General features: G+C 37.8%; 6 protein-coding genes, 1 long non-coding RNA gene and 1 pseudogene across 10 annotated transcripts; 6 read left to right on the forward strand and 2 right to left on the reverse strand.

Moving 5' to 3' along the window:
- Window positions 1-15,686: 15,686 nt before the first annotated feature.
- On the reverse strand, window positions 15,687-24,330 carry LOC148132555 (uncharacterized). Its single transcript, XR_015748202.1, has 3 exons — window positions 24,283-24,330; window positions 16,456-16,498; window positions 15,687-15,810 (listed from the first exon to the last, which is right to left on the reverse strand). It is a non-coding gene; the product is annotated as an uncharacterized LOC148132555 (long non-coding RNA).
- Window positions 23,393-153,413, forward strand: IQGAP2 (IQ motif containing GTPase activating protein 2). 2 transcript variants are annotated; one of them, XM_026670607.2, is made up of 38 exons: window positions 23,413-24,000; window positions 53,950-54,049; window positions 88,059-88,215; window positions 89,849-89,926; window positions 91,493-91,569; window positions 96,043-96,110; window positions 96,493-96,606; window positions 97,925-98,103; window positions 101,585-101,672; window positions 102,128-102,291; window positions 102,697-102,784; window positions 104,191-104,354; window positions 105,538-105,698; window positions 105,903-106,027; window positions 107,043-107,206; window positions 114,239-114,329; window positions 119,809-119,970; window positions 121,011-121,153; window positions 121,821-121,991; window positions 122,625-122,708; window positions 123,680-123,751; window positions 124,208-124,277; window positions 124,988-125,196; window positions 128,382-128,531; window positions 132,426-132,589; window positions 132,977-133,201; window positions 134,271-134,411; window positions 134,738-134,822; window positions 137,185-137,417; window positions 137,862-137,994; window positions 141,609-141,711; window positions 142,743-142,884; window positions 144,979-145,066; window positions 146,646-146,858; window positions 148,058-148,218; window positions 149,723-149,866; window positions 150,021-150,129; window positions 152,596-153,413. In XM_026670607.2, exons 1-38 carry the CDS (start codon window positions 23,949-23,951, stop codon window positions 152,707-152,709), a joined length of 4,986 nt encoding a protein of 1,661 aa, XP_026526392.2. In that variant the 5' UTR covers window positions 23,413-23,948; the 3' UTR covers window positions 152,710-153,413. The 2 variants fall into 2 exon arrangements, with proteins under 2 accessions (XP_026526390.2, XP_026526392.2); XM_026670605.2 differs by lacking the exons at window positions 102,128-102,291; window positions 102,697-102,784 and having other exon boundaries at window positions 23,393-24,000.
- Window positions 109,086-112,675, reverse strand: F2RL2 (coagulation factor II thrombin receptor like 2). The gene is made up of 2 exons (XM_026670608.2): window positions 112,530-112,675; window positions 109,086-110,234 (listed from the first exon to the last, which is right to left on the reverse strand). Exons 1-2 carry the CDS (start codon window positions 112,591-112,593, stop codon window positions 109,135-109,137), a joined length of 1,164 nt encoding a protein of 387 aa, XP_026526393.2. The 5' UTR covers window positions 112,594-112,675; the 3' UTR covers window positions 109,086-109,134.
- A 3,550-nt stretch (window positions 153,414-156,963) lies between the features above and the next one.
- LOC113413956 (proteinase-activated receptor 1-like) lies at window positions 156,964-166,042 on the forward strand. The gene is made up of 2 exons (XM_026670603.2): window positions 156,964-157,271; window positions 164,143-166,042. The coding sequence occupies exons 1-2, from the start codon at window positions 157,187-157,189 to the stop codon at window positions 165,336-165,338; spliced, it is 1,281 nt and encodes a 426-aa protein (XP_026526388.1). The 5' UTR covers window positions 156,964-157,186; the 3' UTR covers window positions 165,339-166,042.
- A 2,988-nt stretch (window positions 166,043-169,030) lies between these two features.
- LOC113413871 (proteinase-activated receptor 1 pseudogene) lies at window positions 169,031-177,293 on the forward strand (annotated as a pseudogene).
- A 38,731-nt stretch (window positions 177,294-216,024) lies between these two features.
- Window positions 216,025-222,329, forward strand: F2RL1 (F2R like trypsin receptor 1). Its single transcript, XM_026670602.2, has 2 exons — window positions 216,025-216,355; window positions 220,659-222,329. Exons 1-2 carry the CDS (start codon window positions 216,283-216,285, stop codon window positions 221,744-221,746), a joined length of 1,161 nt encoding a protein of 386 aa, XP_026526387.1. The 5' UTR covers window positions 216,025-216,282; the 3' UTR covers window positions 221,747-222,329.
- A 10,470-nt stretch (window positions 222,330-232,799) lies between these two features.
- S100Z (S100 calcium binding protein Z) lies at window positions 232,800-247,047 on the forward strand. Of its 2 annotated transcripts, XM_087958304.1 has the most exons (4): window positions 232,800-233,038; window positions 233,532-233,673; window positions 239,053-239,216; window positions 245,974-247,047. In XM_087958304.1, exons 2-3 carry the CDS (start codon window positions 233,533-233,535, stop codon window positions 239,209-239,211), a joined length of 300 nt encoding a protein of 99 aa, XP_087814430.1. In that variant the 5' UTR covers window positions 232,800-233,038; window position 233,532; the 3' UTR covers window positions 239,212-239,216; window positions 245,974-247,047. The 2 variants fall into 2 exon arrangements, with proteins under 2 accessions (XP_087814430.1, XP_026526265.1); XM_026670480.2 differs by lacking the exon at window positions 232,800-233,038 and having other exon boundaries at window positions 233,513-233,673.
- Window positions 247,048-261,860: 14,813 nt separating this feature from the next.
- On the forward strand, window positions 261,861-276,452 carry CRHBP (corticotropin releasing hormone binding protein). Of its 2 annotated transcripts, XM_026670479.2 has the most exons (7): window positions 261,861-262,261; window positions 262,554-262,650; window positions 267,573-267,730; window positions 270,007-270,217; window positions 271,564-271,712; window positions 273,321-273,438; window positions 275,708-276,452. In XM_026670479.2, exons 1-7 carry the CDS (start codon window positions 262,184-262,186, stop codon window positions 275,854-275,856), a joined length of 960 nt encoding a protein of 319 aa, XP_026526264.2. In that variant the 5' UTR covers window positions 261,861-262,183; the 3' UTR covers window positions 275,857-276,452. The 2 variants fall into 2 exon arrangements, with proteins under 2 accessions (XP_026526264.2, XP_087814431.1); XM_087958305.1 differs by lacking the exons at window positions 261,861-262,261; window positions 262,554-262,650 and adding an exon at window positions 263,004-263,243 and having other exon boundaries at window positions 275,708-276,426.
- Window positions 276,453-288,358: the final 11,906 nt, after the last annotated feature.

Genomic DNA, 288,358 nt, shown 5'->3' on the forward strand with positions numbered 1-288,358 from the left:
ACTTTTGGGTTACTTATTTTCTTGATGGGGTTGGTCACCCATAACAAAAACACCGACCCACATCTACAACGAACAAATGGGAAAAGCCAATTGAAGTGAAGGTAACACCTCCCCCAACAATTTCAACACCTCCCAGAAGACCTTTAATTGCTAATCAGTCCTAAATTCAAATTTTACAGAGATTACAAATATTTTAAGATACACACACACACACACACACACACACACCAGAAAATGTTGCACAGAAGAAGCCCCACAGACTAATGAGATGAAATGTCTCCAGAAAAGCTGATTCATGCTTCAGTATTGCTCTTCTGAAGTTTGGAAAACCTGAAAACAAAGTATGTAGCTATTTGAGAACTTTAAAACCTGTCTTGGATCTTTCCAAGTCAAATATAGGTAAGTGTATTTTATCTTACAATTGAAACATGTATTTAAGACTGCAATTTAATGGGAAATGAGCACTCTAATGGAATATTTGGCCTCAAATGTCTCTTTACAAGCCTCAGAGACCATTACCTTTTATTGAATTCTGGTGCTGGAAAAAACAAAAGGAGTAAAGTTTGTTAAGTTTGCTGTGAATAGATGAGAGTCCTCCAGTCCCTAGATGCTCCTAAGATAAAGAAAAATGTTACTTCTAGAACTGGTGTATATAGTCATCTCACTGGTCCCAAAGATATTTTTTTGAATGGTAGAGAAAAGTAATACTAACTTGTTCTGATATATTGGGGCTTAATTGCTCTAATAGTAAAATTGCTCTATAATATTAAGGTTCTCCAACTTGAGGCCCTTCAAGGTGTGTCAGACTTAATTCCTAAAATTTCCAAACAGTATAGATATTGGACTTAGGAAGGCAGACCAATAAATAGCCCTGAGAATAAATGTCCCTGGATTTTTCTATCATTCTTAGGAGGCATGCACCATTAATTTTTTACATGATATGTGAAATTGGAATAAAATTGCTGGCATACCTATGAAAAAAACAAAATTGAAACAAGAAAAATAGGTATTGGGAATATATTATTTTCTCTTTTTTTATAAAACAAGTTTCAACAAAAGATAAGAGATAAGGAAATAGAAAAAAGGGATTTGGAAAAAAAATTGGAAAAAGTGCAGGAAAAAAATGGGAAAAAGTAACTTTCTACAGCTCAGATACAAATCTAGAGTACATTAACCTCTTGCTCCAAAATTAATAATAAACATTCTGTAATCATAAACCATTTTAACTGTCGATTCCCAAAACTAAAGTTTAATTTCTTTCAGTTTCAGGCAAAAAATCCAGAATGATTTCCAAGTAGAAACAAAGATGAACAAACTTAAGTATATTTTTATTCAAAATAGTTTTGCAATTACAACCAATTCCATCAACTTCACCATTCCTCCATAGTAGCAATTTCTGCATACAGAAGTCTTGCTGCTGTTATATGTAGAAACAAAGTACCATGTTTTCTTTTAATCTGTTTATCCATCAAGCCTAAAAAGAAAACACCTGGTTTCAATTGTACATTTATTTTGTAAATAAATGTGTCACCCAAATGTTAAATCATGTTCACCCAACTTCAATAACCTCCTATTTCTCAAAGTCACCTGGTCTTTCATCCATATCAGATAACAAGGAGCAAAATACAGTTTTCAGTCAGATAATCTTAGCCCCTCTCGGGAATATACTGTATATTTCTAATTTATGTGTCAAGTCTTTTTAATAATAAATCCACATACCATGAAAAAAATATCAATTGATCTTCAACAAACAGATGATGGCTTTAGAGTGTTATAAAGAGCTTGGATATTTTGGTTTCCTAATTAATTGCAATATATGTATAGTATATATATAGGTAATCTTGGATTTACAACCACAATTGAGCCCAAAATTTACGTTGTTAAGCAAGACAGTTGTTAAGTGAGTTTTACACCATTTTTATGGCTTTTTGCCATGGTTAAACAAACCACTACAGTTGCTGTTAGTAAACAATTGTTAAGTTTAATCTGGCTTTTCCATTGGCTTGTCAGAAGGTCACCAAAGGTGATTACATGACAAACCTGTTTTAATTGTTGGGCAATGGTGTGGTGAACATATTCTTTCTACAATCGTGTATGTTTTATAAAACACTTGCTCTGATTTCTAAGCTTTCACTCTCAAAAGCTAGGAAATAATTCCTAAATTTAGGATGAATCTTGGTTGTCTGGCGGATCTCCCAGTAACAGTTTTGGCAATAGAAACAGTCGTTCAGGGAACATTTTAACAAAAGAAGGGTTATGTAAATTGGCTAAGAGCCAAAAGAAGGTCATCTGTTATTATATGACACAAGACCCTTAAGGGAACTTTGCTGATTCATGTGATGGGTAAATACATTTATCACAGGCAATGCAGGCACATTTTATCCATATCAGATAGGACTTTTACCATGCATCAGTAACTTCAGTCCCTCCATTTCTATACTTTGAAAACAGTTTATTTTTGGAATCTATAATTTCTCTCCCTACCCCACCCCAGTGATTAACCATATCTCATAAAATGATGTAATAAATTCCAATTAAAACTGGTAACTGTCAACATGGTGAACTATAGAATAAGGTTTTGTTGTCTTAAAAATAGAGTGGTTGGAGGTAGATAAATAGTTGCTTCTATAATGCATTAATATTCCAGTCCAATCTCAGCAGTCAAAAAGTTCTTACTCAGACTTTCCCACCTGGCCGTTCCAGGTTATATCTGATCATGATATCTAGAATTTTCAGGGCCCAGTTGACTTAGAATCTGGGCAGCAAATTGGAGAAGACTGTCTTCTTACCATGCCCCATGATATCCATCTTTCTAGAGGAATCAGTAGCTATAATTTTTAGTAACTATCGGAGCAGAGTGGGGGCATTCAGGGGAGCAAATGGGTAACAGCTTTGAAGTGAAAAGTGCACTGAGGTGGGAAGTGCATTGATGATGGAATTAGTCCAACTTGTATTATGATATTAAGCTATTTCAGGGCCCCAATTGTACAGTAGAAATATTGACAAATATTATATGGAGAAATTTGATGGAGAAATCAAATGTCCATGTCTATACACTTTGGATAGGATTAATTGTGAGGCTATTTTCTCTATTAACAGTTGTCCAAATGCATTGTGATTGCAACTCATTGGAATGTGGAAGTTTTAATCCCAAGCTGTTTAAATGCTAGACAAGATTTCTAAATACATTTTGCAGATGTTAGGACAGAAGTACACCAAGTGAAGAATAGGATGAAAAGACAAGGCATTGAATATCACAGTCTTCCAACTAATATGAGTGGAAAAATATTTTGCAAAATTATCTTAATTTATAGAACTTACTTTTTCTTGTCCTGCCCTGTAGACATCTTTTAAAAAATCCCAGAAACAGAGGGAAAGGTTCTTCACACTGCAAATCTGGATTTACTTCTGCAAAGATCACCATCATTTTTTCTGGATTTAGCACTCATTGTATATCTGTGTTTGTATGGACGTACATAAACATAACTTGTCTAGGCATTAATCAATTGTCACTTTCAAATTTCTGAAGTTATTTTAAGTGCAAGTGATAAACTGGTGATCTTCTAATATGCATCTTTGACTTGGATAGTATACGTACCATTCATGCATGCATACATACATTTATTTATTTATTTTTATTTGTCAATTGCTTACAAGATAATAGGTATAAGTAAAAACATAGTTATGAATACATGGATACATATAAGAAAAATAAATATAAATATAAAAGAAACAATAGGACAGGGATGGTAGGCACGTTGGTGTGCTTATGCAGACCTCTTAGGAAAGGGGTGAGGTCAATAGTAGACAGTCTAAGGTTAAAGTTTTTGGGGTTTGGGGAAAAAACCACAGAGTCAGGTAGAGTATTCCAGACATTGACCACTCTTACATACATACATACATATATACATGCATGCATGCATACATACATACATACCCATTTTGCTTCTTCCTAATGGAATAAGTACTGGTTATGAAGGACACAGAAAATGAGTTTGGAACAAAAAGTCAAAAGTATTAAACATAGGTGATAAGAAGAAAAGGAAACCTAGCTTAGCCCAATTTACATTTATGTCACTCACTATACCTTGCAAATCATTCTTCCTCCTACCACATCCACACACTGCTTCTTACATTGTCTTTGTATTTTTTAGGATCTCATCATCTAAACATGATTTTCTTAGTCTTCTCCTTTATCTTGGCCTATTTATTATTACCTGTTCAGAACAATGTGAAGTCACAGTTGCTAATTCTTTAGCTGACATTGGCTTTCATATGCATCATGTTCTCAAGAACCTAGCCTAGGATGTTATAATGTATTGACAAGTGTATATGTGGATCCAAGCAGTGTAGCCTTTAATCAAGCATATTATTCCAATCATCGGTCACATATGCAGTTTTCACACTCATATTAAACATTCTTTTAATTCTCGTTGATTACATTTTGTAAACATTTTCCCTCTATATGAGTTACACTATTTCTTTCTCTCATACTTTTTTTGGCACAATAATTATCTTCATGAGGTTTTCTCTCATCCACAGCCTTGCTCACCTCATTATTCAAAAAGGAGTCTTTACTCTCTGTTAATGCACACCATAAAATACTTTTCCTGTGCTCTAGGAAGCTTACATGTTTTCCTTTCTCACATCTGCTTTCCATTCATTTGTATACTTTCACTTCTTACACACATTTGATTTCCCTCTCATGTTTTTCACTTCTTTTTTTCCATGTCCAATTTCCCATAAATCCATTCTTAAGATTTGTCTGCTTCATATTCAGGCCACCTCATTATCCATTTATTTTTCATTAATTCTATCAAAATTCCACTTATACCATCAAATTAATCATGCTTTTCAATTTACATTCATTTCTTTGATAAGTGTAGCCATGAAATGATGTACACTTATGCCATGTACCTGAAACAGACAGATGTATTCTAAGCAAATCTAACCAGTCACTATTATCACTCTTTCTTTGATCTCGGAATGGCCAATAAACAGTTTGTACTTTTTCCTCTTATTCCTATCTATTTATTCATGATTTCATTCACAATTTTTCCCAAACTGATCTCTTGGGTCATCACCGGAGCACTACATACAACTATAACCAACTTATGGGTGCCTTACTTACCTATTCAGCAGGATCCAGAATTCAGCAGCCATATACTTACCAACATTGGGAACATGCTCTAACCTTGCACTCATTGTAGTTTCTGAATATTTTTCAAAGGCCATCCTATGTAAAGTGTATTGCAAGAATCCAATTGGGTGATCCATACAATACACATTCACTATCTAGGGACTGCCTTGCAAGGCAACACAGATAGTCCTCACTTAACAACTGCAATTGGGACCAGCAACTCTATCACTAAGTGACACAGTTTTATAGTAAAAATATCACATGACTGCATTTAATTTACAACATCAATTACAGCTGTGGTCATGAAGCCATTCACCAACGGTTATTAAGCATGACATCATGTGCCCATGATTGTAACTTTCGGTCAGCTTCTCCACTGATTTTGCTTGTCAGAAGTCAACTTTGATGGTTACACATGGTGATCGTGTTACTGCAGGTTCAATGTAATAGCCATAAGTAATAGTCATTTTTGGCCTGCTTTTTGGCCTGCTTTTTTGGGGTCATTTTTGGCTCATTTTCGGGCCATTTTTGCTCCATTTTATGGCCCGTTTTTGGCCTGTTTTCAGTCCGCTTTTTGGCTGATTTTCGCTCGGCAGAGTGCTGCAGGAGGCCATGGAGAGTGAAAACAAGGAACGGGGGGTGGGGGGAACGCATGTGGCCCATTTTAGCTGCCAGAGGCACTGCGGCCAGTCCCTTGATATTTCCAGGCCAGCCCTATGGGGCGGATCTGGCCCGCAGCCCTTGAGTTTGACACTCCTGGCCTAAACAATCATTCATAAGTCAAGGACTAGCTGTAACTTACTCCAGAAGATAGATGATAGATAGATAGATAGATAGATAGATAGATAGATAGATAGATAGATAGATAGATGATAGATAGATAGATATCAATGATCTCTTCTTGGCATTCAAAGAGCTAGCAATTTGATCTGTAAACCATATCTTGGACTGTGTTTACTCTGTCTCTTTAAGAGTTTCTCTGGATAACTTGCGAGGCCTGTAGTAAGATAGTTATTTCCAACTTGGAGCAGGAATGAATAATATTGTTTCCCAGATGTTGGTAAAGACACTATCCCTAATTAGCATAATCAATGTTGGTTACAATCCAGTAGAGGGGTCCAAATCACCACCCGTCTCCAGGAATTTACAGAAAAAGTAAATTAGTTCAAGCTGTTCATGGAATATATACTTCTTTCTTTATATATACTGTAGTTCAATCCCTTTTTCCAAATTTCTCTTGCAAACACTTGCTCAGACTTACTGAAATTATTCTTAGCAAACATTTGCTTGCTTGACTGCCACATCTACAATTCCTGCCTCTCACCCAAACATTGATTCCAATCATAATGTCAGATTAGCTAATTCTTGGCCTTTCTTCAAATGCAAAATATTGCACAACAAATTCAGTTTTTGTACACTGGTGGGAGGGAATTTGGAACGCTAATTAGATTCCCCTGTCTGCTTGGAGACGCATTTCAGCCTCTTGGAGAGATATTCAGCTTCTAATTCTCTGAGGATAATTCTCCAGGCAATGGGCCTGGGAATTAGAACTCCTTTTTTCCCATAGAACCAAACTTCCCATCAGACTGTGTAATGAGAATGGAATTGCATTATAATGAGAGCTGTGTATGTATGAGACACACTCAAATACAAGTTAGTTAGAATATATTAGGTTCAAAGGCTGGCAGCATGTTTGAAGCCTCATAACATGTTCCTTACCTTACAAAAATGATGGGCGCATCCTGATTGAAAGGTAAGAATGGAAGGGCATGAAATTGCATCAGATGATGAATTCAAATAGATGAGCATTTTCTTTTCTGCTTAGTAACATTTATACTTGCTTTTAAAAAGGGCTAAATTATGCTGGTTACTTTCCATTCCAAGACAGGTCTGAAAACAAATACAAGAATACTTGATTTTAATTGGAATTATTTTTAAGATAAATGTTTTGGATTACATGTTTAGAAAATATATATATAGATTTGACTTCTGGACCAAGATTTGAATTCTTAATCCTGAATCCAAGTATACCATGTATCATTTTCATGTCCAGAAAACCATATATCAAAATAGATCACTCCTTCCTCATCATTCTGCTGGAAATCATTATACATGGAAAGCTGGAAAAAGAAAAAAATAATTAATTCAGATCCATTGTGCACTTTCTATCCAGTGCTTCTTGCACTCCTCCTTTCTGGTTCAAACAATAACTGCAAAGAAAGAGGCATTCCAAGTTGGCTCTGTAAGGCTCTTTCCATCTATTTCCCCCTCTGCAATTACGTCACCAATGGAATTTATTAAAAAGTGTGCATTGTATGCAGAAGAATTTCTATTCCTACACTTTCAGGCTTCATTCAAAGTGAAATCATCTCCAAAACTGATCTACGTCCTCCCAAAACTTTCAGAAAAATTAAGACACAATTATACAGAAAGTATTCCTAGGAAACTAGAAGAAAAGGGAGAAGATGTATTTCCATGGTCAGCTGTAACTTCCTAATCGGAGTAGTTTAACCAAGTCTTTCCTTTCTAGTTCCAGTCAAAGGAGGGATATATCAGGAACTTGTTTTTCATTCCATATTTATGATGACATAGCCATTCCACTATTGTGATACTTTCCTCTCCCCCACTTCTTTCTCTCTGCCCGTTCTCTCTCTCTCTCTCCCCGTTCTCTCTCTCTCTCTCCCCGTTCTCTCTCTCTCTCTCTCTCTCTCTCTCTCTCTCTCTCTCTCTCTCTCACACACACACACACACACACACACACACACACAGAGCAGAAAATATGAAATGGTTATTTGCCTGAGGCAAGTTTATTTCTTCATCTCTTCCACTTCGTATTTAGTACCTTCCACTCCCTGTCAGCCCAATTGGCTGTCAGCCATGCAGTTCTCAAGGGCACAAGATTGAGAAAAGCTGACTGATCAACTCCACTGCATTGCATAATAACAGCAACTCCCCATGGAAGTAGTAATGCCAGTTTTTCATTGCAGAAGAAAGAATTATTGTATAGCAATACCTCATTGTGGAGTATGAGAATTTGAAAGTAGGAGCAATAGGAAGGGTGTGAGCAGAAAAACGCATGGAGAATTCTTTCTATTCAAGACAATACTAGTCAGCGCTTGTTTCATAACGTCCTTAATATAAATGAAGAGGCGGAAGGTGTTCAGAAGTGAAGTCTGCAGTGTGATCACCAGATGGAGCTTCAAAGAAACACCTTTAACAGACGGATTTAACAGATAATCTGAGTTGGAAGGGACCTTGTATATAGGCACTTGAGATCTTTATGTCTGACACTGTGTGTACTGTCTACATAACCTGTGTTGTGCCTGCCTACCCCTACTTTCTGGCCACCTGTTTGATTAATGCACATGGTATGGCACTCACTATTAAATGCTTGGTTTTGGTTGACAGCAAGGTTGATACCTGATTCATCTGAAGAAATTAGCTGCCAGGCTACAATATTAATTTCTGCACAATCACTGGTAATATTGCCCAATAATGTCTGCCAATTCTTATGTGTGTGATATATCAAAATGTTACTTTAACAATTATTTTTGGCAATTTAAGCTTTCATGACAGCGTGAAAAGTCCCTGTATTGCTTGTTCTGCATTATATGCATAACCTTGGATAATTAAACTATGGTTTCCTCAAGTCAGTTTTCTGAGTTTGCATAACATACTGAAACTCATGATTGAAATGACATACTGAGCATAACATAATAATATAACAAGGTTGCCTATTTGAAGTTGTGTTCAGTGACCACTGTTAAGCCTGAATTCCCCAACGGGTGTTAAGGAAAACAAACTAAACAGAATGTGCAGCGAAGTCAGATAGGAAGACAGGTAAATGTGTGAGATAAGCCTTCTCGTTATCACGCAGTAAAAATACAGATACGCTTGTGCTATCAAAATTATAATTTATTCCATTTAAGAATTATAGCATAGTCATTATAAACAGTCCATTAGTCATATATCAAATTCAGTCAAGTCTTGTCGAGGATACTCTAATTGCAAAGTCCGTGTCGAATAGCCAGTGTCAGTACACATATAATAAATCTGTCCAAAACTTATCTTCTCTCCGTTGAGAAATATCTTCAAAGTAATCCAACACTTCTTCTCCTCCCCGATCCAGCAAGAATGCAGTCTTCAATAAGGCAGCCAGTAAGAGCCAGAGAGTGCCTTGCTGCTTATATAGTACTTTTACAGCTGCACCCTTAATTACATTCCTTTAGCTTAAAGTCACATACACTTTATCTGACAAACCATGATTCATCATTTTATTATCTTTACCCAAAACAGTTAGGGTAAAACAATGTTATCCCTAACATTCTCCCCTTTTGGGTAATAATAATAAATATTACAATAATATATCCATTTACACTTTCAAATCATAATTGTCACAACTCTCTTTAAATTTTACAACACCTTGTGCTTTTGTAAACTGGTCTGCAATATTTTCTTCCGTCATGCAGTACTCAAGTTTAATTAGACCATTTTTAACAGATTCTCTAACATTTAAGTATCTTAAATCAGTATGCTTTGATCTAGTCTTTACAGCAATATTAGTAGCTAATTGTATAGCTGCCTGGTTGTCTTCGTATACAATAATAGAATCTTTAACAGTTATACCCATGTCTAATAATAACTGTTTGTACAGAATTAAGTCAGTGCATAGTAATGACAGACATGAAAATTCTGCTTCCATCGTTGACAAGCTAATATGCTGTTGCCTGATTGACCTCCACCCTATTAGTGTCTTACCAAATAATATAGCCATCCCAGATGTTGATTTTCTAGTGTTTATGTCAGTTGCAAAACTTGCATCTGCATAGGCACTAAGAATCAAATCACCTTTTGGCTCTAGATACAATGCATGGTGCATTGTTCCTTTAAGATATCTTAAAATTCTCTTTAATGCTTGCCAATGACATTGATGTGGATCATTATTATATCGTGCCAGCTGATTAATACTATAAGCTATATCTGGCCTAGACCAATTGCTTATATATGATAAGCTACCAATCAAAGATTGATATATGGTCTTATCAAATTTGGGACTTTGAGCATCCATTTTGCAAATTTCCTGACTCATTGGAGTCTTTGCAGGCTTACAAAGTTCCATTTTATACAATTTAATTAATTGGCAAATTTTATCTTCTTGAGATATCTTAAATCCTTTTGTGGTTTTATTAATTGTCAATCCTAGATACTTTTTAATTTCACCTAAATGCTTTAATTTTATCCTTTTGGCTAATAATGAAATAATCTCAGTAGCTTCATTATTGGTCTTAGTAATCAAAGCAATATCATCTGTAAATAATAACAATAATGACACCGTTCCATTATTTTCTCTTTTAAACATACATGGATCTGCTAAACCAGATTTAAACCCTATATTGTTTAATTCTTTCACAATATATTGGTTCCATTCATAGCCAGATTGTTTCAATCCATATAAACTCTTCTTGAGTTTCCAACAATCATTGCTATTTACTTTATTATCTTTTATACCAACCGGTTTTTTCAAATATATTGTATGCTGCAATGGTGCATGTAGATATGCAGTTTCTACGTCTAAATGGTTAACTATATAATTATTCTTAGCTGCCCATACTAAAGCTGCTCTTTAAATTTGTAGCCTTAAGATTTGGTGCAAATACCTCATCATAATCAAATATATTTTGATTAAATCCTTGTGCTACTAACCTAACTTTATAAGTTACTTTCCCATTATTTCCAGTCTTTACTTTAAATATCCATTTGCACCCAATGGATTTTTCTCCTGGAGGTAATTTGGTTTCTTCATAAACTTTCATTTCCTTTAAAGAATTTAACTCTTTTTCCATTGCCTTTTGCCAATTCTCCTGATCCTTAGCAGGATACATCTTAAGTTCATCTATGCTAGTAGGAACTTTATTTACTTGGCAAACAATACTGGCCTGATATCTATCAGGTGGTTTGGTTATACGCGTTGTGCGTCTAGGTATAACTGGACTTACAGGTGGACTTTCTTTTATTTCCTGTTCTTGACTATCTATCTCTTCTTGATCAATTATTTCCTCTTGATCTGATTCTATTTGCTCTTCATGGACTTCTTCTTTAATTGGACTTTTCTTATAACTAGTCTTTTCTTTCTGCCTCTTGTAGTGTTCTATAATAACATCATTATCTGAATCCTGTTCTAATCTATTCCATCCTATATGTTCTAGGAATTGTGCACTAGCACTGCAGTATACTCTAGATGTACCTGGTTCCCAGAATCTATAAGATCTATGGTTTGCTTGATATCCAACAAAAATTAATCTTTTTGCTCTATGTTGTCCTTTGTGCCTGAGTTGTGTAGGGATATGCACCCATGCTGGTGCACCAAATGTGTGAATATAACTCAAATCAGGTTTCCTACCATGCCACAGAGTGAATGGTAATTCACCTGTTGTTGAATTAACAACATTGTTTAATATGTGATTCCCACACATTATAGCTTCTCCCCACAAATTGTCAGGTAATCCAGAATCAGATAACATTGTCCTTCCCATTGATTGCAGTGTTTGGCCTCTTCTCTCTATAAATGCATTATGTTGAGGCCTATATGGTGCAGACTTTTTATGTTGAATACCTGCCATTCTAAGTCTATTCTGGAATTTATTATTTGTAAATTCCGCACCATTATCTGTTATAAGACTTACTAATTTCTTTTTTAGTTTTCCTCTCTGCAAATTTTAACCAATTAAAGAAATTTGTATACGTTTCAGTTTTACTCTTCATTAGAAAACAGAAACCATACCTAGAATAGTGGTCCATTATGCTTAATATGTATCTAGCACCACCTACACTTGGCTTTTTAGGACCTATTATATCGGCAAATACTACCTCTAAAGGCTCTTTGGTAGTTAATCCATCAACTCTATTTGCTGGTAAAACTTTGCTTTTGTTTTGATTACAAGCAGAACATTGCAAATACTTATTACAAGGTTTCAAACTTATTCCTTTAGATAGTTGAACAGTTCTCTTAATCATTTTAAAATTTAAATGACCTAACCTACGGTGTAACAAGTGAATACATTCATCATGAGGTTTTCTATTATCATAAACTGTGTTAGCCACCTCTAAACCATTATCATTTAACACATATGTCACCTCTTAACGTTGCAGTAATTTTCTTACCTTCTTTTTCTATTAAACAAGTATCTCCCTTAAAGGTAACTATGTATCCTAATCTAACCAACATTCTAACTGAAAGCAAATTAAATTTAAGTTGAGGTACATATAACATTTTTATGTTCTCCTTTATACTAGAACAATGAGCTATACCTTCACCTTTTGCTTTAAGTTTCCATCCGTTTGCCAATGAGATATGCTGTGAACTCATAGACATTTTTACAAAGTTTTTGTTATCATTTGTAATACAGTGGGACGCACCACTGTCAACCACCCATAAATTATTTTTTACAACTCCATTACTATACATTGCTAACTCATAATTCTTATTTCTTCTTTGTTGGCTTACAGCATTCTGGCTTGCATTCTGGCGCTTTGGTTTCTTACAAAATCTTGCAAATGTCCTCTCCCCACAATTAAAACACTTTTTAATTGCGTATGCAGTAGGAGATTCATTATTTTCCTTTTGAGGTTGCTCCCTCCTTAACTGATCTCTTTCAAGCCTTCTTCTGGCCTCTTCAATTAATCTGCCAGTGATATCAGTTAAAGTTAGGCTTTCTTTAGGCAATATTTCAAGGGAAGTTACGTAGTCATCGAAACTTTCGTCTAATGAAGATAGAATTATGTAGACCTGGTGTAGTTCAGAGAAAATTAATTCCTTCTCATGAAGTTCTTGGAAAATGCTTTTCATAGTATTCAAATGACTCAGCATATCACCATTCTTTTGGAGATACGTCCGGAAAAGCTTCCGTGTTAGATTTATGTTAGCACCAACGTTATCTCGGACATAAATCCTCCTCAGTTTTTGCCAACACCCAACTGCAGTTTGCTCTCCGCGTATATGAACAAGCTGTTGATCAGTTAATGTTAATCCTATGATGCAAAGTGCTTGATCATTTTTCTCTTTAAATTCTTTTATCTTTAGACTATCTTCCTCATCTTCAGGATCCCATTCTTCTACGTTTGGTGGATTCTCAATTATGTTCCACAGACCTTCTCTTCGTAGAAGTAGACTACATTTCATAGACCATGAAACATAGTTTGTTCCATCCAGCTTGGATATAAGGGACAAACTTTGTAGACTGACTTGTGCCATATTTCACTATATGGATATAAAACTATAATTGATAAAACACAGCTGTCTGTTTACTGTAACGTGTAACAACACAAAAATCTCACTTTTTACATAAACCTGTTTTTATCCTAGTTAAACTGACTTTGCAGTCTCTCTGGGCCCATAACCAGTGTTAAGCCTGAATTCCCCAACGGTGTTAAGGAAAACAAACTAAACAGAATGTGCAGCGAAGTCAGATAGGAAGACAGGTAAATGTGTGAGATAAGCCTTCTCGTTATCACGCAGTAAAAATACAGATACGCTTGTGCTATCAAAATTATAATTTATTCCATTTAAGAATTATAGCATAGTCATTATAAACAGTCCATTAGTCATATATCAAATTCAGTCAAGTCTTGTCGAGGATACTCTAATTGCAAAGTCCGTGTCGAATAGCCAGTGTCAGTACACATATAATAAATCTGTCCAAAACTTATCTTCTCTCCGTTGAGAAATATCTTCAAAGTAATCCAACACTTCTTCTCCTCCCCGATCCAGCAAGAATGCAGTCTTCAATAAGGCAGCCAGTAAGAGCCAGAGAGTGCCTTGCTGCTTATATAGTACTTTTACAGCTGCACCCTTAATTACATTCCTTTAGCTTAAAGTCACATACACTTTATCTGACAAACCATGATTCATCATTTTATTATCTTTACCCAAAACAGTTAGGGTAAAACAATGTTATCCCTAACAACCACCATGTATTAAAAAAAAGTAAACATTTCCCCTGCCCAGTCATGTCCATCTCATGTCCAACTAGAGAAGAGTGCTGATCTCAGTTTTGTAGCCAGCATTGTCCAAAGACAGTTCTGTAGTCGTGTGGCTGGCATGATTATACACTAAGGTACACAGAACACTGCTTCTTTCCCGCCAAAGTGGTACCTCTATATCTACTTGCTTTGATTTTGCATGGTTTTGAACTGCTAGGTTGGCAGGAGCTGAGGCAAGTAACGAGAGTTCTTTCTGTAACATGGTGCTCGGGCCTAGAGTGCCAGCCTTCTGGATGACAGCCCAATGTCTTAACCCAAAACAAATCCTTGTCAATGAGAATATCTGAACAAAGCAGTAGCATATAATTGAACCTTTGGGAACAGGACTTGAACTACCTATAGAAGGAATTTGACTCTGAACTACCTATAGAAGGAAATCATGCAGGATGCCTGATTTGGAAAGGGTGATCTACACAGGGAATCAATCTGACCTGTCTCCACCAAACTTTTGTGCCATGTCCTTAAAAGCTATCCTGTAAGGAGATGGTGTAATGGATTTGCAAATTGTTTGCATGAACTGCCTTTATCCATACCCTAGCTCTACCGTCTTACTCTTGGGGCTTCTTGAAAAATAACAAGAGCTGACCTGCTCAGCATATACAGCATCCTCACTTACATCCCCCAGGTTATCCTATAAGCCTTGAATGAATAGTGAATGTGGAATAAAGGAAGCCAAATGCATAGTGGCTTTCCTCGGCTACAGGCAGTTTACAATGGATAGGATCATCCAAACTTTTTGGCTAGTTTTTAAGTGCTAGAATAGAAGTTGGGAAATATATATTTTTCCCAGTGACTTTAGGCCACGGGTGTCAAACTCAATTCCATCATGTGACGTATCGTGATGTATCAAGATATTTTTGCCTTTGCGGAGCCAGGGTGGGTGTGGCCTGTGCATGATACATCTGGCCTGTGGGCCACCAGTTTGATAGGCCTGCTTCTCTTCCTTACTCCAGATGGCAGTTGTAAGCCAATAAGAATAAGTGGTTGATCTCATCCCCAGGACTGCTTGATGCATTATTTCTTGGAGTTTCCTACTCTTAGGATATACAGTTTGCTTAATTAGCGATTTATTTAAATAATGTGCAACTTAGTCATGAGCTTTACATGGTAATCCATGGCACTTTCTAAAATAAAATGGTTGTTTAAGGGAAACAAAATACAATGAGTTCACACATCATACAAAACTCTAATGTGTTTTGTATGATGTGTGAATAGCTGTTGTGTTTTGCAAAACATTGCTTTTTGGCAGCTATGGTTTCTTCAGCCAGTCATAATTAAAATAAACCATATTCTGAGAAAAAAATATTATCCATCTACTTAGCTATCATATGTATTCACATATTCATCACAGTTCTCTTTGGGATAAACAATATTATGAAAGTACATTTAAGAAATAAGAAATATAAAGCAACAGAAATTAAACACACAACATGAAAAAATAAGCATAACTAAACTTACCATAGTCAATGAAAGACTTTGGCATAGTATTAAGACATCAGGTTAGAAACCAGGAGCTTGTGAGTTCTAGTGCTCCTTAGTCATAAAGCCAACAATATCTTTCTCTCAATCTCGGGAAGGAAGCAATGGCAAACCACTTCTGAAATCCTTGCCAAGAAAACTGCAGGGATTTTCTAGGTAATCAGACATAAATGAAGAAAAGAAAAAAGAAACTTTCCTTTTAACCATTCACTGTTCCGTCATGTTCTTTATTATTCAAATTTAATTCATTCTCTATATGACTACAGCAATTTTGGAGACATGAGAGTTGCATGGTATAGATCTGATCCTCATACACTGTACATACCATATGAACACTTCTACATATATGCTCTCACAAAAAAAAAATCTTAATTTTTTAATACAGTAGAACTGTTGAAGGCAGAAGCTGAGTTATTGCTACAGGCTATATTCTTCAGATCCTTTGTCTTCATATGGCCATGTTTTTCTGTAAATGAATTAATTCATTTTTTCAACTACATAATGAAACTCCCTGCATATTAAGAGTGGATGAAATGGAGAATACACAGCTGAAACATTTATTAAGCCAAATATATTTTTGTTTGCTTCTGAAACAAATTATGGCTTCTTGCACATGGGCTGAATGAATTTTCCCTGATCATAAAGTGACTCAAAAACATCTCCAGCGTAGCCAATTCAAAATAAGAGTGTGGGTCTGCCATTTTTCCAATGTGTTTTTTGCTTTCAGCTTTAGTTGTCTCTATGTTGTGGCTTGACAACATCTTGAGTGGCTCAGAAATCTGCATATTTTCACTCACATTTCCATTATTCTTTTCTTTACATCCTGGGTCTTATTGCCTCCTGCACCAAAGAATAAAAATGCATTATTTATTTATGCAATACTTACATATGTTCAATTAACAAAGTCCTAACATTGATAATTCATTCAAACATTAACAATGTTTTAAATCATTTGTTTGTGTTCTACTTGTGACCTGTAAATAGTTCTGCTATCTCACATGTAGCAAGCTGGGCTACATAAGGCACCTCTAGCAAAGGGATACCTAAAGCTCCACCTTTTAACTGCCATCTAGGGGCGCTCCAGAAGACTGTAATTCATATCTAATAGCCTTACCCTATAGCAGGGGTCGCCAACCTTTTGGACCTCAGGGACCACCAAACTCATAATTTTAAATCCCAGGGACCACTAACTGATTCTGTGGATGTGGCCTAATTTGTGGACATGGCTTGTATGTAAATATTATAAATATTTATACAAGTATTGAATTTTTTTATAAAAAAAGCAACTTTTACCCAAAATCAGGCAAAGCAGGCAAGCAGATTGAGTTGCTCACAGAACGACAGATTTATTCAGAGAGCTATCTATCTGCCATTGGCTAGCTCAGTCTGTCACATAAAATTTGCTAGCAAGCAAACTCACAAAATTAACTCACAATACACCATGTATGTAAATATTGATTTTTTTTATAGAAAAGAGCAACTTTACTCAAAATCAGGCAAAGCAGGCAGAATCATTCAGTGATCTATCTATCTGCCATCAGCTACCTGAGTCTGTCACATAAAATTTGCTTGCCATGAGTCTGTACTGAATAATAGAAACTTCAGTCCTAAGGGAGGTTCGGTTGTGCTTAAAAGCAGAGCCGAAGATCTAAAGATTAACTAGAAAGCAAGAAATCCAACCATTTCCTGCTTCCTAGCTAATCTAAATCTCCCGACACAGCAGAACAGCTGATGGTCGGAAAAAGGAAAAATAGCAATTTAGCAGGCAAGTTTGCTGGGTAAGGAGTGAGTGGGTGGGAGGGTTCCCGCATGCCTCGTGGGCGGCGCAGCCTTGTGTTTCTGAGCAGCCTGGATTAATTGCTTCAGGGGGGTGCTCTGAGGGTGAGATTTCTCTGCAGCCCACCAAAATTTTCTCACGGCCCACCATTTGGCGACCACTGCCCTATAGGACAGTCAACTTGTAACCAATCACTAGTGTAGGTTAGGCGTTGTCCTGTTCCATAAATGGTTTATTTGGATTTATAAAGCAAATCCATAATACAAGACATGGAGTAATGTGAACTGAAACATTAAATCAAGGATTATAACAAACCATGGTTTGAGGCTAGCTATCAGCCCAACTTTTATTATACAATAGATTGGGAGCCAGAACTTATGAGGACTTTGATTTGATTAATTTACACTGAGTACTTTTCCAGTATGAATTTGTGATAACAGAATACATTAATTTAGAAAAGGTTTGAAGGCATTAATGGGACAAAGTTAATAAATGGAAAATATGCAGGAATCAAAGAGCTGGAGGCAGATACGCATTGGACTTGAGGTGGCATTGCAAAGTAATTCACCCATTATGAAGAATAGGAGGTGAATAAAATTGATAATTGGATGAATGTGAAATAAATTAGGGAACATATTAGAAAAGGGTTTTAAATTTTACAGATAATTTGAATTTTACAAGGAGAAACTGTCTGATGATCTGATAGAGCTGGAATAGTTTATCGATTTTATTTCTGGGTTTAAATATGCAAGAGGTTAACTGTCTTTGTTGTTTCAAAGATTCATATACTACTGACACCAAAATTCAAAAAGGAAAGATCAAGTGGCTTGGTGGAAGCTGAACAGCAGCAAAGTCTTGTGTAACATGTTGATTGAATATGTGCCATAGAATTCCATGCTTGATTTATAAAGCATTGTCTATGAATATTAAGATTTCTTTCAAGCCAAACTTTTAAGACTGTTATAACGCAACTATTTTTCCCTTTGGGTGTTTCTAAAGTTGAGTCAGATTATTTTTATTCAAAAAGTTTTCATACTATATTTTAAAGCCAAATATTCATAAGGCAGCTTTCAAAATATAAAACAGGACACATTTTGTTTATTTTTGGCTTAGTGTGATATAAATACCTGTAAATCATGACTTTTACTGAATATACATAACACTAACTATAATCCATGTCTTATTGATTCTTTCTGCCTTAGTGAGTTACAGAAGGAAATTAATTTCCTTCTCTATAATGTATGGAAGCTATTTTCTCTTGTTATATGTCATGTTGGAAGACACCAGATAAGCATGCAATAATTCAGAATAAAAAGTTTTTTGGAGTAAAAAGTTATTTGAATTGTACTTCAGACTGTTGAAATGTATTTTAATATTTTTTTGCCTTAGACCAGGGGTGTCCAACCTTGGCAACTTTAAGACTTGTGGACTTCAACTCCCAGAATTCCTCAGCCAGCAAAGCTGGCTGAGGAATTCTGGGAGTTGAAGTCCACAAGTCTTAAAGTTGCCAAGGTTGGACACCCCTGCCTTAGACTGTTGTTTCGTGTAAGAGGAAATAAAGAGCAAACTTAATTCCTAAACTCTCAGGTACTATTAATTTTCTAAAATTTAAGAGCCAGTTAATGGAGTCTTCCGTCAGCCATGGCCGTTCACTGGGTGACTTTGGGCTACCAACTCTCTTAGCTCAACTTGGGCTATTGCTGCCAAGAAAAAAATAAGAGAAGCAAATGACATGTAGCTGTCTTTATCTCCTGCATGTTGGGTATAAATTAAATTGGTTAATTATTCTAAAGATTCTTTAGAATAAGAAGACAAACAGTAGCAAGGCCACCAAGTGGTTTAAAACTTTCGCTCACTAACTTGCCTCACAAGGAGATCAGGCAACAGAAGCACAACCTTCTTTCCACAAACAGATTGTGTATACTTCAATTAGAGCAATTTAATATAGCAATTTTAATGTGAGAAAATGTGAAATGAGTCAGAAGAAATAATGCCACCTTTCAATGCTCATGTCCATTTCTTATACTCTTAAAAGCCTGTTTACTGAATTTGCATCATGCAGAGACCAGCTTTGCAGATGAAACTATCAAATTCCTAAATTTGACCATCTCAGGAAGACAACCAGAAGCAAATAAACAATTAGCAAACAAATGCTGCAATACAACAATTGTAATTAGGCTAGCTATGATTTAATATGAGGGTTTTAATTTGCTTTTCATTTTATTTCATGAGTAAGAAAAAAGCCAGCATTATAGATATTGACTTTTAGTTACAGATTATGCTTATTTAACTACAGTGCTTTGAATAAACCACTATCTATCTTATTAAGTATACATAACTCTGCCCTTTAGCAATAAATAAAATTTAAAGCACATAGTAATTTGTATAAATATTTGTGTAGCAAAACAATCTCAGTCTCATGCTTTGATTTTTAGATTTAATCAACTGCGTGACAAAAAACATCAGAACATTCTTTTTGATACCTAAAGGTCATCATTAAGTTAATTTTCACACTGTATCATGGATAAAAGAGCCATTCCCAAAAAATAACTGACTCCTTTGCAAACAAATGATTTTTGAGTAACAAGCCACTATTTTACTCATATGCAAAAACCGAAGTAAAACATTTTTATTTTATATAATTTGAAGACATTGATTTTAAAAGGGTAAAAGAATCTCTAAAATGCAAATGCATTAATTTTAGCACAATGAAACATGTGTATTGTAACAGCAACAATAACACACACATGTCACCAATAAACTTTTCTAATAACTTTCATCATTTGTTTCATTCTTATTTAAATTACTTAAGGATTTCAGCCAGTAGCAGCTTCTAAATGCAAAATTTCTGGGTTGTTAGATTTTTAAATTCTGTTTAAATAATATGTGTTTTGGCTTATATATTTTTCAAATATTTCAGTTCCTCTTTTGGTGTTTCATAATGTTTCTGAAAAAAACATGAGAGGAAGCATGACCATTCTACTTTGAAAAGTTTCTTCAGTGCAGTGACATGCAAAAACTATGTGTAAAGATTTTTAAAAATACAGATGGGAGAGGGTAGAGATTACTTATACGTATTATTTTAATAAAACATGTGCGTACAGGAAAATTCTTATCAAAATCAGTCTGTCAACCAGTAGACTGGCAGGATCTGAACGAAGAATCAACTGTATATTGAGCTGTTTAGAAAATTTAAATTTCCACTTAAAGAATGTTAACAACTGCAACTTCTAGAATCACCAGAGCAGCATAATAGCAGAGAATTCTAAGAATTACAGCATTAACACAAATGGAAGGAGCAAGATTGGCAACTCCCCAACGCAATATTGAATAACCTTCATCTCTTCTGCATGGGTCAGCTTCCATTGTAACTCTGAATTATACCATCAATTGTTGAGTTCATCATAGATACTAATGTCATATGCTTTAGGCACAACTAATCATATATGCATGCATGCAATTAGTTCAATCCACAGCATATAGATGGAAGTTCAGAAATCTTATCTATCAAAATCCTACATGAATGGGTATGATTAAAGATCATATCATGATCTATGCTCTTTTGCAAGAAATATTCAATCTTTTGCTGAAATATGTTATTGACTTGCAAAAGTATATAATAGTACATTGTCTCCAGATGTGTATTGCATTCAAAAGAAATTGGGTGTATGCTAACGTATGTGGAAAAGCTATACTGAAGATCTTCTGTCGAAGCCACAAATACCCAAACTGGTTTGTTTAAAATTGAGGTTATGGTTCCAGTCTAGATCACAGAAAATAGTAAAGGCTTATTACAAATACTTTCAATGGTTATAGCTAATAACTTGTGTCTTGTGTTCAGATTTTAACTAAATTCTGGAATCAGTGGGTATAGTCACACTAAAAAAAAATCTTTGAATTTAGAAATCATGTGAACGTCATGCCCATTTTTTCTTGTCCTGTTTTGTTTTTTCTTGTTTCTAAATATATATTTCTTATAATTCTATTCTTGGATTGATGATTCAACTGCTCCCTCCCAAATACTTCTTGAGTAATCATTTTCAAAACTTATTGAAAGATTTGCTTGGAGAAGGCAGATGTCAATAACTATTGAAAGAGTGATAAAATATTCTATTCAGATGAGAGACAAAGCTCATTTGTCTGGTAAACAAGAATGTGTGTTCCTTGATCTTATCTCACTAGATGATTATTTCTAACAAGGTCTACCTTAGCCTAAAGCTGCAATCATACAACAACCATCATTACCGTTTGGGCAGCAGTATGATTATGTCCAGTATAATGAAGCACTATTGTATGAACTTCAGCTGCTCCCCTATGGATACAACATAATCTCATTTTATTTTGATTGTTCATTATAATTCACTAGCTAGTGAATCTGCAGACTAGTATCTGTTTCTTGTTTCTTTAACCCTAACACAGGGGTCTTTAAACTTGACAGCTTTAAGACCTGTGGACTTCAACTCCCAGAATTCCTCCTCCAGTCATGTTAGCTCATGAATTCTGGGAGTTGAAGTCCACAGGTCTTAAAGCTGTCAAGTTTGAAGACTCTTGCCCTAACAGAATGAATTATTTTAAAGTTCTGTCAGGGCTAAATCATGCCAATCAATAATGTGAACTTTATTTTTCCTAATATTTTTTTAAAATTGAATCAGCCAATTATGGTTTATTCTTTAATCTGTGCTTAACAAACCAAAGATGATTAGCATGATGTCCAACATGGATTATAATGCCAAACAAAAGCAAAATAAACAAAAATAGCTAATTAATCTGTTGCATCATTCTAACTAATGATGAACTGTTCTACAAGCAGGATCATTCTTATTTTCTCAAAACTAAACCCTGGCTTAATTTCTAAAAGCAATTAATATAATTATATTACATGATAGAAAGGTTTTGAAAAACATACCTTCTGATTTCTAAATATTTTTGTACTCTGCAGTCTACCCCAAATATACCTGTTGAAAAAAAATCAGTATTGTTGACTTTAGTAGTCCTTACTCTCAAGCTCTGATCTCATATCCTCCAGATGTATTGGGTTTAATTTTCCATCATCTCTAAATACATGGCTAATGGTCAAATTAGCCAGTAGCTATGGAAATTGGTATCACATAAGGTCTGTGTGGGTGGATGAATCTATGATGCACTAGAATAGGTAATTCTGCTTGATTTAGCTGAGGAAAACAGAAGAAAGGGAAGATCACAGATTAGGTGGATGGTTGTTATCAAACACATCACTGGAACATTCTTACCAAGCTGTGACTGTGATCAGAGGCATGTCAAGATTGGTGAGCATTTGTTTTACCTCAAATCAATAACGAAAGGTCTTCTTCCAAGGGGAAAAAAACCCACTCCAATTGCCTTTTGAAAAATAAAGCACCTTTGGGACAATGGCACCAAATGTATTTAGAGGGCGCCAGTTTAGAGCCTCACTTTTTCAGTTGTGGGATAAGCTCATGAATGAAGGTTTATCTTACCAAAATATTTCTGCACCAACCTCAGGGTTTTCTTCCCAAAGTGCATGGCAACATGTGTAGAAACACTTTAAGGCGTTCCGGAACTGAACTATAGAAAATTTATGTCTGCCACAATGCAAATTTATGTGAACAAATTGTCTGAAGATTGGCAGCGAATAATTTCAGATTATGAAAGGTGCCCACTGGTCAAATAGTTACGACGAAAGGAGTTCTTCTCTGTAACCGAGCAACTGGGACAGAAATAGGATGAAACAACACCCTAATGATGTTCTATATCCCCGTGTTGCTCAGCATGCAAACCTTAGAAGCCACGCGGCCGAGCTGAGGCGAGGGGAAGGGAAGACAGAAAGCCGAGAGCTCTCCGTGACCTCGTGCAAAATCGCCTATGCAGATTACAAGAGGAGGAGAGGAAGGGGCTCGACCCACCCGTTCGCCTCGCCTGTTGCGGGCAGCAGAGGTCGCTGTGGAGCAGCCTCAGCCACCGCCCCCCCGCCTCCCACGGCGATGAAATAACGGGGCTGGGGACAGAGAAAGAGTGAAGGCGCCGAGCTGGGGGGTGGAGGAAGAGTTCACTTTGCCCCCCCCCCCCTCAGCAAAAGAGCTGAGCGCGCCCGGGAGGCGGTTGCACACACACATAGAGACACAACGCGGCGTTGCGCGGACCGGGAAGGCGCAGCTTGCAAGGAGGGCAGGTAAAAGAGCGGGGCAGCGAATCCGGAGGCCGTGGGGGAGGCTGCCCCGAACTTCTTTCGCGCGCCGCGGCGAGACGCGCGCGCCTCCGATCGGCAGGGGATTGCAAGAGCCGCTAGGACGAGCGAGACCGCCTTGGGGCTGTTGCGGAAGACGCCAGGAACAGGCAACTCCCCCTGCTGTGCCTGTGTGAGTGTGTTACCGCATTTCGGAGAGCAGCAACCGCGGCGGCTACAGGACGGTTTAAAGATTGCAGCGGTGCTTCTCCGGGAAACGAGGATTACGGGGGGGCGGCGATCCCGCGAAGTTTGTTCCAGCTTGGACAGAACTCCCAGCTGCGCCGAAGAGAATGCATTATGAGGAGCCCTCTTCGCCGGCCTTGCAGAGACCCCGCTATGGCTGTGAGTAACACTCGGGTTTTGTTGCCGCCAAAATGGAGCGCCCAACCTCACCTTCTTTCCCTTTCCTTCCCCCCCCCCGCCCCTCACTCCGTCGTGGGCTCGGGATGCAGGTTTCCGAAGCGCTCAGGTGAGGGTGCGCGCGGCCCCCCTAACCCCCCTCCCCCAAACGGAGGAGGGCGTGTGTGCTGGGGGTGGGGAGGAGAACGGGTGGCGTCCCGGTGGGGCGCTGTTCTCGGTAGAAGGGACGGCGGAAACACCTGTCGCTGCTTCTGCTTGAGTTACCTGAGTGGTTTGGAGGATGGGCTTCCTCTCACCCTTCCAGCTGGAAGCTGCAAGCAGCGCCAGCAAATAACTGACAAGGGTGTCCCATATTACTGGGATCCCGCAAAGGTTCTGCCTGTTGATTTTGGAAGGAAGTTTATAATTCGAAAGGGGATGTGGAAAGTCGTTCTCAACCAGATATCTCTAGTAGTTCTGAGAGAGAAATGGTGGCAGAGAGTACGATTTTGGGTTTTTAAGTAGGATTTCCTTAAGTATTCATTCAGAGGTAAATGCAACCTGCAATCGGCATCTGTGAGGTAACTTTTTTGCCCCTTAGAGAAGAAATATGGGGTAAAGCCCATTGAATTGAAGTTCAAGGACACTTGTACCCAAGTATTGAATTTTAGATCCAAGATACTCAATTGTCACTGATTCTATACAATATCCTAATTTGCAAATGCTTTACAATAAGCACATACACTTTAAAAAACAAATTCAAAAGTACAGTATTTGAAACAATTTTTCAAAAAGACAGTCTGAGCTCAGTAATCCTTGTTCTTCCTCTCAGAATTTCATGCCTATATGAAGGAACCTAAATTGGTTTCACTGTTTTTAAGGTGGAAACTCACAGCTTTTCCTTAAAAGCTTTTATTGTCTGTTCTGACATTTCTGAATCTTTTTTTTACTTGGGATAAATGAAAATTAGATGTTTGAAGACTTTGAGGTTGTGTTTTAGCTGGTTTTCAGAGTAACTTAGCAGAAATGAGTCATAACTTGATTACTTTGAGTCTTTAAAGGCTTGCCTATTGTTGTAGATGTTTACCCAACTGCACTTGCATGTGCTATTAAAGCTTGTGATACAGATAAGCAAGTAATGTGTACTTTGACCACTCCCTTTACTTGTACTGTACTGTTCCATATACCTCTCTTGGCAAGGTTTGACAGGGCAGTTAAAACTCCAAGATGCCAACATTTTAATTGCTAGGCCTATGTAAATCCCGAGTATCCACATGAAATATCAGCATGAAATAGAAATGGGATGATACAGCCTACAAGAGGCTGGCTTGCCCTGTACACAAATTCTGAATGAGCAGACTGTTGAGTGGGAACCTTTCTTTTGCTCTTTGAAATGATAAGCTCTATCTTGTGAACTCTGCTCTGGTGTTTTGAATGACTTCTATGAACTTGCTCCTTGTTGTAAACTGGTTGAGTGTTGTTTAGGTAACTACAGAAAAATGGTACATTAGTTTGGTAGCCCTTTTTCCTCCTGCAGTATGCCACCATATTCCACTACTCATGTCCCCAAAAGGTCTGAAAATTCTAGCTGAAGAATGTGCTGATTTTTCTCTGACAATCATTGCCTACACAGAGGGCAACCACGTGATTCTGTAGCAGAAGTTCAGAGTCCTTCAGACTGAGCAGGAAGTGGTTTGGAAAAAGACACACCTTTCCCAGGGTGACAGTAATGCAAGGCAGAGAAAACAGCTCTTGTTTGGCAAGGCAAGGATTGGGAACAGTTTCAAGAGTAGAATCTGGCTAATGTTTGGTTAAATTTAGATGTATTAGATAGCGTGAAGAGAATCACAAATGATTCTCTCATGCAAAGAAGAATCCTGTATTGCAGATATTAAAAATGAAGGGTTTACTCATTAATGTTATAGGCAGTCATATAACAAGATAAACTCAAATCATTTCTTGCTGGATTTATACCTCATTTTCCTGTAATTTATTCTTCCTCCTAATTGTTTGGGAAATATGTGCTGATGCACACCCAGGCAGTACTCTCACACCAAGTCAAAATCCAACAAATCACTCTTTAGCTTGTGATACGAATTTAGCTGTTGTGGTCTGTAATTCCAATAGATTGAGCTTTATTCACTAAGCCATAGTTACTTATCTTTATCTTTTTTGAAAGTAAGTCAAGTTGAATAAGAAATGGAGGCAGATTGTATAATGGTAACAAATATAAATTAGGTGAATCTTCACTTCAAATTTCTATTACAATGAATGTTTCATTTTATAATCCTCTATTTATTTGACATTTGGATGCCATGACCAAATTTCCCCTTATGCTCCCCCCACCCCACCAAATAATGGATGGATCAGTTGTATTTGAAGTAGTCTACATCAGGGATCCCCAACCTTTTCGACGCCGCTGCCCGGTTCCGACATCAGCTGGGCGCCGCGCCCGGTAGGGCGTCAACTGGGCGCCGCCATCTTTTATGACGAAAAGGCGCTTCCTGTGACGTCACGGCGCAAGAGCCATCAAAAAGATGGCGGCGCCATGCTCTGGTGAGCTTTTCGGGTAGAAATGGCTTTCTACCCGGAAAAGCTCACCGAAGCGCTGGCGCGCCGCCATCTTTTTATGACGAAACAGCGCTCCGGTGAGCTTTCTACCCGAAAAGCTCTCCAGAAGCGCTTTTTACCAAAAAAGATGGCGGCGCCCAGCAACCAGCGGCCCGGTAAGGGTTGTTCCGCGTGGCCCGGTCCACGGTCCGCTGACCGGCGGTTGGGGACCCTGGTCTACATGACGTACATGCATAATTTTACATTGATTTTACTTTTATTGATTTTATTTCATATCAGTATTAATGCCTTAATTTTATAACATCTATAGCATATCATTGCCTCAGTTATGTTATTAATGTCATGCAATGGCATACTTTCATATTTATTGGAGGTTAGGGAATAACAGGTATCTCTACAAGTGTTTACTCAAAATGAGGTTTTACTGTGTTTATTTTCTTATATTGTGTGCACATGTTATAATACTTAAGTGTTAACCTCAGGTGCAAACTCACTTATCCAAAGTCTTAATAGCTCAACAGAGATCAAATAGCTGTGTCCTTAAATCTACATTCTCTCACTAGAACAATATCAATTCAATTATTTTTCATATTTAGCTCTAAATTATTTTCTAAACGGAAGTTTTGCTTTTCTGTACTAATGTACTTGGGCTTGAGGCAATCTAATTAACTACCTCTGTTAATTGAAATGGAGTTAATAAATGAAAGAAGGTTATAGGATTGTTAGACTTGTTCTGCTTAATCCCGTATTTAGTTCAGAGGGTATTAAGTAACAATTCCACTTAATATAATTATTCTGGCACACACTTTATACTTTTACTGCATTTTGTTTAAAGTCTTTGAAACATGAAGTCAAATGAGAAGTCAAGTCTCCTTCCAGTTGAATTCAGTTCCTGGTGACTTTGTAGACATACAGTCCTCACTTAACCACCAGGAGCTTAACAAGTGGTCAAAGTTATGACAGCCTTAGAAATAATGCTTAACAGCCTGTATAAAGCATCAGAAAATATTGTGCATGCCTTGGTCATATAACTGCATTTTGGGCACTTGGAACTCTCACGTTTACAATTCCATGCAATATCCTGTGTTACATGACCATGATTTGCAATTTTCTTTTTGTTTTCCAGTGGAAAATGTCAAAAAACACTTATTGGATATTCTGGACTCACTTAAAAATCATGTATTTCATTTAATGATCATAGTGACTCATGATCATAAAATCAAATCAGATCATGGGATGATTCACTTAATGACCATACTAACTGATAGCAATAGTCATAAATAGAGGACTATGCCCATTTAGCCATGATATCTTATGGTAGTTTCTTATCTCTGAATAAATCTAGCCTGATTCTATTTCCCCTATGCTCAGACAATGTTGGGTAAGGGTTGCCCCCTCCTGAGACTTGTAGTCAAATAATGAGAGTTAAAAAACCACTTGGGTGACTGGTCTATTTTATGAATTTTCATAAGAGCTTACTTCATCATACTGAGTTACTGCTGAACTGTCATTTTTCTTAGACTGCATTTTAAACGGGCATTTCAGTACACTTGACTGTTTATAACCGGTTCCATGCATGAAGTTTTTAATCTAAAAGTGTAACATGAATTATATCTCATGCTGCATGATTGAATTTCTACTTGTAGAATGTACAAGCCCTTCTTGATTATAAGTAAAATGGTTATGATTTTTCATAATGAGTAAGTTAATTTTTGTATAATCATAATGATTTTAACAGGGGACTGTATTTAAATGAATGTCTCTTTTAAAAACAAACCATGTTTGCTAGCTATGTACATTTTAGATAACATGTTTTCTGGAGCTAGTTTTTAGCTACATATAAATAGTGATTGCAATAGTTTTGTTAGCTAGATTAAATACTATTCTTCATCCTTTTTATACATAGTTAATATACAGCTTGATATAAAGTTCATCAGTATCAACTGCTTTTGTGGAGAGGAAACCATTTAGATGTCACAGTTAACTATAAACTTATATCAAGCAAATAAACCATATTTATTTGTTTATTACATTTATATCAACACTTTTCTCTGTGGAGCTCAGGGTGGCCATATTGGTGCAATCTTTAGAAGGACCAAAGTCAGGAAACATTTTTACAGCTGAAACTTGAAAAAAAATGGCCAAGATGTGAAAAAGTATGACAGTGACACAGGACTGAAATTTCCATCTTTTCATGCTTACTTTTTTTAAAAAAGCAAAATAAAATACACTAAAGCCTATGGGCAACATAATCTTCTTTTATATTGTTGTAAAAAAAACTTTAAAAAAGCATGCTACTGAATTTTGATGTGTTGTAGAATTTCAGAGATAAAATTTTACTATTTTGTGGTTGTAAAAAAGAAAGAAAAAGATGGCTGGAGAACTATATGCAAATTGCCCCTTGCTTGAAACCAACTAGATGTTTCTAATTGTGATCAAATTCTTATAGTTTTATTTCACTGGCTCGATGAAGAACTTGAACTTTACTCATTTTTTTTTTGACATTTCGGTAAAGTCATCGCTGGAATTTTTCTTGAGACTACATTTGTCTTGTTAGATTTAGTTACATGGAGATTGAAATTGATGAATGATTTTTTGATTCTAAAGACAAGATTTGTTTTTTTGAATGTTATGCATTCTCCAGCAAGGTAATCTACACAGTTTGGCTTTTAAAATTCTTTTTACTTGGTATTCCATTTCATAGGTACTAAACTTCTGTTTACTTATGCATTCTACTTAGTGAAGAGACTTTTTTTTAAACTAGGTCTGGAGACAGATGTGAATAAATGCTGTTTTGAAATTTTCAGGGTGCATAAAGCAGCAAGTCTCTTTCCCTAGCAGTCCTAGATACAGGTTGAAGTCAGCACAAAACCTCCTATGCAACCCATTCAATTAAAATTGGGCTAATTGAAATCAGTGTCTGTATTTACATATCATGCTGAGCAAGTTTCGATGTGTGTTGCAGTTAGGAAGTTCTAGTAAGGCTGTTGTTGTCTCTGAATTGTGGATACCATGACAACCACTAGATATGTTCTACTTTTACTTCTTGTGCCATATATTAATTAGACCAGAACTGAAAACAGTGAAATGTATAGTACATATTTTGATTTCAGATTAGAGTTATTCTAGTATGGTCTAATATAGTTAATAACCCTTAGTTTATGTCAGACAACAAAGAGTAACAGAATATCAAGACCCCAGCTGGTGATATCAATATAGGTAGTCCACAGTTAAGGTCCACCTATTTATCAACAATTTAAACTTACAAAGACAGTGAAAAAGTAGTTTTACAATTGGTACTAAAATTTACAAACTGTCCATGTGGTCACATGATCGCCACTTGTGTGTGACCTTTGCACCCAAATTTGACAAGTAAAGTCAGTGGAGAAGCTGGCAGTAAGTTGCAAATCAGAGACATGTGTCACTCTTAACAACTGTGGGTGATTCACTTAATAACCTCCAGCAGAACTGATGCAGGTTTGGCATGGTCATGTGATGTTTCAGTTAATGACTGCATCATTTAGTGATGGAGTTGTTAGGTCCAATTGTGGTCAGTAAATGAGGACTACAGCAGTGTAGAACTACAGTTTCTAATAACAACCTGAAGTCTTCTAGATATAAGCAGGTTTATGTCAGCATTTAAAATGTGTGTTGAGTGAACATGGAAAACTAGAAATAATTGCAATGCTTAAAAATTTGTGTTTTGGGTTTAATAGCATATAGATAGCCTTTAAAAGTTAAAGAATTCTGAAAGCTTGATTTATATTTTTATTTCAGTAATAGATCAGCATACCCAATATTTCTCAGTGTAATTACAGTATATAATAGAACTTGTTGCTGTAGAACATAATACTAATTTAAACAGATATTAGTTCTTCTGTAATGAGTAGGCTCGATGACTCTTATATCTTGTCTGCTTAGCCAATCTAATTGTTCTCAGACATGGCAAAGTTGATGAATGGTAAATTTTTATTTGATCTTAACCTTTAGAATCTAAATTAGCAATTAATTCTGATGACTGTTATTAGGAACTGTTGCAATATGGGAGTACTCCAAAGTGGACCCAGGCAAGTCCATTGTTGAGCTGTAGCTTTCTTTATGTCCCTCTGAATTGATAACTGAAGGGAAAAGATTACATTTCAGGAGATCCGGATTTGAACTTAGTTTTGTATTATGCATTTGTGTACATAAAGTGCTGAAAAGAATTCTAAATTAAGGAAAGCCAATCAGAAACTAATCTAAAATATGCTCTGTGCTTTTCAGTAGTTTCTTCTCTTTAATATAAGGATGAGTTCCACCTATATTCATAATCTGTGTGTTTTCTTTGAATAGAAAAGACTAAATTTTTACTATTTTTGATGCAAACTTTGATAACTTCAGGGACTTTTCACACATAGGGTCAAGATAAAATGGTACGTTACAAAATTCTAGAAAAACAGAACATACCAAAGTTCTGTGGTAGATTAAATATCAAGTTTTTATGCCATAAACTTTTACAAACAGTCTTCCTTATCATATGAAAACAATATCTAATGAAGTGGTCTATAGCCATGAAAAAACAGTCTTGAGCAAGCTTATACAGGGGAGGGGACAGGACCATGTTGAAAAATTTCAAAAATCTTAATGAAATGAAGCCCAAGGTTTCTGTTCCCTCATATCACTCCAAATTGTAAGTTGATTTTGGGCCAGACAATTTTTTTGCTGTCATCATAGGAGGTTGGACTCGGGAGTAGTGATTTTGCTGTGTTTGCAAAATGGAATTGAGAAATAATGTATGCTTATGAACTGAGCAAAGATCTGTTTGAGTTCTTGATTAGGTAAGTAATTTTTCGGATGTGCTAATCTTAGGATGTTCTTGTTTTTTTATTCCTTCAAGCTTACCTTCCAGCAACACAGTCAAGAATAGGTTAGTAAAAAGAATACTTGTTTGTTAGGCCTTTGTTAGAAGCTAAAATTACCAGCAGATGAAAGGTCTCTGGGACATATTCTGTTCAAGGTTTCTAGTGTTTTTGGAGAACTATTTTAAATTGCCCTAATTTACAAATACAGTGAATCTGATGTCATTGTAGCTTACAACAGTAAAAACTAAGAACCATTAATTTGTATGCATATACAGATTAATGTTACTCCATAACCCCAAGAATCCTTGCAGGCTCATTTACTACTATATCTGAATTACAAAAATCTGGTTGGCCATAAAATGCCAGCAAAGATATAGGAAACTAACTCTCCTGGTAAAATTGGGAAGTATGGCCAGTTTGTATTTGACTTGGAAGATATCCTCCACTGATACTAATAAATAATAGACTGCTTATTTTTAAATAGTAATCTGCTTCCTATAAGTCTTTTTTCAAATGAATATAATATTGATTTGGGAAGTGCTCGTCCAGACCAACTTTGAGATGGCTGTAGGAGGCAGTGGTTTAGCTTTGTGTCTCATTCTGCTAAGCCCATCTAGTTGTTCTCAAACATAAAGCAAAGTTGAATGAATAGTAATATATGGTAGTGACATTGTACTTCAGGGTTATTAAATAAAATAACTGCCCACCTAGTCTATATTGTCTATTTTTTCCAGTTCCAAAACCAAGCTTTTATTTTAAGAGTTGGTTTTAACATTAAGAACGTTTATTACTTGAGACCAGTTTAACTGAAAATTTTCTGAAAGGTAGCATCTTTGGTAGATGAAGTTGTCCATACAGTTTTCTTGACAGCAATATTAGAAGTGGTTTGTTGCTTGACTTTTCTCAGAATATTTTTTTTTACTTCTTAATCTATTTTATCCAAATGCAAAGCAGATTACATGCCTATTTGAATCCTTTTTAGAAGGCTAAGATCCTTTTTAGAAGGCCTTCTATTCTCTTGGCAAGTGTGATTACATCTGATATCTTATTGATTATCTTTATCATTATTTTAGGCCTTAGGCAGAGAAATCTTATGGAACTTTCCAAGCCATTGGTAAGAGGCAATCTGGTGGATATGGAAAGAGTTTTGCATTTCTCCATCTTTCTCTGTTTTTTTATTTTTAAAATTTTGATTCATTTTTTATTCATGTATGACATTGGTTTGAGGCATAGAATGGGTTTTCAAATCTGTCCTTTTATAAGCTTATTTTTACTTTTGAAAGTCGAGGCATCTAAACTTGAGTTCATGTAAACATTTTGGGAAAGCGACAGGTGAAACTGATTTCTTTTTCCAAAATAAACATACCATACTTTTTCAGAATCCTGGAGGAAAATAAAAAAAACCATGTAGCCTATGAAACATTGTTGGAACCATTAAAGTTCATAGCTCATTACTTAAATTGTTACATTAAATTGTGAAGACGTCAATATTCTGATGAAGCAGAGGTTTCTTTTTAAAAAACTGTATTGTGAAGTGGAAGAATTAAGCTTTTACACTATTTTGCTTAGTTCTTAAATTCAGTAGAACTCTTTTCTGTGCTCTGAGTTGTTCATTAGATGTATTTTTTAAAAAGTAGACATTTTAATACTTTATTCTATGCATTTTAATTTTCTTTATGTTTACAAATATATTGATATGCAATCTATATAAATCAATAATATAAGTGGAATTTTTGGTATAGAGAAGCTTATAGTGAAACTATTCCTTGCAAACAACAAATTCATAATAGTTGTCATAAATGGTGTAGACTGAACATTATTCAGTAAGAAACATTCATGTCTTTCTGAATATTTCATTAGAGTTGTTGGTGCAGAATACTGATGTCAAGTGTTATGCATATTTCAGAATCAGGTGGTCCTTGTTTAACTATCCCATTTAATAATAGTTCAAAGTTACCACAGGGCCAAAAAAGTAGCTTTACAACTGTAGCTTGTAGTTAAGAACCATTGTAGCTTCCCTGGTCACATGATAGATTCAGTGCTTCGTAATCAGTGGGGATTTATGATGGTTGTAGCATTCCACGGTCACATGATTGCCATTTAAATGCTTCATAGGTGGCTTCCAACAAGCAGGATCAATGGAGAAGCTGCCAGTAAAAACATATGTTGCAGTCACTGATGTCTTGCTTAATAAATGGATTGCTTAGTGATGGAGTTACCAATCCCAATTGAATTTATTATGGATTATCTATATATAACAAAATAGTTAATGGTTGCAGAAATGTTATTTATTTAGTAATCAAATTTATATAGCCCCTCATGAGAAGTGAGTCTGGTCAGTGTACAATAATTACAATTATTTGAAATATAATTGCCTTAAAATTATACTAAAATGAGTGCTTCCCAGAGTTACTGGATTGGAATGAAGATTCACATTATATTAATGTGATTCTGATAACAGATTATAAAGACTTGTATTTTTGGGGAAGAAATTATTTAGTGATTTTATGCCTCCCTCTTCCTTGTTTTTATCTTACCTCTTCCTTTAAATAATTGAAAAGGTCAGAAAATAAATACCAGATTTTTGTAATTCATCAAAACTCTAATTGTCTACTGTTGGGCATACAAACAATTCACTCTCCCTCTCATACCCAGCAATGTGGGAGGGACAGAAGAAAACACTGTTGGAAAAGCCTTTGCCTGTAGTTAATGATAGCTTTAAAATGAAATGGGTAAAATTACATAGATTTGATTATGTTAGAGAGATCATATTTGGTTAAATAAGAATATCTGTGTCTGCAATTAAAGGCTACAAGAATAGAAAGCATGTTTTTTTCCCCTTGAAAATACAAAATGCAAGAGATATTTTTTCTGCCTATAGTTTAAATAAAAAACGAGAAAGCAAAATGAAGGGAAAAGGTCAGTTCTTATTTTCCAAAATGGATCAGTTTTAGAAAATTATGAATTCTCAATAAGTATATATGGTTATAAATATTACTGTCAAGACCAGTAGTTAATATTGATACTTTGCCAAAAGAGGTTTTATTAAAAGGCCATAATTTGATTTGAGATTTGTTTCCCTTCCTAGGATTTTGGACACTTGGATAAATAGATAAAGAATGTAGTTTGAGACCAAATGTAATTTTTAAAAAATTGTAACCTACAGAAGGTAGTTATGAAGCCCCACTGCATGGGAGAGTTGGAGTTTCCAGTCTGTTCTACTCCTTTTAAGGTTGGCTTTGCTTAAAGTTTATAAATACTTTGTGACTACTGAAGACTTAATCCACTCCCCCCTCCCCCAATAACTGGAAAAACTCTACAAATGTTTCAGTAGCTTATTCCTGCGGGCCTCTGGATTGGGAAACAGAACGGAAGTTTGGGATGGCCTAGCCATTTAAGCATATAATCTCTGGAATTTGTACAAAAAATTACTTTTGAGTTTGAAATTCTATGGACAATAATCATACTAATAATAGAAGGTTTCTTTGAGGAGGCTTTGGAAGTAAAAGACAAAAAGAAGGGAAAATAGAGTGTAAGCTGTACAAATACAATTAAAACTGGGGACAAAAAGTTCAGTGGGAAAATGCATGTGGTAATCCATTAAACTATGGTTGCAGTAGAGCAGGGGTCCCCAACCACCGGGCCGCGGACCGGTACCGGTCCGTGGATCACTTTGCACCGGGCCGCAAAGAAAATAAAAATGGCGGTTTTCTTCGCCTTCGGTGAATGCTGCTGGGATCAGGGATCAAGGACACAAATGAAAGAAGGGGAGGGAGGAAGCAACCAAAGCCTGTCCTGCTCTCTGGTTCAGCGGCTTCGGTTTCCTCCCGCCTCGTTCCTCTCTCAGTCGCTCTCTCGCTCCTCCACCAGTCCAGGAAGAAACTGCTTCAAAGCCGGCAGGGTGGCTTTTCCTGTCGGCGCAGCTCCCCCGAAGCGCCCGTTCACCCCCACCCCGCCGCCAATCAATCCAGGTTCAATCCAGTGCTCCGTTCTGCCTGCCTGCCTGCCTTCGTTTGTTTCGGAGCAGCTTCGGCTGAGAATAATAACTATTCGCCTCTTTTACTAGCCGAAGCTGCTCCGAAACAAACAAAGGCAGGCAGGCAGAACTGAGCACTGGATTGAACCGCGGGCGGCGGGGTGGGGGTGAACGGGCGCTTCAGAAGAGCTGCGCCGACAGGAAAAGCCACCCTGCAGGCTTCTTTGAAGCAGTTTCTTCCTGGGTGGGTGGGAGGAGCGAGAGAGCGACTGAGAGAGGAACCGAGGCAGACACCTGAGGGATGGGGCTGAGGGAGGGAGGGAGACACCTGAGGGATGGGGCTGAGGGAGGGAGGGAGACACCTGAGGGATGAGGCTGAGGGAGGGAGGGAGACACCTGAGGGATGGGGCTGATGAAGGCAGGGCCGAGAGGCGGGGCTTCTCAGCCGTCCTGCAGGGACTATCTGTCGCTCAGGGTTGCAATGAGGAGGCATTGGCACTCCTGAACTTGGTGGTTTGTTGGCAGACGTTTATTACCCGACTAGGTAACAACATCAGATGTTACCTAGTCAGATAATGAAACGCCTGCAAGCAAACCACCAAACTCGGACTCCCGGTCCTTGAAAAAGTGTTTCTGCTTGAAACTGGTCCCTGGCACAAGAAAGGTTGGGGACCACTGCAGTAGAGGTTTAGGACATTCTAAAAATAATCCTTACCGCATAGAAATTGGGAGCACGAATTGCATTGTTAAGTGACATAGTTATAAGGCATGACATCACATGACATACCAATTTACTATAGCAGTTCCAATAGCCCCAGTTCCTGTTCTTAGATAGATTCTGTGTGGTCACTTAATCCCTTGGTCATATGATCACCATTTTTGACCTGCCAATTTCCCAAATGACTTTAATTGTCAGAAGCTAGCAATAAAGGGGGCAAATGGTGATCATAAGACTATAGATGCAGCAATGTCATAATTCCGAGCTGGTTATTGAGCACCCAAATTGCAACCATATGAACTGAGAAAGCTACAAGAGCCAAAACTACAAGGACCCATTGTAACTACTCCTATTCAGTGATGTCATAACTTTGAACACTTTGCAGTATTGCAGGCAAACTCTTCCTACAGCCTGGAGTTTGATCCTGATGGGGCTGAAAGTTGACTTAGCCTTCCTTCTGAGGTCAGTAAAATGAGGATCCAGATTGTTCGGATCACTATGATGACATTGTAAACTGCCCAGAGAGTGCTGTAAAGCACTATGGAGCGGTATATAGGTCTAAGTGCTATTGCTATCAATATTCAGTAATTAACAAATGCAGCCAATTCCAATTGGTTTTAATTTTTTATCTGAATACTTAGATCAGTAAAAGAGATACAAAAAGAAGAGTATTTTTATTAAATTAATAAAAAAAAACAATTTTGGCCCATTTTTGGTTAACTGCCAAAGCAATGTCTGTGAACTCCACCTTGCATCTCACCTTATATGACTAGCATTATAATATCTACCTTTTGAAAAATTAAGTGTTCTAATGTGTTTTCATTCTACTGTAAAATTGAGGATATTTATTTTATTTATATTGCCGCCTATTCTCCCATGGCGACTCGAGGCGGCTTACACAATGTAAAACCATATTTAAAACAAAAAATAAAAATAAAAATAATAAAAACTAACAAAAAGAATCAAATAAATTAGTAAAGTACAATAGAACAAAATTTGGGGAAAAAACAAACAAACAAAAAACAGAAAATCAAAAACCAACTCCCATCTCCCTCCCTGATGACAGCAGATCACACTAGCCACCTGATGGGCTCCATCCCTCTCTGGGTTCCCCAGGCCCGCTGGCAAAACCAGGTCTTCAGTGCCATTCAGAAGAGAGCTAGAGTGGGGGCCATTCTAATCTCTGGGGGAATGATGTTCCAGAGAGACGGAGCCACCATGGAGAAGGCCCTTCTTCTGGGTCCCACCAGGTGTATCTCCCTCAGAGGTGGGACTTGCAACATTCCCTACCTCCTCGCTCTTAATGGGTTGGATGGATGTGATTGACAAGAGATGTTTCCTTAGATAACCCGGACCTAAGCCTTGAAGAGCTTTAAAGGTGATAACCAGCACCTTGAATTGCACCCGGAAGCAAATTGGCAACCAATGCAACTCCCGCAGGAGAGGTGACACATAATTTTTTTCATGGTGTTTTTTGATTGGGAAAAAGTTTCCTCCTTGACTTTCTTTGTTAAGAAAAGGTTGTAATACGCTTCTATAAAACTGAGATTTAATTTAGCCTGTCTACTTAGGTTTACTTCAGAACTTTTCATTATGAGCCAGCTTCTTTGTAAAAGTACGATTGGGTTTTTAATAGCTGGCTGGCCTCTCTCCAGTGGCAAATAACTTTGGAACTGCATAAACTATTAATTTCATGTGATAATGAGCTAAATACAAATTAGTTGAGGCAAGAGGTGAAAGTTCAGTTGGTTATTTTACCAATAAGATAATAGTATATCTTCAAAAGGGCATAAAGTGATTGAAGAAATTAAGTACCATTTGTTTTAGGTCACGCTTACCTTTAGAAAATATATAATTAGGACATGCAGTCCTTAGGAATATCTATCTATCTATCTATCTATCTATCTATCTCTCTATCTATCGTATCTATCTATCTATCATTATTTTACTTTGGTTATTGGTTGATCTTCAGTTTTTCACTTACATGCATGTTTTTCACTTTCCTAAATTTACTACAGAATTGTGGTAATAAGAATTGTACTAAAAAGTAATTCAGCATTATGTATCTGTAGCTGCCCAGAATTGCAGCTATTGGAGAGATGGATGGCTTTATCCTCCATGCTGCATCGAGAGCCCAGGATGGGTTGACTCCTTCCTATGACGTCATTTAGCTGAGTCTGTACTAAGATATAAAAGCCAGCCCCCGGGAAAGACCCCAGCTTTTGACTCAGCTCCTTTCAGTCAGTAGCTGTGTCTCTGAAAGCGTTCTGTTAGATAGCACTCACCAGCTATCTTCAGTACTTTTTTTCCTCGCTTTGACTAATTTAAACTGCTGGTTTTTCTGATGCCAAAATGCTTGGAGGCCTGCCTCTCCACTTTCCACCTGAGCCTTGCCAAAAATTCCCTCATGTTCCTTCTATGCATCCTGTCTCCTAGAGATGAAGCTAGTGTAATGGCACACTGAATTTAAAACTGCCACTCAGGTTAGATAATTTGGCTTTTTGGTGTTGGCCTTTAAATTACTGGTAAAATGTTGCATCACACTCTCAGTGATTAAAGCTGTTTCTTGGTTACATCTCCCATTTTGTTCCATCATCTTTTTTATCTGATTAAAAAAAATTTTTTTGGCATTTTCTCATGGTTTTACTAAAACTCTTCCAGAATAATACATTGTGGAATATATTAAATTGTTCAAAAATATATCATTAGAAATTGAGACACACAATAATGTGGTTAACCTATAACAATTTATTATGTGATTGATTTGATTTGACTTAGCATGGTGTGTTAACTCACTCAGTTATAGCTTAGCATTATTTGGCAACTGTCTTTCCTTATTGGTTTGTGTGAACTTTCCCACTGCACTATAGAATTGTAAATTGTCAGCATTATTGCAGGCATCTGATTTTAGGCTTATACTTGTAACTGTGCTTGAATGCAATGTCTTTGTACATCATGCACACGTATAGTGTGGTTTATTTGCTATTGGCATAGCATCTTCTTTGAACCCAGCTATTCTAAGTTAAAAACCATACTTAACAAATGAACCCATCCAGTGTTGACTATGAGGCCATTCTTTTGGTAAGGATAATGCAGGGTGTGTTAATTTTCATATTTTACTGACAGCTTGGTCCACCCCAAACTGGAAATCCTTCAGTTGTATGTTAGGCTACAGTACTATTGGTTAAACTCACTTCGGATTATGAGACTTTTAGTTCAATGCATTTTCAAAGTCCAACTGATTAAGGAAAGCTGGAATAACAAATGTTTATTGGGTACTGTGTCAAAATCCACTTACATACTTATCTTCCTGTGAGTCCTGATGGCTATATATAGGTTGGCTTTTTTCAGTCTTTTCTGTAAGTCTGATTACCTTAAATCTTGTATTCATTGGTGCCCATTCAACTAATTTATGTTTTCAATCTTCTGCAATATGTATAGATACATTTTGTAACATCGCAACATTTCTCATAAAGCTGCCTTTTTAAATAGAATCCTACCCTTTTAGTGACCTGTTCTTCAAGCAGGTTTTTAGTGTGATTTTTGGTATGCCTTTATTTTTATTTCAAGATGATTATATACTGAGAGTAGACAAGTTAAAGATTTGCCATTTTGCTGTTTTGAATGTTCTATAAGGCACAAGATTTTTTAAACAAAAAGCTCAATTTGATATTTAGTCCACTTGCCTACCATTTTGTCTAGTTGCCATAGCAATGTTGGGAGACTCATGTTTCTATGTTCTATTTATCTATGTAATCTATGTAAAAAAAATTTCTCAAAAAGACAGAGGTTTCTCTCTTTATCAAGCAATTTATAAAAGTGCTAGTAAGAGAGAGATGGTAAGACAATACTGTATCTCTCTTAAACATTAATTTGTGCAAGTGGAAATCTGAAATTGGGTCCCAACAGTTTACTAAATAGTGTATCTATTGCATTCCAAAGGTGCTTTTTCAAGAGGCAACTGGGCTTTCTGGTTTTGCTTCTGATCCAGGAAGCTTCTTCAGCTCTGACTGGTCCCTCTTTCAAATCAGCAATCCTTTCTGTCCAAAATATGGATTTTGCTGTCTTCAAAAGAGTAGCCTTTAAAAAAAAAATGCAGATAGACATCTGATTCTAGTCCTGATCAGTTTTTTCTCCTATGTTGTGCCATGCATTTATGAAGTTGTTGTTTTGTTTCCCCAATGTACAGATCTGCACATGGTTCACTACACTATACTGCATATACCATGTTGCTCAGTTTATGTCTGGGTGTTTTATCCTTGGGGTGGAGCGGCTTCTGTCTTAGTATACTGTATTCTTGGGTTTGAAGCGTGCACATATGTTGTGTTGGCTGAAGATCCTCCTGAGCTTTTCTGATATTCTTCCAACATATGGAATGTTGCTTCGTTTATTGTCTTCTTCGTTGTCTGTTATGGAAGAGCTCCTGTAGGGTGTTTTTTGAGGTTCTATTCACAGCCTTCCCTGACTTCATTGTAGGGAAGGCATTGGACAGTACATGTTTTTCTGTTCTAGGGTGGAAAATGCATGACTATTGTAATGTAACTTCTAAAATAGATGTAATGTAGAAAAAAATAAGCTCCAACTTTTTTAGGGGGGGAAATGGAATTTCTGCTGGTACCACTTGCATGATTCAGCCATTTCTGTTGGCAGCCTCTTAACTTTTGTAGTCCCTTCCTTCCTCATAAAAGACTAAGTCAACCCTCAGCTCCTTAAACGTTGTCCACAAGTAGTTTTGGGGGGAAATATTTTAAAAATATAGAAAGGAAAGCTGCTGTGCGTTTGCAGTGACTTAATTCAGTGTTTCTCAACTGTGGCAACTTGAAGATATATGGACTTCAAGTCTCAGAATTCCCATCCACCATAATGGGCTGAGGAATTCTGGGAATTGAAGTTCACACTTCTTCAAATTGTCATGTGGAAAAACATTGACTTAAATTATATAGACATGGAGGATGGTGTGAAATGTGCCTAATGTAGTCCTTCACCTTGAAGCTGTTGTGAATACGGTGGAAACCAGCAGATGGCTATCTATATTTACATTCTGGTTGAAAGTATTGTTTTTTCTGTGGTCTGAGGTTCTTTGATCCTCACCGATATTTTAAACTGAAGGTTTCATTACCTTTAAATTGGAGATTAATTATAGAAGCCACAGAGCTATAGATTTTCACATGATGTTATTTATTACTGATAAGTATTAGGAGACTATAAATAGGTGGTGTCAAACTTTAATTATTAGAGTTGTAGAAAGTCAATTAGGTTTATCAGCCCTCCCTAAAGAGGTTTTTTTTTTAAATAGTTGTTCTCCTTTTTAAAGTACAATACTTAAACCAAATATCCATCACTAAATTTAGGAGATCACTAACCTTAGCATGTTATAATGCACTTTCAACAGCTTTCGTTCAAAGAAAGTTCTAAAATATTTCTTATTCTGTAAGAGGTTGTTGTTGTGCTGAAATGGTAGTTGCAAATGCAATCCATGTATTATAGTGATGCCCATTTTATAAAAATACAAAATTAGGTTTTGTATCTTCCTTGCTCTATTAAGTAAATTTCTAGGTTATTCAGATTTATTTAATTATTAATGATATGTAATTCAATTTCTTTGTAGCCATTTTTTACTATTGTTTCTAATCATATTGATTATTTGGTTATTGTAGTTTCTTTTTAAACATTTAATTTATAAATTTTTGTGTCTCTTAGAAGTGAAATTCTAATTTTTGACCATAATAAAGAACTTATTGATTAGACCAGGAAGATGCGTGACTCTAACTATGGATTATCTCCATCTGTTTGACAGATTGCATAGAATTAGACTGAAGGGACCTTAAGAGATCATGGCCTGAATAATGAGTCAGCTCAGTGGATGATTTCCACCATAGCATGTAATTGCTGACTCCTCTCTTTTGCAAGTAGAAAATGGATTATAAAGTGGTTCTTAAATTCTGAGGTAGTAGAGAAAAATAGTTTCAGCTATAGACATTTTCCCCAAATAACTGTTCTTAGTAGTAGAACATTATCTTTGCATAAAGGAGGTGATCAGTTCAGGTCTTAATTATTATTAATTAAAAGATTTCAGGTAATAGAGTTAAGAAAGAGAACTGTCATCAATTAGAGTAGCACAAATCGCAATAGATAGAAGTCTGATGTCCCCCTGTCACATGTATTAGGCTAAAACTGACACTATTTTCAGGAAGATGTCAAAGTTTAATATTAGTAGTTAAGAATGATAGTCATTAACACTTCAAATATCCATCAGGATGGAAATAATTGGAGGAGACAGTATGAATAGATGTACTAGAAGCTTGATTTTAAAGAAGCTTCATACGTTTGGATTCATAACAGTTTAAAATTTAATATGTGTCTGATTCCAATGAGCTAATAGTTTTGGTATGCTTAGTGAACTTCCCCTCACTACTTCTAACATGTACCAACATACGTTTTCTAAGAGAAATGGCTACTAATATTTTGGATAAAACAGTCTTCTTCAAGTGTGTTCCTCACCTCCCCAATACACTAGGAAAGCAACACCCAGAATTTCCAGTTAATGGGAATTTGAAACTCGAAGTTTTACTACTGAAGAATTCCAAGTGAAAGTTGGAATAAAGTCTCAGATCTGAAAGGAGACTATGGTTTTTGTTTTAGAAATAGGATTGGTGTTAGAAAAAACAAGCCACAAATTTATTTAAATATATGGAAATGTATTCCTGATTCTTCAGATCCAAACTATTCTCCAGCATGCCTATGGGAGAATCTACACATATGGGTTGAATCTGCCTTTCTGCCCAGAGACTGAGTCATTTCTCATGGAGTGGCCTCTACCCTACAGAGGAAGAGCTATCCCCCCTCCTCGGGGAAAAAAGAAGTGATACGGACCATCCAAGCTTCCAGGAGACCTTTCACCAATAGAATATATGACGCTACCTGGAAAGCATTCTGCAGCTGGTGTACTAGAAAAGAAATGGATCCCATAACGGTCTCAATCCCACAGATCTTGGACTTCTTGCAGGATGGACTCGACAAAGGCTTCTCACCCAGCACTCTATGCAGACAGGTGGCTGCTCTGTCCACAGTGCTGAATTATGGAGATTTAGACTCCCTAGCCCACCACCCGGTGGTCTGTACCTTCATCAAGGGAGCAGTCAATCTCAAACCACTTACAATTCATAGGTACCCCACCTAGGACCTATCTAAAGTCCTGCAAGCCCTCACTCTGGCACTGTTTGAACCTCTGCAGTCTAACAATCTGCGCTACTTAACATTGACAGTCGCCTTCTTAGTAGCCATCACTTCAGCCAGGTGCAAAGAACTGGCAGCTCTTTTGGTCAGAGAAGACTTTTGAACCTTTCACTCAAACAGTGTAGTTCTATATCTGGATCCCTCCTTCGTCCTTAAAATTAACTCTCGCTTCCACAGGTCTCAAGAAATTATCCTACCGGATTTTTGCCTTGCTCCATCTCACGACGTGGAGCACAGATGGCACACACTGGATGTAATGAGGACACTCCGCAGGTACATCAAATGAACTTCATCGTATCGCAGTTCTGAAGCCCTGTTAGTCTCATTTCGACCGTCTTCCATGGGTCCCAAGCTCTCATCATCGACCATAGGCCGTTGGATAAGGGCTTGTATAGCCAAGACCTACGAGACTCAGGCTCTTCCCGTACCCAGACGAGTAACCGTCCATTCAACAAGAAGTGCAGTTACCACAGCTGCCTGGGCAATGCAAGCCTCACTTGAGGACATCTGAAAGGCAGCAATGTGGTCCTTCCGTTCTCCTTTTGTAAGGCACTACAAACTGGACACATACACCTCAGCAGAGGCGGCCTTTGGCAGAAGAGTGCTACAACAAGTACATACAGATGGGGGTTAACAGGACCAGACTTCTTCCCACCCATAGGGACTGCCAGCTTTGGTATGTCCCGTATGTGTGGATTCTCCCATAGGCATGCTGGAGAATAGGCATTGGCTTACCTGAACATAGTTTCTCAGCATGCCTTGTGAGAATCCATTCCCACCCTAGCAACTGTCTGGTCCAGTGTCCAAATGGGAGGCAGAGCCAATGCCACAAAGAAGATCATCAGGTGGCTGCGCCTTCGTCATGATTGGGGACTTCCTGGCCTGACAGGAAGAGGCATGGCAAAGATTGATGACTCAGTCTCTGGGCAGAAAGGCAGATTCAACGCATATGTGTGGATTCTCTCAAGGCATGCTATGAAACTGCGTTCAGGTAAGCCAACACCTATTCTCTAGTTGGGATGATGGCAAAATCTGTAGCTCTTTTAGTAAATTATATTGATGATTATGCTTGCTTTGTTTATGATATATCTGCTTTCCTTCAACTTCTGTAGTTTATGCCCTTCTAATAGAAAGTCTTAATACTGTACCAACAATGAAGTTTGAGACAGTAATAGTCTTTAATCTTGCTTATCTTGCTTGGCAACATTCTGCTTCCTTTTTGTAATTTTTACAGTTGCATATAAGTTTAATTATTACATGGCTGGAAATAATAAGATACAAATTATCTAATCTAAATTAATTAATTCATGAATATTGTAGAATGGTGTTATACATGCACGCATATTTATAATAATTTTGCATCAGCACAGAGCCAGGTAAATAGCTTTTGTACAGATTAGTTTGTAATCTGGGTTTGCATATGAGGAACAAGAAGCATGATAATAGAATAATTTCATTAGAAGAACCCCAAATGAGTCAAATTGTTCCAGCAGCCAATTTATTAGATAAGGGAGTGCAGTTCATTTCCAAAATTGTTTAAGTAATTTTGCCAGAGACACTGATTTTGACTGAAAACATCCTTAAGTGAAAATTCAAATCCTGCATTTGGAACCAATTGATTTAATTTCTGTATTGCTTAGCTTTTTTCAATTTTACATTAACTTTATTTATAAAAACATTTATTAGAGACGCCCTTCATTCTTGTAGGTTCCAGGTTGATGTGCAAATGCAATTTAAACAGGAAGTAAAGGTCAATTTTTAAAAATCTGAACCATTCTGGGAACAAATTTACAGAATATGAATAAATAAAACAGGATTATAAAGCTTCTACCTATTTTGCTTGTAGTTCAGCAGAACTTTTTGCATCTATTCAATGATAAATAACACTGGAATTACTTGGAGACTCACTGCAAGAATTGACATAGTTCAGAGCTTTAAAAACTTATAGAGTATAGGTAGTCATAGACTTTCAATCATTCATTGACTATTTGAAGTTACAACAGTACTGAAAAAGTTACTTATGACCGTTTTTCACACTTATGTTGGTTGCAGTTGAATAGAGATTCCGTTGTGAATCAATTGTGCTGAACATAAATTGACCTAGGCCTATAGCCTGATTTACATACAAATGGTCAATTAACAACCATTCACTCAGTAACCATTCAAAGTGAATTTTTAAATAACTTTATTAAGTTTTTTGAAACTAAACAATAAGCACTAACAAGAAGCTGTTTCAAATCTCCATTTGATCATGGAGTCGAGTCTATTTTTCAAATTCTTCACTGCTTCTCCCCGCCTCTCAGATAAGGTCTCTTTGAAAGAGTTTCTAGAAAAAAACTGGATGTTTATGTAATATTAAATAAATGATGCTGATAAACCATAATGATTGTGTTCACATAGTATGCAAAATACATTGTGGACCAATGAAGCATGCCAGGAAGATCTCTGAGCTTTTCTTTCTCTTCTGCCTGTCAGACATAAAATATTTTTTTTCTTTGTGTCTCATAAAAAATAGGGCCTTTGTTTACACTCCTCTATTTCAAGTTATGACTCTGAACAAGGTTTTGGTGGTATGAAAGTCTGCTTAAATTATAGAGGAAAGACTTGTGAGAAGTTTATGTCTGTGTATTATCTATAATCTGACAACTGGGAGTTAGAAAGATGTGATTTGGGGCTGAGGTAAATGGGTAATTGCTAAATGCATTCATAAGCTTTCTTATCCCTGCAGTTGTTAATTAAAAGGCTACACTGATATGTAAAGTTGAAAATGTTTTTATCAACTGCTTCAAAAGAAGATTTGGAAATCTACTTTCCAAAAACTAGTAGCTTAAAGAACAGTGAATCTTGATGAAACAAATATATGGAGGGTAGATCTATCTAATGATGATGTCTGGAAACTTCATGTCTTGAAATAATAGGTTGGGTATCTTCAGTCTGAAGAAGCTATTTGGATAAGCACAAAAGAAGTTCAGTTGCCATGATTCAACTGCCAAAGACAAGTAGGGTTGGGGCTGATCTCATGTTTGTCCTTATTTTGGACAAAGATCAGTATAGAACAAAACAGTTAGCAAACTGAAAGTAAAAAAAGGTAGACCAAGCATAAGACTTAGATTAAAAATATATTGTCACTAATGTTACCAATAGTACAGTATGTTCCTATGGTATTATTTATTTATTTGGCTGTGTGGTTAGACATGCAAGGATTCTTCTGTATAGAAGCACTCAGACAAATTCCTTGTATGGCTAACCACACTTGTCCAAACAAACAAACAAACAAATAAACAAACAAATAAATAAATAATAGAAACATACCTTACAGTGGTAACAATAGTAACAACATACTTTTAATCTATGTTTTATGTTCTAGGATCAAAAAACAATGTTATTCATCTAAAATAAAGGCATAAAGCTAAAATTCGTAGGAGGTTAAAATAAATTAGAATAAAGCAACATATATCTATCTATACTTACTTAGTTATTGTTTAAAGGTTAGGCACGATTATACTATACAGTACTTAGGGATGGTCATCACTCAGTTGAATCTTGTCTTACTAGCAGCATAACAGAATTTGGCTATATCCAGAGAGGTAGAAAATATCAAAACAACTTAGATATTTTACCAGATGAGGGGAAATAAAATAGATTATAATATCTGTATAAAAGCAGCAGTACAGTAAAATGTGGGTAATACATTTTATGGTGCCTGTAACACGTGGACATAATCAAACACCATATAGTATTGATTTTTTTTATATCTGCCTTTCAAAATGGCTGCCAGCATTAAAGACCTTCTCAACTTGGATATATAATATTGTTTGAGTATCTTGCCAGTTTAAACATATAAGATTGGCTGCTCAGAAAAGCATTCTTTGGCAGTAGAGTCTGGTCTTGTATTTCCACATTCAGAATGTGTTAAAGGGTCTCCTGGCTTGTTCATGTCCCAAAGAAATAAAAACCTCTTGTGAAAAGCCATAAAATTGCAATTTAGCAAGGAGATATCACTTCCATCTAAGCATTAAAAATTGTCTACAAATGTCAGGGAGGTCAAACCTATGGGGAAAAAAATTAACTCCAGGCATTATGTGAAGAAAATCAGCCAGTTTTTTAATCTCAATCTTAATTGACTCCTTTTTGCAGTGAAGCACATCATTAGAGACAGCATGGTACTTGGAGGATATTTCTTAAGAATTTGGATTGTCCAATTTCTAATTCTGATTAATTGTCATAATACAAGAACTGGGCACATAAGTGGCTGTATAGCTGTAGTGAAAAAAAGAGACTGACACAAAAAAGGCATCTCTTGTTCTGTAACAAGTTTCAATTGCTAAAACTGATCTGTGGGATTACAAGTTACATTATCTAGATGTGTGTTCTTCTGACCTAAAAGCCTGAAGACAATTCCAAGATACAATACCTGAAAACTTTAGCTTGTTTAATTTTATGTCCATTTATTTGTTACATATGGATTCAAGGGTGCTTCGCAAATACTAATATTTTTGTCTTTTCATATTTTATTGTTAATTCATCATCTGTGCAATGAGTGTCAAATGATTTTAGTGCACATTTTAAGCTAATTGGAGTCTAGAAAAAAGGACCTGCATAATCCATATAAAGTAGCAATGGGATGTATCTATGTGCCAACTCTGGTATAAAAAAAAATCAGGAGTGTTCTGACAGGTCACTAGGGAATTTAAATACAGATTCAATAATGGTGGTGTCAAAATGCAGCCCCAACTCCTCACTGAGGGAACTGTTTTTGAGATGGCCTTGTGAAGTAAATCAAATTTTGACACAATTTATATAACAGTAGTAATAGCCATTTATTTTGGATTTACTGAGTTTGCCCCACAGTTGATTCTAGATATTTATTGTAGAAAATTTTAATCTGAATTTAGGTCTAGGTCTAGGACAAAAATGACAGTTGTCCTCCTGTCATCCAGGATATTTGTCATAACCTGGATGAGAGAGCCTAGGATGGGTATGACTCCTTCTGATGACATCATCAAGTTGGGTCCGTCTAGTATAAAAGTAGCCTGTGGGAGAAACCCCCCAGCTTTGACTCAGCTTATTTCGATGACCATAAGCTGGTGTCTCTGAAAGCAGTTTAGTTAGCAAAAGTGAAAGCTATCTTCATCATTGGCATCCAATCTCCTGCAACGCCGAGGATTCAACGTTTTCTTCAACCGAGGGAGACTGTAAGTAGGGAGTAACTCTTGATCCTCCCCCACAGTCTTCCCTCAGTGATTTCGGCTGCCACGATGGTAAAGATTGCATCAGCGATAACAGCGCCTCTCAGCTGATCGTAAATTTTCACTTTATTGCTGTTTACAGCCTAAGGAGCGATTTAACCCCTGCGTAGCCTGTAGCTCTTGTGAGTGGCCAATTTGGAGGCTTCTTCAACCGCATGTGGTGAGCGGCCATTTTGAAAGCTGCTTCTTCTAAAGAAAGTAGCGAGTGGCCATTTTAGGTGGCATCATCCCCCAAAGGCCAGCTTCTACTATTCATAAGCTCTTATTCAGGCTACTGCATAGACAACACATAGTGAGGATCGCTTCCAGCACCTTTGTGTCTGTTTATGCATACTATGGATCAAGACAAGGCCCACACAGAGCTTTCAGGCCTGATCTCTCAAAGTTCCCAAGCTGGCAAAAGAAAGAAGGTGGCAACACTCCTAGTCTGTTCAAAGGGAGCTGGCGGCCAAGATTAGGGCCAAAGCTTTGGGCCCTAAGAAAACATCTCAGGCTGAATTAAAGGCAGAGAAACAAAGGCATATGCAGCCTTAGAAAGGCAGTTCAACAAAACTATTGAGCAAATGAGGGGTCAACTACAACAGGCTTCCCAACCAGCCAATCCTCTAGTTGTTCAGCCAGCTACTTCTAGGGAGAGGGAAGATACCTCAGCTCCTCTTAGCCACCTCCAATCCTGGTCCCAGAGTGACCTGAAATCCAACCAGGACCTCAAGACTTGAGCAGGTCAGGTTCCAACTTCGCCCAGACTCCTTGGGATCTTCTTCATCTATCCCATCCATGGCCCAAAGCAGCTCTCGATCAAGACCAGAGGCCACTTTTACTCCAACAGCAGCAGGTCTTCGGCCCCCGGATCCTCCATTGAGTGGCAGATCTTCTGACATTAATGAAGTAGTCTCCTTAGCCATCAGACAGGATCTGGCAGAAGGGCTTCAACACATCTTCAGGCTTTCAGACAGACCTCACCTTCCTTCCCGGCTTTTCCTCTAGCGCAGATTCCCCAAAGGGGACTACCTCGCCGTGTAGTACAAAGGGCCCATCTCACTCAGGGAGAGTATGAGGAATCATCTGAGTGCATCCCCTCCCCTGATTCTGATCTGGAAGAGGGAGAAATCTGGGACCCCAACCTCTCAGAGGAAGAGGAAGATCTGAGGCCTGATCAGCCTCCTTCGGCTTCTGTATTCAAATCCGCTTTATTCAAGCCTCTCCTACACAAGGCACTGGTAACAGCCCAGTTGTCAGCGGAGGAAATTGCCCCCAAGCCTCAAGTGGTACAATCGGGGCATGGGGATTCCCTCTTCTCCAAACCCATTGTTCATTCGGAGGTCCTTCCTTCCCCCATCATCTTTCTTGACTTAGTCAAGGAACAATTTGCCTTCCCCATTGCAGGCCCCCGCCCATCGTTCCAAGATAAGCAGTTCTACAATGTGGGTCCTTAGCTATGGCTCTGGCAGTTCCCCCACTGGTCGCCCCAGTTGTGGCCTCCTCCTCAAGCACTCCAACTGAGGCCGAGGACATATTAAAGGCAGAGGACACATGCTCCAAACAAACACTGAAGCTTAACCATCAAGCCTCGGCTTGGGCCATCCAGGCCTCGACTGCTGCATCATTTTTTACAAGGACTTCCATCCACTGGCTATGCCAACTTCAAGGCCACATACCTCCATCAGACTGTAGATCGCATCAAGGCCTCAATAAGATCATAGCAGCAGCAGAGTTCTCGGCGGACGCCACCCTCAATGCCGCCAAGTTCTCTTCCAGGGCCATGGCATCATCAGTGGCAGCTAGGAGACTGCTATGGCTATGTAATTGGCAAGCGGAGCCTCGCCGAAAGTGGAAACTAGCTTCTGCCCCATGTACCAGTGAGAAGATGTTTGGAGATACCCTTGACCCATTTGTTGTTGAAACAAAAGACAAAAGGAAAGTCCTTTCATCAACGGGAAAGAAGGCAGACTTCTGCCCTACCCCATACCGGCTTCCCTCATTCAGGCCCGAAAATGCTTCTCACTTCTCCAGACCTCAGAGAGCGTATTGTCAGTGTCAAGATCAATGCCATGAGGCTACCGGCAGACAACAAGCTAAGGGTAAATGGCCCTTTCGTGGGGGAGGGGGATCACTCCTTCTGTCGCTTTAAATAATCTCTCGTTCTCCCCTCCCATCGGAGGTCGTTTGGCCTCCTTTGCCTCCAGATGGGAGGAGTCAACGACAGACGCCTGGGTACTCAATACAATAAGGTCAGGGTTACAATTAGAATTTCTATCACTACCCCCAGAAAAATTTCTACTCTGAACGCATAACAGTGTTCAGCTTTACCTCTCTACCAGGCCAACCTTGAGAAACAATATACTGTGAAAACCAAAGCTGTTGGGGTCTGATAAGATGAAAAAACGCTGAGGTTGAACCCTAGCATTACAGAGTAGGATTGTCAGCTCCAGTTATAACTGTGAATGGGATGGCATTTCCTCTGAAGGAGCAAGTTTGTGATTTGAGGAGGTTCCCCCCCCCCCCATGGCTACTGCTAGATAGACAGGCAGAAGCAATGGCCAGGGAACCTTTGCCCAGCTTCAGTTATTGTGCCACCTGTAACTTACCTGGAATGGGAGCCCCTGGCAAACTGTGACTATAGAAAGAAGGTCTTTAGTAACTTGTGATGACCCGGGGCGTGGCACAAAAATAACAAAGTCACCAAAGTAGATAAATTCCCTTTAATACTTTCAACTTGGCCCACAATGTCCAATTATCCTCGGCGGGAGATCAAACTCCCCCAAAAACAGTCTACAAAGGGAAGAAATGCAGTCTGAATCCAAAATACAGATAAAGTAGAAATTAAAAAACCCAACACAAACCACACTGAAGTAATTAACACGACAGACCAGGATAATAACTTGCAGACTTCCAAAAGATAACAAGGCACACACAGTTGGGAGGACGTCAAAACCCAGATAAGCCTTGACAAAGATAATGCATGCTTTGCTTCCAGCAACTTTGCCATGCACAGTTTGCCCTTCTAAACAGTCTTCCCAGCTGCAGCCCATGAAGGGGATCAGGGCCCTTTCCTCCCCCGTAAACCACATTGCTCCCTTATCCATTCCTCCCTGTGTGCCCTAGGATGAAGAGGGGGTGGGTCTTTCTCTGAATGCCCAGCTGGTTTGTGCTCTTCTCCAGTTTTCTCCACAGCCACCGGAGCCACACTCCCACTCCCTGTCACCTGTTCCTCTCCATCGGAATCAGAGTCCAACTGGGGCATGACACAACTTATCAAGAACCTACAGTTTTAAATGCTTTATTTATTTATTTATTTGTTTGTTTATTTAAACAATTAGCTGTTTACCTTACCACGGGGTAAATGTAGGCAGCTTACAATATTAAAAATATAAAATTATACAAATAAAATACTACAAAAATATAATACACAACCCTAGCTAAAATGAGGAAGGAGGGAGTGGGGTAAGTAGTGGGGAGAGGTATGTGGCACAAAGGCAACACAGTCAGATAATCAATAGGAGTCCCTTTATTAGCTCCCACTTGCCCCCAATGTTATGTTTACTTTCTGGGCTGGAGAAAAACTCTCCTAGGAACAGCCTTTGGCTGCAGAGAATCAAGTCCAAAACGTGGTCAACAAAAACTGTAACGATAAATCCAATCAAGGCAAGATGAGGTAATTAGTTTGGCAGAGCAGTGACAGTAATTAAACCTGGTTGGGAGGCTGCCAGGAATACAGAAACCAAAGTCAACACAAAATAAGCTCACGTTTGTTTCCAGCAGACGCCGCACTCAGCTTGCATCTCTTTTAAACTCTCATTCTCGGGTGTGGCTAATGAAGGGAATCAGGGCCCTTTCCTCCCCCATAAACCACGCAACCCACATTGCTCTCTTCTCTGTTTCTGTCTGTGTGCCCTAGGATGAAGAGGGGGGTGGGCCTGGGACTTTCTCTGAACTCCATCTCCCTTGTTCTACCTCTCCCCTGCTCTGCCCAGCCAGACTTTGCCCTTCCCCAGTTTCCTCCACAGCCAACAGAGCCACACTCCCACTCCCTGACAGCTGTTGATCTTCTTCCTCGAATACAGACTCTGACAGTGGCATGACAGGTGGGATCTTTTATTAATCAATCAACCATCCCCATTGTAAAAGCTCCCCCTCTTTGGAACCCTGAACCAACTGGCAGAGCCAGGTCTTTAAGCTCTTGCAGAAGGTCAGGAAGATAGGAGCCAACCTCATTCTGGGAGGCAAGATGTTCCAAAGGGCAGGAGCAATAGCAGAGAAGGATTCCTGGACCCTACCAGCCAGAATACTGTGGCTGATGGTGGCTTAAGCATACTGTACCACCTCCTGCCAGCATGAGTGGGGAAGGCAATCCCATTTGGAAGAGATGGTTCTCAAGTAGCCTGGGCCCTTACCATGAAGGGCTTTATAAAGATGATTACCAACACCTTGAATTGCACCCGGAATCAAACTAGCAGCTAGTGCAGCTCAGAGAGCAGGGGTGATACATGGGATCACTTGGGACCTTGAAAACTGCTGCGCTCTGCACAGCTCTATCTTCTGAATGTTCTTCAAGAGAGTAGCCTCATATAGAGTATATTGCAATAGTCCAAATGTGAGATGACTAGGGCTTGAATAATTGAGTGCAGGGATTCCTGATCCAAGAAAGGTAACAACTGGTGTGCAACTATGAAATTGGCCAAGGCTGCTTTGCTGTAACTGCCACTTGCTTCTTGAATGGGAGTTGCGAGTCCAGGAGAATCCCCAAGTTGCAGAACAGATCTGTCTGCGGCAGTGCCACCCACCCAGAACTAAAGATGTCAGAGACCCAGATCTTATGACTATTATTTATGTAATATTAATTATTTTATTATAGGTGATGTTTGTATTTTGTTATTTAGGCTTTTTGCCATGAATAAAACTTAAGGAAGAAAAAAAACCTTTTCCATAGGAAGGGAAGGCTTCATCTGTGTTATCTTATTCTGTTGAGGTTTCTGCTTTTAATATTGCTTCATTGTTTTTGTTGTTTTAAACTACTGAAATAAATACCTTGCAACTCTGATTAATCTAATCTGGAATAAAATAAGTCAAAATTGTTCTCTTTTGCTTTTTCTTAAATTCTTCTATTTCAGAATTTATGCTCCTAATATTTTGGTAATTAATATGAATAGAAGCTTTTTGTTGTTTGCATTTCTTCTTCAATAGAAATGCAAAACGTTTAGGAAAAATATGGAATATAAAACATGGAACTTATCTATCTTTTAAATAATCAGCTCAGTTCATAATGAGCAATTGCTAATTTGTAGCATCTTCTGTCCTACTAAAAATAATGCCATGACCGCTCCTCTTTACATTTAATTTGACATGATTTTCTAATTACAGCTATTGTGGATGATGAACGGCTTTCAGCAGAGGAGATGGATGAGAGGAGACGTCAGAATATTGCTTATGAATACTTATGCCATCTAGAAGAAGCAAAAAGGTAATCATTTAAATAATATTGGGAAAGTTCTATTGTAGAACTTTGAGAAAATGTTGGATACTGGCAGTACATCCCATTTTACAGAAATGTTAAAACAGTTAATATTAAGTAAAACATTGTGGCTGGGAAGCCAACATAAATAGATGCATTTCTAAGAAAATAACTAAAACATGTCAGTTTTTGGTTTGGCTATCCCAGAGGGAGGATAGATCTCACCATATAAAGAACAAGGAAATAAAGACTTGATTACTTTGGGTAATGGGAGAATGACAACAATCTTAGAGTAATCTAGTTTAAGGTTGTCACTGCTGTTCCCCTTGTCTCCACTGCAGACACTAGAAATGAATTAGAAACAAATGTATTTTTCCACCCTCCTTGTGCTAGATAAGAAAATCAAATTATTTTATAGGAGATTAAGATTAAGATGGAGAAAAACTAAGCCTTTTAATTAAACAGTTCTTAATTATAGAAGTATACTTCAGTAATTATATTCTTGACTCTTTCCCTTTTTAGAGTATATACTTCAGAACACTATTCAAAAACTAATGTGACTCTCAGTCCAAAGAAAGTTCTACATCTTAACCTCATATTGTGTATTGCTTTTAATATAACATTGTTTGTTTTTTTCTGATTTTTTTAAACTTTGGTCAATATTTTAATGCCCTAGTTATTTGAGATTTTGACCTCTATCTCCAAATTTCAATCCGTTAGTGTGCTGGTGATTTATTTACATACTTAAACTACAGCTTGTGTTAAGACATTCAGATGGGTGCTATTATTTGTGGTGACTCTGCAAGTGAAATGCTGCTATTTGAAGCTCCAAGTCTGTGGTATCCTCTTGAAGGTTTGATCTGGCCATTTTGAAGGCCTTCCCACTTCCCAGTTATATGTGTGTGGGCAAAGAAGTGGGCAGACAGTGTGGGCAAATAAGATACTTTCATCACTGAATAAATGGTTCTGCTGTAAATAAAATGTTCTTGTGAATGATTTGCCTGCTCTGTTATTTGCCATAGACCTATGGCAGGTGCAGAATTTTAATTGATAATTAGGGCTATGCTCTGGCTTATAAAACCTGGACCTGCAGCCTGATGTAGGAATTCAAAGTTGTTTTAGATTCCCTTTTTAGGCTGATGTCTCTAATTGGGTCTATTTTCAATTCATTTTTTTGTTTTGCTAAGCTTTTCCCCTAACATGTACTTTTAACAGATCTGTTGTCAAATCATATCACATTGTGCAGGCCCAGTTACAGGTAATGAAACTATGACAGAGAGAAAGAGTTGAATGTATTTGGCTTCTATTACAACTGCATACAATTTTTATCTACAGTCTTCTTGAGTGAATTTATGTGAGATTGTACTCCTTTTGTGAATGACTAAGTGATTTTTGAACCTTCTTTTAGTTTGCTTATAAAATGATCTATGCCTCTTTTTCATATTAATTCTCTTTGCAACATGCAAATATTTTAATGTTTAATATTTTAAAGACAATATTTCAGTTTTAATACTGTTTACACATAGTTCCCTTTTTCATGTTTTCGTAGAGTATTTCTTTATCAAATTGTTTTGCTGTAAACTTGTAAAATATTTTATTTACAGCTATCTATATTTCTATCCTTTGGCTTTATAAGAATATTACTTTTTCCCATTTCATTTTGGTCTTTCTAATAAAGGTGAATGTTTGATAGTAATCAAGGATAGGAAGCCTCTGTTAGATTCCAGTTGCAAAGGAATATTGGAAGTTTGAGACTGCTGTGAAAGTGATCTAAGCAGATTATTAGGGTTAGAAGGCAATACTAAATCCACATTCACATATGGAATTTGGACACTCTTCATTTCTTCATAATAATACATGTTTTTAATACATGTATAATACATGTATTTTTAATAATACACAATGTGTTTATTCTGATTATTAAACCAAATTAAAGGTACCCTTAGGCATATTTTTCTCATACATAAGTATTAGAACTCTGTTTTTCTGAGTTCATGCTCCAGAATTGGGATGAGTCAGAACATGCTATCCTAAATCTGATGCAAGGTGGGATTGGGAACTTCCAGAGCTATAAATTTGGTAATTATGTAGGTTGGATAGTCCTTTCATAGCTTCTCTGATAATTTATTAACTATTTTTTCAAGTTCAGGACATTCTGTACTTAAAAGATCCATTTATAAATGTTTTTCAAAATTTCTTTCAAATAATAATGGATATCACATAGCTTCTCTTGGTGATTCATTCTAGGGCCAAGCTGCTTTTAAACTTGAGGAGTTCTTTCTAGCTTCACTTACTGTGTTGTAGGTCATTTACTATTCCACTCAGAATTTGTTTTGAAGGCCTTTTGGAACAGAAATAGCAGATCTGAAACCAGTATTCAGCTAACATCTTATTAGAGAGAGATTGCTGCAGATTGTCATGCTTGTTTTAAAAAAAAGCTGACATGACTATATAATTCCAGATGCCATAGTTAATAAGTTGAGGTGGGTGTATATTGAGTGCTTTCTAAAATTACTGTTTGGATACTTCCTGAGTTGTAGGTTTAGTAAGCTAAAATATGTGCTATAAACTTGTAAGAGTTGTTTTAGTTAATTATGTTTCTGTAAACAGTGGTTTCTGTTCAAGGTGATATTCATTAAAGGAATGGAATTGCATTTAAGTGTGGCAAGCAGTTTATCTCCAAGTGGAAAAGTATCGGCTTGTACCTTAAAACACATTTGTTTTTGTTTAGCTTGAAAAAAGTGGGCAGAAGGCATAACATAAATCAGAAATTGGTCTTTCTATACTGTTCTTAATTTATTCTTGAAACTTAGTTTTAGAAGCTATTGCAAATAGCTGTGAAGAGATTATTAAAATAATAAGAAAAATTAAATGTTCATGTATCTATAATGGCACACAAGTGTTGCAGGCAAACTCTGCCCACAGCCAGTTCAATCCTGACTGACTCAAGGTTGACTTAGCCTTCTATCCTTCCGAGGTTAGTAAAATGAAGACCCAGATTATTGTGGGCAATATGCTGATGTTGTAAACTGTTCAGGGAGTGCTGTAACACATTATGGAGTGGTATATATAACTCTATTGTTATTGCTATCTCATTAAGTTGTACAGCTTGCGCTTCAGTTATGTTTTTACTATATGTGAATCATTATCTTGGATGAGGGTGAAAAGAAAAAACTGCTTTTCACTAATGCAGCCCTCTCCCTCTGCTTTCTCCATTGTGTGGCTGCGAGAGTCCAGGCAAGGGTTAATTCCATCTCCTAATCAGCTTGGAAAAAATGGACTTTCAGTTTGTGATTTTTTTTAATACAAATATTGTTAACCACTTGATTCTCAAACTTCTTAACATTATGATTAGTTTCAGAATGGTATTGGGGAAATAAGAGAAGGAAGATGCATTGGATATGTTCACTGCCTTGAGGTATTTGCAAAAATAATAAAAGCAAGAAACACATAAATACATAAACAAAAATTCCCAAAGACTTTCAGCTCAGGCAAGATGAATGTCACCAATGATGTCATTTATTTTCATGGGTATCATGTGAAGTATATTATCTTAGCTTGCATTATTCTTAAATAGTTCTTATTATAAAAACCAGAGTTCTGGTGTTCAGAAAAGGAAGTATCTTCTAAATAACATTTTATTAGATCATTGCTAGAAAATTCTTTTTAAATCCAGCACTTGAGGGAGAGGTAAATAAGGGTAGGTTCAAATGTAGTACATTTAAAAACTAAAGGTGTATAATTCTGGTTTATTTTCTGCTCTCATTTCCAAAAAGCAGTTATTAGTTGGTTGCTTATTAAGACAAGTTAAATAACTTACTTAGCATAGATATTGGCAACATCTGATTTCTACTTCCACAACCCAAGTCATTAAAACATATGGAACTTTTAAAGATTGACTTGGTGTTAACTTAAAAGCAGCTCACACTAAATGCTGATAAGCAATTTAATGTTAACAATGAAGTTCAACAATTTAAATTTTATGACAGACTTAACATCACAAATGCAAATAATTAAGAAGTGCCACCCTATGAATCAGATCAAAGACCATATAATCTAGCATCCTGTTTCCCACAGTGGCCAAATATATTTTTCAGGAAGCTTACAAGCAGAGCATGAAAGCAACTGCCAAGGTTCCCATAGAACAGGGGTGGGCAACCCTTTTCCCGGGGCCCCCACCCCCTCTTTAATTCACCCGCCCCCGCCCCCCCCCGGGCCGCCGCCATTAAGTCAAAATCAAATAAACAAAAACATAAAACCATACACACAACCCCCAAAACCCTCGCGGGGGGAAAAAAAAAAACAAAAGGGCGTGGCCCCGCCCCCCCCCCGCCCCCCCCCCCCCCACCCCAATTAGTATTCATTATATTCTGCTTCTGAAATAGATGTTTTGTGAAGTTGTAGTGATGTTCAAGCCTTGATTGAAAAATAATGGGACTTTCTTAATATATAAGTGAATAACTCAGCAAGCATAGGGGTCTGTTTCTACAAATGATGATTATGCAATATAGCTCTTATTAAGTGAATAGCAAGTACGGATAAAAGTTCAATGCAGAAAATTCATAAGTCTTCATGGCTAATTCCCCGAAATAACTGAAATAGATGTGAGGGACATTGCTTGGAACAACTTAAAGATCTCTGTCTTTCTATGGCTAGGACTTCTGGCAATTATGTACCTAAAAATCTGATTGGGGAAGGCTTGATTGCCATGTCAGGTTATCCTGGAAGTCTACTTTTAGTTTCTGTATTACTTCTAAAACAACATTTTATGATGTTGCTAGAAGAAATGCTAGAAGAAATAAGATAATATTATCAATGTGTTCATTGACGGTAGAATACAATGCATCTTGTCTAAAATGCCAAATGAGAAAAATACCACACTTCAAATTAATCCATAAATAGTTTATATGAACATTAATTATTTGAAAAATAAGTAGGAAAGAAAGCAAAAATGAAGAGGACTAAACCAAACAATTAGGCAGTGAGGATACACTGAAGCATGTTGTTATATGCAGTACAGGTAGTCCTTGACATACAACAGATCATTTAGTGACTGTTCAAAGTTATAATGGCACTGAAAAAAGTGACTTAAGACCATTTTTCACACTTAGGACTGTTGCAGCATCCCCATGGTCATGTGATCAAATTTCAGATGCTTGGCAACTGACTCATGTTTATGACTGGTGCAATGTCTGGAGGTCACGTGATCCTCTTTTGCAATCTTCTGACAGGCAAAGTCAAGGGGCAAGCCAGATTCACTTACCCGTGTTACTAACTTAACAACTGCAGTGATTCACTTAACAACTGTGGCAAGAAAGGTCATAAAATGGGGCAAAATTCACTTAACAAATATTTCACTTAGCAACAGAAATTTTGGGCTCAGTAAGGCTCCGATAAAGTTTAATGTGCCTTGCCTCACTAACAGCCACTGCGGACATGATTGCTGAGTCAAGAAAAGCCTTTTTAGCTTCTGGTTGTTGTTTTTTAAGTGATGCTTATAAAAACAAAAAAGCATATTTTTCTATATTAGTTGCAGAAAACAGCTACAGAGACCTCTTAGAACTCACCAAATAACCAGGCACAATATTTTTGGTCCCAATTCTTTCAGACTGAATATGGGGAGATTGTTTTGTTGAATATTTTGTTTATAAAAGAATCAAGAACGTTAGGAAGAGCACCCAGTTTCCTTGGCTACCAGTTTTCTTTGTGCATAGATATTCCCTTGATTTGAAATATCACTTAAAGAAAAGTGGTATGAACTAGGACTGAATCTTCTTTAAAAGATGGAAATATTGTGTCCTATCCTACCAATCCGCGCCCCATGTAATTTAGAGAAATGATAATTAATAAGGAAGCCAGGTTCTTTTCTTGAAATATAATTTTATTTTAAATAAATATAGCATCTTTACATTCTTTTACTTTCAAAAAATCAAAAGGAAATCTTGAATAATGCAAAATATCAACTTCTAATTTCTTTTTTATAAGATTGTCTTCCCCTTCACATTGAATTTATCTTTATATCCTAACTGACATGAAGAGCTTCATGTGCAATTTTTAAATGACTTTCTTTTCTGTCTTAACCCAAAGAAAATGTGGCTTAAAGTCGTTAATTGTTTCAATTTTGAAATAGTACTTTCCTGCTTGTCTCAAGATATTTTTTTCTATGGACATGATTGGCACATTTTGTGGCTGGGACCTGTCAAGCTCCCTCTGGGATAGAGCATTATGACATACCCTTCCCTTGCCATTGCAAGGCTCTCTTCTCCCTGGACATTTTGTCTTGGCTTGCAGGAGAAAGTGGACAGGTTGCTTCCGTAGAGGCAGAATATATTCTTAAGTCTTATGTGATATCCCTATACAAAGATAAATACACAAAGTTTAATACTCTTGTAAAAGAGCAATTTGACAGCTAAATAAATCTGTTCAGAACATCTGCCTGATTCATTCCATTCTTCCCCATCACACATCACAGAGAGTGATTTGGGTTGGACTTCTGATCAGTAGCTGACACTTCATGGAAAGGGAAAAAAGAAAAAAAATTATGGTTTTCATTTTTTTGTCCTGCATTAAACTGCAAGGAGAAGCACCACTTGCTGGTTTTGTTACTGGGATTTAATAGAATCTGGCAATGAGAGCAGTGGAAAGTTGTTTTCTGTCTCTTCACAAACTTGAAGAAAGACTCATAGGACCCCATAGGGCATATAGGTATTCCTGGATGGGTGGTTGCTGCCATGCCCTTTGCTTAGAAATGTGACCAGTAGAAAATGGGTGTGGTAGGAAGAGAAAATTAGTCATAATTAGTTAATTTATGTTTTAAGTGCATTTCCTGAAAAGCTTTGGTGACTGTTACAGTAGCCTTTCAATAGGCAAGTCCTCCCATGACAGCTACCTTTGGGAGATATGTTCTTAAAATTTCAAATATAATCATTGCTCCCATAAAGTTTATGCATCATTGGCTTGCAAAGATTGAAAACTATATTATATTTGTGATACATTTGTTCCTTAGTACAATAAGAGAGTGTTGAATATCCATATAATTTTAATTTAACTTTTAAATTTTTAATTATTTTCTCCTTTAACTCTAGGTTGAGAACATAACTAATATTCCTTTCTGCTCCTAATTTTTCCACAACAACCCTGTAAGGTCAATTGGGCTATGAAAGAGATACGGACCTATTGTTGAAGTCAACCATTGTGGAATTTTAGTTTTACTGGCATACAATTGCACTGAACTCTTCTTAATCAAGAGAAGCTATTTGAAGTTTTAAAGTAATGTTCTTGGCAGAGATTGCAACCTAATGTACTTTTGACCTTTGCGTTGATTTCCCTTTCCAGTTTTTAAAGAAGGGAGAAAAAAAATGACAGCTTCGCAGACATGACAGGGAAATTTATTTATTAAATTTATATGCCTCCCATCTCACTGTCAGGAGACTTTGGGTAGCTTATAATAAACATCTTTTCTTTCTTCAAATGCATACTGTGTGGTATGGTGAAAGCATTTGCTACACATAATTAATTTAAAATAGTTTTTCTTACCGTGGTATCATCCAGTTGTCTCTGAAATAAAGCTGTGTATCTAATATAACAGTAACTGACTAAAATTTTTGAATCTGTGATCCCAATATATCTGGAGGATCCCAGATCCCAGTTGGAAGAAATTCAGTGCATGTGCGTGTGAATGAAGTGCCACATCATTTCCTTACCAGCTGTTTGAGCTCATGTTGTACTAAATATTTCTTACTTTTTGGTTCAACTATTATCATTATTTACTGAAAAGGAAATTGTTCTGAAATCTTAGAGAAATTCTGATCCAGGGAGCAGAGTTCTTGCAGGATATGTGAGCATCCTGATTACCAATGTACAGCTTCTCTAACTGCTCACACTTCAGCTAAATTTCCACATTTCCAGTGAGTCTTTTTAGATTTGAAAAATTGGTCATTCAACAAAATTACAGAAAAATGAAAAGATGTGTAAAAGAAAAGCAGATGGAAGATGTTTTGAAATAAAAACTTAGATTTAAAAATGTCTATTGTCCAAGGACACAAACAGAATGGTGAGTAAAATAGAAACAAGGTGGGGAAGTGACTAAAATAAGGAATTCATCCTATACCTAACTCTGTTTTGATACTGTCTGCTTAAATGTGTCATAGATGGAGTTAGTGTCATGCAAACCCTGTAATTCAGTCAGCGAAAGGAAGAGAAGTAGAAGTAGAAAAACTGAAGCCTCTTTTCCAAGGAAAGATAATGTATGGGAAGTTGTAAGAGAGATTTTGAGATTAGAATACAGAAAAAGATTGTGGGGTTTTTTTGCACAGTTATGAATGCAAGTTTGCAATCTGACGAGGGATGAAGTGCTTTAAGGATGACTGCAAGAGAGGTTTAAAAGCTCTCTCTAACCTCTTGTTGCTTTCTATTTTTTTTTAAGCTGGAAGCTGCTTTGCATTATCTAATATTGGATGCATGGATTTGTTGCCTAGACTTTAATCTTATAAATAAAAATCATGCATGTTGCAGTACTATACTTACGTAGTTTTGAGTAGTTTTCCTCTTGCATATTATATGCTGACTTTCTTTTACAGAGCCTACAATAGCGATGTGGCATTGTTGGGTCTTAATTCTTTGCTGTGACTATTTTAGAACTTCAACTGGAAGGCACACTACAATAAACCTGTAGCGTTTTATTCCCTAGCCATTATGTTGGAAAATTTCTTGCAGATGTCTGTGTTGGGATAAGATTAGATAATATATGATGGCGGAAAATATTTTTTCTTTTTAGTGAAGTCCATTAGGTTGTGTTCAAGGTGACTGGGGTCTGTTTTGAACTAAAATGATCTCCTCCTCATCCTCCTACTGACTGGATTACAAGGTTTGTATGACACTAACTCCATCTGTGACCCAGTTAAGCAGGTCATATTAATATAGAATTAGTTGTAGGATGAATTACTTATTTTAGTTACTTCTCCACCTTGCTTCTGTTTTTCCTACCATTCTGTTTGTGTCCTTTGACAATAGACTTTGATCTATTACTGTTAAATAAATATAGTTCTACATGTGATTTCTCAGTGACAGAGTTCTGATTTCAACATTTACTCCAGGTTCCTTAAGTTCAAAGTGGAATCACATGATTTATTAGTTAGCCAAGTAATTCACTGGGTAAGAGATAAGAATATTGAAAATACAGTTAGGCACATATAAATGCTTGCTTAACTAGTGACACAGCTAAATAAATCAACATGACATTCTCTCTCTCTCTCTCTCACACACACACACACACACACACACACACACACCCCTCCCTTTCCCTCCCCCCCTCACACACACACCACTCCCTTTCCCTCCCCCCCTCTCACATGCACACACATACACACACACACACACACACACACACACACACACACACACACACACACAGAGGAGAGACTTTTTCTGTTCCAGAATGTGTCCTTGTAGCTAAATGACTCTTTGGATACAGAGTACAAATTGATATAGTTCATGGATTGCTAATAGCATCTTTTTATTATGTAGTTCACCTCTTGATCCTATATAATAATTCAATAATTTTGCATTTTATTCTTATCATGTGTGGTCAGGTGTGATAAATAAAGTCTGCATCTTTGATGTCTATATTTGTCAACTTTTGAGATAAAAGGAAGGAAAATTATGATTTATCAGGCATTCATATATTGGCAGAAATGTGTGGTTTAAAAAATGGAATGGCAAAACCTCTAAAGCAATATATCTCAAAAAGTGGTACTAGATGGGATGCAAGTTCCCTTCGCAAATTGAGAAATAGCTGTTGAAAGAGGAAGGAGAGTGGATCAGATAGTCTTCAATTAATTGTATAAAGGAATGGGAACTGAGAATCTCAGCAATATATCTTTGAGTCAAGGTTTGGAGTAGTCATAGTAAATAGATAAATAGTAAATAGTTTAAGTTTAAAAAGATTTGTGCTTAGAAACCATGATAAAGTACATCTGAAATAGATCTCTATCATTACATGGAATTGTAGAATCATAGAATTGTGGAGTTGGAATGGATCACAAGGCTCATCTAATTCTATGCATTGTACAAGAAAATTAATTAAAAATCCTTGACAAGTGGCAAACCAACTTCTTAAAATTTCCAGAACCCACAACCTCTGTGAGCGGACTATTGCAGAGATCTTATCACCATAAATAGTTTACTTAAATAAAATCAAGGTAGCTACAATTTCCTTCCATCATTTGTGATTTTAGTTTTTGTATCCATAGCAAATTGTTCCCAGCCACCTTTTGGATGGCAACCTTTTATGTTTCTTTGCAGTGATATCATGTCACTCCTTGGCTTCTTTTGTCCATATTGAACCTTCCAAGTTCGTTCAGCTCCCCCTTGGGAGAGATTGTAAAGAAGGGAGAGTAGTCATAAACAGTCAGAAGACAGAGGGTGAGTCAGTTGTCAACTTATCTCATAAATGACAACTTATCCTAAGAGGGAAGAAACCTGGATGTCAGCCTTTTGAAACAGGCAGAGCAGGGATTCTTGGAATGCTTTGTATTGTTACAAGGTAAAAAAACCCAGAATCTTGAAAATCTTCAGAGTTTCTCTCCAGTCTGCCTTCATTTCTTTCTGCCACTTTCCTCTTTCTGAGGACTAAGTAATTGTTTCTGAAATTCTCCTCCCCAGTTTGCTCATTGCTTTCCTATTCCAAAGGCCGGATCTACATTATTTTCCCATACAGGAAAGGAAGATTTTAAATTGTTCAAAAATATCCCACCGTAATTAATTCACTATAAATGTAGGTAGTGTTTCTTTGATCTTGTCTTTGTTATGTGAGACTTGACATCTTTATAGGCTTCAAGTAGCTTTATCTTTTTTGTTGCTTGCTTCTGAAGCTATCCTAATTTGCTAATATCCTTCTGGAAATGATACAAATTTCTCTTCAAGTGATCTACAGCAGCGGTAGCCAAACTGGTGGGCCGTGAGAAACTTTTGGTGGGCCACAGAGAAATCTCACCCCCAGAGCACCCCCCCAAAGCAATTAATCCAGGCTGCACAGAAACACAAGGCTGTGCCGCCCACATGGCCCGCAGGAACCCTCCCCTCCCACTCACTCCTTATCTGGTAAACTTGCCTGCTAAATTTCTATTTTTCCTTTTTCCAACCATCATCTGTTTTGCTGTGCCGGGAGATTTAGATTAGCTAGGAAGCAGAAAATGGTTGGATTTCTTGCTTTCTGGCTAGTCTTTAGATCTTTGGCTCTGCTTTTAAGTACAGCCGAACCTCCCATAGGACTGAAGGTTTGCTTGCAAGCAAATTCAGTGTAGACTCACAGCAAGCAAATTTGAGAGACTGAGCTAGCCGATGGCAGATAGATAGATCACTGAATGATTCTGTGAGCAACTCAATCTGCCTGCTTTGCCTGATTTTGGGTAAAAGTTGCTCTTTTTTAAAAATAAAAAAATCAATATTTACATGCATGGTGTGTTGTAAGTTAATTTTGTGAGTTTGCTTGCAAGCAAATTTTATGTGACAGACTGAGCTAGCCAATGGCAGATAGATAGATTTCTGAATGAATCTGTGATTCTGTGAGCAACTCAATCTGCCTGCCTGCTTTGCCTGATTTTGGGTAAAAGTTGCTCTCTTTTATAAAAAATTCAATATATAAATATTTATAATATTTATATACAAGCCATGCCCAGCCAGTCACATGACCACCAAGCCACACCCACAAATTAGGCCATGCCCACAGAACCAGTTAGTGGTCCCTGGGATCTAAAATTATGAGTTTGGTGGTCCCTGAGGTCCAAAAGGTTGGTGACCCCTGATCTACAGTAATAATATAGAGGATACAGATTTCATTTGCCTATGATAATGCTTCTAATGCACCCCAGAAAAACATTAGTCATTTTAGGAGCTGTTTCACACTGCTTTAATCAATGACTACAATCAACTTTTTACCAACATTATGCTTCAAAACTACCAATCCCCCATCTTACAAATATGCTGCATATTTTTCCTCCTTTATATTTCTTATAAAAGAACACCCTGTTATTTTCAGCCATTTTCTTTAAAATCTTGTTTTGTCACCCCGTGTATTGGCTGCACCTCTGAATTTTATATTATCTTCAAATTTAATAAGCAGCCAATCAGTCACACTCTCCAGATCATTAATAAAAATGTTGAGAAATACTGGATCCAAGACAGATCTCTGTGGGATCTTACTATTAAATGGTCCCTACCTTGAGAACACACTATGTGTTTTGACTTCTTAGAGTACCAAGTTTGCTATCTCAACTATAGAAAAACTCAAACAGCACTTCTACTACAATAATGCCCTATACCTGATGCAATATGTATAAATTATATTAAAGCAACTGCCGTGCAAATGCATGTATATATGTGCACACAGACTTTGAATATGAATATTAGGTAGCCATTATAATCAATTCAATATAAATGAATATAGTTTAGAAATGCAGTTAGGTCAGTAAAGTGTAATTTTTCAGAGTCTAACTAGATCACTGGACAGAAATGTAATTTTGTAAAAAAAAAAAAAGGTCTGTCAAGGAGTTTTTTTCTATGAAAATTTTATAATCAGTTAGAACGGCATAACTGTTGAAGTATTCTGTACATTAGTGACCCATTATAAAAACTTTAGGAAAAGTTAGTAATTTTAAAAAAGGAATTATTAATATTTTAAGTACATTAAATATTACAGCTTTGAAGTGTGTGTGTGTGTGAGGAGAGAGAGAGATTTACCGTATATACTCGAGTATAAGTCGACCCGAATATAAGCCGAGGCACCTAATTTTACACAAAAAAACCTGGGAAAACTTATTGACTCGAGTATAAGCCGAGGGTGGGAAATGCAGCAGCTACTGGTAAATTTCAAAAATAAAAATAATTAATTTGGGAAACGATATCACTATCTCATGTCGCCTCGGGAAGGGAAAGGCAAAGCGCTTTTTGCCTTTCCCTTCCCGGCTGGGGCTGTTGGGAGTCGCTGCCGCCGGCGCGGCCCCAGTCTTGCCGCCTCGGGAAGGGAAAGGCAAAGCGCTTTTGCCTTTCCCTTCCCGGCTGGGGCTGTTGGGAGTCGCTGCCGCCGGCGGCCCAGTCCCGCCGCCTCGGGAAGGGAAAGGCAAAGCGCTTTTGCCTTTCCCTTCCGGCTGGGCTGTTGGAGTCTCTGCCGCGGCGCGCCCAGTCCGCTGCCTCGGGAAGGGAAAGGCAAAGCGCTTTTTGCCTTTCCCTTCCCGGCTGGGCTGTTGGAGTCGCGCTGCCGGCGCGCCCAGTCCCGCCGCCTTGGGAAGGGAAAGGCAAAGCGCTTTTGCCTTTCCCTTCCCGGCTGCTGTTGGGAGTCTCTGCCGCGGCCTGCCCAGTCCGCCGCCTCGGGAAGGGAAAGGCAAGCGCTTTTGCCTTTCCCTTCCCGGCTGGGGCTGTTGGGAGTCTCTGCCGGCGCCCCAGTCCGCTGCCTCGGGAAGGGAAAGGCAAAGCGCTTTTGCCTTTCCCTTCCCGGCTGGCTGTTGGGAGTCGCTGCCGCCGGCGCGGCCCCAGTCCCGCCGCCTTGGGAAGGAAAGGCAAAGCGCTTTTGCCTTTCCCTTCCCGGCTGGGCTGTTGGGAGTCGCTGCGCCGCGCGGCCCCAGTCCGCCGCCTCGGGAAGGGAAAGGCAAAGCGCTTTGCCTTTCCCTTCCCGGCGGGAGTCTCTGCCGCCGCGTGCCCAGTCCGCCGCCTCGGAAGGAAGGCAAGCGCTTTTGCCTTTCCCTTCCCGGAGCTGTTGGAGTCGCTGCGCCGGCGCGCCAGTCCGCCGCCTTGGGAAGGGAAAGGCAAAGCGCTTTTGCCTTTCCCTTCCCGAGGCAGCGGGACTGGGCGCGCGGCAGATCCCAACAGCCCAGCCGGAAGGGAAAGGCAAAAGCGCTGCCTTCCCTTCCGCGAGGCGGGGAGGCCGCGCGGCAGCGACTCCACACCATTTTTTTCAGAGGGAATCTGACTCGAGTATAAGCCGAGGGGGATTTTTTCAGCACAAAAAATGGGCTGAAAAACTCGGCTTATACTCGAGTATATACGGTATATAGATTTTGGGGCAACAATATAGAAGCATTCTTCCATAGTCTTTCTTCTGTTTCTGTTATTGTTATTGGTTTTAGTTCCTAGCTTACAGCCCTTGTTTTCCTTATGGTAGAATATGCATTAACATATTTTCAGTGGCTGTTAATGTCTTTCTTTCATGCAAGATACTGATTGTCCCAGGAATTTGTAAGCTTTATGAGTTTGCTTTATAGTAGAGCAGAAGCTTTTTGTAATTTGATCTATAACAAACTGTTTAATTATTAATAGTTGGTAGATATAAATTGTAATGCCATGTGTATATTTTAGAACAATGAACAAACGACTCAAGTTTAGGCTTTTACTATCTAAATATCTATGCTAAAATGGATCATGGGAAAAGTGTAGAATACAGCTTATATTCTTTGTGTAGGAAGGAGTTTTATTTTTCTCTTCCCAGTATGTATCTAAATTGATTTAAACCTAATTTAAATTTAAATCCTAACATGGATAGCCTTCTGATCGAGCTACTATTAAGAGAATATTTTGATAACATAAATATTACTCCATGACTTTTCTTGGATGACATACAATAAAGGAATTCTTTATATTAATAAAAATGATTATTTGGAAACATATGCAGAATGTTTAGAAGTGTAGTATTCCTTTCCACTTCCCCCACTTCTGCCATCATTGCACAGTTTATTAGAAAGTTATAGTTATTAAAACCATATAGAAACATGTCTGTCTACTGTGGTATTTCCACAGTTGCCTAGCAACTACAATAAAAATATTTAATTACAAGTTTTGCACATCTGATAGAGAAAACAGGTGTGCAAATATAAAGCCCCTTATTCCTCCCTTTTAAAAAAAATTCACATTAGGATGGCAGTTGGCATTAGCTACTTGACAAAAGGTGTAAAAGATTCTGTGCCTTAGAGTGATGTAACTATTCAATTGCGTGCAGTGCTCTCAATTTAAATATATAGATAGTCCTCGACTTACAACAGTTCATTTAGTGACCATTTGAAGTTATGACACTGAAAAAAGTGACTTGACCATTTTTCACAGAGATGACCATTAAAGCATTCCCATAGTCATGTGATCAAAATCCAGACCCTTGGCAATTGACTCATATTTATGATGGTTGCAATGTCCTGGGGACATGTGATCACCTTTTATGATCTTCTGGCAAAGTCAATGGGGAAGCCAAATTTACTTCACAATTGTATTACTGATTTAACAACTGCAGTGACTCAACAGCGGTGACAAGAAAGGTCATAAAATGGGGCAAAACTCACATAAGAAATGTCTCAGCAACATAAATTTTGTGCTCAATTGTGGTTGTAAGTCGAGGACTACCTGTAGAAGAAGGAATTGAAAGTTGTGAACTGAAATTTCATCAGTGGCTAGTTACATCAATTAATGTTAAAAGAAGTTTCAGAGAAGTATTAAATGTTAGATCAGTTTTGTTACAATTTTATTTTTCAGCTAATCCTTTAGCATAGATAATATATGATGAAAAGGGGCCATATTTCTAATGACTAAATAAACAATTTTCAACTCTTGCCTTCATGAGACAACTCATTCTGTTGGTACTTCTTTTTACCGAATAGTTCAAAATATTGGACACATTGGTTTGAGTTGTATAAATTTCCCTTTGTTTCTGTTGTCTTATAAGACTGTAAAATTTTACTATATGTCCAATTACTTCTTCCTTCAGAAGATCATTCTAAAAAATTAATGAAAGAAACGAGGGCTGCAATACTAAGAGATTCACATGTCATATTGAATAGTAATTTCTTGAAACATGGCTCAAGTAAACCACAGTTGCGTGGGTCCAATAATTGCATTAACTCATATGTCAAATTGCACAAATTAAAATCATAGTGATTAGATTCACCCAATCTGCTAGCCACAAAATGATGTAGTTTAGTTTAATATGTGAATGTTGTTATAATGGTAATGGTCAAATTTACAAGCAAAATGTGCTTTTTAATTATGATTTACACATGCCCATGGGATAAATTCTTCCTTGAAATTTACCTCAGTTCATCAGTATGTGACCTTGAGAAAATACTGCAAAACACTAAAGATTAACTTCATGAATTAGTATTTGGATGCTGGTGAGTGGTATGGGTAAAACAATAGTCTATAAAGTTAAAAATGCCCTTGTATTAGGAAACAGCCAACCTTCTTAATTGCATCATGATAACATTTGATAACATAGTTAGGCATATCTGAGGTTCTGAGATGAAGACTGTTTAGTTTCTTAAATACCGTATTTGCCGGCGTATAAGACGACTGGGCGTATAAGACGACCCCCCAACATTTCCACTCAAAATATAGAGTTTGTTATATACTCACCGTATAAGACTACCCCCTCTTCCGCACACCTTTCACTTTTGCACTTGTTTTTTTTTGAGGCACTTTTGTGCACCGTGGAAACGAATCCCGAGAAGCCGAAAGGAGCAGCCAGCCTTCAGGCCGATGTAGGCGGGCCTCCTTCTCCCAGCTCCCAAGAAAACGCGCTCAGCGGCCTCCGCTTGCACCGCCCGGGCTCCGCTCGCACCGCCCGGGCTCCGCTCAGGTATCCGGCTGGGGCTGTCAGGAGTTGTTACCTCTGGCGCGGCTCCATTCCCGCGTTGCCTCGGGAAGGGAAAGGCAAAAAGGAAGAGCCGCGGCGGCGCTTTGCCTTTCCCTTCCCGAGGCAACGCGGGACTGGAGCCACGCGGAGCCGCGCCAGCGGTAACAACTCCTGACAGCCCCTGCCAGATACCTGAGCGGAGGCCGGGCGGTGCGAGCGGAGGCCGGGCGGTGCGGGCGGAGGCCGGGTGGTGCGAGCGGAGGCTGGGCGGTGCGAGCGGAGGCCGGGCGGTGCGAGCGGAGGCCTCTGAGCGCCTCGTTTCCTTGGGAGCTGGGAGAAGGAGGCCCGCCTACATCGGCCTGAAGGCTGGCTGCTCCTTTCGGCTTCACGGGATTTGTTTCCACGGTGCACAAAAGTGCCTCGGACGCGGGCAGCCGCAGTGCTTCCCAATTACTATTTGTCGGCGTATAAGACGACCCGGCGTATAAGACGACCCCCCCACTTGGAGGCATGTTTTTCAGGGCAAAAAAGTCGTCTTATACACCGGCAAATACGGTATTTGATTGCCTAGTCCAGTGATGGCGAACCTTTTTGTTGTGGTGTGCCGAAAGTGCGCGGATGCCTGCCGGCACCCACAATGCAATGTGCCCCGCCCCTGCACATGCGTGCGCAACACCCCCCTTACCTGCACTGCGCATGGGTGCGCCTTTCAGCTGATTTTCTGCCTGTTTGAAGCCTTTTTCGACCTCCTGAAGGCTGCAGAGGCTTCCTTCGAGCCTCCGGGAGGCCTAAAAAAGCCTCAAACAGGGTGAAAATCAGCTGGGAGGTGCACGCATGCGCAGTGCAGGTAAGTTTGGGGCTGGCGTGCCCGCACAAATGGCTCTGCATGCCACCTGTGGCACACGTGCCATAGGTTCGGCATCAAGGGCCTAGTCAACTGTAGTGGTCTACCACACTTCCATTCATTGTGTTAACTGGAGTAGTTCAGATGTCAACCTTACTTTTTTAGTTTAATTTTTAGTTGTGAGAACAACAGCTTTGCTTGAGACAAATACCAAACACATAAATATTCACATTTATTTATAATTAGTACATGATTCTTTGAGGTCTTTGAGGTCATAGAAGTGTGCATTATTTGCAGATACTGCACAGTGGCAATTTACAATGAAGTAATTGAACTGAATAATAGGGCTTCTTAAACTTTATGGCAATGTGAACTCTAAAATGATAGCTGAATTTGTGTGACCATTTTTATGAATAAAACTAATGATTTCAGTAAGGTTAAAATATAACTTTCAATAATTAAACAATGTACATAGAAAAACAAAGTTAGAACTATATAGACTAGATTTTAAATACTTAAGTGGCTTTGTCAACAATAAATATAGCATTGCTAGTCTGGAGGTACAAAACAGGTAGTCTTAACTTACAACCACAGTTGAGACTGGAATTTCCATTGTAAGTCATTGCAGTCATAAGTCATACCAGACATGATTTTATGACAATGTTATGTTGGTTGTTAAGCAAATCACCATGATTGTTCAATGAATCACATGGTCATTAAATGGGTCACATGATTGTGAAGCAAAACCAGTTTCCCCTTTTTGTGGAAAGTTCATGAATCATGATCACATGATCACAGGACACGGCAGAGTTGCAAAATGCCCAAATTTGTAATCACATGACAGCAGGGTTGGTGCGATGGTTGTAAGTGCAAATACAGGTCATGTCATTTTTTTCCAAGGCCATTGCAATTTTGAGCTGTCATTAAGCGAATGGTTGTAAGTCGAGCCTGTAGAGAACATTCTTTTCTCCTCAATGCTGCTGCAAGAGTCCAGGATGGGTTAGTCTCCTCCTGATGATGTCATCAAGCTGAGTCTGTTCTTATATAAAAGGCCAGCCTCTGGGAGTCTCCCCAGCTTTGACTCAGCTTCTTTAGTCGATTGAGCTCGTGTCTTTGAAAGCACTGTGTTCTTAGATGATTCGATCTTCAGTACTCTGAAAAACAAAGGAAATGAAGGCTCTAGATGTTGTTCCTTGTGTGTGGTTGGGTGAGCACTGATGGACCACAAGGATATTATGTATAGTCTCTAGTTGCTGTGATTGGTTGCTTTGTAACCAAGTGTGAAATTGTTTTTTTTTTTAAATGAGGGTAGTGGCAAAGCAAAGACAAAAGAATGATTTAGATGCCTGCTGGCAAGGAGTGGCAAGCTGAGGGTTACCGGCAGTTGATGGGTGAATCCTCTTTTTCCCTGGAGAGGCAATCTTTGATGTTATACCAGGAAGGGGAATGGAGGTATAATTTTCTTCATGGTCCATGGCCTTTCTATGCTAGATTTATTTTACTTGTTTACTTACTTTTCTATATCCAGCCTTTATTATTTTTATAAATAATTGAAGGCAGCAAATGCACACAACATTTGCTTCCTATTTACTTTTCCTATTTTCCCCACAACAACAATCCTATGAGTTGAGTTGGCCCAAAGTCACCCAGTCGATTTTCATGCCTAGAACTAGAACTCATAGGGTCCTGATTTCTAGCATGGTGCCTTAAGCATTAGACCAAACTGGTTCTGTTACAACCAAGATGGTAGGATCAAGTCTTAACTGCTCTCCTGAAACTTGAGGGGAGTAGCAGACCAGATCTATGTGGAGAGGAAATTCCAAAAGCTGTAAGTAGCAAATGAAAATGCCAGCTTCTGGGGTTCTGATATTCTGTTAGGTAGACAGACAGACAGGATCTTCAGGCCATTGACCCTATTCAACTCTGATTTTGAAAGAAGGTTGGTTGTTGCTTTTGTACTTCTCTTAAAGTTGTCCTAACTGCAGAACTTTATAAACTAATAATTAAACATCATAATAATTTGATTATAATAATTAAAAATAGCTAATAAAATTCAATCAAAAAGTTGTCAGATTTGGAGATATATACTCAGTTTCATTTACAAGCTGATTTACATTCCCTGTCCTTTAGAAAAAATAATAATTTCTAATGCTGAGGAGCAAGGCCTAAAATTATTTTTTCCAATTATTGTCTTAGTAGCTAACATCCCATCTTTTATTTTATTGTGTTTCTTTAGAATCAGGGAGTAGGAGTATATGTTGGTTAACAAATAATCATCTAATCAACATTTCTGGGTTTTGCTAGAATTTTATTTAAAAATAATTTTGTAAAAAATACAATTATAAACTTTTGTTTTTGAATATGCAATTTGTTGTATTTGTAAGTAGAATTACTCTGTTTTTACATGGTTGAATCACCAATGATTGCAACATGAAATGGTTGCTATAGTACTCTGAGAGCTACCTGGCATTCTACTATACCTACAATAAAATTAGACTAAGGTTATTTAGTTTTAGAAATATTGGCTTCCTTAGAGGAGTTGTTAATATTTTGGAGACCCTGTTGCTATAGAATTGATTGCAGCAAATAAGAAATATATTAAAAGGCTATAATACTACATTTATTCTGATTTATTTCTAAATATGTATTTCCATATTGTATTCCTAAAGAACATCCCTGGAATATTGTGGTAATTGCAAGATTGTTTGGGTCAGAAACAGGTATTTTCTACCATAGTTTTTACTTCAACAAGCTTTATAATAGGAAAGTAGAGAATGTATTTCTGTGTGTAAGTATAAAGTATATGGCTTCAGTCAGATCAGTCAGATCAGTTTCATGGTTAACACCCTGCCAGTGAGATTCTCCAGAGTGGTCTAAGATCCAGACTTGGGATGATTCTGGTCTGCTTACTCTTTAGACTGAATTGTTTAAACTGAGGACACACCTCCTCACCAATGGTCCCCAGTTTTTGACTCAGTCTATTGCTCTATCGTGTTTTAGAAAGCTCTTAGACTTCGGATTTGGAGCTTTGGGTTTAAGAGTTTTTTTGTTCCTTTTTTTTTTTTTTTTTTTGCAGTTTGGTCAGGATGGCAGGAAAAGGACATAAGAACAGTCTGTTTTGGTTCGCCAGCAGCCAGTGCAGATGGCAGAGAGTCGGACAGTGAGGAAGAAAGGGGACCAGTCAGGGAGTCTGGAGAGGACTTGGACGAGGGGCCTGCATTCTATGCAGGGATGGGGCCAGGACCATCAGGGAGTGGGGTGCTGCCTTCAGAGCCTTCGGACTCTAGCAGCAGCAAAGCAGAAGACCCAGGGTAGCCTGTTCCCAGTACGCATGTGGACAGAGCTGCTAGAAGGTGAGAGCAGCTGAAGCAGAAGGGGCGACTCAGGAGTAAGGCTGGGAGGTGATTGCTCCTCCCATAAGGGATAAAAGTCATTGAGGAAAGGTTTGCAGGAAGCAAAGCAGTTCAATTAGATTCCGAGTGGGGAACTGTGTATAATGAGTTCTGGCTGGAAATGAAAGTAATTCCCAGTGTTGCATTAAAATAGGTTTTGCTTTTTAAACAAGTTTGTGTTTCAGTACGTTTGACAAAGCCTGCATCAGAACACAGTCCTCACACAGTGGGCAGAGTCCTAAAGGGGTTTGTGCTGCTATGCAGATGGACTTTTGATCTCTGCCTGACAACTGTCAGGCATGAACCGCCATTTTAAAGTGGATTGGCTTTTGTAGCTCGCTGGCTATCCACAGCTCCAGTGCTTTGAAGAATGTGTTTGGAACTTGTTTTTCTTTTGATTGAATTGCCTGGTGGACAGCCTGCCCCTTAGGAGAGTGTAGCCCAGAAAAAGCAAGAGCATTTACAGGGTGCTCCATGCTGAGGAGCAGCGATCCGGACTCACCAGACCTTGCCGCTTATCAGCTGTTTGGCGGGAACGCCATTTTGGGCCATTGACAGCTAACAGCCATCTATTCATGGAATTGTTCGCTCTAACAGCTCTTTCAATCGGGTGGCAGGAGACTGCAGTGCTTTGCAAGGCACTGCAAACTTACTTACTTTTCTATATACAGCGTTTTTTTATTTTTATAAATTACTGAAGGCAGCAAATGCACACAATATTTGCTTCCTATTTGCTCTTCCTATTTTCCCCACAACAATCCTGAGTTGAATTGGCCCAAAGTCACCCAGTCAATTTTCATGCCTGGTGGGACTGTTTGTGGAATTATTCGTTCTAACAGCTCTTTCTATCGGGCGGCAGGAGACTGCAACGCTTTGCAAGGTAATGTGAAGAGTATTAGAGGAGCCCTGCTGAGCTGCCTGATCCTGGAGGAAGCGCAGTTTAGTGACGGGTGCAGAGGCGCTGAAAGGAAAGGCTCTCTGGGCTACCTGCCCTTAAGGGAGAGCAGTCCCAGAGCAGTAGATTTTACTTCAACAACCTTTATATTAGGAAAGTAGAGAATGTTTTTCTGTGTGTAAGTATAAAGTATATGGCTTCGGTTAGGTCAGCTTCAGGGTACACACTCTGCAGTGAGATTTTATCAGCTTCATACGTTCTTTTTTTATATATAAAAATGAATCCTGTTCATAGGTAAACCACTTTTATGTCCAGAAGCCGTGATAAGAGCTAAAAACTTAGTTGATTGTTTTTCAAAATCTGTACAAGGATATTGATTCAGTTCTCAAATTCTGCATTAGGGAGATCGCATTATACAGATGCTATTTTGGATTCATCTTCAGAAACATAGGCGGCTGTGAAGCACAACAGACAAAATTTTATGCTTAGTAGAGAGTATTTTCTGATTTTTTTAAAAATGAAGCTATAAAATTAAAAGGCTATATATATATTAGTGTAACATGATATGTAGTAGTTGTTACATTATGAGATTGGAGTTTATTAACCGAATTTCCATTTTCTGAAAAAATAATGGTTTGTCATTTTGAGATCAGTGCTTATTTTAACAATTATGATTCTTATGTGGTAACATGACGGAACCAAAATATGAGATGAGCATTAGTAATGAACAACATTTTCCAAGCCTAGATACAATAAAGGCCTTTTTTTTTTCTTTGAATGCTGTTGCAATACAGTTGGTATTTCTGCTTCATATTTAAACCAAGACCAGTGAGTAATGGATTAAAATAAGTGTACTTTGTATTTAAATGTTTCAGATGATGGACTATTTCCAGATCTTGCAAACCATGAGACTAATACAGAATTTGCAGCTATATACATTTTTTTGGGGGGGGGGGGGGTGCTGTTGTTTTGAAAATCTGAAAAACTAAACATTTGTCTTTCTTCCTGTAACCTGTATTAGCAGTCTACTATTATTTTACACCATCTGTAAATTTGTTTAAATTAAATCAGTGGTTCCCAAAGTGGGCAGTACAGCCCCCTGGGGGGGGTGACTTAGGGGGGTGCTAAGAGGCAAGGGGGGAGGCAGAGGAGTGCTAGAGGTGGCCCCCTCACAGGACGCTACTCAGGAGTGGGATTCTATCAGTTCATTACCTTTCCCGGTAGTTCAGAAAACTGATAAAACAGGCCCCTGGCTGGCCCCACTCTTCTCCACCTGCTCCTCCGTTCCCTGCCCAGTCAGTCCTTATTGTGCAGGCGTGACATCACGCACATGCGTGACAATCACTGACGGACACAGCGGTGCGTTGGAGAAGTGGAGCAAGAAAAGCGGGAGGTTGGTAATTTTCGCTCCAAAAAGCATCCAGGTACCACGTCTTTCTTTCCAGCTGCACCGAAAAAAACATGCGGCTTCTGGAGGCTTTTTGCAGCGAAAATTACTGACCTCCAACTTTGCTCTGCTTCTCCAACGCACCACCGCCGCCGCGTTCTAGGCGCCGGCCATGCAGGCTCACCCCATTGACTGCTGCAGCACTCCACTCGGACTTGCTTGGGCAAATCCCTCTGGTGCAGCGGGCTCAATGGAGTGGACCTGCGGGGCCAGCACCTAGAATATGGCCACAGCGGTGTGTTGGAGAAGTGGAGCAAGCAAACCCCCTGGTTGGTACTTTTTGCTGCAAAAACCCTCCAGACGCCGTGTCTTTTTTTCGGTGCGACTGCAGTCCAGCTGCATTGAAAAAAACACGCGGCGGCTGCAGGCATTCATGACAAGGGTGACGGCTGGCGGGGAGCCCAGTGACAACAATGGCTCAGCCCCGGCTTGCCTTCCCTGACAGCGAGCCGCAGGAGGAGGTAAACTCACGGCCATGGGACGACGAAAGAGGCGGTTGTGGGGGAGGAACAGGGAGATTAAGGACTGGGGCATCTGAAAGAGGAAACGTGATGCAGGATTAGCCCAGGCCTTTGACAGATTAAGCCACGCCTGCCTGGGCAGAAAATAGGTAGATACGTTAGGGAAGGGATAGAGAGAGGGAAAGAGAGAAAGAGAGAGAGAAGAGAGAGAGAGAGGGAAAGAGAGAGAAAGAGTGGGAAAGAGAGAAGGAACAGACAAGAAAGTAAAGAAAGAAAAGGGGGAGAGAAAAGAGGAGAAAGGAAGAAAAGGGATTGACAAAGAGGGGGATGGAAGGAAGGGACAGAAAAAGAAAGAGAGAGGGAAAGAGAAAGAGAGAAAGAGAAAGAGGAAGGGAGGGAGGAGAAAGTAAATGGGATATGGAGGGAGGGAGGGAGAGAAAGGGAGAGAGAGAAAGAGATGGAAGAGATAAGAAGGAAAAGAAAGAAAAAAGGGAAAGAAAAAGGGAGAGAGAAAGGAAGAAAAGGGATAGACAAAGAAAGAGGGGGATGGAAGGAAGGAAGGGACAGAAAGAAAGAAAGAAAAAATAAAGAAAGAAAGAGAGAGGGAGGAGAAATGAATATCTAATCCAACCACCTGCAGGATTAGAAGGGAGAGTGAGTGTGTGTGTGTGTGTGTGTGTGTGTGTGTGTGTGTGTGTGCATGGCTGTCAGAACTCCAAAAACAGTCAAGTAGCTCTGGGGAGATCAGTCATAAATTAGAACACTTTGCTAAGCAACTGGTCATTAAGCGAGGACCACTTGTATTTGGTTTGCCAGTCACATGGCCAACTGGCCTCACCCACCCAAGTCACATGACAACCTGGCCACGCCTACCCAGTCACATGACCACTAAGCCACACCCACAAATTAGGCCACACCCATAGAACCAGTTGTTAAGAAATTTGAATCCCACCCCTGGGTGGGGGGCACTAAAGATGAGTTTGTAGGACCAAGGGAGCGGTGGACTAACAAATAGATATGTAACAAATGTAAAATTGGTTAGATATCTTTCTTCTCCAATTTCTTGAACAACCTTGAACCTTTTGGGAGTTTGCTTCCCTTATATTATCAGAAATTTGTTTTTTTTTAAAGCATAGATCACTTAATTGTTTCTTTTTCATCTGTCGTACTTGTTCTTCTCTATGACTAGCAATAGTTAGAAAAGTTAATACTTAACTTGCAATTATTTAATTGTTAAACTATTAAAAATTCTTTTTGCACTATTTGGGAAATTTATAAGACTGATGGAATTAAATGCAAACCTTTCTAATTTGGATCTACATAAGTCTATTTTTATATTAATATAATGTGATGTTGCTAGGTTATAATAGATCAAATGTAAGCTGTGTTTCTTGGCAGAAGATTATATCTAATTATCTATGCAGTTCTGTCAATAACACACTTGATTTTATATATTTCTGGACTGAAGACCACCTGGAAATGTTGAGAAATCACTCGTAGCTAATTCATTTTCCTTTGCTTCTATTCATGTGAACAGATGCCTTTTCTTTATGTGCTTATGTTAGGAATGTAAGTCACCTAACAGGTATTTGGGTTAGAAATATATAAACCAGGATAAACATTTTAAAACTGTATCTTTAAGAAAATGCAAAACTGTAATTAGGTGTGGTTTCTCAAACGGCCATAAGATGGAGCCAGAAACCTGGTTTGTTTTAATCTTAGTCTCAGAAGAGAGTGTGAGTGAGTTTCTGTTTTTCTTTCTGTTGGAAAGAGTTGCCGTTCCTCCATTTTTTCTAATTGACTGCTATTATGGATTTGATGTAAGTCTGATACTGAACTGTTTTTGACACTGGGCTTTCTAATTGGATTATCCCTGGACTAAAAACTGACTGATCTTACCCGTGAATGACTTTGGACTGCTTATTTTGAACTTTGCTTAAACCTTTATTGAAAATAAAAACCTACATTTACTGTACAGTGTATTTGTGTGCTGTGTGTGTATTATTCAAACACTACTCTCTATATGTCTCCCTGTATGCGCTCATTCTCCTAACGGGGGAATATCAAAATCTCATTTTATATCCATTGTATTTTTACACTTGAACTAATATTAAAATATAGTTGCATTCAAAAGGGTTTCTGCCGTAAGATTGCCCAAGTAATATTATATAGCCAGTGGGTTTATAATCATGTTTGATATAAGCATGTAGTTATAATTAAACCCGGACATATAAAAACTGACCTTGCAAAATGCTGTAATCTCTGTTTCAGTTTTAATGCTCAATTTATGCTTTAAATGTGTAATTATTTCCCAGCATGATTAACTCATCTGATTTACTGTTCTGATCCATGTGTAAGGTAGACCAGAACACTATGAAGATGAGAAAGAAATTTTAAATTAGCTTTGATCCTTTGTAGTTGACTTACCAGAGAAATCCATTTGGACTATATTGTAGAATCTGTCTCCAGTACTTCAGGATGAATGAACTCTAACTTTATACTGCGTACATGTGCCTGGGAGATTTTGTGTTTGGAAAAAATCTCAAAGCTGTATGGCAAAAGGCCAAAACAGATTATATTAATGCTGTACTCTGAAATTGATGGACTAGAAAGTCAGCTTGTGGGTTTATGATTGCTTGCTTCTACCAAGTAACAGAAGAACAATAAAATGAAAATGTAGAAAGTTTGCATTATACTATGTAATTAGTCAGGTCTAGGGAATTTTATTTATTATTGTAGATATTTAGTTTTAGCCCTAGGTGCTCAAATGGCTAAATTTAGTAAGAACTAGATCTTTACATTGGGGCATTTTTGAGGAAAACGGTATTATCTTTCGGCTGTGACATGGTTTCAAAGCTAGTCAGAGTGGTTGGTTCACACTGGCTGTGTTTGTACTTAAGGCATAACTTAGTTGAACAATAGCTCAATACAGTAAAATCTGATGGAGGTTCTGGCACTACTCCCAACCAGTTTTTTTCCAGGAAGCACCTGGTATTCCATGAACTCTTGAACCAGGATAGTGCTGGCTAGGCTTTATGGCCTCATTAACTGCTGTCCCATTGATCTGGTAAGCAGCGATCAGATGGGGGGGGGGGGAACTAGGGCAAACAAATAGGTATTCTAAACCCAATTCATTTAAAAAAAAAAGTACCGCTCTTGTTTGCTCTATCATCCTGTTCCTGTATGGGCATTCTTTCCAGCAATCCACGATGCCCTAATCCCACTGGGCAATATTGTCTCTGCCAGTTTCTCTCCCAATATGATGAAGAAGGGATCAAATTTGTTGCCAGAGAAAGTACTGCTTCCTCAGAACTCTGTTCATTTCCCCCAGGAGAAGAAAAAGTCTCACAATTTGTGTAAAGGAAACAAAGCCATTAGTAAGATAGAAAAGCAATAGCAAAGTAGACTACTGCTCCCAGCCATAACAAACCCCAAGGGGAGCATTTAATAATTGGGAAACAAGAGCAAGAGGAAATGCATCCATACAGTAAGTTAGTAATTCACATGGCATCCAGGGTGCAAAGCCTACACTAGAAAACTGTGGAAAACAACATTTGCAGACATGAAATCCTTCCCTCAACTGTGCTGAGGTTCCCAAGAATATTACTAGTTTGCTCACATTTGGTTTCTTTACATTTGAAAGAGTAAATAATTTTGGAGATTAGGGTTCAAAGACCCTGATGGCTTTTTTTTCTCATTCAGAATCATTATTGGTTGTAAATGGTTGCAGGATAACTCAAGAAGAATGATAAGAGGTGGATAAGGCAGCATTGGTTGCCTCTTGTGTTGGTATTAAAGAGTTATGTTCAATAACTCTGAAAAATTGGGGTATTTTGAAATAGAGAGTAGGGTTTTCTGCAGCCTAAACTCCTTTTCCTTAGAAAAAGGAGGATTGAGCTCCTGAATACCATAATCTACCTTTGACTGGATTGCGTGGGCAGAACAAGACTGAATAAAACAGGATTGTTGGTGGCTAAAGTTCTTATTTATACTGCAGCTACTGCTCATGATCTAGTTAAGCATGGAACAACATTGTCTATATGAAAAACTGCTTTGATTGTGGAAATGGTGGGCAGCTTGCTCACTTTGGGTTTCAATATTGGTTGAGGCTGATGAGAAGTTAGAAATGCTTGAACAACTGTAAATCTATACATTCTGCATATCTAAATAATAGAAAGCCAGGCTACATATTTTTAAAGTAAGAAACTAGTGGATTTTCTTTCTTCCTTTCAGAAACTCTCCAGATTTCTGAAATTACTTATTTGTCATGGGACAAGTTCACACTTGAAAATGTGTGTCAGTGTTAGTTCTTTCCCTAATGTTTGCTACTTTCCTTTAAACTTTGGAGGTGTTTTATTTATCCATTCACACAATTTGTACAACCTCCCATGTTACCTATATGATTCTGGGTGGCTCACAACAATTAAGAACAAGAACAATAAATATACCGTGTTTCTCATATAATAAAGGCGGGTTCTTTTTTTTTAAACAAAAAAAACCGGGCCGCCATTTTTGGGAACCCCCCCCCCCCCCCCCCCGGGGGGCAGCCGCCGGGGGGCAACCCCCCCCGCGGGGGGGCCTTTCCTTGAAGGCAAACAAACCAACCCCCCAACCCCCAACCAAAAAAAAAACCCCCCCCCCCCAAACCCCCCCCCCCCCCCCCCCCCCCCCCCCCCCCCCCCCCACACCCCCCCCCACCAAACCCCAAAAAAACCACAACCCCCCCCAAAAAAAAAAACACAACCTTTTAATGGGGGAGTAGGTATAAATAAAAACAATAAACATACAACCCATCTTAAAACCAACATTAAAAACTCAATTCAACATAAACAAGCACAGTAAAGAGATGAGGCCAAAGGCTCACCACTATTGCCAGCCCCTCAAACCTGGTGGTACAGCCATTTTCCAGGCCATAGTTAAAGACCAGAAGGTTAGGGGCCAATATAGATTCCATGGGAATGATGTTCCAAAAGGTGGGCACCACACTAGAAAAGGTTCTCTTTTCTAGTGGCATCCAATGCTCTTGGTGAAGCAGAAGTGTAATATGTACTGATTGAAGAGTACTTGTGCTTCAAGGGCAGACCCATGTAGAACACATTACAGTAATCCATTCATGAGATAACTAGGGCATGAATGACTTAAGTGAGTTTTTAACTTAGTCATAATGAAAACAATTGATTTGACTTTATGTAAACAATAGTAATCAACTGGATTGACAGTGGTAAATATTGAAATAGAATGATTTCACATGAAAGTGTAATATAGGTCTTTTTGTTATACCCTGGTGCAAATAATTTTAGAATTTGGGCTTAGTTCTTCATGGGCTTTGACACTGTCTGCTGTGACATTGGCTTTCTTGCCTTCTTTCTTTACCTTTTTCTATCCCCTGGTGTTCCTTGATAAGATCAACATGGTGTGAGATAATATGATTATACGCTCTGTATGCTTACCTACACTAAACCCTCAAGTCAGCAGGTAAGAATTTAAGAGTTCAAATGCAGTGGGCATTTTTTTTTATAATATATGCCTTTATATATGCATAACTTTCTGCTTGTTATATAAAATTGTGTGTGTAAAAGCCTATTCCCATTTAATGTATGTTTTGAAAGTGCAAAATACATATGTATTAAAAACAATTTTGATTCAATGTATATTTTGCTTTAATAGGCATATCACCCTTTTCCCCATTAGTCCATTAAATCAATGTTTACTGTACAGAGACACTTCTCTGGAGTAACACAGATTTGCTGTCAAGTAAATTGTGGAAATAGGAGAGGAATGAGTAGGTAACAGATCAAAGCTGAGGGTTAAATCCTCATGCCTTTGTTGATATAAAAAGAACTAAAATGAGAATGGATGTAAAAGTATAATTTCCAATTTCATTGTAGCCTTCCAGAAAATAATTTTACCTAAGCCCATGGGCAACCTGTTAGTCACAGACTTTAGCCAGTGTATTTAACATGTGATCATCATTATGTTCTTTTTATGCCACTCGATAGGTGAAATTAGTTACCTATTATTGGAAGTGAGGGGAAAATCAAATGATGGCTAGCTGTAACATTGTTCTGTGCAATAAGGTCTGTCTATGACTAAACCTTTTCTGTTAACCTTTTCTGTTCTTTTATATAGGGAATATAGCATATAAATGAAACCGGACAGCATAAATCTTGGAATAGCAAATTATTTAATATAATTTCTCTCTAAGTAAACACTATTAGGAGATGCCAGAAAAAAGCATCTAAAATTGTAGTCTTTGATAGTCTGTTAGTCTTTGGTTGCCATAAAACAGGAGTTGGTTAGGATGTTTTTCTGATCCAGTTTTTTCTTATTTTTTAAAAACAAATGTTTTAATCTGAAAAACTATTCCTACATTCCTTTTTTTGTTTCAAATACATACTATTCAATCCTCATCAGTTCATCATAAATCAAGGAAACAGATTTCAGCAAGAAAGGTTCAAGACAGAGCACCACTACGATATACAATTAGTTACTCATTTACGACCACAGTTGAGCCCAGAATTTATGGTGCTAAATGAGAAATTTGTTAAGTGAGTTTTGCCTCATTTTATGACTTTTCTTGCAACATTTGTTAAGTGAATCAGTAAGTGAATTTGACTCCCCTATTGACTTTGCTTGTCAGAAGGTCACAAAAGATGATCCTGGACACTGCAACTGTCATAAATATGAACCAGATGTCAAACATCCGAATGTAAATCATGTGACCATGGGGATGCTGCAATGGTCATAAGTATGAAAAATGGTCATAAGTCACTTTTTTCCAACTTTGAATGGTCACTGAATGAACTGTTGTAAGTCAAAGACTACCGGTACTCTTTTGGGCTATCTGTACTCTTACTTTCCAATTTGGCTCAGTCTTAATGTCAAATCACCGAGATTAATTCTTATACCATATATTAACCATCTATTCCACACTTTCTCAAGTTCCAATGCCTGGGACCAATTATGAATAGCTTCTGCAATTGTTCACTTATCTTCAGAATTGTTGATTGTTTAAGATACTCATTTGAGTCAGATCTTATATCCAGGTTCAGATGGCCTCTTGCTCAAACATTACTGTCTTCTCCTCAATTAAGTCACTGGGCCACTGGGATTCAGAATTTATCCACTTTCACTGAGCCACACATACCCGAATGGAATTCATGCCGATGTCTCCAAACCTGATGATTATGATGCCCCCTTACTCTGCATGACATTTCCTTCAACCTGTCCTGATGCTAACGTTAAAGATCAAATACCCAGTTTCTCTTCTGAAAACCTCAATTCCCACAGCAAATGACTGATATCATATTCTTTCTTGGTCTTGAAGATCAGTAGTTTTCTCGAACTAGTAGAATCAGTGCTCCAGTTCATGATGCTACCACATTATAGCTTTTATTCTAATATTTCTAGTGTTATTGAAGACAGCAGGTGAATCCTGTGCCCGCTTTTTTCTTTAACCCACTAGTGAAGCATTTAATGAATGATGTAATGCAGCTTTGGTGTTCCTACTTCTTCACTTCTTCTGATCTGGATCTTCTCCCTTGTTCTGTCAATGTTAAAATCCGTCTCTTAAAAATAGACAAGGTCACATATTTCCCATTTTGGCAGTGTGTTAAAACCATAGATCACACCAATATTTGTAAATAACATGTACAAATTTACACGATCACGAGGAAATTTAAGTAGAAGTTATCCCAGACACTTTTGTCAGATGTTTTTATGTACCTTGAAAAGTAAGCTTTGAAAAATGTGCAAGTCACCATCAATAACTTGAGTTAATGAATAAATTGATGCTTACATTTTCCAGTTAATTTTAGGCTGAATAAAAATGAGGAAATGGTTTTGCATTATTAACATATTCTGGACTTTATGTTTTCCTGAGTTTTTACCTGATTGTCCCATCTATCTCAGAGTAGTATATTCTAGTGGTCTAACTGAGTATATTTCATTTTTAATTTTTATTTAGTAAGGAAGACAGTGAATAGCTAAAATTATAAGTTGTTGGGATACAGATTTGGAATAATTACTGTTTATAGCTACAGAATAATTTTCTTCAGGAGGAATGGTTGTGCTAACTATTTTCAGAGTATGTTGTTTCCAAAGGTTTGTTATTCTGTATTATACATTTTCAATCTCTATTACTGTCCAAGTGGAAGTCAATCTTGCACCACCTTGAAAATATTATTTTACTAAAATGAGGAGCTTTAGCATTACTTATACGGTAAGTCTGAAGAGATTGTGTGAGAGTTGTTGACATGCTATTAAAAACATTCCCACTCATGAAATAATGGCTTATCTCAGGTCTGTATGATGTTTCTTGGCTGTTTTGTATCTAAAACAACAAAATATAATACTTCTTTGTGGCTATGGACTGTACTTTTTGTTTAAAAAATGTTTTGAAGCAACTCAAAAGTGGCCAAGGACTGAGTTATTATTGCTAAAAGAATAAAACTATTTTTTTTCAGCCTATTTTTTCATATTAGGAAAATAGATGTATGATGTCTGCATGCTGTTCAATTTTAGTGGTACAGTTCCAGGAACTTTGGTTGGGAGCATATTTAACCCATGAAAGTTTAGTTTTTCAAATGACAAGGAAAAATTAATTAAAAACCATATTCCTGTTTTACAATAACATTACATTATTTCTACTTTTAATCTATTCATTTTATTCATCATAAATGTAGCTAAATAATTAGTAAATTAGTTTTGTTAATATGGTGGTTAAATAATGGTAGAGTAGTAACTATCAAAAAAAGAAAAAATGCTAATCAGTTTATATTTATCATCTATCCATGCACAAATATACAATAAATAATTTCACCTAATTCTCTATGGGCATGTTTTAAATATTTGATCTTTATAAAAGCCACAAGCAATATGTAATATTTCAGCATGAATGTATTCTTGAACTAGAAATGATGTATTTTATTTTTGTAATCCACATTTAAATATAACAACACTGATACTTCTAAGGAATATTTTTGCTAAGAGAATTAAACTAACTCTCTTTATTTAAATGCACATATTGAAAAAAAATTGCATACATTTTACATTGTTTCATGTTTATTTAATTAATTATTGCTCCTTACATTGTTTTTTAAAATGCAGATGAGAATGTAAGCACAAGGCTACAAATATATTAACTGACTTAATTATATTAGTAAGTATAGCATATACAGTACCTGTCTGGAATGTCAGCAATTATAATTAAGTAGTATTAAGTTCATAATAAATTCTAGAAAGATATAATAATAATATAAATAATATAAACAAAAATATATTTTTAATATTTAGAGCAGATTGAATTCCAAGAGTTTGATTGTAGTAAAATTGGAATTGAGTTTGTTACTAGTTTTTTTATCTGTCTTATGAATGAAAAACATCTTTAGTATTACTCTAAACTGCTCAGAATTTGGGCAGCTGGACAGTTTATAAATATATGTAATAAGTAAATTTCTATAATTGGGTATGAAGCACCTCAGAATTTTGAGGTTAAAAAATTTTGAGGTGTTCCCCAGAGTGATTTGTGGTTTTTTTTAAAGAATTAAGATATATTTAACCCCTCTATTTAATTTCTCCAGGATCAGAAATTTGATATCTATTGTATGAGTATTTCTTCCACATTAATAAAATATTTTATGATTTAAATATATACTAAAATATATCTTTTAGATATAAATGTAATAGATTCTATTTTAGAATAATAATTTTTTCTTGTGTAGTAGACTTCATATTTATTGGTACTAATGTAGTTCCATTCTTTAAGATTTAAACTTTGTAGCTTTTCTGAATAGCTTTCTGGATAATATGCAGTTAATGAATCAATTTTTCTGGGATTGTCACTTATTTAGTAAGTTTATTGCAACAAAGGGACAAACTAAATTTTTGTCTTCCTTAAATTCCTACAGTAAGGAATGCATTATGATTGAAGGTAGGCTAAAAATTAAAATGAAATAAAAACCACCTCAAATTAGTTGTATTTTGAATAAGTGTTACAGTTATATTTGTTCATTTAAATTTGGTTAATATTATAATTTTCTTGTGGCTCCTATTATACATTTTTGAGGGATGTGCCATGTCAAAGAAATGGTCAGGTAAAGATAAAACTCAAGCTTTACATTAGTTAGATTAATTCAGTTAAATGAAATACCATCATTGTAAATAACCTCAACATGTTCAGTAAATTTCCTCTTGTGGTTTATTAAAAATTGTTTGGAGAAAGCCTGAACACTGTTATCCATGATTTTGAAGTAGGTGACAGGCTAAAAGGCTCTTCTCTGAATCATGGCTAGCTTGTTGAATTACAAAAAGAATCTAAAACATTATGTTACAATAAAGCTGCAACTATTGTATGGGGATATTTGTTTTCACAGGTGGATGGAAGTCTGCCTAGATGAAGAGTTACCACCTACCACTGAACTGGAAGAAGGTTTAAGGAATGGTGTTTACCTTGCCAAATTAGCTAAGTTTTTTGCACCAAAGCTGGTCTCTGATAGGAAAATCTATGATGTGCAACAGACTCGTTACAAGGTAAAAATTTACATACAGGTAGTCCTTGATTTATGACCACAGTTGGGATCAAAATTTCCATTGTTAAATGAGTGATGCCCCATTTTATGACCTTTTTTTGCCAGGGTTGTTAGGTGAATCATTACAATGTGAATCATATAGTCATTAAGCAATCTGTTTTGCCCCATTGATTTTGTGGCTGGGCAAATACAAATGGAGATCACATAATCCTGAAAAGCTGCAACCATCGTAAATACATGCCAGTTGCTAAGTGCCCAAATTTTGATACATGACTGATGACAGTTGTAAGTTCAAAGATTGGTTGCAAGTCACTATTTTCAGTGCTGTTGTAACTTCAAACTATCAATAACATATGATTGTAAATTGAGGACTACCTGTATAAGATTTGAGTACTAAATAGAAAATTTTCTAGTAGCTAATGCTTGTTATGTCCCAGGATTAGGTCTTGGCACCAAAAGCAATTGTCAGGATTAAAACCCTGCTAACTTTGATATTTTTGTTCCTTGTTCCTCTAGAAACATAAAGCCTTAAATTCTTAAGAAAAGCATGCTTAATGCTCCAGTGCAGGAAAATATAATACATTGAAATATAGAATGTATTAAAAACATACATGCAATCTCATATTTTAAAACTACATGCAAGCTTCCTTTATAGAATGTAGTAGAAAACTACTCTTCCACTCAGAAAAGATTTTAAAATATTATGATTTTTCATATTAATTTCCATATAGCAGATTTTCTTAATCTTATATTTTATCATCAGCTAGTGGATCATCACTTTTTCTTAGATAGGGTGATCGTGTTTGTTTTGCCAAGGCAGCTGTTATCATGCAGAACATGAGTAAACATCCATCCACTTCTAATTTAGTATTGTTGAATTAAGCTGTTTCAGAAGTCTGACAACAGGAACAATGAGAAAAACCAAGTATTTGAATCTTTTTTATATAAGTCCTTGAAAATGTAAATAATGGGTTTGTGGAACTGATTCAATATTTTTATTTTTTTTAGTATTTCTGTACTATTCTGCTCCAAGTTTTATTTTTACTGGTTGGAAACAGTGGACATTCTTTTTTCTTCATTTTTTGTTATCTTTATTATCTAATGATTACAATAATTTTTAAGGAAAAAGTTTTTAATTAAAAATAATTTAATTTAACTTTATATGTGTATGTGTACACACACACACACACACATTAATATAAAATATTTTTAATTTAAAAAATGTAAGATTTTTAGCTAATCAATATGTGGTAGCTTGGTTGAGTTGCTAATATGTGGTGGCTTGGTTGAGTGGCATAGTTTACTCTGTGTCTCTGGATTATCTGCATAAATTATAAAGCCATGGATAATTTCTTTTAAGAATTCCTTTCTAGAACTGGTATTGATTTACTTAATTCAGATTTTGCTTTTAAAAAATATGGTTAAACTAAAGTTGAGTTTGTTGACAAAGCAGCCTGTCAAGTAATAGTTTTACATTTTAAGCTATTTTTAAGCTTTCTTAAAATAAAAACTATTGTTTAAATGCAAATTAAATTTCATGTACAAGACATAGTTAGGCATTTCATTTTTTTGTGGGATCTTTAAAAATAAGTAAACCTTTTTGTTTCTGTCTCTTTTTTCCTTTTTTGCATTAGTGTTCAGGTTTACATTTCCGACACACTGATAATACAGTACAGTGGTTACGGGCAATGGAATCCATTGGCTTACCAAAGGTAAGCATTTGAAAACTAAATACTGTGTAGCCACTGGTAAAGTACTTGTTAAAATAAGGAAGTATATTTAAAATAGGATACAAATTTGCTTTGTATTAAATAAGATTGATTCATTTCTAATCTAGACTAATAGTAATAGCTAGAAGTCTTGTGAAGTTGTACATAAATGTGCTAAGGATTAAATTTTGCACATGAAACATTCTCATTCCAATTAACTATAGTTTTTCCCTAACGACAAACTGAATAACCAACATAAAGGAAGGAAGGACTCGGTGAAAAAGTTAAAATGGTTGCACTAACAAATCACTGCCTATTTTATCCAGTACTGTTATAACCTGGAAAAAAAACCTAGAAAGGTTCATCTCTTATGCCTAATTGCAAAAGCAAATGTTGTACTCTAGATTGTCATTTTTTTGAAAAAAGATAATGCACACGAAGCGATTACTATTTATCTTACATGACTTAAAATTCTACTTAGAATTATAATTGGGCTTAGAACAAACCCTTAGCTATATCTGACTCCCATGATTAATTCCCTCATTAACTGTTGTTACAATATCTTGCAGTCAAATTTTATATGAGGTACCACAAAAGCTAGCCATTTAAATTTGGCTAGGACATGTTGTAAAATATCGATGCCAATTTTACATTCTGAAATAATAGAACAAAGACAAAATGATATTTTGAGCTATGCTATAACTATAATCTTATATGCATGAATTCCTCCAAGGCAAGTTCTAGGAAACAATTTTTATTTCAGAACTATTCAAACAGAGTGAAATATCATTAAAATACATAAAATATATTATATTTAGTCATATTTTGTTGAATATATGATAGAAGTAATTGATATATAATGCTAATCCAATGGCCCAGTGTACATACCTATCTCCATCTTCTACTACAGAGAAGAATATAATATTCTGTCTGTATTTTAGTGTGAGAACTACAGCCAGTGTCAGTGTATGTTGACTTGTTAACATTCGGTATCTCTCAGGTTTTTTTTGAAAGAGTTGAGGATGGCATTTTGATTTGAAAAAGTAGGCGGAAATTATTCATCTAGGCCCAGAATCTATTACTGTCATATTTATCTGTAGAATTTTCTGATACTTCTTTGAGTGCAATGATTAATGAAATTAACAGTGATACGATATTCACATTTATCATTACTTCATTTAAGACAGCTATCCATAGCACAGATACTTTACATTGTTAAATTCAAATATATCTAATACAATATAAAAATGTAATACAATAGGAGATTATATGAATAATCACACACAACATAAAGTACAAATATAATAAGCTGGAGCATAGAAAATTCAGACTAGTGTTTTATCTGGAGATTAATCCTCCATTTTAGTGGACTTTATTTCTGAGTAGTAGTGTATTTGAAAAAGTGTCAAATTATACATTTCCCACCAATCCTCCACTGAGCAAGAATTTGTTTCCTATGTCAAAATGTACTATTGATCCTCTGTTTCAACATTAGTAGGTAAAATCTGAGTAATATTACATATTTGTTGACTGAAATGATGCTTGATAATTTGCTTTTTTCATCCTTAGATTTTCTACCCAGAGACCACAGATGTTTATGATAGGAAAAACATACCTCGGATGATCTATTGCATTCACGCATTAAGGTAAAACAGATCTGTGCTAAATTTCTTATATTTTTTTATTTCCTCTTTTTAAAAAGTTTGAAGCAAAACCTAATTACTTCATAGTTATGAACCAAATTAGTCAGTTTAACTCAGTTAAACTGTTAAGGATAAAGTTCTATTCATATTCATTTCTATAGTATTACTTCATAATATTAATTTCAAAAAGTAAAAATGGGATCAATTTGAGAATGAAAAGAATCCAAATTCCCCTCCTCTTTTGTATATAGTTAAACTGTGTTTTAATTGCGGAAACCTGTAAAACTGGCTGTTGTGATCTTTGATTACTTATTCACTAATGTCCTATTTCATGGTTATGCTATTGTGAACACAATAAAGCTCAGCAGCATGCTCAGAGAATTTTCTTAAAAATTTGGATGTCATAAATGGAATCCTGTTGTTTCTATAGAATTTACTATGATTCAGAAAACATTGTGTAAATACTATGCGCAAAAATATATATTCTACGTTCATACTCAAATTAGTATGAGACAAGTATTCATTTAAGCATTACTGTTCAGGAAACTACAGATATAGTGCTCATTGACTGCAATTCAATCAGTAGGCAACATGATTGTGCCTGACTGACAATGTCAGTTTGTCAGTTCTGGCAATGGTCATTAAGCAAATCACTATTTTTTTGTTAAGCATGACATCATGTGAACACTACTAATGACTTCCCCACTACTTTGGTTTCTCATAAGCTATCTGCAAAGATTGCAAATAGTGATCACATGAGGATGCTGCAATTGGCATAAATGTGTACCAGTTGCCAAGCATCCAAATTGCAATCATGTGGTTGTGGAAAGACTGCACAGGCCATAACTTTGAGGAAGAGGTATAAAAACTCCTTTTTTAGTGCTATCAAAACTTTGGTCAGTAAGTGTTCAATAAGCTGTAGTTGAGAGTGATGGATTATTTATGTTATTGATTTTCAAATATGTAACACAATGCCCATATGAAAATGAAGTGCATTTCTCCTCTGACAGCATGCAGTGTTTTGGTTTCGATATCTAAATCCTATTTAAGCTTCCATCTGAGCATGGACGAGCAATAAATCTTAAGTTCTTATATGGACAGATATAATTTTGTATAGACAGATCTCTTTCTGGCATTTTAAAGAAGATTCTTGGGTCAAGTCACCATTTTACTATCTTTAAATAGAATAGAGAAAATTTTAGACTGACGACAATATGAATAATTCTGGGAGAAGGAAAATTACTGAGCATAGATTGATGTGAGACAAACTGTATGGGCATGTCATGTATCTTATTGGGCCAAATTTCATTAGTTTTTAGTTGCTGAAACATGACACTCATTCAATTTTGGAACTCTTTAAATTTGTATGGTTGTTTTCTTGCTAAATCATGTCATTAATATAACTATGCAAACCTGGTTGCTGAGCTTGTTAAACATGTTTGTAAATTTGAATATTTTTTTTACACAGTAAACATGTGGGACTCTAAGTATTAAGCATTTTTAGCATTAAACAATTAGTTCATAACAAAATGGTGCTAAATTCCACCCTAGTGATGTCATAATCCAGGATCACAAATTCTATAGAATGTTGAATACTGGGCGGCTTTCAGATATTTATATCTCTTAGAGTTCTAAAGATGCCTTAAGTTATTTCCAGACTTATAAAAACATAGATATGGAGATCTTCACATGTCAGCTTTCCCAGGTAGACCAGACATTCTCCTTTATAGCCCTGAGAACCTAGGGAAGGTCCATTCTGATCTTTCTTTGCCCAGCTGATGCTGTGTCCTATGTTACCTGACCATTCTTTAAGCAGCATTATTTTGCCTGTTTTTCAATGTCTTTCTCACATCCATTACATCATAATTTCAAGGAAAAATATTTTTCCATATGTTTTAATTCTACCCTTTCCTCCAAGACAGTGTCCTATTAATTGGATATAATTTAGAATATATCATTCTGAACCATCAGATGAATGATGGAATAATTTAATGTCTTGCTGCATTCTAATTCTCTCCTATTAGGAAACACAAACATTTAATTTTAAAGGAGGCTAGTCTTGGGTTCTATATTTTGGTGATTTGTTTATTGATTTGTTTTTTCTCTTATACATTCATATGCATTGTTGACTTCAATGTGAAAATTACCTTCTTTGAAAATTGTATTTTAGCTGGTATGAAAACTGTTTGGAATTTTAAAAGATTCCAATTCATTTGTTATTTTGATTTTGAGAGATGGCCACCCACAATAGAAATTCCACAGAAAAGTGCTTTTGTCTCCCCACCCTTCTGCTGCAGAATTGTTTAGCTGTAGAAAGTACACAGCAACAAAACTATGTGTGGTGATTCCACTGCTAACACAAAACCAATACTATATCTTGAGCTGAAGAATCAACACTTTAGGATTTGCTTGATTACTTCAGTGTTTTGTATTCCAGATGCTGGATCTGGTAACAGTAGTTAAATGGGAAATCTGGAATCATTAATTGACAAGCGTTTTCCTGAGTAAGGGGATATCCTATTCTGCACCATCTAGAAGAATGTCACAGAATAACGACGTGTTAATATAGAACTCCTTCTGAGGGAAATAGATGCACTCACACACTTCAGAAGTCAGGTGGCCAAGAATGTGAGGGTAGAAAACCCAGGAGTCCTCAAGGAGGACTGGTACATACATTGGTGAGATATATCCTCACTTTCTCCCTGCTATACTGTCATTAAAGTGTGTGTGTGTGTGTGTGTGTGTGTGTGTGTGTGTGTGTGAATATAGAAGCACTGCATCTTACTAAACTAGAGCATCTGTAAAGCATCTGTGAATGCAGAATAATTCTACTCTTTGAGGAATGACTTTATATTGAGATTTGAACATCAGAGGCAATAAGTTACATCATCGCAATGTCTAACAATAACAATATTATAAAACCCAAGCATAAGTAATGTTTTGTTCTTGAATTATCTGCATATATTTTATGGTTAAAAACAACTTCAAAATCTAAATGATTTCAAATATATATTTGTGCCATATTGTTGATGTACAGCTTTTTTAATATGAATTCTTTCTAAGGCTTCAAAATATTATTTCAAAAGACAGTTCATAGTAGTCGTGTGTGACTGTTAACATACCCAACACAATTACAAATGCTGGAAATAGCAATTAGTTATTATTAAAATGAGAAAGGAATATATTAAATAAGTATAATTTTATTTTATTAATAAAATATTATTTCTAAAAGTGTGCTAAGGTGAATGTTTCTTATTGATAAAAATACATTTCCATTGCCCTCTAGTGGTCCACAATACTTCTCTCCCCAATTTTCCTTTTCTCTCTAGCTATTAAATATTATGCTATGCCATGATAATCATAGCAGTTGTTAAAATGTCAAAATTGAATGTATTAATGACTAATTAAGGAACTCAATTGTGCCAATTAAAATAATTTCTGAACACTAGAAAGATATGGAATTATTCACTGGTAATTTATTAAAAGTCATTGGTTCTAAATGTAATGCAAAGCTGCTTTTAAAAATTGAGATTGCAAGTAGAAAATAGTTTGGATAATTAGAACGTGACAAATTTAGGTTCATACTTAACTTATCTATTAAATATTAAATATTTATTCTCTGAACTTCCTTCTAAAAATTATAAATTACTGGAAATCTAATTTTTCTAATATTTCCTGCTTCCAGAAACAGCTGTTTTCATGTTTGTTCCCTGTGTTCTAACAGCTTGGCAAATCCATAATTTCATTTACTTACAGTTGGTATATAACTTCATGTTTGTCATCTCTTGTTTTCATTCAGGTTCAACTTTTTAACTGTTAAGCTTCTCCAAATAAAAACAAAATCTTCCTTTTATATCTAAAATACACCTTGGCCACTTTTGAACTGCTTTGACCCACTCTTTTATAGCAATTTTGATAGTCCCTTGTGTAATCTTAATAAATTTCCCAAATCCTTAACAGTTGTTAACTTCACATGGCAGGAAGACATGAATAAAGATGTGAATTTGTTCAGCTGTTGTCCAGATGGTTTCACTATAAATATTTTGGAATGGTGATTATGTAGATTTTCAAGTACCCTGAAATGAAATAGGATTTCTTGGAAGAATTTCAATAGTTTTAAGTTTATTTCAGATTCTCCAGAGCATTGAAGAACTGAAACATAGATAGTCAAAGGTTTATGTATGTGAGAGACATATTACTTTCACTACTTCAACTGTTGAGGCAATATTTTATATATATTATTTTGAACTGCCTTAAAGAAAGGAGATACAGAAGTTTTGCAAATCCAATTTAAAAGTGTTTTGAAAGGAATATAGTTGTAATTATTTTAAGAAAGGAACCATTTCTAACAAAACTTGCAGCATTGTATAAAGATCAACGTGTGTACTGTAAAATAAACACTAACAATACTCAACTTTAATTAATCACTCCTATTGTATTTATGCAATTCATTTACTTTTTCTTTCTCTCCCTCAGTTTATATTTGTTTAAACTAGGAATAGCTCCACAAATCCAGGATTTGCTTGGAAAAGTAGACTTTACAGGTACTTTTAATCTTTGTTACTTTTTGGTATTGAGAAAACTTTTATTTTTTGAAGCTTCTATTAATTCCTTATAGTTTTCTTATAGTTAATAGTTTTCTTCTACACTTCCATCATTCTTTGTGTTTTTGTGCTGAAGTGGGTGTAAAGTAGCTATGTAAAAAATGTGCTGTATTTTACAAAAAGATGCTGGGTAACAAACTACAGTTATGTATGCTACAGTAGTTCTCATATAAAAAAAGGAGATGAATTAGAGGAACAACATTTGTTTCATTTATGCTTGATTTTGTCACTTAGTAACCTGGACGGGTTTTTGTGTTTTTTTTTTTGTATTGTAACCTTTTTCTTTCTTTCTTTTTCCCTTCCTCTTGTCACCAATAATTAGAGGAAGAAATAAGTAACATGCGGAAGGAACTGGAAAAATATGGTATACAGATGCCATCATTTAATAAAATTGGAGGTATCTTGACCAGTGAGCTTTCAGTGGATGAAGCTGCATGTAAGTTCCCCAAAATTTTGGGAAATGCTATTCTAACGTGTTTCCTAATGTTCCTGAAAGCTGCTTTAACTTTAAATATGAAGTGATAATTGAATTTACCAAGTACCTATAGTAACTATAACAGGGCTGTCAAACTCCTGGCCCATGGGCTGGATGCATCGCGCTGGCCATGCCTATGCCCAGTTTAGCAAAGAGGGAAAAAGTCCCGATATGTCATGTGACGCCGCCTTGACGACATGAGTTTGACACCCCTGAACTAGAACAAGGGCATGAAATACTTGTTTTTGCAACTACGTACTTTAGTGTGTTTGAACATTTTAAAGATTTACATATTTTAAAATACAAGTAGTCCTCAATTTATGACCACAATTAAGCCCAAAATTTATGTTGTTAAGTGAGTTTTGCCCTATTTTATGACTTTTCTTGCCACATTTGTTAAGTAAATCACTGCAGTTGTTATATTAGTAACATGATTGTTAAATGAATCTGGTTTCCTCATTGACTTTGCTTGTTAGAAGGCCACAAAAAGGGATCAATCACATGACTCCAGGACACTGCAACTGACATAAATGTGAATTAGTTATCAAGCATGTGAATGTAAATCACATGACATGGGGATGCTACAATGGTCACAAGTGTGAAAAACAGTCATAAGTCATTTTTTTCAGTGCCGTTGTAACTTTGGTCACTAAATGAACTGTTGTAACTGTATTTGTTTGCTATCCACGTTGTGAGTTAGAAGCAGCATATCAAAAATTAGAAAAGTATCTAAAACCATAACATAACATACAAAAAAGTTAAGCTTAAAAATGTAACTTCCAAGGAAAAAAATAATAACTTCTTCATCTGTTTTCCAATGATCTCTTGGGATAGTCTTCCCATTGGTTTAGCTATGTATATTTGTAGCCTGAAAATAGGAAAGGAACAAGGGTTTCAAATATCTACACCTTGGATATTCTGGTGAAGTATTTTTATTTAGGTTAGAGGTCCCCAATCCCCATGCTGTGGCCCACTACTGAGCCATGAGCTGTTTGGAACCCAGGCCACAGAAGCAGCGGGAGAACATGCATGCACACACATCCCCACTTGCATGAGCAGTGGGCAACCACATGTGCTCATGCTTCATTTGTGTAAGCAACAGGTACACATGTCTGCCGCTCCCACAAATGGAGCTACATGAGTGCTTGCCAGTGGCTCGCATAGAACCATCCCCTCTCCCTCCGCTGACCCGCAAAACTGGAAAGCTGGAAATTTTAATTCACTGACGTTTTCACCTCTAAATATTGAATGATTATTCTGATTTATTATTCTTTTTTAGTGCATGCTGCAGTTATTGCAATTAATGAAGCTATTGAGAAGGGAAATGCAGATCAGACTATCAAAACATTGCAGAATCCTAATGCCAAATTAGTAAATGTGGATGATAATTTTGCCCATGAATATCAGAAGGAACTTTCTGGAGCAAAAAAGAAAAAAGAAGAGAATGCAAGACTTAAGGTGAATAAATAAATTATTTATGAACTGTATGATGTGAAAGTGAGTTGTCACAGAACACCAATTTTAATTTATTTATGGCTGCCTTAAATATGCAAGCTTGTAAAACTTAAAATGTCAAAATTATCAATGCTAGTAAATAATTATTTGTATATAAAACAAGTTTGTTTTATTTGTATGCCATGCAATCACCCAAAAGATCAATCTTATCACATATTAATATATCAATAAATAAGGAAAAATGACTCTATAAAAATAAATTTTAAAAAACAATCAAAATGAAAAATATAAATTAATTCAGCATTTCCCAAAATTAGGAAGCAGACCTGCTGACAGGTACATTCCTGGGGTGAGGTGAGATGGGAAGAAATAATGGCCTGGCCTCAAAAAGTGATTGGGAGGAGAAAAGCATCAGCTACAGTAATTTTTTTTTTTTTTGAAACAAATTTTATTAATTTTTAAAGACAAACAAAACATAAACCTTGTAGACATTAAACCTCTTTCCCTTGTAAATTTTTACAAGGCAGATAATACATTATTTTATACAGTGTGATTTTTAATATATCCCATTTCTACTTAAATATCTTTTAACACTCTCATTTCTTCTCTTTAAATTTAGTCATCCTATTCATATTTCCCTCTGCCTTGTTTGCAATTATTCTCCTCCGCTTTCCTCCAAGGTTTTATTAAATTTCAGATAAACATACACACACAAAACACATAAAGTAAAACTTCTTTTTCAAAAAGTAGCTTGGCCCCGGATTACCTCTCTTTGTATGGACTTCAATTAAATTCATATTCATCTTATATGCCATTACCTATCTTAATTACCATTCTGTGTCTTCTTTATAACTTCTCCCGCTTTCCACTCTTCTTAATTCTATTTTGTTTATTATCTTAATTTAAATCATTATATTTCTATCCTTTGTCCATTCTTTTCCAGTTGTCTATTTATCTCATTCCCCATAATAAAATAAAAGAATTTCTCCTGAAATCACAAATCAAAGTATGATGCCTTTCCATCGCACCTCTAAATTAACATTTAAGGTAACACCAAGTTCCCTATCTGATTCTGCTTAGTACATACTACTTACAAAAAGAAAATAGTAAATCCATAACATAATTAAATATATAATTAAACATTAAATCTCATAACATTCCAATTATCTATTTCAAAAACAAATATTACAATAATATATTCATACTAACATCCACACAATAGTCAATTAAAATCTATATTTAAACTAAGTATTTTAAACCTTCCTTTTAATATTTTATTAAATCTTAAATTCTACCATTATTAAACCTTTAATATTTTAGTCTTTACTCAAGTCTTATAAAATTATAATTTTCTATTTCTAATACAAATACTACAATACTATCTTATGTACCTTGCAGAATCCTTTTAAAACAAAATTATATTACCCTTTATCCCTGAAAAACAATTTCTTTTTCGCATCTTGTTTCATACCCTTGTGGCCTTTTTCCCCCTTCTTCCTCCCTGTCTTATCCCACCTGGTCTTTTTACCCCCTTAACTTCCCCTCTCAGTTGTATTTCTCTTTCCTTTTGCTTTCTAGCCTTGTATTGATTTTGCATCTTATTTTTCACTTTCTTAGATATTTTTTAAGTTATATCCTTTTTTCCCCTCTCTTTCTCCTTCCTTTCTTAATCAACTCTGTGGGTTCATTAAAGATGGCTTCTTCTTCTTCTTCTTCCATCAGTTGCTGTATTTGCTGATAAGTAGCAAGCGCCATTTCTAAAAAGCAAAAAATTTCTCCCACATCGTCTTTCTTTATTTTGCCATATTCCTCTCTCAGTTCATCAGCAGATAAAGTCATTGTAAATCCTCTTTTTCTTCTTCTTCTTCTTCTTCTTCTTAAAACAGCCAAAGATATTTCCAACAATTATTAAAACAATTCCCAAAGTCCCAAAGTCATCAAACAATCCAAACAAAGCACAAAGTTCTTCCCTTCTTCCTGGGTTAATATCAGTTGCAAAGGGAGAAAAAAAAGCCAATCTGTATTTTAAATTCTTATTACAGTAACTTCCAATCTCCAAAATCTTCCAGGCATCTCCTTCAACAAAATCTTAATATAAATTTTCCTTTTGTCCTCTCCCTTCCCATTTATAACAAGAAGCTTTAAATTTTTACCTTTTGTAGTAGGATTTTCAGTATTCATTTGTTAATTCCATGTGGAAGGAGAGTAAACTTTCACTTTAAACACTTTCACTCCGCTTGCAAATCTCTTCTGGAGACAAAGTATCTTTCAAAAAAACCCAAATCTTAGATTTCAGGGTATTAAATGTATCTTCTAGTCCCAGTTCAGCCAAAAAACTTTCGCTTCCAAACTTTCTCCTTCTTCCTCCAGCACGATCTTGTCCGGCTGCTGGCTTCTTTGTGACGGCCATTGCTGACCGCCGCTGGACTGACTTGAGAAAAGGAGGTTGTACCGGGTGGGGAAGGGGTCTGCGAACACCCCAACCCCTGTCCGGATCCTCCCTGTCTTCGGTTGCCTCTACGGGCAACCTTATCCTCCAGACCCGTCTGGGTCGGAGGAACCAAACAGCTAGCGCGGCGGATCGCAGAGATCGCGAAACCCCGCCGCTCCGAAGCCTGGCGAAACCGGCCAGCTACAGTAATTTGGATTGATTCCTTTTTTCTCTTAGGAACACATAGCTTGAATGCAAACAGGGGGAGGGGAGCTACAAAATGTCTTAGATGTTTTATGTCTTTCTTCTTTGCATGACTATAAAAGAGGGAGGAGGGGAATCAAAATCAGGCTTGTAAGATTTTATTACTGTAGCCAATCTAAATAAAAGTACAATACGGAAGGTCTATTTCTTATTCTGGTTGCCAGGTAGACGTGACACCTATTAAGATGACATTAATAGCAAATTTTATTTTTCCAGACTTAGAATCCTCAGAGAATATTAAAAAAGGGAAGCCTCACTTACCAATTCTACTGTGCCAAAAGTGTAATGTGGATTAAGAAATATAATATAGACAGTTCAATTTATATTCCAATTTGGTCAGTATAGAAAATTTTAAACATTAAAATGATATTTCAAAGATAATATTAGTTTAAAGACCTGAATATATTATATAATATTATATAATATTTTTGAATTTATTACTAATCGCTATGATTTTACAATAATTGCACTATTCTCCATTGGGAACGGGTAGCAAAGAAAATAATTATTCATGCAGGAAATATAGTTACCTTAAATTTACTTTTTTGAATTATAGATATATGTTCCCTTTCTATTTATAAAGTGACTATTGATATAGTGAAAAGACTCAGGAATATTATGACTTATGGTTGAGAAGTAATTATTTCTTTCTAAATTCAGTCCAAAGATACCTTTTGTGTGTTACATGCTTTTGTATGTGGGTTTTCCTCCCGTATGTGTGCACAACCTCCTTTTTTAAATCAGGAATAGCTCTATCCTTCTTTCTATAATGGTAATTGTTGCTTCTAGAGTGACTCAATTTTGGAAGAGGAAAGAGATGTATATGAAGAATTGCTTACGCAAGCTGAAATCCAGGGAAACATCAATAAGGTCAACCGTGAGTATTCTTCCCTCTTATGAAAGCATTGATTCCTGACATATCCACTCTTAATATTAGTGGAAAGTACTAGTGTGTGTTATTTTCTCACAGTTCATTGAAATTTAAAATTGGCATAGATTATTATTTCATCAGTAATGTGTCAATCTTTCAGAGATACTTTGCTGGTATACTACTAATCCTGGATAAGGACATTCTACTTTGCCCTTTTGCATTCTTAATAACAATTGAAACATTATTATTCTAGTCTGCTTTACCTATATTTCTCTCCTCTTCTGCCAGCTGCAAAGTTCTGTAAATTTTGACCCCTCTTATATGTTGCATTTTAGTGTTGGATTTAAGAAGTGTCTATTCTGAAGTTTCCTTGCATGCTCTTAAACAATTGCATGTATCAAAGGGCTAAAAGAAAAAAACAAATAATATTTTGCTTTCTGTAAGCATTGTTTTCCTTTCAGTTCACATAGCTTTAGCCCAAGTGAATGAGGCTATTGACATGCAAGATGAAGTGGCACTAATGGCAGGCTTGAACAACCCAGCTCTGAGCCTGCTTGAAGTTCTGCTGAAAAATTCCTCCTGGTACCTAGCACGGTTATTTGATACTAAAGAGCAAAGAACACAGGTAACTGATTATAACGTGCTAGAGTGACACCGAAATCGCTTAACTTTAAAGTGTGATTTCAGTCTTGATAGTTTGGCCTTCTTACAAATAGAAGAGAGGCTTTCAAAATATTTTATATACAATATTGCATAATTTACTCTTAATTTAACTTGGAAACATAATATTTTCTAAGGTTGGATATAAACAGAAAAAAAAATCTAATTTGAAAAATGTTGAAATTGTCTGTTCTAATAAATATTTCTGACTATTTGCTTTTTGAAAGGGCACCATATTTTTTTATAACAGCTTATTATTGATGTCCCTAAAACTGGTATCCACGTAGTAGTTTTGAATATTATAGTATTGATTACTTATTTGCCTTTTAATTAAAATACAGTAAGAAATGTTTTCCCCCTAATCTGTTAGATAGCAGGGGTTCCAATTATCCTCGACAAAAATGAGATACAGAATGAAGTTAGTGTTGCCAATGAGGAATCAGACTTTCACAAATTTAGTGAGTAACTTGTTAATTTTCACTTATAACTTCACCTCATGGTAAATTTTAAGATTCAGCAGTTATAAAATATGAGTCCAGTTATATTTTATCTAAGCTAGTTCCATGGTGCTGTTTATCATTTTTGCTTTGTTGTCACATTGTTTTCATTATTTGGTTCAATAGCTTATCTCCCCTCCCCTGTAAGATTGTGTTCTTAATCCAGTTCAATTACTGGGTTAATTACACTTTCCCGCATAACAGATAGAATTTACTTACTCCATCTCAGTTACTTGGTATTATTAAGTTAGTGTTGCAAAAATAGAACTTTGAAAGTATGGCATGCTTCTATAATATATTACTTAAAAGTGAACATGTGTAATTTATTGCTGAAGTTAGTTCTTTTTCTTTGAACACTATGTTTAAGAGGGTTCTAAATTTGCAGTTGCCTTTCTGTCAGTTGCTCTTTGCTTCTTGAGATATTAGAGCTTTCCTTCTAGATGTTGATTTGAGCTCACTTTTCATTTCATGCTTTCTTTGATTTAACTTAAGAGCAACTTATTATCCATAAGATTTGAATTGAATTCATGAATATAATCATTTTTGGTTGTTATATATGCATCAGTTGACTTATTGATCATAATTTCTTTAGAGGTAGAGTTTTTATTGGCCTATCTATATTTTGTTCCATTATTTTAAACACTAAATGAAAACATTAGTTATATAAAGGAAACTTAGTTTTTTAAAGTGTTGTTCTTCAGTCTAAGCAGGTAATTATTTTACATGTAATGGGTTATCTAGTCGGGCCTTATATATTTTGAGTAGTCAAAGCACATGTGCAGGGGCTCCTGTCTGATATAATTTTCCATTTACTTCAGCATCTATTTCATATCTGTGAACCTATTAGAAAATTAGTTGTGTTTGCTGATTTTAATATAATATGTGAAGCATAGATTTTTAAAGACTGCTATTTTATTTTGAAGATAAAACAATGTTCTGCCTTTTATAGTAATTCAGCCCTTGCATACAAATTATTATTGAATTGGCTTTCTTATTTCCTTAATCTTTGATTTTCTTAAATTTAAAAACACTCATTAGATTATACTTCTTACATTTAAAATAACAAAAGGTCAAGGAAATAAAATTATTTTAATAAAATTATTTTATAAAAACCTATCTAAATTGTCATGTATAAAGTATAAGCTTGCATGGTTATAAGTACCTTTCATTTACAATATTTTTTAAATTCCCCCCTCCCTTTTGGTAGTTTTTAGCAGACTTCTATGGCATAATTAGCTTCAAAAGAAGACTTTTAACAATTTTCTTCTTTTTATATCATTAGAAATACCAGATATACAATCTGTACACTAGTATGCCTTGGAACAGGGTTAATTGGGTTTTTGGATATTTCTATTTTTTGACACTAGAACTTATTGCAGTTGACAATATTAACATTGCAATTCGTAACTGTGACTCAAACATGACAATTGCTGCTTTAATGAAACCTGAAGCCCAGTTACCTGAAGTTTATCCTTCTGCTGGCTCTGTCTATCAGACTGAACTCTTCAATCTTCAGCAACAGAATGCTATGGTAAGATGGAAGCTATCTGAATTTGTCCCTAAAGCTAACTAATTGAAAAATAGATATACTAAAATATCTGTAATTTCTTCTATGACTTTTAAACATGCACTTTCTGCAAATACTTTTATTAATTCTTGGTTGTCAGTGCGTTTGCACAAATGAGTGTTCAGTGTTGTAGAAGTAGATAAGATAGATAAGAAAAAATACCAGATTTTTAAAATGTGTAGGTTTATTTCTAAAGTCATATGTAATTCTAATTTAATAATTCTGTTTTTGTACTAGGCTTTAGCTCCCAAATTTTGGTCAAAACTTGCTGCCTGATTTTGCTGCTAGTTTTAATATACCAATTTTTTCTTCAGTTTAGGATGGACTTAGCATCCTGATAGTTTAGTCCTTGATCATCCTGACCCACCACAAGAAATCCTTTCTTTGCTGTTAATAGTTGGTTACCAATGTTTTCAGCTAAAAAAGGTTTCTTGTTGCAGAGACTTTGTCAGGCCTTTTTCTACTTCAGATTTTGCTCCTTGAGTTTATTTATCAGTGGATCAGCAGTTCTGTATTTGATATAATTTAGCTGTTGTAGCTGAGAGGCAATAATTGATTCTTGCAACAGGATCGATTTTCCTGATTTTCCTGTCAAAATTGAACAGAGAAGGAAAAAAGAAAAAAGGATAAAAAATGATGATATGGAGTGATGAAGAAAAGGCAGCATGGAACGAAACAGAGAGTAAAATGCCTATAAAAGCATTTACCTTTTCATTCTCATATTAATAAAATAAAAAATTAAATAACATTAAAATATATATGTAATTCAGAGAAATATGCAAGCTAATAATTATTTTCAGATAGTTAAATAATAACGGTTGGGCTTAATTTTTTAAGGAATATTAATTTTGAGTAAGCAAAACTTGTCATCTACTGTGTACTGTGAATGAAAATAATTCTCAAATGACTCTTGAGGCAATACCTTAGGTTAATTAAGATGTTTGTAAAATGATATGTAAGTGTTCACATTTCTAGATGAAATTCAAAAGCTTACACATTATTTTGTAAAAATGCAGTTGGCTTAATTGATGTATTTTAGATGTATGTACTTTAATATTGGCATTGGCTTTTTCAGGGTTAAACCATAACTCATTTTTTACATATTGAAAGCTTTATTTTTCTTGCTGATCTGAATATATTTCTACAGAAATACTTAGCTCATGATGAACTGTCTGTTGCTGTTGAAATGCTCTCAGCTGTCGTGCTGTTAAATCAGGCTTTGGAAAGTAAGAACATAGATGCAATAAAAGTACACATCAGCAATCCATCCATTGGCTTTAACAATGTGGAGGAAGAGAACTTGCAACGGTAAAAACATTAATTACAGATGTATTTCTGTGACTTATGGTATTTATCACTAATATTTTAAGAAAAATTATATAATTATACAAATTCTATAATTTAATTGTGCTTTACTATATGGAATTGTTCATTAAACTATGATAATCTTTTAGCTAATCTAACTCTAGATTACAGTACAGTACAAACAAATTTTTAATTGTTTCTTCATAGTTATGCTGACACCTTGCTGTCTATTAAATTAGAGGCTTTGTCTCAAGGACAACAATATTTAAGCTGGAATGACATCCAGAACTGTATTGACATGGTTAATACACAAATTCAAGAAGAAAATGATAGTAAGTATTCTGGTCCATTTAACTTTGTTCCTACATTTCAATAATAAAATACATGTTAAATAGCATTAATTTGTTTACAGTACTCTTTAAAAAAATCAGGATTGTGAGGTTGCAAACATAACAAAAAGTGGAAACTAATCAAGGAGAGAAGCAACTTAGAACTAAGGAGAATTTTCCTGACAGTTAGAACAATTAATCAATGGAACAACTTGCCTCCAGAAGTTGTGAATGCTCCAACACTGGAAGTTTTTAAAAAGATGGTGGATAACCATTTGTCTGAAGTGGTGTAGGGTTTCCTGCCTAGGCAGGGGGTTGGACAAGAAGACCTCCAAGGTCCCTTCCAACTCTGTTATTCTATTCTATTCTGATCAACCAGAAACTACATGTTAAATGTTTTGCGTGTGTTGCCTGAAAAAAACCCCTCCCTTTATTTATTGAATATAGGAAAGATCATTTCCACTTCCACCACCAAAACTGTTTAAAAAACAGTTTGGAGAGAATTCAATTATAGTGGCAAACTGTTGCATTAATGGTAGACTTCCTATGCTTCAAATAGATTTCAACAGATCTTTACATATCTGTAAAAACAATAAGCCTTGAGCATCTTTGTTCCAAAAATAGCATGAAGTTACTATATTGAAGACAGTCATGCAAGTGTTAATCTAGCTTTTGTTGTTAGAATCAAACAGATAATTTACAGGTGTTCTGCAGATATTTGGAGAATTAGAAAAATTGGGTTTCAAATTGCTTCCTTTATGGCAGTTATATTTAACTCATATTTATATTCCCATATTGCTGTCCAATTAAAATTGCTTAAGACTACTAAGTAATTTTGATATACTTCCTTCAACCAATCATTCTTAAATAAAAATATTTTTTGTGTATTTTAAAAATATAATAATTAAAAGTTGAATAATAAATTTGAAATTATTAGTTTAAACCACTTTGAATATTGATACATAACTACAGTTACATTTCTTTAATAGTATATTAACTGTATACTTTTTTTTAATAGAAATTTTGGCAGTGGGTTTTATTAATGAGGCTATTGATGGAGGAGATCCAATAAGAACAATAGAAACACTGCTGTTTCCCACAGCAAAATTACAGAATATAAAAGAAGCAAATGCCTGGCATTATCAAGCAGTTTTGAACGATGCAAAAACATGCAAATGTCAGGTAGAAAAGTTTTAATACTTTTTCCCCATTTTGTCAAAGTTTTTGTAATTCCTATATATATGCATTGCAGTTATTTATTACAATACGCTGATGGCATCTCTGGAACATGTAAATCCCCTAAAACTTTCTCAAAATGTAGACAAAATATTTTGTTTCTGCATATTCTGTGGAGTTTTGGGGTGCTAGGAAATTATGAATTGTCCTCAGTTTGACATTTTCAGAGATCCAATTGTCTTCTCAGTAATGAATTTGAAGCTCTGTTTAAGTACTATTACACCAGTAACACAATTTTATATAAATTCTTAGAATTGGCTTTTTAAAAATCTGTACAATGGATTTGGGAGTTACTAACAAATTCCTTGCATCTTTATATATCTTACATTCTATAACAGAAAAATGCTTAGGTTAAGGTTGTGATTGGGCAGTTTATAATCTTACACAAAACTCAACTCTGCTTTATACCCATGCCTATCTACATAATGAGAAAATAATCACATAATATTGTGAAAGCATGAAAACTGTTGCACAACTTATGAAATGTAGCTGTTCTATAGCTGTCCTATCTTGCACACTTATGAAATGCAGCTGTCCTATCTTGCAGTCCTATAATGCAAAAGTAGAATCACTGTTAATTTTTTATCTTCTTACTACAGGGGTGTGTTACTGTGGGACCAGAGCAAAACCTAATTTTTATTTCATTTATATTTAAATTTAGCTAAATAGTATGTTACATGCACAATAGTTTTTTTTTCTCAGGTCACATTAAGGATTATAATTTGATATCATCTATGGAGAATGTCAGTCATCCAGATCATAGTTGTCACATAACAGATAGATCAGCCAGAACTAATTCTTCCATTTCCTCATCCCCACCCCAACATCCAGCCAGAACTGATTAAATTTCTTGATAAAACATCTTTTTCTTCCTCAAGGAGAAAAAACATAGTCTGGTTGCCTTTTTAAAAAGCACCTTTGAGACAATTTGTATCTACAAAATTTCAGCTAATATTTTCAGGCATATTCAAAATATTTGAAAGCACATCCCGCTCTTTTGTGCACAACTCTGGTTTATAATGTTTGCCATATTGTCTAGCTGCTATTATGTCAAGCAGTACATGCAGTCTTCCAGTTTAGCAATGCAATTTGGGAAATGCCCATAAACCAGGAACAACTAAGGCTGTACAAATCATTTAGAAGACTGATTTCCTTGTGGCATGGCTCCATGGAACCTACCACTTCTCAAAGAATTTTTGGATCTACATCCTTCAGGACTTGGTGCAGCTGGATTAACAGAATAACAAGGGACCTTGGAGGTCTTCTAATCTAACCCCCTGTGATACACAAAGGCCTTCCACTGGGACTCAGAACATGAAAGGCTCTTAAAGTCTTCACTTTCCAAATGTTTGTGTAACCAGTAAAGGGTGTGTGTGTGTGTGTGTGTGTGGGTGTGTGTGTGTGTTTTCATTATTACCTTGTTGATTTTTTTAAAAGGATTAAATATTAAGTTGGTCAACAAGTTGATGATTCATTAATTAATCTGATAATTAATAGCATTCAAATTTGGCCAAGTAATCATTAAAAGTAAACATTAAATCATAATGTAAATTATTTTTTGAGATTTGTTAGAAATAATAACATTGCTTAAATTTAAAGAATCACTCATTGCTGCAGAAAAAGTCCAGGATTATTTATTTTTTGTTGTCAATTATGAAGATATGCTACAACCAAAACACAATCAAACCAAACTGAAACTGTAACTTTTAACCCTGTTAATGAAACATTATCCTGAATGGTATAAATACAAATACCTTTAAGTATTTGCATATAATTTGATGTTTGATATTATAAAAATAGAAGTCTTAAATAGGTAATTTTGTAAAAAAAATGTATGTATCTGTAACTTTTTCAAATATCACAGGAGAGACGTGTTATGTTTTTTCTTCCTGAGCTATTTTAACCATGGTGAGATAGGTCTTGGTGTTGTCATTGACTTTGGACATCAGGAAATAAAGGAAAGGATCAAGACAACTATTTAGGCTGCTTAGACATAAAGCAATCAAATAAAAGAAATACAAATTATCTTTAGAACTGTAATAATAATTCAGATGATGAGCAATCAGTATAACATTGCTGGGAGTATAACAAATAGCAAAAATGCTGAGGACAAGAAGACTAACTTTGATGTACCAGAACCACTTTTGTTCATAAGCCTTGAGTGTTTGAATAATGGAAATGTAACAAAAAATAACAATGCACAGTGGAATCATAAATCCAAATACTGCAAGGAAAATAAAATAGTAGTGTTGGAAAGGGAGCATAGTTTCACAAATGTTAAAAACGTCATGGCAGGTAATGATATTTAGCTGGTCCAGATGATAGCTTTGTTTCATGATTATCAAAGGCAGCATATATGAAAAAACAACCGTCCACACCATACCACAAGTTAAAGTAGCTAAGAACTTTTTAGATAGAGTCCTGAAGGTAAACGGGTGAACAATGGCCATGTAACGGCTGATGCTGATACCAGTGAGAAGTAGGGTGGAGCAGTACGTATTTCCATAGAAGACAGCAGTCATGATTCGACACATTGCTTCTCCAAATATCCAGTTATTGCCATTTAGGTGGTATGCAATTCTGAATGGCAGCATTATACAGAAAAGGAAATCTGAAATAGCCAAATTTGTGTAGAATATGGCAGTACGGACTGATCTGATTCTGAAAAACAGCATCCACAGTGTTACGACATTGGCTGGTACTCCAATTAAGACAACAGCAATGTATATAGCTGGTAGCATCTTCACACTCAGTGAGTTAGTAAGGTACTCCATGGTGATATTATTTACTTTCAATGATGAGTTGTTGGATATTTCCATAGGACACTTTTCTTTTTTGTGATTGGGCTTTGTCAGTCCATTTAAGGTGGAAATAGGTATTGGCTCATACATGTCTTGCGGAGTGCCATAGAAAGTCCTAATGGGGTGTAATCTATCATGTTGAAAGTTCAAGCTGCTGTTGCCACGCTTGTTTTCTAAAAATTGGAAAAAAGATGAAAATGTAAACTGTACAACAGAAATAAGCAGTGATCTTTTAAAAAAAAATTCTCCATTAGCAGATTTATTCCACGAGTATTAACAAGAGAGTGACATTTTTAAGTTAGTTTAAGAAAGAAAATAGAGGAGTTGAAAAGTATCCTGTTTATCAAATAAGCTTTGTTTGTTCTGTATTATGTTGGGGTGTAAAATTAGTTGTGTTTAGGATTACAACTTTAGACTATTCAAGTGATAATTAAGATGATAGAAAGTTTTGCTCTTTCCTCCAGAAGTTCATATCAGATCATGATTTATACTAACTATAATATAGCAAGAATAAGTAACTTGCTGAAGTTCAGAACGCTTATGCCTTTCAGTAAAATCTGTTAATTTGAAATTGATGGGACAACAGACTGTCTGTCTGTCTACCTATCTGTCTACCTATCTATCGTGTATAGCAAAAAAGCACAATCTACAGCTCTCAGCCAGGTTTCAAAAGTTCTTGTCAAGACCTTGCAGGCCATTGTAAAAGTTATTTGCCCCTTCTTTAAGTCTGCTAGTCTGGAACGGGAACATTCTTAGTGGGAAAAAAAGACATTAAGGCGGTAGAGGGAGAAAAATAACAATTTGCTCCTTAAAAGTCCTGCAGTTCTCAATGGATTAAAGGTAGTTCTTGATTTATGACCATAATTGAGACAAGAATTTATGTTGCTAAGTGAGACAGTTGTTAAGTGAATTTTAGTCCATTTTATGACTTTTCTTGGAACATTTGTTAAGGGAAGCTATTAAGTTTGTAACATAGTTAAGTGAATCTGGCTTTTTCATCAACTTTACTTGTCAGAAGTTGACAAAAAATGATCACATGACCTCGGGACACTGCAAGTGTTTTAAATATGGCAAAAAAAATCAGAAAATAAAATACAAGCTGAATAGTCAAGACCTTGTTGATGAGTCCCAAACTCTGTCAAGGAACTTGGAGTACTCATCTCTAATGACCTAAGTGCTAGAGCCCACTGTAACTACATAGCCAAAAAGGTATTAAGAGTTGTTAACCTAATCCTGCATAGCTTTTTCTGTGGTAATATCACGCTACTAATTAGAGCATACAAAACATTTGGTAGACCAATACTTGAATACAGCTCATCAGTCTGGAACCCGCATTACGTATCTGATATTAATACAGTTGAGAAAGTCCAGAAATATTTCACAAGAAGAGTTCTCCTCTACTCGTTGCAGAATACCTTATGCCACCAGACTTGAAATTCTAGACCTAGAAAACCTAGAAGTAGCTGCCTTTGGTCCGATCTAAGTATATAGTACATAAAATTATATATTGCAAGGTCCTACCTGTCAATGAATACTTCAGCTTCAGCCATAACAATACAAGAGCACACAACAGATACAAACTCAAGGTGAACCGCACCAAACTTGATTGCAGGAAATACGACTTCAGCAACAGAATGGTCAATGTCTGGAATACTCTACCTGATTCTGTGGTTTCTTCCCCAAACCCCAAAAACTTTAACCTTAGACTGTCTACTATTGACCTCACCCCTTTCCTAAGAGGTCTGTAGGGGGCGTGCATAAGTGCACCAACGTGCCTACCGTCCCTGTCCTGTTGTTTCTTTTTATTTGTATCCATTTCATGTATTCATAACTATGTTTATACTTATACCTGTTATAATCGCGTCACAAAATAAAATAAATAAATAAATAATATGAGTCAATTGCCAAACATCTGAAGTTTGATCATGTAATCGTGAGGATGTAGCAATGATCATAAATGTGAAAAACAGTCATAAGTCACTTTTTTCAGTGTCATTGTAACTTTGAACAGTCACTGAATGAACTATGGTAAGTTGAAGACTACCTGTATTCCAGAGGGAATGTAGTCCTTTATAAGAAAGAAAGATTGCCCACCCCTGTGTAATAGAGTGCTTCTCAAATAAATGTAAGGATTAAAAAAAAAAAACTATTCAGAACTATATTTACTTAATAAATAGCTGAAGTGCTTAAGAACAAAGGTATGTTTTTTTCTTCTTTCTGAGAGTATTTACTTTTAAGTGATTGCTAATCCATGTGTAATAGGACATATCACTAAATGGTAATGCAATAATGCTTTCTATCCAAGTCTCAGGAATGAAAAAACAATTTGAAAGGGAAACCCATCTGATTTGAGACCTTTTTAATAATCCATTTGAGCCTGCATGTTTGTTTTCTCTCAGTAGCAGACCTAACTGCTAACAAAATTAAAAGGGACAAGTTACTGACACACAAAAACACAGATATCCTACCTTTCCGGCATAAACAGGAGGACAGATAGAACAATCCAGTTGTCAATAGGAGCCAAGTTTTCATTGTAGCTGTGATCAATTCTTAATTTTCTACAATAGACATTTTAACTTGTAGAGTCTTGCTTAATCCCCATTTTAGTGAAAAGAGCTCATTACTGAACTCATCCTCAATGTAGCAATTTTGTAGAAAATAGCTGATTTGTCCTTTTTCTTGTAGTGAGAAGGTATGATGCATCAGAATGCAGAAGTGGGTGTGACTGCTTAAACTTCCAATCAACACAGACAAGAATTAACTCTTGAAGTACTACTAGTAGAGAGTGAAATAATTATTGTGTACAAATAGTGACTGAATGTAAAAACATTTGTTTACATTTTACAGTGTCTCCTTATATTTTCATTGGAACATAGAGCTACCAGACATGAAGGGCAAAAACATACAAAACCTTCTGCTCTCCTTTAGTGGTTGACCGGATTTTTACAGTCCATATTTGGTAACCTGATTTGGTAACTCTAATTTACAACTGGAAAGAGAAGTCATCATGTAGCATTATCTAGCAAGCAGACAATACATTTTAACAAAATTCTATATGTCTGGCAGAATGAACTGCAGAATCAAATGGATTGTAAAAATAACTTTATAGCATTTGAATAAGGAATTTGTTCTTGGCACAAAGGAGGAACAGACTATTAAAAGAGGATGCCTGCTTCTTTGAACTGTAGATGCATCCATTGGTCGCATGCGTAGCCATGGAGCTATATTCCAGTCTAGGAGCTGGTGTATATAAAATACTCTCCAAAAAGAAAGAGATGCAACTGGTCTTCCATTTGGGAGATTTCTGACTTTATCCCAAATTTGCCTTAATTTTGGAGTCTTCCTGGTACCTCGACTTTCTGTGGGCTTGTTCTGCCTTTTTCATACTCCTTGCTTAACTTCTTGTGCTGTTTTTGTCAGGGCTGAATATGGCTACTTTACTTAGCTGCTTCCATTCAAGAATGAGGAGTCCTTAGAGCTTTCGGAGCTTGGTTGTTTTCTTGTAGATGTTTCATTACCTGATTAGTAGCCCCGATGATGTTATCTAGTTTGGATAATGAAATGTCTACAAGGAACCAAGCTCAGAGACTACCATGGATCCCTCATTTCAATCCTGAGCTACACTGTCTTATTGATCCTTGAAGCTACATTCAAACTTTTCCTATGGTATTTGATTCAGTTTCATGTATGTATCATTCTGATGTTTTTCACGGGGAATACATTTTAAATACACATGCCTGCTGTTTTAATTATTATAGCACCACACAATCCATGTTTTACCTAAGTTCAAATATATAAATAGAAAATTAGTATATAGAAACTGAACATGATTCTCAATCATGGTTTTAAGAATAAAGTATTAATACATCAGACTAATACCTCTTATCTGATACAGTAATGATAGTGTGACATGAACTGAAAGCACAGACATTGTTCTAGACATTCTATACAATAGAGATAATTCAAGGTAAGTTGTGTTGAGAATTAATAGGTATTCTCGGAAGGAAAGGGAAAGAAGGCTTCCCTTTGCAATCAGTCCTTATCAGGCCTTTAATTTTCAGATAAATTCATACCAGTAGTCCCTTTTTAGAATAGCTTTATAACCTTGGGATATTTTGGTTGATCAAGTTAAGTTTTCAGAAATAGTAATGTTTAGTTTTATCTTTGTTTTAACCAGGAATCTCGTGATAATTCATCCATGCTTTGGCTAGATGAAATACAGAAAGGAATTGATGATGCTAACCGAAACTTGGAAGAGGCATCAAAATGTGAGGACTCATTTCAATCATTATATTAAGCCCTACTTCTTTTGCAGTCACTACTAGTTTATTATTGACCACAGCATGCATTCTCAAATTAATCTTCTACCTTGGAACATATTTTTGATAACTTGATTGTATGAAAGAATAGTACTTAATTTGCAACATCTTGCAACAGATGTGAGCTTCTAAAATGATTTCACAATTTCACTTCAGTGACCTCCTGAATTTGAGAATTTGGCAATCGGTGACTATTAGTCATTGTGGCTATATACACCCTACAAGCTATGTGTGATTCTCAGAACGTGTGTGGAAAGATCATTTTGAATTTAAACTTAAGGATTTCTCATACACATGTATTTGGCCACTTTAGGAACAGGAAGCTGGATTAACTGAATGGTTATTATTTCAAGGCTACAAAAATCTGGATAAATATCAGAACAAAAAGATACAAAAAACTGATTATTATTTTTTGCTACTATCTAGTTCAGGGGTGTCAAACTCAAGGCCCATGGGGTGCTTAGATCTGGCCCGTGGGGCTGCCCTGGAAACAGCAAAGGACTGGCCCACGGTGCCTCTACCAGCAAAAATGGAACTCGGGAGAGCTGCATGCAGCTCCATTTTCACGAGCAGAGGGTTGCAGGAGGCCGTCACAGCTGAAAACAGAGCTTGGGGACCCATTTTTGCTGGCAGAGCACTCAGGCCACAGGCACCCCAACACGAGTGATGTTGACCTGGCCACCCCCCCACCCCCCCAGAAATCAAACACTACCCTGCTTCAGCCCTCAATGAAATTGAGTTTGACACGCATGATCTAGTTTCTTCTTCAGGATTTTGCAGTCCAGATTTGATAGCCCTAAGCAAATAGATCTTTAGAAAACAGTATTAAATAGATTAAAAGGAACTAAAAATCGGTCTTTAAGGTGCCAAATATATTACTGATCAATGAGAGCTGAACAAAAACAAATGTTTTACTGGGAACCTGCTGAGTATGTAGAGTACGTTACAGTTCCCTATTAAACTGGTAAATGCCTGTTATGAATCATGCTCAGCATTAATTAAAATGATTATTACACTTGGCACTGGTGTCATTCAGTTCATTACAATACTGCATATATTGCAGGAAACTACCTTTTATTTGTAAGTGAATTAATCAATTATCTGAAATAATATAGATAAAAATATTTGCTATGATAATTTCATAAAATGGCGTTAAAACATACCACAATATGAGAATTGCAAACTGTTAGGTGGACTGCATCTGGGCTGCAAAAATCCAAATGATAATTTGATGTTGGCCAAGAGGTACTATTCTCTTATCTCTGCCTTTTCCCAGTGCTTGTCTAGATTGTTACAATCTAGATATGGAAGGCACTGGTATTGGGTGCATTCAGCATATTGGGGGGAAAAAAGACTTTAAGTAATTTGTATTTTTAAAATATGCCAATTTACATGTGATGGTGGCAGATAGATCCATGTTCTGTGTCAGGGGTGTCAAACTCGATTTCATTGAGGGCCACATCAGGGTTGTGTTTGACCTCAGGGAGTGTGGCCAGAATGGCATGGCCAGCTTGATGTCACTCTATGTTGGGGGCACCTGTGGTGGCTTGGGCAGGGCTGGGAGGGAACCATTGTCTCCTGCGGACGAAGGCGAGACCAGGGAGAGGGCCAAACTCTTGTCCTCCAGTACAGCCTCGCCATCCCTCTCAGACCACACGGAGGATCTCCAGATGGTGGTGCAGGCTATCCAGAGCCCTAGGCAGTGGAGGGCAATTGCCCAGCCCAGCCGACGAGTTCTCAGGGCACCAGGATCCAAAGTCCAGGGTGTCCGGCTGTGCTTAATTCCTCCTCGAGACTGCTGCTGCAGTTCTTGCTCTCCTTGCCCAAGTTGCTCATAGTGTGTATGGGAGGGCGAAGTATGTGGGTCATAGGGAGGCACACTCCCTCTCCATGCAAGGAGACCTGGCTTTGTAACCAAAGCATTCTCAGCGATAGGATGAGAGACCACCAGGAGAGGTCAAGAGGAAGAGACAAGGGATGGAGAAAGGGCAGCAGGGCTGCTGGTGGGCAAGTGCTAAGGCAGGACTTCCCTTAGACCCTCCCTCCCTCTCATTATAATCTTCCTTCCTTTTTCTTTTCTTCTTTTTCCTCCCCTCTTCATTCTTTTTTCTTCTTTTCCTTCTTTTTCTTTCCTTGTTCTTTTCTGTCTTTCCTTCTTTGTCTTTCCTCTTTCCCTTTCTCCTTTCCTGTCCCTTCTTGGATGCTCAAATACAAAAGGGGAAACATTTCTCGATACCTGCTTGCCTTGTGATCAAATGCCACTTTTGCTAGTAGTTTGTTTTGCTAGCACTCTGCCAGCAAAAATGGAGCTTGGGAGGGGCGCAAGCAACACTCACAAGCTCCATTTTTGGCTGTGATGGCCTCCTGCAGCCCTCTGTCAGCAAAAATGGAGCTTGTGGGGAGCATGTGGCCCTCCTAAGTCTGTTTTTTTGCTGTGGCAGTCTCCTGCAGCCCTCTGCCCATGAAAATGGAGCTGGGGGGGGGCACAAACGGCTCCCACAAGCTCCATTTTTGGCTTTGGCAGCCTCCTGCAGCCCTCTGCCAGCAACTCCATTTTCAGTGGCAGAGGCTGGACCTTTGCTGTTTCCAGGGGCGGCCACATAGGCCAGATCTAAACACTCCATAGGCCAGATCCGGCCTGTGGGCCTTGAGCTTAACACCCCTGTTCTATGTGTAAAAGGTGAAAGGGTGTCATAATGATAAGCAGTAAAGATATAAATACTGTAATATGTTAAGGTAGCAATTGGTTCCTCTGTTTTTTGCTGAAAAATGAAACATGGACTTTTGAAACTAAATATTTATATTCTTTGGGAGCTTTGTTCCCAATACTCCAAGCAAATACACTCCTAAGATGTTACATCCTGGAATGTAAACAGCCTGAAAATACTTTGTATCTCAATCTTTATGCAATCATATAAAATGCTCATCAGAAATTAATAGGATTTCTTGAGTGGGGAGGGAAAAGAACAAATATCAAACCCAACATTAAAAATGAAAAATAAGTTGCCAAAATTTGAGTCTCTCAAATTTAAGATGAGAAACTCTTGAGCTGAAGCAAGTAGTACAGCCTTCTCTGTTAACTTATATTACTTTAGAACACAAGAATAAGGAATTTCAAGGTTCCAACTGCCCTTCCTCCCTCCTCTTGACAATTATCGCTTCACCTAGAAAACCAGCACATCTGGGAAGAATCTGGAGAGAATCCCTGATCTTGATTAATTCTCTTTTCACCGTGTGAAGGAATAATAAATACTGCTTTATTACCTACATCCTGGAATGAGTTCAAGAGAGGCTGTGTACCATATGGTGTTTCTAAATGTGTAGATCAGAAATGTCAAACTTAAGGGCACAGGACTGCACGTAGTCATTTGAAAATCTTGGATGTATTCCCTAGAACCCTTTCAATAGTTACTATGAATTGTAATGAATGTTTAATGTGACAGAAGGGCAGAACAATTAAATACTTGGAAAGTAATTGCACTAACTATATTTAATTATAATGTATATTAAAGTAAGGTAAATATAGCTTTTGTCACAACCCATGTCATTGCCTTGCATATCCCTAATTTATACCAGCAGTTGCCAACCGGTGGGCCATGGCCCACTGGTGGGCCATGAAAATTTTTTGGTGGGCCCCAGAGAAATCTCACCCCCAGAGCACCCCTCCAAAGCAATTAATCCAGGCTGCGCAGAAACACAAGGCTGCACCGCCCACATGGCACGTGGGAACCCTCCCCGCCCACTCACTCCTTACCCGGTAAACTTGCCTGCTAAATTGCTATTTTTCCTTTTTACGACCATCATCTGTTCTGCTGTGCTGGAAGATTTAGATTAGCTAGGAAGCAGGAAATGGGTGGATTTCTTGCTTTCTAGCTAGTCTTTAGATCTTCGGCTCAGGACAGCTGAACCTCCCTTAGGACTGAAGGTTTGCTTGCAAGCAAATTCATGCAGACTCACGTCAAGCAAATTTGAGAGACTGAGCTAGCCAATGGCAGATAGATAGATCACTGAATGATTCTGTGAGCAACTCAATTTGCCTGCTTTGCCTGATTTTGGGTAAAAGTTGCTCTTTTTTATAAAAAAAATCAATATTTACATGCATGGTGTGTTGTGAGTTAATTTTGTGAGTTTGCTTGCAAGTAAATTTGAGGTGACAGACTGAGCTAGCCAATGGCAGATAGATAGATCACTGAATGATTCTGTGAATAACTCAATTTGCCTGCTTTGCCTGATTTTGGGTAAAAGTTGCTCTTTTTTATAAAAAATTCAATATTTACATGCATGGTGTGTTGTGAGTTAATTTTATGAGTTTGCTTGCAAGGAAATTTGAGGTGACAGACTGAGCTAGCCAATGGCAGATAGATAGATTTCTGAATGAATCTGTGATTCTGTGAGCAACTCAATCTGCCTGCCTGCTTTGCCTGATTTTGGGTAAAAGTTGCTCTTTTTTATAAAAAATTCAATATTTATATAAATATTTATAATTTACATACAAGCCATGCCCAGCCAGTCACATGACCACCAAGCCACACCCACAAATTAGGCCACACCCACAGAACCGGTTAGTGGTCCCTGGGATCTAAAATTATGAGTTTGGTGGTCCCTGAGGTCCAAAAGGTGGCGACCCCTGGTTTAGACTATAAATTTGGCCAAAGAAGATCTTTGTTCAAGGATCAGTATTATATACAGTTTCTTCCATGTCAATTTTTCACCCAGATTTTCAGAGTCTTTAATAAATGCTTTAATACATTCCTATACATATGTACATATTCATGCACAAAACATGCTCCCATTTAATTTTATAAGTTCAAGTTAGATTTGTAATAAAATCAAATTAGTCTTGGAAACTAATGTGCAAATTTAAACCTTCTTGTTGGTTAACATGAATTGGAGTAGAAAGTCAACTGTACCACCATCCTATATTAATCTATAATGTTGGCTTTGTGCATTCTTTTCAACCCTTGCCATGCCACACACCCCTCTTCCCTTCCTGGCCTTCCTCCCACACTGCTATGCATTCCCTTGCTCCCTCCTCCACCTGGCAACAGCCACTTACCTGTCTTTGAGCTTGGGACTTTCAACTTTCTGTCATTTTCCCTACTGACTTTAGTTGTGGGTAGTCAGCAGAAAGTTGCCTCTCCTAACACCCATAGGATTCATTTAACAATGACAACTGTGACTGCAGGAATTGCCAAAGCCCTTGACAACTGCATTGCTTAGCAATGGAATTTTGATCCCAATTGCCACTGTAAACCAAGGACTACTTATAAGTTAGTATTATTGATTCTCTCTTTAAAAAAAACAGACAACCTTTAATATGGAGGGTGAGGGAGTGCAGAAAGCAAAAAAAAATGCAGATTGTCTATTCTTTGTGTAAGGTATCATGGGAAATGTAAGATACTAATACTTCATTGATTCTACTCCATAGTGGCTATTGGAATATGTATGATAAATCAGTGTTTAGAAAAAGGTGATTCTGCATCAATCATCACAATTTTACAGTCACCTAATTTCAATCTGAAAGCTGTTCCAGAATGTGCTGAAATCTACTATGAACGTTTGCAGGAAGCTAAGAATTTAAAAACCAAAGGTATTGTTGTTTGTGCCATTTTACACGGCATAGGAAATGTATAATGTTCCTGAGGTACTCCAGCTCTACTTCTTTAAATATTTCATTAAACATTTGTTGAAGATAGATCATGTATTTGCTGGCCTTGAAACAAGTCGAGGCCAGGAGTGTGACTCAAAATATTTATTGAAGCTTTTCTGGATGCTTTGATTTAATGAGTGCCAAATGGTAATGTTGCATAATTTGTTCCTTTAAAGTCCTGATTTAACTGAAAATTAAAGAGATTTTTTACATACCTCTGAAGCTGTTTCATATGAACTATCTTTCAGAAAGGCTCACTCTGGCTTTGTATTCTATAATATATTTGTTCCTACCAATTTTCATTTCTGTGTTATTGCCCACAAATTGCATGTTTACATGCTTTCTGTGTTGAGTATTTGAATGATGACCCTATGGTGGAGAAACTTTTCTTGCTGTTTAAACAGGAACTTTATTATTGCATCAATCAGTGAGTCACCAATCCCAACATCCGGTGTTTTCTCTGACTGGTTTACTTCCCCTGAAACATCAGGGACAAGTAGTAGAAAGCAATAATACAAACCAGCTCTTATTTCAAATCAACTCAACTCTCAAAGTATGTGAGAATATGTGAAATGTGTTTAGTGACCTTGAGGTAAATTCTTTTGCACTTGCAGAAAGAATTACAGAAAGAATAGGCATGTATCCATGCAAAATACATACACAGAAATGTCTTACTAGTTTTCCTACTGGGTGGTAATAAAAAGCCCCTATTGATGCTTTGTACATTTATCTCTTCCCTCAAAAGTCATTTGTGGAAGCTTTGTAACATACCATTGGAAACAGGGACCCTACTCCCAATTTTTCTAAAGAGAGATCCATTCTTCATTCTGTCTTATCAATTTGTAGAATGGATCACGTTTTTGTACCTAGAAAAATATTTTATATATTGTGTATTTTTCTTAAAGTATAAGATAGACTCAAAATACATTTATGTGTTCAACAATATGGAACCAATAAAATATTGCTTTTAACATGTTTAGAACCTGATGAAGGCCCATGGATTAAATTTTTAATTCAAGGTAGTTATGATTATTATTTCAATGAAGAAAGTGGAGAGGGTACATGTACTCCTCCTGAAGGAATTACTCCCAAAACATCCTGGCTCAATGGGGAAGAGATTCAGGTAAGATGTTGTAGAAACAATAGTTACTAGGGATAAGAAGTGGAGGGGTTTTTTTGGGGGGGGTGGGGGGGGAATACAGGAATGATCAAAGAATGAAATGCAGTACAAATAGAATGATGTATTAGTATATTATTTGTTTCAAGTTTCCATTGGATTTGAAATAAGATTTCTATTTTATTACTATATTAAATCTTATTGGTGCATGTTATATTTTGTGAATAATTATTAAATAATAAGAAATTCTGTTGTTACTGCCATAGGCATCCACAGGAAAAAAGAGCGCCAGTGTGATGCAGTGGTTGTTGGTATAACAATGGGGTGACTCAAGTTCTAATCCCTTCAGAAATTCATTTGGTTTTTGTACTTCAGGTTGATGATTCAGTGTCAGACCATCCAACCATCAGTTAGTCGATCAGTCAATTACTGTAGATTACAAAGATGAAAATGAAAATAATTCATTTTCATGTTTAACTGTTTCGGTTTAATATTCAGAAATGCTTATTTTGAAAAATATTCCAAAGAAGAAGCTAAAAAATAGACTAAAATATAGTCTATATAAATTTGGTCAGTTTGAGCGGAAAGTATCGTGTAGTTAACTGCTAAAAATATGAATTTTACTGAGTTTCTTGTGTTTTGGCTGTCTCCTTAACATTTATTTTTCTTATAGAAAATTGTCAGTGAGATCACATCAAATTATAACAGAGAACAACTATGGTTTGCAAATGAAGACCTGATCATTCAACTGCAAGCTAAAGCAAGAGGATTTTTAGTCAGGAAAAGATATAAAGAAAGAAAGGCATACCTCCAAGCCCAGGAGCCATCAGTGATAAAAATACAGGTAGTATGCATCTAGTATTGGATGACAAATAACCTAATGAAGAGAATTAACAAATACAGCACCTAGGTTTCCTCTTTATGTTTTCCAGCACTCCAACATCTCAGTACAGATAAGGTTTTCTTGTAAATGTGCAATTAATGGATGCAATTAAAGTTCTGTTAATAATTAAATCAGGGGTGGAATATAGCCTATGATGATAAGGTAGTTTTACCAGGCATAACTTAACAACCATCTTTAGTCCCTAAACTTGCCTTGCCAAAAACAGATACTGTTTTTGCAATGTGATATATATTCTATGCTGTACATTGAATAGCAAATGAAAAACAATCATTATATATTTTAGTAGCCAATATTGTACAATTTATTCCATTTGGAATAATGAAGTAGAAAACTAAAATAAAGCTTACTATAAATGATCATTAGAAAGCATGTTTGCTCCCACATTTTAATAGAACACACTTCAGTATACCTAAGAGCACAATATAGATTTTTATCTGGGGGGGAAAAAAGTCCATTCTGAAATTTGCAAGTAAAAGAACAGAAAGCATGGCAACTTTGCTATGTTTAGAGAAGGTTTGGAATTAATTTAATATTAGCCATATTGCTAATACATCTTGTGTTTTAAATAAACAGGCATTTTGGAAAGGGTATAAACAAAAGAAAAATTATTCAGAAAGACTTCAAATGTTGCAGAGAAATGTTGCCTCTATTACCAAGGTAAATATATCTTGTACATAATGAATTACAAAGCTACTTCAGGATGATGTATTCTTGTATTGTCCAGTGGCTATGGCCTAATAATCTCTCTGATTTCCCACATTTTAATTATGTACATCTTAATTGTTACAACTACTTCTTTAAAAAAAATCTATTGTAAATGTGACAAGTATTTGTAAAACCTTTGTAGTTGCCCAGTGAAGCATATGGGATGAAGTTACTGATGAAATGTCAAAGATCGGACAAATTGGGCAAGAGCAAGTTTAATTATTCCTGTTAGTTACTTTAAAAAAAGTAGACACCAGTCATCTGACTGCTTTTCATTGAGAATTTGTACAATTGTGCAAATGGAACTATAGATATCTCATTTGAGATTTGAAACCAGAAGTGTTTTATTGGTCTTGGAGGCTGAAAGAAGAAAACTTGCACTGGCTTAAGGGCAATGAAGCTATTTCTTGTTCACATCTTAATGTCAGATGTGACAAATTAGAATAGAATAGAATAGAATAGAATAGAATAGAATAGAATAGAATAGAATACTTTATTGGCTAAGTGTGATTGGACACACAAGGAATTTGTCTTGGTGTAAATGCTCTCAGTATACATAAAGAAAAGGTATATTTGTTAAGAATCAAGAATCATAATGTACAACACTTAATGATAGTCATACGGTACAATCAACCATCAAATCATACTAGGAAACAGTCAATATAAATCGTATGGATACAAGCAACAAAGTTACAGTCCTACAATCACAAGTGGGAAGGGATGGGTGATAAGGAGCGATGAGAAGATTAACAGTACTAGTAGTGTACACTTTGTAAATAGTTGAACAGTGTTGAGGGAATTACTATAAGCATATTCTATTCAAACTAATAAAAATAAGATTCTAATAAAAACTAACAATATGCTAAAAACAAAAATGTTTAAATATTGATCATGTAAATATTTCTTAATTTTTTAACTTTTAGATTCAGTCATGGGTCAAAATGTGGTTAGCAAGAAGAGCATACAAAGAACGGATACAATATTTCAAAGATCATGTAAGATTTTTCTCTCTTTTGTTCTCCTGTTTAATAGTTAATTGCTTACAACAGTTTTCATATTATCCCTATGTCATAGGACAGAAGAAAGAGAAAATTAATAACACTATTATGAACACTATCTGTAATATACCCTGAGAATAACAGACAGATTTAATAGATAATCAGAGTTGGAAGGGACCTTGTAGGACATCTAGTCCAACCCCCCGCCCAAGTGGGAGACCCTACACCATTTCTGACAAATGGCAGTCCAATCTCTTCTTGAAAGTCTCAAGTGATGGCGCTCCCACAACTTCCGAGGGCAAGCTGTTCTTTTTTGTTTTGTTTTGTTGATTGTTCTCACTGTCAGAAAGTTTCTCCTTATTTACAAACTACGAAAGATATTTGCAGCCATTTCATTTCCTGGGTAACAATTTTAAACATACTATATATATTATGGTTTGGTGTTTTTTTCAGAATGAAGAAATTGTGAAAATTCAAGCATTCCTTAAAGCAAACAAAGCTAGGGAAGATTACAGAATATTGAGTAAGTACTGAATAATATTTTCTGAATATACACTATATAAAGGAATTAGATGCCTTGCATATAACAAAATGAATGTTTCCAGCTCTACTTTTCTTTTTTATCTAATACTTGATAAAGATGTTGGTGTTCTAAAAGCTGCATAATCAGGATAATGGACTGTATAAGGGCCAATAAACTTAGATTCAGACACGATATGGATAGCGCATTTCTCCAGCTGAATGGTGCCTTGTCTGTCCTGGAGGGGTATGTACATGCCCTAAAGAAGCAAGTTCATAGTTTAGGGTGGTCCTAGATCCATTACTGTCACTAGAGGCTCATAGAGCACCATTTATTCATCAACTGATTTCCCAACACCAAATCTACCTGAGACTACCTTGCAAAGTTGTTCATACTCAGTTATTCAATGTTTTTAATCTTTAAGCATGGCCCAAGGATCAAGTTATCTGAAGAAATACCTTCTTCCCTGTGTACCTACCCAGGCTTAAGCTTATCTAATGAGGCCTTCCCTCAAGTCTCCTAAAGGAGAAGAGGTAGACCTCTACAATGGGAAGAGCTTTTCTGCGATGTATCCTATTTATGTAATTCCCTCCCCACAGAGACTTGAGTTAGGGGCACCCACATTAGTATCATTTGGGTGCCAAGTAAAAACATGTTTTATTTTCCCAGGTTTTTAAATGCTGTAATTTTTAATTTGTTTACTTCATTTATAGTTAGTTCTGCAAATCCTCCTTTGAATGTCTTGCGCAAATTTGCTTATCTCATGGATCAGAGTGATTTAGATTTCCAAGAAGAGCTAGAAGTTACAAGGCTAAGGGAAGAGGTGGTCACCAATATCCGATCTAGTCAACAGATGGAAAAAGATTTGAACCTAATGGATATTAAAATAGGATTGCTGGTTAAAAACAGAATAACTTTGCAGGTTAGTGAACATAATGTTTTTACAATTGTAGTAATTAAAATCAGGTTTGCTTTTTTTCTCTTCTTTTTATTACATGTTTTTATTTGACCTTTACCCTGTAAACTTGTGGCCTGGGACTTGATATCATCAAGTAGTCTCTGATTGAATATTAAAAATTCTCTGAAATAATTTTTATTATGTATTGTTTATGCTTATTAATATTGATTAATAATTTCCTGACAAGGGTAGTTGTGAGATCTCTCTGGTTTTCTGAAGAATTCCAGAAATAAATACATTTGTAAGAAAGACTGGAAACATTTCTACCTCTGCTTCTGGGTTCTTTTTCGTTAAAAGATGCAGGAATAGATGCACCTCTTGACCAGCAATTCCTCTTGATCAATCACAAAAACAGAGATGTTATTTGAGTTTAAATAACTATCTAGAACAGGGGTCTTCAAACTTGACAGCTTTAAGACTTGTGGACTTCAACTCCCAGAATTCCTCCTCCAGTCATGTTAGCTCAGGAATTCTGGGAGTTGAAGTCCACAAGTCTTAAATTGATCTAGAATATTTATCTAATAAAGCCTCATTGTATGCATCTATCAGTGGACAAAATTTTGGTCTGGACTTTAACTCCAAATAGTCAGTTTTAACTTTGCAGTCAATTTCTGAAGCAATCCAGATAACTGACATAATTTAGTTGTATCAGTTACATTATTAGTGTAATGGCAAAAATATAAATTGACATGGTTGACATAATTTCTTAAATTACATATTTATCTAATATTTCTGATTACATAATGAATGCACATTAATTACATCAATTTATAACCATTTGAATTTAATAGACATTCAGCTTCACCAGTCTGCCTGAGAATACCTGTCTTAGTTCCTGCCAAATTTCCTGCCACGAGGTTTTACATTTTTAACATTATTTTCTAACTGAAAATATTGTTGGAAGCAGTTGGGAGCTAGCATACTGCAGAGAAGCATCTTCCACCATCCATGCTTATTCACAAAGCCTCAATTGTATCTTGTAAATTTTCTTAAATAAGCACACTAAAACCAGAAGTTAATTGGAAAATATGCTAACGTCCCAAACTTTTTAAGTCCACTGCCCACTTGGTGCTACAAACTCATCCTCGGTGCCCCCCACCCAGGGGTGGGATTCAAATTTCTGTGGGCGTGGCCTATTTTGAGGGTGTGGCTTGCTGGTCATGTGACTGGGTGGGCGTGGCCAGGTGACTGGCAAACCAAATACAAGTGGTCCTCACTTAATGGCCAGTTGTTTAGCAAGTGTTCTAATTATGACTGGCCTCCCCACAGCTACTTGACCTGTTTTTGGAGTTTTGACAGCTTTAGATCAGGGGTCTAAATCCCACCCCTGCCTGTGTGTGTGAGAGAGAGGGAGAGAGAGAGGTTGGATCAGATCTCTCTCTTTCTCTCTTCCACCAATGCCAGAAAGCCATTGTCAGTCAAAATTCATATTGGTGGTCTCCAGGATTTAAAATTATGAGTTTGGTGGTCCCTGAGGTCGAAAAGTTTGGTGACCCCTGATCTAAAGGGGTGAGCCTGAGAGAGGGAAAGAGAGAGAGAAAAGAACGAGAGAGAGAGAGAGGAAGAAAAGAGAAAAGGGAAAGAAAGAAAAAGGGACAGACAAAGAAGGGAGGATGGAAGGAAGGGACAGAAAGAAAAAGAAATAAAGAAGGAGGGAGGGAGGGAAAGATAATGAGGTATCTATTCTAGTCCAATCACCTGCTCCAGCAGTGTTAGAAAGGAGTGTGTGTGTTCTCCTTGTAATTTACCAGTACATTTTGGTTTTGCCTTCTTCAGAATTGGCACTTTAAAACATTGGGGAAAAGTAATTTTTTAGGGTGAAGATCTGGTCCAATCGATCCTGTTTAAAGCCTCAACAAAGTGTGAGAGCTTCCTGATAGTCTTGACCATGTTTCGTCCACAAAACCTTTAATAGAAGCCAAAGATGTTTCAATGTGCTGGCAAAGATGTTTCAATGTGGGAAAGGGCCTCAAACTTGGCCTCATTCAATCTGATGCATCAGGTCTCTCTCTCTCTCTCTCTCCCTCCCTCCCTCCCTCCCTCCCAGACTGGCTTTGCTCTACTTTCCCGATGTGCCTGCGGGGCCGGCGCTTCGAACATGGATGGATGGATGGAGAGAGAGAGGGAGAGAGAGAAAGAGAGAGAGAGACAGGCAGGCAGGCAGGTAGATAGATATATTGGTAGGTAGGTAGATAGGTAGGTAGGTAGAAAGACAGACAGGTAGGTAGGTAGGCAGGAAGGCAGGCAGGCAAACAGACCTTTTGGATGGATGGACGGACAGAATGCGACAGCAGCGGCACCTTGGGAAAGCGGTGGCGGCGGCTTTTCCCAACGTGCTGCTGCATTGGAGGCATGGGCTCCAGAGCGGTGCTTCAGTCAATGGGTGAACCTGCAGGGCTTGCGCCTCGAATGCCCCCTGCCACCTCTTAGCGTCCCCATAGGGGCCAGCAGAGGGTGCTAAGAGGTGGCAGGGGGTGGCGTGTCGAACGCGGCTGCGGCAGCATGTAACGTGCCACTGCTTCCCACATTGGAGGCGCTGGCTCGGAGCGGTGCTACAGTCAATGAGTGAACCTGCAGGGCCAGCGCCTCGAATGCCCCCTGCCGCCTCTTAGCGCCCCCTGCTGGCACCCTTGCCTCTTTGCGCCCCCTAAGGCATCTCACCGCCTCCAGGGGCAGTACTGCCCACTTTGGGAACCACTATGCTAACCTGACAGGAGGAAAAATGGCAAAGTACTGGTAAGGGACAATAACATTTTGTTAAATTGATTATTTGTATCGTCTTGCACTTACAAGATATGTTAACTTTACAAATGGGCTCACCAAGTTCAAATTTAAAACCCAAGAGTTATTCTCTCTCTTCCTCTTGCCAAATTTTATTTAAATTCTCATAAAAAAGTATACTTCTGTTGCTGGGGCTCAGAGTCAAGCCATGCTCTAGTAGTCTAAGCACTGAAATTCTTCTTTTTCAGGTAAATTTTTCAGATAAATTTTGTCGTAGTGATTTTACTTTTGTAATTGAATAGATACTCATAGCCATACTATGAACTTTTCTCAAAATGCTAAATTGAAATGAATTTGATTGTAATAGCAAACTTTAATTTCTACGAAATAATGACATTGGAAGTGTTGGCATGACTTTCATTTTTCAGGATGTTGTGTCACATAGCAAGAAGCTGAACAAAAAAAGCAAAAACCAGCTGCAAGAGATGGTAACTGGAGAAAAGCAAGGCATCAAAGGCTTGAGCAAAGAGAGGAGGAAAAAACTGGAAGCCTATCAACACTTGTTTTATCTTCTTCAGGTACGCAGTCAGTGACTGATGATTTATAATGCAGAGGATCATAGATGTCCTTTTTATTGGCTATGGCAGTAGCAGTTTTTGAAGCCAAACCAATTCAAATCAATTTGAACAAACCTCGTTATAATGTAATCCAACTGTTCAATCCTCTAAAAACACACACACACACACACACACAGACAGACAGTGCAAATCAAACTTTGTTTTAATAGAACTGTTTCATACATGTTTCATCTTCTCTTTTTTTCTTGTGCTGAAGACTGCTCATTCTTGTATTTTCAAATACACATGCACATACATTCACTTACACAGCTATGTATAGACATAGTTCCCTTTTACTTTTAGCTTTTAGAACCAATCCAGAATTGAAATACGACCTATTACAAACATATTGTGAAGGCTGCATTCTTTTTTTCTCTAGTAAAAAACTGTGTGTTATATCTGAATCATGTGCATTTAAGAGGTGCATAAACTCAGGCTCCATAGCTACTTGCAATCCTTTCATAAATCTGACAAATGGGAGTACTATTAAATGCATGGTAAATAAATATATAGTTAGCTTTTGACCTAGCCCGGGTGTCAGCAACCCATGGCTCCGAGCCACATGCGGCTCTTTGGACCCTCTGCTGTGGCTTCCTGTCCCATCACTGGCTGGCCCGGCCCACTGCCCTCCCTCACCTGGCCTTAGAAGGTAATGGTTTCGGCAGGGGATGGAGAAGCAGCCAGGGCTGATTCTCCAGCACCTCACTCTTGCTGCTTGTTGGTGCTGGGCGTACCTCCAGGCCCTTGTTGGTGCTGGGCGTGCAACCAATGCCGGCCTCGCTAATACGAGGGCTGGCAGGGTGGGAATGGGATCTGGGAAAAGGGGACATCGGAAATTGTGATGGGCCTGCAGTGCCCAGCCACAGCTTTAAGAAGTTCAGGGCAGCAAGAAAAGGGGGCTGGCCCCACCAAATCTTGCACACCCACCCTGAGGGTCAGACTCAGAGAAAGCACTCACTCGTCAGCTGGTCCCCCCCATGACACTGTGTGTGTGTGTGTGTGAGAGAGAGAGAGAGAGAGAGCAAGCTCTCTTTGGGACTCTTGGCTATTCATTTTATTTTTTCTTTCTGGAAATCTGGGCTGGCTGAAGAATGATAACCAGCCATGGCAGAGGCTTCTCTTCGGGCAACCCTCCTCCTCCTCCTCCTCGCGACTTCCTGGCCGGAGCCCCTTGGCCGAGCCAAAGAGGGAAGCCCCTGCCGCGGCTGGCAATCATTCCTCAGCCAACCCAGATTTCAAAAAAGAAGAAATAAAATGAGTAGCCAAGAGGAGGGTCGCCAGAGGAGGGTCGCTGGTTGTAGAAGAGAAGCCGCGTCCTGTTAATACTCTCAAGCAAGTGCCCCCCTGCCCCACGCGCACCTTTGCTGCGCTTTGGTGCTCACTTGAGGAGGGTCTCCCTGCACATGCGCACCCTCCCAATCTCACCATTGGCGATTGGATTTCCAGAAAGAAAAAATAAAAGGAGGAGAAGGAGGGAGGGAGGAAGAGAGACACATACGCACAGTGATACACACACAGAGTGATACACACAGAGGGAGGGGAAGATAGGAAGAGGGACAGAGACACAGAGAGATAGAGGGGGAGAGATAGAGAGGGGAGAAAGGGGAGAGAGGTAGAGAGATACAGAGAGAGGGGAAAAGAGGGGAGAGATACAGAGAGGAGGGAGAGAGATACAGAGAGAAAGGGGAAGAGGGGGAGAGAGATACAGAGAGGAGGGAGAGACAGATACAAAGGAGGAGAGAGATAAACAGAGAGGGGAGAGCTACAGAGGGGAGAGAGATACAGAGAGGGGAGAGGTACAGAGGGGAGAGATACTGAGAGAGGGGGAAGAGAGGGGGAGAGATACAGAGAGGGGAGGGGTACAGAGGGGGAGAGAGATACAGGGAGGGGGAGAGGGGAGATACAGAGGGAGGGAGGGAGGAGAGGTAGAGAGATACAGAGGGGGGAGAGAGACATAGAACCACAGAGAAGGTTTTTGTGACTGGGTAGGTGTGGCTAAGTCATGTGAGTGGGTGGGAGTGAGTGACATCAAGTTGGCCACGCCCACCCAAGTTGTGTGGCTCCCAGTGGATTTTTTTCCATGGGAAACGGGCCCAAGTGGCTCTGAGTGTTTAAGGTTGCAGACCCCTGACCTAGCCCTTACCTCATTTCTTTGTCATGGTGCTTCCCACTTATAGCATATCACTGAAGGGCCAAGGGGTCATCACCCCACCCCACCCAACACCACCCCAATGGTTACTCAGATATTTAATCAAGCAAGAGTGTTATTTCTTTCAATGACTGAGAAAAGGTCAAAAAGTAATGTTTGAAAAAAAGAGATTTAATTACTTATGCAGTGAAAGAGAAAATTTGACTGTATCTACACTGAATCTAAGGTAATAAATATCATGTATCTAAAGAGTTTTGCTCTTATTGAAATGTATATAACAAATCTAAGTGTTATTATATTTAGTTCTGGCAATGATACACAGGTAGTCATCAACTTACAACCATAATTGGGACTGGAATTTCCATCACTAAGTGATGCAGTTGTAAAGTGTGGTATCATCTGACTGCATTGATTGATGATGGCAATCCCTTAACTCCCCATTGCCATTGTTAAGTGACTTCCACCAGTCCTTAGCCAAGGATATACCACAATTCAAAGCATTGCAGACTTGATCCCTCCCAGACCCAAGCCTCAGTACTTCTAATGGAAGGGATTGTCTCCCCTTCAGCTCTCCCCTTCAATTCTTCCCAACCATCATGCACAGCCTTGGAAAGAAAGCTTTGTGGGGCCAGCAGATGCCTCACCAAAGGGCCATGCTGGGCATATTTGGTTAGCAGCAGGAGCAGAAAAACTATAAAGGGCAACTCAGGCAGCAGGGGCTATGGAGTGCAGGGGCCAAAATGGAGATAGGCAGGTGGGCTGGCAAATGCTTGAATGTTAATCACGAGTGCTGCAATGACCATAACTTTGGGAAGTAGTCATAATCTGGTTTGTTCTAGTGCCATGATGGTGAACCTATGGCAAGAGTGCCACAGGTGGCACACAGAGCCATTTATGCGGGCATGCGAGCCCCAGCCAAACTTACCTGCACTGTTTAGGTAAATTTGAGGCCTTTTACGGCCTCTCAGAGGCTCAAGGAAAGCCTCTGCAGCCTCAGGAATGCCAAAAAACGGGCCTTCCAGAAGTGACAAAACCAGGCCCGTTTTTCGGCCTCCAAAGGCTGCAGAGGCTTTCCTCGATCCTCTGGGAGGCCAATAAAGGTCCCAAATGGGCCAAAAATCAGCTGGGAGGCGCGCGAATGGACAGTGCAGGTAAGGGGGGTGTTCCATGCACATGCACGGGGGACAGGGTACATTGCATTGTTGATGCCAGCACACACATGTTTTCGGCACATCACAACAAAAAGGTTCGCTATCACTGGTCTAGTGTTTAAAGCACCAGCTAGAAAGCAAGAGGTTGTGAATTCAAATCACGCTCTAGCCATGAAAGCCAGTGGATGACTTTGACCTAGTCATGTTCAGTCCAACTTACTTCAGGGTTGTTGCGGAGAAAACAGGCGGAGGAAGGTGTGCTAGATGTGATTGTCACGAGTTATTTGTAAAAATAAAGGTGGGATATAAATTAAATAAATATTTGTCCCCTGATTATAAGGTATAATGATTATAAGATAAATTGTTGTATGTCGAGGACTAACACAAAGTGAAAAGACTGCTCAAGTGCTGCATTAGTTTAACACAATTTTATGTCAATAATGTAATTAATTTTGATTTCTAATCTAATGGTAACACTTTTGCAAGAGAATTTTCAATAATTGAAAAATACATGTGGATATTTCATTCTATTAACTCTAATATTTCTTTACACAGACTAATCCAACTTATTTGGCAAAGCTCATCTTCCAGATGCCCCAGAACAAATCCACTAAATTTATGGATACGGTTATCTTCACACTATACAATTATGCTTCTAATCAACGAGAAGAATACTTACTTCTGAAGTTGTTTAAAACGGCCCTAGAAGAAGAAATAAAGTATGCATATTGGTTCCCTTCACTTTTTAATATTTGTTTGATAGGCACAATAGAGAAAAACCATGCTTTAAACTTGTGTAGGGAATATAATGGGTTTTTCATATAATGGGAAAGTAGGAAGTTGTTTCTCATTGCTCAACATAGGATGCTTGCATCACACTAAAGCAGTTTTAAGGATCAGGATGTAAGCTTCAGCGGAAATGATGTGAGTTACTTTAGTAGATCTACATTTATATTTCAAAATGTTCCTTCATCTAATTCTTGCATTAAATAGACTAATTTTGCTAAAATGTGATTCATAAAAAAAAAAAACTCACTACAGTACCAAAAATGCAGTTTTGATGTCTGAAGTCAAAGTATAAATGTTGCTAATTTTTTTTACTGCAGTTCTAAAGTAGATCAGATTCAGGACATTGTCACAGGAAATCCTACTGTCATAAAGATGGTGGTTAGCTTCAATCGAGGTGCACGAGGGCAGAATACATTGCGTCAGCTATTGTCATCAGTGGTAAAGGACATAATAGATGACAAATCTCTAGTCATCAATACAAGTCCCGTGGAAGTGTACAAAGCATGGGTAAATCAGCTGGAAATGCAAACTGGAGAGGCCAGGTCAGTACGCAACAAAAGGATGAAACTGATTCTGATTTTTCAGTATCTGTAGGTGCTTTTGCAAAATTTGGGGTGAAAGAGGAGGATTTTGACAGAATAGATGACAAACAGGACAGAAAAAAAATATTGGTTACTCATAACAACTGAAATTACGTGAATGGAATTCCAATATATTTGAAGAACCCTAGAGGGGGGAAGATTATATTAAAACACAGTAAATCAGTGTTTCTCAACCTCGGCAGCTTGAAGATAGGTTGACTTCAACTCCCAGAATTCCCCTACCAGCTTGGCTGGGAATTGAAGTCCACCCATCTTCAAGCTGCCGAAGTTGAGAAACACTGCAGTAAATGCTTAGGAAGTCTATTTGGGGTTTTTGAACTTTAGTTTTCTTTGGGCTCTGAAAAAATAGTGACATTAAATTAATGTGATGATTTAAAATAGATTATATTTATTTAATTTCAAAAAGTGGGATAAAGAACAATCATGCAACACATTCAGAAACATTATAGCCATGCAATCAACGTAAGTACATAGAAAAGCAATATTTGATTTGATGGATTGATTATATGCTTTCAAATAGTGAAAGCATGACCACACTAATAGATCCAAGATGAAGTAAACTAAACCGGATGAAGTAAACTAAATCACCAAAACAATGGAGTACAAAATCTTTGGACATTTAAAAAACTACTGTTATCTGAATGAGAAGCTTAAAGGCAGCAATACTTTTTATATACATTATGTGTTTGATATTATTTCAAAATGTGGAACTTCATCTTTGCTATACTTGAAAGCTTCTCTGTTTCTGCTGATTGAGGCCCTTCTGCCCCAAAAGAGAGACTTTAAAAATAAAATAATTTCATTCCTACTCATGTTTATACTTATACCTATTATCTTGTAAGCGATTGACAAATCAAAATAAATAAAATCAAAATAAATAAATAATTATAATCAGTTTAGCAAATTCAGTAATACATAAAATAGCTGAAGTGTAATTTTTTTAAATGTTCAATAAAATATTAATTCTTCTGTGTTCTGTAGATTATCATTTTCTTCTCTCTTTTTGTAGCAAATTACCCTATGATGTAACAACAGAACAAGCCTTGGCACATCCTGAAGTAATGAATCGACTAGAATCCTCAATTCAGAGTCTCAGAGCAGTAACTGATAAAGTCCTTGCCTCCATATTCTCATCTCTGAACTTAATGCCGTAAGTGCAGGAAACTCTGAGGAAGTTGGTGGAACTCTGAAATAAAAGGCAAACTTATTTTGTAATTCCTTAGTTGTTTTAATTTATAATGATATTTTACCAGCAGAGGGAAGTATTTACATTTCTATTACCAATCCCATTCTTTAGATTTGAAAAAACATTCATAATGTATTTTATTTTTTACTTTTTGGATATATCATCCTATTTTGTTTATTTCTAAAATATTTAAATGCAATGTTTTGTTTTTCTTTTTTGGTTGACTTAAATATATTGTTTTTCATCCCAAGTTTCCACTTGTTTCCTTTTTCATCTGTTTTTGCATGTAGTTATGGATTGAGATATATAGCCAAAGTTCTGAAGAACTCACTTCATGAAAAATTCCCAGATGCAACAGAAGATGAGCTGTTAAAGGTAGATTTGCAAGGGTGATTCAACAGCTTCATTGTACTTTCTAAATATATGAGAGGGGATTTATGTATTTATTTGTATTGGGTACAGTGTAACTTAGGAGAACCGGGACAAAAATGTGATATTTCTATCTGAAAACTTATTTCTTTGATAATACAATATGGGGGTCAATATCATTCATGTGAATGGGGTGTTTTTAAGATTAATTATGTTTTTATTTGCATATTAGGTGCTTTAGTAAAGTATATTTCCTAGATCACAGAATATAAGTAAATGTAATCAGTTACCAATAATAATTACATTTTTTTTGCATTAGGGTATTTATTCTTCTTTTTTCAGGAACATTAAAACTGTTTTAGACCTACAGTACTGGACATATGTGTGTCCTCCCTCAAAATGGCAGGAAATGCCTGTCAATTTTTATCAGTTGTGAATAAAGGGAGATTTGGTGCAGGATTTAGTAGTCTTTAAATAAAAGCCATGTTGTTTAGCTATAAATCTTTAAAACAATTTATTAACCTAATTACAGTAATGTTGGAACAAATTAATTTCTTGCATTTGTCTTGATTTGTCTTGAATGAAAGTGGCAGTGTGATACTTTATCCAGCTTAGAAAGCTGTGAAGCAATAGGCAACGCAAAGTACCTGCTTCACAATAAGAGTTAGGCATTTGCCTGAATGTGTGAAGGGTTCGAAAGAGAAGAGGGCTTTATAGTTTCTATGAGTTCTGGAGGGAGGATAACTTGAATGCAACTCTAGCTCTTCATATGATTCAAGATCCAGTCTCAGTTCTCTAATCATTCAACTGGAGCTTTTGTTGCTCTTTTTGTTTTGTTGTTTTTTTTTCTTTGGTGCCTTTGAGTCAGTACTGACTAGTTCCTGCACTTTTCTTGGCAAGGTTTTTTGGGGGAAGGGGTTTGCCATTGCCTCCCAGTCTCCAGTTTCTAGTCTAATGTTTAATCACTACATCAAACTGGCTCTTGCTCTCTTCTTTAGCCAATCTCTAATGTTGCATGATTAAACAGATAAAAAGTTCATTTCCGCTCTAAATTTTTTATGATAGTGAAGATATTTCTTGATAGTGAAGATATTTCTTGGTTTCCAGAACTTACTATACTCAGCATATGGACATTTAAGGCAATGGAGAAGGGAAGAAAAGAGAAAAATGGAACGGGATATTTTAACTTGGACATCTCTCTGCCCCCACCCCCACCCCCAATGCTATTGGACTATTCTGCCAAAGACAGCTATCTTATTTTTTTAGTGTGAAATGAGGGGTGGGGGATGAAAGTCACTGAGTGTGTATTCATTACTAAACTTTACAGTCCATTTTTATAAGAGTTTGGAAAGGAAAGGCTTTTACATAAAATCAGAAAGACTGATCACACCTCCATTAATTTGGAGGGAAGTATTTTATTTACATGTGACTGTTTTGACAAAATGCAACAATCAATGCATCTATTTAAAATACTTATTTATCATTATGAAACAGTTTTTATTGAAAAGGAAGATGACACTGAATTTAAAACAGTCTCCTCTGCCCTTCCCAGCATAAAGACAAAAAACCTCATGCCTAGTTTTTCATCTTATCAGTCTTCATTGCCAACTCCAGCTGCAGCCAATCCTGAAGATTCATGCCCCATAAATGTTTGAGTGGTAGATAGCATGTGTAGATATATCTCCAGGATTTAAGAAGGAAAGAAACAACAGGATTAAGAAAAGAGGAAAAGGAACAAATAGCTGTACCAAGAAAGGAAAGGAACTGGATGCAAAAAAAAAGAAAGAAGTGGGATAAATTAAGGGGAAAAGAAGAAAAGACAGAAAAATGCTTTTGGCATTACAAAAAGAGTTAAAATTCACCCAATGGTTCTTCTCATGTAACTGATGTTCAAAGGATCTATGATTTTCAGTAGGATATCTGCATTCATTAGTACCTCCTACCCATTCACATGCAATGTCATAAACAAAGTGTTTATAAAATGTTTATCAGTCTCCCTTCTTGCATGTAATTATTGGGGGGAAAGAGCTCATTTTCTTATTTAGGTACATCTTCATTCTTACATCAATATCTATAAATAATTGCTGAAAATGTTGAGAATGTTTACTTTCCCTAAGTAGCCTGATAAATATCATACAATTAATTAAAAATATTATTATAACTCATTTTAAGTGTTATACTAGACATAGGTATTAGTTATATCTTCAGATAAGTGATGTAGTGATGAACATCATAGGTTTGATCCAAAGCTATTGGATTTTATCTCTGATTTTCCGTTTCCAGGTATAACAAATTGTTTAAGAAGTAGGGTTAAATTTGTGAATGAATATGCCAAGTAGAGGTATCTAAAAGTGTCTTTTCCCAATAGATAGTTGGAAATCTCCTATACTATCGGTTCATGAATCCAGCTATTGTTGCACCTGATGGTTTTGACATCATTGACATGACAGCTGGAGGGCAGATACATTCTGATCAGAGGAGAAATTTAGGTTGTGTAGCCAAAGTCCTTCAACATGCTGCATCAAATAATCTCTTTGAAGGGGAAAATGCTCATCTCTCATCAATGAATAGTTATCTCTCCGAAACATATGAGAAATTCAGGTTTGTACTACAAAGCATGGGTTGAAAGGATCTCTTGTACACATCACTTGATGGTTTTAACTTCCTGCTAAAGAAAATAAAACTTTTCTTAATATTCATTTCTTTTCATTACATTTCATTTTCTTAACATGCAACATTCAGATTCTGCATTCTTAAGGCTGAGCCTGCATCAGAATTTTCTCAGGAGTGATTCAGACCTTGCATGAGCACTTCTCTGCTAATCATTGAAGCAGCCCATCTTTTTCTGGCTTTTCCATGAGCCTGAAAATAGATGCAGTTAATTAAACTACTATTGACTCTTTTAAGTTAATGCTAAGGAGAAGATGTATTTTAAAATCCCTTTTCTCCATATAGAGTTAGACAACTGTCTTACCTTAGATTTAAGCAATTGGATAGTGATGGCATATATATGTATTCTGAAATTCTATTCTTTTTCCACCTCAGGAATTTTTTTCAAGCAGCATGTGAGGTTCCTGAACCTGAAGAAAAATTCAATATTGATGAATATTCTGATATGGTGACTCTTAGTAAACCAGTAATATATATATCTATTGAAGAAATTATCAACACACATTCAGTAAGTGCATACAAAAGAAAGTTGTAAGTTTTGGGCACTGTGGAGCTGAAATGTAAAATGTATAATTTAATAATAGACACCAAATATTTTCTTCCTGCAGACATGATATTCTTCCGATAAACGAATCGTTTTGGGGAACCCCCCTCCCCTCTTCTCCTCCCCCTCGGAGGCCCCGAGCGGGTGCACCCTCCGCAAGCCCCCCCCCCCCCCCACCCCCCCCCCCCCCCCCCCCCCCCCGCAGCAGCTCCTGGTTTGCCTTCCTTCCCGAGGCAACGAGGACTGAGCCGCGCGCCGGCGGAGCACGACGCCCAGCCAGACCGGCGGGCCCGGGGCGGGCGGCGCGCGGAGCCCGGACGGGCGGTGGGCAGGCCCTGGCCGGGGGCTGGGCCCCCGGGGGCCCCGCCCGTTTCAGCCCGTTCCTGTTGGAATTAGATTCCTGTGATAACCTGAAGATTTGAGCAAATACTTGGAGACATTAATACGAAATCATTTCTGTAGGGTTTTTTAAGTTAGGAAATGTTCAAGAGTATTTAATAGATTTTCAAAAAGAGAAGGTAAATTGTGTTACTTTTCTTTTTCTTAATGTTAACAAAAACAATCAGGGCATATAACAATTGTTGGGAGAAAAGGTAGGAATTCTTAGTAAAAATTGAAAGGTGAACAAGACACCTGTTTATATTTTTAAATTTTTGTATAATCCATTTGTTAGGAATGTAAGTAACCTATTTGGGATGGAAATATATAAACCAGGATAGACATTTTAATACTGTCTCTTTAAGAGCATGCTAAAAATGCAATTGGGTGTGGTTACTCAAACGGCCATAAGATGGAGCCAGAAACCTGGGTTGTTTAGTTTTTAGTCTTAGTCTCAGAAGAGTCTCAGTGAAGTGAGTCTCTGTTTTTCCTTATGTTGGAGAGTTTTGCCATTCTTCCTAATTGACTGATATTCCTGGATTTGATGTAAGTCTGTTACTGAACTGTTTTTGACACCGGACTTTGTTATTGGATTATCCCTGGATGAAAACTGACTGATTTTACCTGTGAATGACTTTGGACTGCTTGTTTGAACTTTGCTTTAACGTTTCTGGAAGTAAAAACCTACATTTACTGTACAGTGTATCTGTATGCTGTGTGTGTATTATTCAAACACTACTCTCTATACGTCTCCCTGTATGCGCTCATTCTCCTAACAGGGAATTACCTCAACACCATTTCATAAAGATTGGAAAGGAATTACAGTTGGATAGCAGACTTTTAATATCTTTTTTATACTTCTTCAGAATATTAGTTTTAAACAAGACCTGTTTTATATGTATAAATACATCTTTAAAGAGAACACAAAGGGTTCCATATATAACCATTATAACCATGCCTTATTTAAATATTACAAGAAAAATATAATGGACAACCCAAATAAGAGAAAAATGGAACTGCAGCGGTGCAATGAACATCTAAAATTTAATTTCAGATCTCCCTTTTCCTCCTCTATAAAATGTTTCTAGTTGTCTTAGTTTTTTCCTGTTTGCAACATAAAAATGTGATATAATTTAATAACTTCCTAAAACCTCCTGAAAGATTAGAATTATTCAGATTTTATTTTCAGAGTTCTGATTTTAATACCATAAGCAGATAATTTAAGTTTAGGATAACTAGATTTTGTAAAATTATAATATTATGATATTCAGAGTGTATCCATGCTTAAATAACAATTTGAGAAATGTTAAATGATGATGATTATTTAATGGAAGTTATTTATTATCATAGCATTCCTTATTTCTTACACTACAAGAAAATTACTGATTGTAGGCAAGCTAATTAGAGGAAATCAATTTGGATGGTCATTCTGTTTATAAATTAATGTTTCTCTCAAGGTGGATAATTTGGATTTAGTTGAAGAAACAGCTGTATCTCTAAGAATTATTTATGGTTGTATATATAGTTCCTCTGATAGTGCTAATACTTGCTGACTGTAGGAAAAGCATGGTTGAAGAATTAATGCAGCATGTTTTTCTAAAAACATTTGGTTGAGATTATTGCTTAAATATTTAAAAAACATAATAACATTTAACTACTTTTTGACCTTTAACTTTTTTTTTGTAGTATTCCTGAGTTTTAAACCATGTTGATTAGTTTCCTGAAACTGAAATACGTAATATTTTTACACAAATACATTTGAAACCTTGCAGAAATCCAGAGAACATTTGTTTTTTTAGAACAATGATTTTTAAAGACTCTATTGTGAAAAATAAGCAAAAACATTCCCATAATAGCAAGCATGAAATGTTGCAAATCATATTGAACAAAATAATTATCCACTGGAGAGAGGAAGAGAATAATTTTCCACTTCCTCCAATTTTGTATTTTTTCCAATGAGGCTCCTCAGTTCTGGGGACAATAAAAAATTGCCCTCTCACAGTTTATTGGCACATAGTTTCTTCTGCCAGCAAATGCCATCCAAAATCTATTAAAATTCTCAACTGTGAAATGAGGTATTTTGTAGGAGCAATAGATTTGTAATAGAACAGGGGTGTCAAACACAAGGCCTGTGGGCTGGATTTGGCCTGTGATGTGGTCAGATCGGCCCGCAGGACTGTCCTGGAAAATGTAAGGGGCCAGTCTGCCCAATGTGAAGAGGAAACATTGGGCCAGCATGGTGTCAGGTTTCCAAGTGATGAAATCCATTTAAAAAAGAAAAGAACAAAGTCCATCTTCCAAAACAAATTCTTTTATTTAGGAATGCATCAGATTGGTCAGCCTGGTCTACCCAATGCAAAGAGGAAACATTGGGCCAGCGAGGCTTTGACCCGGTCTACCCAGTGTGAAGAGGAAACATGCCAGCAGTTTGGGGAGTGGCATCAAGCTGACCACACCCACCCAGTTGGTCATGCCCAGTGAGTGGCATCAAGCTGGCCATACCCACCCGGCCCCCTGACATCAACTACAGCCCTGATGTGGCCCTCAATGAAATTGAGTTTGACACCCCTGTAATAGAGAATTGAAAACTATTGAATAGAATCATCTCTTAGAGAATTCTTCAAATCAAACATTTGATGTTAGTTTCATTCACAATAATTTGTGATTTTTGTGCCAAATATCTTTAGGATTGTGACAATTCTCTATTAACCAAATCTAATTAATATGAAAGTGAAGAACAGTACTATTAATTTTAAAAATTCTATAATCTTTTCAGATGAAGAACATACTTTTGCATATGCAATAGAAGTTTTGAATAACAAATCGGTGAAATTAATTACAATTCAAAAATTAAGAATCTATTTTAGGACTGTATCTTCTTTCCTGTACATAAATTCTTCTTGTTTGATTCCTAAAATGGCATTGAAGAGACATTTCAGAATGGAGTGATTATTTCCTCCTATTCATGTGAAATAATTTCTTCCATATGAATATGACTTTTGCATTTTTCTGTATGAATACATATCGCATTTACTTCTACCATGTCTCCTGAAATGTTTTTTTATGATCACTTTTGGTTTTGTAATTATTTCCATTTATATTATTATCATTCTGGTTCTGTTATGTATTTAAATATTTATTAGCATATGGAAACATCAAATTTGTTCCAGTAGTTTTAACAAGTATAATCTCATTTGCAGCTGTTGCTAGAACATCAGGATGCCATTGCTCCAGACCAAAATGATGTCTTAAATGAACTGTTACAAGGGTTGGGGGAAGTTCCAGATGTAGAGACTTTTCTTGGTAAGAAAATACAACAAACACCCCAAAGGGTAACTAAAAGATTGGATATAACCTGTATATAGATTTAAAACAATATCTGTTAAACGAGAGCGATATTTTGATTTAATGCAAGTTCTCAGGATTTTTCTTTGAAAATGTATTTCCTTCCTTTACAATGGAAGCTGCATAACTACACACACACAAACACACAAGAAAATATTGCATAAGGTTCTGGACATAATACAGTTACAAGATCTCAATCAGAGAATTACCACATCAAAGTGGACTGAATGCATATATTTTCTTAACAGTGTAACTGAGGTATTGCCCAAGTGAATATATGGCCATGAATAGAGTATGTTTGTTGAAATCAAGTTCAGAATGAAGAAAGAGAAGATTATGAGGTGGTCCACTTTCTACTTAAGGTTTGGTCTGGGAGCCTGGTTAGCAACATAACAAGACATTTCTTCTATGTATCTACAGATGTCTGCTAGGAAAGAAGCTGATAGTAAGATACGCTCTACAGACTTGTTACTCAACATTCTTATTTCTTAACACTACTTTCATTTTAAGAAGTAAAGATTTGAAAGACACATTTTAACTTCTTCCAGCATTCTCAATATATATATTTCTTCCTTGCAATACAGTTAAAGTCTCATTGTGATTCAATGTAATCAGTAGGTTCATCTTCCTTTCTATCAGCACATGATTTTAGATTCGTTTTTTTAAAAAATCTGGTGTTTTGCCACTTCAAAAGTATATAAGATACATATCTGCATATGCATATGTAACTATGAAAATCAAAAGTTAATGCCAGAACTGATTACTAGAAAAAGCACAGGTGCAAGCTTTAACTGTCTTTGCAGATAATTCAGATTTTTAAATTAATAAAAATGAAAATTACATTTTTCCACAGATCTGCAATAATATCATATCATGTATCAGAACTGTCAGGGAAACTCCAGTATCTTGCATTTTTAAAAAATAGACTGCATTTTTTAAAAAAATTCATAAGCAAAAAGTTAGAAGCACTAATTTTTTTTTCTTTGCAGGGGAAGGAGCTATTGATCCCAATGATCCTAACAAGGAAAATACTTTAAATCAACTTGTTAAAACAGAAATTTCTCTTTCACTGACCAGGAAATATGATTTACGGGAAGGAGAAGAACAAGACATTAAGGGCCTAATGATAAAGTATGTTTTAAAAATATGTGGTCTTGAAAAGCTTTTGTCAATGAACTGCAGTAATTATTAATAATTGCTTTCTTTAACTATTGAAAATCTTTATGCAGACTTTAACTACATGATCAGAAGAAGTGTTAGTAATAAATATGTCTTTATATATATGAAAACATTATTTAAGCCCAATAGGTAGTAGGTTTAATACTGAGTTTTATAATCATTCTTAAAATCACAAATGCACAGTGATACATATTTAGAATTTTCCTTCATTCCTGTCATGTTATTAAGTACAATGTTGAATTTGTATGATGGTACATGGCTGTATCTAAATTAAAATGCTATTGGAAAGTTCATAGAAAGAACACTGAAGTGGTTTCATGATAAGGTTACATGAAAAAGACACTGAGCAGCAGGATATAGATTAGACTTTCAGAAAACCAGAGGAAACATCTGCGTTGAATTTGTATAGTTAGAAGTATTTAAAGCAGGATCCCCCCGCCACCTTCTCCCCCCCCGCCCGGTTCCGACACGCTGGCGCGCACCGGTCGGCGTCAACTGGGCGCCGCCACTTTAGACAAAAGGCGCTCAGAATGGGGCGCCCCCTTAGAAGTATTTAGGAACCCCCCCCCCCCCCCCCCCCGACGCCCCCCGCGGCCCCCAGCAACCACGCCCGGCTAAGGGTGCCCCCCCCCCCCCCCCCCCCCCCCCCCCCCCCCCCCCCCCCCCCCCCCCGTACCGCCCAAGGGACCCGCCCCTTGGGGACCCGATTTAAAGTACCCTTTTTTTAAAAAGCACGCAGACATTCTGTGGGAATATGTTGAAATGAACTTCTACTACTGTTATTTGGTTCTTAGTAGGCCTGCTACTATTTAGTTCTTAGTAGAGAAGGAGTTTCAGGTCATTTCTATGTGTTGTGATTGATCTGTCTGTCTATGTTCTATCTGTGTGGTGTGCTTTATAGTGTCTGGGAGCATGAATACAGCACCTGTTTGCAATTACTTACTGCTCTAATTTTTCTGGGATTTCACAGCTACCCCTTGAAGCACAATCCTGGGAAAGATACAGTTGCCTTAAGGAATTGCAGACAGATGCTATGCTGTACCAGATAGATTTTTGTGTTCAGAATCTGGCATTCTTCATGGGCCTAATATGTATATGCATACACACTACGTTTTTGTATGATAATCAAGAATATAATCTTGGAATAAAAAAGAGTGAGCTTTCCTTTGTAATCATAGACTATGAGATAATTTTATAATTACATTTGCTGCAAAGGAAATCAGAGGATTCTGCTGTTGTTTTTTTCTTTCTGCACTTTTCTTCTTTCTTTGTTGTTTTTGTTCTTTATTAGTTTCTGTTGATTCTGATGCTCTTTGTAAAAATTTTAGTTAAATTTTTTTTTAAAAGAATTTTATTTGACCATTTCACTCCAAAGTTATTTGCCAGATATAACATGTATAAGAGGCAGAATTATACCTTTACTCTTAATCTAAATATTGGGCCTTTCATTGAAACAATAGTCAACAAATTATGCCATTATTAGAAAGCATAACAAGTGCAGTTCACAAACAACTAAAGGAAAAAGCAATACAAGTAGTCCTCAGCTACAATTGAGCCAAACATTTTGTTACTAAACAAGACAGTTATTAAGTGAGTCATACACCAGGGAAGTGTCCAGGCAGTTCCAGGAGTCAATGTTAATTCGAAGGCTCATACATACATTTCCAGAGAGCATGCTACAGAAATCAATCAACATAAAGCCACAATTAAACAACAATAGATTGGCTTATGGTAGTCTGAAAATTCATCAGGGTTGAAAGGGCTTGCCATCGCTTCTAGATTTCATTTTGTAACTCTGCCTGGATAGGTTGCATTCCCTCATGCCTTCAGATAACTATGCCTCCTCTTTTGATTATATATTCACATTTTTATTAGAGTTAATGGGCTCTCCAACTAGTCTTATATAATAATTCTCAGGGAGGATCCATACTTATATGGGGAGACTCTATTGATATAGTGAGAATTATTTCTGAATAGATATTTATATATAAAATAATGTAGCAGTCTTTAATAACTATCCATTAATCACAATTTCTCTGACTTAAGAACAAAAAGGCTAATTATGGATGTAATACAAGCTCAGCCTGGGGAGTCACTTGCAAAAATTCTGGAAATACCAGCTTCTGAACTTCAGGTAACCATTCCATTTTGTATGAATCTGAACATTTCAATTACTAAATAATATTGTAAAACACAAATAAGCGGATATATTCTTAAAGTAAAGTAGCCATCTCTATTCTGGAGAATAATTGAATAACAAGTACGTTTATGTTTATTCTGCCCTATTTCCAATAACGTAATTAGCACTCTTGAGTCTTTCTTCTTCCTTCATTTAGAAGCTAGAATAGTATGATTAGTGTAGGATGATTTCCTGAACCCAATAGCTTGTCCTTCCCTAACCTGATGACTTCCAGACACGGTGAACTACAGAACCCAGTCAGCAGAGTTTCAGGCCATGCTGGCTAGAAATCATGGTTAGAATCTCCCTGATCTCTTGGGATGTCACTATTTGTTTCTCTACTGAGAAGTTTCTCCTTCAACATGGTATATGTGATTGGATAGAAAGATGAAAAATATTCTGAGAATATGTCAGGAGCTTCGTCAGAGTATTTATGTTTACCTGCTTTTACATATTGCTGTACCTAACCTACAAACATCACTCTAAAAAATAGATGTCAAAATGCTGTAATCATTAAGATTTTGGACGAGGACTGAGAAGATTTTTAATAATGGAAACTTAAGCATGAAAACTCATTGAATGACTTATATTCTCTCAAGCCAAATTACCTCCCAGCTTAATTATTGTGGGGATAAAATCAAGAGAAGTCCATATGCAAGTTGCTTTCAGCCCTTTGAAGAAATATTTACAGAAATGTATTGCTGGAGTACTATCCTAATATGAAAATATTTGGAGAAGGAGAAGAAAGTATAAGAATGGTTATAAGATATATAGATAGAGATTTAGAAGCATAGCCAGGCGCACCAACAGGCTGAAGAACAGTTTCTACCCATGGGCTGTCACTTCTGAAAGGAAAATAACTTCATGTCAACATAGTATGATAGACTTGCGAGGCCGGCGCGTTGTGCAACAAGGTCACATAGTGTAATAAGATTGGGACTGGGTGAGGGACTTCTGTCCTCACTGTGAGTTGTGTTGGGGGAAGGGGTACACAAAGGAAGGCTCAACCAATCTCATTGTACACATGTTGTACTCTGACAATAAAGGTAATAATAAAAAAAGTTATAAAGGAAATGTTGAAGAGATTGGGGAACATAAATAAATTCTTAACTATTACACTGGTTTCCTTACATTATATCTGTCAGGAAATATTTGTGCTGTATTAACAGAACTAAAAATATCTTTTGCCTTAGGATTGTTTTTTTAATTCACTTTTAAAAATTGTTATTCCTGGAAAAGAAATCAGTGTAGAGGTAAGAACTGAAAACTAAAGCTAAGGCATTCTGGATTCAAGTCTGCCCTCAGCCACAGGAGCTCATTTTCTGCTGCCACATCACCACAAAGTCTGTCTTTATTGCTGAATCTTCCTTGATGCCTGACCAATGTTCTTGTTAGATGTACTGATTTTGTGTATAGATGAAAAGATATATGCAATTCTTAATTCTGATATGAACATGTAAGCTTGCTTACATAAAAGGTGATAATCTTTGTTTGCCTATAAATACAGTCTTACTTATGTGAACTGTTTTTTTAGGAAACTGAACACATAAAAATAATAGAAAAACGTGCAATTTTGGATTCTAAAACACCAGAGAAAATGAAATATAGTCGATCTATTCTTGAAGAAGGACAGTTACCATTAGAACAAAAGAAAAGAAAAATCCAGAGAAACCTGCGAACATTGGAACAAGCTGGGCTGGTTTCATCTGAAAACAAATATCAAGAAATCATCAATGAAATAGCAAAGGTTTTAGCAATATTATTACATTTTTCCAATTGTTTTCTGCTTTCCATTTTGAATATAATAGGTTGATTTTGAGTAAAATAGCATATTGTAAAGTGAAATATAACCATTGAGGAAATATTCCTAGTAAGGTAAGTTAAAGAAATGGTAGGCTTGGATATCTGACTATGATATTTATTCATGAATTTTAATATATAATTATTATATTTTATTATAAACTTATTTTGACTGCATGTTCATGCTGCAGTGACTCTTAATGAGTTATTCTCTGAACTATACTCCAAAAACAATTGTGGTAATGAATTACGTGGTACAGCTTCAATATGTTTAATTCAGTTGCCTGAATTGGAAAGATTCATACATAGTGTTCATTTTTAATGTACAAGAATGGTTTTGCAATTACCATGTAGAAAGGTATAGTGCATTCAGCTTCTCAATAATGGCAAAATGTCCCAGTTACTTGCTTCCTAAATACCAATATTGAACCTCAGTGTTAAATACTGGTTATGTCTAGATGAAATTACACATTATGTAGCATCAAAATGAGCATTTTGTTTGAATAAGATTATTTTTTCATATTGTGTTCCTATTGCTTATAAGCCACCTAAAGTCACTGTGAATGAGTAAGTGGCCATAAAAATTTCCTAAATAAATAAATGAACAAATGCTTTGCCAATATAGGTAGTCCTTGATTAACAACCAGTTGTTTAGTGATGTTTGAAGTTACAGTGGCACTGAAAAAATGACTTATGACCATTGCAGCATCCCCATGGTAATGTAATCAAAATTTGGACATTTGGCAACTGGCTTATATCTATGACAGTTGCATTGTCTCAGGGAAATATGATCACTTTTTGTGACCTTCTGACAAGCAAAGTCAATGGGGAAGCTAGATTCACTTAACAACCATGTTGCTAAGTTAACAACTGCAGTGATTCACTTAACTGTGGCAAGAAAGGTTGTTAAATGGAGCAAAACTCATTTAACAACTGCCTTGATAAGCAACAGAAATTTTGGGGTCAGTTGTGGTTGCAAGTTGAGGATTATCTGTAAAAGCTTAAATAGCAATTTCCCTTCAGATTCCTATCATTCCTTTCCTAAAATCTTACTCTATTCTTATAGCTTTCTACAGTAGGGTTTGTTTGCAGATTTTAAAAAATCCAGTAAGGAAATGAGTTTTCCTCTTCTGAAATGATTTTTAGGATATCAGAAATCAAAGAAGATACAGGCAACATCGAAAAGCAGAGTTGGTAAAACTTCAGCAGACACTGAATGCACTCAATTCCAAGAAAGCTTTTTATGAAGATCAAATAAATTATTACAATACCTACATTAAAACATGTTTAGATAATTTGACAAGAAAGTGAGTAAAATCTTTTTATATACAAAGAAAATACATTCTATGGCAAATGTTTTCATTGTTTTCATCTGTTACACCTTATTATAAATCAAAACAATGCTGTTCTACATTAGAAAATAAATTACGGAACTTTTTAAATATTTAAACAAATCTGAAGGACATTGGCTCTACAGATGCCTCTCAGATGAACCTCTCAACTTAGGTGATGCTGAGCCTGTTTTTCATACTTATATGGATGGTTACATATTTTAATACGGAACAGCTTGATGCTGTGAAAAAAATTATTGAAACACTGTGTTATGAATCAAAAAGGTATAGGAGCTTTTTATATTATAATTCTATCTCTAAACCTAGAAACAAAACATTTCTCTAGTAACTACATTATGTTATGGAACACACTATTTTGCCCATAATCCTAGGTGGGCAAAATATTATTAATGAATATATTCCCTTCCACAGACTGAAAAAAAAAATGCCTGCCCCTTACACTCCTGAAGAACATAATTAAGGATCTGTGACAATTCACCGTGGCCAACTTGCCACGGCCAACTCACTGCAGGACAACTCACCATGGCCATCTTGCCACAGGATAACTGCGGGCAAGAGTGACACTTAATAGCAAAGAAATGGTGGAATAGAATCATTAAAGAAAGTATGCAAAAAGAGTGACAGAATGAAATGTGAATGGCAAAAATTAAAATAATTTTAATTTATTTAAATAATTAAATAGAAGTGTTAAATTGTCCCATAGCAAGTTGTCCTGCGGTAAGTTGCCCATGGCAAGTTGGCCTGAGGTTAGTTGGCTGTGGCCAGTTGGCCATGGCAAATTAGCTAAGGTATGTTGTCCACAGCAAGTTGACTGTGTGGCAGGTTGTCCCATTCCCCATAATTAATTATCTGTATTATTGCACAGCCTTTTTTTCCTGAAAATCCAGAAGCAAGGTCTGTCATTTGAATATCCAATGCCAGTTTGGTCTAGTGCTTAAGGCTTCCAGGCTAGAAGTCAGAAATCTTATGAGTTCAAGTCCCAACTTAGCAAAGACAGCCAGCTGGGTGACTTTGGGCCAGCCATTCTCTTTCAGTCCAACCTACCTCACAGGGTTATTGTAGGGAAAATAGGAAGAAAAAACATTAGATATGCTTGCCACCTTGAATTGTTTATTTAAAAAATAAAGGAAGCATATAAATTAAATAAATAAATAAATTTCATCCGGGCAGAGAGACATTGGGAAGATCCTACCTCATTAAATGAGGGTGGGGATGAAAACCATCATTTTTTTCTTATTTTCATTTCATTAATTTATTAACACAGCCCTTTTAACAACTTGTGAGTGCTTTTGCTCCTCAAAAAAAAAAGATTGCCAGTATAGAGGTTGACATTGGCTTGATAAACTATTTTAAATTTGAATCTAAAAACATTTGTATTTATTTTATATCTGTCTTTATTAGCAAAAGGAAAACATGTTTCTTCTGTGGCTGGCCTAAGTTTATCTGATTCAATTTACAGAAATTCACGAAGATCTATTAAATTAAATGGAAAGCAAGAGGAGAAAAGTGGAAACAAACTGAAGAATATTTCACTGAAATACACAGCAGCAAGACTATATGAAAAGGGAGTTATTCTAGAAATCGATGAACTTCAGCCTAATCAGTAGGTGTTGTACAGCTGATTTATCTATTCAAATGGATTTTTCATTTTAGAATTTAAATGAGTTATTTTTCATAGATGTTTTGGTTTTAACTCCGTAGCATTTTAATGTGAAATATATTTCTACTTACAAATGATTTTTTTTTCTTCTTCATAGATTTAAGAATGTAATGTTTGAAATTACACCTGGTGAAGAGGTGGGTGACTTTGATATTAAAGCTAAATTCTTAGGTGTGGAGATGGAAAAAGTACAGCTCCATTTTCAGGTAAATTGTGTTTTTAAATCATATGTGTTTTATTAGAGGCTTTTCTAGGCTATATTGTGGGAACAGTAAGAAGAAAATAATTTGCAGCATGCATTCAAGTAGCATCTAAGGACCTATTTTGAAATGGAGTACTTTACAAAGTAGTTTACTCTTATTAAAGGGATCTTCATTTTAAACAGTAAAAAAGCAGAATTCCATCAGTTATGCCCAGATCAGTTCTTTGATTTTTGCCAGGTTTATTATTGATACACTTTGAGATAAAACATACACTGCCACAAATTAGGAGAACTGATTAGAGCAGTGCTTTTCAACCACAGCAACTTTAAGATGTGTTGATATCAACGATCAGAATTCCTACCCATCATAGGGAATTGTGACAGTTGACGTCCATACATCTTCAGGTTACCATGGTTGACAAACACTGGATTAGATAATTACTCTGACATAACTATTGCCAATCTGCATAAATCTGTATTCACTTTTCTTACAGTTATATTTGTGCTTTCTTGTAATTCAGGACTATAATCCTTTTTTAAAGTAATCACAATTCAACAATACTTTGCCACTATTTTTGGATCTTACTGGATTTGCATTTTTTGTTGGGTTTGGGTCTCTTTCCCAGTGCAAGAACACTAATCTCCCCCAAAATAAAGGAAAAACAAGGAAGCAACAAACTACCATCTATTATAACAAAAGCAAATAGTGATTTACTCATCAAACTGCTTGCCTTCAGGATAAATTTTATATAAAAGTGCATGATAATTGCTGGCTAGTATCTCAACTTCTAGAATCTAGAGCAGGGGTGGGCAAACTACGGCCCGCGGGCCACATCCGGCCCGTTGGTCTGTCCAATGCGGCCCGCCCCTGAAAAAAAATCACTGCCATTGGTCTGTCCAATCCGGCCCGCCCTGAAAAAAATCGCTGGGCGTGGCCTATTGCTCTGTGCCGCGTGGCCCCCAAAGCTGCAAAACAGTGCGGAGCGATCTAGGGGTAGGAAAGAAAAGAAATTTGCAAAGGCCTCGGCTGGGAGTTCGAAATCACCTTCGAGTGCGACCTCTCCAAAGGTGAGTCGTCCCCACCGATCCCCCTTTTTTTCCGGGGCTTCCAGGCTTAAACTTAGCAAAGGCAAAGCTTGCAGGCTGGAGCGTCTTCCTGCCGAGGAGCGGAAGGGTTCCACCTGGCAGGCGGGCGGGCTGCTTGAGCCACCTAAAGCTAGGCCGCTGCTGGTGGAGCCTTGCCCTGCCTTGGTGCCCCGCTTCCCGGCTCGGGCGGTCCTGCTCGGGCGGCACTTTAAAGGCTGCTCCCAGCACCCGAGCAACTTCCCAGCAACTTTCCGCTTCGCTTTAACTCGCGGGCGCGCGCTGGCCCCGAGCCGTGCGGCGGAGGGGAAGCCCGGCTGGTGGGCGGGCAGGCAGGCTGCTTGGAGGAGGTGACCTGGCGGCGCTCCAGGCTTCCCTCCGCCGTGCGGTTCGGGCGAGGCGCGAGCGCCCGCGAGTTAAAACGGCCGAAAGTTGCTGGGAAGTTGCTCGGATTTCCGGGCTTCCAGGCTTAAACTTTGCAAAGGCAAAGTTTGCAGGCTGGAGCGTCTTCCCGCCGAGGAGCAGGAGGGTTCCGCCCAGCAGGTGGGCGGGCTGCTTAAACTTTGTTCGGGCGGCACTTTAAAAGCCTGCTCCCAGCACCCGAGCAACTTCCCAGCAACTTTCGGCTTCCTCCTTTAACTCGCGGCGCTCGCGCCGCTCCGAGCCGCGTGGCAGAGGGGAAGCCCGGTGGGCGGGCAGGCTGCTTGGAGGAGGCGACCGGCGGTGCCCGGCAGCAGCAACAGGCAGTTTCGCCCGGCTCCGCTCAGGTGTCCGGCTGGGGCTGTCAGGAGTTGCTACCGCCGGCGCAGCTCCGTGCGGCTCCAGTCCCGCGTTGCCTTGGGAAGGAAAAGGCAAAACCAGGAGCCGCTGAGCCTGAGCTCTCAGTGCTGCTGCTCCCGTTGCAAAGCACCGCCGGCTCTTCCTTTTTGCCTTTCCTTCCCGAGGCAACGCAGGACTGGAGCCGTGCGGAGCCGCGCCGGCGGTAGCAACTCCTGACTCAGGGGGCCTCCGAGGGAGGGGAAGGAGGAGAAGAGGGGGAAGGGTGGGTGGGGCGATTCCCAAAAATCTTGTGCTGACCCGGCCCGTCTGTCAAATTTTAAAAGTCAATGCAGCCCCGAGCCAAAAAGTTTGCCCACCCCTGATCTAGAGGGTAACATCAAGTTGTCTAAATAGAATATAATGTTTCCTTTTGGACCGTTTTCTGCTTGCCTTAATTGTATCAATAATATAATTAATTTTTGAGGCTTCTTGATTTTGATTTTCAAGATTGATTTTCAAGATGCTAGGGAGGGCTGTTTTCACATTTTGCTTGTCTTCATGTTTTTTATAAGCATTGCTAATTCTGATTTCAATTTTAAAATTCTTTCACTTTTCTTCATTGCTTCAGGACTTGCTTCAAATGCAATATGAAGGTGTTTCCGTAATGAAAGTGTTTGAGAAAGCTAAAGTGAATGTAAACCTCCTGATTTTTCTGCTGAACAAGAAATTCTATGGAAAATGATGCACTACATTTTGTTTCAATCAAGTCCCAGTTCTGGCTGTAGCTGAAATATTTAAATCTATTATACAACAGATCTTTCTTCAAGGCAGCCCAGAAGAAATTACTTGTGTGCCTTTTCATCGTTTGATAATATAATAATAAAGTAAGAAACTACGAATCAGCTTAAAACACTTCCTGATTTCTGTGGTGTTGGTACTCAATTAAAAAAGATAAGATCAAGTGACATCCAAACACTGTATGTCTGATTTTAAATATATGGACATTTGAATAGCATATATAGAAATCTTACCTCAGTAAAATTATATACTTGTAAATCAGTATCAAATACAGTTTTCCTTATTATTCATAGGAAAAATAATTTCTAATATGAGTCTCTAAAGAATAGCTTTGGCAAATATTTCTTAAGTGCTATTTTTCCAGAAGCCTGTCAATTGTAAAGTGAATTATTGTACAATTCAAAATTTTATAAAGTAATAATAAATTTAACATTTACTGTATAAAATATATATTTTGCAATTCATTCCTATTAAAAATGCACTACTGCCTCAATAAAATCTATACACAGCCTTTTAATTTAAGTGTAAAGAAGTAATTGGAATAGTGATCTGTTTTTTTGCAGTGTAATTGAGGTATTTTAAATAAATTGTGCCTGTCTTTTTTGTAAGAAAACAAAAATTTCACAAATAAAATGCAATAAATCATAATCTAGTTAATTTTTAATTTTCTTTCAATAAGTGTAGTTCTTTTATATTTGGGAGGACTCTGTAACTACCAGTATGAACTGCTGTGCCTGCTTATGCAAGTAAACCAAAGAGCTTCTCACTCCATTTCCAACAATGGACTATTCCTTTTAAATTTTGCAGTGGCTTTGATAGAACAAGGTTGACTACAGAATCAAGGCACTAACCCAAATTTTCTGTAACTATAACTTTATTGATTTTTTTTAAAGATGCCAAGTTAAAAGGTAAACAGTGATAGAAAATTAGAAAAAGAAAAAGGCTCAAAAAATAATAAAAGTAAATGTGCTGAAAAGAAAAAGAAAATAGAAAAAATGAGTTCCAACTTTCTTTGATTCAGATATAGATATAATGATATAGAGATAAGATTTAGATATATAGAACCTCATACTTCTCCTGCTTTTTGTGATTATCTGAGGACTATCTATATGACTATTTGATAGTTTTATTTTGGATTCAGTAAAGGAAAACCTTAGAGTTCAGAGGCCATTTGCATTAACTCCATTTCTGAGAATAAAGAGAAACCATAAGGCATTTGTAGGTTTTCAGAGATATCAAGTTGATATTTATTATTCTTTGTCTGTTCTATTTCCAGCTGTCCATTTATCTTTCTTCTTTGAAAAAGAACTCCTCCTATACACTAAATGGAGTATGATGCCTTTATCTCTTTCCCCTATCTTTATAATACTTAATATAGAACACATAACTTTCATTGGGATTCTATCTGGTACATTCTAAAATTATACTATATTATCAAAACCAATACAAATCTATTCATTAATATTGATATTCATTTATATCTTAAACATTTAACACATTACTTTTCAGTTAAATCACATACTTTTATGGGAGCACCTATTTTCCATAGTTATCCCCCCCCCCCCACATCACATATTATAGCTCATTATTTCATTACAATGTTCCTCCTCCTTCTACTTCAAATCTCTCATTTCACAAAAAAGTTTCACTAGGATAACATAGTCTAATCATTAATATTAACAATCATTTATATCTTAAACATTTTACTCATTTCAATTAAATATCATGCCTTTGTGGGAACACTTATGCTTTCCAAAATTATTTCCCCCCCCCCCACATCACACATCTTAAATCATATTTCATTACAGTACTCCCTTTTTCTTAACAAAAATTTCACTAGGTTATACTAAATATTTTATCACATTTTAAATTACATATTATTTCCAATTTTCTATGGCTATTTCTAAATACAAATATAAAAATGCAATCTTATGTACCTTTCTAGAATCCCTTTTTCAGTAAAATTTATCCATTATCTCTCAAAAACTTTTGCTTCTTCACATCTTGCTCCCCACCATTAAGGCTTCTCATCCCTTCCTTTCTCCCTTGCTTCTTCTCCTTGCCCTCTTTACCCCCTTGTCTCTCCACCTCCCTTTTATTCTGCTTTTCCCCTTTCTGTTGTTTCCTAACATAATGTCCCCTTTTCACCTTATTCTTCTCTTTTTGGGTTGTTTTTCCAGATCTTAAAGTCGTCTTTTCCTTTTTCTCTTTCTTTTTCCCTTCTCCGACCAAAGTTATTTGTTCATCAAAGATGGCTTCTTCTTTGTCCCCACCATCCTGTTGCTCATTCAGCTTTACATAAGTATAAACCGCCATTTCTAAATATTGAAAAAGAGTGCCAAGGACATCTTTCCCTTCTTGCTTTTCTTTTTCATATTTTTGATATACAAGTTTCAGTCCATCCACAAGTGATGCCATTGTGTAGAGAAAAAGTTTTTCCAAACAACCACCCAAGTGCTTTTAATCAGAAATAATTCTCAAAAGTTCCAAAATCACCAAACAATCCAAACAAGCTGTTTCTTTTAAATACCTTCTCCTCTTTCACTTTCTCTTTCTGGGGTTAAAGTTTAATCACAAAGTTCCCTTTAAAATATATCTTTTAGAAGCCTTATTGATGTTTAGTAACTCTTTAAAGTTCTAGGCAATCTTCTCCTTATTTTCAAATTTTGCTCCAATTTTTTTTTCCTCTCCCTTCCCACTCACAGCCAAAAAAATTTTTTCCCATCCCCTGTCACGTTAGGAAGGAGAGTGAAACGGGAAAAAAAACTTTCCCTTTTAGGAATTCACAGCTTGTAACTCTCACTAGAAACAATGTATACTTAGCAGCCTTCAAGATTCCAGGTCACTTTCTCTTGCCTTGTCCCGGTTGGAAGCAGCTTTCATATTTCTTCCAGCTTTCTCCCTCCTGCACCTGCTTGTCCGGCTGCAGATTTCTTCGTGGCGGCCATTGCTGACCGCCGTTCCTCCGCCTTGGGAGAAGGGGGTTTTGCCGGCTGGGGAGGGGGTCTGCGACACCCCCAAGCCCCTGTCCGGATCCCCCCTGTCTTCAGCTGCCTCTATGGGGCAGCTATATCCCCCAGATCCAAACGGATCGGGGGAACCTTGGCGGCGAACGCAGCAGGGATCGCGCAGTATTGCGAATCCCTGCCGCCGCCGAAACCTTGCAAACCGGAATTTTAAAAACAATTTTCCATTCAGTATTAATAGTCCATGGAAATGTTGGCAAAACTATAGCAAATCCGTTGAAATGTTGCTGGAATTTAGGAATGAAAGAGCCAAGGTTACATTTTAATTATTTATACTAATATTTATTATTTTATTTATAAATAATAAAATTTATTTATATTTGTTTAGCTGTCCATCTCCCATGAAAGTGACTGGGTGGTGTAGAACACTAAATTAAAAAAGATTAAATACTTTAAGAACAATCACAATTTAAAAAAATAATTATATATAAGCACACAAAGGAGAGGATAATATTATTATTAAGAGAATTAATATTATTAAGGGAACCATTGCAAAATCTCCCCAGTTCCCTGGAAATGGGGTCCCAACACAGCCAGATTTTGAGGGGCTTGTATAAGGTTGAGAGATGGAGCTAATCTCTCCCAGGGACAGAAAATTCCCCAATCTGGGGATTGTAGCATTTTAAATATACTGTATTTGGATTCAAGATGAAAATTTACATGGAATATATGACCAAGTACAATTATTTAATATGTTTCATCAATAGATATACTAAGTTACAGAAGGCAACTTGTGGTACCAGTCTTAAATCTCTGCCTGTGTTGGCTTAAACAGAGATTTTATTCAGTGTTGCAATTGGCATAATAGATGTATAGACCAATTGTAAGAGGAAGTCCACTGAACATAAACAATACACATAAACAATATTTTTTGCTTCACACAGTTGTTGGATTTTGTCCTTCAGTGTTATTAACATGTGAGATGACTCATGGATAGGGGGTAACAGAACTAATGGTAGCTTTCCTATTGTGAAATATTCCCACCCCCTCCCAAACATTAGCAGGTTTGTTTACTTCAATTTATTTTCCTGTTGGCAACAGGCAAGGCCCTTTTCCATTATGTCAAACTTTTTAAGCTGCAAGTATCATCCTGCCAAAAGTCTGTGGTTAAAAAAAAAAAAAAATAGCACATTATGTCTTCATTGTTTTGCATTGCCAAAAGAAGAAATGCTCTCTTCTCCCACTCAACACTCTCCTTCAGAGGGAACACACTCGGGGCGAAGGCGAGGGCAGAGGAGTAGCATGTCTCCAGCCTCCCTCTCGGTTTGGGGCGGGGGTTGTAAGAAGACTTCCCCCGGCCTCACAAGGCGACGCGCTGCCTTTCCTTTCCCCACAAGGCTGAAGGAGCCTAGCTGAGCGCGGCTGTTCCTTCGGTCCTCGCCGGCTAAGGCGGCCATGGGGCAGCCACTTGTCCTGGTCGCCCTGGGCTGGATCGCGGTGCTGGCGCTTCCCTTGCACGGCTTCTCCTCGCCCCGAAATGGTAAGGCCGAGGAGGCGGGGGTGTTTCTGCTCGGGATTTAGGGTGGTCGCGGCTGGGGGCAGTTCAGCCATCTTTTCGAGAGCACGAACGGGGGGCCCTGAGCTGAGTCTCCTTGCCGGCCTCCCCAAGGAGCAATTCTGGATGCCTGGCAATAAATATCCCCCCCTTCCCTTGAAATGAACGCCCTTTTATATGAAAACGCCTCGGGATTGATAAAAGGCGAAGGCGCCCGGGCTTGTGCCTCATCTGGGGCTTTGAACTTTGCCTGGCAAGCAAAAAGTTGGATTTTCTACTCCCGGAACCGCCTTCGCTCGACTTAAACTCTGAAGTACTTGTTATGTAGTTGACTGGTTTAGAAATACCATTGACATTTCAATTTGGTGTTGTTTTTTTTAATCTACCCCACTGCGGCTTCTTTCGACAGAAACCTGAAGTCTGTTGTGGTTTCCTCTCACTTCTTTTGAATTGTCTTTACTGTGGCTGCTCCTCACGTCTTCTTCTCACGTTTTCGCCATTAGCCTTTCCTTCCCAGTACTTCCTGGATGCGTTGGACTACAACTCCCATTTTCTGTGGGCAGCACAAACCTTTGGCCAAGAAGGGAGTTTACAATCCAATCAATTTGTAGAATAAGGGATTAGTTAGAGTAAGTTGCTTGAGAGAGTAATTCTGGATGGATCTCCTGCAAAGCAAAGTATTTTATCAAATTTGATCCTTGCAATGAATAAGTGTGACTTCAGTTCTATAGGTCTATAAAATCAGTTTTGGTGTATTCTCCCTCTGTGGTAACATTAAAATTGGAGGTCAACAAAAGGAAGTTAGCCTAAATATAAACTGGAATTAACAAAGAGTGATAATAATAATTAACTTAAACAATTTAAATAAGAGTTAGACATATTGTTTGAGTACGGTTATTAATAATAATAATGGAAATGTATTACTTCAGTTGTGAAAGTCAACTGTATTCCTAGTATTGGGGATATGACTAAGGGAATGATGACACTGTTATACATGTTTAGTAAGCTTGAAACAGGCATGTGGTTTATTTATTTATAATATTTACAAATTGTCTCAGTTGTTATTTAGGCAACATATACTCCCCCAGAAATACCAAACCCAAAAACTTACTTAATCATCAAACAGTAATTTATGGTCACCCACAACCATCCAGGTTTAAAAGCACATCAGAATGGGGTGGTTTTCATAGGCTTACAAAATGCAAACGTTGGGCAATTCAGCCTTCAGAGGAATTATATTCCAAAGCCCGAGGATTACTATTGAAAAGGAAACTGGAGCATATCCCATAAACTCTGGTGATATGGCATTCAGGAGACTTGCTCTAGTAGATGTTCAAGTCAGATAGACAGAATCATCAATTTGATTCATTATCAACAGTAGATATTGAGCAAAAGCTAGATTGAATATTTGATACAATCTAACATGACTTATATTTTGAGTTTTGTGTCAAAGCAACTGAATTATCAAAGAGTGGTGAAATATTGCGGAATTTTCAGTTTTCTTGAAAACTGGGAGATAAGCAAACAGAAAGCAAAATAGTATGTGTTGTGAAAGAAAAGCCACTTTTAAATATTAGCTTAATTAGTTTTTTTAGCAGAAAAAGGTATTATTTAGCTTAACTAGTATTTTTTATGTTTTGTATTAAATCAGATGATTTATTTAACAAAATAATTTTTGGTATTTCTGCTGCCAAGAGTTTGTTATAGCATAAACTGCTGTAACAAATCATTTGAAACCAGGATTTAAAGAAGACAAATGAATAACTCCCTCCTCTACTCAGTCAATTGACTTCAGTGGACTGGAAAATTTATTGTATAAGAGAGACTAAAAGAATGGGATATATTTAATCTCCAGGGGAAAAAAGACTGAACAATGTCAATAGAAGATCAAGGTCTGTACTCCTTAATGTCAAATTGTAGGGCATAGAATAACAATCTTAGGCAGATACCAGTTAAGCAAACTTCATAACTCTTCTTCGTCAGTTTCTTTATATAAACAAAAGTTCCTGTGCCATGCCACTAAGAATTTAGTTATCTCTATTTCTGAATAGAAAAAAAGACTAGAAAATGTTTTCAATCATAACAAATAACCTCCCCTCAAAAGCAATAAAAATTAACAAAAATCAAGCAGCAATGACATTACATAAAAAGAATAAAAAAATATTTATGCTGACAAAAGAATGCATTGGAATTATAAAAAGGTAAGCATACCTACGATCTAAACTTACTAATAAGATTTACAATAAAACAACCTGTTTACCATTCTTAGCCTCTTACTCATCACTTCCACTAGTCAATCTGGTTTATTGAACAAATAAATTTCAAAACTTTCTTAAACTATTATTGAGTTTATAGTTGCCCATCTTACCCATTTGCCTTCAAGAATATATAACAGTATGTAAAAAGATAGGAAACTGTAACTGAAGATCCAGATTTTGAAATGCGCACAAACAAGATGGAGCTACAAGATGCAAAGTGGGTGAAAAAAAAAAACACCACTTCTATCCTATTGTATAAATAGGATAATACCCAACAGGCAGTGGGACAAGTATGGGAATAAATTTCGTTCCCTCTAATTGTGATTTTTAATAATTGTGTTGTATTTTTAAAAAATATAGAATCAGAATGTAGATGACATCTTTGTCATAACAAAAAAGGAACAATTAGAGAACACAAGTAAAGCAATCAACATCTTCAAAGGAATAACACTTACAAAAGAAGAAAATAACACACTTCCCATGCAGGATATCAGCAGCAGTGGATGAAATGATGGCAAACTTGGAACCCCACTCACATTGTGTTTTCGAATATCAAAATAACACAACTTCCCATGAGGAGCAATGTAAGAACTTTATTCCAGGGGTCGCCAACCTTTTGGATCTCAGGGACCACCAAACTCATAATTTTAAAACCCGGGGACCACTAATATGAATTTTGACTGACGGTGGCTTGCTGACATTTTCCGAGGGTGTCAGGTGAGGCTCCATTCAAAATCCAAGAAAGAAAACCTTAGACTCCGTAGTTTTAGAGAAAAGGACTTTTACTGAAGACTGATATGGTAGCATCAGAAGAATACAAGATCTGAAGCAATAGGCGCGAAAATTGCATATAGAAACTTACAACTCCCAACAGTTCAAAATTGGCCATCCAATCTGAGATGTCATGTGGGGCATCTTCAGGTGGTGTTTCAGACATCTGGTATGCCAAGATGGTTGACCTTGGCATAGACAGATAAGAGGCTACATCTGTGCAGTAAGTAAGTAAGCATAATCAAGCAGCATCCCAAACTTTACATTTCATCAACTCAAACCTCCAGCACTTTTCCCCCTACATAGTCCAATTATTCTTCCCTCCCCCCGTTTCTATGGCAGCCGGAAAGATAAGCAGAAGAAGGATTCTTGGAGGCTGACACAGGGTCTCTGCAGAAAGCAGCAGAGACCCTGGAAAAAAACCCAAAAAAAAGTCTGCAGGAAAATTCCCCACCCCGTTTTCCTACCGATCGATCATTCTTTATTTGGGATTGCAGGATACCATCTCCAGCTCCGTTCTCAGGGAGAGAGAGAGAGAGACTTTTGGCTTCATGCAAGGAAAGCAGCAGAAGCAGCAGAAGTCTTTCTCTCCCCCAAACTGCCAGAAATGAGTCTTTGTGAGTCTTGTGCCAGCACATTCTCTTGAAGCAGGATGCCTTGCAGGGTCCCAAAGACTCATTTCTGGCGGAGTTTGGGGGAAAGAAAGAAAGAAAGACATTTGCTGCTTTCCTTGAATGCAGCCAAAAGCAGAAAAAAGAAGCAGCCCAGTGGCCAGGCCAGGCATGTGGGGCAAGTGGGGCAATTTCCCCCCTCCACCCTTTTCCCACTCCCCTCACTACCTTGTGTTGTTTGCAATGCAAGAGACGCAGCCTTGTGTTCCCGCGCAGCCTGGATTAATTGCTTTGTGGGTGATATTTCTCTGTGGATCACCAACATTTTCTCACAGACCACCAATGGTCCCTGGCCCACTGGTTGGCGACCACTGCTTTATTCAGAGAAACATAAACACACTTTAGCAAGTCAGTATGCCAGAAAGAAGAAACAGACCACCTATACAACATCTTCCATGCAACTTTATCAAAAAGTGCAAACAACCCACTACAACACAACTCACTACAGCACATCCAGTTTAACATGGTAAAAGGATAACATTCCCATGTATCAAAAACTTCTCAGAAACATTATTTTCTTGGTCTTATACTGTTTCAAGCAATATGAATCTAAGCAGCATATAACCATTATAACAATGACTGTTACAACTACACAACATCACTATAGCACACAAACCATCTAATGTTCTCCAAACCATCTTAAAGAAACCAATAAGACCTAGTGGTCCAAGAAGGAGAAAAAAATGGCTCATCCATAGTATATAGTTCAAGGACTGCAGCAGCCATTATGTAGGACAGGCAGGCAGAAGACTAGCAGAGTGCATGCAAGACAACTAAGAATACGTAGCAGTCAAAAGACTTGACAAAAACTCCAAAACAAACTCCAAAACAAAGAGACAGACCACAGTTTCAAATGGGGAACTATTAGCATATTAGACCAAGGCAAATCCAAAAATGCTCCTGGAAGCATGACATTTAGACAAATTAGCCAGTAGATATATAGAGATAAATCACATTTACATGCTAAAAAAAATCTAGCACACAACAAAAAGACCACCGTACAACCCCTCCAGTGGCCCACTTTCACATAAGCAAGTATCAGGGTTAATGCCGACTGACCAAAATACAGTCCAACTCTTGAATCCAGAAGTACAATGCTTGGAGTCTGACAAGGATTCATGCATCAATGCCATTTTTTAAGACCAAACTTGCTTTTTGTGGCTGTTTAGTAGTTTGATATGTGCTGGGTTAATAAACATGCAGATCCACTTTAAGGATGGGATTATTATTTTTTGTGTATTTTTTCATGGTCTTCTATAGCAATATGAATCTAAGCAGCATGCAATATACCTTTATGACAATGATAATCAGCATACAACAACAATATAATATTATAAATAGCATTCCAACGGCATAAAAACTACCTCAATCCAATCATCTTCATCATGATTTTTAGGTACTTGTATATTTCTAGATTTGTACAGTTGTACAGTTGATACTCTAAATTTTATTTCATAAAGAATGCCTTGGTAAGGCCACACTTGGAATACTGCATCCAGTTTTGGTCACCCTGATGTAAAAATATGTTGAGACTCTAGAAAGAGTTGCAGAGAAGAGCAACAAAGATTATTAGGAGTCTGGAGGCTAAAACATATAAAGAATGGTTTCTGGAATTGCATATGTCTAGTTTAATGAAAAGAAAAACAAGGGATGACATATGTTCAGATATCTCAGGGGTTGCCACAAAGAAGAGGGGAGTCAACCTATTTCCAAAGCACCAGAGGGCAGGACAAGAAGCAATGGGTGGAAAACTAATCAAAGAGAAAAGCAACATAAAACTAAGAAGAAATTTTCTGACAATTAGAACAATTAATCAGTGGAACAACTTGCCTTCAGAAGTTGTCTGAAATGGTATAGGGTTTCTTATCTAAGCAAGGGGTTGGACTAGAAGACCTCCAAGGTCCCTTCCAACTCTGCTATTCTATTCTATTCTAAAGTACTTCCTTTCTGAAATCTTATTATGTTACATAATAATATTTCTACCAAAAATGATAGAAGACTTTTCCCTTTTTCTTTTACACTTACTCAAAGTGACTGCAATTAGTAACAAAAGACCCCAAGTCAGTTTTTTAAAAAAGTGAAAAAACAATTAGTGTTTTGTGGGTTTTGCTTTTTTTAGATCACATATCTCTTACTAGATGCATAAATTTATGATAAAATCTGACAGCAATTCTCCTCTTCTAGAAGTAAGAGAATAATGGATCTGAAGGAGATAATGGCCGTCAGCAACAAGGTGGTGGGGGATTTCTTTGTGAATGCTCTTTACGCAGCATCAAATTCCACTCAGCCAATTCATTTCATAGTAAAGGTTCCACCCGAGACATCCAATCTAAATTTGCTATTGAGACACTGGCAGCCTATGTGGAGCCTTGGGGTGGGTTCCCATAGATGGAAAATCTCATCATGGCTTCTGGGATTTCTCACTTCCCTATAAAAGTAATTTTGATTAACAGTTTCCTTCTGTTTTAAATTAAATAACTTTGATAGCTTTGTCCTGATAGTTTTCATCTTCTCCCCCTCCCCACCGATTATAAATGTTTATGATCTAAAAAGTAGCAACTGTTTAGCAAAAGATTCCATGGATGAAGGGTAGGACATTATTGACACTAGGGATAGTCCTTAGTCTATCAGAGGATAGTTATTGTAGGGAGAAATGGGAGGAGGGATTGCTATTCATTGCCTTGAGCTCCTAAATGAAAGGAAAATCTAATCAATCACCACCTGTAATAATTCCTTTAAAGACCTCATACTGGCGTACAAGAGGACTGCCATACAAATGGAAATAAAAAATAGGATTTCTTTCTATTTAAATTGAAATTTTTATTTAAATAATCTGATATATTATCTAATTATCTTCCCCACTGTCCGATTCTGCTGCCATCTCCGCAGGCTGCTGGTGAACCACAACACTATTCAGCTACAATACAAATATATGACTATCACACATATATAAACTAAAAGTGTAAAAAAGTAGAAATTACAGTACTGTAATGATATGCTGGAAATGTTTTGCAGCATGTTTTACAATGACACTAAGCTGATCGTTTACGACATGAGAACTGAAAAACATAATGCTAGCAAAATTAAATATAGTTTTCAACTCTAAAAGATTAATATATAATTACCTAATACCATAATATTTTTTTTTCTTTTTAGGCTCTTCTTTCATGAATGACAGTTGGGCAGGACCAAGATCCTTTCCCATTAAAGTACAGGAAGAAGAATATGAACCAATTCCACTTTCTGATAACGATGCTGAAAACGATTTGGAAATTGGGTCAGGATTTAGCAGTCAAAGCAGAATACGAAGTCTTCCAAAATATGGTCTAGTGGAAGATGTGGAACGCCTTCTATTTAGTGGATGGCTGACCTATTTTGTTCCAGGAGTCTATACTCTAGTTGCGTCCTTGAGTCTTCCTTTGAACATCACAGCAATTTTTCTGTTTTTGCTAAAAATAAAGGTGAAGAAGCCAGCTATAATGTACATGCTCAATTTGGCTTTTGCAGACGTACTTTTTGCGAGTGTGCTTCCTTTTAGGATTGTCTATTCTTTTTCTGGAAATCATTGGCCTTTTGGGCCTGCAATGTGCAAGTTCGTCACTGCAACATTTTACTGCAACATGTACTGCTCCATTCTGCTGATGACAGTGATCAGCATTGATCGTTTCTTGGCTGTAGTGTATCCAATGCAATCTCTGTCCTGGCGCACTTTAAGGCGTGCCTCTGTGGTTTGTATTGCCATCTGGCTCATATCTATTGCTGGAGTGGTTCCTTTGCTTATCACTGAGCAAACTACGAACATACTTCCTCTAAACATAACAACTTGTCATGATGTACTGAAAGAAAGTGACCTCCAAGAGTATTACCGTATTTTTTTCACTATTCTCTTTTCTTTTTTCTTTTTTGTGCCATTAATTGTTTGTACCATTTGTTATGTCTGTATCATCTGGTGCCTTAGCTCTTCAAACATCGCTGTAAAATCGGGTAAAAGGACACGAGCTTTATTGTTGTCTGTGGCTGTTTTATTCATTTTTATTGTATGTTTTGGCCCAACAAATCTTCTCTTGCTAGTTCATTATGTACATTTTTCTTACAGCAATTACACAGGTAATATATATTTTGCTTATCTTCTCTGTGTCTGCATTAGCAGTGTAAGTTGTTGTATTGACCCTTTGATCTATTATTACGCCTCCTCTGAATGTCAGCGTCAGTTGAGCAATTTATTATGTTGCAGAAAGGACTCTGAACTCCGCAGCCTTACCTCTGATAATCCCCTAGGCAGCAGAACAAGCCAAAGGGTTACTGGCACCAGTACCATTGATAACAGTCTCTATCGAAAACTACTAGCATAGAAACATTTTTGGGTGTTTCTGGTATATGTGCCTCCATTTTATAAAAGACTGCTGTGAGGACATGAACACCCTTTGTCAGACTGTTTTATTGACACAAAATCTGTCACTATAAGAATTGCGGTAAATGGAGGAAACTTTGGGAGACCGTAAGCAGTATGTCTGTACATACATACATCTTTATTTAAGGCAAAAATGTGAGCCAGAACGATCCAGGCAGTTTCTCATCAAGTATGGTTTTTTTTCCCACCACATCAGAACTATATTGAGCATCAGAAACAATTTGGGAGGCATACAGATTAATGAAAAAAAGTGCACCAATGGGAGCCATGGAACAATTCTTTCTTTGTGATTTCACAAAATTTCAAAAAGGCCAAGCCACTGTTTGCATAGCCCTCTTAATTTATGGGCATAGTGCTTTCCAGGGTTCTAGGTTAAATGCTGAGAACTCATATGCATAGATTTTAGGACACAATAAAGTCAACGTCAATAAACCTTGGATCTATGATTGAGTACGTTAAGTACTATTATCCTACATTATTTTTATATGAATGCACATGCGTATATGTGTGTATGTAAAATATACAAACCTATTACTTTGTAATTTTTTCCTCTATTAAAGCTGTACAAATGTGCATGGGCTGAGCTATTTTGTATTTTATTTTTGAAAATTGAATTACACTCAGTTAATAAATGTGCAAATGGTCTTTGTGTTTGTGATTTCCTATTAATTTGTAATTCAGAAACTAGCTCCCACAACAGTATTGAAAATATGCCACAAGTTAAATTCAAAAAAGATCATTCATTCATTCTTCCCATAAATGTACATTCAGGTAATGCTGCTGCTTTTCCAATGGCCAAACCATATCCTAAAGTTTCCTAATACAGGAAGTTTTCTATTCGCAATCATTCATTTAGTGATCGTTGAAAGTTATGATGACACGGAAAAAAGTGACTATTGACTGTTTTTCACACTTACGACCTTTGCAGCATCCCCCCAGTCACGTGATCAAAATTCAGATGCTTGACAACTGATTCATATTTATGATTGTTGCGTTATCCCAGGTTCATGTGATCACTTTTTGTGACCTTCTGACAAGCAAAGTCAATGGGGAAGCCGGATTCACTTAACCATGTTAGTACTAAACAACCAGTGCTTCACTTAACAACTGTGGCAAGAAAGGTCATAAAACAGGGAAAACTCACTTAACAAATGTCTTTGCTTAGCAACATAAATTTGGGGCTCAAATGTCCTAAGTTGAGGACTACCTGTAAGTTTTCAGAGGGAAAGCAATAGGTGCTGTGTAGATTTCTTCAAACCTAGGCATAAAATGCTGTGATGTTTTATCAGCATAGTGCAGTGTTTCCCCATGCTGTCTGGGGAATTCTGGGAGTTGGAGTCCACACATCTTAAAAGTCTCTGAGATTGAGTAAACACTGCTTCATTAAACGTCCATGGAGATTCTCAGTCTTCCACGTCATGGTTGTCCCAAAGGTGTTTTTTCAAAAGGCAGCTGGATTTAGTTGTTTTGAAGATGTTTCATTTCTCATCCAAGAAGCTTCTTCATTAGAACTGAAAAAGCTTCTTGGATGAGAAGTGAAATGACTTCAAGAAAAGACAAGTCCAGTTGCCTTTTGAAAAAGCTCCTTTAGGACGCTGCTGCAATATTTGAATGTAATTTCACATATAACCCTCAAATAGTGTATGCAGAACTCTGTATATTTGTTCATAAGCAGATGCTTCTGGATATTATGATGATGACATATGAAAGTTGTGTTCTTGTGAGAGACTCACTCCTTGCTTACCTTGTTATACACAGATGGTAGCATTAAAGAACCTACTGAATTTGTAGACTTTTGAGTTCAGTTGCTTCTTTGGCCACTAGAGGCTGCCATAACTACAGCAGAATTAACCAACAACCTTTCAAGAAAGAGTGGAGGAGGAAACAATAATTAAAAATAGAAGTAGCAGTAATGCATTCCTGCATTATACTTGTATGACTTACATTTTGCTTTCTCGCAGTCATACGGTATAAGATTTATTGAGAAAATACCATGAAAAGACACAGCCACATCAACAAACAATAAACCATGATTCAAGAAGCAATAAGAATAAGCTATTATTCTTTGCAGTGGTATGCTGCCCTATATTGCCCATGCCGTGGCTGGTCATTTATAGGTGTGACAGTGATTACTTCAGTTTGGCTGAACAGCCTTCCACAACTAGCAGCTAAATGCTTAAGTCACTTGCCAGTCCCTTGTGAGACGAGGCAACTTAACAGACACACCTTCAAAATTCTTCAAAATTCACAGTGAAAGGTTATTGCAGCTGGGCTGGGAAGGGCAAGTTTCTGTACACAAAACAGTTGCCTTTGCAGTAATTATTCCCTCCCCCGGTACATTTTGCATCTTTTGTGTTGCTGAAAAGGGTAATTTTCAAGATCATTGACATGGAATCATTATTTTCCACAGGTTCCTGATCCTTCTCCATCCATTTTACTGCTGGGATTGAGGCATCTCGAAATGCTGAACTGCTGATAACTATGAGCCTCTAACATCCAAATGTAACTCACTGACTAAAACATGGCAAATTTCACTTCAAAATGTGTGTTTGCTGTACTGTTGTTTCAAAAGAAAAACTAACTGCAATTTCTAAATTTTTCATTCAAAAAGATTTCTATAGATGTAGTTGGCAGCCATTGCAACATGTCATGCAATATTATAGCAATTTCTTGAATTTTCCCATCCTCTCATGGGCTGTTAAAAGGCATGATGAATTCATTCTCACATGGGGTCTCCATCTTTGACCCATGAAGATCTTGTTTCTTTCTTTGCTTCTCTATGGTATTTATTATAAAGCCCTTTGATTCTATGGCTATAGCACAAATTACTTCGTTTCTCCGCCAACAGATCGGCTGTTCCTGATTGTTTTTCCAAAGAAAGTTCAGCAACAGAGAAGACACCCCTCCTGGGTTTCATAAGTTGGCATTCTCAGAACCCAAACCTATAGGATGGCCAATTGGAGAAACACGGTCCACAAATTTCCAGCCTTATGTCATGTAAGGTTTTATATATGGTTGGAATCTTACGTTGCACCTGAAAGCCCATGGTAACACAGCTGTTATAATTAAATAGACATACTGAGGAATCCTGGACTAGTTATAACTCCCCAAGGATAGGCCAAGGGCTCATGTAGATATAAAGTGACTAGAGGATTAATCACGAGAAAGGCCCTGGTTCTGGTCCAGGAAGGGGTGCACTTGGTGCATAAGACAAATATGTGCAAAAGTTTTCCTGGCCAGAGCTCTCAACTGCCTCTTAAGTGGGAGCTCTGAGTCCAGAAAAGAGGTCAGATTATGCACCAGTTCCATTTAGAGGAGAAAAGTGTAATTCCCTCTGCAGCCTAAATTGGTAAATCACAAAATCCAATGATCCATGAACCCACAGCCCCTTAAATCTCACTAAGGTTGAGTTTAAGGCAGTTTTCTCCCTATCCAGACTAAACACCCTTCAGGGCTCAGGCACTGTGACAGAATCTTGACAGCATCTCTTGGCTGCTTCCAGTTGAGTTTATCCAGCGGCTTCATGTAGATGTTTAAAAGAAGAAGGAAGACCATTGAGCCCTGAGAGATGCCACAGACCAGGAGTTTCAGGTTTAATCACTCCTCCCCCATCAACACTGACTGGGATCAACCATGGAGAACCTCCACGATACCTTTTTCGTGCTTCTAGTCCCTGTACTTGGTTCAGAGGTAGATCATAAAATCTTAGTATGAAGATAACAGGGATGGTAGCTCCTTTCATTGACTTATTGATTGATATTGATTAAATGCCATTATGCTGATGTTCTTCCTTAGAGTCAACACAGATATTCTCCCAGAGATATGCCCTTCACAGGATACTAACTTGGTCAAGTTTCACCTGACGTTCTTTAATGGCTTCAGTGCAATAGTTATTAAAGAATACACCCCCTGGGACTTCCGGTTTGCAAGCTTTCAGCGGCGGCAGGGATTCGCGACCGCGCGATCCCTGCTGCGTTCGCCGCCAAGGTTCCCCCGATCCATTTGGTTCTGGGGGATATAGCTGCCCCGTAGAGGCAGCTGAAGACAGGGGGGGATCCAGCAAGGGGCCTGGGGGTGCCGCAAACCCCCTCCCCAACCGGCTAAACCCCCTTTTCCCGAGGCAGAGGAACGGCAGTCAGCAATGGCCGCCATGAAGAAAGCTGCAGCCGGACAAGCAGGTGCAGGAGGGAGAAAGCTGGAAGAACAGTGAAAGTTGCTTCTAACTGGGACAAGACGGGAGAAAGTGACCTGGAACCTTGAAGGCTGCTAAGTATATATTGTTCCTTGTGAGAGTTACAAGCTGCGAATACTCTAAAGGGGAAAGTTTTTTCTTTGTTCTACTCTCCTTCCTAAAGTGACAGCGGAGGGAAAAAAAACCTTTTTGGCTGTGAGTGGGAAGGGAGAGGGGAAAAAATTGGAGCAAAATTTGAAAATAAGGAGAAGATTGCCTAGAACTGCAAAGAGTTGTTAAACATTAAAAAACTTCCAAAAAATATATTTGAAAAGGATTTGTGATTACTTTAACCCCAGAAAGAGAAAGTGAAGAAGAAGAAGGTATCTAAAAGAAATAGTCTGTTTGGATTGTTTGGTGATTTTGGAACCTTTGAGAATTACTTTTGATTAAAACATTTGGGTGGTTGTTTGGAAAAACTTTTTCTCTACACAATGGCATCATCTGTGGATGGATTGAAACTTATATATCAAAAATATGAAAGAGAAAAACAAGGAGGGAAAGATGGTCTTGGCACTATTTTTCAATACTTAGAAATGGCGGTTTATATTTATGTGAAGCAGAATGAACAACAGGATGATGGGGACAAAGAAGAAGAAGAAGCCATCTTTGATGAACAAATGACTTTGATTGGAGAAGGGAAAAAGCAAGAGAAAAAGGAAAAGAGGTCTTTAAGATCTGGAAAAACAGCCCAAAAAGAGAAGAATAAGGTGAAAAGGGGACATTATGTTAAGAAACAACAGAAAGGGGGAAAGCAGAATAAAAGGGAGGTGGAGAGACAAGGGGTTAAAGAGGACAAGGAGAAGAAGAAGCAAGAGAGAAAGGAAGGAATGAGAAGCCCTAATGGTGGGGAGCAAGATGTTAAGAAGCAAAAGTTTTTTAGAGATAATGGATCAATCTTATTGTTAAAGGGATTCTAGAAAGGTACATAAGACTGCATTTTTATACCTGTATTTAGAAGTAATTATAGAAAATTAGAAATAATATGTAACTTAAAATGTGATAAAATATTTAACATAAACTAGTGGAATTTTTGTTAAGAAAAAGGGAGTACTGTAATGAAATATGATTCAAGATTGTGATGTGGGGGGGGTGGTAATAATTTTTGGAAAGCATAAGTGTTCCCACAAAGGTATGATATGTAATTGAAATAGATAAAATGTTTAAGATATAAATGATTGTTAATATTAATGATTAGAATATGGTATATTAGCGAAATTTTTTGTGAAATGAGGGATTTGAAGTAGAAGAAGGAGGAACATTTTAATGAAATATTGAGTTATAATATGTGATGTGGGTGGGGGGATAATTATGGAAAATAGGGCTCCCATAAAAGTATGTGATTTAATTGAAAAGCAATGAGTTAAACGTTTAAGATATGAATGAATATCAATACTAATGAATAAATTTGTATTATTTTTGATAACATAGTATAATTTTAGAATGTACCAGACAGAATCCCAATGTATGTCATGTGTTTTATATTAAGTATTATAAATATAGGGGAAAGAAATAAAGGCATCATATTCCATATAGTGTACAGGAGAAGTCTTTCTTCTTTTTTTAAAGAAGAAAAATAAATGGTTGGCTGGAATAGAACAGACAAAGAATAATAAATATTATGATACGAATTGAGAGGAGATAAATAAAATAAAATAAAATTGAGAAAATTCAAAGGAGAGGAGAAGTCATATAGAAAATTGAAAATGTTAATAAGATATGAAATTGTATTTAAAAGGAATATGAATTTGAATTTGTGTCTGTACCAAGAGTTATAACCCGGGACTAAGCAACTTTCAGAAAAGAGATTTTTTATGCTTTTATGTTTTGTGTTTATGTGTATTTATGTATTGTTTGTCTTGAAAATAAAATTTGTTTTAAAAAAAAAAAGAATACACCCCCTGTACCTCTTTTCTGGCACAGACAACTGGGATATGCAAAAAGAGACCAGCAGCTTCTAAATTATCCAGCAAAAATTCCAAGGCATGTATTGAAACAAGGCAGAAACTGTCCTTTCCTAATTTAAACATGAAAGTTACTTGTTCACTTGCTTACATTAAAGGTCAGCTTGTATTTTTCTATTTTTCTGTAGACCCCTATTTGCTATAATAGTGAAAAATAATAATTGACTTGCCCTTGTGGGGCAATATAGATAAGTTGCTCCACTGGGTACAGTATTCTAATGGGGCATCAAGATGGTCGGTATAACCAACTGGAATATATGGTTGTTCCTGGGAAATAGCTCGTCACTGATGACATGCTTGGGTGGGCCAGGGTTGCAGCTTGCTGACCCTGCTATGAGTTAGGAGAGATAGCAAAAGTGGACTGGCATGGTGAGAGGTGTAAGCCATACATTGAATTAAAAAAGTAGCATTCCTAGATATTATTTCCTATTTTTAAAACAATCAAACAGAGGGTAATTTCTTCCAAGTGTTAACTTGGCACTCATTTCTTCATTGTTAAAAGATTTTAAAGCATTCCAATCATGCATAGTTCAAAAGTTACGTTTGATCCAAGATTGTCTCCAGTGTTGATCATCCTCTTATGAGTTCTTTTGAGAGGACATTGTGGCATTCCTTTAGCACAAGGCAATTAGTTCTTGTGAATAACCACATTAAGGAAGCTGAATGAACAAAGCCCAAAACAATTTTGGAAACTGTTTTCTTCAAGTGCAGAGTAGTGATGTCTTGTTTTTCAGCTCTATCCTGCTGTTGTTATGTACAAATAGAGTTAAGGTTGGATTTACCAAAGGATTTCTCCCTTTGGGACCATCTATACTAATTACTCACAGTATTATTTCCAGTAGCTCTGGAATATTCTGTGCCTTTGGATGTATAAATATAGAAATACACAATTAATATAAATTGTCATCTGTTGTTTATGTCTTTGTCTCTGCTTTGGCCTGCCTTGGAACCCATGTTTTAGAATTCCAGTTAACTGCTTTGATGTTTGTGAAGTTTAAGAAACCAACATCAAGCTATGTATTTCACTAGTTGAACTGACTGATGTTTGCACTTACTTTGGACTGGATTATGGATTTATATACCAAGTACAAACAAAACTAGTAATTATCCACACCGATTTTCCAACTGTCAAATTTAATAACCACAAATGAAGTTATAAAAATAATGGTCTAGCTAGCTTTCAAGTCATTGTCAATGACCAGGATGAAATAGATCTTTAAGAATGTTTTGAACTTCCTTAAGGCAGCGGGAGCTATAAAACTCTTCCAAAGAGGGGAGAGGGCAGCCAATGATCCTCTGGGCAATGATGTTAACCCTCTGGAGTGCTGTCCTATCTGCCACTGTGCAATTGGCAAACCATTCACAGGTGCAGTAAGTTAAAATGCTCTCTGTGGTGCAGCGGTAGAAGGTCACCAGCAGTTTTTCATTCAGTTGTTGTTTCCTGAGAGATCTCAGGTATAATCTCTGCTGGGCCGTTTTGACCAGTGCTACAAACATCAATAATTCTCCATTGATAAGAAGTCCTTCCTAATGTTACGTATTTCAATTTAGACTCAGTTTTGAGTTATGAAGCTGCTTCAAAAAGCTTAAAAATTGAAGAACTTTTTGAAGAATTGCACAGATGAATACAGAGTCATCCAATTAAGAAGAATGAACATGCTACTTGACACTGATTGTGTTTAGAATGAAAAATACTTTTTCATCAGTGAAACCATTTGCTTGTTTTACACATAAATCTTCCAATTCCAAGTTGTAGTGATGAGAAATAAAACAGATCATTTAGTCCACTGAGAAGACACTCACAATAAGTGAGTTCTGTTGATTAAAAAAGCTTAATTGCTACTTTTTCTCCCTTTTTTTTCCCTGGGCCATTCTTCATTCACAACCACAGTAAATGCATCTGTACCCATAACATCTACCATAATGTGTTTTTCAGAAACAATTTGCTGTTAGGAAGCACTTTTTGAAGAGCAAAATCAAAGAGCAAGGGATAAAATCTTTGGAGCTTTACCATTATTACAACTCATTATTCTCCTGAAAAAATAATTTAAAGGAGAAAAGAAATGAGCCAAGTTGCCTGAGATTGCCCATAAGATGCTTTTTGGAACAGCCCAAGAGAGAAATTATATCACTGTTTCTTCTTTCTTTTGCTGCCCTCTGACTTCATGGATTGAAATGGTTTCAGGTTTAAGCAAACCTTCAGAACCCAACAGAATGAAAAAAGTGAAGAGTCAAATTATGTTTCCATTAAACCGAGATCAGAGAGAACAGGAAGGTGATTTAGTAATGTCGCTTATTTACAGTTTGCACTGAGAAATCTAGCGGTAGCTTAGCAGCTTTTCCAAAGAAGAAATGGACCCTTCCATGAAGATGCTGTTTTCTCTTCTCTTGATATTCTGCATGTCACTTGCTACTGTGAAAACAAATAGTAAGTACATGTCACTGTGATTGGTCACTTTTAATAGAGCTGTAATTTTACACAAGGTAAAGGGGGGGATTGCAAAATATTATTCATTACAATGTTTCAGTTTTATGGATGTTTGCTTTATATTTAATATTGGATTTCAAAGGAGAGGAAATGTCTGCGCTTCTGATAATTTTCTTGTACAGAGGCACCCCATTTGCATGGAGTCTCTTTTGGGCAAAAAAAAAAAAAAAAAAAAGAGGTTGTCAGATTATTGTGGTTTCTGTTGTGATTGTCATTGTTACTGTTGCTGAACAATGTAGATAGCAATGTCCCCCCAGCTCAATTCTATACCTCCTCTAGAATCTGAAGATTTATAACCTGAAGTGTCCCAATTATAATAGGCAAAACAAAAGTTAAAAAAAAGTATAGCAACCCTAATTGTCTCAGAATGGATAGAATCTAAACCAGTACGTTTTCATCTAGACATTGTAGAAGGAGATCCATGTTAGTCTATGATAACCAAAACCCAGCAGGAACCTGGTGGCACATTTTCAGATTCAAGTATTTTATGAAAAGGCATAGACTTTTCTGATGCCCAACTTCTCCTAGTACAGAACTGCAGGAGGGCAGCACTGACTCCCATCACTCACTCCCACTTGTGCTTTGACAGTCCAGCCACATTATGCGTTTGATGAAGAATGCTGCAATTCATCAGAGCTTGTGCTTCTTAATAAGATGTGAGTCAGAAGGAGGGCTACCCGATTTCTGATTCTATTCTATTCTGTAACTTGTTCAGTGGTGGTATTCAGCAGGTTCTGACCAGTTCTGGAGAACCAGTAGCGGAAATTTTGAGTAGCTCGGAGAACTGGAAAATACCACCTCTGACTGGAGATTTTACAGTATCCTTCCCTTGCTATGGCCACCAAGCCATGCCCACAGAACCAGTAGTAAAAAAAATTGAATCCCACCACTGAACTTGTTGCATTAACAACCATAATTAGGACTAGCAACTCCATTGCTAAGTGACACAATTGTTAAGCAAGACAACACATGACCATGATGAACATACAACCTCATTTCTGCCACAGTTGTTAAGCGAATCACCCCGGTCACTACATAGGACAATACATGACCGTGAGTTGTGATTTTATTTCCGGCTTCACGGTTGATGCTGCTTGTTGGCTGTGCAGTGCACTAACGGCGATTACATGACTGTAGGATGCTGCAATGGTTGTAAAGATGCCCCACTAGTTGCAACCACGGGGATGCTCTGTTGGTTGTAAATGTGAAGACCAGTCACAAAGTTCCTTTTTCAATGCTGGCATAACTTCAAAAGGTCATTAAACAGGGAGGTTGTTAAGCACGTACTTCCTGTAATATATTTTGATGAAAAGAGTTATATTGGGTGGGGGGGAGGGAAGCACAACAAAGAATGTTTTTTCTGCACCAACTCAGAAAGCTCAAACTGCCCAAAGAGCTTCTGCTGATTCAATTCTACAGAGGAATTATTGAGTCTGTCATCTGCATCTCTGTAACTGTCTGGTTTGGTTCTGCAACCAAACAAGACAGACACAGACTTCAACAGATAATTAGAACTGCAGAAAAAACAATTGCTACAAACCTGCCTTCCATTGAGGACCTGTGTACTGCACAGAGTCAAAAAGAGGGCTGTGAAAATATTTATAGACCCCTCACATTGTGGACATAAATTGTTTCAACTTCTACCCTCAAAACAACATTATAGAGCGTTGCACACTAGAACAACTAAACACAAAGGCAATTTCCCCCCCCCCAAATGCGATCACTTTTCTAAACAACTACTAATTCCCACAACACTGTCGAACTATTTACTAAGACTATATTATTGTTATTCTTCTCATCCTTCCTATTACCTATCCACTTCTATTTATGACTATAACTTTGTTGCTTGTATCTTTACGATTATATTGTTTTATTTAATTTCCTAGTATGTTTTTGGTTGCTTATTTAGTATCCTATGATTATCACAAAGTGTTGTGTCTTATGATTCTTGATGAATGTATTTTTATGTACACTGAGAGCTTATGCACCAAAGACAAATGCCTTGTGTGTCCAATCATACTTGGCCAATAAAGACTTCCATGAAATGATGCCAGGCAATTCATGAAGTATTTATATATTTCATTTGTATATTGCTTTTTATTTATTTTTCTCCCAGATTCATCAGATCACATTATTATCTCATCTAAGCCAAGGAAACTTCTGCCAGCTTTAATCAATTCTACAAATGGGGATTTGTCAGACATCGACAATAAAGAAGGAAGTCCTATTCTCTTTTCAGATGATGTTAGGACATATTTCACTAATCCATGGATGACTCAGTTTCTCCCCACAGTCGAGAGTCTTATGTTTGCTCTGGGTCTTCCCTTAAATGCTTTGGCTATTCATATTTTTGTGACGAAGACGAAGCTTTGGAAGCCAGCCATGGTGTATATGCTCAATCTGGCTTTTGCAGATCTACTTATGCTGACCATGCTGCCTCTTAAAATCATATACCTTTTCAGTGGACACAATTGGGTCTTTGGGTCAATTATGTGCCAATTGGCCTGTTCTACTATAATGTGCAACATGTACTGCTCCATTCTGCTGATGACAGGGATCAGCATTGATCGTTTCTTGGCTTTGGTTTGCCCCATGAAGTCTCTGTCCTGGCGCACAGCAAGACGGGCCTCTGTGGTCTGTTTTGCCATCTGGCTGATCGCCATAGTGGGGACGAGCCCATTGCTGGTCATTGATCTCACTCTATGGATACCTCAGATGAACATTACCACTTGCTTTGAGGCGCAAAACTTGTCTGCTTCTGTGGACTTCTTCAGTTATTATTTATTTACCTTATCTGCTTTCTTCTTCTTTATCCCGTTATTAATTTCTACCACTTGTTATATATGCATCATAAGGCGACTTTTTTTGTCCAAGTTTATGGTACAGCGAGGGAGGAAGAGACGTGCTATCTTCTTGTCCGGCGTTGTCTTGTGCACCTTCTTTCTTTGTTTTGGTCCAGCCAATATCCTGCTAGTAATGCAACTCTTTTTTCCGCATGAACATCTTCGGAGCATCTTTTTTGCCCACATGTTCAGCCTTTCGCTGAGCACCCTCAACTGTTGCCTCGACCCCTTAATCTACTATTACGCCTCCTCAGAATGCCAGAGGCAGGTCTGGAGTGTTTTGTGTCCCAGAAAGCTGGTTCTGGTTGGAAAAACAAACAGCAACAGTGCACCCTCTGCCAAGAGCTTAGACCCTTCGTTTCCCATTTAGTGTTTTATTGCTGTACACAATGCATGGATTGATAATATCACAAGTGTGAATCTAAATGTTCAATGTCCTATGGCAGCTTTTTCCTATGCAGGAGGTCCTCAATTTACGACCACAATTGAGCCTAAAATTTTCTGTTGCTAAGCCAAACAGTTGTTAAGGTGGTTTTGTCCCATTTTATGACCTTTCTGGCCACAGTTGCTAAGTGAATCACTGCAGTTGTTAACTTAGTAACATGATTGTTAAGTGAATCTGGCTTCCCCATTGACTTTGCTTGTCAGAAGGTCACGAAAAGTGATCATATTTCCCTGAGACAATGCAACTGTCATAAGTACATACCAGTTGCCAAGTGTCCAAATTTTGAGCATGTGACCATGATATATTCATCAAATATATCTCATCAATATGTTCCCATCAATTCCATCCCACCAAAGCTTTCTCGGATTTCCCCTTCCTCTCAATATATTCATTCACATATCAGCTTGGTGATTTAGTCCTGTTATTCCAATTATGTGACCAAACAACCTCAACATACTTTCGTAGCAGAAACTCAATTTTTTATTCAAATTGAACTAGTTAGTGTGAAGTTCTGAAATCTAAAACTGAAGCTGTTGAGGTTCAGGCTGACCCTTTGTCTCAGATAGTTGTATAAATTGATTGATTTTGTGCCATCAAGTCAGAATTGACTCTTAGTAACAACATAGCTTTCTCCTGTGTTATCTGTGTAAATATACTTGTAAGTAAATACAAAGGCAATGTGCTACAACACACTACTTGGCCGCCTATTTTATATGCCAAACTAACTGAAACATATTGTTCAAAAAATTAAGAATATACAGTAGGGCAGTTATCTTTTTTAACGCATTCTCCCTACCCTAATTGGGCATGTTCCAAAATTTGAGAAACACATCAGAATCTATTTATAAAAGACAATTTGTGCAAGAAATTGAGAACAGTAGAGAAGTTGACTTTCCAAACCAAATCCCAAATAATCTGAGCTCCAAATACCAAGCATCTTGCATTTGCACAAATATCTTGCAGAAACATGCAGACTCCTCTCCTCACATAGGAGACTCGCACCACATACCCCTCCACTGCTTTGATTAATATGATAATTGCAAAGTCTTAGTTTCATCCCATCATCATCCCTGAACTACATGGTAGGTGTCAACTTACAACAGTTTGTTTGGTGACCGTTCAAATTTACAATGGTGCTGAAAAAAAGTAACTTATGATCATTTTTCACACTTGCAACCTTTGTATCATCCACTTGATCATCTGATCAAAATTCAGATGCTTGGCAACTGGTTCGTATTTATGACTGTTGCAATGTCCTGGGGTCATGTGAACACCTTTTGCAACCTTCTGACAAGCAAAGACAAGGGGAAAGCCACATTCATTTAACAAATGGGTTACTAACTTATCAGTTGCAGTGACTGACTAAACAATTCTGGGAAGAATGGTTGTAAAATCAAGCAAAATTCACTAAACAAATGTCTCACTTAACAATAGAAATTTTGGGCTCAATTGTGGTTATAGGTTGAGGGCTATCTATATGTACTTAGTACCATAACTCATTATCCTTTCCTTTTGGTGTGTGTGTAATGTAAAGCCTTTGAGCATTCTAAGAAGTCATAAACTAATCTTAATTCTCCAACCTTATCTTAAAAAGTCACTGCAATTCATGTAGGCACAGAGCAGGGGTGAGATTCAAATTTTTAACAACCGGTTCTGTGGGTGTGGCTTAGGTGGTGGGTGTGACTTGGTGGTCATGTGACTGGGTGGACATGGCTTGGTGGCCATGTTATTGGCTGGGCATGGCCAACTCAACATCACTCACACTGAGGCACGCATCTCCTCGCCTGGCCTCTCATGACTGTGGGGATGCTGCAACAGTCATAAGTGTGAAAATGGTCATGTCACTTTTTTCAGTGCCATTGTAACTTTGAATGGTCACTCCACACAAGCAAAGTACCAGCAAAGGAGGAGGAAAAAACTCCAGAGAAGTTCCTGAGACAGGAAGTCTAGTCCTGCCAAGAACATAATAAGGGTTAACAGAGAGGCAGTTTCTGTAAGCAACACCAGAATGTTTCCTTCCTACTTTCCTTACAGGATTAGGCCAGTAATTTCTTCTAACAACCAGTTCTCCGAACTGCTTAGAATGTTAACAACTGATTCTAGCGAATAGTTGCGAACTGGTAGAATCCCACTTCTGGCATAGAGGACTTTTAGGTGAAAAAACAACAAGGAAGAATGATGCTTAGAAGACAGAGCTTATCTGCCCAAAAATCCCCAGTGGTGGTGCATTAAAGGAGTTATTTGAGGACATCAATCAAAATAATATCACAACTATGGTACATTCTTAGATCATAAATCAGTGGAAGAGAACTAGGGTATGATAATGGTTACCTTTTGCATTTCAAGAAACCTATAATTTATTGGAAAGTTCCAAATCATCTTCCTTGCTCTGAACAACAGCTTTTATGCACATTAATCAGCTCACCAATACTAAGATGTTTGTGTTAACAGCATGTGAATGTAACACACAATATCATTTTAAATATCTGATTTAAGGTCTGCATTTACAAATGCTTCTGTGATAATAAATGTTATAATCTTGAAAGCGCTGCAAGATTTTTTTGTCTTCCTATTTTATTGAAATGATAATAGAGCAAACTCTCTTGAAACAGTGGACTTAAGCTTCACAGAGTACATATCACTTCAATGTTTATGTGGTCTTTATCCTTGACTGTTTACAGGTACTCCTCCATTTACAATGTTCACTAAACATTTGAAATTACAATGGCACTGAAAAAGTGTCTTATTACCGTTTTTCACACTTACAACCATTGCAGTATTCTCATGGTCACACGATCAAAATTTGGGTGCTTGCAATTGGCCTGTAGTTATCACAGTTGCACTGTCTCAGAATAATGTAACCACTATTTGTAACTTTTTCAGCCAACATCCAACAAGCAAAGTCAACGGGGGAAGCCAGATTTGTTTAATGATGATTCATTAACAATTGAAGTGATTCATTGAACAACTATAGCAAAAAAAAGTCATAAAATGGGACAAAACTCACTTAACAACTGCCTTACTTAGCAACAGAAATTTTGGGCTCAATTGTAGTTGTAAGACTAGGACGACCTATTGTCTATGTCATCAACCTGCATTATTACATTTCTTTTAAGGTATTAAAAACATCGATCTCTTCCTCGGGGCATTTCATTTTACACCCAGACTTGATACTACACATTTGAACATTTTTTTTAAAAGATATGTGATTTGGTAATATTTTAGTATTATTGGAAAATCAGCTGAAGAGTCTTCTGCTAAAAAGTATTGGAGAAACTACTATGTATTTTCACTGCTCTGCCTTAGAAGAAGAAAAAGCTGAAAAAGTACAGAAGAAAAGTACAGAAGAAAAAGCTGAAAGTAACAGCAATGGCAAAAGTTAAGAGGTTATCTTTCTCAGGAAGAGGTTTCATGTGATTTATCAAACTGTTTTGCTCCAGATCTTGAACAGCCTTCTTTAGTGGTGCTCAGCTTTGCACAATATTCCAAACAAAGTCATTCTAAATATTTATGTTACAACATTATTGTTCTTCTGGCCACTTAATTTTAAAGCAGTTTCAGCAAATACTGAAAAATGCAGTGGTTATTTACTGAGGTCTACAGCTGGAACAGCTGGATTTTCTAAGCCTTACTCGTAAGCTTTTCCTTTGTTTGGTGGCAAATGTATATACATGGAGATATTTTTTCTCAAAATATAAAAGGGAAATGAACTGCTGACTAGATAAGTCTACAGAACGGAGAAAAACACATACCATGTAGATTTTCAAGTGCACGCCTATGCTAGATTATATTTTAACCTTTACAATTATTTTTCTTATTTTTAACTAGAATTTTTCCTGATGTGGAAAATTAAGTACCAAACACATTTAGAACATTCTCTTGTACAAATAAGGAGAATAGCTGGAAGAGAGAAGTTAAAAAGCTATTCAAGAATAATCAGATGATTTGAAATAAAGTTTGCAAGGAAAAATTTATAAGCCTAACCTTATAAGAGAAGAAGAAGATGACATACTGAAGGTACCTAAAACATGTACCTCATGGGGTCCTTTTTATAGCTTTCTAATATTTCATATTGACTAGGTATAATCATTAAGTAATGGTAATTCTATTGGTAATTCTATCAGAGGTTGATAGATAGTGGAGCCCAATAAATCTAGAGACTATTATTATATAATTATATAATTTGGGGAGGGGGATTGGTTATGTATGAATTTATGATTCAGAGATAATCTGCAGCCATTAGGATGCATGCTGGTGTAGTAGAATTGTTATGCAACTGGTTGCCCTTCCACTGTGGTCTTTGGTCAGAGATGATGCAAATGTGACTTTCACTTGAGACCAAATATTCCCAATAATGCATGTAATACAATAGATCTTTATTAAGAGTATTCACTAAACTAAATTTCAGGTAGTACTTGTATGATCTAAGCAAGTTCATAATTGCTTTGCTGGTCTTAGAGTGTGAACGAGATGAAGTTCACACACAATTCATTTCAGGAGCAATCCTCCAACTTGGTCCTCAGATCAAAAGAGATAAACCGTGTCAAAAATTCAGAACTTGAGTTATATCCCCTCTTGAATACTAACATGATTATCTCAGAACTCCATAAAATGGTTAACAGCTTGAGTAGTAGAAAATCTTATAAAATGAAAAGATACATGTGAAGGATATGATTGTCAGATGCATGATAGCATACCAGTTGTCCACATAAGTCAAGCTTAACAAAATAGGTAAAAAATTATGTAAACAGTTAAAATATAAAACCAAAATACAATGTATGCAATAACTGGAGAAAAATGATAGGCTGGTGGGACAAACAAAAAACTAAAATATCAGTCAATAGCTGAACATGAATATATCTGTGTTTCTCAACCTCAACAGCTTTAAGATGTGTGGACTTCATCTTCCAGAATTCCCTAGCCTAGCCAACATGCTGGCTGGAGAATTTGGGGAGCGGAAGTCTACACATCTTGAAGTTAAAAACACTGGACTATATTACCTGTTTATTCATTCTTACAGTACTGTAAAAAGTCTGATTGGTGTCAGGACTGCCTCCAGCTCTGACTTTGCCTTGCTACTTTGATCACTTCCTGAAAACCTGTGCCTCTTGGAATCCTGCTCCTGGACTTTGAACCAGACTATTTGTTTCCTGGACCTTTGGGCTGCTTTCTGACCCAACTTTGCCACAGCTCTGAACTTGTTTGCTTTGATTTCCTCTCAGGCAAGCTGCTCAAAGGGGCTGTGACTTGCATTTGAGGTGTGTCAGTAACTACACCTTCTATTTGTACTATATTTATTTTTCATCCAGGTAAATTATTACAATTATTTATCTGTGGGTACGTGAGTGTGCTGACTGTGATCATGGCAACTGGCCATTTGGAGAAATCAGAAATGGATAATAATTGTTGTCCCTTGCCCTACAATATCTAAGGGCTTGCACTACCAGAAGAATAAGCAATAGACTTGGACTGAAGAAGGAGCACATACCAAATTTCATTGCAATGTCTATTGGGTTCTTGCTTAACAGAAAAGAGGATCCCAAAGAATGGAAAAGCAAAGATTTTTGTAGAAGTTGAGGGCTACAAGGCAAAACCCTGCCTAACAATGCATAAGAGGCTGTGCTACCATGAGATGTGGTGGAATGTAGTCTGGATTCCCAGGAGAGAGGTGCTGCTTTCCAGAGGACCAAGTGACAACCAGTTTTAGATGGTTTGGTAGCAGAAAGAGGATCAAGATAGTCTTCCCTAGAGTTCACAGAATATATTTCCAATGATGAAAGAATGTTTCTTTAGTTGTACAAGATTTCTGACTATAGGTGAGGAGCAATAAAGGAAACTGCTAGGAAGTAACTGTGAGTCTTTGTTGATTTTTGACAGGAAAAGAACCAATAAGTGATGAGACAACTTCATATATTTACCACTTTAGAGTGGCAATGGAAATATTTTAAACTATATATATTTATTCCTAAATTACACTTAGAAGAAATTAAGCTACTTCTGGGCAGAAAGAATGCGGGAGCTAGTTTTGGCAAAGTCAGGTTGTCAGCCAGAAAGTTGGCTAGGTACAGAAACCTTGCGTGAACAAGCCAGTGTCATGGGTAGGATCTGGAAGGGTTGGGGGAGAGTCTCCCTGTTGCTTTCAATCTCCCCTTCTGGCCCTTAGATCTCAATCCGTCAATCAGCAAATCACATGCCCGGAGCCTCTGACTTCCAGCTCCTGTTGTTGAGTTTCAGGCCTGCCTTTAATAAAGTTTCTCTTGGCAGCCCTGAAATTACTGAACCCTGGTCAGAGGGAAAGGTCTCCCTCTCTCAGAAAGGGAAATGGGAAATTAGCATTAATGGTTTTAGTTTTGACCTCTGGTTACTTAGGAATACATTTACTCATGATATTGCTTCATTCAATATTTTCATCCCAATTACGTAGTAGGGTGCGGTATGCCATTCAGGGTTAGCAGACTGGAGCAGCCTATAAGCCTAATATATACTGTACATTTTTACCTGTCACTGCAATTCTTTCCTAACAGCTTTCCTAGCTGTTGTAACAAACTATTGTTTTTTGTGTTGTTGTTTTTCCATCTGCACATGCAAAGGAAACAAAAACATGGTTCATTAACTTACCAGAGCTTTATAGCGTCTTCTAGAGCCATGATGGCGAACCTATGGCACACGTGCCACAGGTGGCACACAGAGCCATTTGTGCCGGCACATGAGCTGCAGGCAAACTTATCTCACTGCGCATGCGCATGCCTCACAGCTGATTTTCGGAGGGTTTGAGGCCTTTTTCAGCCTCCCAGAGGCTTGAGGAAGGCTTCTGCAGGCTTTGCTGGCCGAAAACTAGCCCTGTTTTGTCACTTCCTGTTTTTCCAACAATATTGGAAGTGACAAAACAGGGCTAGTTTTCGGCCAGCAAAGCCTGCAGAAGCCTTCCTCAAGCCTCTGGGAGGCTGAAAAAGGCCTCAAACCGGCCAAAAATCATCTCTGAGGCACAGTACAAGTAAGGGGGTGGCAGAGGTGGGGGGGGGATTGCGCGCGTGCATGCGTAGGGCATTTGGGGGGGGGCACGAAAGGTTAGCCACCACTGTTCTAGAGTTCTGCCAACAAACTATTTCTGTGCCAAAGTAATAGTAATACTGACAGATTTTTATATCGTTTCAGTAATGGCTGGGGGATGCTATGCAGACATAACAAGTCACTCATGTGAAAAAGACCTTCAGTCTGGCCAAACCACTGAGACAGCCTGCTCAGTCAGTGCCAACTTTTCTGATACAAACCAAACCAGAACAGGGCGAGATGCTGGTTTGCCTATCTACCACTAGATGGCAATGGCACAGATGCATATTACAGAAAGACTTCATACTGTAATTCTACAGTATTACTGTAGATAGCAACTGAATGCAAAGTTTCAAGCAACATGCACAGTTATATGACGTCAGTTCTCTAATTTACATTAAGATTTCCTTTCAAGTTAGAGAAGCAGAAATTTAAAAATGCATATATATTTGTAAAGACTTGGCGACTGGGAAGCCACATTGCAGAAAGTCAATTCTCATTAAAGATATTTCTATATCTGGAGGTTCTTTCTCTCTAGTCACCTATTTTGCTCAAATCCTTATAGTATGGGAATTGCTAGATCCACATTATATTAGTGTAGTTAAAAACACGTCTGTAAAAGGAGAAAATACTGAACTAGATAGGTCCATCTTTGTGTACAATGAGAGAGGCAGAAATAACTAAATGTTCTTTTCTGTGTAGGACATCTGTGACATTTGTTTTATTTTTGTAAGCTAGATATTTATACACACCTCTTATTTATGAAGGAAGGTCTCTATTTTCTGGTGTTTCTTCTTGATCAAAAACATAACTCTGCCTGCAAAGGTCTCCTGATACTGCGAGGATCAGACTCCATCATTCCACACTACTGGCAAAGCTGTCTAGAAATGATGAAAGTCAGAGAGCCAAGAACATCTGGAAGTGATTGTCCCAGCTTCTCTTGCCAGAAGTAAATTTGTTCTGGGAAGAAAGAGTGGGATGGAACTACGTAGATCAGGAGTGTCAAACTGACGGCCCATGGGCCAGATGTGTCACCCTCAGGCCACACCCACCCTAGCTCCTCAAAGGGGAAAAAATGTCATGATACATCATGTGATGCAATGTAATGCCACAAGTTTGACACCTGTGACCTCGCTTTTTTCTTCCAAGGCAGCAGTCCTAAGTATATTTACTTTTAAACAAATATGCTTAAAACTAGGTTGCAATGCAATAATTGCTTAAGTCATTTTTAAAAATGTGATCCTTATCTGTCTGTAAGATTCATAGATAAACTCCCTACATACTTGTCATTGTTGAATGTTTGCCCATGTTTGCTAATAGTTTACTATAAAACATCTGTTCAGCATGCTTTGGGTTTTATTTTAAATCTAATTTTAATCTATTTCTTAAAATGCTCTGCTTTCAAAGCCAATATAAATCTGACTCTTGCAGAGACAGCAAATGAAGCATTGTTGCATCCTTTCCTAGTTTGGTGTCTTTCAAATGTTTTGAACTGCACTTCCAACACCAGATACAAGTTTACAGAGAATGGTGATAGTCGTAATCCATGTCTACATAAGATATACATATAGATTGCTCTATAGGAGGCAAGACTTCAGCACTCTAAATGATGAATTCAGACTCAATATGAGGCTAGAAGCATTCTGAGCAGTGGTCTGCTTTTCATCACTTAACAAAGAAGGAAGGTTGCAAGTTCAAACCCTTCAAGGTCACTGAAGTATTTATTTATTGCTATTCCAATTATGAGTGGCTTACAGACCTCCAAAGACAAATAACATTTAATATATATATATAACAAACCTTCCTTCCTTCCTTCCTTCCTTCCTTCCTTCCTTCCTTCCTTCCTTCCTTCCTTCCTTCCTTCCTTCCTTCCTTCCTTTCTTCCTTCCTTCCTCGAACTAACATGTGGACAAACCATTTCTAATTAATGGCAATCCTAAAAAAAATACAATTATGTGTGGGTGTGAGGTGTGTGGGTGTGTGGGTGTAATATTTTATATTTTTATATTTATAGGAGTTAGTGGGTAGGGAAAGTTAGCATTTAAATAAATGCATGTTTAATTATCCTGTAAAAACTTCCAGAAGACAGTAGGAAAGGATGGTCACAAATAAATAATTCCTGAAAGTAATCTGATCCTGAGTTATTTAAAGCCTAATACATCCTAAACTTAACTTGGCAGGAGAGTGGCAATTTGTGCAGTAGCTTTACCACAAGCTCAACAACCATAGAATTATAATAAAATAGACCCTTCTGCATTTCCCATTGCACATAAAATAAATATATTCTATCTCTGCATTTTGGATAATATCAACCTCAGGGGTGGGATTTAAATTTTATAACAACCAGTTCTGTGGGAGTGGCTAGATGGGCGTGGCCATGTGACTCAGTGGGCATGGCTTTTTTTGCAGCACCTCCTCCCCATTTTTTGGGCCTTCTGGGTCTCAGGGGAGCCTCCTGGGGGGTTGTTTTTGCTCCCAGGAAGCTTCCCTGGAGGCCAGAAAGGCAAAAAATAGAGGGGGTGGGAGGAGCTGCGCCTCCCTGCCATTTTTTGCCTTCCAGGGCCTCAGGGAAGCCTTCTGGGTGAAGCAGTAAATAAGTGAGGGGAATTCCAGCACAGCTGATTATAGGAACAGCTGATTGTCAGGAGGGAAAAAAAATAAGAAATACCTCAAGGAGTGACTGGGTGGGGAAGAACCCAGTCAGCGATGTCGGGCATGCGGGAAATTTTGCGCATGCGCGATAAAGACTGACTGGGTGGGGAGGGGCAGGTAGAGGGGATGAGGCCAGCCAGGGGCACGATTTGCTGCTTCTATAGAACTGGTCCGAACTGGTAGAATCCCAGGTGCTATATATTTGCATACTTACCTATGATAGGTTGGTCCGTGGTGGCGGGAGATTTGAAGAGCTGTCATTGGCCATGAGCCGCGAGCAGCCAGCTATAAAAAAGGCTGCCGCGGTTTCTCTGCATGTGATTACTAGAGAGAAAATAAAAAGAAAAAAGGTCAACTGGGTCTCAAGTCTCTTTTCCCACAATGCAACACCACCCCTGATCAACCTCCTTCACATTTGCTGTCAGGAAGCGCACAGCAAATGAATTTAAATTTATCAGAAAGGGAATTTCCCAAATGCATCTCTGAATGGCATCTTATCAATGTGACATCATTACTGTAGGTCTGGTTCCTATTGACATTTAACAGCTCTTACATTCAGCCAGGTCACCGCCCTAGAAATAAACAAACTGTTGTGATCATGTAAAGAGATCCTCATGATTGATTAGAATGCTTTTCTGTTAAATGAGACAGCAAAACATGATGACTAGCATAGACTAGCACTTTTCTTGGCTTAAACCCATCTTTCTTCCCTGCAAGTGCTTTATCCGTGATAAGCCAGTCTAATTTCCAGTAAAGGTGCTTGGAACAGAGTTTACCGATTTTGCTTATAAGCCAAATTAAATGATAGTTTGCTGGGTCACATTTGTTTCCTTTTGACCAAAGCTGGCATTTGATAAATACAAACTTGACCAAGGCTGTTAATCTATCGAGCATAGACTAGCACTTTTGATTATGAGAATATATGAAACTATTTTAAAATGGGTCAGATACACTGCCTCAGGGTGCCTTTCAATATTATTTCCTATTCAAACCTGGATCAAATAAATGTAATTTTTTTTTAAAAAAAAATGAACATTAATTTCACAGTTCAACTTTTGTAAAAAAAAAAAAAAAGCTATATCACCTAAATTGGCAAATAAATCTGTGTCAGTTCTACTTTACATTGATGTTGCATATATCTTATTTTCCATGCAAATTAGTTTAAGAGCGGACTTCCAAGCTTATGTTATATTATGAAAAAAAAAAGACTAAGAATTTTGAAGGCCAAAAGACTAATTAGCTAAAAGGTTGAAAATTGCAATCCTACTTGAGAATAAATGGCACCTGTAGAGACCAAACAAAGATATTGAAATATCTAAGAATTATTTGAAATGCAGTGGGTAGTTCCAAGGATGGTTTTTTTTAATGCTTGTAATCTTGGAAACTCCAACTGTTTGTAACTTATGGACATAATTTCAGTGAAATGGATAGAATTTTAACCATTTTGTTTTTTTAAAAATCCATTATTTTTCTTACTTAATTTCAGAGTCCTAGAATTTGAATAGAATAGAATTCTTTATTGGCCAAGTGTGATTGGACACACAAGGAATTTGTCTTGGTGCAAATGCTCTCAGTATACACAAAAGAAAAGATACATTCGTCAAGAGTCAAGAATCATAAGATACAACACTTAATGATAGTCATAGGGTACAATAAGCAATCAATCATACTAGGAAACAGTCAATATAAATTGCAAGTATACAAGCGACAAAGTTACAGTCATACAGTCACAAGTGGGAGGGAATGTGTGATAAGGAGTGATGAGAAGATTAATAGTAATAGTAGTGCAGACTTTGTAAATAGTTGAACAGTGTTGAGGGAATTATTTGATTAGCAGATGGCTTTCGGGGAAAAAATGTTCTTGTGTCTAGTTGTTCTGGTGTGCAATGCTCTATAGTGTCGTTTTGCGGGAAAGAGTTGAAACAGTTTATGTCCGGGATGTGAGGGGTCTGTAAATATTTTCACAGCCCTCTTTTTTACTCGTGCAGTATACAGGTTCTTGTTTGAAGGCAGATTGGTAGCAATTGTTTAACTTTGCAGTCCTAATTGTCCTCTGAAGTCTGTGTATGTCCTGTTGGGTTGCAGAACCAAACCAGACAATTATAGAGGTGCAGATGATACTCTCAATCATTCCTCTGTAGAACTGTATCAGCAGCTCTTTGGGCAGTTTGAGCTTTCTGAGTTGGCACAGAAAGAACATTCTTTGTTGTGCTTTTTTGATGACATTTTTGATGTTAGGTGTCCATTTTAGGTCATGTAACATAATAGAACCTAGAAATGTGAAGGTTTTCTATTGTTGATACTGTGTTGTCTAGTATTGTAAGAGGTAGCAGTATGGGAGGGTTTCTTCTAAAGTCTACCACCATTTCTACGGTTTTGAGTATATTCAGCTCCAGATTGTTCTGTTTACACCACAAGGCAAGTTGTACAAATTATATGATAGTTCTTAAAATGTTTTAATGATGATGATGTTGATGATGTCTGGGAACCACTGTTTTAATGTAAACAAATATATGTGTGCATGTATACTACATACACTGATACTGTATATAGGGAACCTATTACCAAATGGGTCATCACTTCACAGATAACAGAGAAACAGAATGACCTTGGGCAGCACGAAATAGAACAGTAGGAATAGAAATGACTTCCAATGTTCTTCCTTCCTTCCTTCTTTCCTTCCTTCCTTCCTTCTTCCCTCCCTCCCTCCCTGTTCCGCCCTTCCTGTTCTTTCTTTTTTTTAATTAAAAATAAACTTTATTAAGATTAAAAAGAAAAATATGTACAATACATAGAATACAACCTTTCATTACAAACAAAATCAATATACAATTACATAACAAATAAACACAAAAATAAAACATATACGTTTCTAATCAGCTAAGACGGTGCGATCTTTTATTGAAAACAATTTTACTAATATTCAGTTCCTGTTTTTGGTAAATGCTCTTAATCTAACCACTTCATTTTTCAAATTCTTATTTTTTAATTCCCTGGTTTTTAATCTTTAATACACTTATATCATTTTCCCAAGCTGTACCATGTCTTGAGTCTTCCTTATCCCTATGTTTTTGTGTAAGTAGGTCCAATTCAGCGCAGTCAAGAACTTTCTGAACAATCAAATTATTTGTCAGCATTTGGTCACCAACCTTCCAGCATTGTGCCAATGCAATTCTTTTTTTTTTTTTTAACAAGTTTTATTCAGTTTTTCACATTAAAAACAAAAATCTCTTTTTAGTGGACAACATATTTCTGGGTCATCACCTTTACGTACAAATATGACAGCAATTATACATTCATATATGCATACTTAATTCTATTATTACCTTTTCCATTCCAAATTTTCAGTAAGGAGAGAAACAAACACATTAATTCTAGCATCTTTCATTAATCTCAATCGAAACATCTTTTTGTTTCATTTCAATTATTTCAAATATAATCCTTTAATATTTATTTTAAAAATATAAACAATATGTGTTTGCATCATCATCATCATCATAATAATAATAATAATAATAATAATAATAATAATAATAATAATAAAAATAAAAATTACCGATGTCTCTCCTTGCTTTTAATAGTCTATATTAACTTATTAATTTAGTTGGTTCTTTAGTCTGTCATATTCCCTTTCCATTACACATTCTTTTTATAAGTCCAATTTAGATAAATCTTTAGTTCCAGCTTCTTCCTTTCCCGGTTTGAAGCCCCGCTTAGCTGTCAAAAATATTTTCTTTTTTCCCCCCTGTCCCTTTGTAATTTCACCGCTCACTTTTCTTTTCTTAAAAATTCCATGTTATCTTAATCCCGGGGTACTTTTGTTTAGTTGTATTGCCCAGTTGTCTCAGTTCAGATATTATCCACCTCTTTCTTCCCTGCTACACAAATCTTAATCCAGCTGAGTCCTCCTCTTTGGGGTGGCCATTTTAAACCGCCGCTGCAGTCGTCTTCGGGGGGAAAAAGACCAAGCCCAGGGGGGGAGATGTGGCTCCCCTCAACCTGGCTTGGGGCTTCCCTTACTCCGCCACCCCTCCAAGGCAGCTTCAGCCCCTAATCGTAATAAACGGGGCTTTCCAACAAAAGAGCACGGACCATAGCCACAGAGAGTCATGATCTACAGTCCTACAGTCCGCCTTCTTCCTCCGTGCCAATGCAATTCTTGCTGCCGTAATTATATGGAGAATTAAATATTTCGTTTCTTTTGTATAATCCCCTTTTAATATTCCCAACAAAAATATTTTGCCCTTAAGTTCTACTTGGATATTTGTAATTTCTTTTATCCAAATTCTAATTTTTTTCGAGTATTTTTTACTTTTTGGGCAAAGCCACCACGTGTGGAAGAAGGTACCTCTTGTTTGCTTACATTTCCAGCAAGTCGGACTTAAATTTGCGTACATATTTGCTAATCTTGAGGGTGCCAGGTACCACTGGTAACATATTTTATATTGATTTTCTTTATAGTCAGTGAATTTTGTTATTTTGTAATTTTGTTTCTAAACTTTTTCCCAGTCTTCCAGATTAATGTTGTGCCCTACATTCCTTGCCCATGCAATCATTGGGCCTTTAACTAATTCTTCCGCCATTTCAAATTCTAATAGATAATTATACATTTTAGAAATTAATTTTTTATCCGTTCCCTCTAATATTTTATCTACCGTGTTTCTCCAACAATACGGCCTCCACCAATAGGAAGGCCCAGCATGTTTTATGGGCATAAAATCAAATTAAGCCCCTCCCCCCCTAAATTAAGGCCTATATTAAACATGCGAAATGGGGGGAATGGCGGGGGGGCTTGCCGTTAGGAAGTAGTTTTGTTGCATAGCCGGATATGGTGCTGCCTGTGTTGACTTTGGCGTTGGTGGGGCACTTCGTATCAGGAGACCTTCCTCCACCATTGCTTTCCCTTCTCCCTTGCTGCCGCGGCACTTAGAGCAACGCCGCGGCATTTGGCACAGCCATGCGCAGCCAGTCAGGGCTCCTCCCTGCAACAGGAGCCCGGCAGAGACACTCGGCTTCAGGCACTCCTGTCGCCACCTTCCCTTCACCTTCAAAGGCAAAGCCAATTCTTTTAAAAATGACACCCTACTAACGGTACGACAAAGCCTCCCCTGCCTGAGAGGGCAGCCCAACCCCACATGGGAGGCCAATCTCCCGGGGCCGCAGCGCAGGATCGGCCCACCCTGGAAGAAGCACCCAGCCACCATCCCTGCCTGGTGCCGGGCAGAGTGTGAAGAGCTTCACCTGGGGTGCCCAGCGCAGCTGACAGGCGGACCCTCCTGCCTGGCAGCAGAGCTCTCACCAAGGCAGCAAACGCCTCCCTGCTGGACCCTCTGCTTATCCTGTCAGGACCACACCAGAGCCGTGCGGGCTGGGCAGAGCCAGGAAAGCAAGCCACGGGTGCGCGCCCACCTGCCAAGCGAAAGAGCCGGGCTGACCCAAACTTGGCTTCCTTCCGAAGTCCCTCCAGCCCAAACCTGAAGGGGCCACTGGGAGAGGCTGCCTGAGGCAGTGATAGCACCCACCCATCCGTGGACAGGGAGGCAAGGCGATGGCCTGCTGAGCCCCGCCAAGTCAGCGCCTCTGCCTGATGCCCATTCCGCTGCAGTGTTTGGGGCTGCCGGCACATTTAGAAATGTGTGGGGACGGGGACGGGCTGGGAGAGGGGTGGAAAGGATGGGCAGCTTCGGGCTCTCTCCGCCAGCCAGGGAAGCAGCGCTGCCATCACCTCGCCTCCCTATCTGTGGACGGGTGGGCGCTATCACTGCCTTGGGGAGTCTCTCCCAGTGGCCCCTTCAGGTTCACGCTGGAGGGACTTGGGAAGGAAGCCAAGCTCAGGTCGGCCCAGCTCTTTTGCTTGGCAGGCGGGCGCGCACTCGCGGCCTGCTTTTCTGGCTCTGCCCAGCCCGCACGGCTCTGGCGCAGTCCTGGCAGGATGAGTGGAGGGTCCGGCGGAGAGGCGCTCACTGCCTGGTGAGAGCTCTGTTGCCAGGAAGGAGGGCTGGCCTGTCAGCTGCTCTGGGCACCCCAGGCGAAGCTCTTCGTGCTCTGCCTGGCACCAGGCAGGGATGGCGGCTGGGTGCTTCTCCTGAGGTGGGCCAATCCTGTGCTGCGGCCCCAGGAGATTCGCCTCCCCATGTGGGGTTGGGCTGCCCTCTCGGGCAGGGGAGTCTTTGTTGTAGTAGGGCATCATTTTTAAAATAATTGGCTTTACCTTCAAAGGCAAAGGGAAGGCAGCGACAGGAGCACCTGAAGCCGAGTGTCTCCACCGGGCTCTGGTTGCAGGGAGGAGCCCTGGCTGGCCGCACGTGGCTGCGCCAAACGCCACGGCGTTGCTCTAAACTCCGCGGCAGGAAGGGAGAAGGGAAAGCAATGGTGGCAGAAGGTCTCCCGATACGAAGTGCCCCACCAACGCCGAGGTCAACATCCAAGCTGTCTCTGCCCGCCCACCCGAGGATGCAAGAGGGGGGGGAATTAAGTCACCCCCCAAAAGACGGCCTAGCCATTTTTTCTGGGGTCAAAAAAAAAATAAGGCCCGATCTTATTTTCCGAGAAACACGGTAATTGATTCGGTTTTCCTTCAATTCCAAATTCTTGTGTCTTTTTTATACCTCATCTTAAGTTTTATATAAGGCCACCACTCTATTTTCATCCCTTGCTCTCTAAGTTCTTGGTTTGTCTTTAATCCTCCTTGATAATTTAAGACATCATAATTGTTAAGTATGAGGCATGGGTTAAGAAACGGAGACGAAACTGCTTCTCATGAACTTCAGCTCTTTATTTACAGCATGATAACAGAGACAAAAAAAAACCCGGATAGTAGTCGCCCTTTTATAGAGTGAAGTGCTATCCGGATGACCAATGGATGTTGTTATAGGGTTTGAACCTCGTCCAATGGGACTCGGTCCGCTAACGGCCAATCCGATTGCTCGGAATGAACCAATCATAACTTGCCATTATATGGGCCAATAGGAAGAGCAGGATTACGATCCTGCTATGCAAATGAATCTTTATTAATTATATTTCTTTAGTTCACAACACCCCTCCCCCCTGGGTTCCGTTTGACAGCCGTGGTGACGTAATCGCGCAGGTATGCAGGTTATTTTATCTGTCTATTCGATTTTCACTGTTCCACCGGTTTTTGTTTAAAGTTCAGTTCCGGCGGAACGCAAGGCTCATCTTCGCACGGGGTTGATTCTGCGGTGCTGTTTCCAATACTATCAGGGTCCCTTACGTTCATTCCAGGATCGGGCGGGCATGTTTCCACTACGGTGTTCCTCTGTGGGGAGGATGCCCCTGATCCTGGACCTTCTTCAGGTGGCGCGAGTGCTCGGTTTAGTGGCCGTCTGTCCTCGATTATGTCATCGTCTATACGGCCTTCGTCCCCCTCGGTATTCCCTCCCCCTTGAGTTTGGAAGTCCGGGGGGTCGCGGATATTGGGTTGTAAACGAGATCAAAGTTGATCTATGTGGCGTTTCCATATCTTGCCGTCTGTCGTCTTAAGGCGGTACGATCTAGGGCCAGTGAGGTAGATTACGGTGGCTGGGACCCACAACGGTTCGCCGGAAAGGTTTTTGGCGTAGACCAAGTCGCCTACCTTGAATTGGCGATATGTTCCGCTGGATCCACAAGGTTTCTCTGGCGAATACGATGGGTGTAATCGGTCGAGGTGGGAGCGAAGCTTCCGCCCCATTAAAAGTTCGGCTGGAGTCTTGTTGGTGACACTGTGGGGGGTAATGTGTTGTAGTAAGAGTATTTTGTTTAATCTAGCATCAATGTCCCCCGGATCCATTTTTTGTAGTGTCTTTTTAACGAATTGGACCATCCGTTCCGCCCTATCGTTTGCCGCAGGATGAGCTGGCGAAGTTAAGGCATGGCGGATGCCCCGGTCCACCAAGTATTGTTCGAAGGTGAGGGCAGTGAACTGGGGTCCGTTGTCGGAAACTAGAACGTCCGGAAACCCGTGTGTTGCAAATAATCTATCTAGTTTTTTAATAACGGAGTCAGTAGTTGTGCTTTTCATCTTGTGGATTTCGAGCCAGTTGGAGTAAGCATCCACGGTTAGGAGAAAAGTGTGTCCTTTAGTGGGTCCCGCGAAATCAATGTGGATGTGGGACCACGGGCCTCGAGGAGTTTCCCATTCGGTGGGAATTGCTCTCGGTGGGGCGTTGCTGACTTCTTGGCAGTTTCTACACGTGGTTACCCAGGCTTCAATTTGTTTATCGATGCCTGGCCACCACGCGTAGCTTCGAGCGAGAGCCTTCATGCGGACGATGCCCGGATGTCCTTCATGCAGGGTTTGCAACACGAGTCGCTGTAGTCTCTCTGGGACGATGACTCACTCTATCTCCCCATAGGATGCAGCCCTTCTGGGAAAATAGTTCCGTTTGCCGGTGTTTGAATGGTGCAAAAGTGGCGGGGGTTTCTTCGACTGGCCACCCGCGTTCGACCCAACTGAGAACTCTTGCGAGGATAGAGTCCCGTTTTGTGGCGGCGGCGATATCCCTTGCCGTTAGTGGCGGTGTGTTGAGAGTTTCAATTTGCAGCGTAGTGAGGGTTGGAGCTGGGTCGCTGACGGTTTCCGGAAGTGGGGAATGGCTCAAAGCATCAGCGTGGGGAATGGCTTTCTCCGGGCAATGCTGCAGTACGTAGTTGTAGGCTGCTAGGAATTCTGACCAGCGAGTCATTCTAGGCGACAATATATGCGGCGTTGGTTTATCTCCTGCTAGAATGCCAAGTAAAGGCTTGTGGTCTGTAACTAGAGTAAAGGGCCGCCCGTAAACATATTCGTGAAATTGCTTCATGGCCGATACAATAGCAAGAGCCTCTTTGTCAAGTTGGCTATAGTTTCGTTCAGCCTTTGATAATGTGTGGGAAAAGTACGCAATGGGAGCCTCATTCCCGTTTGGTAACACGTGGCTTAAAATGGCTCCAACCCCAAACGGTGACGCGTCAGACATAATATTTAATGGCAAAGTCTCGTTGTACTGCATTAGCACAGCGTCGGAGGTTAATAAATCTTTCACCTTTCTGAAAGAGCGCTCCTCTTTGTGACCCCAAACCCAGATAGCTTTCTTGTCGAGAAGTCGATGTAAGGGTTCGGCTACTGTTGCCTTGTGAGGCAAGAAGATGTTGTAAAAATTAATGAGTCCTAAGAAGGCCTGGAGATCAGCCTTACTTTTAGGTCTTGGGGCGTTTTTGATTGCTTTGAGTTTGGTCTTGGTGGGGTGAATCCCTTGTTTATCGAGGAGATACCCAAGAAACTCCACCCGCTCAGTACACAGTTGACACTTATTTTTTTTCACCTTGAGGCCGGCGTCTTTGAATCTATGCAGAACTAGTCTGAGACGCCGTTCGAGCTCTTCTCTATTAGGGGCAGCAATTAAAACGTCATCAAAATATGGCACAACCCCTTTTATGCCTTGCAAAAGTCTCTCCATTAGACTCTGAAATATCCCTGGGGCTACACTCACTCCAAACTGGAGTCTGTTGCATTTAAAGGCACCTCGGTGTGTAACGATAGTCTGTGCCTCTGCAGTTTCTGCATCAACGGGTAGTTGTTGATACGCTTGCGCTAAGTCCATCTTTGCGAAGATCTTCCCGCCACCCAGGGAGTGGAGAAGATGTTGAACCACAGGCACCGGATAAGCGCTCTGTTGGAGTGCGTGGTTCAGGGTGGCGCGGTAATCTCCACAAATTCTAATTGACCCATCCAGTTTGATGGGGGTTACGATTGGGGTTTCCCAACGGGCATGGTCAATAGGCTCCAACACCCCTTGGGCTATTAACTTATCAAGTTGCTCGTCGATCTTGGGTTTAAGGGCGAAGGGTACCCGACGAGGCTTAAGGCGGATAGGGGCTACTTCTGGATTGAGGCTAAATGATATAGGGGTCCCCTTGTACTTGCCTAAGTTGTCCGAAAACACGTCCTGGAATTCTTGGACGATGCCCTCTTCCCAATCGTCACTCTCGGCATGGTAAATGCCGGCTAATTCAATCCCTAGTGGGGCGAACCATTGTAGGCCTAGCAAGCTGGGCCGGTTACCATCGACGACAGTCAATGGAAGTGCTGCACTACAATTTTTGAAAGTCACTTGGACTTGAGTCAAGCCGGCGACTGGAATCGTGTTTCCCTGGTAATCCCTGAGGACGATCTTCTGGGTGCTGAGATCCCAACGACGGATGGCAGGGATGAGTTGTTTGAGGGTCTTCCAGGAAACCATCGAGAGGGACGACCCCGAATCGACTTCCATTTGGCAAGGTTGGTTTTCGATGGCGACTCTCACTCGGATTTTCTGTGCGTCTAGTAGCGAAGCGTGGCCGATGGTTGTCGTTTGGTGTGCCTCTTCCCGTTTTGCTTGAAGAGCTGGTGCCCTGTTTCTGTAGGAGTGGTTGTTCTCTTGGTTACCCAAGTGATGCCGATTTACAAGAACGTTTCTTGTGGGTTGTCGGAGGTTGTTCTCCCTTCGGTTCGGGTTGGTCTCTCTCTTGCTTCTGCAGGCCTGTGCGATGTGGCCCCTCTTCCCACAAGCTTGGCAGAGTGCGTAGTGGAATTTGCAGTTGCTTCTTTTATGGGTGGCTCCACAACTTGTGCATTTGTGCGGAGTCCTTAGAGTTCGTGGACTTTGATTGCCCAGAATCCTGATGACTTCTTCTTCATTACTCTCTGGATTACGCTTCTTGCGATGGGTTGTTGCCGAGAACTTCTCTAAACCAGGTGAAGTGTCATGGGCGAGTCGACAAAGCGGTGCGTGGTTGCGGCGCCTTCGAGCAGCCGACTTCCTGGTTTCTTCTGCTGCAGTAGCATAGGTGACGGCCTTTGGAAAGCTGACGTTGCCTTTCTCCATAGGCCTTCTGCACCCGTGTGGTGCATCTAATCCCAGAACTATGCAGCTCTGGTTTTTCTGTTGGTCCCTCTGGTAATATTCGCGTCTTCGGGCCAGTGTTGATGCAGCGGATGCATAATGAGCCCGCAGGAGAGGTGCGAGGGTGTCCCAATCCATTTCTTTTACTTCAGCCGGTTTTGCAAGTGCTTTAGCCACCCGGAATACGGCAGGCCCGCAGTGAGTCAGAAACACTGCTCTTTTCTTGCTGGTGGAAACGTCCTCTAAATTGTTGGTTTCCAAGAATATCTGGAAACGATCCATATACGACTCCCAGTCTTCTCTTTCTGGGTCAAAAGGAGCGGGTGGTATAGCGCCGCCTGACATCCTGCCGATGTAGGTGCGCTCTCAGCCACATGCTTCAGTTGGTGCTCTGTAGGGTTTAGCCAGCTCTATTGTCTCCGTATCCCATCCTCGTCGCCAGTGTTAAGTATGAGGCATGGGTTAAGAAACGGAGACGAAACTGCTTCTCATGAACTTCAGCTCTTTATTTACAGCATGATAACAGAGACAAAAAAAAACCCGGATAGTAGTCGCCCTTTTATAGAGTGAAGTGCTATCCGGATGACCAATGGATGTTGTTATAGGGTTTGAACCTCGTCCAATGGGACTCGGTCCGCTAACGGCCAATCCGATTGCTCGGAATGAACCAATCATAATTTGCCATTATATGGGCCAATAGGAAGAGCAGGATTATGATCCTGCTATGCAAATGAATCTTTATTAATTATATTTCTTTAGTTCACAACAATAATATCTAATCTTTCTTCCTGTTTCTAAAGCATTGGAGTGGATCACTGCCTCCATGATTGATACCCACCCTGGAATCTTCATATAATGTTTATGTTTAATCTCTTTCCAAGAGATTAATAGTGAAGTCTACTTTCAATAGTGAGCTTCGGATTACATGCCTATTAAAGTGTGTATAACTCTTATTTCCAGGGTTTCACATGAAGGCATGCCACCCAGCCTCCAAATCATGCCCTTCTAGGGTTAAAATTCTTTTATTTCTCAGGTTGGCCCATTCTTTAATCCATGTTAGCACTGCTGCTTTATAATATAGTTCCCAGGCAGGGAGTCCAAATCCACCTCTGCATCTATTATCTTGTAATGAGTTTTGTAGAGTTGTAATTGCAGGAATGTTCCAATCTCAGATGGCAAACCTCAGATAAGAATGTTTCCAAGCAAATACAACTCAGGCAAACAAAGTCACTAATCTATGGATAAAGGAGGATTAGAGAGGGGAAGTAGACATATGTTAGATTTTAACTAGAGATAATTAATTGTATGGATTACTGTACTAAACAGTAATGAAAGTTAAGCAGTAACCAAAGTTAACCAATGATGGAGGATAACTAAAAATGTATATAAATGCAAGACTATACTCCAATAAAGATCATCATCATAATTCAGTTGTTCATGATCAAACAACTCGACTGCCTCGTCATTACAACAGTTTTATTCTTGCTTTCTTCCCTAACCAAATAAATTTCATAGTAATTTTATTTAATTCATTGCAAATTTTTTATCTAATTTAATTGGAATAGTTTGAAAGAGAAATAGTATTCTTGGCAAGATGTTCATTTTAATGGTCACAATTCTCTCTAGCATTGATAGTTGTAGTTTTTCTAAGTCTTTTTTTAATTCTAATAATAATTTTACATAATTATCTTCTTTTATTGTTGAACATCTTGCCGTGAGTCGAATTCCTAGATACTTAATTTTTTTTAACAATTTGTATACCCATTACCTCTACTTTTGTTTCTCTGTTAAATTTTTTGTTATCATTTTGGTTTTATCCTTATTAATTGTTAATCCTGCTACTTCTCTGTATCTCTCTATTTCTTTAATTAATCTTGGTCCTGACTTTATTGGTTCTTCTACGAAGAACACAGTCGTTCGCAAATGCTTAGGCCTTGTATTCTTCTTGTTTGATTCTTAGTCCTTTTATTTCCAAATTCTGTCTAATTCTTCTCAAAAAGATTTCTAGTATCATAATAAAGAGCAGAGCTGAAAGTGGACATGCCTGCCTGATTCCCTTTCCTATCTCAAATAAATTTGTCATTTCTCCATTAATTATTATCTGTGCTTTTTGGCTTGAATATATTGACTCTAACATTTTTTCAAATTTGTCCCCAAATTTCATCTCCTTTACTTGCTGTCTCATGAATTGCCAATGTACTTTATCGAAGGCTTTTTGAGCATCCAGAAAAACTAGTACAGCCTCATAGTACTCCAGGAAATCTAATACCGACCTTGTATTGTTTTTAAGCTGTCTTGTTAGAAGGAAACCATTTTGATCTGTATGTATGTATGTATGTATGTATGTATGTATGTATGTATGTATGTATCTACTTGGTATTTTTTTAATCTCTCAGCCATTATATTCATAAATATTTTATAGTCGGCGTTCAATAAAGAAATTGGTCTATAATTTTTTATCTGGGTAGTATCTGCACCCTCCTTTGGTATCAATGTAATATATGCTTCTCTCCACGACATTGGTAGCTTTGCCTCTGTAAGTGCCTCATTATAAATTTCTAAAAGAATTGGGTCAAATATTTCACCTAAATTTTTATATACTTCTACAAGTAATCCATCTGCTCTGGGGGTTTTAGCATTTTTCTGTTTACTAATTGCCTCTTTTAGTTCCTCCTTAATAATCTCTTCGTTTAATCTTTCCCTTTCTTCTTCTGTTAGTATTGGAATATTTTCTTCCTCTAAGTACTGTTTAATTCTCTCTTTACTCATATCTTCTTGTTTATAGAGTTCACTAAAATATTCCAGTACTATTTCTTTTTTCTTTTCCATATTATTTTGTATCTTTCCCTCCTTATCCTGTAATTGCTGAATCCATCTCTTTTCTTTTTCCTTTCTTAACCTATATGCAAGCCACCTTCCCAGCTTATTTGCATTTTCAAAATAATTCTGCTTTACTAATTTCAATGCTCTTAAATTTCTTTCCTGTTCCAATATGTTCTGTGGGACACAACGAAAGCCTACCTAAGAGGAATAACAATAGCATACAATGTCAGAAAGAGAAAAGAAAGAGAAAAAGAAAGTAATGAGTTACAGGATGATATTAGAAAATTGGAAAGACAAGCGCAACTAATATCAGAGAATGAGCAAATGTAACTTAGCCAAACATAAACTTCCTGTTCCTTCTACTGGGTTCCTCTTTTCCTTCTTTCCTTTCTCTTCCCAGCAAGTAGATAAAAGGTTGCTGCTGGGTACGGGAGGGACAAAATACTGCATAAGTGGCTGGACCATTTCTCCACTGAATTTCTCCCTGCAAATTTCCCACTAGATTTTCCTGGTGAGAAGGCGGCAAGAACTGTGGGTGCCTCAGCAATCATATCAACTTTTTCTGGATTCCCCATCAACTTGTGGGAAGCTGTTGTGGAAAGTTCAAAATGAATATTACATGATTGCAGATGAGTGAGCCAGTGCTGAAATGGCAGCAGTGTAGCAGCACTAAGTGTCAAAAGAATTATCAAATTTCATCCCCTCGAGAATAATGGATCCCTGCATTCTAAAGATTAGCTCATCTGGGGTACCTTTGATGAGAAACTTTTGCCCTATGGTGTAGACTTTCACCCAACTGAAAATTACAAAGTATTGAACAGGCTCCCAGAGTTTTAGTAGTATATAGATACTCCAAGCTTAAAAAAAAAATAAAACTAGAATTTTGAACTTTTCTATGTCATATAATTGCTTTGGGAATTAAAACCACTTCTATTTTTTTTTTTAAAAAAACCCATCATATTCCTATGGTCCATTGAGAATCACACTCAACCTGAATATTTTACCCTTTACAGGAAGTGAGAAAATATGTTATTGAGAGGCTTGAAGGGGAGAAATGGTGAATGTTAGTAACCATAGCAGACAACTGCAGCAGAATGAAGTCCTAGACCTAGAGAATAGACCAGATATTTGTAATTCCTCTCTATACAAGGAGATAATTTGAGATTTGCCCACAAGTGGTCTAGATAGTTGCTCCTCAGGAGGAGACTGCACGACAGCTATTTCCAATGAGTTTAGAGAGACAAGAGAATGCCATTTTTCCCCTAACCATGGTCAGTGTCTTTCCAAAGGACACTGGGTTTGCATATTGCCTTCTCTGATCACTTTTAGAAATATTTTTTAAATTGCTTTTCAGTTATTAGGGATTTTTTGATTGACAGGCTTTATAGCGCCGTGTGAGTTTCATTCAATCCTTACAAGAAGAAATTTTAAATACAAGTTCAAGGACTTCTTTTTTTCTGAAAGAAAGAGTAAAACGGTAATTAAAGCTTTGATTTTAGAAAGCTACAAACAGATCAAGGATCTATTTGGATTTGAAATAAGATTTGAAATTAATTATAAAAATACTCCCCATAGGAAAATGCTATCATTTTGAATTCTTTAAAAAATTGATAGGATGAATGTTGGACACTGAAAGGAACCAGAAAGAAGAAGAGTTTACAATTAAAGGAGAGGAACATTTAAGCTGGACGTATTAATATAGAATATTTTAGAGGAGCAAATTACTTTAACTTATTAGAGGGTATTTGTGAACAATAGACTTGCAAGTTAATTTTAAGAGTGGCTGCCATTAAGCATATGCTGTTTAAAAGATGTAATGACAGAGGAACCAGTTTTACCAGTCAAAACTGAGACTGATCTGAAAGTAGATTTTAAAATGACAGGCTACAAAAATAATATGGAAAAAGATGCTACATTCAATATGATGTCGTAATAATTAAAAGAAAAACACAAGTAACAAACCAAAAGGGTGACCTGGATAACTTTCCTATAGTGGATTTACAAAAGCAACTTGCTAAAGAATTTTGTGAGAAGGGGCAACAAAAAAACAAAAAAAAAAAAACAAGTTCTACAACATTATTTGAAGGATTTAAAAATTAAGATTGGGGAAAGTAAAAGGAAGCAATATAAAGTTTATTTAGTTGATCAAGATTAAGATGATATATTGCTATCTCTAATAATCCTTAATGGATTTTTGCTAATCAGGACTGAATGATGAAGCTTTAAAAATGTGTTTATAGATAAGACATGAGATATGGAATTGTTGTATTTTAAAAGAAGATGAAAAGTTTCTAAAACTGTTTTATACTTAATGATGATGAGGGTAGAAGTATTTATATATATATATTTCTTTTCTTTTTCTTTACTATATTCTTTTCTTGTTTTTTTCTTGTTCTGCACTTTCTATTTTTTCTTTTTTGTAGTTTGCATTAGTTTTTCATTAATTGCAATGTTTAATAAAATTACTATAAAAATTAATTGCAATGGCAACTCATTCAGCTGAATTATAGTCCAAGAGGATTGGGAATAAGGAATAAAATAACCTAACTGTATAATTCAGTGATGTATTAGGATGTTCCTGTCTTTGTCATAATGGTTACTGGCTTTGTAATGTTTGGATGGACAAAATAAATCACAGATTTTTTTTTAAAAAAAGGATAATTTCTGTTTTATGGCAGCTGTTTCTTTTAGTGAGCAAGGAAAATTGCTTAATTCTAAACTGACCAGAGAAATGAAGCAGACAGCTTTGTGGTCTACTCATAGTTTAAACATTTAAACAGAATGATAGCAGAATTAGTCATGCTGAAGAGGGAATAATCAGCTAAACTCTAACTAAACAATGCTGTGAACCTCCAAGGATTTTAAAGCCAAATTTATAACGTCCTTTTCTTCAGAATATCTAGATCAGAGCCATCACAAACAGGTGTCTGAGTTGTGTGTGATGGGAGGGGGGCAGCAAATTAAATTTTAAAAATGAATTTTTCATTCCAAACTGACCTGTAACTGCTTACTTACTTCAGATTTCTTCCTTCCAAAAGGAGTATATCAATTCAGAAAATTCATACATATTGCGCAATGCGACATTATCAACACTGCTAACATCTTCTGGTGCACCTATTTTGGCAGTTTTGGGAAGTTCAGCCTGACAAATATGAACTGTGCTGAATCTTTTTCTTTTCTTTTCTTACCTGGGGCACCATAAAGGTGCCATTTTTGCACAAAGGAGTCTTACAAATCAGCAATGGCCCTGACCGGGAAAGCCATTGTGAGCTGGATGTTCATTCCCATTTTTGTTATTTCATTTGGCAAATCAGGGGTGGGAAACTATGGCCCTTTTATGACTTGTGGACTTCAACTCCCAGAATTCCTGAGCCACCCATGCTCAGGAGTTCTGGGAGTTGAAGTCCACAAGTCATAAAAGGGCCATAGTTCGTCACCTCTGTGGTAAATGGTCATCTATTTTGATCTACCAGTAGCAGAAAGAACTGCTTCCCCAGAAAAGAAAAGATTCACAGTAGGAGTTTCTGCTTCCTCATACAACTACTGTCCCCACCTCCCCCTCCCCTTCTCAGCCCTTTCTCAGCAACAGCACCCCCATCATCTACTCTCAAGATCAGCTTCTCTTGCAAGTGTGATTAACTTAATTAATTAATTGAACAGTGTGATTAATGATTAGTGTAATTAATTGATTAGCAATTAGTGTAATTAATTGATTAGGCTGATTGTTGCTTAGCAAAATTATTTGACTAGAGATATTATTGCAATTGATTGATTGGTGTGATATTGGCTATATTGATTACCCAAAATTGTTTCATTAAGTAATTTAATCAACGTACCATCTTAACAAACCTACCATGCCAAGAAAAAAATCCAATGCCAAACCACAACCTAAAGAGAAAGTAATCAGCACCAATGAACCACAAGACTCCTGCACATGCCTTAATGCTATAAAACTCTAAAGGATAATGAAAATTCCATCAAATGTTCTCTATGTAACAAATACACTCATCATGACTGTTTGGGATTACCTGAGCAAATGATTCAATACCTAGAATCATCCAATGAGTTTCCATATCTCTGCAAATCATGCAGACCCAAACTGGATCTGTTTGAAAGAGTTGATACCATAGAAACACGAATAACATCCCTTGACACCATAGTAGCATCCCTGGACGCTTTAAAAGAAAGATTATCCAACCTTGAAAAAAAAGACACAACGCAAAAACCTGAACATCGAATAGCTACAAACCATATCTCTATCCAACAACCACAACCCAATCCACAAAAAAACATAAATCAGACAAATAATGATATCCCAATCCTCATCAGAGAAGCTGTTGAGTGTGAACGGAAACATCCAAACGCCATCTTATTTGGTCTAGAGGACATCAATGACAATGATGACATCACAACTGTCCGAAACATCATCAGTGATTATCTAGCATCAACCATCTCCCCTGATTAAATACTTGACATTTCCTGCATTGGCCGAGAGCTCAAAAACAGAGATGGCTCTGTGGCTCCATGCTTCTACAGGGTCATTTGCAAAAATGAATCAAGCAAACGTAAATTCATTTATACTATAAATTCACTTGCCAAAAGCAACACCAACCATAAGAATCTCCATTCTTGCCCTGACCTAACCATACAGCAATGTGCCCGCTCCCGTGTACTCCGCACTGAACTCAAAAAACGTCTAGACAATGGAGAGAAGGACCTGTACATTGACTACCGTGCTGACTGTATCAAAAGTAAGTCACACAACCCGCAACTTAGCTTTAAACCTCAATCACAACCCTACCTCAACCAATCCACCATCACCCAAGGCACGCACGCCCCTAACTACCTCAATTCCAACTACTGCGGGCCTTAAATGCAAGCTACTCAATGCAAGAAGCCTTGTGAATAAAATACCTGAATTTCTCCTCTTATTAAATATGGCTAAATGTTGAAAAAGCACTACGCAATCTAAAACCATCTCTATCTATTGGACCGGACGGAATATATGCCTACTTCTTAAAAAAGCTATCCACTGCCATAGCCGAACCTCTAAGCATAATCTTTGGAAAATCTTTCAGGACCAGCTCCTTGCCTAACATATGGTCACAAGCCACAATCATCCCCATCTTCAAAAAGGGAGACCGCAGCCTAGTTGAAAATTACAGACCAATCTCCTTATGCTGCGTCACCTGTAAAGTCATGGAATCAATTATTAACCAATCCATTATCCTCCACTTAGAGACAAACAACCTACTCTTTAATAAACAATTTGGTTTCAGAAACTATCCTGTAATCTGCAACTCTTACACTGCAAAAACATATGGACTACACAACTCGATCAGGGCAAAACAATAGACACAATCTACATAGACTTCTGTAAAGCCTTTGATTCAGTGGTACATGACAAACTACTCCTAAAACTAAAATATTATGGTATCTCTGGACAACTGCATAACTGGATAGAAGCATTCCTGTCAAACAGACAACAAATGGTCAAAATTGGGAGCATCCTATCAAATTCTGTACCTGTCAACAGTGGTGTCCCTCAAGGCAGTGTTCTAGGACCAACTCTCTTCATACTCTACATAAATGACCTCTGTGATCATATTAAGAGCAACTGAGTTCTCTTCGCTGATGATGTAAAGCTGTTCAATACCACAGACAATACTGCTACCCTTCAAAAAGATCTTGACTACGTATCAGAATGGTCAAACAAATGGCAACTTCAAATCTCAACAAATAAATGCTCTGTCTTACATATTAGCAAAAAAATCAGAAAATAAAATACAAGATGAATAGACCTTGTTGATGATCCAAGCTCTGTAAAGGACCTTGGAATACTCATCTCTAATTATCTAAGTGCTAGAGACCACTGTAACTACATAGCCAAAAACGCATTAAGAGTCGTTAACCTAATCCTACATAGCTTTTTCTCTGGTAATATCACACTACTAACTAGAGCATACAAAACATTTGCTAGACTAATACTTGAATATAGCTCATCAGTCTGGAACCCACATTACGTATCTGATATTAGCACAGTTGAGAAAGTCCAGAAATATTTCACAAGAAGAGTTCTCCACTCCTCTACTCATTGTAGAATATCTTATGCCATGAGACTTGAAATTCTAGACCTAGAAAACCTTGAATTATGCTGTCTTCGGTCTGATCTAAGGATAGTATATAAAATCATACGTTGCAATGACTTACCTGTCAATGAATACTTCAGCTTCAACCATAACAATACAAGAGCACACAACAGATACAAACTCAAGGTGAACCGCATCAAACTTGATTGCAGGAAATACGACTTCAGCAACAGAATAGTCAATGTCTGGGAGACTCTACCTGACTCTGTGGTTTCTTCCCCAAACCCCAAAAACTTTAACCTTAGACTGTCTACTATTGACTTCACCCCTTTCCTAAGAGGTCTGTAGGGGGTGTGCATAAGCGTACCAACATGCCTACCTTCCCTGTCCTACTGTTTCTTTTATTTTTCTTATATGTACCCATTTCATGTATTCATAACTATGTACTGTATATACTTATACCTATTATCTTGTAAGCGATTGACAAATCAAAATAAATAATGAATAAATAAAAAACAAGGTCTAAGAGTAGAGAAAGTCCTCAAAGCAATCCAGGATGGTCAACAGAGGATAAGCCCTTCAGAAGAGGCCTGTCCCATAGTCTCAATTAAGTGTTTATTCTGGGTAGTGAATTGGTAAGCAGAAGGCAAAGGTGATGGTAACAATTAACTCTCTATCTTGGTTGGACATGTATTCATTGGTGGAGTCAAACCCATATTAGACGATCCCAGGTTGCTGGGATGGCAGTGTTGAAGTTCAGAAAATAATTATTAATACATATATTATAACATTTCTATGTATACTACCAGGGTATTCGACCTTGGCAATTTTAAGAGTTGTGGTGTTCAGTTCCCCAAATTCAGCCAACCCCACTAGCTGGGTAATTCTGAGAGCTGAAGTTCCCAAATCTTAAAGTTGTCAAGGTTGGACCCCCACATATATACCATTTCTTAGTATGAAATATTTCCTCTGATACAGATACCACATCTATGAAATTTACATTCTATCATGGCAAGAACTGTTTCCATTTTTCAACTAACCGAGAAAATAGGAATAAAGTCGGAACTTAAAACACTTCTGTAGCCAAATACAGAACTTGTCTTAATATAGGCAGCAAGCTTCCTCAGGCTTGCTTTGAAAATGATGATCTCCTGAAATTGTTAGAAGATAAACTAATGATTGTAAATCACACATCACACAGAAAATATTCCTTTGTTCTTGTTCTACATGGAAGGAACAGTTCAGATCTGGACTTCAAGATAACATGCCTCATCATTTTATCATAAATTATAATCTGACAACAGATTAGAAGAAGCTTAAAATATTTTTTTAAGAAAATGGATATTTTTTCAGCCCAATAATACTTAAATTTTAGTTTAAAAACTAAAACAAGTTTTCTTATTTGATAACTTAATAAATCAGGAGAAAATAACTAGCATCTGTATTTTTTAAAAAAACACCATAAAGTTAAATGCCAGTATGTTTCCATTCTGCAACACTCCTTAACAAAAAATGCTTTTTGTATGATAAAAAGAGAAGACTGTTATCTAACCAATAAACGAATGATAAGTTTGTTTCTCCCTTTGGTAAATCCATGGATATGTTTTGCTTATGTGAGGAATGTACATCTACTTGAATATTTGGAAAGAGCATCAGAGTTATTACAAAGAACAGAAGAATATTTTCTCAATTTTGATATCTTGGGGTAGGAGAAATAAATTAGGACAGAGTGTAGTCATGAGTTCTTCCTTTAAAATCTGTCTCAGGATAGAGCCACAGACTGAATACATTAATGATTCATGATATTGTAGAAATAAGATTACGTCAACCATTCAAGAATAAAGCAATTATCGTTCCTTCCAAATTATGATGACAAAATTGATGCAATCTTGTTTCCTAGATGGATTAGATCAACCAGATCCAAAAATGAAGGAATAGGTTCTTAAATTCAGTTTTCTTTACAAATTAAATATAATTAATAGCTTTTATTTGCATTGTTTGCTCTGGATCTTTGCCACATGCTAACTTTTAAGATATGCATTAAAAGTCTTATTTTTGGACTTTTTATTCATAAATAAATAAATCAGCAATTAGAAACAGTAATCTACATTTGATGGAAGAAAAGGAAAGATTGTTTGGGGTCAAAATAGCAATTTTCAAACTTGTTAGCTTTTATCCAAAACAGATTTGAGAACAGATACATTTTAAAAAATACATTACAGTTATCCTGAAAAGAAACATGTAATAAACTAGACAATGAGTAAAACAATCATGTCAGTTGAAATAAAGTCACTATGAAATGAGGTCATTTTAATTGTTAACAATTTATATTTCTTCAGTTATTTGTTCCACCATCTTCTGAAGAATTATATGTACTTGACAATGAATAGCTGTCTTAGCCATTCTATCTTTTTTGCAAAATGAAAGGGAAAGAAGGAAAATATTTTACAAATGAAGTTTTATACCGCTACTTTCCCCTACATTCTAGTGAAACTGTCAGGATTTGGGCCATGTAATTTCATGGGCATTTCCAGAAAATGCTGCTGGGAATATTCTTCTGGATATTATATGTACCATTTTCAAATTCCATGTTTTCCCCCTTATATAAAATGTCTCCATGAAACTATTGAGCAAGGCAATGTAGAGTTTTAGAGTTGTCTCCAGCATAGATTTGTTAAACTAGTATTAGTCTACAGTAAATAAATTGTATAAAAATCAACAAATAAAAATTTAATCCAGATAATAGAAACAGCTACTGTGTGGTACTGTGTGGGTTCAGAAAAATGGAATTAATCCTGTTCTAAATGATTCCTAAAGAATATAGTCCAAAGTTAAAACATATATAGAGATCCATTATTGTTGTTATAACTTCAAGTTACCTCTCTAAATTCCTCTTACTAGTTTAATCTGGCAATCCCTGTTTAGAAAGGTATAACTTGACTCATGCTCTGATAACCCTCTTGTTTTTACTACTGTAATGCCTTCTACATGGACAAAATGTGGCAAGATTTTAACTAAAATTAAATTGTTATGAAGGCTTTTACCAGCTTAGTTCATAAGTCAAGTTCAAAATATTGGTTTTTAGTTACATAAGGTGTTTATTACATAAGATCTGATGACTTACAGAACTATTATTATTATTACCTTTATTATCAGAGTACAACATGTGTACAGTAAGATTGGCTGAGCCTCCTTTCATGCACACCCCCCAACACAACTCACAGTGAGGACTGAAGTCCCTAACCCAGTTCCAATCTTATTACACTATGTGACCTTGTTGCACAATGCGCCAGCCTCGCAAGTCTATACTATACTATAGTCTATACTATGTTGACATGAAATTATTTTCCGTTCAGAAGTCTGATAGCCCACAGGTAGAAACTGTTCTTCAGCCTGTTGGTGCAGCTGGCTATTCTTCTATATCTCCTACCCGATGATGGAGAATGAAGAAGTGCTGACCAGTGAGTCATCCCTGAGAATTTTCCTCACTCTTCTACGGCAGCAAGCCCTAGCGATGTCATCTAGTGCAGGGATCCCCAACCTTTTCGGCGCGCGGCCCGGTTCCGGCGTCAGCTGGCGCCAGCGCCCGGTTCCGGCGTCAGCTGGCGCCGCCATCTTTTTGACGAAAAATCACTTCCGGTGGCGTCACGGAAGTGATTTTCGTCAAATGCCATGGCGCCAGCGCTCGGTGAGCTTTTCGGTAGAAATGGCTTTCTACCCGAAAAGCTCACGAAGCGCTGGCGCCGCCATCTTTTTGACGAAAAATTGCTTTTTACCAAAAAGATGGCGGCGCCCAGCAACCAGCGGCCCGGTAAGGCTTGTTCGCGACCCAGTGCGGTCCGCGGACGGCGGTTGGGACCCCTGATCTAGTGGTATCAAGTACAGCCCACGATGTTTTGTGCTGTGCTCACCATCCTCTGTAATGTCTTTCTATCCACGGCTATTAAGCCAGCACACTACACCGTAATACAATATGTGAGGACGCTTTCTATTGTGGACCAGTAAAAAGAGGTCATCAGTCGTTGTTCCACTTTATTTGTTTGCAAGACCCTAAGGAAATGGAGTCTCTGTTGGGCCTTTCTGGCCACCTGGGTTGTGTTGATTTTCCAGGTAAGATCTTCACTGAGGTAGACTCCCAGGAATTTAAAGGAGGAAACTCTCTCCATGCAGTCCCCCTTGATGTAAAGTGGAGGGGGTTTCTTCCCTACGTATCAAAACATGCCTTAAATTCATTAATTAAAGTCCTGCTCCAAGAGTGAATGCTAGTGCCGAAGTTTTCTCGATCATAGTGTCCCAAATACAAATTTATTCTCCACAATGAAATTTGACTAACAGCAATCTTAGCTATTGTAAAGTGACTATTACTTGTCCCCTCCAACTGAATTCACTTGCTTGTGTGTATCTCTTTGCCTTCCAACATACTTAAATGCCACTCGACTGCTGTTGTTTTCTGTCAAAGGTGCATCAGATTTCTGTATTCAGAAATATTTTATTTTGCCAAAGAGAAAGGGAAGCCTTTGGTTAAACTAAATTCTTTCCCTCAACACCTTTGTTTAGCAAAGGAAGTGAAGAGATAAGTGAAGATAATGGGGAAAAAGTAGGCTAGCTTAGAAGGATAACTGTGTTATTACATCCCAATCAGAGGATGAATGAGTCAATATTACCTGGATTGAGGGCGGCAGCTTTTACGATTGAGGATAATACATTTTGGGATAAGAAAGGTTGCAATACACAGGTTTTCCCATTTTCATTTCCTGGTTAGGCAGTTCCTTTAAAAATGTTGTGCTTATTTCCAGACTTCTACTGGTATTGTTCATTTTTTTTCAATTCAAAATGGAATTTTATCACTGATTTTCAGCTATCACATGTGACTCTAGGAGATGAAAAAAGGTTGTTCTGGGGCATTGATGTATAGTCTGCCCCAGAAAGAATCTTTTCTCCAGCCACGTGGGATGTAGTAACAATGAAGACACCAAACACAGTATTGTTATAAGCTAACTGGATTCGGAGATGAATAAAATATTTTATAAAACATAAATGTAGTCTTAACCTGATATTGATTTTTGATTGCATCATATATTTGATATACAAGAGGCCAGATATTTTTGTATCAAATTTGCCTTCTTCTGATTAAAGTAAAAATCACAACAAAAATAAGCCATTATTTCCCCACTTAAAATCAATCAACAGCATAAATGACTGGTAGGGATTGGTAAGAGAGAGCAAAGGAGAAAATGTGTCTTGAGCACAAATGTGCAGATTCTGACACTTACTTAACTGCATGTAATGAGCTGCACAATAATAAAGGGCTGAAATTTGTGTTCTTATATTTTGTCTTAATCACCATGATTAAGAAGAGATGCCAATGATCAACAATAAAACAACATGGATAGCAATATTGTTAATTAATAAAAAGAAGTTGGACCGGACAGAATATGTGCCTACTTCTAAAAAAAGCTATCCACTGCCATAGCCGAACCTCTAAGCATAATCTTTGAAAAATCTTTCAGGACCAGCTCCTTGCCTAACCTATGGTCACAAGCCATGGTCATCCCCATCTTCAAAAAGGAAGACCCCAGCCTAGTTGAAAATTAAAGACCAATCTCTTTATGCTGCGTCACCGGTAAAGTCATGGAATCAATTATTAACCAATCCATTATCCTCCTCTTAGAGACAAACAACCCACTCTCTAATAAACAATTTGGTTTCAGAAAAAAACTATCCTGTAATCTGCAACTCTTACACTGCAAAAACATATGGACTACACAACTCGATCAGGGCAAAGCAATAGACGCAATCTACATAGACTTCTGTAAAGCCTTTGATTCAGTGGTACACGACAAAGTACTCCTAAAACTAAAATCTTATGGTATCTCTGGACAACTGCATAACTGGACAGAAGCATTCCTGTCAAACAGACAACAAATGGTCAAAATTGGGAGCATCCTATCAAATTCTGTACCTGTCAACAGTGGTGTCCCTCAAGGCAGTGTTCTAGGACCAACTCTCTTCATACTCTACATAAATGACCTCTGTGATCATATTAAGAGCAACTGTGTTCTCTTCGCTGATGATGTAAAGCTATTCAACACCACTGACAATACTGCTACCCTTCAAAAAGACCTCGACTATGTATCAGAATGGTCAAACAAATGGAAACTTCAAATCTCAACAAATAAATGCTCTGTCTTACATATTGGCAAAAAAAAAAACAACAGAAAATAAAATACAAGCTGAATAGTCAAGACCCTGTTGATGATCCAAACTCTGTCAAGGACCTTCGAATACTCATCTCTAATGATCTAAGTGCTAGAGCCTATTGTAACTACATCGCCAAAAAGGCATTAAGAGTTGTTAACCTAATCCTGCGTAGTTTTTTCTGTGGTAATATCACACTAACTAGAGCATACAAAACATTTGCTAGACCAATACTTGAATTTAGCTCATCAGTCTGGAACCTACATTACGTATCTGATATTAACACAGTTGAAAGTCCAGAAATATTTCACAAGAAGAGTTCTCCACTCCTCTACTCATTGCAGAATACCTTATGCCACCAGACTTGAAATTCTAGACCTAGAAAACCTAGAACTACGCCGCCTTCAGTCCGATCTAAGTATAGTCCATAAAATTATATATTGCAATGTCCTACCTGTCAATGAATACTTCAGCTTCAACCATAACAATACAAGAGCACACAACTGTGGGGAATTGTGTGGGTGAAAATCATGGCTGATAAGATTTTTTTGGGGTGGGGGAGGGCTTCTGGATCTTGATAGGAAGGGCAGGAGAACCAGTATGAATCCTCCTAGCCCTGGAATTCTTCTGTTTCTCTTCGCTGGGGAAGTTGAGTTGTGGGGATAGAAACACAAACTGAAGCATTGCTTTCCCTGCCCGATGACAGGTTGCGGGAGTTGTAGGTGGTACTTACAGAAAGGGGGTGGGGGTGGGTGGGAAGTACTGAGCAGCATTAAAAAAAAGACTACTGAAACAAATCATTGAGGTGAATAAAAGAGGATGTGGGGCGTAGCCGAGCCCAAGGAAATTGTCCTTCTCCCCATAACTGAAAAAAAAAGCCTTTCTCTACAACTTTGCTTACTCCTTGTATTTTATTTCTCCACTTGTGGTCTGATAGCTGGAATACAACTGGTTATCAAATTTAAGTCATGGTAAGAAGGCTGCAGGGTGAGGGAGAAGGTGGGCATTAGATTATTTTGGAGCAAGCTCTTTCAGGTGCTGTGCCACAGTTTACATCATAATAGGAGGAAGTGGAAAAAACACAAGCAAAATGTGTCAGAATTTCCCAGCTGGTTGTATTGAGAGTTTTCCTTCTCATCTCTCTAGGCTTGCTCTGATTACTCTAGGTAGGAATGATTTAGGACCAAGCTACGTTGCTCTTCTCTTAGGATTTGGAATTTTCTGTTCATTAGCCCTGTCCTTCAATCCAAATGGTGGGAGTAAATAGCCAACTGTCCATGTAGTAGGTTTAAAAAAGGACTTTGTAACCTTTGCAGCTATAATTGGGGTATCATTCAGTCATTCGGTTTACCTCCAGAAACTGAGGAACAAAATAAGAAATGGCAGCATAAATTTTAATATAGGAATATGAAATTATATCCGGATTCAGCTGATAAGTTGTCAACGTATGATTCCCAACTCAGAGGTATTACAGACAGACTCTGTCCCCTTTCAACATTGGGACCCTCTGTGCAATGTATTTGCTTCATTAATTATTTTATATACACACATCTCTGTAGATATCTAAAACAACAGATACAAACTCAAACTGAACCGCACCAAACTTGATTCTGATATGCAAACCTGACTCTGGTTTCTTCTCCAAACCCCAAAAACTTTAACCTTAGACTGTCTACTATTAGCCTCACCCCTTTCCTAAGAGGTCTGTAGGGGGCATGCATAAGCGCACCAGCATGCCTACCGTCCCTGTCCTATTGTTTCATTTTTCTTTTATGTATCTATTTCATGTATTCATAACTATGTTTAGACTTATACCTGTTATCTTATAATCGCTTGACAAAATATAAACAAACAAACAAATAAAAGTCTAGAGATGCTGGCATGGTAAAACTGGTGAGGGGATATTTATTTCTATTCTGTGGTCTTGTCTATGATTATCTCATTTTGGTTGGTATCTATAGGAATGTTCATATGGCCATATAAAGATGAATACAGCTTAAATACCTATTTTGCTCAAATCTCAAATATAGTATGAGAATTGCATTTGCATTTTTTACACATTCCAAAACTTGCCATTTTTCACTTTATGTTGTCTTGGCAACTTTAAGACCTGTGGAAACTCCCAGAATTCCCAGCCAGCTGGTTGGGGAAAGCTGGGATTTGAAGTTACCAAAGTTGAACACCTCTGAGATAAATGCTTTCTGTTCATGAACTTGCTTTTTATCATTGTAATGGACAGACTATCATTACTTTTGGGTTTAAAATTTATGGGTTTTCTTCTATGCAAATTAGAATATTCTTGCTTCATTTTGCTCTTGAGGGCTTTTTAATATTAGAGAAAAATTATAGAGACAGAAGGAAGACAAGGAGGCTCAGTACAGAACAATAATAATTTATCTACAGCACCCTGTTTTAACTTGGCAATTTAAGAATACAATTCCCAGAATATTCCAGTCAACATATTGGCTGGGAAACTCTGGGACTGAAAATCCACACATCTTTAAATTGTTGGGATTGACAAACAGACCAATCGTACTGCAAATATTATCAGGGATAAAAATTGCGCATTAGACTGAAATACATTTGAAGACAGCCGATTATCGACAACAGAAAAAATGAGTTTCTTAGAGTTTGCAGCAGACACCATGCTGATTAAGCCCTTCTCTTTGAGCGCCATCGCGGCTCCTCCCTTTCCGAAATCTCCAGGCAGCGAAGGAAAACGGCGTGGTCCCATTTAGCGTTGGTCATACCGCTCCGTGTTGAGAGACACGTGTTCTCCTCGTTGTTGTTTCGGGTCGTTTGGGTGTTTGGTCTTAATAAAAGTATTCCATTTAAAAAAAAACACGCACAGAGCTTTTCCTTTTTAAATTCAGGGCTCGTCCCCTACTGAAAGGGAAGAGGTTACAGGCAGGTTAGAGACACAGGTCTCTCCTGCCAACTGGCGCCCGTCACTCTCGGTGTTCCCGGCTTCCCCCTGGGCTCTCCTGCGCGGCATTCTCGGCGCTGGCGGCGAAGGAGAGGATTGCCAACCCGACGCCGGGCGAAACTCCTGCTTTCCCCGCCCCTCGCAGGCTCAAAGGGCACCGGCGCGAAAGGGGCGAGGCTCCACCTCCGCCGCCTTCTCCTTTTTCAGACTGCGGTGAAACTCCGGTGAAACTCCCGGGCGCTGACAAGGGAGAAGGTGGAAGTTCTCCTGGGTCGCTGCCGCTGCCAGATCCAGTAGGGAGCCCTGCCGCGGATATGGGGCGCCTCTGCCAGGCTTGGCTGGGGGTCCTGCTCTTGGGAGGAACTCTGGCCGTCGCCTCTGCTACAGGTGAGAAGCGAGAGGTGCTCTCGGAAAACTTTTCGCCCTCTCGCGTCTTCTTTTCCATCGGAGCCGGGGATCCCCGCCTTTCGGGACCGGTGGGGAGACGGGCTGTTCTGGGGGACATGCTATGCATGTGTCCCCCAAGGAGCTACCGGACGAGGGGTGTTGGGGGGGTGGTCCTTGGCCTCTCAACAAAATGGCTGCCGTGGCGATAGGACCAAGGATAAAAACCTGTTTTATCAGAATGGCTACCTGCTCTTTCCCTTCTGCCCCTACTCCGCATCCGCACGACTCTTTTGCTGATCCTGACCCTTTGGGGATCATCAGGACGACAGCTTAGCGAAGATTCCACCCCCCTTGATTTTCTTTTGTGAGAAAGCTTAGGGGTCTTTCTTGGGGAAAATAAGAGGCTGGATCTGGTGGTGGTCTGCAGCTTCGTTCCCCGTTTCCTTTTTCAAAAAGGAAAAATGTCAGATAGGACAGGAAACCTCCTATCTGGCACAGAGGGAGATTTTTTAGGTGTGCGGCTGTCCTCTGGGCACCCCATTGGGAATTTACCTTGACAGTCTAGCCTAGGTTATAGAAAATGTTCTTGTGTAATCAAAACAGGAGTAACTTCATTGGGACTTAACTCCCCAGTGAATGTGTGCATTGAGTTGCTGTAGTGATGTTATCTATTCACTGAACCTTCTTTGTTATTATGTTTGATAAATTGAAGCTCAACCTGGTGACACAGCGTAGTAGTTCCTAACAGAAACAGGTTCTTCAGAGGAGAAGCAAAAGTTTGTTTTTTAACTTCTTTGAAGCTAAGATCTCTAGTTACAAAGACGAAGTTCAGGAAACTATTTTCTGCCTTGACTGCTTGAGAAGTCTCAGCTTAGCGCTTGAAAAGCTGACTTGTAGCAAACTAATTAATACCTCTTGTACTTTGATTGTTAGTGAAAAAAATCTAAAGAGTTTATTTCAAAAACCCACTACTTTTTTTTCTTACAAGTTAAGGTTGAACTTTGTTGTTTTCTTGTTGCCTATATATGGAACTAAGGGCAGAAGTACCTGTTTTCCAGTAATTGGTTGATGTGAATACATCTTCAGAATAGCATAAAAACTCATTCTTTTAAAGCTGTCTTAAAATGATAACATTAGATTGGAAATATAAAAATTAGCCTTTCATAAAGGAGCATCACAGTATTCTTCCTTGAATGAGCTTATTACACACACACACAGAGAGAGAGAGAGAGAGAGAGAGAGTACTCTGTTCACTTTAATTCATTTTGATTGCTTAGAAATTTTAACCTGGATTATAAAGAGAATGTTAGATTCTAAGAAAAGTGATAGATGAACTTACTGTATGTACAATCCAGTAATATGAATGACTGCATCAACATGAACAAGTGGTATATGATGCTAAAGCAAGAAGTCCTTCCTATCTTGGTTTATGATATAATTTTGCAGTTTGATGAGTTGGGCAGTGGTGCATTCTTTTGGAGTTGGAAGAAAAAGGAGAATGTATCTGCAGTTAAACTGACCTCCATATTTTGTGGGAGTTGACAGAGCAAATTCATATGTAATAACAATTAATGCAGTGTTTACAGTTTAATACTTAGTATTACCTTCATTAACTTGCATTTATATGAAATGCTGAGAAAGGATGAAGAGTTGGGATATTAAGGTATTATTCTATAGAGCCAAATAACTTGGAATGTATGTGGTGACCCTAAATTACTCAACATGAGAAGAACCTAAAATGCCCTTTACTTAGATGAACAAGCGGTGGCTTTGTCTAATAAGGATTCCCTCTCTGCTTGGGACAGAGTACATACTTTCTATATAAGGGAAGTGGTTCCTGTTTTTCCACCCAAGATACTTTCAAGGGTGTACTGTACAGAAGCATGATCTTTTCCAGTGAACACTGAACTGAGTTTACATAAATTAATGGATGAACATTATCCAGTTAATAATAATGTCCTCCCACACAGCACCATGAATAGAATATAAAATGCACAGTCAGATAAGTTAGTCCTGAGTATGCTAGAATAAAACAAGCTGGTGATATTGAGTTCTTGGGAACTGGCAGACAAGAATATTGTGCCTGTTTCTCAATTTCTTGCACAAGGATAGGTGAAGTTACATGTTGTGAATCAATACATGATTCTCAATGTAATGTTGATGCTACAATACCAGTTGACAGATTTATTGTGTTTTATTAATCTAAGTGAAATGTTAATATATATTGCTAGTCCATGTATAATATGACATATGTTAAATAAATAAACCAATTGAAGAGAAGTGGGATGGGGCATTTCTAAGAAAAGAAAAATATTATTTCCCTTTACTTACTTTCTAGACCCTTAAGATAAAAATAAACTTAACAGGGTTGGAAGTAAAACCAGTTGTAAATTATTAATATGCTTATGTTATTTAGTGAGCAAAAATGAGTGTTTAGAGGGTGAGTTATATATATATATATACCCACGTGAGTTTCTTGAGGAACTTATTTGGGGGAAAAAATGAAAAATTAAAAAGATGGGGGGCTGCATATATTTTGGCTAGCTGGCCAGCTCACACTAGCTGGACAAAGTGGGAATTTGGTATATGCATTTGTTCTAAAAATGTGTAGCTCTGTCCATAATAGCCTACAAATTCAAACTGATCCGTCTGAAGTGAGACTGCAATTTAGACTGCAGGAATTGCATCTCTTTCCCTTTATAGAAAGCAAGGATGTTGGGGTCAATCCTAGACAAGAACTTTTCTCATTCATATACAACATCTACCTTATTTTGTTGTCCCCCAGATGTTTTGATTAAAGCCAATTGAAAATTTCCTTGCTTGCATTAAATCCTCTACAGTGGCAACAAATGTTATTTCTTAAAATAGGAAATTGCCTTTCCAAATTTGCTATTCAGGCCAGACTAGATATGATTTAATCTATAAAATTGGAATTAGATGCTAACATTAAAAAGCAAGAAAAGTTGCAGAGCTGATCATTCCTTTCTGTCTCTCCCCTTTTGGCTCCATCCAGAATGCTGAAATGTAATTTGCAGCAGGTTATATATGTTCCTGGAGCAGGCAGGGGCAATGTTTGGAAGTTAGAGTACAGGGAAAAATAGGTATGTTAAGGTATACATTTAAGGCCCCTCTTTCATTCCTTAAACTTCCCAATCCTTCCTATTCTAGATTCATCTTTCTCCTTTTTTAGAGTTTTACAGCACCTATTTTGCCTCGTAAAATCTGTCCAAAGGTGTGACTTTTATGACCTCGATTAGCTACATCCCTACACCTGAAGAGGACTGTGTCTCCCCTCTCCCAACTTTAAGAAAAACACTTTAAAACGTGACAAGAATATTTTGCTATTACCAGTAATTGTCAACTTACAACCACAATTGGGACTGGAATTTGGGTTGCTGAGCGAAGTGCTTGTTAAGCAAAACGCATGACTGCTTCTCTCAGTGACCACAACCCTGGCATTCAAGGGTTGTAATTGCTGAGCAGTCTTATGGGATCAGATGGAGTCCCAGTTAAGGACCATGAGGCCTCAGAGGGTGGGGTAAGAACTGGGAGGCTCCACTCAGGAATTGAAAATCCTCCTTCCTCAAATCCAAGCAGGATTTTCAGACCCCCGAGGGAAGAGACACTTATGCACAGCCTGTGTCAGGTCTTACCTTGCCTCTCTGCTTGGATTTCGAGTCCCTCCCATCCGTGGAAACTGGCTGAAAGAGCTGTGCATGAAAGGGAGTTGAAGTCCTTTGGCTGGGTTCAGGAATAAAGCTGAAATCTTCATCAGCTCCCATTCTGCACCCCGCTAAAGGACTTCAAGTCTCCTTTGGAAGCGAATTCCTTTAGTGGAGTGCAGGAACAAAGCTTCAGGATTTGAGTCCATTTTGTACCTTTCTGAAGAAGTTCAGCTCCCCTCAGTGGACAACTCTTTCAGCCAGTCCACAAAGATGAAAGGGAATCTTTTCAGTAGCCAGCAGCAGTTTGCAACCTTCCCTGCCATCTTCCCCACTGACTTCTTGGGGAAGGTGGCAGAAAAGAATCTAAATGTAGGGTGATTGGTCATAAGTATGATGTTTCTGATGCTGTCATAATTCCAGACTGTTGTTGAGGACTACCTGCAGAGTTTTTCTCCTTAGTCTTCCTCCTGGAGTCAAGTTAGCCTTTGTAGTCTCCTCAATTCAACAGCATTTTTACCCAAAGCATATGAATTATGGTACCAATTATGTATTTATAACTTGTTACTTCATTATATAGGCTGTATGGGGGATTGTTAATGGCCAAGTAGCTTAACATGTTTGCTTTATTTCTTTTTTAGTGAGAAACAAAACTGGTGTTTCAGTAGGAGGAAGAAGCTTAGTTGGTCTTAAAACCAATTCAACAAATAAAGACACATACAATATAGATGACTCTGCAACCAAAATCCTCACAGGAAAACTGACTACAATTTTCCTCCCAATGGTCTACATTATAGTCTTCATCATTGGCTTGCCAAGCAATGCCTTGGCTCTGTGGGTTTTCTTCTTCAGAACAAAGAAGAAGCATCCTGCGGTGATCTATATGGCTAATTTGGCTCTGGCAGATCTCCTTTTCGTAATCTGGTTCCCTCTGAAAATTGCGTACCATATTAATGGCAACAACTGGATCTATGGGGAAGTCCTGTGCAAAATACTTGTTGGGTTCTTTTATGGAAACATGTACTGCTCCATTCTTTTTATGACATGCCTCAGCGTGCAAAGGTATTGGGTAATTGCAAACCCCATACTGCACTCAAGAAAGAAGTCAGAAATTGCTATAAAAGTTTCAGCTGCAATATGGATCCTGCTGCTGCTTGGCACAATGCCTCTATATCTTATTAATCAAACTGTTTATATTGCTAACCTTAACATCACTACATGTCACGATGTCTTACCGCAGTCTGTGTTGGCCCATGACATGTTTAACTACTTCCTTTCCCTGGCTATTGGAGTCTTCTTATTCCCAGCTCTTCTCACAACTGGGGCTTACATTCTCATGATAAAGACTCTTAATGCTTCCATTACAGATGTAACGATTGGGAAGAAAAGAAGAAGAGCCATCAAGCTCATCATTACTGTACTTTCTACATACTTGATCTGTTTCTTGCCGAGCAATATTCTGCTGGTGGTGCATTATGCCCAGATCAAAAACAGTAACATATATGCATTTTATATTACAGCCCTTTGCCTTTCTACTCTAAACAGCTGCATCGATCCATTTATCTACTACTTCATTTCAAAAGACTTCAGGGATAATCTAAAAAATGCTCTCCTATGTCGAAGTGTGCGCACCACCAAGAGGATGCAAATCTCTCTCTCTTCAAACAGATACCCAAGAAAATCCCCCTCTTATTCCTCTAGCTCAAACACAACTAAGTCAACTTATTAAATTTGTGTGTACGACACGCAGGTATGTCTGGGTTTCCATGGACAGAACATGAAACCAAACTCTAGTGACATTTAAACAAAGACCTCCTTTCCATACAAAATTATATGAACAAGCATGTTCTTTACAAAGGGAAAAATCAAAGTGGCACCCCTCATATGGACAATATTTGAGTTTGGATTTGTTTTTACAAATGATTAGCAGGTGTGCAAATAAGTTTTTCCATGTTGATGTTAATCAAACAAGCATCTTGCACTCAGGCGCAGGTGATGATCCTAACTAACATGAACTAGTTTGAGATTTTAGACAACTTCTGTTCTATAAGAACAGGGGGAACTGTAGAAGAACATACATGAGTAATTGTATGTATTTGCCAAACCTGTCTTTTCCTAATCCAGGATCTGTGAAAGCCCTGGAACACTGTATTATTGATATCCCAGTGACTGATCTTTGCACTAATATACTTAATACTTTTATTTTAACTATGCTGTGAATATGCAATGTTTCCAATAATATAGCATGTAAATTGTAGGTTTACTGCAATATTTTAAATGTTTTTAATTAAATAAAGGAACACTTTTATATACTTATTTGAGTTTGTTTGGATTGATAAGAAATGTGTGAAATTTGCTTTCACTTTAACCAAACTTCTTTCTTCATGTGAAAGTTCCATTTTCTTCTCACTGGCTCCAAATGAAATAAAGCTTTAAGAACCACATTTCCAAAGCAGTACATGGATCAATAGAAGAATTGGTTGGTTTCATTTTCTCCGCTGTAAGATCCCCACCAGGGCCGTAAGTGTGTCTAGCCAGGCTTCCTGCCCACCTAATTGTATTTTATTAAATTTAATTCCTGTTGGGGGAAAAAATAGAAGCTGGCTCACTTCAAAGCACCAGCATTTAGCACCATCTTATCTGTTTTCTTATAATATTCCTATCAGCTTTCTGAGGAAACAGTGGTTGAGTGACGTACTGCTTTTTAGAAATGTAGTCACCTGTCTACGCACATGCAAATCCACAATGGAAAACCAGTGAGAAGCAGCAGCTGGCTGGGAGAAACATCTTTCCAAAACCGATTTCCGTGAACTTAAGGCGTGCCCTCCTAGAGGAGATATTTTATAGGAGCATCACTAACACACTCGCAACATTTTAAATGTTTTCATTAAGACCCCAATGGTTGCCTATATTCTGCCCCTGGCCCCCACCTGTCTTGTTTTATAGCCCCTTTTGTAGTAAAAGTGATCTGTCATTTATTGTAATTGCTCATACCAGCATTTTAACTTAGATTGCAGCTTGCTTGAAATCTTTATCTCTTTTGCTAATTAAAAAGTAAACACTTTTTTCATCTCTGACAATGTAGACTGCTCCTGAACTGGGCATGTCAGGATGCAGGTATCAAAACAGTGATAAATGGTTTTTCTCAGTAATTCTGTTGTGGGTTAAGGAAATATTTTAAAGATCAAATCCACGTCTCTATTTTATCTGGTCTTACAAATATGTTTGAAAATAGCATTAGTAAACTAATGTAGGCAAGTCAATGTTTGTAAAACTTTTAAAAATCTTAGTAGAAGCACCAGCTTGAACTTCTCATGACTCAAGAAACCCCCTTTTAAGTTGACTATTAAGTACTTAAGAACTTCCTTTTTTTACTAAATTGTGTGTCCTAATTTTTTTCCTCCAAAGAAGAGTGCTTTCAGCAAAGCAAAGTAGAGCATAATTAAGAATTCTAAGTTTGTTTTTAAAAAAATGAAGGATGGTTATAAAAATGCAAAACATTTTGAGTGTTTCTGAGCTCAAAACAAAACGTCTTAGGGATTTCCTTCATAGTGTTTTCCCCCAGCAAGGTTTACTTTTTTTAAAAAAGTAACCAATTGTTGATCCAATGAATCAAGAATTGGACTGAGAAAGAATGAGTAACCCAAAATCACCCACCAGCAGCACTAGAACTCCCAATCTCCTGGTTTCTAGCCTAGTGCCTTAACCATTAAAACAAACTGGCTCTCAGTAGTTAAAACAATACCAAAGGTAATAAAACTATAAATTCTTAACTATATTAACTCACATTCAGAGGCAACATCACATAAGCAATGAGAGGTCACAGAGCCTTGGGAATGGTTATCGTATCTTTGGTGGACTAGCACAAAGTACTTCATTTTAAAACATGAGTTATTTTTTGGTCTTCAGATATTTCTCTTCCCACTTGCAAAACAAAGTCTTGGAAGTTATGCATTCAGTGTAGCTAGGCTGCTATAGTCTACAATCCCTAAATTTTCTTCAGAAGATTTTTTAAAATGTAATTTCCAAACAGTGTGCCTTAAAACCTAAAGTTTTCAATAACTAAAAAAACTTTCTTTCAAAAAGTAATCATTTTCTGCTTTGTTGGCTGCGGCTTTTCTCTTTTTAAGTATCTGCTAAGTTTTCTATGACAGGCCTCCTGTACCTTGTCAAGATACTGAGACTATTTAACAGGAGCCAGTTGGCTGCATTTTTCTGTGATTCACTACTCCAGGAAACTGCCTTTCAAATGAGTCATGCTCAAAAATATGAGTCATGTTCAGAAATGTAGGAAGGAGTGCGTTTGGTGAATTATCCCCCCCTCCATTTTACATTCTAAAAGAAAAGTACCTAAATTCCTGGATATAATCTGTTTTAGAAATGTAGAAACATTTTACATATAAAAATGTGTGCAAAACAACTGCTACTGTTGGTATTCACCAGATGGCTTAGATTTCAACTGCCATTAACTTCCCAAAGGTCAAGTAATTTGGGAAATTATAAATCTTAAAGTCCAAAGAGAGATGGATAAGATTAGTTTCAAAACTCAGGGTTGAACATATTAAAAATATGAGGTCAAACAAAGACTTGGTGACATTGTTCAGTCATCATGCTGAAACATGATTTACTAAATAAGCTACCATTTGCTGGGTTTGCAGAGTATGCTAAACCAGAAACCATGGTTTATAAACAAGCTCCTGTATTAATATTATTGGACAAACCATGCCAATTCTTAAAATATTATTATGAAAATGCCCCAAATTTCACAACTCAGCAAAGTTTTAGAATCTGAGCTTCTGTAGATTGTCGGAGCTCAGTTGTTTCATTTTAAAATTAAAATCGTTGCAAAATGTATTGCAATTTGAGGGACTGAGCAATTTATCTGGTATTTCTTAAAGACCCTGGTCAAAATTCCCACTGATAATATCCCCATGCATATCTATGCTTACTCATTCCTGGATACTTAGTCTCCTGTCCTCCAGTCTCAGATCCCCTTCTTCCTTTCATTTGTTCTCACCTTTGCTTTCTCATCTTCTGATAACATTGGAACGAGACAGGCATGCTACAAAGTAAAGTCATCCCAACAAGGAAGGAAACCTGTTCCCAACTCACTGTAAACTGGCCTTGTTTTCCTTTGCTTTGTCCCAATACTGAGTGACTGAATCATGAATCAGAAAGCACAGAGCATGGTAATCTCTTCATTAAAAAAGACCAGAAGAATAGAATAGAATTATTTATTGGCCAAGTATGATTGGACATACAAGGAATTTGTCTTGGTACAAATGCTCTCAGTATACATAAAAGAAAAGATACATTCGTCAAGAGTCAAGAATCATCAGGTACAACACTTAATAATAGTTATAGGATACAATAAGCAATCAAATCATACTAGGAAACAGTCAATATAAATCGTAAGGATACAAGCAACAAAGCTACAGTCATACAGTCACAAGTGGGAGGGGATGGGTGATAAGGAGTGATGAGAAGGTTAATAGTAATAGTAGTGCAGACTTTGTAAATAGTTGGACTATGCGCCAGTATATCTGTTATCTTCTCTACAGAGGTACAGAAAGTTGTGTGTGTAGGGAACTTAATGCAGAGCAACTGGAAGTGTTTTTTTACTGTTTGTAATATGCTACCATTGATTTGCAGCTTGCACTTTCCTATTGATGGGGACATTCCATAGTAATTGCAGAGAAATCTTTCCATAAGAGTCTGGTCTGGTCTCTATTGATTAAAAACAAGACTTATGTGCCATGGAACTTGGGAGGAGCGATCTCCAAGTTAGATCCACTGGATCTGCACCTGGTAAGTCCAATTCTAAGATGTTTTAAATAATAACTACAAAGGTAAAGGTAAAAGTTTTCCCATTCCAGTCATGTCTGATTCTAGGGGGCAGTGCTCATCTCTGTTTTTAAGACGAGGAAGCCAGCATTGTCCAAAGACACTTCAATGGTCATGTAGCCACCAAGGCACACAGAACGCTGTTGCGTTCCCACCAAAGTGGCACCTATTTATCTACTTGCATTTACATGCTATTGAACTGCTAGGTGGGCAGGATCTGGGGCAAGTAATGGGACCTCAGCCCATCACGCAATGCTCGGGTCTTGAACCTTTCCAGCTGACAAGCTCAGCTGACAAGCTCAGCATCTTTAATCACTGAGCCCTTGTGCAGCCTTTTCAGGAACCATAACCTGAAAAAAATAGTTCTTTACTTAAGTTGAATAAAAGTCAATACTACAAAGCAGTTTTTCACTAAAGGCCTTCTACAAGCTGAGAAGAAGTTTGGATTTCCTCCAAGAATATTCAGAAACAAAGCAAAATTGCTGAAATGGAATAAGATAATCTCACCAGACATGTTCATAAGCCTATGTTTGTGGCAACAATAAGAGGTTAGAGTATCTGATGCCAGTGTGTTGCTATGTTTTAATTGAGTTTCTGTTAAAAGCAACTCACCTCTTTGACACTGAGTCAGGTTTTGGCTGTTTGTTTTACTCACCAAATTTCAGTGTCTTTGATTAATGACACCTACAAGAAGGCTGTTGTGTATCGTAACCCCTTCTTGCTCCTCAAGCAGCTGTAATAGATATTAAGTAAGAAAAGCTAGCATTTGGGATGAACCAAAACTTAGAGTAAGCACATATTCTTTGAGAAGTAATAACAAAGATCTTAGCAAGTAATCAAGTTCATTAGAATTTTTCATCAGGCTGGAGACATAGTGATTAAAATGCTTTTAAGAGTAATAGGGAATGTAGTTGAGTGCACTCATATAATCAAAGAGATACATATTGCATAATAAAGTAGATGCAATAAATGAATATTGCTAGGAATTATGACATAGTTTGCTGTTCAGTAGCATTTTAAAATGGAATGGATGATTTGGTGTGCAAACTTAATTAGGCTTTTAGGCTGTGTTTCCATCACATTTTGCAAAAAGGGCAATCAGAAAAAAACCCACAATTGTCCAATTTGATTTCTAGCTCTAATCAGAACAAATAGGTCACTCGCAATGCAGAGAGCAGATGCAAGGAAAACAAAGGAATCCTTTACATTCACAAATATGGTGATTAATTTTAGATGATGACACAACCTTCTTATCTTGGAACTCTAAGATGTATTAAACTGCTATAAGTCTTCAACAAGTTGGAGAAAACTAATCAAGACCAGCTGTACATATTTCTAACTGTTTTCATGCATATTTTTGTTTACTCCAGATCCTTCTGGCTCCTTTTTGCTCTGCTATATATTCCTGTCTAATATTGCATCTTCCCATTTTAAAAAATGACCAAAAAGGTAAGTGTGTTAAGAAAAGAGCTAGTCAAGTCTTTGCTGAAGAAAGGGAAGTAATTTGATAATGTCATCTTTTATAGTTGGTCCTTAGTTATATCTAAGCAACTTTCATAATCATTTCATAGATAAACCTTTAAATCCATGATTTTTCCATTTTTCCATAATACAGATTGTCATCATCTTAGATTAAATTCATAATGTTCTATGCTTCAAATAACATAAAAGTAGTTTATTTTTCTGATTATTTATTGCATTCTGAAAAATTCTATGGCACTTGTCTGGTATGAATTTCTCCTCTTTCAAGTGCATCCCTACATTTGTATTTGATTTTGGAAGTAGGATTTTGGAGGCCCAAACTGATGCTAACTGGAATAAAATTCTTCTGTAACTCTCTGAAAAAGTATTGGCAGTAATAATGTTTCTGGCCTCTTGCCACAGCTACACAAATTAGCCTTATTTGTACTTAACTGTACTGCAACATCATATTACCACCCATGATGTTGGCAGACATATGCCCTTGATAAGCCAATTTGTCTAATATTTATAGAATAGATTATGCATGAAATTGCGTCTGTATTCTGGCTGTGAGTTCTGTCCAATTAGCAACATTAGATTTTGCTTTTGTAGACAATACATAAATATGAACAAACCTAAATGATAAATATTGCTATCTGGCACACATACACGGTCATCCTAGAGAGGCAATCTTAGATGATAAATTCCATTCTATTAGATCAAAATATTTGTCTAACTAGCTTCAACTTGTATACTCTCACTTGCTTCCCTTTTCTAGGATCTCAAGCAGTTTATACTCTAAATCAGGGGTAGTCAACCTTTTTATACCTACCGACCACTTTTGTATCTCTGTTAGTAGTAAAAAAATTTCTCTAACCGCCCACCGGTTCCACAGTAATGGTGATTTATAAAGTAGGGGACAAAACCCCTACCGCCCACTATGAAAGCTGGAACGCCCACTAGTGAGCGGTAGGGACCAGGTTGACTACCACTGCTCTAAATTGTGACATTAAATTTGCAGATACAAAGCATATTTTTTTCCATTGAGCAGTAGTTAATCTCTGACAGGCAGTGATAAAAAGGTACCTGGTTGAAGCTTCTATCATAATAGAAGAAGCAAGCAGTTAACTTTATTTTTTATTACAATTGGACACAGAATTCCATATAGTTCTATGAACTACAGGAAACATTTTTTACATTATGGTCTCAAACAAAATGGATAATACTGAAGCCCATTCCCTCATATTACTTTTGTTAAATACATTTAGAAAGGATACATTTTATTTAAAGAAATGAGTAGTTTATAATGAGGGAGTTCATAGTTGGTGTTAAATTTTAACATAGGTTTCTAGCTTAAATTTGAAATGCTATGTATCCTTATGGAAAAGTTTAACTAATTGAAATCAATGGGATCTATTTTTGAACTGGATTTTCAAGACCATCGAGCAGGACATAATAATGCTACCCGCAAACATCTGAGATATGTCATCTGAAATGTTTGGGGTTCTCTTGGAAACTTTGTGCAAAGCTGGCTGGGCCAGTAAATCAATCTCAGCCCAACTCACCTCATCTCACAGAGTTGTTGTGGGGAAAATAGGACAAGAAAGGACAAGTATTAAATATGTTCGTCACCTTGAATTATTCATTAAAAATAATAAAGATTGGGGGCCGGACTAAAAAAATGAGAATTGGTAAATTGTAGGGATGTTGGGCTTTTGGTGTAGTAACCTTGACAAATCTGTCATGGAACCAGACCTATGTTCTGAAAAACATCCATAAGAGTAGGTGGCTGCTTACATTCCTAGACTATTGAATTAGAGTTTTCTTAGTTAAATATTAATTACTATAAAATTAACAAGTAGATGGTTATGTTTACTATTTAAATATAATTACTAGCAACAAGAAATGCAAGTAGATCTGAGCATTTACTTTTTTATGTATTCCACTAGATGAAGAATTAATTATAGCTATTTTGATATTATGTTTATATTAGCATACCTTGCTAGCCTAAATATACAATGCAAATAATCTGGCACGTGCAGTGGATTATTAAAAAAAACTGACCCTGAGCTTTAAAGTAAGTTCTTTGCTAAGTTGAGCGTGACTAACTATATGGGTATGTCCCTGTAGTTTAATTGGCAAGCTGTAAACATGGTTTGCTGTTGACTTTCCAAGCCAGCCTACAGCCCTGGGAATTTCTGAAGTTTTTTGCTTTAAGTACTAAACTTATTTGATTCCCCTCTTTTTTAAAATCAACCAAACTAAAAAAAAACTTTCTGTGATGACTGTACTTTAGTGTATGTTAAATCATCCCAAGTGTATAATTTCACGCTTCTAAGCCAAGCTAATTCTCTTTTGTGTCCTAGCAATGTTATGTAACATTAATATCTAGCTGCAATGTTATGCTTACTTAGGAGAAAAGGGAGGCTTCTGAAATTCACAAGGAAGGCTATATTCTTACCTAGGTGAGAGGTAAGAATGTTGCAGAGCAAGAATATTATGGTTTCCTAATATTAGGTCTTTGTGTTCTTAATATAACTGCCACTAATGTATAAACTCTTTGTTGTTCTTTTAATATGCTGGAATCAGGTTTATGGTGGATTACAAAATTACCCAGAAATATTCTTTTTCTAATTAAGTTTTTTATTTTATATTTACAAGTCCATTTTTCATTTAAACAGTGTGTCGACTGGGTACATATATCTTGTGCTAGCAATTATAATTAACATACTTTCCTTGCCAAAATATCAGTAATCACATTTTCTTTATAAACCATTGTCGCTTACATATTTTAATTTTATAACAATCTTAACATATTTTTCTCTATATTCATCTACTCAATTTTTGAAATATTCCTGAGGACGGCAGGAATGTTTAGCTAAATATAAAAGAAGTAACAAAGCAAATATTAACTTAGCCTAGTGCCTATTATTACAAAGTTGAGAAAAAGTTAAATTAGGATACATGGGTTGATTTTGTTGCACTTTTATACTTGGCAGATTACTGATTCTCAAATGGTTTACGAATTGCATCAATAACATGATTTTTCCCAAGGTGGCTCAAGGAATTCTTTTAAAAAAGAAAAAAAAGAAATCATTCAACATGATCAAAGTCTGACAAGCTTGATTTTTCCCATCTCTGCATTACACTACAATTTATTTACAATATGTCATGGGCTCCCTCTTCTGATTATGTTTTGAACATCAGTCTTGTAAAAACATTCCATACCAAAACATTCATTCATTTAATCAATTGATACATTGCCACAACTATGGAATTCCACAACACTATCTTATTACAATGCCAGTAATAACTTCATCAGCTTAATTTTCTGTTTTTATTATGTAGCATTTACAAAAACCATTTGGATTATTTTGTTCCTTTTTACTAATAATTTCTTTATGCTATTACTCAACCTAATATTTATCACCGCCCTAAAATAAGGAACAATGAAAAACAATTGACAATATGTTCAAGCTATCTATAAATTAATATTACCAAAAAATTAATGATCATCAGTAAAATACCCTTTAAAAACCATGCAATCAAAATTATAAACATTCAGAAGTCTCAAAAACAACCATATTTCAACTGATGGATACTCCATCCTAGGTGGGTTGTTTTCTCTGTGGACTTAGTTCTTGGAGAAGTCTGGGACATTTAAAAGGGGAGTAAAAAAACAAGTCAAAATACTTTGGCCAGCAACCAAAAACCATTACTTTTTACCAGTGTTGCAAACACAACACACTTAAGAAGGAGGCAGAGTTATGTTCATTCAGTTATGGCTGCTATCTTCAATTCTCCCGTGAACGCTCTTTCATGAAACATCTTTGTTTAAACAAAATTTCCACTTGATTGTGACAATACTTGAATTAGAGTCACGTGGGAATGAATTTAAATATTAGTTTCTGATTATTTTTGTGATTATGACAGATCGAAAGACTTAACCGGTGGCTGGTGGGGAGTATGTGGCTATATTTCTGCTCTCTGTTGGCCACATGTAAGAAACAACAAACTTATTCTAAAGCAGGAATGTCCAATCTTGGCAACTTTAAGATTTGTGGACTTAAATTCTGGAACCATAATTCCCACAATTTAAGATTTGTGGACTTCAACTCCCAGAATTCCTCAGCCAGCATGAATTAGAGAGGAAATTGTCCAGTATCAAAACACAAGGGGGAGACACACTCCAAAGAAAAAATATAGTTGTAATACGTAATAGGGTTCTGGATTAAAATGATTGTTGCTGCTTGCTCAAAATTGTTTTATTGTTGATTTAGGATGTTTGAAGGCTTGAATGTTTTGATCAGTGTTTTTCAGACTTGATAATTTTAAGATGTGTGGACTTCAACTCCCAGATTTCTCTATCCAGAAAGCCCTTGAGAGTCTTTTTGAATGTGGTGGGATAGCTGTGTGCTTAATAATAAAAAATACATGTGAAATAGTCTTTTAAAAAAGAAATTCACATACTTTATGATCAGAGTTCCATTCCTCAACCATAGATCTGCCTTTCCCAAATAATATTCATTAGAAGTGTACTGGGTAGGATCAAAGGAAAGTTAACTGTTGTCATTATTTACAATGTGGAAAGCACAAATAGAGCTGGCTATGCTTGGGCCCTGAGATTTTATTATGTGAAATGCAGCTGGAAATGTATTCCTTTCCTACTGAATGCATTTAGCCAGGTAAGGGATTGGGCACATATTTCCAATTTAGGGACCCAGAGGCTGTCCACGTAGTCTTGTGAAACATTAAGTATTTTAATTAATTAACTTGATTAATTTGTTAAGCATTTATGTATCTACAGTAAATTTTAAATCTCAAAGCACTATACTGAAGATACTTTTTTTTTAAATTGGTAAAGAGTGACACCATCTTTCTACCTAATTAAATTCATGACAATATTCTATTTTTATAAAATTAAAGACATGGTGATTTAGCCCATTTGATTTGAATAAAGAAAGACTATCCAAACCCAAATGGATAGTTAGCTGGATACCCACGGGCTTTCCATCATTGTTCGCCTTGATGTATACCGCAAGGCTCTTATAAGCCAAATGTATCATCCGAGATATAAATTCTCTTTGTATTAAATGAAACATATTTAGGAGAAGAGATTGAAGAGTATGTTTTACTTAACTTAGTGGCCATGCTCATTTCCCCCTTCCTCTGTCTCTCACCTCTCCTAACACATTTGGCAAAACCCATATGGAACCATTGCTGCCCCAAAGTAGATGCACCCATGTGGAAAGAAATTAACAGGGATTGATTACGCATGCTGCCTCAGCCTCTTAGGGAAAGGATGGGAAATAAATTCCATAAATAATAAGAGAATTCATTGTGTCCTCTTGTTCACTATTGCAGTTCCTGTGTTTCCTCAGGGGGCTGGCTTCCTAGCAACTTAATTGGATTTCCGACCTCTGGAGCTTAATGAACTGCTAGTCTTTCTGCTCTCAACTCCTAACATAGTGCTCAGGGAAGCCAACCAGCCTACGGAAGGACTCCGGGGAAAGATACCAACACCTGTTGACAGTTAACAGGCTGTCACAAATAAAGTGAAAGTTGAGAGTTGGGGCTTTTTGTCATTGGTGATTTCCTTCTAGAAGCTCTGGGGAAAGAGAAGAGGTTGGGTGGGACTTTCAGGATAAAACCAAAGAGAATCTATACAGTACCTGCTGGAGAAAGTACTTGTTTGGAACTGCTTTATCTGAAACAGGTAGGAAGGAAAATTCCTGAATGTTGTATTTAAATACTCCGACTATAAACTTTTTCTTTCTTTATCCCTCGGGTTGCATTTTGGGGGCTAAAGCTCCAAAAATGTTAGAGCAAAAAACAAGTGAATTGCATTGAATTAGTAATGTGACAACATTTAGACATTTCTCTCCTGCTTTTCTTCCATTGAAAATCACCATTTGCCTGCAATGTTGAGAGGAGGTGGGAGTCTTATTTGTTTTAGGGACTTCTGGTTGTGTAGCTTTTTTTGCTGTATTTGAAGAACATGTCTTCCAGGATTCATCTCTAGAAACTGTTCTCCACACTTAGCATGGTAAACAACAACTTTATGCTCTTGATCAACGCAGCAGAGTGGTTGGATGCTATGCTAATGAATTTCTGATGAGTGGGGTGTTTATTTGTTTGCATAAAAGGGAGTAACTGCCTTTTTGGAGCATTTGTGAAAACTGGCCATTAGCTTCTGATCCTTTTGCAGTTATGCCATCACAACTGGAGGGTGCGATGGATACCTTAATCAGAGTCTTTCATCATTACTCTGGAAAAGAAGGGGACAAATACAAACTCAATAAAGGAGAACTCAAACAACTTCTCAACAGTGAACTTACTGATTTCCTTGCGGTAAGAACAATTCTTCTTACATATATTCTGTTGTTTATTCACAGTATTAGAAATAAAAATTGGGGAAGAGGAATAGCTATAAGTTGGTGCTTGAAAAACATCTGACTTCCAGATAAGCAATCAGACATTTTCTGCAACAGCAGATACATTATAGGCATGCAATATTATGCCACTTCCAAGCGAATGAGCTCTTAGAACTAGGTAGCCTGGTATCTTGGTTTCATTATTATGGAAAGCACAATTATCATCTTTTTGATTTGGAAATGGGAATGGGGAAATCGTAGGTTGAGATCTTGCTTGTGAAATGTGCTGCCAGTTTGGATAAAGCTCAGTAACAAAATGGTGTTACTTAAGTAGAACTTACCATGTACTGGAAGTATTACAGAAGGAGCTGATGCTTAATACATTATTAATTAGATAAAAATATAGACAAAAATAAAAAATTAACTTTTTTTAAAAACTGAATTAAAATACATAATTTCAGAACAAATATGGGTACTGTTAAGAGGACTGAAAAAATAAAGTATTTGCTAGAACTGAATGGCCAATGCAGTCCAATCCCAAAGAGCTGCCAATTTGTATTTCACTATACAAAGCTGTTCAAAGTAAGATCTGTGAACATACTTTTAAAACTCGGATAGAAATAAATTGGATTTTATCAAGATCATCTACAATAGTCCAGCCTTTTATTTCCAGGACTACGGGCCAAATACATTTGTGAATACGTATGCTGTCCATTCTTACATTTCAAAAGAGATAAAAACAAGCTTCAGAGCATATTCATAAACTTCTTATTCTGGAGTGAATAGTTCAGGAATCTTGTTGAAATGAATGCTACTCAGTGGAATTAATTAAATATCTCTGCTATGCTGATGACATAAAAAGTTGATTTCTTTTAGGTCATGTGCTGAAAAGAACTGCTACAATTTAAAAAAAACAGAGATCAAGCAATATAGTTATCTGCATAGATCCTAGAAACATTTCAATCTATGAAAAATATAGCAGCATTCTTAAAATTCTTGAAATCTCATGAAATTTTAATGGTATTCTGCAAGAATATCAAAATTTTGCAAGAACCCAACTGAAAAATCTAGAAAATTATGAGAGCTCAATAACATCTTACTGGATTTTGGTGAACTCTAATTTTAGAGATTTTTGTTGATTTGGAGATGTCTAAGCAATCATATAAAAGAATGTGGTGACACCAATTCTGTAATTCACATTACAAAAAAGCAACATTTAGTTATCATCACATTTGGTGGAAGCTCAGGAGGAACTAAGCAGGTACACTGTATCCTCACTGTTGCTAGAGATGGGGTTGAAGACAAGTAGATTGAGTTTATAAATTGGTCAAAAGATACAATTTTCAGGTGATTCAAAATCAATGTGGGAAAATATAGCTCATAGACATATGCCATATGTGGAGATTTAAGAAGTTTGTTGTTTAGTCTGAAGACCATTAGTTTAATAAATATTTATTTAAATGAAGACAATCTGTTTTCCTGAATTGCTTGCAGATAAACCATTCCAAACCGAAATGAACATTAGCTGCAATTTTTTGATTCAATATCTTGACAGTGATAAATTGATAATGGCTTGTATACCAATGCCAAATTTATTTCTGCAACATTAATAATTCAAAACTGACAGTTAAATATCTGTATTTGTATGTGTTGATGTGTGTGTGTGTGTGTGTGTGGAGAGAGAGAGAAAGAGAGAGAGAGAATTATTTATTAAATGATCTGTAACAAAAGTGGGATGGGATTGTTAGCTGTACTTTTTTTCCTATTTAACTTTTCTCCATTTTAAATTCCTTTTATTCCCCCATCATGTTCTATAGGCACTGTTGCTTCCCCAATGTATTTCCAGGTGCCACATATCCTCCCAATAGCTTATCTTGCTGATCTAAGGCAATTTTTGCAGTTTTCTTCCATTCTTCCCCCTTTCCTTCCAAATCTAAATTCAACTGTGGACACCTTAAACATCTTATTATTTCCCAGTTCCTTATCTTATTGGTTGGTAGGCATCAAACATATGTCAAATGAAAGATGTATTTGGCGTAATAATGACTACTAAGTCTCAGAGGACCTTACATCTTTCCAAAGCTTCTTTCTGAGGTAAACTAGCAACACTTTGCTATGGTGTCTCCACATGATGTCATACTTTAGCTCTTGATGTGCATTTTATCTCCCCAGCATCTCTTTTTCTCTTCTTAAAGATGAAAATATAATTAGCCTGACATGCCTTGAAAGGAAGTACAATTTTCAAAAACATAATTCCTCAACTGTACTTTACCTAATTGGCCTCCTTGCTTGTTCCATACATTAAAAAAAGCCCAGAGCTGTTCCATAGATTTAAAAAAGGCTCAGAAATGTTCCATACATTTTAAAAAATGTACCTGAATTTCAAAAGATATAGATGTAGAGTATTATCAAAGATGGCCCAAGAATATACCAATGAACAACAGCTAAAATCAGTATGTCATTTCATTCACAGAATGCACTAGAAACGTTTATTGATTTAGTCATTTGATCACATTAAAAGCACTAGAAATTAATAGAAATAAACAAATATATACAAAGAAAACAATAGGACATGTTCATAGTAAGTCCTCATCCTTACAGTTAACCTCATCTGAGCTAAATATTCTGTCCTCTTCAAAATGGCCTTGATATAAAGAGTGTGGTCTTACTAGTGAAATGCAGGTTAATTTCCTACAAAAAATAAGACAGTTCCCCAGGGTGCGCGAATACTTTTTAGTTTTTAAATAAGAATCGAAATAAGCATCCCTTTCTGCCGAATATAGTTTGCAGTCAAAAAGAACATGTCCTAATGTCTTCAGTGGCTGGTGCTCCACAAACACAGTCTTTCTTCAAATGGAGCTCCATGAAACCTCCCATGTCTTACCATGGAGCCTAGTTCCTCAAAATGAGCTCTGGAAAAAGCTCTTCTGAGATGTTGAGACATATAATTTTCTAAGTGGGAGGTTAACTTATGCTGAGCCATTGAACCTATTTAAAGGTTGCAATATCATTGTGGGCATCAATGACTCCTTGTTTGAAAGTTTCCTTGGCCTGGGAATTGAATGGAGAATCCATATTGTGAGATGACATTTGAAAGTTGGGCAGCCCAAGTACAAAGTACAATGGCTCTTCAAAACAAAACTTGGGTGATCTATGGTTCACAAATTGATTAGAAAATGTATAGGCTTTAAATATAATTTCCTATCTGTGTTAAACAAAGTGACTGCCAAAAAAGCTCCCATTATAGCAGGGTATCCCTAATCCCCAGTCCTGGCCCAGTGCTGGGCAGTAACCCATTAGGAACTGGGCCACGGAAGTGGCGGGTGAATGCGTGCATGCGTGAAGCTGCATTTGTGCACATGAAACTATCTCTTTCCCCACCACCACCACCTCCACCCCTCCTGTCACCACCAGTCTGCTGAGCTGGAAAGGTTGGAGATCGTTGTATTACAGGACATGTTTCTAAGGAGAATGTGGTGTTTGCTGCTCTATTTGTTCCTATGCAGTATTTTACTAACATTGTTCTACAGCAGGGGTGTCAAACTCAAGGCCCACAGGACGGATCTGGCATGCTGGGTACTTAGATCTGGCCCCGGAAACAGTGAAGGACCGACCTGCAAGTACCTTTGCTAGTGAAAACAGAGCTCATGAGGGCCACATGTGAAATCCGTTTTTGCTGGCAAAGGGTTGCAGGAGGCTGTCACAGCCAAAAATGGAGCTCATGAGCCCATTTTTGCTGGCAGAGTACTTGGGCCACCACAGGCGCCCTGACATGAGTGACATTGAGCTGGCCGTGCCCACCTTGGCCACGCCCACCCCAGCCTCCCCCCCAAGGTCAAACACAACCTTGATGTAGCCCTCAATGAAATTGAGTTTGACACCCCTGTTCTAAATAGATGAAGAAGGAGAGAAATGCAACAGGCATCTGTAGCCTATTTATTTTAAGAAAAGTGTTATCTTAAAAATTTGCAGCCCTGTAAAAGCAGAAAGGAGAATTTTAAAAATCAATCATTACTTTTCTTGGATTGGATTCTTTTTATCCTGTGTAGCAACTTACTAACATATCTCCTGAGTAGGTGGTTTCTCAGACTTTAAGTTGGCTGCACATTTTTGTACGTCAGGCAAAAGTAACAAGCTGTATACTATATTTAGTTTCAGGACAAGTCCACTTGCGCTGTGAGCTTCAATTCTCCTTTCCTTGATTTTAACTAGATTATAAAGTTAAGTCATACCCTAATCAGCAACTACCCTTTGATATCTTTTTAAGAGTTTAAATATACAGAGTCCAATTATGATCAATATGACCATATGAGCAGCTTGGGAAGATCAACCTTCTTCTCTAGACATTTTCTTGCAAAATCCTCTCCCAGAGGAGGGAGGTGGTTTAAAAAGAAGGGGGGGGGTAATAAAATTGTTTATTTTAATCACTTACATTTGTTTTTAAACCTGGATCCTATGTGTATGCCTGTGGGAATTTCATGAATCAAGTGGTGAGGGAAGGTGGCAATTTAGACCTTCCTACCTGTGCTCAGTGGCATTGACCAAGATTATCCCCTTTACATTATGCACTAAAAACAAAATCACAAACCTGCATGTTATGACTTTAACACAGGGTGGGCAATTTTTTAGACACCAGAACCACAGTTAGTTTTAGAAAAAGAAAAACTGCAGTGAGAAGGCTGGTGGCACAAAATGAACAAGGCTACATCATCTTATAGGTGAGGCCAGGATTTGATTCATTTAACTGAATGATAGAAGTAGGAGAAACATTTCACTATTTATTTATTTATTTATTTATTTATTTATTTATCATATTTTTAATAGAGAGTGGCTCTGGACAGTGTACAATATAATCAGTAAAATTAAACAATTAAAATCAGAATAATTTAGGATTAAAATTTTTAAAATTATACAACAACACGGTAAACATTTCAAAAGATGAAGAATTCCAAAATGGTGGATTAGAAGTTGTTAGGGGGAGTGTTCCTCATGGGGCCAATCAGCCCAACCCATGGTTTTGTGGGTTCCTATGTCCCCCACACAAAGCTACACAGTCGAGTTTTGACCCCTTTGTGGAAAGCTAAAAGATTGGGTGCAATTCTCACCTCTTGATAATAACTTGTTGGAAAGATTAAAAATAAAAATTATGTGTATTAAAACTAGGGACATCTAGTGAGATAAACACAGGCTGCAGACACTGTTGTGGCAATGGTAAATGTCACTGTTCATATAAAAATTCCGTAAGGTTTACAGAGGAAGCATATACATAGCCTCAAGGAACTAAAAAGAAATCTCTAATGCAACTCCCATGCCTCAAACCATTTTGTATGCTATTTATTTATTTTTGCATTAATAGTGTCAAAAGGATCCCCAGCTGGTTGATAAGATCATGCAAGATCTTGATATTAACAGAGATAATGAAGTGGATTTTAATGAATTTGTGGTTTTGGTTGCTGCTTTGACTGTTGCGTGCAACGATTTCTTTGAGGAGCAAATGAGGAAAAAAGGAGAATAGAAATGGTAAGTAACACAAAATTTAATAACTATCCTTGTAGTTTTTCTTTTGATTAATAATTAACTTAAATAGGCTGATGTGTCTGGGATATTATGGATATTATGGCATTATTTTGGTATATCAAAGACTATCTCAATTGAATAGGCATTAAAACCAGAAATCTCCAAGTTAGAAAACTTACCTTTACCATACAGAAGATGACAACACTTGAAATTTCACTCCACATCTGGCAATGGAGACATCTAGAATAGGAACTTGTGTTCTGTTCTTCAGAGATCAGAAATTATGTAAACTAGTGCAGAAAATTGTGGCAAATCAGCTGAGCGTTTACAACAAACTAGACTATAATTTAAATAAAGATTCATGGAAAAGTCTTCTTCGTCCCTTTTCTTCTTTGCAACTCACCATAGTTTAAGTCAGCGGTCACCAACTTGTACAGAATACATAGGCATAACTTCCCAATTAGGACAGGGCAGGAAAGGCTACACCTAGAGTCTCTTTAATGCTCATTTGAGGATTGTAAGCATCTGTGATTTTTCTCATGCTGTTCTTGTATGAGCTGAATGCTCACCTTCTGGCAGGTTAGAAGCCTACAGACATGCTTTTCCATTATAACCCTGAAGGGTCACTAATTAGATGGTGTTTTGCTACAAATTCTGCAGACACCACAAGCAAAGACTTTAAACAGTGGTCACTTAAACCAGGGATCACCAACCTTTTGGACCTCAGAGATCACTAAATTCATAATTTTAAATCCCGCGGACCACTAATATGAATCCAGCGTGCCTCTTGCTGAAGTGCCTGGACTCCCAGGGACGGGATAGGGTCCTTCAGGCACTTAGCTTGGTCCCCTGTTTCTGTAACCTTAAACACTCAAAGAGCCATTTGGACCCATTTCCCACAGAAAACAAAACACTGAGAGCCACAAAACCTGGGTGGGCATGGCCAACTCGATGTCACTCACTCCCACCCAGTCACAAGACCCACCCTCCCCAGCCACTGGGAGAGAAAAATGTTCCTTGCCACAGCTTTTTAGATGATGGGGGCAACAGAGATAGTCTTTTAATATGCATCTTCTCCGAACCCATTATTTCCCCTCTGGAGTCTTTTAGCCCTTGCTGGATGGAGAAAAGCATTGATAAGAAGTGGGAAGAATCTATCCTGGACAAACCCTTCCTCCCAGAAAGGGATTGACTAAAGGGATTGATTTCAAATGGAAATACACACTATCAACCCCAGTAGATGGTTTGGGGAGTGGGGTACAGCAGGGGTCCCCTACCACCGGGCCCCGGACCGGTACCGGTCCGGGAATCATTTTCTACCGGGCCGCCGGTTTGCTGGGCACCACCATCTTGTTTTGACAGACATGATATTCTTCGGAATTCTGGTTTTTGGGGGGAATCAGCCCCCGCCCCCCCCTTTCCCCCCTTTCTTCTCCTCCTTCCCCTCCCCTCAGAGGCCCCCTGAGTCAGGAGTTGCTACTGCCTGGCGTGGCTCCATGCGGCTCCAGTCCCGCGTTGCCTCGGGAAGGGAAAGGCAAAAAGGAAGAGCCGCGGCGGCGCTTTGCAAAGAGGACTGGCGAAGGCGAAGCGGTTTTGCAAACGATTCCTGGCCGCCCAGATGTAAATAAACGTTTTTTGCCCGGGAAGCCCATTCTCACGAGTTTAAAAGGCTCATGTAATAATATGCCTTTCTCTCTCCCCCACCCCCCCCAACAGGGCGTGCTTCAACGACTCCTCAGGCCACTCTCGCTCTTTCAAAAGTGTGAGGCGGGAGTCAGTTGCAGGAAAAACCGAGCCAAGGAGCGGGGACACAAGTCGCAACCTCAAGGCTAGTGGCGGGCGGAGTGGGGGGGGAAGAAGACAATTATTCCTGTTATTCTCGCACTGTGGGGATAGTGAGTGGGTGTTTGAGTGGGTGTTCTGTGTGTGGGCATGCGCGCACGCTGATGCCGGGCGAGAGCTGCCTTTGGGGTTATAGAGCCGCCGCCTCTCGCCAAACTACCCGCGCCAGACGCAAAAAAGTTCTCCGTGGGGAGGAAAGTGGACCCACGTCACGCCCCGGGTCTCTTCTCCCCCCCCCCCCCAGCTGTCAGGTGCCTGCGCGATCAGCCCGGAGGAGCCCTGCCGCCTTTAGCCCGCAGCTCGGAGGATCTCATGCGGGGGGGCGAGGAAGAGCCCGAAAGCACCAGCTGAGGCTTCCGTGCAGGGAGGGGTCGCTGGGGAAGACCTGGAGGGGAGGTGTGGGGGAGAGGAAATGCCTTGTCATGCATGCTGATGCCGGTACCGGGCCGCGGATCATTTTGTGATGCCGGTACCGGGCCGTGGCACAAAAAAGGTTGGGGGCCACTGGGGTACAGGACCAGACTGAGAGGCCCACATTCCTACTCTGGCCGGAAGAGTCAAGGTTTGATGGGCATGGTCAGGGCAATCTGATGGGACTGTGCCAACTTTTACCCAGTTAGACAGAAGATCCATTCAAGCAGAGGGCGTTTTCAGACAGTAAAGGAAATACCAACACTGTTTAAGTTAAAAATATTCTCATTGTATAATAACAAAATACCATAAAAACAGTAACACCAACAACGATATACGAACAATTATTTGAAAAACATGTGAAAAAGTAAACAAAGAATCTAGGAATAAATTCTACTACTAAATTGTTGGCGTAGCAGGTTGGCTTTCTTTTATTGCAGGGAACATTTGGAGGAGTGTGGGTGTGTGGATGGCAGGTGCTCGTGGCCATCTTTCACATCATGGATGCTATAATAGAGAAAAACGTTTCCAACCATAATTAAATTTGTGTCATTAATCTGAATTACGGCAGGCAGGAAAGAATTTAATCCTTGAGTAGACCTACAGAGAAGGAAATAATTATCAGATATCTTCCTTCTGAGCTACTGAGAACACTATAAATGGACATAAATGATTTAACTTGATAACTAACTGGCCACCAGGGCAAACTTTTCAGCTCAAAACTAACCCAAGCCTAAAGCAGAATGTCCACCATGACAAAATTAAATCCAGGTACTAACAATCCCTGACCTTTGATAATATTCAAAATCTGCTTCCTGAGGCAGCTGTTTCAGGCCGCCAAATGCTGGTGGGTAGTTGAACAGAGAAGTTGTGGGGAAAGGAGAGAGATTCATTAATCGGCCAGCTGGACATTTTTATTTTCCAAATAGCAAAATGACAACTATTCTTCTTATTCTCCATGATGGAGAAAACAAGTTGGGAGAGAAAAATTTGGATAGAAAGAATATCCAGTTTGTATTATATAATTCGCCTTTCAGGTTTAGAAATTTTCTAGAGCTTAAAACTGTTTATTTGTTCTCTCTCACCCACCTCTCCAGTGTGGCCAATTACAACCTTGATGTTAATGGGATGAAAACAATTCCATAGGAAACCTGGCCCCATGCCATGTAAAGTTTTAAAAGTCATAACCAACATCTTGAATTGGATTCAGAAGCAGACTGGCATCCAATGCAGCTCCTACAGCAGAGGTGCCACATGTATTATTCTTGAAGTGCACATAACTGCCCATGTGGCTGCATTCTGTACCAGCTGAAGCTTCTGGATACTTTTAAAGGGTAGCCCCATGTGGACTGCATCCTAATAGTCAAAATGGGAGTTGACCAGGCATGAGTGACTGAATCTCCCTTTCCAGGAAAAGGTGCACAGTATGAAGTTGAAGAAAGGCCTCCTAGCTGCTAGCTGCTCTTCAAACAGGAGCCATGAATCCAAAAGAAATGCCAGTTTACACATTGAGTTTGTCTTAGTAGTGCAACCCATCCAATATCAAATTGAGGGACCCACTCATAGCCACCCTATCTTACCAGATTCAGCTGAAGTTGATTGTTTCCCATTCAGGAGCCCAAAGTCTCCAGGCACTGCAAAAGAATGAGTGATGTCCATGGTATTACTCACTTCACCTACCTGCGTATCCCAAACATACTGGTGATACCTTATACCATGGTCATAAATGATCTCATGCAGCTGTTTCATGTAGATGTGGGACCTGGGAGGAAGGATTGTTACACGCCACCCACTGCCAACTCCCTAAGACATCCCAAAAGGTATTAAATAGTGCCAAGAGGTCAAGAAGACCAAGGAGATTTTATGTATGTATGTATGTATGTATGTATGTATGTATGTATGTGTGTATGTGTGTGTGTGTGTGTGTGTGTGTGTGTGTGTGTGTGTGTGTGTGTATATATATATATATATATATATATATATATATATATATATATATATATATATATATATATATATATATATATATATAATTTGTTTTCTTAAGTTTTTTTCGGTACTTACATGTATGGCATTCAGCTTTGTTCGGGTATTTTCCCACGTCATAGTAGTTGTGCTTTTAAAGTTGTAGCGACGTTTCGGCAGAATCTCATCTGCCATCATCAGGCTTCTGTATAGTGTTCATCTGTGAGTCAGGCTTTTACAGTGGTTTCAGATTTGAATTTGGGGCAGCCTATTACTGTGCCAGAATGGTTTTTTCTTCATCCTGATTGATTGAGAGTCTTGGTCTGTGTTTATTGGTCTTGGAGTTTGCTGTGTTCTGCTTGATTGGTGTTTCTAATATCTTCTGTCTGTTTTTTGGCTCTTTTTGTATCTTGATTGGCTGGCAACATTGTGTTACTTTATTGGAGGCCTTTAGTGCAGCTTGGCTCCGGGTAAATGGACGGCTATCATTAGTTAGGAAGCTAGGTTTCATCTGGGTGCCTGGTTGGGGTGTGTTTGAGCTGGAGGTATCAGGGGGATCTGTTTGTGCCCAGGTGTTTGCCTGGCTTGTGGTGTGGAGATTTTTTTGTTTGGGAGTGCAGGCTTTCAGATGATTGACAGTCTGGTGGAATCATCTCTTCTGTTCATGCTTTCTGGTCTTTTTCAATCTCTATGGCTTCTCTGATGATTCTGTGGCTGGGGTTTTCTATAGTGGCTAGGGTTTTGGTGCCATTGAAGTTGATGCTATATATATATATCCCATGTCATTATAGTTGTGTTTTTAAAGTTGTAGCAACGTTTGCAGAATCTCATCTGCCATCATCAGGCTTCTGTATTGTGTTCGTCTGTGAGTCAGACTTTTACACTCACAGATGAACACAATACAGAAGCCTGATGATGACAGATGAGATTCTGCCGAAACGTTGCTACAACTTTAAAAGCACAACTATAATGGCGTGGGAAAATACCTGAACAAAGCTGAATACCATACATGTAAGTACCTGTGAAAACTTAAGAAAACAAATATATATATAGGCATATACGAAGGCATTTACGAAGTCCCCTGTGCATCATGCCCGGCCACATACATTGGACAGACCAATAGAAGAATAAGGACCTGCCTGGATGAACACAAAAATGCAGTAAAAAAACTGGAACACACTTCCTCACTAGTCCAACACAAGAAAGCCACAGGTCATAACATCAACTTCAATGGCACCAAAACCCTAGCCACTATAGAAAACCCCAGCCACAGAATTAACACCAATCAAGCAGAACACAGCAAACTCCAAGACCAATAAACACAGACCAAGACTCCCAACCAATCAGGATGAAGAAAAAACCATTCTGGCACAGCAGTAGGCTAGCCCCAAATTTAAAACTGAAACCACTGTAAAAGTCTGACTCACAGACGAACACAATACAGAAGCCTGATGATGGCAGATGGGATTCTGCCGAAACGTTGCTACAACTTTAAAAGCACAACTACAATGACGTGGGAAAATACCCAAACAAAGCTGAATACCATACATACATTCATTCATTCATACATACATACATACATACATACATACGTGTGTGTGTGTGTGTGTGTGTATAGGTTGATGGAGTTGGTGTCAACCAATCAAGAAATGACAACACAGCCAACCTCCCCACCAGTATACACAGGAAGACGGCAGCTCTGATCACGCTTTGCACCAGCCTGAAGATGGCGAGTGGGACCTCATCGAAACGTTGCCAAGATACTCTCAATCTTACACGGGAAAAGACCCGAACATGCCAAGACCTAAAATATATATATATATATATATATATATATATATATATATATATATATATATATATATATATATATATATATATATATATATATATATATATTCCATCTCACAGAACATGACTCTAAGTAGCCTAGAACAAGAAACAGCACAAAATAGCACAAAAGCAACTTTAGGGTTCTGTTCTCGTTCTGGTGCTATTGAGTCATTCTTGACTCCTGGCAACCCCTTGGACAAGTCTGTGTAGTTTCTTAGGATTTTCAGAAGTGGTTTGCTATTGCTTACTTCCTAAGGTCGAGACAAAATGACTGGCCTAAAGTCACCAGCTAAAAACTCATGGTTTTCTGGTTTGTAACAAGGCATCTTAAATGACCGGTCCCCAAACTTTACAGCCCTGTGGGCCGGCAGCAGCAGCAGTGGCGGGGAAGAAAAGGGGATGGTTTTGTGCACACTGCTTACACAAATGCAGCTTCCTGTGTTTGTGCACTTGCCCAACACTTGTGCAGCCCATTCCCAAGAGGCCACGGCCCATCATCAGACCTCAGACCAGGGGTTGGGGACCCCTGCTTTAAATCACCACATGAAGTTGATTCTTATCTTCAGTTTAAAGGCTTTTGTATCTGTAGCTTCACCTATTTTTCAATGTGATCATTTCTTTTACTCTTTTTAAGCCTACAGCAATTTTAAAATGAATAACTTTCATCTCCTAAGGTTGATTGCTTCATATTTCTTTCTTTGTGCTGCAGGCCAAAACTATCTTTTGGACGTGATGGAAGAGAATAACTTCAGCTGAAGTAGATTTCATCTCTTCTATTCCCCCATTTCCCTTGGTATTGATGTTTGGCATTCCCTTCTCTTCTAATAGTATATGTTTTCCAAACAAAATTGTCGTTTTTTTTTTAATTTTATATCAGTGCATGTAAACAGCTTATTCATAAGTGAAGTACATTTGGTAAGTGTCAATTTAGTATTTGTGAACACAAATGGGGATGTAAATACAGTTATTATATATACTGGATTTATTTCCATATTAGATTTGATATTGTTGCATGCTGCCTTGCCACCTTGATTGGATCCTAGAGCTGATGATGAAATAGAAGCTAGAGTCCCGAATAACTGTCTAAAAGAGGTTTCTTTTGGGAGGGATAGTGGTTTCTTGCATTTAGGTACACCATCTTGTGCTTAATTTGTAGACATGGCTATAGTACAGGGGTGTCAAACTTGTGTCATCACGGCAGCATCACATGATGTATCACAACTCCCCCCGCCCTTCATTAAACTGGGCTTGGGCATGGCCAGAGCGTGAAGCATCCGGCCTGCAGGCCATGCGTTTGACAGCCCTGCTATAGTGGGATTATATAGCCTTTGCGCAGCAGTGTTCTAAGATGGCTAACCCAGAACATTTGCTGTTTGTTAATACATCATAGCTCAAGTATAGTACCAGCAAAGAGCAACCAAATAACATTTCCCCAGATACTGCCAGGAACCTTTAAAGATATAAGGAGAATTCAGCAGCTGATCAGCTCTTCTCTCTGGTGAAAATTTATAGTATAAATATTGTCTCCTGAAACCTTTTTCAGCTGGTGGCACTCTTGCTAAATGGCAGCCACTGCAGGTGTAATCGGTCCCAAAATATCAATGCATTGGAGTGAATTTTGGGGAAAAGCTTCCCCATCATTCTAATTCCCAAGGACCTCCCTAGCAGCTCTCCTCTTGCCGCTGCTTGCCTGTTTGATTTGCAAGAGTGCATCCTTCTAAGCTAAACGCTGGAATGCAGGCACCTAATCTTCGTACATTCTGGAAGTTTATTTGTATTTTATTTATTATATCCCACTTGTATTATGCTTAAGGAATCTCATTCATGTCCACAGGCTTTGTTGAGAATAAAGATGATGCTGGTAGTTACTCTGTAACATATTTCCCATTTATTTATTTTGAATTAAGGGAATCTTTAATAGTAAAACTCATGCCTGACAGGAATAATGGTGGACACCAACCAGTGCTCGCTCTTGGGATGCATTGATGCCCTTCAGTATCAGATAAATTACCTGTAATTTAATCCAATGACAACAAATACACTCCTTACTTCATCTGATTTATACACACCTGTGGAGTAGCATTCATAATACCCTCCCAGTGACCTCTGGCTGAAATCCCAATTTCTTTTCTTGAAAAACTTCCATACAGTAATCCCTTTCCAACTGAAGTTGAGTCTGTCGCTCTGTTTACATAAATAGCCTTTCTTTGGCTATCTTTCTTTCTTTTTCCCCCTAAACTGCATTTCTTGATTAATTTATCCCAAAGGTTCCCGCAGACTATTTGTTATTTAGTTTTAGATGTCTTGGCTTTAGAATACTATTGTAAAAATGGCCTTATTTTTTTTCCTGGTGAAACTTTATTTCATTTATCCTTTTTGGTCATGTTTTTAAAATGTGCAATAAAGTACTAGACAAATTTTGGTATGGATATTTTTTAATATACATTCTGATAAACATGTTCATTAAGTGGAAAAACAGGCATTTCAAGTTCCACAATTCAACCCCATCTCCTTTGTTAAAATTATACATGTAATAATGTAGAACACATGTGAAACCTGGAAGAGATCCACCCAACCCTGTAAATACATGTAGCCCCAGTAAGGGGTAGTAGAACAAATGAATTCTGAGGATTGATTTAATGCTTGGATTGAATGTTTGTATGTACTCTCTTCAAAGGGAAAGTTGTAATCCATTATTCTTTGCTCTAGACATTTTAATGCTACTTTTCTATTAGATCAGTTGAAGAGATAGAGTAAGGTAGGTAACGTCAGAGAAAGCCTGAAGATTTATTTGCTTCTTTAATTAAATCACGCTATAGTCATGAAGTTAGTCTACTCTTTGAACAATGAAGTCAGAACTTCATGTGTGGGCCTAGCCAGATATTTCAACTCTACCATTAAACACTTACATTAAGAAAGTAGTTTATATCAGAGAACTTACTCAAAAAAATCAATAGAAGAGCAAAAGCTATTTATGGTCTAATATCCTTTCTTTTACATTCGAGACCAGTAAAAGATATAGCAATGTCAAAAGTTTTTACAGAGTTTAGATTGTATTAAATGCCCATGAGTGAAAAAACCAAGTTTGTTTAAAATCCACATTTAATGACATGTATATATTTATACATCATTAAAAATAAAACCCAAAACAGGAAATAATCACCTTTTGTGTCTACTTAAATAGATTTCACGTAGCACTTGGAGAAAATTACTCATTTAACAGCATTGTAGTAAGTCACTATTAATACGCCTTCGCAACCATTGTTGTAGCCAAAGTTTATAATAAGGTTTTATTGATATTATAGTCCAGAGGTTAACATCTCAATAATCTCTCCAAGTCACAACATCTTTTCATCCTTTGGCATTAACAGCATTATGAGCACATAACTGGGTCCAGAAGATATAAGATAGCAAAAAAAAAATGGTAAAGGGAAAAAGTTAATTTTGCAAGCAAAAATATGCACAAGCCGTGAACTAAAAAAGCTTAAATGGAAAGATGAAATGCATTTAAAACTAGGAAAATGTAAAATGGATGGAAAATAAAACAGCTTTGCCGACATCAATATTCAAGTAGTGCTAGGTAAAAAGATGCAGGTGAATGTTTGCTGTAAATGCTAATTTCAGATTTGAAGTTGTGGAAGCAATTAGAGAACATCCCTTGGGAGATGCATCTGTTTGTATTCTGCTATTCATTTCTGCATGCATCATCTCTAACCAAAACCACCCCAGAAGACCTTTTGGATTCAATCACTATGACAAAAACGAAGTCCATCTCACCTATCTTGGGGAGACAAATGGAATGGTAAGAAAAAATATAAGTCAAGACCAACTGCATATCACATTATTTACTATATTTATCTTACAGTAGCAAAAATCTCTCAAGGAAGTTTGAGCTATTGATGATGCTTTTTCGACACCATGTCTCTGGATGATTTTTGATTGTCAGTCTACTAATGAATTGTTTATTTTTCAGAAACAATTTAGTTGATTTACATCATGACAAGTGATGTAAAAAATGCACTGGCTTGTTTTCAAGAAAATAAGCAAGTCTATTGATGTTTTCTGCTAGGTATTACTACACAAATGACATCCTTTTTATCTATTGTTTCCTGATATTTATTTATTTTATTTATTTGATTTGTCAATCATTTACAAAATAATAGGTATAAGTATAAACATAGTTATGAATACATGAAATGGATACATATAAGAAAAATAAAAAGAAACAATAGGACAGGGACAGAAGGCACGCTGGTGCTCTTATGCACGCCCCCTACAGACCTCTTAGGAAAGGGGTGAGGTCAATAGTAGACAGTCTAAGGTTAAAAAGTTTTTGGGGTTTGGGGAAGAAACCACAGAGTCAAGTAGAGTATTCCAGACATTGACTACTCTGTTGCTGAAGTCATATTTCCTGCAATCAAGATTGGTGCGGTTAACCTTGAGTTTGTATCTGTTGTGTGCTCTTGTATTGTTATGGTTGAAGCTGAAGTATTCATTGACAGGTAGGACATTGCAATGTATGATTTTATATACTATACTTAGATCGGACCGAAGGCGTGTAGTTCTAGGTTTTCTAGGTCTAGAATTTCAAGTCTGGTGGCATAAGGTATTCAGCAACGAGTAGAGGAGTGGAGAACTCTTCTTGTGAAATATTTCTGGACTTTCTCAACTGTGTTAATATCAGATACGTAATGTGGGTTCCAGACTGATGAGCTGTATTCAAGTATTGCTCTAGCAAATGATTTGTATGCCCTAGTTAGTATTGTGATATTACCAGAGAAAAAACTACGTAGGATTAGGTTAACAACTCTTAATGCCTTTTTGGCGATGTAGTTACAGTGGGCTCTAGCACTTAGATCATTAGAGATGAGTATTCCAAGGTCCTTGACAGAGTTTGGATCATCAACAAGGTCTTGACTATTCAGCTTGTATTTTATTTTCTGATTTTTTTTGCCAGTATGTAAGACAGAGCATTTATTAGTTGAGATTTGAAGTTGCCATTTGTTTGACCATTCTGATACATAGTTGAGGTCTTTTTGAAGGATAGCAGTATTTTCTGTGGTGTTGAATAGCTTTACATCATCAGCGAAGAGAATGCAGTTGCTCTTAATATGATCACAGAGGCCATTTATATAGAGTATGAAGAGAGTTGGTCCTAGAACACTGCCTTGGGGGACACCACTGTTGACAGGTACAGAATTTGATAGGACGCTCCCAATTTTGACCATTTGTTGTCTGTTTGACAGGAATGCTTCTATCCAGTTATGCAGGCGTCCAGAGATACCATAAGATTTTAGTTTTAGGAGTAGTTTGTCGTGTACCACTGAATCAAAGGCTTTACAGAAGTCTATGTAGATTGCGTCTATTGCTTTACCCTGATCGAGTTGTGTAGTCCATATGTTTTTGCAGTGTAAATGACAGAGTTTGTTTGGTAGACCCATTTAAAGAATGGCGTTTCCTATAAAGGAAGGATAATTTGGGCTGTTTTTCCCACAGAAGATACTATTTGTAGCTCAGGGTTCAACTGTGGGGTCCTTGGTGATCTCTGAGCATTGTTTTCTTGCAGACATTTCGTTACCAAACTAGGTAATGTTGTTATTACTAACCTTTAACTTTCTCATTTGAAGTTTGAGTGAATGACAGAGGTGGTATTCAGCAGGTTCTGACCAGTTGTTGTGGTTCGCCGGCAGCTGGTGCAGACAGAAGAGGTATCGGGCAGTGAGGATGAAACGGAACCAGTCAGGGAGTCTGGAGAGGACTTGGATGAGGGTCCTGCATCCGAGGCAGGGATGGGGACAGGACCATCTGGGACTGGGGTGCTGCCTTTGGTGCTTGGCAGCAGTGAAGCAGAGGATCCAGGGAGCCTGTTCCCAGTGCATGTGTGGTCTTATCTGGAGGAACTGTGTATAATTAGTTTTGGCTGGGAATGCAAGTAATTCCCAGCATTGCATTAAAATAGGTTTTACCTTTAAAATCAGTTTGTGTTTTATTAAGTTTGACGAAGCCTGGGTCAGAACACCAGTTCTGGAGAACCGGTAGCGAAAATTTTGAGTAGTTTGGAGAACCGGCAAATACCACCTCTGGCTGGCCCCGCCCCCATCTATTCTCTGCCTCCCGAGTCCCAGCTGATTGGCTGGGTCTTCTTTTGTTGCCCTGTACAGGAGAACAGAGCTGGAAAGCAGGTTAGTGGGGTAGGGAGGGAATGGGATTTTGCAGTAACCTTCCCCTGCCATGCCCACCAAGCCACGCCCACTAAGCCAAGCCACACCCACAGAACTGGTAGTAAAAAAAATTGAATCCCACCACTGGTGAGTGAACACATAAGGAAACAGATTTTCATTATAATGAAATAATTGTACTTTCCCACTTGAATCATGGAATGCTACAAGGGGAAGAATATGATGAGATGAACAGTCCAGTAAAACACTCTGTATTTTTTAGTGATCAGTCTCATTTAGGAATATAGAAATGTATCAGATTTATTTCTCTTAATTTGTCATTCTTGCAGATGTTAGTTTCAAGTGGGAGGGGATCTTATTTTTTTCTGTTTGTCCTATTGCTATGCCAATTTATTCTTTAAGTTCAATTTGCAGTTCTACAGATGTTTGCACAACCCTAACATCTCTGTATTTTTTCATCAATATATACAGATTTTCCCATAGTACACATTATTTCTAAATTAGTAAACTATATTGCAGGATTTAGAAAAATGGCAATGTTGCTACAACTGAACCAAGTTGCATACTGTTTGAAAAACTAATGAAAAACTAGATAGGTTCACTTTCAAAGGAAAATTAAAAATATTTTCCCTTCCTTAATTCTATTATATCTTGAATTGTAAAAAGCAAGCTCAGACTCTGTTCCCTGGTGATTATGCTTATTTTTATTTGCAATTTCTTGAGTATATGACTATATCCCATTGAGTTCAGTGGGATAAATTTCTTTTATTTCAGCTGTTCCAATGTAGCTATTCCATGTATCTTGGGACTGGGAGCCCCATAATTCCCAGCAAGATAGCTGGAAGTTATCATGCCAACATATCTAGAAGATTTCTGGTTGAGGAAAAATTGATTAAAAACCTTAGGGATAATGTTTCATGTTATAGGCAGAACTGTAACGCATCTGTAAGAAACCATACTGAGACTCTCGCACAGTGCGAAATACAAGAATCTCTTATAAAATCAGAATCAGTGGCAAAATTTTACTAGATTGAGTCACACTGAAATCTGATGCTCTCTAATCTTCGTTATCTAATTCTATACCATATATGGTGTACTTATTTTTAATTTTATGTTTTAGTCTGTAAACAAGAGTGTCTTCAATAATTGAAGATAGCCCATTTGCAGACAGCAATACAAAAGTATAAGAGATATTATTAATTTTCTATAGTAGTTTTCATTGAATAACATTTCAGGAACGTGAGTTGTAAGCCACAGTATAATCAAATAAGAACTGGGTTGTCCCTGGTTAATAATTGGGGGTGGGGATGTGGAGGGACTGTTCAGAAATCCCAGTTTGTGTAGTAAACTGGGAAGTAAAACAAAGAAACAAAAGAATCCCAGAATAGGACAGTGATTAAATCTTCTCTGCCTTATTGCCATGTAAATCATATGGACATCTATTTACCAAGCTGAGTTCAACAAAGCAGTGGCCCCAACCTTTTTTGTATCACGGCCCGGTACAAAATGTACAAAATGATCCACAGACCGGTACCGGCATCAGCACGCACGACCAAGGCAAGGCGAGCCGAGCGACCGGCCAGTCAGCCGTCCCCCACTTCTCCTCGCCACCTTTAACTCCTCCTTTGTACCTTCTCGCGGTCGATGGGCTTTTTGGGCTCTTTCTTAATCTCCTCCTGAGTAACGCGAGACTCCACCGCCATCGGGACAGCTGTTCATTCAAAGCCCCCCCCCTTCGACGAAACTAAGGCGCGAGGATTCCTTCAGCACCCAAACGCCGCTTTCCAACCAACAACCGACAAGCTCACCCGGAAGCACTTTCTCAAGCACCGGCAAAACAAGATGGCGGCGCCCAAGCAAAATAGGCGGCCCGGTACAAAATGATCCATGGACCGGTACCGGTCTGGGGCCCGGTGGTTGGGGACCACTTCAACAAAGGATAGAATTACCTTTATCTGTCTGTTTCAGTGAATCTCTCCACCCAAAACATTGAATATTGTAGCATATTTAACATTTAATTACATTTATATCATATTTTTATGTGCTATAAATGGCTTTATTTGAGAACAAATTATCTTTCTGATGTTAACAGTCTGGAATAAAATTTAACATCAGCCTCAGATGATTTTTCACCTTTCCTTACATTAAAAAGTAATTGGCTCAATGAAGGCCAATAAACAGCAAGTTGTACCTTGGCCAGATGGAGGTGCACATGTTAATCCACAAGATTTACAAGTTGAATGTGGTTCAAACTCTTAAATTCCAGGATTTAGATTCTTTCTGACTAATGTCTGGTTTTCACTATATTATTCACAAGCCAGCAAAAGACAAGGTGGTTGGGGGGAAATCAAGACCAAAATCACAACGTTTGGGCTGTTATTGAGGCTGAAGGAAATTCAAAAATTGACTTTCCTCTTATAAAAACTAGCTCTCACCAATACTGTTACAGTATATCTTTAGAATTTCTTTGCATTTCAAATTAGTCAGTTTCTTAAGTACTGTAATTTCAGAGGAACATAATTTTAATTAGTATATTTAAAAATCTTACTTCATGTAATTGTATTGCAATAAGAAGGGAAAATACAGGGTAGCGTAATTTGGTATTGGTATTGAAAGGATAGTGAGGGTCCTAGTTTAGCAAAATCACCCAACCTTCTTTACAAGGCTCTCATCTTAATTTTCAAAAGCTGTTTTAATGCCAGTATAGTCCAGCTGGTTGCAGCAAAGTAGAGAAATAAATAAAGAAGCCAAGTTATAGTGCAAAGTGGCAGAGTTTTGCCAGGAGAAGTAAGGAAGATAACATGAGGGTTAGGGATCTGGTTGCACAGCCTGTAAGTGGAAGAAATCATAAAGATAAGAAATAGGGTCTTTGGGGAAGGTTCATAGTAGGAAAAGGGGGCATCTATTTGTCAGAGAGAGCAGAATCAATAAAGAAGTCAGAACTGGACACCTACAGGAAATGAAACTTATCAATTAAGAGACATATAAAAGACTCCTTTATGTATAAGGTATAGAAGACTGATATAAAAGCTTGGCATTCAGACAAATCAGCCATCAATAAACACTTAGAGATAAACCACATTTACACACCATTCAAGAGAGACAATAAAAAAGCTAAGAAGGAAACAAAAAAATCAGAACACATCCTTTTCAACAACCAAAACCCAGATAAGCAAAGATTAACACCAGACAAATAATCAAGCAGAAAGCAATACCCTAATCAAAAAACTATCAAGAAGAAAATCAAACACACACACCGAGTAACTGGCAGAATAAGCTAGTATATATAAACCCACACTCACTAGCGCCAAGGACTCCACAGTTCAATCCTGATACTCACTTTTGTTGCCAGCAATTTAGACATTAATGGCTGTGTGTTGCGTTATTTTGAGGGGACAGCACATTTACCCTGTTATACAAGCTGTATACTTACTACTTTACATTGTAGCGAAGTGTCATTTCTTCAGTGTTGTCACATGAAAAGATATACTTAAATATTTACAAAATGTGAGGGGGTGTACTCACTTCTGTGAGATACCGTGTGTATGTGTGTGTGTGTGTGTGTATGTATGTGTGTATATATATATTCTGTTGAAAAGACTTTGAAGCTGTGGGTGTAGTCTCAGACCTAGACAGTTGTCCATAGAGAGACAAAGAGTCTCTCTCTCTCTCTCTCTCTCTCTCTCTCTCTCTCTCTCTCTCTCACACACACACACACACACACACACACACACACACGGAAGGAGGGAGGGAGGGAGAGAGAGAGAAGCTTAGCTTGGAGGTATGGTTGGAAAGAATGAGAAGTTAACTTGGAAGGCAAACAAAGAAATAGGGAGTAAAGATGATTTGTGAGTCAGTCAGAGATAAAGGGGAAAAAGCACAAGAGGATGGGAAAGCAAGCAATTTGTTTAGATCTAGAAGATGGGCTGGCAGTTTCATCAGAGAGGGAGTCATCCTGTGGATCAGTAGGGGAAGGTTTAGAGAACTGAGAAGAAACAGATTGAATTCAGAAGGAGGACATCCAGGCTGAGAAGGAGGATTAAATACCGTGAAGAAACTAGTGAAGTGAACTAGGACTATATGAGATTTTGCAAAGACATTTTTGCCGTAGGCATTGTTTGCAAGAAATGGAGACAATACATTTAAGTATGTACCATTATCTTGAAATGTACTGTACATTTAGGAGATAGATCTGAGCAAGCCTCCATCCCATTGATTTCAGTAGTTTACTGATTGAAAATTATTCTTGTACCTGCCTAATACTGTCTATATATCTATAATGATTACTGTTTTGCTCATTAAAATAGTGAAGTTTCTTTTGTCTGATCATAACTAAAAATATCTACTTTTTTAAAATTGGATGTTCCAGGAGGGAGAGAGGAAATGATCTCTTAGATGCTCCCTCACACCCAAAAAGCTGGTTGAAGGCTTGTCTGCAGGCCAACAAAAGAGTGACCAATAAAAGAATGATAGAATCCAGCTGGCCCCAAGCTCCACTGCCTATATTTATCTTCCACAATCTTCGTTATATGTGTGTGTCTGTGTGTGTGTGTCTGTGTGTGAAATACCGTAAAAGCCTGTAAGAACTGCCTAAAGTGCAAGGCCAGGTTAGAAATAATGAACTGAGAGATGGGAATTCGAAGGACCTTTTGCCAATGGTAAACTGGCCTTCTTGGAGCTTAAAAGTGCTGAGTTCTAGTGTCACAAACCACAAAAATGAGGTTTTGCTATCTGAGCCGCGCCTCTGCTCGGCCAAAAGTAAATCAGCTGAATTTAGCTGTAGAATTTTTGAGTGCAGCAATAATATAGGAAAAACGTCAAGCCCCGAACAAAATTACTTTTCAGGTCAGAAATCACTAAAATTGGTTCATTAAAGCATCGATGATTTATAGAGCAAAGAGAAAGAAATGGTAATGGATTTTGTTTAGTTAGTGCCGAAAACATGGGCAAAGTACAGTATATCAAAACTGTGATGTCTGACACAACAGCGGTTATTTTTCTGGTATTTTATCACAGAAAGTAAAACAGCTAATTATATTCCATACAAACAAGTTGTGACAAAGACAGCAGAGTGAAACTTGAGGGCCCTTCCTCACCATACATTCATCTTTTTTTATCCTTTATAAGCAATAACTAGACAACATTTTAGTTGGACGCAGAGAAACCCAAGTGGAATAAAGAACAGTACGAGTGTGAAATTAAAAGTGCCTGCTAATCAGATTACATTTCCATACATTCAAATTGGCTTTTAGAGATCATACCACATACCTTGTCACTCAAAGAGTACTGAATAACTGATTACTGCATATCATTCAAAAAGCACTGTAAATTTATTTTTTAAGTTATTTTTTTCTAATATGTTACTGTTTGTGCTTTAGCAATATCACCAGTGAAGCTGTGTGACTGTTTAATGAAAAACCAAAAATTAAAAGCATGCAATGTATTGTGGCTCTATTTTTCCCCATTTTTTTTAAAATCATGAATGCAGCTCAGAGTGGCCCTAAGTATATTTCTTATCTTTATAGTTTTTTTTACATTTTGTGATGCAGAAAATATATTTAAGCATCACAATTGGTGCTGCAATTTTTTTCAGCAATGACTTGAAGTCTCCATATCCCACAATGTCATGAAAAAATGAATATAATTTGTGCTGTTGCTATATTTTTAAAGCAAAGCAACACAATATTGTTATTTTGTGTTTGCTGTTTTCTTTTTCTTAATTGAATTTTATATGCTGCCTGAGGTCGAAGCGGCTTGTTTGCATAATTTTGTGGTTTCTTTTTCAAGAATTATTAACAATGTGAAGTGTTTTTTTATTCAAATGTTGTAGATTTATATTGATAATTGTTGTAAATTGATTGCAGTAGAACCATAAAAATCAAATACAGTGCCTGCTTTCTAGGAAATAAATCCCATAGAGATCAGTGAGTAAAATTAAAATTGGTTTAGTTTATTGATTTTGGTGATGGCTCATGAGAAAATAAATCACTTACAAGTAAATCACTAATGAAGAGTTAATCCATAAATGAAGAAATAAGAAAAAGAACCCCACAACCACTAACTGTTGCTGCAAAATATAGATCTTTCTTCTAGACAGAATAATGAAATGTAGCCAATACAGTGAAAGTACACCTTGAACTGAACTCATTGTCCTATAAATATTACCATCTCTGTAATGCCTATGTGCTTCAAAGTTTTATTTCTTAACATAAGTGTGGACAACATGTTTATATCTCTTCCATTCAGCTAATCCATTGGATAATTTGCTCTAATTTTAATGGTTTTTCCACTTTGATATATTCAATTTATAGTATTCTATTTCAAAATCTTTATTTGCATTCTACAAAATAAATGTAACTTGTAGTTGATCATTGGCAATTTATGGAGCATCTTACATTCCATTTCAACTTTTTCCAATTAGCTTGTGGTGCCTACTGACTTCTGCAAGGCCCCCCTGGAGCCCTGAAAGTAATTCCAGTGCATTCTACTTGCTTGGATCAGTGGGTTAGCAAGCCTTCCTGGAGCCTCCTGGGGGAAAAAATGGGGTGAAGAGGGGTGGCGATGGATCCCCCGTACCCCATTTTTGGCCTAACAAGCCACTCTGGAGCCTCCTGGGAGCAAAAATGGGGCGGGGGCAGTGCCAGACACCACCACCCCCCATGGCCCGTTTTTGGCCTAGAAAGCCTCCCTGGAGATTCAGGCCTTGCTGCTTGCAGGCTCACCGAGGCTGCCAGGCAGATCAGGGCAGCTCAACTGGGCCCAATGCATGGGATGTAAGCCAGGGAGCCAGATGGAGAGCAGCGGCAGCTATGCCGGGCAAATGGGGTCAATTATGGCTACCAGTTTGCCCAAGCTGGATAGAACTGGCAGAATCCCACCACTGGTTACAGGTATCCAAACTCTTTTTTTCTTCATTTCCCCCCAGAATAACAATCCTGTGAGTAGAGTGGAGCCAGCAAAGAGACAGCAAATGTCCAAATCTTTGCATAGCTGAATTCATAGTGTAAAAGGATAGTGATCTTTTCATCCCCATAATGAAGGAGCAAGGGGGTGAGGCACCAGCACGCTGCTGGGGTCCAGGCAAGAGTGAAGGAACCTCCCCCAACCCACCAAGGGTCAATTCAGTGACCAATCAGGATTACAGATGTGACCACATGACATGGACTACATTTCCCAGGATGCCTTAACTACATTTACCATGATGCATTCCCTTAAGGGGACAGCTCTCAATTCCTAACTAACTATCTCAATTCCCATTACCTCTATACTGTCTGGACAGCACACTCCCAATGAACTTGTATGGCTGAGGGCGGACTTGAATCTGAGTCTTCAGAACAGACCTTGGCCAGGGCTCTGAATATATGCACAGGTTTCAAGATTTGTCTGGATGGCCTTTTTGAAAGGAAACAAATGCAAATCCCAAACCAAGTCTCCCTTGAGCGAGAATCAAAATGATGATCCTGTTAAAAAGGTGAGACTAGAATTAATCAGGTTATTTTAGAATAGCAGTAAGATTTAAATTATTTATTCAACAGAATGCAAGTATTGCCAAGTCTAGTCCACTGCTGGATGTCTCCATTCAGGATTTATGATTAGAGTAGCACTACAATAATAAAACAATGTATAGAAAATATATTCTTCTTACAAATTGCTTGTTTGGCTTGTAGCAATAGAAGCCCAGATGGTGCCTTAACCATTTTAGCAATTTTAGATTCAGCTGTAACTCTGCTGCTGAATGTGCACCTCTAAGAATAAGTTCCAATCAAAAGCTCTGTGTATGTGTGTGTATGTGTGTGTGTGTGTGTGTGCAAGCATGCATGCTTGTGTATAGGTTTGTGTGCATATATATGTATTTAATAGGTTGTTAGTAATAAAGAAAATGCTGTTGCAGTGACAAAATGACAAAAAGCCACTTCCACCTGATGACATTTGGACTTAAGATGAAATTGCTTTACTTTATATAGAATCCTATGTTTAAAATATTTAAGCAATAACACAATCTAATAAATTGCGTTAACAAGAAAAATAATGTATTACATGATGTTTATGCTTAAATATTTTACGGAGATATCAGCTTGCAAGAAATATTCATTTATTTAGCAAAACAGTTAAATGATTAGACCAATTGTGGGATTCATTTTTTTTTTACTACCTGTTCTGTGAGAGTGGTTTGGTGGGCGTGGCAGAGGAAGGATACTGTAAAATCTCCAGTCAGAGGTGGTATTTGCCGGTTCTCCAGACTACTCAAAATTTCCATTACCGGTTCTCCAGAAGTGGTCAGAACCTGCTGAATACCACCTCTGGATTAGACAGAGGGCAAGAAGTTGTAGTATACACAGCATTGCATCACAAGTAACTACAATGGCAAATAATACACATATGAATTGGCAAGAGATTGTATTGAATTCAAGCATCCCCTGGTCAAAATCATGAGCAAGAGCAGAGGTGGTATTCAGCAGGTTCTGACCAGTTCTGGAGAACCGGTAGCAGAACTTTTGAGTAGTTTGGAGAACCGGCAAATCCCACCTCTGACTGGAGATTTTACAGCAGGGGTGTCCAACCTTGGCAACTTTAAGACTTGTGGACTTCAACTCCCAGAATTCCTCAGCCAGCAAAGCTGGCTGAGGAATTCTGGGAGTTGAAGTCCACAAGTCTTAAAGTTGCCACGGTTGAACACCCCTGTTTTACAGTATCCTTCCCCTGCTCCGCCCACCAAACCACGCCCACAGAACCAGTAGTAAAAAAAAAAAATTGAATCTCACCACTGGGCAAGAGGGCAATGTTTTCAGGACATCCCTTGAATTTATGGAAAGGATTTAGGGTCACGTTCAGCCAAGAAGCTTTAAGCTGGCGGAGGTTTGGCTCTGGTCTAACAAGGATATTCTCTTTACTTCCCCTTGACCATCACTTTCTGGCTCTTTTGCTGACATCGTTCACTTCTGCTGGTGAAGCTTTGCAGCAGATTAAGTCAGTTGTCAGAAACTGTAAGTCAGAAGAGCATCTCACCTGGAAGAAGTGAGGTGGGTCTACTTTTAATCAACCTTGAGTAAAGAGGATGGCCTTAAAGGGACAGAGGGGAAGATCTGCTACTGAGAAATAAAGGCTTGAGCCCAGGTCAGTAAAGTGGATTATAAGAACACGTCAGACAGCGCCACCCCCTTTCACGTAATAGAAGGGAGAAAGGGAAGCACAGTCAGACAGGCAAGATTCTTACTATAGCCGTTCTAATAAAAATAACCTTAAAAAGCAATGGGTGGAAACGAATCAAGGAGAGAAGCAACTTAGAACTAAGGAGAAATTTCCTGACAGTTAGGACAATTAAACAGGAGAACAACTTGCCTCCAGAAGTTAGGAATGCTTCAACACTGGAAGTTTTAAAAAAGATGCAGGATAACCATTTGTCTGAAGTGGTGTAGGGTTTCCTGCCTAGGCAGGGAGTTGGACTAGAAGGCCTCCAAGGTCCCTTCCAACTCTTGTTTGTTCTATTCTATTCTATTCTATTCTATTCTATTCTATTCTATTCTATTCTATTCTATTCTATTCTATTCTATTCTATTCTAAACAGAGACGTTGAAGACCTAAAGCCTTGTCTCTCTGATAGGCCAGTCAGTCTATTTCAGAATATTTCCCCTAAAAGGGAAGTAGAAATCAGAGAGGCAGAAGCCCACCCCTCACCTTTGTTAATGGGCAGGCCATCAAGGCCTGGGCCAGAGTACTCTACATAACAAAGGCCTCTACCCATCTCCCCACCTGGCCTGCATCAGATTGCATCAGCTAGCACTCAGGTGAAGTCATAAGGTCCAGACAAAGCCTACAAAGTTAGCTAAGTCCCCTACCCCTGGGAGTCTGACAGCCAATGGGATACATTTCTTACACAGGAACAGGAAACACTAAGGTGGGGCCCAACAGAGGTTATATAAGGGTCTCTCAGCATCTTGGTCTTTCCCTTCTTGTCCTTCTCACCCTGAAGTATGTGATCATCCTTTCTTTTTCACTTTGGAGCTCCAAGCCATGTGGTCCTGCTGTCCACCATTAAACCATCTTTCCAAACAGGCTCCCTGTTTCCAGTGCCTTCTCCCCCACTTGGAACTGAACCCAGAAGGATAATTCTTCCAACACACCCTAAAATCTACACCTCCGATCATTTTCTTTAGGAAAGCATGATTTATCTGAACAAAAAACTCTCCCCCAGATCTCTCCAACAGATCTGATTTCTGGTTTCTTCGCTTGCCTGGCTCAGAACGTGCTAAAAGTTCACCTGGAACAGAAGCACGGAACACTTTTGAGCACCCTGAAGCCTCCCTTCCAGAAAGAAACCCCTCCACCCACCCCCGAAAAAGAAAGCCGCCAGATTACAACGAGTCGTCGTCGGTTCCGAAGTGTTTTCTCTCTTCCAAACGAGCGAGCCGCAAAAGAGGGCAGAGAACTTCGCTTTCGAGTGAGGGGGCGGCTTTGAGCCGTGTGAGTGGACCGCGCGAGCAGCGGGGCACGAGCGTAGCTGCGGATTTGGGGAGGGGGGAGGGGGCGTCATCACTGCGCACTCCTCGCCTCCCCTGGCAGAGATCCAGTAACCATGGGTTACCCTATCAGTCAGGGGACCCGCTGCCTCCCCTCTCTGCCAAAGCTCTATAAAAGGGACCCGGTCCGGGAAAGCCGGCGAGGAGGCAGCCCCAGAGAAGGCGCCGCTCCCGTCGCTGCTACCTCGTCTCCTCACACCTCGGCGCAAAGGCTGTCCCGGACATGGCTGTCGGATTCCGGCGCTGCCAGCTCGCCTTGATCTTCTGGGCCGCCCTCGGCGGGGAAAGCAAGTTCTTGGAGGTGAGCGAAGAGCGGACGTCTCGCTGCCCCCCGCCCTCCCCCCCCACTCCTCCCCGTTCTCCGTCCGGACCCCTTCCAACGCCGAAGGGGCCCCCTGTACTCGCGCGCTCCCCTTTGGCCATCTTTGAATCAGAATAGAGCTGGAAGGGACCTTGGAGGTCATCTAGTCCAACCCCCCCTGTTCAAGCAGGAGAGCCTTATATATGCCCTCCCCGTTGCGCCAAGAGCCATGTGGGGGCCCCCTTCCGCGCCCCCCCGCTCGGAGCTCTTCTCTGTCTTTTGTGTTTCCAAGGGGCGGCAGGACACCTTCGCGGACGGGACGGCCCTGCTCTTCAACCAGGAGCTGAAAAGGCAACTCTCCGGCGAGCAGATCTACCGACGGGAGCTGCGTGAGTTTCTTTTCCGGAGGCGGGCGGGCGGGCGTTGCGGCGAAGTTGCGGGCGAGCTCGGGTGGACGGGAAGAGAGCGGGCACCCGCGGCGGAGAGTTGTGTTTAGTAGCCAGCCGGAGCTGCGGGAAGGCAGTTAGAGGGGTTCGCGGAAGAGGTGGGAAGGGCAGAAGCCGGTCGGGATGGCGGCACGGTAGATCAGGGGTCCCCAAAACTTGGCGACTTTTAAGACTTGTGGACTTCAACTCCCAGAATTCTCCAGCCAGCAAAGCTTGTGGACTTCAACTCCCAGAATTCTGGGAGTTGAAGTCCACAAGTCTTAAAGTTGCCAGGTTTGGAGACCTCTGAGGTAGATGTTCGGGGGATAATGAGAACTATAATTCTCTCACTGCCGGGGAAGCTGTGGGTGGCTATGATCTCCGCACGCCGCACCTTAAAAAGAATTAGATGTGAGTTCAAGTGACTTAGTTTGATTCCCAGCTCTAGAATGAAAACGGGAGCCGGTATGTTGCGGTGAAACTTAGGCAGGGACGGCTTCTCGCAAGTGAGAAACGAGGAGACATCGTCCCGGCGCCCTTTCTAAACCCCAGTTTTGGTAAGAGTGAAAATTAAAACTGTGGAGGTGTATCCGGAGTGCTTGTCCAGAGCAGAGGTCTGCAAACTTGGCAACTTTAAGACTTGTGGACTTCAACTCCCAGAATTCTCCAGCCAGCTGTGCTGGCTGGAGAATTCTGGGAGTTGAAGTCCACAAGTCTTAAAGTTGCCAAGTTTGGGGAGCCGGGTCTGGAGCCGAAAACTCTGAGAGCAACCAATGCTTTGCCTTCTGTGGCATTCCACTTCCTGCACTGTTTCTGTTGCCAACGTCGCCTGGAAAGGGAGGAATCAGAATATACTTTTTGTGGGGGTATCATGAATATTGCCAAAATAATGTCCCAAAGGTGCTTTTTCAAGAGACAACTGGACGGTCTGTTTTTTTCTTTAAAGACGTTTTGCGTGAAGATGAAGCTGCTTGGATGAAGTTGCTTTTCAGCTGAAGAAGCTTCTTAGCTGAGAAGCAAAACGTCTTCAAAAACAAAAAACAAAACCCAGACTGTCCAGTTGCCTCTTGAAAAAGCACCTTTGGGACAACCATGACCTGGATGACTGAGAATCTCCATAGACATTGCCAAAATAAGTTTTGAATAAGTGATTTCAGAGGCAGATAATGTGAATGCTCTTGGAACTGCCAACTAGAAAGAAGGAAAAGTTTATAGTGGTTTTATTCAGCTGGCTGGCTGGTGAATACCAGAGGATGCTTGTGACTGAGAGAGTAGTCCATCCTCTCCAATCGGATGTCTTTTGGACAATCGGGGCCACTGGTTGCAGCTGGAGAACATTGATAACATCTGAAGCTAGACAAGAGAAAATACAATTTTGTTGTTTTCTTTTCAGCTGGGTTTCCACCAGTGGTGGAAGGAGGTGCAGTAGAAGAGATAGGATAGGAGAAAAAGTTGTGGTGGGATACAGATAGTGGTAGCAATCTGTACTGGGTGCCTAAGGGAAGGAAAAGAATGGCCCTGCATAATTTTAGGTTGTCTCACTTGTGGGCTGGGAATGGTTCCAGCTTCCTAGGAGATATCAGTTGGTACTTTGAAGTTGAGAGGTGATGCCTTTAAATATGTTTTCATGCGTGGTCTTCTTCCTCGTGACTAAACACACGCCAATGCTGAACCTGTGTACTGGGGCAGATTCCAAAACTTGCTCCTAATCCTGTGTTCAAATTAAGAGCGAGAGACTCCTTCCTTGGAGCAAAATTCCAAGCTATCTTTCCCCAGATGCCCTATGTAGGTATGGGATTTCAGTCCCCCAAATGTCTGCACTATTCAGCTGCAAGGCTCTAAGATGGAGAAGGATGCCAGAAGCAATGCTTTTCAGGAAGGATTGTGGCAAGGATCTGAGAGGATCTCCATGTCCTATGCCAAGTATGAAATGGCAATGAAGCATGAAGGCTACTTCCATTCCTAGCCCAATATCTTTGTTTAGCAGTGCAACAAGAAAGGAAGCAGTTGGCATAAGGAGAAAAATATAGAAAACACGGGATGCAGAATATGATGAGTTGCAAGAGAAAAAGATTGCAGAAATGCAGTGAAAAGCTTCACTGGCTACTAAGAGCTGTGGTGGTGGTGCAGTGGTTAGAATGAAGTACTGCAGGCTAATTGTGCTGACTGCTGATTGCCAGCAGTTCGATTCTCACTGGCTCAAGGTTGACTTAACCTTCCATCCTTCCAAGGTGGATAAAATGAGGACCCAAATTCTAGGGGGCAATATGCTGACTCTGTAAATTGCTTAGAGAGGATTGTAAAGCATTGTGAAGCGGTATATAAGTGTGCTTGCTATTGCTGTTATGCCATGTAGCCAAATATAGTCCACTCTCATGGGTGTGTTTGTTAGTTATCCAAAGGCTCATCTCTGTTGACATTCCCTCTGTTTCTCTACAACACCTCTGTTTCATCCTTTTAACTGGCATCTCAGGGATTAAACAGAGACACTAATACATGCAAAATTTACACATAATACTAAATCACAATATAATTTGTGTGGTTTTGGCTTGGTGTATTATATGAATATGCCATTGTAGTTTGTATATCACATTTTATGGCTTAGCACATTGCCCAAACCCAGCTAATTGTGGAGTGTAGCAGTTATGATTAAGCAAACCATAATGTATGAATCCACTCTATCGCTGATACATGGTACTTTCCCCATGTCTGTTTTTCATGAGTAACAAAATACAGACTTTAAAATCTTGAAAAGAGAAGGAAATAAAGTATACAGCTTGCCTATTACCTATTTTGGGACTTTTATCTACCGGTACTTTCTATGGCACAAAAAAACCACTGAGCAATTTCTGCATTCTGATGTGTCCTCACCGTGTCACCTTCATCCCATTCCCAGCCCACAAGTGAGATAAGCTTAAGCCATCTGCTTTACTTCATGTTAAAGTAATGCTTTTCCCCCCTCTTTTGCCTATCCTGTCTTGGTTTGGAAAATCCAATTATTTCGGCTGGATGTCAGGTACTTGCAGTGATTTGAAATAAAGGTAAAAGGAAGTAGGAAATGAATCAGCAGTGGAGATAGCATTGGCAGCATTATCTGCAGGACCCTTTCTTACACTTTTCTGACATCAGCAGCCTTGCAAGCTCCACCCCATTAGTATGTGAATATGATATGAATAATGCATACATAAAAAGGGCTGGAGTTTGCAGTGCAAGGCTGCTTTCACCCTCCTTCTCGCTTGGATGCTACAAGGATGGATGGGAAGGAGTTCAGCTCAGAAGTGGGTTTATGACCTCTACTTTCCGTATTATTGTTTATTGTAATAAAAGCAGAACAAGAATGTAAGGAAAAGAAACTTACTCCCGTTTCTTTCATGAAGAACAGGACAGCCACAGTTCAAATCTCATATGGCTTTAAGCTACGATTTTCTTGCTGGCCTTCTCCACTTATACAGGGAAATAATTGTAGAATTATTTTTGGAAAACTTATCCAGAGTAGCCCACCAAGCACTCTCAAAAATGCTCTATAAATGCTATGCCAATTTGCACATTGTGCAGATACATTTATAATTATACATCCTTTTGAGAAGAAATCACATCCAAGGAAGTTGGAAGATCCAAACTTGATGGCGCATCATCATTCAATCAGTCAGTCATTTCTAAGATGTAAATTCAATATTTTTCCTTCCCACCCCCCTCAGTTCTCTTCTGAGCCAGGAGGAGCCTGTGAGCTTGGGTTTCCAGAATTGGGGAGAATCGCTTTGTTTTTGAATGATAGTCAAAAGCTGACATCAGTTGCACTTTTGGGTAATAAACGCCTTTAGCCCCCAATTGCCATTTTAAGAGTCTGAGTATTTAAGCTCAGAGCTGTAGAATTTGGATTTTCTTGTTTTTCTATCTTGCTTTTTGGTAGCATCAGGCTCAGTGTAAGAAAAACCCAAAAGCTTTTGCACATTCTTCTGTGTCATTTTAATTAATCTTAATAAAGGCATAATAGGAGCTTAGACTTTTGTTTCCTGATAATGGTCAGGAAATACAGTTTAATGTGCTCCCCTGACTCTTCTCCCATGAATTTTCAAACCCACATGGAGAAGGAGGGAAGGGAAGGGTTTTGTCTGATGAGATTTTAAAATGACAGTAAAAACTAGGAAGAAGGCGAGGGAAGAGAATAATTTTGAATCTGGTGTCCTCATGACTGGGGTAAAGCTGGGGCGGGGATTTGGTTTTTTGTTTTTTTGTTTTGAGATTTGCAAAGGTAGCAATTGGGAGAGTAATATGGTTCCATACATGTTCTCCATTTGTTTCTAGATTTGGAGAGTGCTTTTTTTTTAAGGCTTACAATACAGTTTTTGTATGTTTATTGCATCCAAATGGTTTTGGAGCATAATTAAGCAATCTGGGAACTATCTAACCTGACTAGATTTCTTTCTAGGATTTCTTTCTGAACTCTTCTATAGCTTTTTGTGCCAGGGATTGAATGTAGAATCTTCTTAAAAATTAAATTGCATACTGAGAATGATGGCCTTTATCAAAAAAGGGATGTTTGCATATAATCAGCATATTTGTGTGTTAGATTTATCTTGTTTTTAGTAAAAACATGTAAAAGCATCTTGACCTAGGAATTATTTAGCTGCTGGCTTCTCCTTTATAATAAGAGCTTAAAATTATTCTGTTACTCGTTTTTATATTGTGTGGGGTTTTTTTTGAAGATTACATATGTATTATTTTTAAGATTGTTAAAAGCTGGGATTCTTTCAATAACGTCAAATAGATGGTTGTCATTCATTTTGCATTCTGTCTTCAATATTCCCTGCCCTTGAATCTGACATGTGAAAAGAGATTTCTCCCCTAAGAAAAAGGAGTTGACTTGCTTCTATTCTCGTCTGCAGGATGTCTTGACATGCTAAGTATAGCAGGGCAGTTCACCTTCACCGCAGACCAACCCCAGATGCATTGTGCAACATTCTTCATAGGAGAATCAGACAAATTCATCAGCATAGATTTTGACTTTGTTAACATTGACTGTCAAGCTGGAGATTTCTTGAAGGTATGAGGTTGTCCGCAGATTGAGATTTTCTATATCCGACAGGGGTGAGGGAATGCACACCATAAGTTAACTTTTCTTTTATAAAAAAAACAGGATATATTTGGCACTGATAAAGTCAGAAAAACAAAATAGAAGGTAATGCTTTAGATGTCACGCTTGAGGTACCCAAATCCCTCCTCTACAGTCTGCTTCTGATAGCCTTGCTACTTAGTACCATGAATTTTATGTTTGTTTATTCATTCCATTTACATCTTGTTTTCAAGGATACCCACAGTTTTCCTATTTTTTCATTTTCTTTTAGCAGCAAACCTGGCAGGTAGACTAGCAGTTGTGGTAGAAAGTTAAATTCATCAGTTGTAGCCCAGCCCACAACCACTGTACCACAATGCCTTTCATGAGCTTGAGATTCAGTAGGGAATATATTATTTTAATAATGAAATTAAGTATTTAAGTATGTAGAATTAAAATACTAACAAAACATTCTGGAACTTCTACAGGCAATAATGTAGAAATAAAGAAGGAAGCTGACAGCCCACAGAAAATATGGTTATGGGAAAGATACTATAAATTTATCATAATACTTTATACATTTGCCAGAGTTTAAAGTATTGCAAGAAACTTCGTTCTGTTGATACAATAGATGGAAAGTACTTGCTCTCCTTTGGCTATTGTTACATTAGCATATTATCTGGAGAAATAATTGCATTTTCTAGGATAAAATGAAGCATAGGAAACCATCGTCTTTTAACCCAAAATATAACCCTGAAGTCCAATCTGTAGATCATGTGAGGCCCCAAACCCAAGAGTCATATGTGAGTCTTCCAAACTGAGTTATTTATTGTTTCCACACCTAAAGACAGAATCTTGCCAAACTGAAGCTCTCTACTATCTGCATTTACCATATACTTCACCCTTTTTCTTTCAGACAAAATACCTGGACTGGGTTGTCTCTTTTTCCTTTGTGATGTGTCCCCTCCCTCCTGGGAATCCATTCCACTACATTCCTTCACAGATAACCACCATACACCATGCATTTGTTACTGGAAAATCAGTTGTCTGCCTTGTCTTTCAATGGAATTTATTAGTAACTCCTCAGAGAATATAATTAACATTCAGGTCAAAAACATTCTTTGATTTTATGTAATGTGAACATTTTAATTTTCTTATCTGGAATATGAAGAATCTCACACATATGTTTGAAGAACAAAGGGATGATTAGAACAAAAAGCAGTCATTTTTATTCACCTTTAAAAACATTAAGTGTAAAATTGCCATTCTGCAAAGCCAAGTGACAGTTGCATCATTTTTATCTCCAAGAATAACACTAGATTTCATTTGGGTCCTGGGAAAATTCAAAGAAAACATGATAGATGGCCATAGTTCAGAGTTTTGCTTCTCTGCCCGAGTCAGAAATCAGAATTAAATTGGTCGGTGAAAGATTTTCTGCAAGGTGGTAGGGCTGATAGCAAGTAATTTCACCATATTCCTTGTTGGTACTCAACATTTTGTGAGAGTGCTTAAAACATGGTTTCAACATTCCAAAAGTATTTTCTAGTTCCCAAGGTTTAGGGACCTCAACCAGAGTATATGCATAGTTGGCTGCTCAGCTCAAGAATGCTTGGATCAGGAGCCCCGAGGGAAATGCATGGTCTTCTTGAACTGAAGTGAAGTGAACCAGCAACTGAGTGACACTGCATATTGATTACTCCGCTTCAAGTTTAAATGTCAGGTTTAGAAATGTGTCTTTCATAATTAAGCCCAATTATGAAAACATTTGAAGTAGAAACTACAGAGAATGTCAAAGTAATTATTATGAAGTGATGACTTATAATAGATGTTAATGCCAAGTCATGGCATTGACTTGCAGATTGGTGAAATTCCTGGATTGGCATGAGATACAAGAGAGGTCCAAAGCCTACAAGGCATTCTTTCTATAATGAAAAGAGTCAGTCTCTTTTTACTTCATTAACTAGTATTATACTCACTAAAAGGAATAATCTGAAAATGAGAACATGCATGTTCTTATACATATTTAATGTGATGCCAATAATACCATTAATATGAACAATAACAATCAGTCCAATTATGAACAATGTGTCTGGATTTAAAACTTAATATGAAACATGATGAACAAAGAGTTTACAAATTGTCCTTTTGATTTTGGAGGCAGAATGTCTTCACTCTGGAAATTGCAGTCTTGGTAAATATGGAAGGCACCAAGATGAGGAAATCTGATATAAATCCAAATTCTCTTCTATACTCCTACATCCCTCTAGGTTTTTGATGGCTGGATATTGAAGGGTGAGAAGTTTCCTAGCTCTTTGGATCACCCTCTCCCCACCTCTGAAAGATACAGAGATGTCTGTGAAGCTGGAGCTAGCCTGACCACCATCAGGTCATCTCAGAATGTTGCCATGATCTTCTTCAGGATTCAGGATGCAGGGAATGGATTCACATTAACAATAAAGCAGCAGCCTAATCTTTTCCGTAAGGTTGTTTTCATTTTATCTTCTGAAATGGCTGTGATTTCTGAGAAGAGGAACAATGTAGCCAAGCTGTGATCAAATAAACAGGAATAGTATAAATACTGATTCAGCAAAGGCTCAATCAGCTTGACTATGTTTTCTTACCCACAATGGAGGCATGCTGTTGCCCTCTCTAGAATTTTGACTTCCCAGTTTACTCTACCAGCCCTGGAATTTTCTGGCAGTCTTCCATTCAAACACTATCCAAGTTCAGTTGTTTGTCTTTTTGTTTTCATTTTTAAGACAACCATGATTGGCTCGGTCAGTGGTTCCCAACCTGTGGTCCGTGGACCCCTGGGGGATTTGTGATGTCATCACAAGGGGCCTGCGGAGGTTTGAAGAAATGTTATGATTTAAATATTGAGTTAAGGGGGTCTGTGGACAGAAAAGATATTTAAAGGGTGAAGAAAAGAGAACCACTGGGCTAGGTGCTGCAACTTAACTGGGCAAAGGTACTGACCGCTGGGCCATGATCAAATGACAATGGAGGGCCATTATTCTGGCTTTTTAGGCATGATTTGGCACAGGCATGTAGAAATCGTTAAAGTCATTAAAAATAGAACTCTTCCCTGAAGGTAAAATAAGAGCATGCAAAGAGAAACCAAAGAAAATTTGGTTGAGTTGGGCAGCTATAGAAATTGAATAAATAAATACATATTTATGCCCATAAATGCTTTAACAAAAGCATCAACAAAATGATTTCCCTGTCCTTCCTAAAATTAGATTGCTAAAATGAGGAAAGCTTAAAGTAAAGTACACTTGCAAGATTCTGTTACTATAGCCACTTTCAATAAAAGTAGCTTTAGCCTTTACGTGGAGTTGATTTTTGGGTCTGGTCTTTCTCATAGGGTTGAGTGTGCCTTTATAAGATGAACTTACATGGCAAAAAAAAGTAGGCAAATTCACTGACTTTTTTTAAAAAAATACATCCTTCCTCCTATCCTGCCAACATAGGAACAATTTGAGTTAGATGCTTTGATACTGAGAACTCTTAAGTATGAATACTGGAAGCTATTTGCCCTTATGGGTTTTTTCCCCTACTACATGACATAGCATCTTCAGTATTACTTCAATAAAATAGGCCAGTAAGCAATGGTTATTTTCTTTTGCTGCCGGTGTGATATTTGCGACCCTAAATTGAAAAACTCATGCCTGATTTTTTTAATTAGAGACATTGTTGGAAGACCTCAGCACAACTGATTAGCATCTTATCTGTGTTGGTGCCATGACCTCAGATAAAAAGTCTGCATTCCTTTTTAGTGAACAAATTGTGACTCAGTGATTCTGTATCTTCCCCCTGTACTAAAGCTTGCAATATCATCTCCCAGACTCCGAGGGGAAGGTTTACGATGATTGTTCCTCATCAGCATCGGAACTGCAGTTTTTCCATTATCTACCCAACATTGATAAAAATATCTGATCTTAGCCTGGGGCATTTGAAGGGCTTTCACTTGAAGGTGAGTTGTCAGTTTCTTCCTTATATATCTGTTACATTACAGGGTTACACAATTCAGCAAATTTGCTGCTAGTCCTTATGGCCACATCTTGCCTATTTTTCTATTCGTTCTCTGTCTCCTTATCTTTCTTTGATATTAACTCTGGAAGGCAGTGCCCCTCTGTGGATTTTGAAAATCCCATCCTCCTGTTTAGCACTGGTGATAAAAAAGAACAAAATGTTTTCTGAACTATATTCTTGCCTAGGGGGAGATCTCTTAGTTTGACGTAAATAGCAGAGTTATTAGCTAGTATATAGCATAAACCCATAAAGTGGTTATTTGTTTTTGGCTTAGCATGATGTTAATCATCACTTATTCAAGCTAGGTTAAAAACCCAATGTCTGTCTGCCAAGGGGACAAGGACAGCCATCATTCACTATATTCTTGCTCCGAAAGCTTCCCATATTTGTGAATTCAGCATTTAGAACTCTTAAAGAGCTTCTTGAATTTTTATGTCCTTATGTGATATTTCATTTAACACTAATTTGCCCAATTTTTATAGAAACTAGCAGTTTCTTTTATTCCCTTTTTGTGTGGAAGAGTGAGTTGATTTTTGTTAGGATCTCTGGGAATGCGTGGAATCTGAATGAGAATCTTAGCACTGTCCCCTTGCTTGCAAAAGTGATCCCAAACGTTTTGGGCTTGGTGTGCAAAAATTTCAGAAAGTGCTTAACTTGACCCTGCTAGCCTGTCACTCCCATCCCAATCAAAAGAGAAACAACTCATAACAAAGAGTCTCTTTGAATAGTGAAATGGGTGGCATATCAATTTAAGACACCTATACTGTAAATACATCATTGTAAATATTTTTGACTCTCAGAAAAAAAAAAAAGCCAATCTGAAGCAGCTCCAGATCACACAAAGGAGAATGGAAATGCCTTTGCATGCCTTTGCAGTCTCCGAGGAAAGTGGGAAAACACACCCTGTTGTCACTTATTTTTGGGAGGCTCCAGAGCGGAGACCTCTTCTGTGACTTCCAGAGGGTCCAAAGTCCAGGTGAGAGCACAACACAATCTTGTGCGGCTTCTGGGGGCTCTGAAAATCATGTGAGAACTTCCTGCATTTTTAGGGGGGGTTGTGGAGGCCGCATGAGAAATGTAATGTGCTCTCACACAGCCTCCGGATCCTCTGGAAGTTGTGCAAGAGCCTCCAGAGTCCCCCAAAATTGTTTGAGAATGTTCTTGTATGATTCTTGAAGGGTCCAGAGGCCCCTGAAGAGCAGGCTCCTCTCACATAACTTCCAGAGGGTTCAGAGGCTGCATTCTCAAGTGCTTTTGGTTTGTCACCAAAAATGTTATGGCATGTCACTTGTGACATGTGTGCCATAGATTTGCTATCACCGGCTTATAGCAACCTTTGTGAATTCTCAGTATTTTGAGGCTGTGAAGATGATTGCAATTCTACTTTGAACTACTTTGGAAGAATTGAAAGAGAGCTCACTAATCAAAACTAAAACACGCTTGATTATTTTGCAATATATTATCTTATAAATCTCGTTTGGTAAAATAAACCTGCATTTTAAATTATCCATTTAACATGGTTTCATGTCCTTCTTTTCCTTGTGCACAGAAACCAACTGCAGGTTGCAGGGGCACCGGAGATTTTATGGAGTTGCTGGGAGGAAATGGGTTAGACCCTTCTAAGATGCTTCCATTGGCTGATCTTTGCCATTCTTTCAGTGGCCCTGGTAATCTCTTGTGCTAATGCTTCTTGTTCAAATATTTCCTCAAAGTGATATGCCATATCTTCAGAATGCCAGCTAACTTTTAGAGGGCAGCAAAGAGGAAGGCTATACTTTGTTTTTTTTTAATAGACATCCAGATTTTGGCAGTCCAGGTATTGACACTGTAGATATAAAAAAGATAATTATATGAACTGATTGCTTAGGATTTTCCAGCTTGCCAGTAAAAAAAATGACAAAGTGTATTGAAGAGAAACAGCTTTCCTGATATTTATATGCATCCTAATTTATGCCATTGTGGTCTGTTTAATCAATCTCATGGCTTCAGATGCACTGCAACTACAACTCCCCAAAAACTTTTCCCAACAAATCTAAACAACAGTCAGAATGTGGAAGGTCATGCGTTTTTTGCGTTAAGGAATTAAGGCTGTGCATCAAGGAATGACATGGTATTAATACTGTTTTTGGACATTTTTCTTCTCATGACTGAGATTAATATAGAAGACTACCAATTTGTGTTAAACAAAAATAAGGTCTTATCGTGTGGAAAGAGTTTTGCTCAGCTGCCGACTCAAGCCCTAAGTAGTATCAATCAGTCAATGTCATCATTGCTATGTGAAGATGGTTGCACAAACACCATAGAGCAAAGTGGGAAACTTGAAGGTACAAAGACTTTATGCAGTCCCCAACATCTCTTTTGCTATTCCATGCCTAACCCTGCCTAATCACAATTGCCAAATATTATTTGGTTCCTTTTTGAGTCAGAAAACATGAAAAGATTGTAGCTTATTAGAAAGTAAGACCCACAGACATGCCATCTTCTGCAAACTCTGTCCACTATCTAGAAAAAACAAAAACACATTTCCATATACCCAAGTGTAGCCTCATTCTCCTTGTATTATTGCTCCCACCTATCATGGCACTTGGGCCTCCTGAAAGTTTTCCTTCTCAATCTAGATCCAATTGCTCACTATAATGTATGCAACATGAAGACACAGGAAGACCTAGCCCATCTGAATACCCATACAGTAAGGTGTTTTTCCCTTCTATGCAGTTGGTGAGGTTTAGTCTTTTCTATCTGAGAGTTGTAAATGATGCTGAGTGTAAACTATTTTCCTTCAAGCAAACAAAAACCTTCACAATCTTTTCAGTACCATTCACTGCCAGTTGTTTCTGCCTTTTTCTGCTCTTTTTGTAGTTACAGTGAATGTTATCTTTCAGGAAATCAAGTACAATCTAGCTCACATGATGAAATATTATTGTGTGCATTCAAATTTTGTTTAATGGGTGTTAATAAAGACAAATTAAATGCACTTGATGTAAGGAAAGTGCCTCTAGAATTAGTACCTCGAGAATTATTCTTTTCAACCAGAGATCCTATAAAGAACAGTACATTGTTGTCATATTATATTAGTTAAATTGATTATACACTGATCTTACTGAGGTCAGATTAGACCATTTCAGAATAAAGGCAATGAATCCAGAATAGGAAAAATATTCAACCTTATTTTGAAGCCATTAATCAGTGTAAAGGCATTCTTTGATAGTGATTTAGTGTATTAATAAGGTTTTTCCTATCCTCTTTGCAATAATGTGCATTTTAATGTGGAAAGAAGATGCCTCATTAGAAATTGGCTAGTCTAGTAAAGAGAAGGACCAGGGGAGACATGATAGCGGTCTTCTAATATTTGAGAGGCTGCCACAGGGAGGAAGGGGTCAAGCTATTTTCTAAAGCGCCTGTAGGCCAGACAAGGAATAATGGATGGAAACTGAACAAGGAGAGATTTAACTTCGAAATAAGGAGAAACTTTCTGACAGTGAGAACAATCAACCAATGGAAAAGCTTTCCCTCGGAAGTTGTGGGAGTGCCATCAGTTGAGACTTTCAAGAAGAGATTGGACTGCCATTTGTCAGAAATGGTGTAGGGTCTCCCGCTTGGGCAGGGGGTTGGACTAGATGACCTACAAGGTCCCTTCCAACTCTGATTATCTGTATCTGTATCTGTAAATCACATGTCCATATATTCACTGCAGCATACACACATCTAATCTTCATGCACTATTGTGCATGAAGATGGAAGTTGCTTTTATTTATACACACAGATTATTTTTTCCCTGTATAGAGGCAGTAGGGCATAAAGAAATGATATAGGCATACATTTTGAAAATCTGTACACAAGTCCTGCATATAAAAGTGCAATCCATTAAAGTTGTTTAATAATTACAGATTTTTTAAAGCAATTAAAATAAAATCTAAATTATTTCCCTTTGACTAGCTCAAATGAAGATTGGCTGTGACAACACTGTACTGCGATTAGTCTCAAGTGGAAAGCATATCAATCAAGTAACCTTTGAGTATTACCAGTTGGATCAATATGAACAGGAAAACAACAGCCTCAACGAATTTTGTCTTTCAAGCATTTGAAATATTGGACAAGTCCTCTTCCTAGAACGTATTAATTCTGAGCAGCTAAATTGGTGAAACACTTCTGCTGTCTGAGCACTTATCTTTTCAAATGAAATCATTATTTCCATGAACATGATTAAAACAGTATTACTCATAGCATTTGCAACACATTGTCTTTTTCTTGTCTTTAGGAATATTGAATATATCGAAGACATGCAAATTTGTACAGATTCCAAAAGCTGTCTTTAGGTATACTTGCATCCATTGAATCCAAATATAGTATATTGTTGCTGCATCAGGGTGCCTGTTTTGAGGGGCCATGAATGTTCAAATACATGCACAATTTTTTGAAAGTATTTATTGTGCACGTACTTATTTTAGAACATTGTTAAATTCAATTTGCAGTTTATCCTCTTTAGGTGTCAAATATTGAAAGACTCACATAGAGAGAAATGACATTACAATTTTATAAGAGAATATTACAGTGCATAAATTTAATTACCAGTTAATTTATTCACACAAATGTATATTCAGTTTTTAATAAAAATTTATAGCATGAAAAAAGATTTTGCTTTTATCAGTTTAAACATAATAAATACATTCATAGTATTGACAAAATTTAGTTGGACTGTTTTTTTTCTTGTGACTTTCCTCAGTTGGATTTCATTGTACTAGAAACAATTATACATTTAACTAAGAAGTTAATGAGAATATTAAGTAAATTTATATATGATAAATTTTTATATCAGTTGTTAATTGGTAGAATTAGATTGGAGGGTCAACATCCATGAATACATTTCCATTGCATTCATTCACTAAGGTAACTTTTCAGAATTGGACTTAATTATTAATATTCTCCCACAATTTGATTCCTAATAATATACTTACCTAATATCTCCCCAAAAAACCATGAAACTTTTATAAAATATGAGCTTCCCTAAATCTACAGCTTGTCCACTTCTGGTTCAAGCATTCAAAAATCCATATTGAAGCTATACTCCTGATAGTTGAGTGAAAGATTGGAATATAAATGCAAACTTTTCCAAGATTTTTTAAAAAATGGATAGAATCCAGTGGGGGCTAAAGAGAAGAATATGACAAATATTCTAGACATATCTACATTCTTAACTGGGGAATAATGTGTTTTTATTAGAATATTGATGGTGTCAAGTTGTCTCATGGGCTCTCCCCAAATTTATTGGGGGAGAATGGTACTATCTGTGGGGAAGACCTTTTAGAATTCCACCCTTGCCTTTCAGTGTGATTTATCTCAGGTGCTTTAACAAGAAATAGATCATGAAACCATCTGGGATGCTTCCCAACTGAACACTCCTTTTCTACTATTCATAAAGTATTGGCTGAATACTCCCACAGTCCAATTTTGCTTAATCGCAGCTTCACACATTATATGATCATAACCAAACAAAAAACAAGGTTTTTCATGTTGTGCTGATAGAATAATTAGCTGCATTCACACATCACCCCAAACTCTTAAATCTCATAAATGAAAAAATACTGTGCATCCTGAATTACTGGAATATAGGGAGTCAGGATTGGCACATAGCACTCAAAGGCTACCATTTATTCAAAAAGGAGACCCAAAAGAAAGGATAGAGAAGTCAAACTATATTAAGAAGAAATATATTCAAACAGATATTTAGGGAGAAGCACAGAAACTTTGTAAGTCTTTGGGTAAGCCTAGTGTTGTCGATTATTCTAACATGCCTGGGTATCTAATTCTGTCAATAGATCCAATACATTTATTTTTTTCCCTCTTGGTGACAATTTCTTAGAAAATAGAAGAGAACAAGGGTGTTATCCTGGGATTTATCTTAACTAAGAGGGAGGAACTGATTGATGGAGTGGAGTTGACCAGCACTTGAGGGGAAAATGATCATGCTCTCCTTTAATTTATAATATCCAGAGGACTAACAAGAACCTGACCTGCATACTAAATTTCAGAAGAATTCATTTTCAAAGAGAAAGTGGCAAGAAGCAATTGTTTCATTGTACTCTCTCCGGTCAGACATTTTTGGGAAAGTGTTTCCTGTTTTGGATACCACTGTTCAAAATGGACACTGAAAAATTGGAGTAAATTCGGAGATGTTCTACCAAAATGGCGGAGGCTCTGGAAGCCAAATTCTGTGTGGAATAGCTAAAGGATCTTTGTGTGTTGGCTTATAGAAAAGATGACAGAGGGTCAACATCAAATATCAGTAGGGTTGCCACACAAAAGAAGTGACAGATTTATTGTCTATTACCCCAGAGATCAAGGCCAGAACCAATCGGTTAAAACTACAAAGAAGTAAGGAAGTACATCAGGAGGAACTTTCTGACTGAACAAGCTGTCATTCAGTGGAACAATGGCACCTTCATTAAAGGTTTTCAAATACAGATAGTGCTGTACCGATGAACAGGTTATGTTCTGAGATCCTGTTCGTAGATCAATTTTGTTCGCAGGTCCAAACAAGAGTATGCATATGGTGCACTGTAAGCTAACCTTCTCCTGACTTTTGGGATCATCTAGGCTGAAGTTCCAGATTGATTTGTTCATATTGATGAAAGTTTGTACCTTGGAAGTTTGTAAGCAAAGTAATATCTGCAATAATTCTACCAAATCCTGCACTGAGCAGAGGGTTGAATTAAATAATTATGTGATTCTAGAACTAAATAAGTCTGTGATTCTAAAATAGTGTAACACTTTGGAACTGTTCTATAAAAAGTAAATCCTTTTCAATATCTTGTTCCACATCAGCCCATATAATGAGACTTTGGAAAAAGTGCAGAGAAGAGCAACTAAGATGACTAAGTGCCTCGAGATTAAAACATATGAAGAATGGTTACAGGAATTGGATACGGCTAGTTTGGAGAAAAGAAGGACCAGGGATGACATTATAACATTGTTCCAATATTTGAGGGACTGCCACAAAGAAGAGGGGGTCAATCTATTCTTTAAAGTACCTGAGGGCAGAATAAGAAACATAGTCAAGAAGAGAAGCAACCTAGAATTAAAGAGAAACTTCCTAACAGTGAGAACAATTAATCAGGGGAATGGCTTGCCTCCAGAAGTTGTGGGTGCACCACCACTGGAGGTTTTTAAGAATAGATTGGACAGCCATTTGTCTGAAATGGTATAGTTTCCTGCTTGAGCAAGGGTTGGACTAGAAGACCTCCAGTGTCCCTTCCAACTCTATTCTGTAAGAAGTATGTGCTTACTGTAAGTTCATGATCACCCCTTCCAATTATAAACTCATTCAAGTCAACTGGTTGTGTTAATCCTCAGCATTAGCCACATGTGAAATTCAGGTACTATGTAATTTACAGTGTCCCAGTCTGCTTAATATGCCTTTTCAGTTCCTGATATAAAGCCCCTCTAATCACATTTTAAGATAATTAAAATAATACTTCTGCCAGCCCTGTGAGGATCCACTTAGCAAAGCTAATATTCCTCTCATCAAGTACTAATGGTTAATTGGTGAAGCTGATGGAGAAGCCCATGAAGCTATTCTTGTGCAAGACTTCAAAACTGTGAGGAAATGTCTAGTGACCCCTTAATTTTGAGGCCTGCATGGCAGGAAATAATTGGAAAGATGGGAAGTCAGATTTGGGAAATAAAAACTACACACAAAGTGCTAGAACCGTAGAATCATAGAGCTGGAAGGGATTTTGGAGGTCTTGTTCTTTCCCCTGCCCAAGGCAGGAATCCTTATACCAGTCTGGACAAATGGTTATCCAACCTTTAAAAAAAACAAACTCCAGCAATGGAGTATCCACAACCCCAGGAAGCAAGCTGTTCCATACATTAATCATTCTTACTTAGGAAATTCCTCCTTATTTCCAAGTTGAATCTTCCTCTGACAAACTTCCATCCATTGCTTCCTGTCTGCCCTCAGGTGCTATGAAGATATTCAAGGCAATCCAAGGCTAAGTGCCAGTCACCTCAGGGCACAGGAAGCTATTGGAAATAGCACTTGGACCTCAGAAACAACGAACAAGGGGAATGCTAAACGAATAGTCTAAAACAGTAACCAACAATTCCATGGAATGGTTTGATAGAAATTTAATAGGGTTCAATGGTTAGTTCATTTAAACAAGCCAAGACAAACTTATTTTCTTTCGCCACTGTATTCGATTTCCCCTGATGACCTCAACCACACTCTTTAATGTCCTTCATATTTTTTTTTTATAAATTGTTGTACTACAGAGAAATGATTCATTACAGTCATTTTTATTTACAGCCTCGTTACTTCTGGTATCTGGAGAAAGTTTCGTGTTCAGAAAGTGACGCATTTTCCCCCTTTCCCCCTTTTAGTCTTGTCTACTTATCTTTAAAGATCAGCAACTACTAATCATAGCAGCTACAGATTTTGTTCACACATCATTTCCTATAAAGGCAGATGCAATATTTACACGTGAGTCACTACAAAATGAACAGCACCTGCTGCTATTTTAAATTAAATTGATATTTACAATGTGACAAAGGGCATGGTACAGATTTTAATCTTCTACAAAATTCATTCTCCCCCTCTCCTATTTTTAACAATACAGAATAATATATACTTTTGTTTTAATGGTAATTCAGTAGTTGTAATTGCAACATCTTTGGCTAGCACTGCATTTGTTTCAGAAAAAAAGGAACTCTGTCATAAGCATGCCCTTTATTTATTAAGCCATTTAAAATACATTTTTCAGAATAAATTTTTTTTCAAAGGATGATTATGTAACAAATCAATTTTAAAAGCTGTAGCAGCACAACAATGCACAACAATATATTATTATGCAAAGATGTAATAATTAATAGGTCTAAAATCCTGACCTTACATCACTAACAGTCAAGCAGAAATGTAGTTTGGTCTCTTGGTTAAAAACAAAAGTAAAAATGTTTATTCTCCACTGACGAAACAGCAGGAAAAAAGCAAATGAAAAAGATCTTATAAGACTGGAGATGGCTGTAGTTTGTTAAAGTGAGGACGCTTTTGAGAAATGACATTGCGCAGAGATAGGAGAATGACTGCACAAATTCCATTCATCCCTCTATTTTTACCAATACAAATTATATGTTATCTTCTGCCCTTCATGATTACAAATCATTGTAGCTATTGTTGTCAAATATCAAGCAACTTCCTTCAGTTTTCTTTCAATGAAGCCCATTTCTAAGTCCTTTTATGAGGTTTGCTTTTTTAATTGAAAAGCATTCCGTAATACCCAAGTGACAATGGCTCTTCCTGTGAATACTGATGGCTATAGTTTCTCTTGAAGCTGATAAAAGTGTTATTGTCAAGCCTTTATTTGAAAGAAAAACAGTTTGATTATTTTCTTTGCCCTTCTCTAAAAAGTGATTAAATTACTTTTTGCAGCAACAAGCCAAGGTGACACAGTCTAGAACCCCATGTAGAAATATAACATCTGCTGAATCAAAATTAGATTTAAAGATTATATACATAGGTAAATAATTAGTCTATGTGTATTTAAAAAAAGATTAAGCTTGGCAACCAAGCTAGCCAAAATAATACAGGTAGTCTTCAACTTACAATTATTAATTCAGCAACTGCTTGAAGTTATGATGGTGCTAAAAATGGGCTTACACCCAGTCTCCAAAGTTAAACCTGTTGCATTGTCCTGTGGTCACTGTGGGCAGGGTAGTCAAAATTTGGCACTTGGTAGCTCACCCTTGGTTACAACTGCAACTCCCCCTACACATCTATCTTCCCCATCTCTGCCATGTTGGGTGCTCTGCATTTTGCCACAGACCCCTGCTGTCCCCTGCCATGTGCCCGCTGCTTGGGGAAGTTGAAGCAAAAGCAAGCACAGCAAACCAGGAGAAGCATGAGGTCCTTATTCATTAATGTCATTCTCCTGGCTTAATTATCTCAACTAGGACTACTAGAACCATCATCACTACCAGTGTGGCCATGTGATGTTTTGTCTAATGACCACATTGCTTAGCAGTGGAAATTCTGTTTCCCATTGTGATGTTAAGTCAAGGACTACCAATATCAACTGACTGCCATGCCATGGGCACTGAGGCTTTTGTTTATATTTATTTATTTTTCATAGTTCTATACTGCCATCTCCCTCAAAAAGGGACACTAGGTGTACAATAAAATGGAATTACAACAGCAACTAGGACTGCAGGATTGCCATTGTTAAGTGATGTGGTCACATGACATGGCTTGCAAATGAAATTTCACTTCCAATTGCCATGATAACCCAAGGAATTCTTGTATTTCCAACTTAGCATGATCAATATGGGTCATATGCTTTGACCTCTTCAAAGACACCTGTAATGCTCTCTTATTTGATGGAATCCATGAAACAAATGAAACCCATAATATATCTCTACTGAAAGCTCAAGAATAACTTTGAAGTGTCATTTTTGGGCTATTCCACTTATGGACTAAAGAATGGAGTCTTTGATAATGTCCCAGTTATGGCTTCATAACCTTAAAAATGTTTAAATGTGTCAACAGATTTGAAATTGAACTTGGTTTATAAAAAATGTCTTTAGATTCTCTAAGAAATATATTTGAAAGGATGTCTATGGAGATTCTCAGTCATCCAAATCATGGTTGTCCCAATGGTGCTTTTTCAACTGGACTTTCTGGGTTCTTTTTTCTTTGAAGATGTTTTGCTTCTCATCCAAGAAGCTTCTTCAGCTCAGATGTAAAGCGAAACTTCTTCAAAGAACCCCACCCCCACCCCGAGAGTCCAGTTGCCTATTGAAAAAGCACCTTTGGGACTTGAAAGGATGGACATCAGATTTTCTTTAGAAATGTAAAAAAATGAAGGTTCAGTAACTTAGATGATGTGGTCATGCAAATATCTGGTATCCTTTTGGAATGGTATTTGAATGTATAGGTTGTTTTCACTTACCAACTGCCATTGGGTCTGGTAAATCCATCGCTAAACAATGTGGCCATAAAAATCACATGAATTTACCAGGTGTTAACCCTGAAACTGTCCTGGGTGAAGCCATTTTGGACATCCGGCTTACAGGATCATTCTACAGCAATCATTAAGCAAATCATCACAGGTCATTAAGTACCATATCACATGATTTGCAATGTCCTTTTTCTCATTGACAATTTCTCATTGACTTTGCTTGTTGAAAGCCAGCTGTGAAGTCACAAAATGGCAATCATGTGGCTGCAAGATACTATGACCATTGCAGCAATTGCGAAGTGCTAAATCACAATCATATGATTGCAAGGATGCCCTGAGACAGCTGCAAATTCAAGGACTGGCCATAAGCCCACTTTTTCAGTACCATCATAACTTCCAACAGTCAACAAGGCAGTTGGTGAGGACTACTTGCATACAAATAGATTTATGGGAAAATCTTTAAATGGTAAAGATGTTAATGTGATATTGAATTATACACCAAAGTTTTGGAATCTGGCTTTGTACCAAGAATTTCTATCAAGCATGGAGAATGGCTAAATCAATTATATTGAGAAATTGGAAACGTGACATTCTTCCAGATGTTAACAAATTGTTTTTGGAAATGTGCGATTTATTCATCTTGGAATGTTTTCTATTAATTTAAGAATTAAGCAAAGAATGTACTATTTTGCAGAGCATTTGGATATTTTACAATAATACAATAATAACTAATATCATAGTACTATATTATATTAGTAAACCAGTGACTATTAATACATTTCATTAATAATTTGTGGTTTTTTTTCTTTTCTTTGTTTGTTTGGAGTTTTCAACCTTTTCTTCTTTGATTTCCATATTTTTTAAAAGATTGTTCTGTATAATTGTATTTTTAAGTGAACTAACTGTTGTATTACTTCTTATATTTTGAAATAAAAGGTAACAGTGAAATAGCATTTTTGAGATATTAAATGGTTTTTGGAAATGTGTGATTTATCTATCTTGGAATATTTATATTAAATAGCAAAATATTGTTTAAATCAAAGATATATTAGGTAGATATTTTTTCCATAACTACTGATATTCAGACCAGAAACAGTTCATTTTTCCGTCTATTGCCATATCCATCTCTCCATCCATCCACCGTTACTATTATGATTGTAGGAAAGAGTCTCACATGGACTTTCATTATTATGCATCTGTTTTCCAAAGCATGAAAAATAAAAATACAAACTCATTTTTCTAATACTGAATCAATCCAACAACTCAACAAGTTACAACTTGTGGATCAGAGATATTATAGTGAGAGATGTCTCCCTTGGGAAAGTCTTTTTAAAGCTTATTGCCATGACACTGCAACAGGCCCCAACTGGCAAAGTCTTAATTGGGGCTTTGGAATGCCTTCTTCTAGCATATACTTATTTTCAGGCAAATATCATAGGCAATATTCATTTTAGCAATGTAGGCTTCTTCGTATCAGTCTCAACCCTTCTCTGTCATCTCACATTAGTTAGTTGAACTGCTTGGTAATTCGTCTACCACATACGAACTACATAAGAATTTCAGTTAATCCTGCTACAGTCCTCTGTATGGTTTGTGTGAAAGTAAAGTAGATGACGTCTATCAAATTCTACTTCAGCATAGCCTGGAATTACTTGAATTGCATTTTCAGTTTTAACATGCAACAACATCAACAAGAAGATAATTTCAAGAGCAAAAGTCTGTAAAACTGAGCAATCTTGCGCGGCCGAGAATATCTGTGCTCAAAGATATTGAGAGACTTCTGCAAGGATCATCTGGGAATTCTCACTTTGCTCCATTAGGAATTGCTCTTTTCTCCAAGCTAACTCCAAGAGATTTCCTACTACTGAAAGATCATAATAATTTAATGGAACTGTTTCAGGTCTGTTCTTTAATATCTATAAATAACATGTTTTCCACCTTGTTTATTGCATGGTTAGGTGACCATGAATAAGCAAGTGGAAAAATGTTGTTTAGGAAAACTCTCAATCTCCACATCACAACTCTCACATAGGAACTGAAAAAGAAATGAATAAATAGTGACAGTGTCAATTTTATAAACAGTGACAGACAGTGAAAATGGGAGGGGTAAAAAAGCCTCACATTAACCCTCACATAAAGTGGAGCAAAGCTTTGATTGTGCCATCCTGGCTGCCATCTTGAAACCCTCCTTTTTAGATGCCTCTGCTAACAGAAAGGCTGTCTGACTATCTCCCAGAATCTGGGAAAGCATATGGGATATCTCATGCTGATATTTTATATTGATATTTTGTTTTAAAGTAGTTCAAATAAAAGTCTAAGTCTCAAAGTTCTCTGAGATTTACTGAGTTCCAGTTTGCTGGAATAGCTCAAACACTTTTGCTCCTAGATTGGATATACATGCTACTCCCTGTGTTCTCAACAACCCATTTTTCTATGGAATATATTAAGCTTATCTTATTTTTGCTCACCCAAGGTTTGTTTTTTTTCTGATTGTTGACTGGATCGAAGCAATTTCATGCTGCATAAGGTTCTAAGCAGCATAAGCTATATACAGGCACACAACGCTGTGTATACAGCACAGCACTCTAACCCATGACTAACTAAATAATGGCTTAATTAATTAATGCAGTTGTCTGTGTTGATGTAGTATACTGAACCATAGGTTAACTATACTAAATGAGTTTGTATAATACACCAGCTAGAATGTTGTGTAAACCCAGACAATGTTTTTATGTTAGTTATTTTTCTAAAGAAGCTATCCTGTCTGGCTCTGAAACTTTTGAGTCGGAGAACCCAGGAAAAATTGGTCCCATTTCCAAGATACAAAGAAACCAACCACTGTCTTGCTTGGTTGCTGAAAAAGAAGGTATAATTATTCTCCTACCCCATTCCCTGCCATTTTTATTATTTTCTGTCATGAGGAGAATACCGGTATGATTATTATATGATTATGAACAGGTTAGAAAACCCTCAACTCCCTCCCCAAAAGTCCTTCCATTCTATTTCCATTTGCCTCACGGCTGTAAATGATCAAGACAACTAGGCTGGATATATTGCATTTTCATGGGGCTTCTCCACAGCCTTTTCTCAATTATGGATAGAAAAGACACATAATGCTCCCTTAAATAATTAGCATAATACTGGGCTGAGGAGGGGTTTCTTTACACAAAAGCAAGACACTTTCTGAGGCTAAATGTAGTGTTTGGATTAATTGGTTGAGTTGATTCAAAAGCCAGTTAAACATGGTGTACAAAGAGGCCAATGGCTATACTAGAATAGACAATCTAGCATTCTCCAACTTCCATCAACCTCAGTGAGCATGGTAAGGCTAGAGCTATCAAATTTGAGCTGCAAAAATCCAGAGGACCATTAGATTAGAATACAATTAGCTGTAATTTAGTGCCTGTCCAGCTTTTTCTAGCCAATCACTGAAGACTTTGGAAGACACAGCCACTTTGTTGTTTAAATGCTGTCATGTCCAGTCCTACAAATATTGCACAATAACTCACATGCTCCTCTCAAAAGCTAACCTGCACAAGATCTAATATGAGACTGCCAAAACCCCAAGTGCTTTCAGAAATAACTATCAACATTTTCTAAGATTTCATTGAGATGAAAGCTTTGAACATTTTTGACTAAGATATTCCAAGTTTTCAGCAATTAAAAAAAACCACCCTATAGTTTGGTAGAAGTCCTGAAGTCTACATGTGCTATCTTGGTGGTTTTTAAAACAAGAGATAGATGGTGGATACTGGATTCCATATACATGATACAGAATATATTGAAGGCATTGACCAAGGTCCCACTAAAAGCAAAATAAGTATTTAAAAAGTATAAAATAAAATGAACAATTAAAACAGAAATAGCAATATTGTTGATATGGTTGATATTGTTAGGTCCTGGTGAATTTTTGAAATAGTAAAATAAAATAAGCATGTTGAAAGTAATTGAGTTATACTGGTCAGCTAACAGAAGCTGCATACAGAATAGATCAGAATGCCTAAAATTTATAGAAGAGTTATAAAATGTAAGCCGTGCATCTTTATAAAATGGACCAGGCAATGGGACATGACATGAGCCATATTTTAGGATTGTAATTTCAGATTTAGTCACAGTGTATCTGAAGAGTATCAGGTTGGCAAAAATTGTTCTAATGGAAAACAGCTATGAGTAATTTCAGATTAAAATGTTGCATTTAAAAATGGTTTTGTAATTATTACAATTCTTTGACAAAGAATTTTCCCTGAATTATTTTTTGAATAAATCTTTTGGTTTGTAGCCTTTCCTTTTCTTTTCCTAAGCACTTTTCTTTTATATTAATTTCAAATATAATCAAAGCACGATTATATTTCTATTTCCATATGAAAAGGATTTGAGAAACAAAACAAATACAGTTCACCATATTTTATGGCACACAGCTGTCACTTTTATACCCACATTCTAGATGAAGCCACTTTCATCCATCTTTCTGTCGCACCATTACAGCTTATCACAGTATCAGCAATCAATTTTACTTCTGCTGCAATGCCTATTTTTCTGTGGGGAATAACTCCAATGTCAGTCATTAGGAAAATAGATAAAAGTTTGAAATACATTAGCATCTCATTAGCCAATAGTTTAGAAGAAGCTTTCTTATGACCTGATCCTATGAGAAACAATTTTTACTGGAGCTCTTCCATCCCACTCCCCATGTCCTTTTGATGCAGCTTTGCTAGTAATAAAGTGGATAGCTATTGCTTTTCTTTCACAATATTTATTCAATTTCCTAATCCTTCCAACAGCTCTAGAATTCCTAACTTGTCTCCCAACCAATGACTGACCAGACTGACCCTTCTTAACATGCAGGGTCAACTAGGTAGTTCTACCTCCTGACACAAAACATAATTGCTACTCAGTAAATACATGACAAACAACATAGTGCAATAGGTTAAGCATGTGAACAAGAACATCATACGTCATAAAACAAAATAAGGGGACCAAATAATTTGGATGACTAAGCTCCAATCCCTGACAGGTTCAATTTTCTGAGAACATGAACAAACTGAAGCCCCAAATAGAAAAACACTGTCAGAAAAGCTGACGCTTAGAAATGAGATGAAATGGTGAAAGATTCTAAGAAAATGTATATATGCAAAAGGTAGAGAAAAGAATCAGTATATCAGCTGCTCAAAATGCAAAATGCTTATAGCCAACAACAACAATAACAAAAAGGCTGAGAGACTTGATCACTATTTTGATTCAATCTTTTCCAATAAGAAAGTATGAGTTATATTAGGAAATTTAAAAAGCAGAATGAAGCTTGAGATTGGTTGCAAACATTGATGGAGTTAGCAGAGATGGCTAAATTGACTGCTTTAATTAAAGAAAGAAACATAATTACTTTGGTTTCTACTTGGAAATTACTTCTGGAATTTGTGCTCACGGTGGAAAAAAATGAAACCTTGATTTTGGAGTTTACCTATTAGATAGGTTTGTTTTTACAGAAATTGCTAGTTTATGTAATTATGTAAAAGTAAAAAGTTGAGGTTTAATGTTATTATACTGCATTATTCTATTGCACCAAAGGGAGTCAGAAGACAACACCTTTTCTTTCTTTTTTCCCTTTTTCCTACATTTTTCCCTTTCCTTTTCCCTTTCC

The sequence above is a fragment of the Notechis scutatus genome, chromosome 2, assembly GCF_049901735.1.
Source record: "Notechis scutatus isolate UNSWTSFEM ecotype Mainland chromosome 2, rNotScu1.2, whole genome shotgun sequence".
Taxonomy (NCBI): domain Eukaryota; kingdom Metazoa; phylum Chordata; class Lepidosauria; order Squamata; family Elapidae; genus Notechis; species Notechis scutatus.

Excerpts from the sequence above, each read along its gene's own strand:
- IQGAP2 (XM_026670607.2), top strand. The coding sequence starts at position 23,949 with ATGCATTATGAGGAGCCCTCTTCGCCGGCCTTGCAGAGACCCCGCTAT. Across the intron at positions 102,292-102,696 it reads CTAAAGAGCAAAGAACACAG|ATAGCAGGGGTTCCAATTAT; the intron begins GTAACTGATTAT and ends CTAATCTGTTAG. Across the intron at positions 134,412-134,737 it reads TCATCTCTGAACTTAATGCC|TTATGGATTGAGATATATAG; the intron begins GTAAGTGCAGGA and ends TTTTGCATGTAG.
- F2RL2 (XM_026670608.2), bottom strand. The coding sequence starts at position 112,593 with ATGAAAACTTGGCTCCTATTGACAACTGGATTGTTCTATCTGTCCTCC. Across the intron at positions 110,235-112,529 it reads CTCCTGTTTATGCCGGAAAG|AAAACAAGCGTGGCAACAGC; the intron begins GTAGGATATCTG and ends TCCAATTTTTAG.
- LOC113413956 (XM_026670603.2), top strand. The coding sequence starts at position 157,187 with ATGGGGCAGCCACTTGTCCTGGTCGCCCTGGGCTGGATCGCGGTGCTG. Across the intron at positions 157,272-164,142 it reads CTTCTCCTCGCCCCGAAATG|GCTCTTCTTTCATGAATGAC; the intron begins GTAAGGCCGAGG and ends TTTTCTTTTTAG.
- F2RL1 (XM_026670602.2), top strand. The coding sequence starts at position 216,283 with ATGGGGCGCCTCTGCCAGGCTTGGCTGGGGGTCCTGCTCTTGGGAGGA. Across the intron at positions 216,356-220,658 it reads GGCCGTCGCCTCTGCTACAG|TGAGAAACAAAACTGGTGTT; the intron begins GTGAGAAGCGAG and ends TTTCTTTTTTAG.
- S100Z (XM_087958304.1), top strand. The coding sequence starts at position 233,533 with ATGCCATCACAACTGGAGGGTGCGATGGATACCTTAATCAGAGTCTTT. Across the intron at positions 233,674-239,052 it reads AACTTACTGATTTCCTTGCG|TGTCAAAAGGATCCCCAGCT; the intron begins GTAAGAACAATT and ends TTGCATTAATAG.
- CRHBP (XM_026670479.2), top strand. The coding sequence starts at position 262,184 with ATGGCTGTCGGATTCCGGCGCTGCCAGCTCGCCTTGATCTTCTGGGCC. Across the intron at positions 262,262-262,553 it reads GGGAAAGCAAGTTCTTGGAG|GGGCGGCAGGACACCTTCGC; the intron begins GTGAGCGAAGAG and ends TGTGTTTCCAAG. Across the intron at positions 267,731-270,006 it reads AAGCTGGAGATTTCTTGAAG|GTTTTTGATGGCTGGATATT; the intron begins GTATGAGGTTGT and ends ACATCCCTCTAG.